At 42.6% G+C, this 266894-nt stretch overlaps 14 protein-coding genes and 1 pseudogene across 19 annotated transcripts; 7 read left to right on the forward strand and 8 right to left on the reverse strand.

Moving 5' to 3' along the window:
- The first annotated feature begins 1527 nt into the window (after positions 1-1527).
- On the forward strand, positions 1528-12271 carry fgf13b (fibroblast growth factor 13b). 2 transcript variants are annotated; one of them, XM_039004848.1, is made up of 5 exons: positions 1528-1558; positions 8396-8506; positions 8713-8816; positions 11151-11349; positions 11894-12271. In XM_039004848.1, exons 1-5 carry the CDS (start codon positions 1528-1530, stop codon positions 12034-12036), a joined length of 588 nt encoding a protein of 195 aa, XP_038860776.1. In that variant the 3' UTR covers positions 12037-12271. The 2 variants fall into 2 exon arrangements, with proteins under 2 accessions (XP_038860776.1, XP_038860775.1); XM_039004847.1 differs by lacking the exon at positions 1528-1558 and adding an exon at positions 6288-6492.
- Positions 12272-29757: 17486 nt separating this feature from the next.
- On the forward strand, positions 29758-34721 carry LOC120057594 (zinc finger protein ZIC 3-like). The gene is made up of 4 exons (XM_039006167.1): positions 29758-30736; positions 30966-31129; positions 31846-32030; positions 34685-34721. Exons 1-4 carry the CDS (start codon positions 29758-29760, stop codon positions 34719-34721), a joined length of 1365 nt encoding a protein of 454 aa, XP_038862095.1.
- Positions 34722-36095: 1374 nt separating this feature from the next.
- Positions 36096-41553, reverse strand: LOC120057595 (pinopsin-like). The gene is made up of 4 exons (XM_039006168.1): positions 41175-41553; positions 40061-40389; positions 36461-36694; positions 36096-36329 (listed from the first exon to the last, which is right to left on the reverse strand). Exons 1-4 carry the CDS (start codon positions 41551-41553, stop codon positions 36096-36098), a joined length of 1176 nt encoding a protein of 391 aa, XP_038862096.1.
- Positions 41554-52428: 10875 nt separating this feature from the next.
- htatsf1 (HIV-1 Tat specific factor 1) lies at positions 52429-60197 on the reverse strand. The gene is made up of 10 exons (XM_039005902.1): positions 60091-60197; positions 58394-58558; positions 57401-57605; positions 57256-57303; positions 55596-55750; positions 55224-55387; positions 55005-55101; positions 54620-54709; positions 53458-53595; positions 52429-53236 (listed from the first exon to the last, which is right to left on the reverse strand). The coding sequence occupies exons 2-10, from the start codon at positions 58556-58558 to the stop codon at positions 52934-52936; spliced, it is 1365 nt and encodes a 454-aa protein (XP_038861830.1). The 5' UTR covers positions 60091-60197; the 3' UTR covers positions 52429-52933.
- Positions 60198-64245: 4048 nt separating this feature from the next.
- Positions 64246-66948, reverse strand: LOC120056644 (adhesion G-protein coupled receptor G6-like). The gene is made up of 3 exons (XM_039004849.1): positions 66295-66948; positions 64865-65020; positions 64246-64751 (listed from the first exon to the last, which is right to left on the reverse strand). The coding sequence occupies exons 1-3, from the start codon at positions 66365-66367 to the stop codon at positions 64597-64599; spliced, it is 384 nt and encodes a 127-aa protein (XP_038860777.1). The 5' UTR covers positions 66368-66948; the 3' UTR covers positions 64246-64596.
- On the reverse strand, positions 66663-77217 carry LOC120057596 (adhesion G-protein coupled receptor G4-like). The gene is made up of 18 exons (XM_039006169.1): positions 76605-77217; positions 74741-74838; positions 74553-74617; positions 73863-74011; positions 73532-73636; positions 73306-73382; positions 73143-73207; positions 72222-72370; positions 70165-70230; positions 69859-70063; positions 69359-69527; positions 68836-68961; positions 68685-68730; positions 68423-68526; positions 68189-68310; positions 67696-67964; positions 67452-67557; positions 66663-66954 (listed from the first exon to the last, which is right to left on the reverse strand). Exons 1-18 carry the CDS (start codon positions 77215-77217, stop codon positions 66663-66665), a joined length of 2826 nt encoding a protein of 941 aa, XP_038862097.1.
- Positions 77218-79243: 2026 nt separating this feature from the next.
- Positions 79244-104319, reverse strand: fhl1b (four and a half LIM domains 1b). 2 transcript variants are annotated; one of them, XM_039005903.1, is made up of 6 exons: positions 104190-104319; positions 94871-95055; positions 82613-82787; positions 80327-80496; positions 79961-80147; positions 79244-79818 (listed from the first exon to the last, which is right to left on the reverse strand). In XM_039005903.1, the coding sequence occupies exons 2-6, from the start codon at positions 95024-95026 to the stop codon at positions 79667-79669; spliced, it is 840 nt and encodes a 279-aa protein (XP_038861831.1). In that variant the 5' UTR covers positions 95027-95055; positions 104190-104319; the 3' UTR covers positions 79244-79666. The 2 variants fall into 2 exon arrangements, with proteins under 2 accessions (XP_038861831.1, XP_038861832.1); XM_039005904.1 differs by lacking the exon at positions 104190-104319 and adding an exon at positions 96142-96544.
- Positions 104320-116678: 12359 nt separating this feature from the next.
- Positions 116679-125815, forward strand: LOC120057328 (sorting nexin-12-like). 3 transcript variants are annotated; one of them, XM_039005905.1, is made up of 6 exons: positions 116679-117012; positions 117284-117379; positions 122431-122555; positions 122752-122842; positions 124068-124078; positions 124926-125815. In XM_039005905.1, exons 1-5 carry the CDS (start codon positions 116848-116850, stop codon positions 124071-124073), a joined length of 483 nt encoding a protein of 160 aa, XP_038861833.1. In that variant the 5' UTR covers positions 116679-116847; the 3' UTR covers positions 124074-124078; positions 124926-125815. The 3 variants fall into 3 exon arrangements, with proteins under 3 accessions (XP_038861833.1, XP_038861834.1, XP_038861835.1); XM_039005906.1 differs by having other exon boundaries at positions 124973-125815; XM_039005907.1 differs by lacking the exon at positions 124068-124078.
- A 4080-nt stretch (positions 125816-129895) lies between these two features.
- On the forward strand, positions 129896-142837 carry LOC120057330 (cationic amino acid transporter 3-like). Of its 2 annotated transcripts, XM_039005908.1 has the most exons (12): positions 129896-130007; positions 136739-137188; positions 137340-137501; positions 137653-137854; positions 138018-138136; positions 138379-138601; positions 138752-138891; positions 139200-139302; positions 139479-139708; positions 139832-139998; positions 140104-140212; positions 140502-140650. In XM_039005908.1, the coding sequence occupies exons 2-12, from the start codon at positions 136822-136824 to the stop codon at positions 140648-140650; spliced, it is 1971 nt and encodes a 656-aa protein (XP_038861836.1). In that variant the 5' UTR covers positions 129896-130007; positions 136739-136821. The 2 variants fall into 2 exon arrangements, with proteins under 2 accessions (XP_038861836.1, XP_038861837.1); XM_039005909.1 differs by lacking the exon at positions 129896-130007 and having other exon boundaries at positions 136822-137188; positions 140502-142837.
- A 9245-nt stretch (positions 142838-152082) lies between these two features.
- On the reverse strand, positions 152083-153016 carry LOC120056645 (ras-related protein Rab-39B). Its single transcript, XM_039004851.1, has 2 exons — positions 152802-153016; positions 152083-152509 (listed from the first exon to the last, which is right to left on the reverse strand). The coding sequence occupies exons 1-2, from the start codon at positions 153014-153016 to the stop codon at positions 152083-152085; spliced, it is 642 nt and encodes a 213-aa protein (XP_038860779.1).
- A 2026-nt stretch (positions 153017-155042) lies between these two features.
- On the forward strand, positions 155043-157237 carry rab38c (RAB38c, member of RAS oncogene family). Its single transcript, XM_039006170.1, has 3 exons — positions 155043-155235; positions 155791-156059; positions 157076-157237. The coding sequence occupies exons 1-3, from the start codon at positions 155043-155045 to the stop codon at positions 157235-157237; spliced, it is 624 nt and encodes a 207-aa protein (XP_038862098.1).
- Positions 157238-158513: 1276 nt separating this feature from the next.
- LOC120057598 (phosphatidylinositol-binding clathrin assembly protein-like) lies at positions 158514-177849 on the forward strand. Its single transcript, XM_039006171.1, has 19 exons — positions 158514-159313; positions 161269-161411; positions 161678-161753; positions 161960-162062; positions 162331-162424; positions 162548-162659; positions 162791-162897; positions 165410-165446; positions 165669-165870; positions 166287-166380; positions 166522-166655; positions 166983-167083; positions 171799-171930; positions 172069-172099; positions 172248-172386; positions 172741-172764; positions 172874-172930; positions 173232-173351; positions 174593-177849. The coding sequence occupies exons 1-19, from the start codon at positions 159184-159186 to the stop codon at positions 174605-174607; spliced, it is 1851 nt and encodes a 616-aa protein (XP_038862099.1). The 5' UTR covers positions 158514-159183; the 3' UTR covers positions 174608-177849.
- Positions 177800-202400, reverse strand: LOC120057599 (phosphorylase b kinase regulatory subunit alpha, skeletal muscle isoform-like). Its single transcript, XM_039006172.1, has 30 exons — positions 202323-202400; positions 200954-201112; positions 200535-200582; positions 200081-200249; positions 195616-195698; positions 195407-195487; positions 195012-195110; positions 194734-194880; positions 194389-194442; positions 194132-194254; positions 193915-194010; positions 193709-193816; positions 189155-189233; positions 188712-188846; positions 188402-188511; positions 188161-188305; positions 187973-188051; positions 186379-186490; positions 185495-185629; positions 185234-185379; positions 184939-185092; positions 184553-184632; positions 184334-184412; positions 184062-184191; positions 183725-183826; positions 183445-183548; positions 179628-179789; positions 179431-179484; positions 179025-179225; positions 177800-178727 (listed from the first exon to the last, which is right to left on the reverse strand). Exons 1-30 carry the CDS (start codon positions 202398-202400, stop codon positions 178554-178556), a joined length of 3426 nt encoding a protein of 1141 aa, XP_038862100.1. The 3' UTR covers positions 177800-178553.
- A 7901-nt stretch (positions 202401-210301) lies between these two features.
- On the forward strand, positions 210302-234001 carry LOC120057331 (H(+)/Cl(-) exchange transporter 5). The gene is made up of 13 exons (XM_039005910.1): positions 210302-210385; positions 210822-210950; positions 211115-211263; positions 226924-227023; positions 227141-227328; positions 227410-227532; positions 227631-227837; positions 228327-228407; positions 228572-229114; positions 229255-229441; positions 229603-230001; positions 230721-230937; positions 231883-234001. Exons 2-13 carry the CDS (start codon positions 210830-210832, stop codon positions 231971-231973), a joined length of 2406 nt encoding a protein of 801 aa, XP_038861838.1. The 5' UTR covers positions 210302-210385; positions 210822-210829; the 3' UTR covers positions 231974-234001.
- A 2830-nt stretch (positions 234002-236831) lies between these two features.
- On the reverse strand, positions 236832-252918 carry LOC120057601 (annotated as a pseudogene).
- Positions 252919-266894: the final 13976 nt, after the last annotated feature.

Consider the following 266894-nt stretch of genomic DNA (forward strand, 5'->3'; position numbering starts at 1 on the left):
TTTTGTTTGTACATAAAGTGTGTCAGAGTAGTAGTGCTGATCCTAGATCAGTACTTATACTCTGACCCACTTTATGAATACGGACCCTGGAGCCTCACTCACTCCTAAATTATTTTACTTTCATTTGGCTCCATCTAGTGGAGAGTGTTCCAGTTTAAAGAGTTACAACTCAACAGAGATAAGTTATCACCAGTTTGTAATACTGCACATAAGAGGGCATACCTGGTATGCTGGTGTCCTTATAGCCTACCTTGGAAATTCAATCTGTAGACTAAAGAATTTGAATCGGATTGGAAAAGAACGCCCCTGCCCTGAGATGAAGTTAAACCGTAGTTTAAATGGTAGAGATGAATGGAAATGGTTTCCGGGAAGCTGGCTATTGTGTCTACATTGACGTTTTCCCCAATGACTGTGGAAATGTTTATGTTCGTGGGAGTTAGACTTTATATTAGAGTTACCTAATGATAGACAGGGTCGCAATATGACTGCAGCTTACAGATTGTACTTTATATACTATATACTATATAGCCTACTATATAGCCCACACTAATTATGACTAATTCTAATTATTGAAAGATCTTTTATCATTTAATAGTTTCTCTAATGCAAAACCGTTGGCCTGTTATTCACCACGATGACGACCATCTGTGTCGTAACAGGAAGAAAGAGCATGCTAATATAATTGTCCCGAGCTGTAGGCCTAATAAGACTTCCTTATTACTTCTGGATTTAATGAGTTGCTAGTAAAATCTTTAAAGCTGGAATCCTTAATGGTGAAACTGCCACATTCGTTTTGCGATATTACAACAACAAAGAAGTTACTGCAAACAATGAACACGTGCAAAAGAACAGAAACATATACTGTAGATTTTGTTTGCCATGATGCGCAACGTTCCCCCAGCGCTCTCCACCTCTGCTTCATCAACACAAAAACAATAACAACTGCTGTGGGGCAGAAAGTGGCTCTGTTCCCCCCTACTGCAGAATCCATCTTTAAGGGGGGTGGATTGCTTGGCCTCCCCTTTATTTCCACGGCTATTGTGGGAGTGTTGTAGTCTATGTAATGGATACCTGCGATCTATTTGATGTTTAGATCAATTCAGCCATGAAGACATCAATGTCACAGTCCATAACATTCACACTTTACAGTATATTTAATGCCAGGGTGAATAAAATGAACATTTGCCATAACAAAGGATAGACTTCCAAGCCAGTATATGCCATGTTATGTTTGTAAAGGGTTTCCTTTTCCTGCACATCAGCGTAGGCTACAGTGGCCCAGTAATGCATGTTTTTCCCCGATCAGCGATACCTTGGGATAAATCATTAACGAGCGTTTCTAAAGTCATAATAATGGCCTTCCATTAATGCTCTATAATGATCTCCTATCACAACCACGTGCACAGATTTAATGGATGGAATGCCTTTGAGAATTGTCGGTTTAAACTTCGGAAAGTCCTCTTCCCTTTCACTGTGCATATCGGGGAAGTGCTGAAACATTAACAAAGGACTCTTCTTTGGCGAAGCATGACTTTCCCTCTGCGGAGATCAGCGTCAGGTACGCTCACTTAAATACATTTTATTGTTAAAATATAGAATCATCTTTATGTTTTTAAAATAAAATAGCAAAAAATGAGTTTTGGGGGGGGAGGAGGCCCCGATTTAGCTAAAAAGTATCGTACTTTTCCCATTCAATTCAATAAAATATTAGGCCTAGCCCACACTCTTAGCAAAAAGGGTTCCAAAAGGGTTCTTCGACTGTCCCCATGGGAGAACCATTTTGGTTCCAGGTAGAACCCTTTTGGGTTCCATGTAGACTCTCTGTGAAAAGGGTTCTTCATGGAACCCAAAAAGGTTCTATGTGGAACCAAACGGTTTTTACCTGGAACAAAAATGTGTTCTTCAAAGGGTTATCCTATGGGGACAGCCGCAGAACCCTTTTAGGTTCTAGATAGCACCTTCCTTTCTCAGAGTGTACTGAGCCTACATAGCCTAATGCTCTTGTTCGCATACTGTAGGTTGAAGTAGTTTTCCCCTCCTGGAGTGCCTGTTGTGAGTATGAGTGCTGTCCACGGTGCTGATCTTAGAGTAACGGTCCCTGTCCATTGTGCTGAGCTCAGAAGTAACATCCCTGTCCCTGGTGCTGATCTTGTGACGTTTTTGCTCACGGTGCTAATGTAGTGACATTCCCTGTAAAATATAATTGAATAGATATTTCATAGAAATAGTAGTGTCCGTTTGCGCTGTCCAAGGTGCTAAAGTTAAGTGAAGCTCCCTGTCCAAGGTACTGAAGTCATAAGTGACACTCCCTTTCCAAGGTGCTGAAGTTACAGATGACGCTCCCTGTCCAAGGTGCTGAAGTGACATTTTGTTGCTTTCCTGCGATATTTGATGTTAACATTTTTTATCTAGTCACAGTTTAACTGTTGTTGTTGGTATGGTTGAGGTTGTTATTTTACTCTTGATAAGAGAAGGCAAGAATTAGGTCATTCTAAGTGTGAGTGATTCTCTATGAACTGCAGGTGACGCAATTGAAGAAATTATATGTGTTAAGGGCCTTAGAGAGGGCAATTGAACACCAGAGGAAAGTAAACAGAAAATCAAAACAACAGTGCCACTAGTATAAACCTAGATTTATACCACGAATCAAGCAACTTAAAGGGCTTTAAAGTGGGGTTATAATTTTATGGAAATCATTCATCCAAATACAAAGAAAGTTGTAATAGGGGGAAGTTATACTCGCCTACGTGGACATTTTATTTCACACTAGATCTCATGAAATCTCAATCGAAGAATATGATTGATTATTCTTTAATTATTCATCCAAATAAAACTAGGAGGTGCCATTCTTTGATCTTTGAACTTTCATTGACATGAAAGGACCTATAGGATATATGGCGCCAAATCCGAAACCACAACTACATTTAAATGCGTTTCAATCTGATGACGGATGTGGTTATTACCTGAGTGAAGACAGGCAAGGCATTGAACGTTAGATAAATGTTACCTCAAGATGAAGACCTATACCATAGTCCTTCTGGAAACCGACAACATCTCGGTTTATGTTCTCGGCGCTTCGGGAATGCACCAATTTCATTAACCTTTTGGAAAGTATATTATGCAGATTCATATCACATGACCACATCCCTGTTGGAGAGGGGACAGGGAGCTGAATGAGGCATGATCTGCCGCAAACAAGTTAGTCTTAGCAGAAAACACTCAACTGGATACAACTCCCTCTCCTGATTATTTTTGCGATGAGGACATATGCCACATCAGAGCTATCTATATATATATCCCTGGATTTATACGATACAACGTTTTCTTGAATTGTTTTTTGGATCAGCGTCTCATGCCTTGCCTGCCAGATGCTTATATTCAGTTACCTGTTTCTCCTAATCAATTTGGACAAGACTCCTGTCTATTGCGCAATTCATACCGCAGAGTTAGGGAGGTGAAAGGAGTAATGGAACCACTAGTATTCTGCCAGCAGCACAAATTATGGCGTCACTTTTTTATATGGTAATGAGGAAACCTTCAAAATATAAGCCCACCACTTTTCAACATAATTTTCATTCAGCCATGAAGACATCAATGTCACAGTCCATGACATTCTCCATTTACAGTATATTTAACGCCAGGGTGAATAAAATGAACATTTTCCATAACAAAGGATAGACTTCTAAGCCAGTATATGTTTGTAAAGGGGTTCCTTTACCTTCCTGCATATGAGGTTGAAAAGTGTCCTTTAATAATGAAATGATATTTAAATATACATTTGTTATTTATTTAATGTAGTGGTGGGCACCAATTTTGATAAGTCGACGTGATATCGATATTGTTTGATATCGATACGAGCAAGGCGTATCGTGATATTGGTTTATTCCTCAGTGTTCTGTAAAAAAAAGCTTACATAACTCGTCCTGCATGCGCAATGCCCTCCAACAGACCTTCTCACAGGCTGCTTCTCATTCTTTAGAAACCTAACACTAAAACAGGCTCCTTAGCATACTTAGTAGCCTGCTGATGGGCCATCAACTGTGGATGGGGTTCCCATTGTATTTAAAACTGTTTAGGTAGGTTTATGCCACCATAACACACCTGGCCCAATGGGAACTCCACAAGCAGTTGTCTGGACTATACAGAAAAGTGAACATTCAACCCAGCCGCAATGTATTATTCTACAAACCGACATATCCATTCTGAATCGAAAAATGCAACTGATGTCGATATAGATTTTCCATATCGGTGCCCATCATTCATTTTATTCATTTATTCAATGAGTGATTGAAACGAATCATAGACCATGCAGACCATGCATTTTTAGCCTCAACATTTTATGAAATGGGGGACTGAAACTAATGAGTGTATCCTAGTGTGTTAGAACGGGAATTAACTGACGCGTTTTATCAAATAAATTGCAGTGGTTCTCAAAATATTTTCTCTTTCGACTGTTATTGTGGATTGTCTCACGTAATTCACTTTAAACTCAGAAAAATGCCTTTGCTGACCTTCATAGATAATCACCATAATATAAATTGTAAATGATCTTGTCTCTGTTATTGTTTTTGAAAACGAGTTGATAGACCTTTACTGTATACTGCTAACCTTGTTAGATAAGCAACACATAAAGGCCTGTAACGTGTAAATAATTGTGTCCATTGCTGTTCTGAAAGTGTGTTTATACTGTGTACTAATAGCCCGGTTGATATTCATTACGTTTAACTTGTAAATAAACACCATTTTCATTTTGAATACAATGTTTGCAAGGTGTGTTTGTTTTTCGAGTGTTGATAGTTCCGTGTGTATATAGGCATTGACTTCAGGACCATGGATAGCACCAGATCATTGTAAGGCGGTTTAACCTACAATGTTCATATTAAGTAGTTGAAATACTGAGGGTTGTTAATAGAGGTAGTCTTCATACATTTCAGACCCACATTTCACGACACAGGTACTCTACTTTTTATCTACAGCCAAAAACGTCTTCGGTGTTTCAAGTACAGCGTCATCAATGAATTGCAGTGCATTGAGGAGGAAGAGAAGAAAGTGCTGCTGGGTATTTAGACCACAGTCCCCCATTAAATGGCACCATATATAGATAAACTATATGATATATCTTTCTCTATAAGCCAATATGTAATTGCTGAGGACCAATGGATTGGTTGGAGTGGAAAGTGCTGCTGGGTATTTAGATCACATTTCCCCATGAAATAACACCATATATAGATTCTACAGACCCCACTGAGTAATTCCAATCACCCTTTTACCTCGGCACATTGGATCGTTTTGTCTATATAAGCCAATATGTAATTCATACACAGTGTATGGAGAGGGTGGAGGAAGGAGTCACTAGCACTCTGTATTAAACCCATTGCCCAGACCAATTTAAGTTTTGCAGACTCTATTGAGTAATTCCAGTTACATATATTTGTATTTTATTAAAAGTGTATTTCTTTAAATATAGTCTACACAATAGCTTTCAACATACCAGTATTGGTGTAAACCTTCTAAAGTGGTTGCAATGCTGTGAAAAACACTTGTACTGCACTAGAGTGCTAAAAATATATATATATTTCTCAAGTTTAGCGTGTCTTTGCAGGGGGACTCTTATTTTTAAATTTAAAAAATCTGTGCTCTTGCAGCCAGCATAATATCCTGCTGCTAGGAGAACGGTAATAGGGGAACCTCTGCACCAAAATGAGGCTAGACTCTCTCTCTCTTCTCTTCTCTCTCTCTTTCTCTCCTCACAGCATAACATACATGATTTTTATACCTCATGGCTTTAACAGGTTCTCTTTACCGTAAGCCATACTGTATGTGGCATTGGCTCCAACCCGGAGGAGAGGATTGCTTGTGGTTGCTGCATCAATGGCACACACAACTATGACAAGAGTTGTTTCATTGACTGAAAAACAATTTGAGGACTGCATTTTTCTCACGCAGAGCGGACACATCACAGCCATTGTGTGCATGCAAGAGAAGCTGCGGTGATCAACAACAAATCAAATGTCTAAATTGGAGGGACTAGCTGTTGATTCACAGCTGAAGGTGCCCAAGGTTTTTCCGCTTGGAATATCCAGAATCTTCTTTTCCAGCTTTGACAATTAAAATGTGTAGGCTAATATAATGATTTTATTACACGCTTGAAGGCTATCATGGATTATTTGGTTGACTTAAAAACAATACTACAAAGACTGCATTGGATAATATTCATTGTTTGGTGAGCGGAGGATCTCGAATTTTCTCCTGGGACGTTTTGTCATCACCAAGCCGCCAAGCTGGCTATGGCCGCGGCGATCGCCAGCTCCCTCATTCGGCAGAAGAGGCAGGCGAGGGAGCGGGAGAAGGCGAATGCCTGCCGCTGCGCAAGCAGTCCGGATAATTGCAAAGCAGGGGACAGAGGACCCTGTGAGAAACCGAGCAAGCTGAACGTGTTCTCACGCGTCAAACTCTTTGGCTCTAAGAAACGGAAGAGAATAAGGCGACCAGGTGTGCTCTTGAGTGTGATCTTTCGACTTAACACAAAAAAACGGTCATCATAACCATCATCATCATCAGCGGTGTAGTGATGCCTGGAGAAGTGGGTATACTTTCATTTTGCTAATAGTTTCCCAAACGGTCAGCCCGGCGAAAGGAAAGGTGCCCTGTGTGAAAAATTCTATGAGAAACAGTGACACACTCTGAATGACCTAAAATGATGAATCCCATATTGGTCTTTCACAGTCAGGCCAACCCAAGCCGTACTGTGCAATTAGGCTAATTGTAGGCCTAATATTGAAACAGATAAATGAGGCTGTCAGAAATGTACAGGTTTAGAATTTTTCCCAGTTTCTTCAGGTTTTTGGTCTCACAGTCACACTTTTTTAATAGAAAAAAAAACAGACAACATTTGATGTTCTAAGTCGATAACAAACCTTAAACCAGATCAGGAGACCATTTTTGAGGTTTGGGAAAAATCTAAGAATTTTAGATTTTTAAGTGTAGTTACCCTTTAATTCAAGTGTGCAGGCACCTAGCACTGTTGTTTGGTTAGTGGTGTTTCTGTAGCACATAAGATGGAGTTTGCAAAAACAATTGCCAATGCATTGATGCAAATAATCATGATATCATTCTGCTAGGTAGGCATAGGCTACTTTGTAGCTATTTAATATTTAATTGAGAAGGTTTATGGGGAAACCTTTTTCGTCTACCAGAAGCCAGTTAGGCCTATCATCACCATCGTTAAATTTTTCCTGTTCCTTAATTGTTAAAACCTGGATGTTTTACTTCATATTATGAGGCATGTCTTACCTTGCTTTAAAGTAGCCTATAGCCAAAATCCTACCATAGAAACATGGAGGCAATTATTTTATAAAGACTTCCTCATTATGCGTTCTCCTGTTCTATTGGTTTTCTTTCCACTTTCTTTCATTGTCTATAAGCCAAAGGCATTATCCTAGTCATATTAGCATCCCATGATAGTTGTTGCATCTTTAGATCTCCCCTCTTTCTATATTTCTGCTCACATGTGCAGTGCGCATTTTTAGAACTGTATTTATCCGCAAATTGCATTTCGGAACATTTGCAAATAGGCCTACCGCTGCACCTAAAATGTGAACAAATAATAGTTTACCAACATTTTAAGATAAACATTCTGATCTGTTCCATTAGCCTTATTCATTGATATTGGCACGCACCTCCACCACACTACTTTGATACGCAGCGTGGGGACTACGAAGTGAGTATACGCAATGCCCGCTGAAAAATAAGTCGGTATACCCTTCACTACACCCCTGATCATCACCACGAACACCAACAGCACCACTTCTATCCCACCACTCAACACTTTAAAATGTGAAGACCTTGGAGTAATGACACCTCTGTCCAAATGGTGATGTTATAGCATAAGAAAGACAACCTTATTTGACGACCTATTCCATCAAACTCTGGTGATCCTGCAAGTCCATGCACTCATCAATTCATTACCTCACTCGAACACTTAAGACACCAGCAATACATTCCGTGTCATTATCGGATAAGTGCACAACACCTTCGCATTTCCATGCTTCTGTTGTGCATGAAATTATCATCTAAACAAGAATTACATTCAAAATACATTGTACCGTATCCAGAAAGCTAGTGCACCTGTTTTTGAATCTATGAATTCGCTTTTTCCCCCTTTTTTTTGCATGGGCGGTCACCACGATCCCAGATAGCCATCACACTGTCTGGGTTTGTGCCATAGTGTGATGTCTATGGGATGCCTGAGGTTCTCCCGGAAAGTTTACTACTGACTGTGAAGCAGTGGCAAACGAGTAGCATTGGACTATAGACTTGGCATATGTCCAATCTCTCCTCTCCTCCTCTCTTCCCTCTCCTCCCGTTCTCCCGTTCTGCCCTGTCGTCTCCGCAGAGCCCCAGCTCAAGGGGATAGTGACAAGGCTGTACAGCCGCACAGGCTTCCACCTTCAGATGCAAGCTGATGGAACCATCAATGGAACCAAGGACGAGGACAACAGCCATGGTAGGACTATGTGCATTTGACTGTGTTTTTGCCTTTAATTCGTGCTGATTTCAGATGATTGTTATGTAGAATTCAAGAAGAAATGTAGGTTTGACTTTTTTGTTCAACATTTCCTGTAGCTGTATTTTCACTATTACATATTGAGTATAATGTTTCTCTTATACAGTATACTACGCACACTCTCTCTTTTGTATTCGACATTGCAGCTGTGTTCAACCTCATTCCTGTTGGGCTGCGAGTTGTGGCCATCCAGGGGGTTCAGACCAAGCTCTACCTGGCCATGAACAATGACGGCTTCCTGTATACCTCTGTGAGTCTCCTTCCTTCCCAACCACAACATTGGGTCTCCTACACGCTACACACAGTTTGTACAGTACATTCGGAAAGTATTCAGACCCCTTGACTTTTTCCACATTTTGTTACATTACAGCCTTATTCTAAAATGTATTAAATAAATGTTTTTCCTCATCAATCTACACATAATAACCCGTCCGGCCAAACTGAGCAATCGGGGGAGAAGGGCCTTGGTCAGGGAGGTGACCAAGAACCCGATGGTCACTCTGACAGAGCTCCAGAGTTCCTCTGTGGAGATGGGAGAAACTCCCAGAAGGACAACCATCTCTGCAGCACTCCACCAATCAGGCCTTTATGGTTGAGTGGGCAGACGGAAGCCACTCCTCAGTAAAAGGCACATGACAGCCCGCTTGGAGTGTGCCAAAAGGCACCTAAAGGACTCTCAGACCATGAGAAACAAGATTCTCTGGTCTGATGAAACCAATATTGAACTATTTGGCCTGAATGCCAAGCGTCATGTCAGGAGAACCTGGCACCATCCCTAAGGTGAAGCATGGTGGTGGCAGCATCATGCTGTGGGGATGTTTTTGAGCGGCAGCGACTGAGAGACTAGTCAGGATCCAGGGAAAGATGAACGGAGCAAAGTACAGCAAGATCCTTGACGAAAACCTGCTCCAGAGCGCTCAGGGCCTCAGACCGGGGCGAAGGTTCACCTTCCAACAGGACAACAACCCTAAACACACAGCCAATACAACGCAGGAGTGGCTTCGGGACAAGTCTCTGAATACCCTTGAGTGGCCCAGCCAGAGCCCGGACTTGAACCCGATGTAACATCTCTGGAGAGACCTGAAAATAGCTGTGCAGAGACGCTCCCCATCCAACCTGACAGAGCTTAAGAGGATCTGCAGAGAAGAATGGGAGAAACTCCCCAAATACAGATGTGCCAAGCTTGTAGCGTCATACCCAAGAAGACTCGAGGCTGTAATCGCTGCCAAAGGTGCTTCAACAAAGTACTGAGTAAAAGCTCTGAATTCTTATGTAAATGTGATATGTTTTTTATTTGTAATACATTTGCAAAAATGACAAAAAAACTTTTTGCTTTGTCATTATGGGGTATTGTGTGTAGATTGATGAGGGAAACAAGCAATTTAATCAATTTTACAATAAGGCTGTAATGTAACAAAATGTGGAAAAAGTCAAGGGTTCTGAATACTTTCCAAATGCACTGTATATCACAGTATAGTAATTACCTGTGTTACTGAGCTAGTTGATTGCGTTGAAGGTCACCTTAACCGTCATGTTAATTATATTTAAGAATCATTTGTTGGTGTGAAAACCCAAGTTGGTTTAATTTGTTATTGAGAGGGCTGGTTTGTATTCTGAAAGAGTTTCAAGTTACCATGGAGACACATGAGTATGGAAATGCTAACTTTAACCCTCTCAAGATGTTATTGTTATAGCTTTGGTAAGGTTATTTAGTCATCTGGATGGATATTGAATTTCAAACACTTTATTTAGATTCATAATGTTTATTTAAATTCCCTAAAGCATAGTATAGTCTTTTGTGTGTGTGTGTGTGTGTGTGTGTGTGTGTGTGTGTGTGTGTGTGTGTGTGTGTGTGTGTGTGTGTGTGTGTGTGTGTGTGTGTGTGTGTGTGTGTGTGTGCGTATGTGTGTGTGAATATGTGTGTGTGTGGTCACCATGAACATTGGTGTTGCTGGATATCTCTTGCCAGAATGTGGTTTTGTATCGATCTTCACCAATGAAAGTATTGACCTTTATCTGTCAATTGAATGAGTCAGTGTTTTCATACGGTGCAGTTTAAAAGTGACAATCTGAGCAAGCTGTGAGAGTGATGGATGGCTCGTGGTGGCTCCAGAAATCTGAGATTCCCATCCTAGGCTTATTCACATAGTATGGCAAGCAAGTTCAATTCAGATCATCAGTCAACTGAGGTCTTCGCATTGTAGATTTGCTGTCGGGCACTGTGTGGCCGGCCTATCCTGACTTGTACGCTGTGCACGTAAAAGGTTCCCAAGCATAGAACTGGAATTGGTCCCAACTGCATTTCAGCTCAGTCTTCTGTGCCGCTTTGAACCGATTCTGTCAGTGTTTCATTCCAGTTAGTTGTTCCATCCCTTCTGTCGTCATTTACTCCCCTTTGGGCATTTGATATGAATGGATAGCCTAGGTGAGAGTGAAATGGCTGAAACTAGGTGGAGCTTTCTTTCTTTCTCTCTCTCTCTTTCTCTCGGTCTGTCCATCTCTGTTTCCTCTCTCTTCATTTTTTCTCTCGCATACACACATTCCCACTCCTGTCTTTCTCTCCTCGCTGTCCCCCCTCTTTTAGGAGCACTTCACCCCAGAGTGTAAGTTCAAGGAGTCGGTGTTTGAGAACTACTACGTGACCTACTCCTCCATGATCTACAGACAGCAGCAGTCAGGCAGGGCCTGGTATCTTGGCCTCAATAAAGAGGGGGTCATCATGAAGGGCAACCATGTGAAGAAGAATAAACCAGCGGCCCACTTCATCCCTAAACCACTGAAAGGTAAGTGGGCCTTTTTCTGCGAGGCTTTGTGTATCTGTGTTGAAGTCTGTTGGTGGGAACCCTGAAGTGGCTCGTTAGAAAGACTATTTTTTGTGTTTTACGGAAGAATGTTTGTCAAAAGCATAATTAGTGTTGGGGAAGCTACTCTGGAAATATAGTTTACCAAGCTACCGGTTACTTCACACCGGCAGAAGTAAAGTTACACTAAACGACCCTTAAGAAACACATTGTTGACTTAACTAAAGTTACTTTGGAAAAGTAGTTCACTACATCCAAACTACTTTCGATGCCGATAAAGAAAGGAAATTTGGGCCTACTTTTTGCAAAAGAAGTAGTGCGTAGTTCCAGTAGTTAGCTACACCGCTAAATGGCAAACAAAGTATTTAACTACTGTAAACACCACCAAGATTTGAATGTAGTTCAACTACCACCAACTACCACCAAGCTGGAGCAAAATGTAATTACTACTCCCCAACACATAATACACATAACCAGACTTTACCTTTACCAAACGTGATCTCCTCTCTGCCTCTTTCTCTTCCAGTTGCCATGTACAGAGAACCCTCACTCCATGACCTGACCGAGTTCTCCCGCTCGGGGAGCGGTACTCCCACCAAGAGCCGGAGTGCGTCGGGCTTGCTGAACGGTGGAGGGAAGACACTGAGCCAGAACGAGCAGTCCACATAGCTGTGGGGATCAGCCTCGGGCAGAGGGCGGCTCTCCCAATCGTACAGTAAGCAGACTCAACTGATCCTCGTCAAACTGAACAGGTGGAGAGCAAGGACATTAGCTTAGTGTGTACTGAAACCACTGTGACAGACTATGACATCAACAATGAAATAAATCCATGAGCTTCTGTGGGTCAACTTTGCTATGAACTTTGATACAAAAGGCCTAAACCATTTTGCTGGTCAGGAGTATATATTCTTCCTTGGATTATTCTTGAGCATATGTAGCGTATTACCCATGTATATCTTTCTCCAAGGGTCTTGAGAGGGAGCGTCACTGGCCAGTATTTATGTGGTGCGTGATCGGTCGCTTCCATGCCTCCTAAAAAAAGCAATTTTTGGGGGGGTGTTTGAGTCCAAGAAAGGTGTACATATCTGCAAGTCTTCTGCCTCGGTCTGACTATCTGCCATATGCATTGCTTGCCAGCCATACCCATTGTGTTCATTTGTTCCTGTGTACCAAAGACTCAAACCTGTTTCTCTGGTTTTGCTGAAGACAAAAAAAGTCGGAAAAACTGTGGACTAATCGTACTACATACTATTTAGAACATACTGCTTGGCAAAAATGTATACAATAAGTAACACATTTCAACATACTAGGCTCACTCACACTGAAAATGCCTCATCCAATGCGTTGTTTTCCACCATTCATACATTTTGGTACAACTCTTCCCCTTATCTGATTATCAGCTGTTGCCAAACACACGTTGGTCTGAAAATATATTTCTCTTCCCCCCAAAATAGCATGTAACGAACTCGTACTAGACGAAACGTGAAATGACTATGACATCGTGGCATTTAAAGCGTATAACATTTTCGAAATTCGACACACTATAAAACTTTCTTTCGAACGCAAGTAGACTATGAGTAGGCCACGGGTAATTGGACACGGCCAATGTGTGGTTTATAGGGACTTGTTTTCACAGACCCTCTCTGTTTATCTATATTATTTAAAGAGTCAGTTTCCATCTTCGGTTATTACATCCGAAAGCCTAACTAGAGACCTCTTGAGTTTTGGGAGATCTTGTCGTTTGAATAGGCTACTTACGTCAACCCTTTTACAGCACTGTGTCATTAGTAGGCTCCTTTTCCATTCTAGATGACATAGCAAACCATGAACGTACTTTCATATTGTATTTAGATGTGTTTCGTCGTTTGTTTACGTGTATGTGTATTACGTGCTTGCTTGCGTGTATGTGCAAGGATAATAACATAATCCTTGATTTTTATAATGTACAATCAATTGGGGATTATTAGTGAAATTGAGGGCTCTTCCAGGTAAAATGATTGTATGTATTCTCCTGCATTGTTGTTTCCTTCCCTGGGGCCAAATGCACTGAACAAAAATATAAATGCAACATGCAACAATTTCAAAGATTTTACTGAGTTACAGTTCATATAAGGGAATCAGTCAATTGAAATAAATTCATTAGGTCCTAATCTATGGATTTCACATGACTGGGAATACAGATATGCAACTGTTGGTCACAGATACCTTTATAAAAAGGTAGGGGCATGGATTTAAAAATACTGTCAGTATCTGGTGTGACCACAATTTGCCTCGTGCAGCGTTACACATCTCCTTCACATATAGTTGGCCAGGCTGTTGTTAGTGGCCTGTGGAATGTTGTCCCACTCCTCTTCAATGGCTGTGTGAAGTTGCTAAATATTGTTGTGAACTGGAACACACTATCATACACGTTGATCCAGAGCATCCCAAACATGCTCAATGCGTGACATGTCTGGTGAGTATGCAGGCCTTGGAAGAACTGGGACATTTTCAGTTTCCAAGAATTGTGTACAGATCCTTGCGACATGGGGCCGTGCATTATCATGCTGAAACATGAGGTGATGGCGGCGGATGAATGGCACGACAATGGGCCTCAGGATCTCGTCACGGTATCTCTGTGCATTCAAACTGCCATCGTTAAAATGCAATTGTGTTCGTTGTCCGTAGCTTATGCCTGCCCATACCATAACCCCACCGCCACCATGGGGCACTCTGTTCACAACGTTGACATCAGCAAACTGCTCACCCTCACAGCGCCATACACGCTGTCTGTTAATTGCCCGGTAAAGTTAAAACTGGGACTCATCCGTGAAGAGCACACTTCTCCAGTGTACCAGTGGCCATCGAAAGTGAACATTTGCCCACTGAAGTCGGTTACGACGCCGAACTGCAGTCAAGACCCTGGTGAGGACAACGAGCATGCAGATGAGCTTCCCTGATACGGTTTCTGACAGTTTGTGCAAACCCACAGTTTCATCACCTGTCCGGGTGGCTGATGATCAGATGATCCCACATGTGAAGAACCCGGATGTAGAGGGCCTGGGCTGGCATGTGAGGCCATTTGGATGTACTGCCAAATTCTCTAAAACAACATTAGAGAAATTAACATTCAATTCTCTGGCAACAGCTCTGGTGGACATTCCTGCAGTCAGCATGCCACTTGCACGCTCCCTCAAAACTTGAGACATCTGTGGCATTGTGTTGTGTGACAAAACGGCACATGTTAGAGTGGCCTTATATTGTCCCCAGCACAAGGTGCACCTGTGTAATGATCATGCTGTTTAATCAGCTTCTTGATATGCCACACCTGTCAGGTGGATGGATTATCTTGGCAAAGGAGAAATGCTCACTAACGAGGATGTAAACCAACGTATGCACAACATTTGAGAGAAAGAAGCGTTTTTTTGTGCGTGCGGAACATTTCAGGGACCTTTTATTTTAGCTCACGAAACACGAGACCAACACTTTACATGTTGCGTTTATATTTTTGTTCAGTAGAGATGCTGATGTCTATCATTTGGTTTGATTCATTGATTTATTGACACTATTATTGCATGGGAGACTGTGGACCTCTGGGAACTAGCAGCATGATGTAACACTGTAGGTCTAGTGTTCTTACTATCTATCTGTTTTGGACCCCGTGCTCCAGTCTGTACCAGACTACAAGTGAATGATCCATAGCACAGACACACGTTTAATCTGGAACCTTCTTCCAGTTTGTTATTTGTTGTTCTAATGAAAATGCACTGAATAAAATGTTTATAAGGAAATACGATTTTGCTTATGCTGTCCCTCTTTTCCACTTGTTGATACTAGTGGCCCCTCACCAGCTATGAAAGGGTTAAACCGCTGTCATCAGTGCTAATACTGAGACTACAATATCCTGGGTGGTGTAAAATGTCCATCCATCTATTATGGATGGGCTAGCTAGATCATCTTCAATGAATCCCTAGGGAACTGATACACCCCTCTTCTAGTGGTGCTAAAGACTGAGAGGCCATTAATATTGATTTTAATTCCTCACATGTTGAAATCCAAGGCCATCTCAGCAGGAGGGGTAGCCAATCACGCCAGAGTGGAGCACAACTCTAGAGCTCTGCTTGAGATGGGATAGACCTCAGTACAAACAGCATTATAAATGCCCACAAACCGAGAAAGAGACAGAGAGGGTCAGGAGAAATTGTGCAGACTAAAATAAAATATTGGCAAAAAAACAATGTTTGTTTTATTTTATTTGGTAGAGCATGTCTATTCGCCACAGAAATAAAGAAATGTAGTAATGTGGGGAGAGCCCTTCTGTGCAGTGAGGGTGGAGAAAGCATACAGATGTAAGATCTTAATTTGAGCCAGTTTTCTACAGCAGGAATAAAATCTTACAGCAACAGGAAATGTGAACTATTATATGTATTATAATTAATGGGCATTGTTTGTTGGGGTTGATACATTTTTCGTTCGGGCAAATCAAGTCTGACATTTTAAAATGGAAATTACAACTTTAGAAGCTTTTTTAAACCTTGAATACACTATAAGTTAGCATTTCCTGCTGTGCAGGAAGATTCTCAGCAACAAAAGAATGATCAGATTAAGATCATGAGTTGTACATGGTCAAGACCAAAGGGACTAACTAACACTCATGAAACAGGAAGTACCACTAGGCTAATAAACCTCCTGCATTGGAATTGATTATGGTATTGATGACAACACAGAGGACAGTGCACATCCTTGACAACAATCGATAGATGGACCTCGAGCCCTGGGTTCAAGGATAAGGTTAACATGCCAGAGCAGTGAATAATAGCCCACTCTTATCAATCGCTCTGCAGGGGTCAATGAAGGGTCAAATGGTAGTGAGAGGAGAATGTTATTTACTTATATTTCTAAGGGCTCAAGTCAATCTGTAAAGCTGAAGCGTTAAAGACTCGACAATAGAAATGTCAAGGTCATTTCTGATAGAGCGGACATTATCCAGCGGTCACCGTGAACGCCGTCTCCGCCAGCGTGGAGAACATTGCCTTTAACTAGGCTTTAGCGCTGAGTTTCCGCGCTCCGGATTGAATAGAGCCTCACGTCAATGAGGAGGCCCTCTAGATAGCTACACCACAATGGCTTACTTCAATCAATAATTGCGTACTTTATTTTAACAATACTTTCATAGATTAAAGGGCCGCACTGTGTGGTACTCAACTTCTGAGCTGTTACTGACCACTCATTTTGCTACCCGTTGTTATGTTTGTTGGGAAACCCTTTTCAAGTCACACACTTAGCCTCAGGATAAAATGCATTACTGTCTTAGTATCACGTGAGGCCAACTCTTTCCTCAAATCTCATTTACAATCTTATGATATAAAACAATGTTATTTGGTATTTGTATGAGTTATTCAACAATATTGATAGATTCAAACGAGAAACTTACTGTGGCCACAGTGCTATTACCGCAGACATGTGACTGGCTTTTCTGAGGATATAGAGCAGACAGCTAGATTTTACTGAAGGCATTTTACTGAAAGCTGAGTCCCAATCAGTGCAGGGAATGGCTACATAAAGTATGTGGACACGTGAACATCTCATTCCAAACTCATGGGCAATAATATGGAGTTGGTCCCCCCTTTGCTGCTATAACAGCCTCCACTCTTCTGGGAAGGGTTTTTACCCAGAAGCACGCCGCCATTGGACTCTGGAGAAGTGGAAAAGCGTTCTCTGGAGTGATGAATCACGCTTCACCATCTGGCAGTTCGACGGGCAAATCTGGGTTTGGCGGATGCCAGGAGAACGTTACCTGCTCCAATGCATAGTGCTAACTGTAAAGTTTGGCGGAGGAGGAATAACGGTCTGGGGCTGTTTTTCATAATTCGGGCTACACCCCTTAGTTCCAGTGAAGGGAAATCTTAACGCTACAGCATACAACGGAATTCTAGACGATTCCGTACTTCCAACTTTGTGGCAACAGTTTGGGGAAGGCCCTTTCCTGTTTCAATATGACAATGCCCCCGTGCACAAAGCGAGGTCCATACAGAAATGGTTTGTCGAGATCGGTGTGGAAGAACTTGACTGGCCTGCACAGAGCCCTGACCTCAACCCCATCAAACATCTTCGGGATGAGTTGGAACGCCGACTGCGAGCCAGGCCTAATCGCCCAACATCACTGCCCAACCTCACTAATGCTCTAGTGGCTGAATGGAAGCAAGTCCCCGCAGCAATGTTCCAACATCTAGTGGAAAGTCTTCCCAGAAGAGTGGAGGCTGTTATAGCAGCAAAATGGCAACCAACTCCATATTAAGGCCCATGATTTTGGAATGCGATGTTTGACGAGCAGGTGTCCACATACTTTTGGTCATGTAGTGTATGTCAGAAATAAAAAAAAATGTCAGAACAAGGGGTTCTGTCAAGGTAGAGATGGACCTCACTAGAAACAAACATCCTCCTATGATATAACAAATGATTGATTCTGAATCATTGATTGAATTGAATTTAGCCTAATAGGTTCAAATGAAATGGTTGTGGTTAGCCTACACAACAGGCAACCGATGCAAGGTCAACCGATGTATGGTCTTGTGTTGGGAACATGACAATGACTTCTTGTGAATAGAGTGGAATTAATTCTCCATGGGACACACTCCTGAAGGAACGCAGATGTGTAGCCAAGATTTGAGAGGAGTTCTGCAGCAGCCTCGCCATCGTCTGTGAGTACCAGAGTCGCCATCTACTGGTGAACAAAGGGAGCCACCATTCCATTTAAATGGGAAATCTACATTTAAAATAATAACAAAGCGCCTACCCCAGCCACTTTCGGTAAACAGCTGGGGGATGGGGCTGGAAAAATGTCACCGCTTTGAAATTCATAGACAGAGCTATGGATGCAAGGACTGACCATCCATGATATTACAATTACAGTCTTAATCATGTTTTGAGGCTATGCATTGTTTACAAGCAAAGAAGTAAAACGAACTTATATTTTGGGTTCTGATTGGGTTAGACAGTTGAACTAAGCTCACGAGGCCTTTCTAAGTTATATTCATCAAGAATAAAAGGCTGTCTAGCGTGAGAGAAAGAAATGTATGTAGCAAATGCAGATTGAACCTTTAATGTAGAGACGCACGCCGACTGGACAAGGCTCTTTTCGGTTTAACTCCTGCGTCCTCTCTCCTCGGTCTACTTTCGCCTCCTTTTGAAAAAGGTCGAAGGTAATCGAGGAGAGGCGGCTAGGAGACTGAATGTGGGCGAAAATGCGCTTGTATGAAATGAAAAGCTCCTTCCTCACTGAGCACACACTGGTTGAATCAACGTTGTTTCCACGTAATGTCAATGAAATGACATTGAACCAATGTGGAATAGATGTTGAATTGACGTCTGTGCCCAGTGCCCACTCGCACATCATCAGGCAAAAGATGTGGGATTGGGATTCCAAAATAAATGTGAAAAGTGATAAAAACAAATTAAGTTAGTTGTGCAAGACATTTTGGTATTAAGTAGAATATCGTTTTTAATATCGTATTTAATATAGTTTTCTCCTACAGTACAATACAACATCTGATTCAAAGGGTGATGGAAAAGGTACTAAATTGTCATACTTGAGTGAAAGTAAAGATACCTTAATAGAAAATCAAGTAAAAGTGAGTCGCCCAGTAAAATTCTACTTGATTAAAAATCGAAAGTAACTGGTTTTAAATGTACTTAAGTACCGTGGTGGAAAAAGTACTCAACTATCATACTTGAGTAAAGTAAAAAGTCAACGTAAATGCTATACATCAAATTCCTTATATTAAGCAACTAGATGGCACAATTTTTATTTTTTATTTTATTTACGAACAGACAGGGGCACACTCCAACGACATCATTTACAAATGCAGTATTTGTGTTTAGTGAGTCCGCCAGATCAGAAGCAGTAGGGATGACAATGTGTTATATTGATAGGTGTGTGAAGTGGACCATATTGCTGTCCTGCCTGAGGATTCGAAATGTAACTAGTACTTTTGGATGTCAGGGAAAATGTATGGGAGTAAAAAGTACATATTTATTTCATGAATGTAGTGGAGTAAAATTAGTCAAAAATATAAATAGTGAAGTAAAGGTACCAAAAAAAACTACTTAAGTAATACCTTAAAGTATTTTCAGATATCAAAAGTATTCCGCAGTAGGATACACTTGTGCTTCCTCTCCAAAAGGAGGCTATCGAGGAAGGGAGGACCGTTTTCCGTTTGTCTGCTAACGAATTGACACAGTCCTCGACCACTTATTGGTATCCGGGTCACGGAGGACAGAGAACAGAGGACAGACTTTTGCCCAAATGAGAAAAGGCCACAGTATGGCCATCTGTGCACTTCTAGAATTTGTTAACCCCGTTATTTGTTAACTCTCTCTTTCTCTCCCTTGTAGTTAGTCAGTGTAATGATTAGGGCTCATTCACTTGTTCAAAGGTGCAGTAAGAGTTGTATTTGACACCTGGTTGTTAAGGATTTCTGCTGTGGTTTTGGAGTGTGGAGTCAGGGCTTGATTCATGCCATCTGGGTAACTGTCTGTTCAGGTCGACTAACGCCCACCAACAGGGTCATTATCTCACTGCAGTAGAATCCCACTGGACAGCCATATCATTCTGGTTTGAGATGTGTCAGGGCCACTAGCGGCCATTGTTGAAAACAATGGTAGGATTAAGTTGGGTTGAATCAATTTTCACGGCAGAATACAGAAAAAGGAACAGTCACACAGCCATGGTTGGTCACTCCTATATAGAGGGATTCAATAGAGCAGCTCCCCTCTCTTATCTGCCTCAAAATTGCCTTACCTCAACACATACATGGAAACAAGGACCCAGGCCAGTGCTATCCTTCCAGCAAAAGTTGCTTCTTTCATTTTGTCTTTAGGGAAGTGATTATGGATTCATCAGGAACCATTTTGGTGGGACAGAAAATTTGAAAAAAAACTTGATGTTCCTGTGTTTTATATTTCCACACTATGAGTTTGGAATAATACTGTGAAATTGTGAAAATGATGATAACGCCCTTTTAGTGTAAGAGCTGTTTGAAAAGACCGCCTGAAAGTTCAACCTGTTTTGGTGAGGTGGAGTTAATAGACCAATAAGAAAGAGAGCTCCAAACTCTCTGCCAATAACAGCTCGTTTTCAGTATTCCCCTTCCCACTCAGACCACTCGCAGACAGTCCTAGCAGAATTCTTATTTGAGGAATTTCTCTTTGCTAAGAAGCTATTTTTGTTTGTTTTTGACCATTTTAATTGAAAACAATTACAGTAAGGTACTTCATTGTTACCCAGAAAGGATTTGATTTTGAGATAAAAACAGCTGCATTGAACCTTTAAGATTGAGTACCACGCTCAAGATAAATTGCTGCGTCAACCATAGTGCACTAGTTTTAGCTATGCAGCAGAGGGCACTCTCTTCTAATGTAAATGTCAATTTTCTGTTACCTTTTGTACTACTATTTTGAATAGTACAGGTAAAGTGTAATATAAATGGGATAAAATGATATGTGCCATCATGTAAATAGGATGACATGTCCAAAGATTGAATTTATTTCTATTGAAAACAAACCCACAATCGTCCACAACCTGGTTGGATTACTAAGGTTTTTAAATCATAGTTAGTGTTGCGAACAGCATCATAATACTCTCATCATCTCATCATAACCATTCATGGAAAAAGACAATAGCATGACAGAAGTAGCCAGTAGAGGGCATAGTGCTTTCTCGCTCTGTCCCGTTTTGTGACGAGAGAGGCCTCTGATCTATATCATTTCTCTCACATCTCCTCTCCCCTTTTCATCCATAAACGGATAAATAATCACCTAGTCAATCTGTCAGCCATTCAACTGTTTATTCTCTTCTGTCAAGTGGTAGGCCCACTGTAGATTGATCATCACGATGAGCAAGACCATAGTTATTTGTATAGCTGTGTGGGGGACATTTGAAAAGAGACAAAAACAGCAAGAGCTCCTTTTATAAGGGAATGGGACACCACTACTTTAACACCCTCCCTCCTCCCTCCCTCCCCCTCTTCTTCCACATACGCTGTATGATCAGATCCTTGATCTGTACTTTAAAAAGAAACCTAAAGTCCAATATCGTTCTCTTCTAATGGCTCATATAATGCAGGTTTAATGTGCCATCCAAATTCTCACAACGGCTCCTTCTTAGTATCTCCTCATAAAAGCTACTGGCCCAAATAGAATCAGTAGTCTTAAGTGAGTGGCCCACTGTCCTGTATGCTTATATTGGGATCTTGTCATAGGCTCCTCCAAGGTATTGTACCCTCTTCTCACTTTTCTCCTCTGCGATAAATAACTTTTAGAGGGCAAAGGGTTTGGGGATGGTTTTAATGTGAAAACATTTGAAATACATGGACAGATTTTGTGGTAATACATTTTTGGGGTAAGGATTATGTTTGGGACAGGTTATAAGAATGCATGTACAGTGTTCAGTTTCCGTTTTACAAACCTCATGGCGGACTGCAATTGTTCAAGTAATAGTCTGTGCATTTTGTCGTTGGGTAATGTGATGTTAGCTTGTTCAGGTTTTGTCAATTGTTAGGTTATCGTCAATACAGGACTGTCTGTGTTTATGGATTATAGTTTGTAGTATGAATGGCAGGTCATTTGATAAGGGATATTAGAGATAGACTGTATCATTGCTGTCACTGGCAGACAAAGATCTCAATACTTATACTCAACAAACTCTGAGCAATCACGGGTTGGATGACACATCACTGATAATGTACATGACGGATACAATGTACTTTATTTGACCTCTGAACTGGTGGGTTTGCTGAAATATAGCGGACATAGACACATTCAAATGCACTGTTTTTTTTATTGAACTATATGTGTATGATTAATACTGGTTAGGCTAGTGGTTTACTTTCTCTTCATTGACTTTGTTTTCAAATGAGAGTCAATAAGAACACAAACAATGCGTATAGATACATAGTAAATCAATACCTTGTATACTACTGTTGAAGACTCAATAGTAGGGATTTTACTTTTTAAAAATGATTTTAAGCTTCGCTATTGATGCTGCTTCTGCTTTTTGTTAATACTGAAACACACAGGGACATGGAAAGTTAACCGTAGTGTCAAATATAATATTTACCCATCAATTATACAATGAGCGTATTGTGACAATGGTGAGTAAGGATCAATTGATACATGTCTCATAAGTGACACAGAAATGAGACATAGTCACAAATATCCTTTGTTCTTACATTGCCACTACTAGTGTTGGAATAGTTTCAATTACAAAATGTTCTTCCATATCAAAGGCTGTGATAACATTAAACATTACAAAATCAAAGTCACGCCGTGAGAAATATTTCAAATCTTTCTCACTGACAAATATTTCAATAATATTTCCAACTCATTGAAACATCAGACTCTCACAAAACATGGAGGATCCTGATACAACATTTCGTCCTACCAGGGACAAGAACATCTAAAAATGGTTACCATCCCTGAATCATATTTTTTCTTGACAAATTGACAGCTCAGAACATAATCTTAGCATTTATTTACATACACAGACATAAAAAAATAAAACATGTTGGTTGGGGGTGCGTTCGTTAGATCTATTTAATCCATTTGGCCATGACTTTGACCAAATTCAATCTATGCTACTGTATCTGTATTAAAGATCAGGCTCAGAGACGTTTCAACTTCCTGATGCCTCAACATCCTTTGTCTCATACTGGTGCCCTTATGATCATGAGAGTGTTTTGATATTGATTTAATAATGGGACTCGGTTACTATGAACTGAATCGCGTATGCTCGGTACTTTACTTGGACTGAATTAGTTGCTGGTACTCATTTTGGGTGCTGGTAATGTTTATATTTAGGTGCAGGAGCTCCACAATACTTCTGAGCTAATAATCTATGAGGAACAGGAGATCAAGCAGTAGAATATTTGAAGTGCATGCACTGAGCTCCGGTGAGCTCCTGCCCAAGGCAAGCACTATGTACGCTGCCTTTTGAGTTTTGAATTATTAAGAAGCTTGCTATTGAGGCCTGCATTCAATGCTTTGCATTTCGACCAAAGACTCAAGGAGTGATCATCACAAATAATTAATTCATGTTTACTCTGGGGTTGCGGATAATTCCTTTTCAATGCCAAAGGCCTCTGAATAATAGTTGAATGAGATTGCTGATGCCTCTGATGCGGAGGCCATTTGAACGAATCTGTATATAAACGTCCCAACACGCTAGATTGGTTAGTGCACATGTTTATTGCCTATCACCAACATAATGTTACCAATCCAATTGTTTTGTGTTGTTGCGTGAATTGTATCAATGTATTTGCTTATGGGGTTATTGAACACACCTTACTTGTGAAAAATCAGCGAGAGCCCTCGAACCATGGATCACAGTGATCCTACTGACTCCTCAAATAGGAAACAGAGGGACATCCCTGCAGCAAGCGGATGCCAAAAAACATCATAACTAGGGGCTGGCATTTCTTAGATGGCTGAGAAAGTAGATGGATAGCAAAGGGAGATGCTTCTTGCATCCAAAAAGTAGGTCCATGTTAATGATGGGGAAAAGCTTCAGGATTTCGTCACTTGTACGTTTTGATCCGCCAGGCCTATAGTTTCCAATGGCTCCAAACTGTTTTTACAAAAATGGGATTACGATTAAAGGCACCATTGGACGGCTTCAAATTTGAGCTCTGTTTTCCCCGAAGTAGAAATGTCATAGACCAGACTACCTGGATAGTTCATTCTTGTATTTATTTATTCGTTTCATTAGAGCTACGGTCTGCTGCACCTGGTACTCTATGTGATAGACTACCTACGGAGGGACTCCGTAATGCCCCAATCTGATCCGTGACACCGCCTGGAGTTTGTTCAACTTTATTGGCACTTGGATTGGAACCGGTGCTATGGTTAAATAATAACATGAAAATAAATATTTTTTGGCCACACACAACATTTATTTATTATTATTAATTTAACCAGGCAAGCCAGATAAGAACAAATTCTTATTAAACAATGACGGCCTACCCCGGCCAAACCCTAACCCGGACGACGCTGGGCCAATTGTGCGCCGCCCTATGGGACTCCCAATCACGGCCAGTTGTGATACCAGTGGTGGGTTTGGTATTGAAAAACAGAAGCATATGCAGAAAAGTACCTCATACCTACGATAAAATATTGTGATGGATCTTTGATGTTATTATAGTCAAAAACCTGGTTGCCAGGAGACTGTCACTTGGCTTCAAGTGGATCTTCCAGCAAGACAATAACCCCAAGCACACATCAAAATCCACAAAGAAATGGTTCATTGACCATACAAATAAACATTTTGCATTGGCCATCTCAGTCTCCGGACATGAACCCCATTGAATACCTATGGTTTGAATTGAAGAGGGCAGTCCATAAGAACAGATGAAGGATATCAAGGATCTGGAAAGATTCTGTATGGAGGAACGGTCTAAGATCCCTCCCAACGTGTTCTCCAATCTCATAGAACATTTTAGAAAAAGGCTCAGTGCCATTATCCTCAGAAGGGGAGGGTGATGGAGTAGAACTGAAAACAGGGGTGTCAAATAATTTGGACCCTTATCTTTTAAAGTTATTATTAAACAATGTCTCTTTTTCTGAGCAATTGTATTAGTATAAAATAATATTCAGTACCAGTCAAAAGTTTGGACACACCTACTCATTGAAGGGTTTTTCTTTATTTTTACTATTTTCTACATTGTAGAATAATAGTGAAGACATCAAAACGATGAAATAACACATGGAATCATGTAGTGACCAAAAAAGTGTTAAACAAATCAAAATATATTTTTTATTTGAGATTCTTCAAAGTAGCCACCCTTTGCCTTGATGACAGCTTTGCACACTCTTGGCATTCTCTCAACCAGCTTCCCCTGGAATGCTTTTCCAACAGTCTTGAAGGGGTTCCCACATATGCTGAGCCCTTGTTGGCTGCTTTTCCTTCACTCTGTGGTCCAACTCATCCCAAACCATCTCAATTGGGTTGAGGTCGGGTGATTATGGAGGCCAGGTCATCTGATGCAGAACTCCATCACTCTCCTTCTTGGTCAAATAGCCCTTTCACAGCCTGGAGGTGTGTTGGGTCATTGTCCTGTTGAGAAACAAATGATAGTCCACTAAGCCAAAACCAGATGGGATGGTGTATCGCTGCAGAATGCTGTGGTAGCCATGCTGGTTAAGTGTGCCTTGAATTCTAAATAAATCACTGACAGTGTCACCAGCAAAGCACCATCAAACCTCCTTCTCCACGCTTCACGGTGGGGACTACACATGCAGAGATCATCAGTTCACCTACTCTGCGTCTAACAAAGACACAGCGGTTGGAACCTAAATTTGGACTCATCAAACCAAAGGACAGATTTCCACTGTTCTAATGTCCATTGCTCGTGTTTCTTGGCCAAAGCAAGTCTCTATTTTATTATTGTTGTCCTTTAGTAGTGTTTTTTTGCAGCAAATCGACCATGAAGGCCTGATTCACTCAGTCTCCTCTGAACAGTTGATGTTGAGATGTGTCTGTTACTTGACCTCTGTGAAGCATTTATTTGGGCTGCAATTTCTGAGGCTGGTAATTCGAATTAACTTATCCTCTGCAGCAGAGGTAACTCTGGGTCTTCCTTTCCTGTGGCGGTCCTCATGAGAGCCAGTTTCATCATAGCGCTTGATGGTTTTTGCGACTGAACTTGAAGAAACATCCAAAGTTCTTGACATTTTCCGCATTGACTGACCTTCATGTCTTAAATTAATGATGGATTGTCGTTTCTGTTCTTGCCATAATACAGACTTGGTATTTTACTAAATATGGCTATCTTCTGTATACCACCCCTACCTTGTCACAACACAACTGATTGTCTCAAACACATTAAGAAGGAAATACATTTCACATATTAACTTATAAGAAGGCACACCTGTTAATTGAAATGCATTCCAGGTGAATACCTCATGAAGCTGGTTGAGAGAATGCCAAGAGTGTGCAAAGCAGTCATCAAGGCAAAGGGTGGCTACTTTGAAGAATCTCAAATAAAAAATATATTTAGATTTGTTTAACACTTTTTTTTGGTTACTACATGATTCCATATGTGTTATTTCATAGTTTTGATGTCTTCACTGTTATTCTACAACGTAGAAAATAGTAAAAAATTAAGAAAAACCCTTGAATGAGTAGGTTTACCCAAACTTTAAACGGGTACTCTAATTTTCACACAAAAAATAGCATGCAATGCAATATAGCTCAGTGTGTATTATTTATTGTGTAGTATTTTTGCTTATCTTTATCAAGGGTGCCCATAATTATGGACCAGACAGTATATTCCTCAAGAATCAATGGGTATATATCATTAATTTATAAGTCAAAAAATGGATGTAGCAACTAAGGATTCTAGCTTTTAAAAGCCTTGAATTAATCACACATACACCAATGCAAATCGTAATGTTGTCTATTCTTAGGCTATATTTATTGAAATTGTGGTTCAGGTTGATATTGAACTTTATGTAGGTAAAAACTATGATAATAGGCCAATAGAACAGCAAAACATTTTTTTATAGCAACTATAGTCATTCAGCTAACCATATTTTAATTTTGTTTGTTTGAATTTTTAACTGTCTGGTCACAGTGTTATAGCCTACCACTATAACCTACCACTATAACCTACCACTATAACCTACCACTATAGCCTACCACTATAACCTACACGTGGCAGCAAAACTGGATGAAATTGCTCAATTGCTCTGAAGCAGAAGTGATTCTTGGGATAAACAAATATAGTCTAAACCTTAGGCTACATAAAACCTCCCTGAAATCTCCCAATTTTTAGGCCTATGCGCACATAAACAGCCCTTTCAAATGACGTGTAAGTGATTGGTGATAAAATATTCAATAACATTGTTGCATAAATACACTGAAATGTTTCCTGTGTGTTAAACAGTAGCCTAAGCTAGCAATTATCTCGGTTTTTCGGACATATTCGTCTATTGGGGCCTGCCTATAAATTCAGGAAATAACACATATTTACACAATTGACAGGCTACTTGTGGTATTATGAATTCTGTAGCAAAATATCAGTTGTTTCAAATACACTACTTTTATTTTCAAACATGCATGGGGCCGGACAGGATCAAATGACCCAGATATTTTTATGTACAGTGAACAAAAATATAAACGCAACACGTAAAGTGTTGGTTTCGTGAGCTGAAATAAAAGATCCCTGAAATGTTCCACACGCACAAAAAGCTTATTTCTCTCATATTTTGTGCACAAATTTGTTTACATTCCTGTTAGTGAGCATTTCTCCTTTGCCAAGATAATCCATCCACTTGACAGGTGTGGCATATCAATGTGCAGTTTTGTTACACAACACAATGCCACAGATGTCTCAAGTTTTGAGGGAGCATGCAATTGGCATGCTGACTGCAGGAATGTCCACCAGAGCTGCTGTCAGTGAATCAAATGTTCATTTTTTTACTATAAGAAGCCTCCAATGTCGTTTTAGAGAATTTGTGGCATTACGTCCAACCGGACTCACAACAGCAGACCACATGTGCCCACGCCAGCCCAGGACCTCCACACAAACTGTCAGAAACCGTATCAGGGAAGCTCATGCGCGTGCTCGTCGTCCTCGCCAGGGTCTTGACCTGACTGCTGTTCGGTGTCGTAACTGACTTCAGTGGGCAAATGTTCACCTTCGATGGTCACTGGTACGCTGGAGAAGTGTGCTCTTCACGCATGAATTCCGTTTCAACTGTACTGGGCAGATGGCAGACAGCTTGTATAGCGTTGTGTGGGAGAGCGGTTTGCTGATGTCAACGTTGTGAACAGAGTGCCCCATGGTGGAGGTGGGGTGTTGGTATGGGCAGACATAAGCTACGGACAATGAACACAATTGCATTTTATGGATGGCAATTTGAATGCACAGAGATAGCGTGACGAGATCATGAGGCCCATTGTGGTGCCATTCATCCGCCGCCATCACCTCATGTTTCAGCATGATAGTGCACAGCCCCATGTCGCAAGGTAGCCTGCATGGCCCCTTGTCAACGTTGTGAACAGAGTGTCCCATGGTGGAGGTGGGGTTATGGTATGGGCAGGCATAAGCTACGGACAATGAACACAATTGCATTTTATGGATGGCAATTTGAATGCACAGAGATAGCGTGACGAGATCCTGAGGCCCATTGTGGTGCCATTCATCCGCTGCCGTCAGTCAGCTCATGTTTCAGCATGATAATGCACGGCTCCATGTCGCAAGGATCTGTACACAATTCCTGGAAGCTGAAAATGGCCCAGTTCTTCCATGGTCTGCATAATCACCAGACATGTCACCCACTGATGATGTTTGGGATGCTCTGGATCGACGTGTACGAAAGTGTGATCCAGGTCCCGCCAATATCCAGCAACTTTGCACAGACTTTGAAGAGGAGTGGGACAACATTCCACAATCAGCCTGATCAACTCTTTGCGTCATACCAGATACTGACTGTTTTTTTGAATCAAACCCTTACTGTTTTTTAAAGGTATTTGTGACCAACAGATGCATATCTTTATTCCCAGTCATGTCAAACCCATAGATTAGAGCCTAATGAATTTATTTCAATTGACTGGTTTCCTTATATGAACTGTTACTCAGTCAAATCTTTGAAATTGTTGCATGTTGCGTTTATATTTTGGTTCAATGTAATCATTTTGCAACCTGCACAAATGTAATTTTTATTTGGAGGCATTTTCATGGGCATGGGCTTTAAAGACCTGTTCGGTAACACGTGAGAAGTTTACGGTGTAAATACTACAGTGCGGGTTTGGTTGAATTACCCAATACTGAAATTCCAAACATTGCCGATCTAAAGCAGCAGCAGCAGCATCATTGCAGGTAGTGATGGTAATTAGTGTCGAGCGTATAGCAATGACGCGAAGCAGAGTCATGGAAGACATGGGAATAAAGGTACACTTTTTGATAGACAAGAAATAGGACAGCTTGACGGGTTTGGTGTTACTACGGACGCTTTGGAGGACATGCAGGCTACCAGTTTGCAATGAGGAAATAGCTTGTCAATTCATTCACTGTGTGAAAAATCACGTGCCAAGAGGTTATCTTGGATGTCATTGGTTACTGTATGGGTGCTGCTGTTGTCGTATTTGGGTGGAGTGATTGACTTGATTCGACCAAATACATTTAGGCTACTATAGCCTACGTAATCGAAAGTGTTAGGAGTTTGACCCCCTCTCACTTTGTGCCCTCTGAAAACCTTGATTTCAAGCGATTTTGTGGGTTGGCCAACATTTAACAGAATGGAAGCATACATACGATTTTCGCGCAGTATGGCCATGTTGGAGACCATTTGGCTGTTATGAGGCTGTAAAAGGTTTCCGTATTGCTTTATTTGTTTTCCATCTTCTGCGCTTCAATGACCAAGCTAGTTAACGGTGGTGCGCAATTCTCCGCGCTTGGTGTCGGGGGCGTTGGAATACCAAGACAACATGAACCGGGGGACAACGACCTTCGGTTAGGGATCAGCCCGTATGGAGAGACCTCTCACTTCGCAGCCTTCAATCTCATTGCCGCGTGTCAAGACATTGCCCCCGCACAGAAGTCCCAGTTTGTTCCCCAAGTCTCTGGATACGCAGCTGCGCTAGGAAGCCACTACGGAGGCCACATCGGTTCACATGGATACAGAGCTATCGATTCCAGGAATTTTACGTTTACCTATCGCACTCCAGACATTGTCGATTCCGCAGCAAGAGATACTCCGCACGGACTTTTCAGCCGCACCGCTACAGCAAGTGTGCGAATTCCCCCAAGGATCTCTGAAAACCGAGCGCACACTCTATTTTCGTCTATAGGTGAACAGAGCGCATCCCCAAATGGATACATGGCGAATAGCAGGGCGCATTTGGGTACACAGGGAGACATATACGTGGGAGCAGATCCGCATCAACCTGTCTCGGGCCCGCACCCGCATTTCAGTGATACCCAGCGACACTTTGGTCACAATGTGGACATGGGTATGAGAGTGACAACACAGACTGGTCACGGTGCTTTCTTTCGATACATGCGACAGCACTCTAAGCAGGATGTCACTTGTAAATGGATAGATGCGAATCAGACGAATCAACTCCAAAAAACGTGCGGCAAGATGTTTTGCTGTACGTCCGAGCTGGTTACGCACGTCTCCATGGATCACGTCGGCGGTCCAGACCAGAGTCTGCATACTTGCTTTTGGGAGGATTGTCCGAGAGAAGGCAAATCTTTTAAAGCGAAGTATAAACTAGTCAATCACATTCGTGTACACACTGGAGAAAAGCCATTCAATTGTCCCTTTCATGGCTGTGGGAAAATGTTTGCCAGGTCGGAAAATTTGAAAATACATAAGAGGATTCATACGGGTAATGAGCCTGCCATACATGCTATAAAACCAACCGGCCTAACACGCAATATGTAATGTTTTATTTGAACTTGGTTGAAGTTACAATGCTCTTTGTTTAAGACTGCTATGGGTCCAACTTTGGCCAATTACCAGTCAATAGGCCTATCCAACTGCAACTTTGACCTACAACGCATTACAATTTCTGAACTTCTGAACCCTAAAATTAGGCTACATATTTTCTTTGGCAGGTGAGAAGCCCTTCAAATGCGAATTCGAAGGCTGCGACAGGCGGTTCGCAAATAGCAGCGACAGAAAAAAACACACGCACGTTCATACCTCAGACAAGCCATACATCTGCAAGCTGTGCGACAAGGCCTACACTCATCCCAGCTCTCTGAGGAAACACTCGAAGGTAAGCCATTTTTTCTGGAGAATGAATGCAAATGTACCGGTAAATGCCAAAATAAAGGAAACACCAACATAGAGTGTCAATAGGGCGTTAGGCCATCAGGAGACAGAACAGCTTCAATTAACCTTGGCATAGAGTGTCTGGGGGTTGCGACACCATTCTTCCACGATAAATTCCATAATTTTGTGTTTTGTTGATTGTGGTGGAAAACGCTGTCTCAGGCACCGCTCCATAATCTCCCATAAGTGTTCAATTGGGTTAAGATCTGGTGACTGAGACCGCCGTGGCATATGGTTTACATCGTTTTCATGCTCATCAAACCATTGTGACCGCTCCTGTCTTATGGATGGGAGCATTGTCATCCTATGAGGGCTATCCAAAGTAATGGCCTGCCCAGCATTTTTATACATGACCCTAAGCATGATGGGACGTTAATTGCTTAATTAACTCAGGAACCACACCTGTGTGGAAGCAACTGCTTTCAATATACATTTTATCCCTCATTTACTGAAGTGTTTCCGTTATTTTGGCAGTTACCTGTAGGCCTATATGACCTAGAAATCACGTTTCTGCAATATTTCAATGTTTTTTTTAAACACACACAAAACATTACAAACACAACGGAAGGACTACATAGGCATTTTTTTCAATCAATTGGATCAATCAAAAAAATAAAGTTTTAAATGATCAAATGTACAATAAATGTTCTCACTTCGCAGGTTCACAAATCTCAAACCTCGGAGAACTCCCCAACGGGAACTTCTGGATATGAGTCGTCCACGCCACCAGCTCCGTGTAGACCTACATCCTCGACCATCGAAGACTCGACAAAAACATCCATGCTGCTGGTCAAGCGTCATAAGTCAATATTCAAAGAGGATCTCTCAACCAATTTGGTTGAATGGTACGTTTGAAAGGGTTAACTGTCCAAGTGTAAACACTAAAACGTCAATAAAATTAGGAACACAGGCCTATCGGCCTACGTTTGCCAAGTTTTCAACAAAGTTACAGAAAACACAGGGTATAGGCCTATGCATTGCCTTAGTGTTACGCTTTAAAGGCGCCATCATAAAATGTTGTAATTTTGGAGTAATTTCTATTCTGTATCCTCCCTCCCAAATGTTTGGAAAAGTCTTATCCTTGGAATAGACTACACATTGACTGTATAACAGATGAAAATGTGACCCACACAAAGCCTTTAAATGAATAGGCAGGCCTCTATATAAGCCTCTAGGCTACTGACAAATAGACAAATAAATGAATACACGATGAAAGACACAAAAATATACGAAATGAAGAAGCAAAAGCCAAATAGGCCTATAGTATAAAAAGAAAGAAGGAAAGCAGATGACCGAGGAAATGTATTAATAGATAGAGTTGAAGAACAGTATAGGCTCATTTGCATGTTAATAGGCTAGCGCTAGCCTATTTTAGCTCTTTTGTCAGAATCCGTTTTAAGACAGAAAAAGATAGGTCTACTGTGGTCGACATTCCATGTCGCCTTTAGAAAAGAACAACATAAAAATGAATGGCTTCATTTCTCTATCTTAAAATATACCGTTTATAATATCATTTATTTAATTGTATTTTTGTTGGAACGTATTATAATGTTGGTGTATACATTTTACGGATATAAATCAATCAAATACAAATTATATTTCTATCACATTCATAAGAGGCATGCAACTTCAGTCAAAACTTTAATAAGAAATATGTTTATGGGCATTTTATACGATGTTGAGTCTAACTTAGATAAGATCCATTTGTATAGATGTTTAGGCGTTTATTTTTTAGAGTTTGGAGTCGTAACCTACCTTTTGCTAAATGATTCCCAAGATCCAGTATTTGAGGACAATGCTAAAGTTGACAACCCATTACTGCCCACAAGACACAAAATAATCTGAAAGTATTCAGTTGAACATCAAGGGAAAGATTTTAAACAAGCAATTTAAACAATCTGGTATAGGCCTAGTATGTTGTTCAGTTCGTCAAACTAGCATCAGATTCAGACTCAAGTAGGCATCTGTTGTTTTCCCCGCTGGAATTCAAACATTAAATGAAAGCTAAATGTAAACTACCATAGAACAAGGCAAAAGTTTAATAAATATCAGGAACAATAAAATAAATTACATAAATCTGACCTTTAAAAAAAAATGGTGGCCTTTAATTTATGGCTCGTTGATTTGTTGGAAAGGATTCCATCCGTGCAGTGTATCCCAAATGGCCAATAAATTGGTACTACTTTAATTCTCCTTTCCCTGTTTATTTATCATGATGCTGTGCATTGTGTAGATCCATACACTAATCTGCTCTCAATATAGCCTATGAGATATCGTCTGCTTAGAAAATGAAGACATTGTGTTGAAATACCTGGATATCCCTTATCAGATTATTATAATGAATGCCATTTTGACGATGAGCACGGGAGCAGAGAGAACCCATATTTAAATCAATGCACTGCGCCGTTCATGTATTATCTATTGCAAGTGTTTATTTTACTGTTGGCCTTGAACGGGCACACAACCCTTACGCACCTCCTCAACCTACCCTTCATCTCTATTCGTCAAGATCTGCTGGCTTAGCTCGCACTACGTTCTAAGAGGATCAACCGATATAAGCAGTTTCCAAGGGCCCTTTGTCACGCAAGTGTTTGTGTCATCGTTGAGGGGGTCTAGTCGTGTTGATTTCTAAAGGATAGCCTGGCTGTGCCAATGTCAACAGACTTCCTGTCGGTTCTGCGTTTTGGGGGACAACCTCACAAGTATCAAATGTGTACTCAGTAATATCACCGCAATTTCCCAAGCGATTGAGTAATCATGCTTGCCACATATTTGATTTCGATTTTTTTTTTTTTCCAAAATTCCCCCATATCTTCATCTTCCCTGTTCTCCTGCTTCCTCTTCACCATACTCATTGACCTCCACGGCACTGTTCTGAGGAGACTCCTGTCATAGGAGAGGAGCGGTCAGCCATGGTGGTGGTGGTGGTGAAGGTTGTGGTGACAGGCTCGAGCCTGCAGTAATTGCGCCCCTGCTGAGGTGCTGGCCTGTCTTGGATCAGGGCCCAGCAGGAGGGGGGCCCCTGACCCTGCAACCATGGAAACAGCCAGGGGAGGAGGAGGAGGCGAGGGGCCTAACCAGTCACAGACTAAGACCTCCTACTGGCTCTTCTCTCATCTCTCATACTCACTCAACTGAACAAAAATGAATCTTCCACCTCTTTGGAACATTTGGAAGAGGAGAAACTGATGAACAAATATGAAATTCCATCTACAGTTGAGGCTGACGAGGAGGGAAGGGAAGTTAGAGACCTACCATTCACAAAACCATTCATAATCAACGGTTTTGACTATAAAACCGTTCAGATAATTAGTTGATTATCTGGAGACTGGTGAGAAACAGAAAATTAAACTATTTGTTAAACATTATAGGTCCTCATCATTCATCAAAAATGTTGCTCCGCTTTTCTGATTCCAAAGTATTTTTTCCCCCTCTCTGTGTGTGCGTGCATGCATTTGTGTCTACTCCCCTTCATGACTTTTAAACTTATTTTCAACAGTCTCTCCTCTCAGTGCCAGACCAAGCCTCCGGGCTAGTAGGGTACACATCTACCCCTGACCACCTGCTGGGCTCAGAGCACTGGCCCAGTCTATGACTCTCTCCCCCCTCCATCATGGTCCCCTCCCTCTACAGACATTTGCTTTGGTCCCTATTTTTGTCCACTTTCCTATCTTCACATCTGGGTCATTTTGGACAGATAGATGAGCTATTGCTATATTATAAGCCCCCTCGTACAGTAGCTGTATGCAGAAAGAAGAGGAAGAATCAACTTCACAGGACTGCCACATAAAAAGGAGGGCGGATACATCATGAATCACATGGGTTTGAAGTGGGTCATGTCTAGATGGGATTCCAGCTTTTGTCAAATTGATCTTTAGATGTATCTTTTCTTTTTGGCATTTTAGCTAACCCTAACCCTTTCCTAACCTGCCACGTTTATTCTCCTAACCTGCTGCGTAAGTTCTCCTAAACATGCTACGAGAAGTCAATTCTGACAAAAGCTGAAACCCTTCTAGCCATGATCTTAGAAGTGGTTTACCTCTGCTCGTGGCATTCCATTGTGAGGTGTGGTTCATTGAAGTGATAAAAGCCCATTCGGGCTCATAGTGCCATCTAGTGGTGAAAAGGAGATGTAGCGGGCAGCCTTTCAGCAGGGTGACGGTCCAAATAACACTGAATCTTCCTTTACACACGATCTTTGTAAAACATCTTTATTAAACAAGTCACTACATCAATGATAACCCAATGTCAAAGTGTAACAATGTTCATAGATAAAGAAAAGGTTAGGAGCCCCCTATCAGAGCCTCTTAATAATGTGACAACCATCTTGTAAAAGAATGGTGATTCTCAACATGAATACCGGGAGCGTTGTGAATGTTACTGTGTTTGAACATGCGTACACAACAAGGCATCCGGGTTCTAGTTACATGTGAGAGAACCCATGATGAACAATGGGTTGTCATCTCATAATCTACATCGGAAACACTGCCATCAAGTTCTGCAGACACATCAACTCACCGACCGCTTGGTACAAAGATTATATACAGGAGATCTTACATCTGGTGGTATGTGGGGGGCTGGGTTTACTAAAACGCATGAATGTTTTTATCTCTACAGACTCCAACATACGTCAATGTTACAGCAGGCTGCCACCTTGTGGCTGAACAGCACACATTCAACCGCAGGGTGAAGGAAAAGGTTGCTGCGATATAAATGACAGAGCATTTACACATCCAGGTGACAAATAACACCATCTAACGAAAAGATAGATACTTATGTATCTCCAGTTTGCAGCAGAATAGATAACTTCCTCTATCATATCATATTTTGCAGTGTGGGGCACCATGTGTTTTGGCTCATATGAGCAGGGGAGTGGGCTCTTTCTCCACTGCCCAGAATACCTCTGTTCCTCAAGGGGTGTAGTGCACAACCAGGACCAGGTCAGGTTTCTCTCTCTGCTGGCCACATGTCTGAGTCTTCGAGGAGGTCCCACTGCCGTCCAGAGGCTCGCGTGTACCAGGCACCTCTGGGGCTGGAGAGTTGCCATTAGGGCCAACCACTCGGCTGCTGGGCAGGGTGTGGAGGGTGTGGCTGTCTGCTGGCTCTGACCCACAGCTCATGAAGGCCAGGAAGCACCTGTAGAACTGGCACACATGACATCATCAATGCATCCACTGTGTAATAACGGAGTACTGACGTAAAAGGTTTCCCCCATTTCCATATCAAATCACTGAGAAGTAGAACAATGGCCAGTGTCCCGTTGATAAGCCGTTACCTGGTTATTTAAAAGCCCATATATGACAGGGTTGAGAAAGGTGCTACTTTTGGCAAGGATGGAGGGGACAATGCTTGTGGTGGGGCTGACCAGGCCAACCTGGCCGAAGGTGGCCAACAGAGCCACCACCCCGTAGGGCATCCAGCACAGCAGGTAGCAGGACACCATGGAGACAACCATCACCAACACATGGGTCTCCCGCCGCTGTGCAGACGACTGGTTGATTTTGGCTACCTGAGGAGATAACACATTTTATTCAAGTTACTTACAAAACCCTGTACCAAAGCCTCACTACCATCGGGTCATTAACATTCTCAGTGGTCAGGTTTAGGTTATAGTGACAGCAGTGTAAAGGCTGCCTCGTGATTTCAGTATATCAGGGAATGAACACATAAAACACGCTTATTTCATGTTTACGCGGGGAAATCATATAACCATTACACAGACAGTCATAGGGTGTGAGCTTTAACCTAGAAAAACAGGCATAGAAGCTAGAGGTCATGGTTAATAATGGCTAAAAAGTGATGGTCAAATCCCCATGGGATAGACTCGAGTCCTGAAATCGAATGGTTAAATGATAGAAAACAACACTGATTCTGAGATGCGCATCAGTCCCCGTTGTGCAGTAAAACTATATGATCATTGATCTACTCCTTGAAGTCTATACATATTCTGTTTGCCCACTTAAGAAACGATGATGTCATGACCTCTAATGATTTTCTGCACAAGTGTTCCCCATGAAATCCATGAATAATTTGATATGCTGCATGTAACTAATAGTTCTCCCTGCATGGTAAACAATAGGTAATGATGAGAATAGTGGGGTGGAGATAACTTCTTGTTGATGGATGTGGAGCAATATTACCCCCCATCAATTACAATTTAGCAACGCAGATGTAGACTACCCAGTAACTAAAGTTGTCGCGTTTTTCCCCAAATAAGAAAACGTGTCCGAAACAGAGAAATCTGGCTAAAATAAATCTCAACTTGTTTACATGAATGAAAAGTCATCTCTCATCTTAATAGTCGAACCACAACAAATATACGGCACACTGGAGTGGAACAAGCCTTGACACCTGACAAAGGAAATCAAACACAATGGGGGTGTAAATCAACAACCTCGTGTCAATTTCTGCTGTCATTCCAACTTGTCAGCCACCTGCAGCGCAGTCATTATTGAGTCCTACGGACTTGCTGAGAAAGTCAAGCTGTAGTGAAGACTGCCTAATGCATAAAACCACAGTAGGTATACAGTGTATAAGTGTAGCAAAACTGGTGCTCAAAATCATACCCAAGCGGCATGCATTTGTGGCCCAACACCAAGAAAACGTGTTCCTAAATGGCCACAGGGAATATCTATCTGAATGAAAGGAGAGTGAACAAAGACTTATACGTTTATGTTAGGATATAGGACAGGCAATGTGAGTGCTCCTCCGTGCGCTTGGTTTCAGAAGGGCCTTGAGTAATTCTGGTTACCATCAGAATGTACTCTTATGGCAGTCAGTCTTCTACAAAACACTTCTGATGTTGTCTTGTCCATGGTCCCTCTGTGTGACATGTGGAGTAAAAACAAGGAAGCCAGCGGTACCACAGGTTGTCGTCATTAGTGACCAATGATAGACACATTCAATCTGGATTCAAAATAATCCCTGGGGTGATGTCACGTTCCTGACCTGTTTTCCTTTTTCTTGTATTTATTTAGTTGGTCAGGGCGTGAGTTGGGTGGGTTTGTCTATGTTTGATTTTCTATGTTGGGATGTTTGTGTTCGGCCGGGTATGATTCTCAATCAGAGACAGCTGTCAATCGTTGTCCCTGATTGAGAATCATACTTAGGCAGCCTGGGTTTCACGTGTGTTTTGTGGGTGTTTGTTTCCGTGTCTGTTGCACCACACGGTACTGTATCGGTTTATGCACTTCGTTTATTTGTTTTGTAATTCAGTATTCAGTTTCGTTAAAATAAATCATTATGAACACTAACCACTCTGCGTATTGGTCCGATCCGTCTCGCCTCTCCTCGTCCGAGGAGGAAGAATATGACGATAGCAGTAACAGGTGATTCATTCATGAGACCTATACGAGCTCTGGCCACCAAGACGGACGACTTTCAGACAGGTTGCGTCAGCAGCGATCTCAATCAACCTCAGCTCTCCCCGTCTCCCGCCCAACCTTCCGCCACAAGGCGAAGGACACCACCTCAAAAGGCACCGTGTTGTGGATGAGCCATATTTGAGTTAAGGCTGACAGGCTGTTGTAAACCTGACCTCTCTAGGCATATTTTTCCCCCTGGAGGAAAGACAGACGGTGTCATTGCCACAACCGCTTTTACTCATCTTCTATATATTTTCCACAAAAATGTGTGAGTCAAGCATCCTTTATGTTTTCATTTGTTTATGTCCCAAATGTCTCACTATTGCACTAGTGGAAAGGTGGACTAGCAAGCTTGCCTCGCTTTCAGAGTGAGGACTGCAAGCTGGCAGAACTGAGCATTAATGATGTTGGCCACTAGATTTTCACAGCTGTCCCAACATGATAAATGGTTTCATTGGACTGAACGTGTGGTTCAAGGATTTCTTGCTAATATATTTAACTAAGGTCTGCTATACAAACATTGCGACATTTCCACTTCCTGCTTTTTCAATAATTTTCTCTGTCTTTAATATTTCACCATAACATGTGGAATCTATTCATTCTGCTGTGATCACACAGTCCTTAAGATCACACAGTCCTAAAGATCACACAGTCCTAAAGATCACACAGCCCTAAAGAGCACACAGTCCTAAAGATCACACAGTCCTAAAGATCACACAGTCCTAAAGATCACACAGTCCTAAAGAGCACACAGTCCTAAAGAGCACACAGTCCTAAAGAGCACACAGTCCTAAAGATCACACAGCCCTAAAGATCACACAGCCCTAAAGAGCACACAGTCCTAAAGATCACACAGTCCTAGAGATCACACAGTCCTAAAGAGCACACAGTCCTAAAGATCACACAGTCCTAAAGATCACACAGCCCTAAAGATCACACAGTCCTAAAGATCACACAGTCCTAGAGATCACACAGTCCTAAAGATTTAGTAGTTTATCTTTTTTATTTATTAACAAAACACATTAGGAGGTTTGCAAAAAATTCCCTTCAGTGACACATCAGAGACATGATAGGAAATAGAGTGGAAGTGCTGCAATTCAAGGACCGTTTTTTTAAATGTATTTGTGCTGCCTTGATCGTAATCAGTTTTCTACACATGTCAGGCAGCAAGCTGAAGCACTCTGAGCAGTCTTTTGGGAGCGGTCTAGGACAGGGCCCGTGGCAGATTGATGGCTCTCTGGAGAGGGAGATGAAATATGCTTTTTGAGAGACAGATGCTGCCATCAGAGAGAGGTGAAGATGTTTACTCGGGGCAAAGCTATTTGAAAACTCCTTCAGCACACCAACGACGTTGTTTGTGTGACAAACAGTCGAAGAGACATAATCAACCTTGACATGATTGTCATTGTGGCCATTGTCATTTTCACATGCAAGCACGCCCACCATCATCATCAAAATTCTCACCATGATCAATATAATGCGTACAGCGTAAACCAACAACACTGACTCACCCCGCGGATGGCAAAGAGGATCTTCCCATAGCAGAACATCATGAGTAGCAGGGGAAGCAGGAGGCAGAAGATGAAGAGGCAGGTAACATAGGAGATGTTCCTAGAAGAGCGCTGGTGCCACTGCACTGAGCACGTGGTGCCTGGCCCCTCTGGACCGTAGCTGCTCCAGCCAAAGAAAGGTGGCACCGTCCACACCAAGGAGTAGAGCCAGGCGCCCGCGATGGCCAGCCAGGCCTTCTTGTAGTCAGACGGGTCAGCCTTTGTGTAACACAATATCGTGGAGTAGCGCTCGTAGGAGAGGATTGCCAGGGATACTAGAGAAACGATGCCTGCACAGAGAAATGGATGGAGGTAGAATTGTAGCTTTGGTGAGCATAATGCTACATTCAAACGTAAAGGTTATGCAATACACTGTCCAGAATGTCTACATGGAGTACATTACCAATTGGCCATTGCAATGCATGTGGCACACACATTCACATGCTTGAGCATAGAGGAAGTAAATGTTTTCACATTGCAATCCTTAACTCATACCCTTGCACTCTAAAACCTGTCATATAAATTACACTCTGTCTCCAGATGTCAGCATTTTAAGTCCTGAGCAAGCCCAGGTTACTCCACTTGGTGTATGAAAGGCATGCAGGGCGTGCACAGGAGTACAATGTTGATCATTTCCGCTGTGGCAAAAAAAATCCAGTCAGCTAAATATGATGTAGGTATGATTCTAATGGTTAGTTGGTATATTGTTGAGCTATGGACAAAATACAGTGTAAACTTAGACCTACATAACAAAAAAAGACAAACATGTATCAAGAAAGACTGGTTTGACTCGGGAACACTTGACTCAAAATACAGTATGTCTCTTTACCAGTCAAACTGACTGTAGTGTGTCTCGAAGATCAAAACTGTTCGTTGCTTATTTACTGTTATGTTAATTCATCATCCATCACATTCAAGACTACATGTAGCATCTCTCACACAGGGCAGAGAGCATGGCGTGAGGGGACCTGTTGAAACATGAGATGACGTACTTTTCTCCCTCGGATTCCAGTCTCTCTGAAACGTTACCAGTATGAATAGGATAGGAAGCGTATAGATCACCAAGTCAACTCACCGAAAAGCGAGTTGGCGAAACCGTACCATTTGCACCCGTGGGCTCCGATGAGCCATCTGCCATAGAGGCTCGCGGCAAAACTAAAGGGAGTTCCGAAGATACACACCAGCATGTCGCTCACACTGATGTTGAGCAGGATGAGGTTGATGGGTGTCCTCAGCACCTGAAACCGCGCAAAGACGAGAAGGACGAATAAGTTGCTGAGGAATCCCAACAGGAAAATGACACCGAGAAACACGGCTACCACTGTATGCCCTGTCCTGCCGAGTTCGGACTGCTCCCTGGACATGAGAGTGTCGCGGACACTGTCATTAGCGCTGAGGTTCGTCCCGGAGCTGTCCTCGGTGCTAAAATTTAAGTTGCTGCTCTCAACTACCATGGTAGCACTTGCTGAGTTGGTGGCGCTGGACGAGTAATTTCAAGGGGCCGGGGGAGAATTTTTCTGGATCTCCCACTCACACCTTGTCAGTGCAAACATGGGCAATAAATATCAGTCGCCTGCAGATTTCAGTTTCTTCTGCTCTCGCTTGCAGCTCTACAGATGTAGGCTCTTAATTTGATCAGTCTTTTGGTGCTGAGAATGTTCCTGCACAGAAGGAAATGCAAATTGATAGTGTATTCAAGGTTTAAAAATGCTTCTAAAGTTTGTAATATTCACTTTAAAATGTCAGACTTGATTTGCCCTAACGAAAAATGTAACCAGTACAACAAATGTCCATTAGGCCTGATTCTAATACTCATAATTCACATTTCCTGTTGCTTTAGGATTATTTTACTGTTGTAGCAAACTGGCTCAAATTAAAATCATACATCTGTAGCTATACACTTCCAAAAGAGTACCAGGCTATCTATCGACAAAACGGCCCCAGGCGGCTCAACGCCAACTCTTTATTTATCTCACTGTCCCCTTGGCAGTTGTCTTCGTTTTAATTGAATACCATGCTACGCAAAGAACAGGGCATTACTCTAAAATACACTGAACCACAATATAAACACAACATGCAACACTTTCAAATATTTTATTGAGTTACAGTTCATTCACTATAAGGAAATCAGTCAATTTAAATAAATTCGTTAGGCCCTAATCTATGGATTTCACATGACTGGGAATACAGATGTGCATCTGTTGGTCACAGATACCTTAAAATAAAGGTAGGGGTGAGGATTTTGATGTTGACAATGTTGACATCAGCAAACTGTTCGCCCACACAACGCCATACACTCTGTCTGCCGTCTGCCCGGTACAGTTGATACCAGGATTCATCCATGAAGAGCACACTTCACCAGGGTCCCAGTGGCCGTCGAAGTTGAGCATTTGCCCACTGAAGTCAGGTCGAGACCCTAGTGAGGACGACGAGCATGTACATGTGCTTCCCTGAGACGGTTTCTTACAGTTTGTGCAGAAATTCTACGGTTGTGCAAACCCACAGTTTCATCAGCTGTCCGGGTGGTTGGTCTCAGACGATCCCGCAGGTGAAGAAGCCAGATGTGGAGGTCCTGGGCTGGCGTGGTTACATGTGGTCTGCGGTTGTGAGACCGGTTGGACGTGCTGCCAAATTCTCTAAAACAACGTTGGAAGCAGCTTATGGTAGAGACATTAACATTAAATTCTCTGGCAACAGCTCTGGTGGACATTCCTGCAGTCAACATGCTAATTGCACGCTCCCTCAAAACTTGAGACATCTGTGGCATTGTGTTGTGTGCACTTTTATTGTCCCCAGCACAAGGTGCACCTGTGTAATGATCATGCTGTTTAATCATCTTCGCGATATGCTACACCTGTCAGGTGGATGGATTATCTTTGCAAAGGAGAAATGCTCACTAACAGGAATGTAAACACATTTTATTTCAGCTCATGAAACATGGGACAAACACTTTACATGTTGCGTTTATATTTTTGTTCAGTGTAGTTGTATTAACCAACAAGGGTAGGCTACGGTTAATAGACTAATGTGATTAGACGAAAACCCCAAATTGTTTCTATTCCATGAAGAAAGCACACTATTGCACTAATGCACAGAGAGTGTATTTTTACCATGAGCCGTGAGTCATGACGGAATACAAGGTGTTCTGTTGAGTGGCTAAGTCCCTAATTAGTCACAACCTGCACACTTGGATTAATCATACTTTTCACAGTCAGATAATGTTACACTTATGTTCCTGTAAATATAAAAATAGCTGCATGCATGAAGATCTGGGGCCCAAGGCTTTTATTTGAATGGGCCATTTCTTCCTGTGGTTGTCGAAAGAGGCATCTTCTGTCTGAAGTGCCATGATACTGTCCCATCTCACGGGGCATCTCACTTTCCCCATACAGAGACACACTGCTTATCTATTGACCATGTGGAATCTGATGCCAGCGCGTCCCCCATCAAAACAGAAAGCAAGACAATACACTTGAAATAGACTGACTATCTCTTCTGGCTGTCAAGTAGAACTGCATTTCAGTGTAAACAATACTACTGTACCTCTAGCTTTGAGTATGTTGGTCATCGAAAGAGAACCTGAGAAGGTGGAATGAGGCTGCTCAAAAGCTCTTCAGATTGTTATCCGAGAGAAAGAACTTCTCTGAGCCATAACGCTCACAAGCTTCCAGGGGTCAGGATGTAACCCTTTGAGAGAGATACACCCTTGATCTCATCAGTCTCAGCAGTCTATAAGACCAGGTGTCACATCAGTGCATCTCCTTGATCCCCTCTCTGCTTTGCTCTTCCACAGTGGTAATGAATTGTAAATCCTCAACAACGTCTCAAAAAGTAATCACTTATCCCGGAATAATACAGCGGATCAGTTGATGTAGGAGGTGGGGGCTGAGGCAAGAGGAATGAGGCTGCAAATATCAGGGATCTGTAAACCTGTAAAGGCTGAGTGCAGTCAAAAATGTGATTCTCCTGTGTTTTATATACACTGCTCAAAAAAATAAAGGGAACACTTAAACAACACAATGTAACTCCAAGTCAATCACACTTCTGTGAAATCAAACTGTCCACTTAGGAAGCAACACTGATTGACAATAAATTTCACATGCTGTTGTGCAAATGGAATAGACAAAAGGTGGAAATTATAGGCAATTAGCAAGACACCCCCAATAAAGGAGTGGTTCTGCAGGTGGTGACCACAGACCACTTCTCAGTTCCTATGCTTCCTGGCTGATGTTTTGGTCACTTTTGAATGCTGGCGGTGCTTTCACTCTAGTGGTAGCATGAGACGGAGTCTACAACCCACACAAGTGACTCAGGTAGTGCAGCTCATCCAGGATGGCACATCAATGCGAGCTGTGGCAAGAAGGTTTGCTGTGTCTGTCAGCATAGTGTCCAGAGCATGGAGGCGCTACCAGGAGACAGGCCAGTACATCAGGAGACGTGGAGGAGGCCGTAGGAGGGCAACAACCCAGCAGCAGGACCGCTACCTCCGCCTTTGTGCAAGGAGGAGCACTGCCAGAGCCCTGCAAAATGACCTCCAGCAGGCCACAAACTTTGTTTGTCACGTCCTGATCTGTTTCACCTGTCCTTGTGATTGTCTCCACCCACTCCAGGTGTCGCTTATTTTTTCCCCAGTGTATTTATCCCTGTGTTTCCTGTCTCTCTGTGCCAGTTCGTCTTGTATGTTTCCAAGTCAACCAGCGGTTTTTCTGTTCTCCTGCTTTTTGCATTTTCCTTTTTCGAGTCCTCCTGGTTTTGACCCTTGCCTGTTTCTGGACTTTGTACCCGCCTGCCTGACCATTCTGCCTGCCTTAACCACGAGCCTGTCTGCCACTCTGTACCTCCTAGACTTTGATCTGGTTTTGACCTTTTTTCCTGTCCACGACCATTCTCTTGCCTACCCCTTTGGATTAATAAACATTGTAAGACTCCAACCATTTGCCTCCTGTGTCTGAATTTGGGTCTGGCCTTGATAGTTGTTCCTCTGTCATACTACTAGCCCCTTAGCAATTTTATGAAGTTGGCGCTAGCTAGCCCAGAAAAGTTCCCAACCTCATTACTAGCTACCAAGAAGCTAGCTGCTTTTAGCAACGCTAAAAGGGTTGGTCCTTATGCATGGGGGAAATTGAGAAAAAACATCTAATAGAATGTCATTTAAACAGGCTTTCCAAACATGGGTCTGTTATAGACCTACTTCCTCTCTGCTTACCTGCAACAAAAAAAAGCAAGAACTTGTGGGGGACTTTTATTTTGACATGAGGAAAGCAGAGAGGAACTGACCCCGCTGAGGAACTGCAAGGGTGAAATCCTGGAGTCCTATTTTGATACAGCAACAACAGTCTACCAGTCAATCCAAAATTCATGACAATCTGGTTTAGGTTGCACATAAACATATGTTGAATTGTGCATTCCTGCTGATTTGCTATGTGAATGATTTTATAAGATCATTTTTTCCTATTGTGTGATGCCTTGGCAAAACTTTGGGTCCAACTCATTGGCTGGTGCCATCAAAACCTTTCAGCAGGGGAAAAGGTTAGTCTGGAGCCCTGACTTACTATATAATGTTGTAGAATACTACTGTATACTACACACTGTAATATCCCTCGATCATGTGTACTGTAGGTAGTTCTTAATATTGAATTCTGTGGATAAACTGTAGAAGGCTACACTACACACTGTATTGATATGCCCAAGTTTTCATTTGCAAATACCCCGGTCATTCCCATCCCCCATATCCCAATACGTGCCATCCATGAGTGAGAAACCTATATCCCAATATGTGCCATCCATGAGTGAGAAACCTATATCCCGAGTATAGACCATATAGTGTTCCCTACAGCCATTTAAAACATGTATACTTACTTGCAGTGACCTATTATAAAAACAAAAACAGGAATACCTATACTTCCCAAACGACTTACCTGCGATCCGAACCGCCATGTGCCCAGTGTGTTGCTGCTCTGGAGAAGACCTGTGTGTAATCCTTTCAACCAACTACTCACAATCATAAAGCACCAGGTCCTCCCAGCAACCTGAAGAGCAAGTTCCCATCCCCAATGTTTTTTTCTTCTTCTAATAAAGAAGAATCCCTCCCCGAACCCCTTCTTATTCCCAACCCTACACCCTAAAACTAAACCCTTACCTGAAATCGGTCTGTATCCCCTACCCAACCCCCTCCCTTTTTTTAATCTATATTTTTCTTCTTTACATTATACAATGAAGTTTGTTTTAATTAAAATCAAGCCCCCTTGTCCCTTGGCAAATCTCACCCTTGACTAGACAGACACACTGAGAAGAGGGGTGGAAGCTCTGAGCTATCCCTACAAGCCCCAAGTCTCTTTACTTACTTACTACAGCTTATGGGAAATGTGCTCTTTTAGTATATGTCCAGTGGTTTTCCTTAAGGAGAGAGAGGGCCTAAGGGAAGTGCCAGCCCATACCTTATGGTCTTGCTCCCTTGTGTGCCTGCTTGCTCCTCAGGTTGTCCTTCCTCCCCTCTACAGACCCAGATCCCGACCCAGCACCTGCACCAATCCCCGGTTCCCAGTTCCAGTCCCAGCAACAACCCTGGACACAGGAGCAGACACCACAACTGCCACCTCCATCGAGCCACTGCCAGCCCAGACCCCATCCCCTCCCCCGACAGAAGGACACAGACACACCGTCAACCACACCACCAGACCAAACTCATACAAGATTCATTCCTCAACAGACTTTGAAGAGAAACACAGAAATACGAACAGTGAAAGCAATATTTATCTTACTGATTTCCTTATTTTGCTTTGAAGTTTTTTGTTGTTGCTTTTATATGGTGATCCATTGCTTTTTCCTTCTGGGATGACAGTAACCTTTGTTGTGTTGATTTCAAATCAAATTGTATTAGTCACATGAGCCGAATACAGACCTTACAGTGAAATGCTTACTTACCAACAATGCAGTTTAAAAAAATACGGATAAGAATAAGAAATAAAAGTAACAAGTAATTAAAGAGCAGCAGTAAAATAACAATAGCGAGACTATATACAGGGGGGTACCGGTACAGAGTCAATGTGTGGGGGCACCGGTTAGTTGAGGTAATATGTACATGTAGGTAGAGTTATTAAAGTGACAACGCATAGATGATAACAACAGAGAGTAGGGTGGCTGGAGTCTTCGACAATTTTTAGGGCCTTCCTCTGACACCGCCTGGTATAGAGGTCCTGGATGGCAGGAAGCTTGGCCTCAGTGATGTACTAGGCCGTTCGCACTACCCTCTGTAGTGCCTTGCGGTCGGAGATCGAGCAGTTGCCATACCAGGCAGTGATGCAACCAGTCAGGATGCTCTCGATGGTGCAGCTGTAGAACCTTTTGAGGATCTGAGGACCCATGCCAAATGTTTTCAGTCTTCTGGGAATAGGTTTTGTCATGCCCTCTTCACGACTGTCTTGGTGTGCTTGGACCATGTTAGTTTGTTGGTGATGTGGACGGTTTAATGTGTTAGAATGTTTGTTAGGCGGTTTAATGTGTTAGAATTGATTTGATGTTTATTTTTGACTGTTGATTGATTTTAAACTTAATATTGAACTTGACTATTGCTTTTGATTTTGATTGAACAGAGGAAAAAACGTAGGAAAAAATGTAGGAAAAAACAAACAAAAAGTCCCCACTTCAATGTCTAAGAAAATAAACCAAAACACTAGAGTAAATACTATATCTAGTGTTGAGCGTTAAAAAAACAGCAGCGTTGCAGTTCTTGACACACTCAAACCGGTGCGCCTGGCACCTACTACCATACCCTGTTCAAAGACATTTAAATATTTTGTCTTGCCCATTCACTCTCTGAATGGCACAAATACACAATCCATGTCTCAACTCATCACCGGGGGCAAACTACCTGCCCTCCAGGACACCTACACCACCCGATGTCACAGGAAGGCCATAAAGATCATCAAGGACAACAACCACCCGAGCCACTGCCTGTTCACCCCGCTACCATCCAGAAGGCGAGGTCAGTACAGGTGCATCAAAGCAGGGACCGAGAGACTGAAAAACAGCTTCTATCTCAAGGCCATCAGACTGTTAAACAGCCACCACTAACATTGAGTGGCTGCTGCCAACATACTGACTCAACTACAGCACTTTAATAATGGAAAGATTGATGTAAAAAATGTATCACTAGCCACTTTAAACAATGCCACTTCATATAATGTTTACATACCCTACATTACTCATCTCATATGTATATACTGTACTCTATACCATCTACTGCATCTTGCCATCTTTATGTAATACATGTATCACTAGCCACTTTAAACAATGCCACTTTTATGTTTACGTACCGTACCCTACATTACTCATCTCATATGTATATACTGTACTCTATACCATCTACTGCATCTTGCCTATGCCGTTCTGTACCATCATTCATTCATATATTTGTATGTACATATTCTTCATCCCTTTACACTTGTGTGTATAAGGTAGTTGTGAAATTGTTAGGTTAAATTACTCGTTGGTTATTACTGCATTGTCGGAACTAGAAGCACAAGCATTTCGCTACACTCGCATTAACATCTGCTAACCATGTGTATGTGACAAATAACCTTTGATTTGAATTGTCTCAAGGCTTAAAAATCCTTCTTTAACTTATCTCCTCCCCTTCATCTACACTGACTGGAGTGGATTTAACAAGTGACATCAATAAGGGATCATAGCTTCCACCTGGATTCACCTGGTCAGTCAATGTCATGGAAAGAGCAGGTGTTCCTAATGTTTGTCCACTCAGTGTATAGTGAATACTACAGTTTACTAGTCATATCCTAAACAAAAAAATGAATAAATACTACAGTAATGTCCGCATAAACACTGTAATACTACAGTATTTATACTATAGTTACCTATAGTATTTCTTCATGTGGGGCTGGCAGCACCGTGCTCTATAACAAACATAGCCATGTTGTGCATGTACTGTCTACCCCACATTGACATTTCAGATGAGGCTGGCCTGCGAGCAGGAAAGTAACAGAGTGGCAGGATGCATTGGATAAAACAATACATGCCAGGCTAGCGACCGTCTCTGACGTTCTAGAACACGAGACGGTGTAGGGTCAAATTGGACAGGAGAAATCGGAAGAATTCAATCTTTCATCTTGTCATTGTCCATGTCGATCTAAAAACTTCATCTAGATGAAACAGATGGAGGAAACTAATATTAGTGCCAGGGCATCAATAATCTACAAGAAGGCATGTTGAGATGTCTGTCCTTCCATCTGTGGCTCCATTACTGGCAGCCACGCTGGCCAAGCCTATATAGAATGATGGGGACAGGCGGTCCATCCAAGCCCAGTCTTGGAGCTTCGGGGTGCAGGGTCATCTGTTGATACAAGGTCATCATCACCGCGGTATCCAGACTGGTCACAGGGTCATGGAGAGGACAATGGCTGGGGCTTCAAATTCATCTATTCTACCCCTTTGGTCATTTTAGTGGTTGGTCGTTGGGTGTGGCCTATTATTATGGGATGCAGTCCCTTCAAGTAACCATTGCAAATCCAGAATCATTATTTACCTCAGTATATATACAGTGTCCTGTAAGGTTATCTTTAATGCAAATGTGACAGTGAGAAACATGGATAATGTCTACTAAGCTGAAAAGATGCTGCTATACCTCCTGAAATACAGTGCATTCGGAAAGTATTCAGACCCCTTGACTTTTTCCACATTTTGTTACGTTACAGCCTTATTCTAAAATTTATTAAATTGTCCCCCCTTATCTACACACAATACCCCATAATGACAAAGGTTTTTAGACATTTTTGCAAATTTATTGAAAATATCACATTTACAAAAGGATTCAGACTCAGTACTTTGTTGAAGTACCTTTGGCAGCGATTACAGCCTCAAGTCTTCTTGAGAATGATTCTACAAGCTTGGCACACCTGTATGTGGGGAGTTTATCCCGTTATTCTCTGCAGATCCTCTCAAGCTCTGTCAGGTTGGATGGGGAGCGTCACTACACAGCTATTTTCATCTCCAGAGATGTTCGACCGGGATCAAGTCCGGGCTCTGGCTGGGCCACTCAAGGACATTCAGAGACTTGTCCCGAAGCCACTCCTGCGTTGTCTTGGCTGTGTACTTAGGGTCGTTGTCCTGTTGGAAGGTGAACCTTCGCCCCAGTCTGCGGTCCAGAGCGCTCTGGAGCAGGTTTTCATCAAGGATCTCTCTGTACTTTGCTACGATCCTGACTAGTCTCCAAGTCCCTGCAGCTGAAAAACATCCCCACAGCATGATGCTGCCACCACCATGCTTCACCGTAGGGATTGTGCCAGGTTTCCTCCAGACATGACGCTTGGCATTCAGGCCAAAGGGTTCAATCTTGGTTTCATCAGATCAAAGAGTCTTGCTCAGTTTGGCTGTTTAAGAAATTTTTTGGTACCCTTCCCCAGATCCGTGCCTCAACTAGGGTTGCACATTTTGGGGAATATTCGGGGGTGGAAACTTTCCGTGGGAATTAACGGGAATACATGGGAATTAACGGGAATATATGGGAAATAATGGAAATATATGGAAATGAATATTAATACCATTTAAATGTAGATGTTTTTTGCATTGGATATACACTACCGTTCAAAAGTCTGGGGTCACTTAGAAATCTCCTTGTTTTTGAAAAAAAAAGGACATTTTTGGTCCATTAAAATAACATCAAATTGATCAGAAATACAGTATAGACATTGTTAATGTTGTAAATGACTATTTTAGCTGGAAACAACAGATTTTTTATGGAATATCTACATAGGCGTACAGAGGCCCATTATCAGCAACAATCTCTCCTGTTTTCCAATGGCACGTTGTGTTAGCTAATCCAAGTTTATAATTTAAGGCTAATTGATCATTAGAAAAGCCTTTTGCAATTATGTTAGCACAGCCGAAAACTGCTATGTTGATTGAAAAAGTAATAAAACTGGCCTTCTTTAGACTAGTTGAGTATCTGGAGCATCAGCATTTCTGGGTTCGATTACAGGCTCAAAATGGCCAGAAACAAATAACTTTCTTCTGAAACTTGTCAGTCTATTCTTGTTCTGAGAAATGAAGGCTATTCCATGCGAGAAATTGCCAAGAAACTGAAAATCTCATACCACGCTGTGTATTACTCCCTTCACAGAACAGTGCAAACTGGCTCTAACCAGAATAGAAAGAGGAGTGGGAGGCCCCGGTGCACAACTGAGCAAGAGGACAAGTACATTAGAGTGTCTAGTTTGAGAAACAGACGCCTCACAAGTCCTCAACTGGCAGCTTCATTAAATAGTACCCGCAAAACACCAATCTCAACAGTGAAGAGGCGACTCCTGGATGCTGGCCTTCTAGGAGGTTCTTTTATTTTATACATTTGCAAAATAATCTAAAAACCTGTTTTCGCTTTATCATTATTGTGTGTAGATTGATGAGAACGTTAATATATATATATATTTTAGAATAAGGCTGTAACTTAACTAAATGTGGAAAAAGTCAATGGGTCTGAATACTTTCCGAACGCACTGTAGTTCCCGTCTGACAGTCATGAATTCTCCACTTCCATTTTACGTGGCCAGAGCACGACGAAATAACTGACAATTAGGCACCTGCAGGCGTCAGAATTGTCACCCTCCCGACTGGGTCTGAGGGCAGTGTGCGGGAGGAAAAGGAAATCCTGTTTTACACTTCGTTCCCCTCTCGTTTCTTTATTAACCTTGTGGGCACACCACATCTAATCCAAACTATTGAGGCGCTCCTCGCCTCCACGCTAATTGGTCGCCATTCTTAGACTTGAGGGCGTGGATACAACCACAGATCTCACCCAACACGCTTCCCATCTACACACGATGGAGGGGCAGTGTCGCGGACGTCCGGCTTGTCAGGCTATTTATGTTTTATTTATTTTTTAACATTACTTGGAGATGGACAATCTGTTACAGTTAGAGGATGGGTGCAGCAGCATTTTGTGTGTGAAAGACAATGGCTATTGGCGTGACAGCGCATTAGGGCACACCATTAAGAGGCTGCACGTGAGCTCGTGTGGAAGCTGGAGGTGTTGGAGGCCTTGACCCAAGTGAATCTGCCTTCAGTACAGCCAGCCTGCTACCGGGAGAGTAGACTGATATCTCTCTCTCTCTCCCACACAGGCTGAAACCTCAACACTGCCAGAAACACTTTCCACTAGTTCCCCAGTGTCTGCTGCCCTTTAACATTCCACAACTCTTATTGTATTGTGTTACTTTGTTCATGAGACACACACACACACACAAAACAAGTCTACTGCCTCATGGCAATAACTACACAGAAATCAATAACATGGGTGACAGATTACACACAATACCATGCACGGTTGCCATTGGTAACGTTGCGTTTATTTTCCATCTCAAAACAAATCATGACAAGACAGGATGGAGTTTTAGCTTTAAGGTTGAAATCGAGTTCGCTGCTATATTCAAGAGAGACAATGAAAAACATGGATGTAAATCCTTTCAGTTTAAGACCTCTCCAAAGCTTGGTCCCTAACTGCGTATCCATTACCAGAGCATTCAAATCAAGCCCGTTTAGTTCATTACACAAATTCCTAGTATAAAAGACATGTTGAAAATTATTGAGGTCAATCAATAAAACAGGTCAATGTGGAGGGAAAGAATTGAAAATATACAACTAACTTTTTTTTATTATTCATCACTAAGTATGCAACAGAGTATTTCCATCCCAATAGCCTTATTCCTCAGTGTGTCACTTTCCACCACTCAAACAAGGTGTGGGGGCAGTTTAGCAGACGTCAGGCAAGACTGTCCTTTTATATGCTGAACACAAGGAGATGTACAGTGATGTCTGTGTGTCTGTCTACGTGTCTTCTTCATCACTTCCTGCCAGGCTGCTGTCAGTGGAACTTACTTCTGCGTCCTCAGAGGTCTTTGGTTCCACCCCAGGGTCTACTACTGCCTCTGCTCCTGCTTCTTGGCTCTGAGAGTTGGAGGGCTCTGTCACAGGTCCCTCTGCCTTGCTGGATGACTCCTCTGTGGTTGTGTTTGGTCCCTCTGTACTTCCTGGCGGTGCCCCCGGCGGTACAGGCCCCTTGCTCCCACCCTCTAAGTAGGCTGCCCAGCCTTTCAGTCTCTCCTCTCGCTCCCTCGTGGTTTCCTCCACCTATAGACAGACAAACGTCAACGGTTATTTTCACTATGGTACATTAACAGAGGTGGTTGATATGTTCCCGGGAAACAATTGATGAGGTGTTAAGCCTCTCTTAACTTTAATGTGATAGTGACCTAGCAACTGCACTACCTGTCGCTGCCTCTTCATGAGCCCCATCTGCGCTGACATGTGGGCCATAGCAGCTTCTAATGTTGCAACAGCATGGTTCTTACCTGGTAGTCAGTGGATCCATCCCACAGCTGTGCTGACAACTTCTTGCCACCAAACCAGCGACCGTCCAGTGCTATCTGACAAACATCTGCATCCTCTGGCTCTTTGAAGGCCACCGAGGCCACTCCATCAGGATGTCTCTATGGAAGACATAGGACCATGTCACTAGCTAGGTTTCACTCCAATTACCCGAAAGATTTGAATGTGAAATTTCCCCACCAGAGGTGTTTCCGTCTAACTTACTGGTTGCGAATAACAAGCAGCACACAGTGATGTCACACGTGGCAAAACACTCTGTCGCATAAACTTTGATTGATCAATTTAAAAAGTTTGACGTGTTTCTTTTGGATTGTTGACATGGTAGCCTACACGACAGCGAGGCACCGATCATCATGTCACCAGCATACAAATACGCCGGTGACATGAAAATGCAGTCCTTCACCATAACTTACTTCAGTCCGTTCAACTGCATAGCCTAATAACCTCCATGGTTTCCCACGTCGTAATAGTGGGAGGAGAACACAACAGAGCTAGCTTCCAAGTTTACTTCGACAAAATATCTCAATTTAGGCAAAAAAAAAAGCATTTCCACTACCATTTGTTGCATTCTCTCAATGACAGAAAACTACCCACCCATATAGAATATATTTTATGTTATCAACATTCAGGAAAGTTTACCAACAATTTGCTGTTTCCACTGGGCCTGCTGTGAGTTTGTTTTATGCAACAGGTCAATCACTGCATAAAAATGGTTGGATAGAACCATGGCTACTGTCAGAACACTAAAGATATGGTTCCCAATTGACACCTTACGGAGGACATGTTTCGGATTTTGGAGTGTGTTATTTTGCTTCATAAACTGGATGGTTTGAGCCCTGAATGCTGATTGGCTTACAGCCGTGGTATATCAGCCTGTATACCACGGGTACGACAAAACATTTTTTTTTAACTGCTCTAATTACGTTGGTAACCAGTTTATGATAGCAATAAGGCACCTCGAGGGTTTGTGATATATGGCCAATATACCACGGCTAAGGACTGTGCCTAAGAACAGCCCTTAGCCGTGGTATATCGGCCATATACCACACCCCCTCAGGCCTTCTTGCTTAATTATACCAGAGTGACTGAAATGAAGTGAGCTGATTCCCATCAGTAGGCACTTACATCAAAAATGATGACCTTCTTCACCTGACCAAATTTCTCACATTCAGTCCGGAGGTCGTCTCGGTACTCATTTAACACCAGGGGGTCTTCCTGTGGGACAGAGATACGGTACACAGGTTTACTACAGTGCAGAAAAGGACTGGAGGTGAAGTGTTGGGATGTGAAACTAGAACACAACGATTCCTGATCTCTGACGGGAGAAAGACTCAAGCCCGACTCCCTAAAATACCACAGTGCTGTCGATAGTAAGGAGTCTAAATCAGTTTAAACGACTCATTGCGCTGGGGGTATTTGCTGTCCTCACACCAGTCATCTATATCTATTCACAGCAGCTCTTTGTGGTCGTGAGTGAGTGAGAGAGTGAGTGAGAGAGGTATTTGCTCACCTCAAAGTCATTGGGGTGGAACATGTTCTGGATGATGAGCACACGTTCATGCCTCTTGCGCGCCTCCCCTTTCTTCTCTGGCCTCCAGTCCAGCTGCCTATCAGTCAGATCAATGGTGAGAGATGAGCCACACAAAAGCCTAAAAAGGGACACCTAAATGCCCAGAAGCATTGCGCTATTCCAATTCCAGTTACAGAAATATGGCAGGACGGGACATACTTCTGCTGTGCCTTCATCCTCTTGCGGTAATCCTTGCTCTTCTTCTTCTTCTTACTGGCGTCGTACTGACCCTTGAGCTCAAACCTGGCAGCCTCCACGTGGAGCTGATACCCCCTGATCTCGGACTCGTCAATCAGTCGCTCAGCCAGGGCTACAGACTCCTTCTGCAAGGGAGGGGGAAAGGAGAAGCACGCTGAATGGAAATGCTACACACACACATCCTCTCATGGAAATAGACGCATAGCAACAAAGGGATCCACCCAGACGTTGCCCACTAACGCTGGGAGAACACTAATGGTCTCGATTACACTCCTCGTAAGACCAAAACACACACACAACGAACCATCACAACGCTAAGCCCAGAGCACTCACCTTTAAGTAACAGCAGAGTCCGTCGCCTTTCTGGTTCCCCTGGCCGTCCCTGTAGAGTTTGACTTTGTACTCCTCAGAGATGGGGTCCCTCATAACAATGCCACACTTAGACATGACCTCAACAAACTCCTCCGTGGTGATGTCCGGTGGAAGACCTGAGGAATAGAAAATAACTTCCCTGACTGAAAGGACAGTAGGAACTTGCCTGAACAATGCATTTCTGCCTAAACAGTTAAATTCAATTGTGTTGGTAGCCATCAGATCTGGGTTCAAAATACACGTCTATTTAAATATTTGGATTTCTTATTTTCGGTGTATTTGAGTATTTTCAAATACACTGGCCAAAGCACAAGCCGAAAACAACGACTTATATTTGAAGTAGTTGTAAATACATGCCAATACTTTCAAAACATATTTCCAAATCAGGGATCCAGACTGCGACCATTTAAATCGCACCACCTCACTAAAGACATCCTATTTTTTTGAGAGGATAAAACCATGATTTGTAATGAAAGTGTCTTCCTGCCGCTATATCTGTTTCACAGGGCCCTGATGCTGTGTTGAACGAGCCACTCTCTCGCTCTCTTCTTTCCCGGGGGAAAAAATGCTCCGGGGTAATTTTGTAAAAACATTTTTAAATCCAACTGCGTGTAAAACACAGCGTTCCTGTTGTCCCGGTTGAAGAGAGGAGGTTCTCAGATTTCTATAGGTATAAAATGTTTTTTTTCAACTCTCAATGTTGAGCTCAATAGCAACTATTTTACAACCAACATATTTGATATGGCTTTGAGATATACGGAGACCGCAAAATGGGCATCAGCCATTACGATTGCATAGGCCTCAATTATTGTTAGATTAACGCATGGCTACTAGCAGTGGGCATTATGTTTAGAGCTAGCGATTTAGCTAACGTGTTTTGAGTTTCCATTTACTCAGGTCGTGAATTAGCCTTTGATATTAGCGCACATACACTACCGGTCAAAAGTTTTCGAACACCTACTCATTCAAGGGTGTTTATTTTTACAATTTTTTTTGTTTAACACTTTTTTGGTTACTACATGATTCCATATGTGTTATTTCATAGTTTTGATGTCTTCACTATTATTCTACAATGTAGAAAACATAAAAAAATAAAGAAAAACCCTTGAATGAGTAGGTGAAGATGCAGGCAAATAGATTTCTATAAAAACATGTTTTTTTTAAAGAACATTCTGGAGGCCTATTTTAACAGTAAAATATAACAACAAAAGCCTAAAAAAAAACCCCACAATTCATGACATTCACTGGATTAGGTTGCACATCTAAATATTTTGAATCACATGTTAAATAAAACAACGTATTTATTGAATACCATCTCATTAGTCTATTACACTTTTTAATAAATCACTGTGAATAACTTTATATGATGATTACACATTTTTCTAATGCGCGACGCTGCAAAGAACATTGGGGCATGGTGCCACCAAAAACTTAGTGGTACCAGGAGAAAATGTTCATCTGGAGCCCTACAAATACATTCCAATATTCAACTACTTTAATTTTCAAAGAAACTTTGTCTAAATAATTGTTTTGAAATGTATTTGAAAGTACTGTATTCAAAATACAGTAAATAGTATTTGAACTTAGGTCTGGTAGCCATATCCAGAGAAGGGAGACTTACCTGACACGTACACATTGGTATTCTTGTCGGTTTCCACATCAAACCAGGCTGCAAAGACAATGATATTTGTTTGAGTATTCCCTTTGAGGATACACCTAGTCACATGTCGATTTCATTCTAAACACGTCTGTAAGACATCCTGTACCTGCAGTATCAGCCTTCCTTTTCTCTCCTTTCTCCTTTTTGCCATCTTTCGGCTGTTCCGTGTCAGTGCGCTTCTCGGCTTTCTTCCCCTCTTCTGGCTTGGCTGTTGTGTCCGTGTCAGGTGCACACGCAGCATTTGGATCATGCTCCCCATCCTTTGTAAAGCCGTAGTTAGCTTGATACGCAGCAAGGAAGTCCTCTGTTATCTGGACGAGAAGACCAGAATTAGCCCAACCACTACTTCGCACAACATATTCTCACAAATCCATGAAAACTGACAGAGGGTCATGGCAATTCTAAAAGGTTCTAGAAACATAACATTAGAACAGGGATGGGCAACTTTGTTGGGGGTGGGGGCCATCAAAAAATCAGACCTCGTCATGAGGGGCCGCAGTGGCATGTGGGTCATCCCCCATCATTTCCCGCAATTCTGCACCTTTTGCAATGTGGAGTAGAGAAAATGTTGCAGCTTCAAAGCAAGTTTGCTGCAATTCTAAACATTTTGCTATAGGGCGGAGAGAAAAATTTGCTGTTTTAATTTGCTGTTTTAATTTCCTGCAATTATACACATTTTGTCATAGAATGGAGGAAAATGTTTGCAGTTTTTTTATATGATAACTGGGCCCCACCAAGGTCGGTTATTCGACCATGCTTACAAGTTTAGATAGCTGGCCGCTAGACTAATTAACCGATCTAAAAATGTTTGCTGACATGGGCTAATTGAATGACTGCTGATGCACAAGCAAATTTCGAAATTGCACCTTGTGATTTCTATTATTCTAACTATCAACTGTCAGTTGAGAACCTGACTGAGTTCCTAATATATATATATATATATATATAATTTTCTGGGGGGAGGGGGGAAATTGGTCCGCAAGCCTACAAAAGGCAGCCGCATCCGTCCGCCAGTTGCCCATCCTTGTATTACAACATCAAGTCGTTGCAGACAGAAATGGAAGGTTTTAGCTAAGCAGAAGACGTGAAGGTAACACACTTTAGGAAACCACGCTTTCTTGTCGTGGTCCCAGTCATACACTGTCCCATCCTCTGGGTCCACAAAGGTGTTAGCGTCAGCTCCGTCCGCCTGTCTCTGGCCATACAGCTGCTGCAACCGAAGCTGCTCGTGGAACTCCTTATTTCCATCAGTATCACCACTCATCTAAACAACACAGGAAGTTACAAGAACATACATTGAAGATCTTGCTTGTTTAGAGGACATGTGTTGTTGTTGAATGGGCCACTACTAGCTAGAAAAGTGGGCCAGCCAGCCAACCTGCCAGCCAGCTAGAATAGTGAGCCAGCCAGCCAGCTAGAATAGTGTGCCAGACAGCTAGAATAGTGTGCCAGCCAACCGGCCAGCTAACAATTTAAAACAAACGTAAGACTTGTGAACTATCAAGTCAAGAGTTGCAGCTAGCACGCTGTCGATAGCTATGTGGACAGCTAGCTGGTTAGCTAACGTTAGTGAACTAGCTACAAATCTATACTGAACAAAAATATAAACGCAACATGCAACCATTTTACTGAGTTACACATCATATGAGGAAATCAGTCAATTTAAATAAATAAATTAGGCCCTAATCTATCGATTTCACCTGACTAGAGAGGGGTGCAGCCATGGGTGGGCCTGGGAAGACATACACCCACCCACTTGGAACCAGGACAACCCAACCAGAATGATTTTTTCCCCACAAAAGGGCTTTATTACAGACAGAAATACTCCTCAGTTTCATCAGCTGTCCAGGTGGCTGGTCTTAGATGATCCCGCAGGTGAAGAATCTGGAAGTGGAGGACTAGGGCTGGCATGGTTACACCTGGTCTGCGGTTGTGAGGCCGGTTGGACGTACTGCCAAATTCTCTAAAATGACGTTGGAGGCGGCTTATGGTAGAGAAATTAACTCTGGTGGACATTCCAGCAGTCAGCATGCCAATTGCACGCTCCCTCAAAACAGCTGTGGCATTGTGCTGTGTGACAAAACTGCACATTTTAGAGTGGCCTTTTATTGCCCCCAGCACAAGGTGCACCTGTGTACTGATCATGCAGCTTAATCAGCTTCTTGATATGCTATGCATATCAGGTGGATGGATTAGCTATGCAAAGGAGAAATGGTCACTAACAGGGAAGTAAACTAATTTGTGCACAAAATTTGAGAGAAATACGTTTTTTTGTGCGTCTGGAACATTTCTGGGATATTTTATTTCAGCTCATGAAATCAAGACTTTACATGTTGCGTTTATATTTTTGATCAGTATAGCTACAGTAACGTTAGCTAGCTAACGAGTGAGCTACCGTAGCTAGCTAACGAGTGAGCTACGTTAGCAAGTAGCCCATGGGTGCTGCGTGACAATCTGAAATCAGACAATGAAAAGTATATTACACACATCTTTATAGCTACTAACGTTACTAATATCTAGCCAATTGATTGGACCTGGCTAGTTAGCTTTGTTTATTTATAAAAATTGTAGTTACTAAGTTAACGTTAGCTGACAATCAAGCAAGTGTGCCTAGTTAGCTAACTAGCTAACGTTAGCAAGCTCTGCTTTGTGTGTTTTGCCACGAATTCGACTAGAAAATAACGTTACATAACGAGCCAAGGGGCAGCAATGCTTGTCTTTGAAGATCAATTATTTGTATGTGGATTATTGATTAGTTAGCTAATTAAACGTTAAAACATTAGCCAGCTCAGCTACCTTTGGCTTTGACGGTCCGCCGCCAACGATGACTGAAGATACACTTCCGGTGTCAAAGAAGAACTTCTGGTAGTAATAAACCCATGGAGTCAAGGTTAGAACGAATCCAGCTTTTGTCAACTCAAAACGTCAAAAGTTTTTTTTTAAGTATAAAAAATTTGGCATTTTAGCTAACCCTAACCTGCTACGTTAATTCTCCTAACCTGCTATGAAATATGAAATTTGACGTAAATTTGACAAAAGCTGGAGGCTTTCTAGCCATGACCTAAATCTGTGTCGTCACCAGGGGAGAACAACTGCCTCTCAATGAAGCCAGAATATATTTGATGAAGCCACGCAATTCAAGGCCGACCGTGGTACTGCAGGCAGGCATTGTTTGCAGAAAACAGGATCCCCGTTATAGTCAACGGGAGTATGGCGATTTTCATGACTTTGTATGGGCAAAGATGGGGGTATGTGTAATTGCAATAGTCTGTAAAAAGAATGGACAAAGCAATTACTGGTTATGGTCCAAACGTGAAGTAGAAAGGCTCCTGAGTGGCACAGCGTCTAAGGCACTGCATCTCAGTGCTAGAGTCGTCACTACAGACCCTGGTTTGATTCCAGGCTGTATCACAACCGGCTGTGATTGGGAGTCCCATAGGGCGGCGCACAATTGGCCCAGCGTTGTCCGGGTTAGGGTTTGGCTGGGATAGACTGGTTAACTTAGGGCTGCAATCCCGTTAACATGATCGATATGACAACAGCCAGTGAAAGTCCAGGGCGCCAAATTCAAACAATAGAAATCACAATTAAAATTCCTCAAGCATACAAGTATTTCATAACATTTTAAAGATACACTTCGTGTTAATCCCACCACAGTGTAAGATTTCAAAAAGGCTTTACAGCGAAAGCACCACAAACGATTATGTTAGGTCACCGCCAAATCACAGAAAAACACTGCCATTTTTCCAGCCAAAGACAGGAGTCACAAAAAGCAGAAATAGATATAAAATGAATCACTAACCTTTGATGATATTCATCAGATGACACTCATAGGACTTCATGTTACACAATACATATATGTTTTGTTCGATAAAGTTCATATTCATATCCAAAAACCTCAGTTTACATTGGCGCCAAGTTCAGAAATGCCTCCAAAATATCCGGAGAAATTGCAGAGCCACATCAAATAACAGAAATACTCATCATAAACTTTGATGAAAGATACATGTTTTACATAGAATTAAAGATAAACTTGTTCTTAATGCAACCGCTGTGTCAGATTTCAAAAAGGCTTTACAGAAAAAGCAAAAACCTTGCAATAATCTGAGGTCGGCGCTCAGAGCCCAATCAAGCCATACAGGTACCCGCCATATTGTGCAGTCAACAGAAGTCAGAAATAACATTATAAATATTCACTTACCTTTGATGATCTTCATCAGAATGCACTCCCAGGAATCCCAGTTCCACAATAAATGTTTGATTTGTTTGGTAATGTCCATCATTTATGTCCAAATAGCTCCTTTTGTTAGCGCGTTTAGTAAACAAATCCAGTCACGAAGCACGTTTACTAAAAGCAGACGAAATGTCAAAAAGTTCCGTAACAGTCAGTAGAAACATGTCAAACGATGTATTGAATCAATCTTTAGGATGTTTTTAACATAAATCTTCAATAATGTTCCAACCGGAGAATTCCTTTGTCTTCAGAAATGCGATGGAACAGAGCTCGCTCTCACATGAATGCGCATGGTCAGCGCATGTTCAGGTCATGGTAGACCTTACTCAATCCCCTCTCATTCGGCCCCTCTTCCCAGTAGAAGCATCAGACAAGGTTCTAAAGACTGTTGACATCTAGTGGAAGCCGTAGGAAGTGCAAAATGACCCATAGCCCACTGTGTATTTGATAGGCGATGAGTTGAAAACCTACAAACCTCAGATTTCCCACTTCCTGATTTGATTTTTCCTCAGGTTTTTGCCTGCCATATGAGTTCTGTTATACTCACAGACATCATTCAAACAGTTTTAGAAGCTTCAGAGTGTTTTCTATCCAATACTAATAATAATATGCATATATTAGCAACTGGGACTGAGGAGCAGGCAGTTTACTCTGGGCACCCCTGGGCACCTTTTCATCCAAGCTACTCAATACTGCCCCTGCAGCCATAAGAAATTAACTGACTTGCCTCATTAAATAAAGGTTAAATAAAATTAAAAAAGACAGCCCTTGAATGACGTTTTACATCGTCACATCCGAATGAGCCTTGATCTGAGAGGCAAAGTCCTTGTTGGAAATCTTGAAATTGAGCCTAAACACAACCAACCTGAAGCTATTGATGTACCTAGCAAGCTATGGCAGCTAGTACTCATGGCAGGTAGCTAGCTACAGTTACCCACAGCTGGCTAGCTAGTTTTCTAGTTTGGTTATTTATTCCAAATATATTTTATGTTTATGAAGCTAGCTACGTTTTATAGGTTCCTATGAGTCTGAGTGTCATATTCCCATATCACTTTCATGTATATCTCCTGTAGCTTTAGAACCGTGGCAAAGTTGGCTTATGTTTCAGTCATGTCGTTGGCCACATTCACGTGGGTCAAACAGAAATACCCTAATGATTGGTTGACAAACAGTGCCTCCAACAATGCAGGCGATGGCTGCATTGTGTAGTTGGTGAGAAGCAATTGCAGCTACTTGAAGGCGACTTCATCAAAAACTGCATGTCCTTTGATCACATGATTTTTGTAAAGTTCATACACTCATCACGTAGTTGCAAGTCGGACAATTTTTATGCCCATAATGCAACACACTTTTGAAAGGTGGTGACCGTTGTGGGTCACCGACTTGAACGCGCCCACGTTCTATGAACTCCTTGAGATACTCTGATTGGCTAATGGCCAACATGCTTTGACAACCATAAACTCAAAGTACAGCTATCATGTTTGTAAACAAATCCTAGTGTTCAAAAACTATATTAATAGATTGCTTTTTATAAATAATGTTTTGTAAATACTGTTATCAAGGTAATTTCCTTAGTAGTTGAGGTCAGAGGTGGGAGAAGTCGGAGCTCAGGGATGATAGACTAGTAATTACCAGTTCAAGGGTCTTTCAAGTGTATTTTTCCAGTAAATACTACTTTCCCACTTGGTTATGAACGCAGCATTAGAGTGTGTCTGAAAGTGGGCGTGGTGAAGGAAATAGATGGCTCAACAGCAATGGGTGTAACATTTGCGCTCCGTTATTGGTTAGACAGTTTTGAGTGAGCACAGTTTTTTTTTTCTTACCATGCAACTACCATACCACGAGAGTTTGGACATCTGTTTTGTCTGAGTTGTATTTTACTCTTACAAATAATTGTAAATTTTTCAGTTAATAAAACTCACAATTGTTTATATTTGATCAAAATCACTGATGATGATGGGTGTACTGTTGCTGGTATGTGTGTGAAAGTGATCCCCTCGAACACGCCCATGACATAGATCGTCTTGTCTCGTCCCTCAAAAATAGGAGTCGTTGGGCGCGTTCGAGCGGATCACTTTTATCAAGTCGTGACCATCTTTGGTCACCGCCTTTCAACGTGTGTTGCATTATGGGGATAACAATTGTCTGGGCTCGTTTGAGTGGTCGGGCGTCAGCAACCGACTGTAGACAAGTCGAGGAGTATGTGGATTGGCCGTAATGCACCATAAATCGAAGGTGGAAATGCAGGCGGCAGGCGGGAGGAGGCGAGATCAGGTGGGAACATTCTAGCAAATGAGAGAGCAGATACGCGTGTGCACAGCAGGCAACATTTTTGTCAAAGTTGCCGAGATGCCACTTGCGTCCACTTATATCAGTACATTCGTAACTACCTTAACATTACAAAACTATTTGATCAAATCAGATCCAACCCTCTCTCATACAAAGAATCCTTCGTTGGTCTGCTTACAGCTGCATTCTCACATGGACAGATTTCTGACAGGTGTGGAGCCTCTCACTTCGCATCTTGCTCTCTGCCCGTGCATATAATGCATGAAAGCAGGGGGCAGTAGAGAGCACCACCCGTTAACCACAGATCAATAAAATGTCCCATCCCAACTTTTCAGGCACATACTGGTATATCTCACATAAAACTTTGATACACAAATACTAATATTTAAAAAAGATTGCAGTCAATGTCATTTATTGTCCGTTTTGCACACATGCATACTAATCTAATTTGTCACACCTTCAGTACAATAAATAGATCAGTGAAGATGGACAGGACATAATTCATCAGATAGATCATCACAAAGAACTTCATTTTAATTTGCTCCAAGGTAAGTAGAAATTAAAAACACCATTCATATTATGTCCTAAATGTTGCAATATCATACAAGTGCATTCATGTCCCAGACTGAGTCAAAGCGAAAGCTGCCATGTTACACAGAACCAAGCCTTGTCTGATATTTCAGATTGCACACACTGATTGCACAAGTTACAATCTTTGTTTCTCTATTCATTCATTTAGCACAAATTAAGGTGTTCCTCCTTGCCGTATTTCAAAGGTCTTAAGGAATGGGTAGCCGATGTCTTGGGTGAGATCCATCTTGCCAAGAGGGCCCCTCGCAGTGCCCCTCCTCTGGGAAAGAGGCACTCTTGTGAGGAAGAGGAGTGGAGTTGCGTTGGACAAGTGGTAGTGCCAAGTTATTCTCATACACAAGGTCTGCCGAAAACAAGCAGAACATATATTTCTACACCATGCACTTGAGCTCTAATCACTCATTATAACGTCACCATAGGAGTCATAGTTCTTCCTTCAAAAAAATGGGATCTCACCCAAGTTAGGTCTTCTGATGGAGACCTGTCGTTGACTGGAGTCGGAGGAGGCCGAGGTGCTTTCTGTGGCACTGGACTTGATGGACCTCACTGAGGGCATGCGCACCAGAGGGTTAGGCCTGGATTTGGCACCAACTGTAAAAGTCTGGCTCCACTCTGAACAACAAGACAAATTACACATCCATAACTTTAGATTTTCAGATCAACATAATCCATACAGTACCAATCCAAAGTTTGGACACACCTACTCATTTCAGGGTTTTTCTTTATTTTTTACTATTTTCTACATTGTAGAATAGTAGTGAAGACATCAAAACTATGAAATAACTCGTGAAATCATGTAGTAACCAAAAATATATTTTAGATTCTTCAAAGTAGCCACCCTTAGCCTTGATGACGGCTTTGCACACTCTTGGCATTATCTCAACCAGCTTCATGATGTAGTCACCTGGAATGCATTTCAATTAACAGGTGTGCCTTGTTAAAAGTTAACTTGTGGAATTTCTTTCCTTCTTAATGCGTTTGAGCCAATCAGTTATGTTGTGACAAGGTAGCGGGGGTATACAGAAGACTTGGAAATATGTCCTTTGGTCTGATGAATCCAAATTTGAGATTTTTGGTTCCAACCGCCGTGAGACGCAGAGTAGGTGAACGGATGATCTCCGCATGTGGGGTTCCCACCGTAAAGCATGGAGGAGGAGGTGTGATGGTGTGGGGATGCTTTGCTGGTGACAGTCTGTGATTTATTTAGAATTCAAGGCACACTTAAACCAGCATGGCAACCACAGCATTCTGCTGTGATACGCCATCCCATCTGGTTTGGGCTTAGTGGGACTATCATTTGTTTCTCAACAGGACAATGACCCAACACACCTCCAGGCTGTGTAAGGGCTATTTGACCAAGAAGGAGAGTGATGGAGTGCTGCATCAGATGACCTGGCCTCCACAATCACCTGACATTAACCCAATTGTGATGGTTTGGGATGAGTTGGACCACAGAATGATGGAAAAGCAACCAATAAGTGCTCAGTATATTTGGGAATCCTTCAAGACTGTTAGAAAAGCATTACAGGTGACGCTGGTTGAGAGAATGCCAAGAGTGTGCAAAGCTGTCATCAAGGCAAAGGGTGGCTACTTTTAAGAATCTCAAAAATAAAATATTTTTTGATTTGTTTAACACTTTTTTTGGTTCTACATGATTCCATATGTGTTATTTCATAGTTTTGATGTCTTCACTATTATTCTAGTGTAGAAAATAGTAAAAATAGAGAAAAACCCTTGAATGAGTAGGTTTGTCCTAACTTTGACTGGTACTGTATATATATATATATATAAATGAACATTTGTTTTATTCTGATCACGGTCAAACATTAATTGAATTTCTGATTTGGGTGGTTATATTACAGTATATTGATATGTGGTTGCATTACCAGAGTAGTCTTGGAGTCTGAAGCGCCCAAAGCACAAATGGATTCTCCATTGTTTTCTCACATTCTCCTTCATCAGACAATGGAACAGAAATATAAAGAACCCTAAAACACACCAGCGACACTGGCATCAGGTTTATACCCTCTATACATTACACCCTATGATAGGATAGTGCGACATCTTGGCAATTCCATTTTTTCTACTTACCCAGAGTCAGACGAACTCGTGGATACCAGTTTTACGTCTCTGCGTGCAGTTTGAAGCAAGTTTAAGGTCGTTTCTGGAGTCATTGCTAACTAGCGTTAGCGCAATGACTGGAAGTCTACAGGAACAGCTAGCATGCTTTAAACAAATAAACGCCTGGCAGCAGTCACTCACCTTGCAGACTGTTGAGGACACAGAAGAGGTAGAGGAAGGGAACCTTGGCTGGCCCCCAGGCGAAGAAAGCCACAGTCCAGGTGAGACCCAGCAGGAAGGTGAGACTGGACACCCCCTTCAGGTCCTGCAGAAGGAGGCCGCTGTGGATGCCGGCCGGCTGATTGACCCGCATGTGGCGGATCTGGACCAGGACCACCACGAAGATAGCCATGTTGCACAGCATTACTAGCAGAATGTAGCCCACCACAGACACATAGAAAGCCACTTCATCCTGGATCCAGCAGCTGATAATAGGAGAGAGAGGGATTTTATCTACACATCTGAATAACAACCTCAGTCCAGAATCCAGGGGTGTAACTTTCACTGGGGACGGGGGGACATGTCGTCCCCCCCCCCCATTCTGACATTTTTGTCCCCCCCCCCAGTTTTATCATTGGAATGTGATACAAAACGAGGCGCGGTGTACTTTAGGACCAGGCGGACGCCTCTGAGCTGTTTGGAGTGTTTATCTGACTTGAAGAAAAATACATATATATATATATATATATGTCCCCCCCACTTCTAAAACCAAAGTTTCCCCCCTGCCAGAATCTACAATACACAGACTCGAGTACCACACAATGATCATTCATGATCTACACGTCGCCCAATTTAACTGTAGAAAGTTTTGAGTTGACATTGTGTCAGATACATGTCATTCAGTGTCAGAAAAAGGTGCTGTTCATCTAATGATAGTGACACGGAAAACAACAAAGTACAACAGGATGAATCTAACACTTACAACGCCTCGGAGTTATCTAGTGGTTCCATGGACTCACTGCCGAGGGAGCTGCCGTAGGACTCTCTCTTCACAACCAGAACTACGCAGCATATAGCCAGAGGGATTCCTACGAGAGGGGAGGAAGATGGAGAAGGAGAACACGTGACATGGTTCAATTGATAAGAGTAAGGGGAAATACGGATAAATGTAGTTAAAAAAAACGTAGCATTTCGCTATTGTTCTAATTGAGCGAAGTCGATCTCACCCCATCCTAGGAAGCAGAACTTTAGGATGTACGAGGGCACATAAACATTGAAGACTTTGACCAAGGCAAAGTACATGTGCACAGCCTCCAGGCCCATCCAGGTGAAAGAGGCCAGTAGGAAATAGTGCAGTGCGGAAGCCACCGCCACACAAAGCCCATAGCTGCCAAAGGAGGAGAGCCAGGAGTTGACCAGGAAAACCATGTTGAGCCCCAGCAGCGCCAGAGACAAGTTAATGAGGATCTTGGATGGGTAGTCTCTGCGGAGCTTCCTGTGAGGGAAAATGGCGGTATGTGAGATTAAGAGAAAGCTGAGAGGGCAATAATTGAGCAGATGGTTTGAAGTGCATGAAAAAAAAGGAGGAGGAGGCTGTGGAAAGAACACTGTAAGCCACTTTACAAAACGCACAAAGACGATACAGTGTGAAAACAGGAAGACGGTGCCACTCCAAAAACTGAAGGTGCAGAGTGTAGATGTAACTGAATTGATTCTTACTCAAAAGCTGTGTATGTCAACACAGTGATTCCCAGGAAGACGGAGGATACACCGCAGCCCAGATAAGTGATGATGGTCAGAATTTCCTCATTTTGTATGTCGATTTGAGTCCTGGATACATCCTACAGTACGAGGGAGGATAGTGGCGTAGAGGAGAACATCGTGGTGAGAACAAAGCTTACGTACCGTTTTGTAAGGTAACCACCCGTGATGCACTTCAAAGAGGGTCATTACCAGAAGTACTCCAAAATGAGTGAGGTGGTCACACAAGCATGTGGTATAGTCAGCACTGGTGTTGTGCTTCCTGCATCCATGCTGTTCCCATCCTCCCTTTCCTTCTGTAGTGAAATATAATATTTATCTACCGCATGCCTCCGCTATACCACACACACACACACACACACACACTATACAGATCAACTCTGAGTACACACTTTCCAAAATATTAGGATTTCATTTGCTGGATTATTCCTCTGCAGTTTATAATAGGACCCACCATTTTGATTGAAGTCCCAGTAGACACACTGCACCTCCTTGCCAAGCTTCAAGAGAAAATCCATTTAGATCAGGCAGCAAACTATGGGTTTGATTGATCATTTTACAAGTGATTGCTCAGTTGATTTATTGTCAGGAAGTGTTCCACGTACTGGATTGGACATCACGTGGTGTAGTGTCACCTCTACATCCTCCTCTAGGTCCTTGATGGGGCCACTGGCATTGGTGACACTGGCTGAGACCACATAAGTGTTCAGGATCTTCCCATCCGGGTTGTTCTGAAATTTGAAAGTATACAAGATTGCGATTTACTTCGATCCAATGACGCAGTGCCGTTCTGACATAATAATGACAGTCCTGCAGTGGTACAACTTTGTTACCATGAAGAGAGTTGGGACTCCATAAAACTGAAACTGAACCCGCGGCTGGGCACCACTGTGTTGAGGAAATGTGTACTTCAAGGCTGAGGGTAGGGAGATGAATGCAACCGTCCCTATGAACGAATCCTTGTTGATATAAATCTACAACACCAAGATTAAGGCCATGATCAGAACAATGCCATCTTAATATCAATGACTGTACAGATGGGTCAAATGGAGAGGTTATATCACCTTGTGTTTAGAAGTATAACTCTGGGGAAACCATTTTAATGTTCGGCAATGAATTAGCGCTAACCTCGGGGTTTAGGCCCTCTGCAGCGGACGAGACGCCAAAAGTGAGGACCTGAAATTGGCCCCGGTCTACGTCCACCACGGAGATTGCCATCGCAGAAGCAACCAAAGTGTAATTTGTCTGGTCAAAACCAGACATCTTGTCGCCAACCATCTCTGTAATGTTCAGTATTCTGCAGAGCAAAGAGCAGGGGGCAAAGTTGAGGACACAGTAAATATTGATAGCAGAACGTACAGGAAAATGAGAGAGCGAGAGAGAGAGAGAACACATTATCCATTTGTACAGCTTCAATAGTCCAGGGCTACGTTCCAATATCCATACTAACATCAGCCCAAATATTCCTTCATTCTAATGGGTAGGCTAGTATGGATTCTGGATCGGATCCCAGGCGTATCTCGTACAACCGTGTGGTTTTGAGGAAGCCTCCTCCTAATCACCACTCCATTTCTTTAACCACCTGATCTGTGTGGTAGGGATGAGTGGAACAGAGTGAAAACACCCACTGGTTGGTGACATGCTGCAGGTAGCTCTTAGACTCCAAGATGTCTGAGATGATGTTGATGATAGCTTTGCCCAGAGGTGGGGTCATACAGCTGATGAAAACAATGTTTTTGAGTTTCTTCAGAACGGTGCTAAGTTCAGTGCAGTTGAGGTCTGGATGGTCCTTCAGCAGGCTCTCTATCATCTCCACCACATCCATAGCATTCTCTGAAAACACAAAAAGTACAATGCATTGGTTATTATGGTCACAGACAGTGTGCGTCCCCCAAAATGGACGCAGTAGAACTACCCAGGTGAAGTCAACTCACCAGGAGTGACATCAATGTTGTCTAGGTCTGGAATGGTCTCAACCACAAATGGGCACTGGTGCAGATCTGGGACGCCCCAATGGATTGGAAAACCCAACAGACTGTCAGCAGGACAGGTGTGTCAGGCGTCATCCACCCATGGTCAAACAGATGACAGACAGAAATATCAAAGTCAATGAGTATAATATACACTGAACAAAAATCTAAACACAACATGTAAAGTGTTGGTCCCATGTTTTATGAGTGGAAATTAAAAATCCCAGACATTTTTCATATGCACAAAAAGCTTATTTCTCTCAAATTTTGTGCACAAATTTGTTTATATCCCTGTTAGTGAGAATTTCTCATTTGCCAAGATAATCCACCCACCTGACAGGTGTGGCATATCAAGAAGCTGATTAAACAGCATGATCATTACACAGGTGCACCTTGTGCTGCGGACAATAAAAGGCCACTTTAAAGTGTGCAGTTTTGTCGCACAACACAATGCCACAGATGTATCAAGTTTTGAGGGAGCGTGCAATTGGCATGCTGACTGGAGGAGTGTCCTCCAGAGCTGTTGCCAGAGAAGTGAATGTTAATTTCTCTACCATAAGCTGCCTCCAATGGCATTTTAGAGAATTTGGCTTCACAACCGCAGACCTCGTGTAATCACGCCAGCCCAGGACCTCCACATCTGGATTCTTCACATTTGGCATCATCTGAGGGGGCGGGGGGGTGGGGGGACGGAGGGGAGCTGAGGAGTATATATATATATATATTTGTTCTTCCAGTTTCGTCGCAGGAGTAAAATAATCCTGCGGCAGGAGGATTTGATTATTCTCAAAGAAGTGCTCATTTGTAACGGGAAATTCATTTTGATAGGCTATGGTAGGCTATAGTTTAGGTGTAGCTTACGGCTGCATTTCAGATACACTTGTATGTCGTAGTGGAGACCAATATATATCTTGTGTTATTAAGCTACAGTATATAAAACAACATCGTTGATGTGTTTGGAGGCATTTCAGATACATTTTTGTTCATTTGACTTTTGCAGTAGTAGGGTTTACACTAGTAGGACATGTATTCTGTCTGGTGCTTTGTCGTTTGAGCGAGTGAGAGAGAGAGAAAGAGAACCGCAGGCCTTCATAAAATGTATGTAAATCACAGTTTGAGTTTCCTGTAGCGCAGGAAAATTCTCAGTGACAACGAAGTGATCAAATTAGAATACCACATATGTAGGTTTACAATTTGCAGTGTTTCTTCCCTACACATATTTATTGTTATGGAGGCAAACAGGTCTCTCAGAGACAAACACTATCACATGCCTCGCAAACAGTATTTAACACCCATAATAAAATTGATCATGGTTATAATTAAAATATTAACTCTGCTTATTATCTGTAACAGATTCATGCTTTTATTGCAGGACATATTCCAGATGTACAGTCATCGATTGATTTAGTCATAATCGTTCAATGCAAATAGCCTTATTCTAATGTTAAAGAGAGACAGCTTGGTCATTATGTTGCAGACAGCACATAGTCTCTGACAACAAGATGAAATTGGCTATAAAATCAATGAGCCAGAAACGATAAACCTCTGCAACTCAGTTGTTCACTGAGAGACACCATTTGAGACCACGAGAGCCCTTTATCATTGGTCATTTGTCATGACCTTGCATAATACACTAACTACATGATGTACTACATAATTCTAGCTTGACATCTTGTCTCACCAGAGCCTGCTAGCTGTCTTGCTGGTGTCTCCCTGACATGGCAGCGTGGCAGTCAGGGGGGCCCAGGTGCCTGGCCACACAAACAGGCCTTGTCTGGTCTGGTGTTGGTGCTCAGGACAAATCCCTGGCACTTGGAGGAACAAGGAAGACAAGGCATCAACTCCTGCACAACTCACAGGGACAAAAGGTGTATTTTCAAATCATTCACATCAAAGGGAATGCAATTTTTGTACGGGTTCCTAAACCCCTAAACCTCTTTTGCTCTTGTCTAGACAGTACCAGAGTCCATTCGACTTCCGTTTTTATGGGTCTCGTTTCATATCAACAAGGTGAAACTTACGTATATGACGGATATTGATGTCGTTGGACTTGTTTTCCATGGTTATAGTGCCGTTGGTGTACGTCTTCTCCAGGAGGGTACGGATCCTTGTCCTTGTCTCCTCTTGACTTGATGACGTTGTCACCCGCATCTGGAATCGGCAGCCGTGTCTGTGGATGGATGGGGAAACATTACATACATCCGTGCGCCAAACTACTTGCTCCTCAAGTTCAATCATCCAAGGAAGTAGTTACATATGGCTCACTCCATTTTATTATAGATGACATGCGGTGTCTTGTTGTCCTCAGTGTATGTCTGACTTTTGGGGTATTCTTTTGTATGATCATACCTTGACGTTTTGAGCAAGGAAGGCTGTAAGAAAGAATTACACTGTTTAGTGCTTACAGACCTTGAATATTTAAGCAGAAACAGTAGCGGTAGGTCAAGGCAGTTTTTATTTTCAATGGGAATATGTTAACCTCTCACAATTACATGCATTGCAGCCTCAACTACCTGGAGAATAATTTGTATGTCCTGCCGATACATACCCCATCAGACTCATCCGTTTTTGATCGTGGAGATGGATGCTGCACACTGAAAGACAGAACACCTACTGATTAAACTGATACTCTCTGCTCCATTTTGACCTCCAATGTCAGATCATTTCTGAGTAACAATTACCTACCGTTCTGTAATAGGTTCCCATTAAAATTGTCAACGAGAAAAACAAACCTTTACAGCGTTAGTTTCATCAGCTCTTTTACAATATGATACAAAACACAGGAAAGCGTAATTTTTACTCCACTGGGCCTTTAAGAGGTTCAAATTAAGAGCTCATTATATCCCACAAATGGAATTATGGGAGGTTTTATCTTGCTCTTAATTCGAACCTCATTACAATGCAGTTTTTCCTGTATTAGTGAGTGTTTTACTGGTACATACCTGTATGCCTTTCCCAAAAGCTGGAAGGTCAGAACAAACATCTCATCAGGTAGAGTGACATGCAGCTGAAATTGTCAGAGAACAGGCAGTGTGAGAAGTAACCTGGGTTCATCAGGAAATCAAGGATTTGAATGAAGAAAAGCTGTCCTTCCAGGCTACATACCCAGGTAATGATAGTCAGTTCCGGATGGATACAGAACCCAGTAAGGGTCACGTTCACATCAACCTCAAAATATATGTCTGTGATGAAAGACAACATTAAGAAGTTTAACACTGAGAGTGTGAGATATTTGAAACCAATATACTTCAGGCCAGAAATGATATCACATGCTGTAATTAGTTTGGTTGTGGTTGGATAATTTCCTGAAACAGATGAGGAAGACACTAACCTGAGAGTTCGCCACCAGTCGTGACACTAAGGTCTTTGGTTGTGTCAGAAGAGGTTCCAGTGGCCATGACAATGGGAGGAATGACTGTGGCAGGGGGGAAGTCCTCTGGGGAAAGAAACAATCACTCTCATCATCACAGTGGAACCATGGACCTGCATTGGCATCACTCTTCTATATCATATACAGGGCCAGGAATCTGTCCTCCTGACCATGTGACCAGGAAAAACTCTGGGCCTAATCATTCAGTAACCTTTCTTCCCCAGTTGGCTACTCTTTAGTTATGACTTTCTCTCCAGAGGTGGGATTCCTTTTGGAATGGTTTGTGACTTACCTACAGCGTTCACTTGGATGCTCTGGGGGTTAGCCATTAGCGTGAGATATCCGATGTTGTGAGGTGTGTTCAGCAACTGAGAGACCTGTTTCTGCACTGTACTGACATCAGAGCTGGGGATCACGTTGAGGTGGACCAGGCAGTCAAAGCTGTGTGGTGAATACAGCAAGTATCAAACAACAACAAGTCCTTTTAGTCCCAAACCTATAGCTTCAATCAGCTCCTGGACATGTTAGACACTGTGTATATTTCTGTGTTCATTTCTGCCAATTGTAGTGTCACAGAGAACATTAAAAAAAAGGGAAACTCGAAACTTATGAACGTCACCAGAATATTGTCTTTCTTACCGGTTTGCATAAAATTCAGCCCGCGATATTGGTTTGTCCTGGGGAATTGAAATTGTAGTACATGCTATCATCTGTGCTCTAAAAAAAGTTGCACTGATGATCACCAAAGTAAATGTATAACTATGTAACTGTCACGTTATTGTTGTCACTGTGTAGTATCGTCATTCCATCAAGTTCAACACTTACATGGGTCTCTTCCTCATATGTCTCACCGACGCTGTCAAAAGTGTGAAATAGCTTGTGTTGGTGATTGCAATTGAGATGAAAAGATTATTGATTCGAATATTACATAAATAAATCCACGATATACCTGTACTAATTTTATATTTTGGACTTTCCTTACCTGGTTGACACAGACACAGAGACTCTGTACAAATGATATTTGTTGGATGGTAATATCTGTCTGAGCTGCAAGGACATAAAGGTAATGTAGACATTCAAATTGAGAACATTACATGTGCTGAGTCATCTCGGAACCATTTAAAACACTGTGCAACAAACAGTAAGTGAAATGTGACCCCATTAGCTTACCCATTTCTGTGCAAGGTCTCTGGCTTTGTATACGTCTGTACTGTTTCCATCGTAGCAGATGATGGCGATCTTGACTTTAAGTTCGTACAAAGACCAGGCTGACACAAATTAGGAAAATGATGGCATTGATCAGTAGCAATGTATAACAGACATTGCCTTGGTGCTTAGTCCATTTACCTTCTGATTTGTAGCTAACGCTACTTAACTTACCTACATATCTACACTGAACAAAACATGTAAATGCAACATGCAACAATTTCTAAGATTTTACAGTTCATATAAGAGTTACAGTTCATATAAGGAAATCAGTCAATTGAAATTTAAATTGATTAGGTCCCAATCTATGAATTTCACATGACTGAGAATACAGATATGCATCTGTTAGTCACAGATATTTTAAGAAAAATGTAGGATCAGAAAACCTGTCAGTATCTGGTGTTAAGCACCATTTGCCTCATGCAGCGCAACACATCTCTTTCGCATGTTGATCAGGCTGTTGATTGTGACCTGTGGAATGTTGTCCCTCTCGTGTTCGTACACGTCGATCCAGAGCATCCAAAACATGCTCATTGGGTGACATGTCTGGTGAGTATGCAGGCCATGTAAGAACTAGGACATTCAGCTTCCAGGAATTGTGTACAGATCCTTGCGACATGGGGCCGTGCATTATCATGCTGAAACATGAGGTGATGGAGGCGGATGAAGGGCACGACAATGGGCCTCAGGATCTCGTCAGGGTAACTCTGTGCATTCAAATTGCCATCGATAAAATGGAATTGTGTTCGTTGTCCGTAGCTTATGCCTACCCATACCATAACCCCACCGCCACCATGGGACACAGCAAACCGCATCGCCCACACGACGCCATACACGCTGTCTGCCATCTGCCCAGTACAGTTGAAACCGGGATTCATCCGTGAAGAGCGCACTACTCCAGTGTGCCAGTGGCCATCGAAGGTGAGCATTTGCCCACTAAAGTTGGTTACGACGGCGAACTACAGTCAGGTCAAGACCCTGGTGAAGACAACGAGCACGCAGATGAGCATCACTGAGACGGCTTCTGACAGTTTTGTGCCGCAATTCTTTGGTTGTGCGAACCCACAATTTCATCAGGCCGGTTGGACATGCTGCCAAATTCTCTGAAACTGCGTTGTCTTATGGAACAGAAATTAACATGAAATTCTCTGGCAACAACTCTGGTGGGCATTCCTGCTGTCAGCAAGCCAATTGCACGCTCCCTTAAAATTTGAGACATCTATGGCTTTGTGTTGTATTACAAAATTGCACATTTTAGAGTGGGGTTTTATTGCCCCCAGCACAAGGTGCATCTGTGTAATGAACATGCTATTTAATCAGCTTCTTGATATGCCACACTTGACGAGTGGATGGATTATCTAGGAAAAGGATAAATGCACACTAACAGGGATGTAAACAAATTTGTGCACAACATTTGAGAGAAATAAGCTTTTTGTGCGTATGGAACATTTCTGGGATCTTCTATTTCTACACATGAAACATGGGAATAACACTCTACATGTTGCCTTTATAGTTTTGTTCCATGTACTTAATACAATGTAAAAGGACCATCTCTAACGACATGAAAACATCTGCAGTAAGCTTTGATGTTTAACAAGTTTAATTATGCACCCTGTGTGTGCGCCATTAAAATGAGCACACAAGATCAATATTTTCCAGTCACGTAACAGGAACAGGAGATGAGGCCACCAGAGACGTGGAAACATGACAAAAAAGGCTGCTCATTAAAGCGAACACCAATCAGTTTTTCCCATAGAGAATGACATTCAATATACATTTATAGACAATCAAAATTGATTAAAAAAATGTTAATGGTCTCCTGCCTCACCACACTGTAGATGGGAGTCTGGGACTGGAGGGCAGCTCAGAGTAAGCCAGTCCACAGCATCCCAGCGCACCTCGTCTCCCTCTGTGCAGCTCAGGTCCGACACCTGTTCAGGGGTGCGTGCCTGCCCCCACACGCGGAACAGAGAAACACTCCCATTGAGGTTGGTACCGTTTTCCACATGCATCTCCCCTTGGATGAAGTAGTGGGAGACACCCAGGGTGAGCGTGCCGTGCGGGGCCAGCCTGCAGCAGGACGGGGACAGGGGGGATTCGTTAGCATGGGCTGTAACATCCACACTGGTCCCATTGACGTAGAGGGCTGGCTGGTGAGACGCCCCAGACCAGGTTATACAGACGTAGTGCCAGTGGCCCAGGGGGAGGTGGAGGGGGGCTGACCACCTCATCCCAAACAGCCAGGTGTGGACCAGGCCCTCCTGACCCGCCAGGCCCAGCTCAGCCTGCAGCCCGTCAGGGTGGCGATACATGAAGGCTGTCCAGGCCGGTGTGCTGATGTGCTGCTGGAGGTGGACGCACACGCTGAGCTCCTCCAGAGCAGGGATGGAGAGGTCCGGACTCAGCTGCCAGTAGCTGCACTCCCCTGTGAAGTCAGCCATCTTCCCCCACAAGCTCACACTGGAACATTCTGGTATACACAGGGCAAATGGACCACTGTCAACAGGCACTTTTGATTTTGTTATCTTCTACACTGAGTGTACAAAACATTAGGAACACCTTCCTAATATTGAGTTGCACCCCCTTTTTGCCCTCAGAATAGTCTCAATTCGTCGGGGCCTGGACTCTACAAGGTGTCGGAAGCATTCCTACAGGGATGATAGCCCATGTTGACTCCAATGCTTCCCGCAGTTGTGTCAAGTTGACTGGATGTCCTTTGGGTGGTGGACCATTCTTGATACACACAGGAAACTGTTGAGTGTGAAAAGCCCAACAGCGTTGCAGTTCTTGAAACACTCAAACCAGTGCGCCTGGTACCTACTACCATACCCTGTTCAAAGGCACTTAAATATTTTGTCTTGCCTGTTCACCCTCTGAATGGCACACATACACAATCCATGTCACAATTGTCTCAAGGCTTAAAAATCCTACTTTTACCTGTCTCCTCCCCTTCATCTACACTGACTGAAGTGGATTTAACAAGTGACATCAATAAGGGATCATACTGTAGCGTTCACCTGGATTCACCTGGTCAGCCAATGTCATGGAAAGAGCAGGTGTTCCTAATGTTTTGTCCACTCAGTGTATATCTCCATGATGAACTTACACATCTTACAGATACAGTGTTTCTCAGATAATTGGCAACGTGTGGCACGTTATTGATCAGTTGTGTGTGTTATTGAGTGTGAGTAAAGAGTGCTGAGTGCTGAGTGCTGAGTGCTGTGGCCAGCTGCTAACCTGGATCCTGGGGAGAGCCACAGCTCAGTAGAGACACGCTGAGAAGGAGGAGTGTCTTGCTAAACTTCATCACGGCTCTGAAATAAACATAAATAAGAATGAGACCCGTTCTCAAGCTTTTACTCTGATGTTTTACCTATCTTTAAAATGTCATCTCTGAAGATCGTATTTTGTAGGACAAAATGTGGTTCTCTGTAGTATCAATCTATCAATCATTGTATAAGCTTTGCATTTGGGTAAACACTTTACAGGGCAGTTGTCTAAACTGCTATTATCCAACACAATACAATAACAAAGCAAATGTAGCTACCCAATTGCACTGTGTTCATGTGTTTGCATATTTTGTTTCTATTATATTGCTTCCACTGCCAAAGCCCTTTCTAGTCCTTTGAGGGACGGTTGAATTGAATTCCAAATGAGACTGACAATATTTACAGTAATGAATATTTATAATAATCCTAACAGAATTATGGACAATCATAAAAGATGACAATGTATGACATGAATGAGAGATGACGTTAAGATTCAAATGAAATTGAGTTGGAAATTGATATTCTAAACAGAGAATAAAGTTCAAAACGTCACTTTACACTTTATCACTGTGTAAACCATTGTCTTAAAGTACATTTTAAAAGGTCAGTAATATAAATGGTAAATTGACTTACCAAATCATTAGGAGGCATACAACAGGCAGCTATCTGACTGCAGAGGGTCCTGATATATACTAGCCTATTGTATGGCGTTATTAAGCATCGTATCTACCCCTGAATGGATGGATGAGACCGATGGTGTTTTCTAGTGTCAGTGAGACCTGTAGGTGTACACACATGGAAAACCTCGACCTGACTGTTGCTCCACCCCCCCCTCGCCTATTCCTTCTTTGCTTAATATGCTGTGACAGTGAATCAGACTTCAGGGTGAGCTCTTCTCTTCCCTACATTACTGCTCTCTCCAAACGCTTATAATCAATGGATGTTTGTTACATTTTCAATCTCTTGGTTTTGATGGCACACAAACCGTACAGTAAAATGTCTGTGTTGCTGGATAAATTAGGCATTTGTCCATGGGTTTGAGATTTTGTATTTTTATTTGAATAAGGATGTTATACCTAGTATATACTGAACCCAATATATGACAATTCAATGTAATTACAACGACCATGACAAAAGAAACCAGAGTCCCTCTCAATGCTTGGGAACACAGAAAAAGGAAATCACACAACTTTGTGGAAATATATTTGTTTATTGCTGATTACAGATCCACAAATGCAAGACACCAGACATGCAGTTCATTATATTGGATTTTCATATATTTTCATTGGCTTTGTGCACGGCAAGTGACACATTAAAAGTGCTTATAATTACCCATCACAATAACTATTAGCTAAGCAATCTCTCTGGGACACTGTTTTCCCCTTTAAGACCTTTGAATTAACAGCTACGGTTATGATGTTCCCCAGGGTTGAAATGTCTCCTATAGAACATGACCCCAATCTTTAGGAAAAAACTAGATTACCCCACTGAATCCACAGATTTCATCAGAATATTTGTATCCCTCGCTATCGCTGTAAAATGAAAAGTAAAACAATTGCTTTCAGCTTCACACCCTGAAAAGCTGGCACGGCAGACCCACTGTTTCTGTTCCAAGTTCACCTCAGACCTTGGCACAGTCGGAGCAGAAGATGTTCCCTCCATTGGCCACAAAGCGCTTGTTAGCCAGGCTCAGGGAACACTTCTTGCAGTTGAAGCAGTACTCATGCCACGAGCTGCCCTCGTAGTTCACCACATTAGTGGCTTTGCCGAAACCTGGATGGGACAGAGAATAAACAACAAACAATTACAAATGTGTACAATCGTTCAGTAGTGGCGTTAGAGAGAGAGAGTGTGTGTGCTTGTGTGTGTGTGTGTGTGTGTGTGTGCGAGCATGTGTGTGCGAGCGTGTATTGACCTGTTATGGGGTTCTGGCAGCCGCTGCATTTCTTGGCTACAGTAGTCTTGTAGCAGTCCACACAGAAAGCCTTCTCCTCGTGGGAGGTGAAGCGGGTCCCAGACAGAGGCTTTCGGCAAGAGCTGCAAACGAAACATTCTGAGTGCCATGGCTGCTCCTGGTAGTTCACTCCCCCGGAGGTGATGGTCTAGACAGGGGTCGGCAGAGAGTCAAGTCAGTTTAGAGGGGAATCCTCACGCCCTTTATACAGGAGAACCATTGGTTTCAAATCAACCACTTTGGTCCAATTGGCTTATTGAAAATGAACATCCATCAATGATATCCAAGAATTTGGAGGTCATTGAAAAAATGAAATCTTTATGTTACCTGCTTACAGCTGACACAGGTCTTAGCAAACTTCTTCTCATGGCAAGGGCCACAGTAGATGTCAGTGCCTTTGGTCAGGAAGCTTTGGGAGCGGATGGGTTTTTTACACTGGTAACAGGTGAAGCAGTCCTCATGCCACACATTGCCTTTATACTCCACATTCTCAGAGCCTTTAGGAAGAAAAAAGCACACATCAGTCTCTATGATGGTTTAAAGGGGCAATCTGCAATTGGTACATACATTTTTTGACTTTTGAATTAATGATATATATTTATACAGTCGTGGCCAAAAGTTTTGAGAATGACACAAATATTAATTTTCACAAAGTCTGCTGCCTCAGTTTGTATGATGGCAATTTACATATACTCCAGAATGTTATGATGAGTGATCAGATGAATTGCAATAAATTGCAAAGTCCCTCTTTGCCATGCAAATGAACTGAATCCCCCCAAAACATTTCCACTGCATTTCAGCCCTGCCACAAAAGGACCAGATGACATCATGTCAGTGATTCTCTCGTTAACACAGGTGTGAGTGTTGACGAGGACAAGGCTGGAAATCACTCTGTCATGATGATTGAGTTCGAATAATAGACTGGAAGCTTCAAAAGGAGGGTGGTGCTCGGAATCATTGTTCTTCCTCTGTCAACCATGGTTACCTGCAAGGAAACACGTGCCGTTATCATTGCTTTGCACAAATAGGGCTTCACAGGCAAGGATATTGCTGCCAGTAAGATTGCACCTAAATCAACCATTTATCGGATCATCAAGAACTTCAAGGAGAGCGGTTCAATTGTTGTGAAGAAGGCTTCAGGGCGCCCAAGAAAGTCCAGCAAGCACCAGGACCGTCTCCTAAAGTTGATTCAGCTGCGGGATCGGGGCAGCACCAGTACAGAGCTTGCTCAGGAATGGCAGCAGGCAGGTGTGAGTGGATCTGCACGCACAGTGAGGCGAAGACTTTTGGAGGATGGCCTGGTGTCAAGAAGGGCAGCAAAGAAACCACTTCTCTCCAGGAAAAACATCAGGGACAGACTGATATTCTGCAAAAGGTACATGAATTGGACTACTGAGGACTGGGGTAAAGTCATTTTCTCTGATGAATCCCCTTTCCGATTGTTTGGGGCATACGGAAAAAAGCTTGTCCGGAGAAGACAAGGTGAGCGCTACCATCAGTCCTGTGTCATACCAAGAGTAAAGCATCCTGAGACCATTCATGTGTGGGGTTGCTTCTAGGGAGTGGGCTCACTCACAATTTTGCCTAAGAACACAGCCATAAATAAAGAATGGTACCAACACATCCTCCGAGAGCAACTTCTCCCAAACATCCAGGAACAGTTTGGTGATGAACAATGCCTTTTTCAGCATGATGGAGCACCTTGCCATAAGGCAAAAGTGATAACTAAGTGGCTCGGGGAACAAAACATCGATATTTTGGGTCCATGGCCAGGAAACTCCCCAGACCTTAATCCCATTGAGAACTTGTGGTCAATCCTCAAAAGGCGGGTGGACAAACAAAAACCCACAAATTCTGACAAACTCCAATCATTGATTATGCAAGAATGGGCTGCTATCAGTCAGGATGTGGCCCAGAAGTTAATTGACAGCATGCCAGGGCGGATTGCAGAGGTCTTGAAAAAGAAGGGTCAACACTGCAAATATTGACTCTTTGCATCAACTTCATGTAATTGCCAATAAAAGCCTTTGACACTTATGAAATGCTTGTAATTATACTTCAGTATTCCATAGTAACATCTGACAAAAATATCTAAAGACACTGAAGCAGCAAACTTTGTGGAAATTAATATTTGTGTCTTTCTCAAAACTTTTGGCCACGACTGTATATACCTATTGATTCTTGATGAATATAACTTATAAATGCCTTATGAGCTTAGTTCAACTGTCGTACCCCATCAGAACCCCAAATACAAGCTTGTTTTACTCCATTGGTTGTAAATAATGTCATTGTAAACAAATACTGAATAGCCTCAAAACATAAATTTTATGGGTGGTCAGTCATTCCATCTATAGCTCTGTCTATGCATTTGAAACTGGTTACATTTATCCAGCCCCAACCCTCAGCTATTTATCAAAACAGTGGTGGGGTATCCACTTTGTTATTGTTTGAACTGCAGATTTCCACTTAACTGAAATTCAGGAAAGTGTTTACTAATCTAAGTTCACGTGATGGAGAGCACCTAAGAAATTAATCATACAGAGGGCATAAATATAACTAGCTTCATTTAATGTCAACGCAAATCAGTGAGTCTTAGCCCATAGTGTCCCTTACCGGCTAGAATGGCTTTGTAGCAGGCGTGACAACGAGGGGCATCCTCCCGGGAGCTGCACTTCCCACACATGATGCGGTCATCCTTAGCACTGAAGGACTCCTTGGCTAATGGCTTGTAGCACTTGTAGCAGCGAAAGCAGTCTGCGTGCCAATAACGGCCTTTATGTTGCAACTCCTGAAGGAAGGAAGGGAGGACGGAGGGCAGAGAGAAGAGAGAAGAAGGGAATGGAGGAGGGAAAGAAAGTCAATGTTTTTAAATCAAACCTAGTGTTATTGGTTGCGTACACATATTTTGCAGATGTTATCGCAGGTGTCGTGAAATGCTTATGTTCCTAGCTCCAACAGTGCAGTAATACCTAACAATACAAAACAATACACACAAATCCCCAAAAATAATACATAATGTACATAATGTTGCTGCTACCGTCTCTTATGATCGAAAATAACTTCTGGACATCAGAACAGCGATTACTCACCACGAACTGGCAGAAGCTTTTTTTCCTTTAACGAGTCAGACGAGCCCGACGTGAACGACATATTGCTTTCCCGGGAACAGGCCCAAATACCCGTCATTTGGTGAAGAGACGATGAAAAAGAGGAAGGAGGTCGGGCTGTCATCTGAGATTTTGTAGGCGATCGAATAAACCCCCCCCTGCCTTCCGTTCTACTAGCTTACGAGCAATCATTGGAAAATAAAATCGACAACCTACGAGGAAGATTAAACTACCAACGGGACATTAAAAACTGTAATATCTTATACTTCACAGAGTCGTGGCTGAACGACGACATTATCAACACACAGCTGGCTGGTTATACGCTGTATCGGCAGGAAAGAACAGCGGCGACTGGTAAGACAAGGAGGGGCGGACTATGCACGATATCTAAGGAAGTCTCAAGGTGCTGCTCGCCTGAGGTAGAGTATCTCATGATAAGCTGTAGACCACACTATCTACCTAGAGAGTTTTCATCTATATTTTTCGTTGCTGTCTACATACCACCACAGTTCGATGCTGGCACTAAGACCGCACTCAATGATCTGTATTCCGCGAACAGGAAGACGCTCATCCAGAGGCGGCGCACCTAGAGGCCGGGGACTTTAATGCAGGGAAACTTAAATCCGTTTTACCAAAATTCTATCAGCATGTTAAATGTGCATCCAGAGGGAAAAAAACTCTAGACCACATTTACTCCACACACAGAGAAGCATACAAAGCTCTCCATCACCCTCCATTTGGCAAATCTGACCATAATTCAATGCTCCTGATTCCTGCTTACAAGCAAAAATTAAAGCAGGAAGCACCAGTGACTCAGTCAATAAAAAACTGGTCAGATGAAACAGATGCTAAGCTACAGTTCTGTTTTGCTAGCACAGACTGGAATATGTTTCTAGATTCCTCTGATGGCATTGAGGAGTGCATCAATGCCGTTGTCCACATAGTGACCATACGTACATACCCCAACCAGAAGCCATGGGTTAAAGGCAACATCCGCACTGAGCTAAAGGCTAAAGCTGCCGCTGTCAAGGAGTGGGACTCTAACCCGGAAACTTAAAAGAAACCCTGCTATGCCCTCCGACGAATCATTACAGACTACAAAGGGAAGCACAGCCGAGAGCTTCCCAGTGACACGAGCCTACCAGACGAGCTAAACTACTACTATGCTCGCTTCGAGGCAAATAACACTGAAACATGCATGAGAGCACCAGCTGTTCCGGACGACTGTGTGATCACACTCTCCGCAGCTGATGTGAGTAAGACCTTTAAATAGGTCAACATTCACAAGGCCGCAGAGCCAGATGGATGACAAAGACATGTACTGCGACCAACTGGCAAGTGTCTTCACTGACATTTTCAACCTCTCCCTGTCCGAGTCTGTAATACCAACATGTTTTAAGCAGAACACTAAGGTAACTTGCCTAAATGACTACCGACCCGTAGCACTCACGTCTGTTGCCATGAAGTGCTTTGAAAGGCTGGTCATGGCTCACATCAACCCCATTATCCCAGAAATCCTATACCCACATAAATTTGCATACCGCCCAAACAGATCCAATGATGCTATCTGTATTGCACTCCATACTGCCCTTTCCCACCTGGACAAAAGGAACACCTATGTGAGAATGCTATTCATTGACTACAGCTCAGCGTTCAACACCATAGTGCCCTCAAAGCTCATCAATGAGCTAAGGAACCTGGGACTAAACACCTAAACACTGGATCCTGGACTTCCTGACGGGCCGCCCCCAGGTGGTAAGGGTAGGTAACAACACATCCTCCATGCTGATCCTCAACACAGGGGCCCCTTAGGGGTGCGTGCTCGGCCCCCTCCTGTACTCCCTGTTCACTCATGACTGCACGTCGAGGTACAACTCCAACACCATCATTAAGTTTGCTGATGACATAACAGTGGTAGGCCCGATCACCGACAACAACGAGACAGCCTATAGGGAGGAGGTCAGAGACCTGGCCGTGTGGTGCTAGGACAACAACCTCTCCCTCAATGTGATCAAGACAAAGGAGATGGTTGTGGACTACAGGAAAAGGAGGACCGAGCACGCCCCAATTCTCATCAACGGGACTGTAGTGGAGCAGGTTGAGAGCTTCAAGTTCCTTGGTGTCCACATCGCCAACAAACAAACATGGTCCAAGCACACCAAGACAGTCGTGAAGAGGGCATGACAAAACCTATTTCCCCTATTCCTGCTGGGTCCTCAGATCCTTAAAAGGTTCTACAGCTGCACCATCAAGAGCATCCTGACTGGTTGCATCACTGCCTGGTATGGCAACTGCTCAGCCTCAGACCGCAAGGCACAACAGAGGGTAGTGCGTACGGCCCAGTACATCACTGGGGCCAAGCTTCCTGCCATCCAGGACCTCTATACCAGGCGGTGTCAGAGGAAGGCCCTAAAAATTGTCAAAGACTCATGTCACCCTAGTCATAGACTGTTCTCTCTGCTACCGCATGGCAAGCGGTACCGGAGTGCCAAGTCTAGTTCCAAGAGGCTTCTAAACAGCTTCTACCCCCAAGCCATAAGACTCCTGAACCTGAACAAGAGAGCAGGTGGTGTTTTAGAGAGAGAGTGACGTATGACGTAAAGGTAACGTAAGGGTAATGGCGGACTGAAGGGATTTATGTAGAGCACCTCAAGATAAAACATAATATTCGAAATATCTGCTAAATTAGACTAAAATATTAGCACTACTTAATCTGGTGAGTGATAACCTTCAATCTGGACAATAACACAAAACAAATCCTAAAACTAGAGACATTTATCGACAAATATTACGAAAACAGGCAACAACCAAACATGACGGAGAGTAAGACAGGGGAACCGATTACAAAACGAAAACGTGACTCTTCTACAGACACTGATGATTTAATATTCTCACCACCCGGAATGGTAAAGGTCGAAACCGATCTGTTAAAATCAATAAATGACAAACTGGGTATACTTGAATTAGTTAGTAAGGATATAAAAGAGTTGAAGGCAAGCCTAGAGATGAGTGATGAAAAAGCTGCGACATTGGAGAAGCAAACACACGCGCTAAAAGGGACAGTCAATAAGATTGAAACCGAAATGAATGGAATTAAAAAGGAGAACACCGTTCTGAAGGAAACCTTACTAGACATACAAACTAGATCCATGAGAGAGAATTTGGTACTTACAGGTATCCAAGAAAAAGAAGGAGAAGTTCCTGAATCTATAGTTAGAGAGTTCCTCCTTACAGCGCTTCAGATTCCACGCGAAGTTATCGACAAAATCCAACTTGAACGCGTTCACCGCTTCGGACAGAGAGGGCAGAGGTACGAACGCCCAATCGTTGCCAAATTTGCTTCATTTAAAGATAAAATAATGGTTAAAAGCCTGGGTAAAAGACTTGCTGGGACCAAAATTGGCATGAATGATCAGTTTCCGAAGGAAATTGCAGAACGGCGCAAAGTTCTGTATCCAATTTTCAAAGAAAATAGATTAAAAGCGAAACGAGTAGCTCTCGTCGTTGATAAACTATATATTGATAACCAGTTGTTCAGAGACACAAAGACTACTCCATGGTTATTTTAAAAATTACAAAGTTCTCATAGACGAGGGAAATAAACACAATTCAAGCCCGGTTACTGATTGTAACAATACAATAAAAAATATAGCTTTTCTATAAATCTTCACATATAACTAATTGAACACACAAGCACTAATTCAACATAGTGAAGATAAAAACTAAGTAAACAGAAGGCACAGTATGTGTGGATGGTATGGTTTGTGTTTATTTTTTATTTTATTTGTTATGTTTGGAAAGTTGAGTGAGTGAGTAATGAAATGGTTGCATATCCCAGAGCCAATGTATTGCTGTGAGCCGGGTATGAGAGGGCTTTCAATGTTGTTCAGATGATGGATATACTTTTATAATGAATTATACGTCTTATTTATTTATTGTCCTATCATGGAGAACTACATTTTTTATTTATTTTTTTATAAATTATATCTAATTATTTATTATCCTATTTTAATGGTACGGTCCATGGCACTATACCCTAGACACCCACCTGAATGACCCAGATACTAAGGAGAAGTCCCTAACTGTTTTATGTGCCAGCTGTAAGCGGTCTGTATGCAGCTAAAATGAGGTCAGAGACCAAGAGCAGCACTGCCCCCTCAAGATTCTGAGCCTGCTTGGCAGGGTTGGTCCTGCAAAGCCAAAGCCCCAATAAGGGAGAGCATAATATACAAGGAAATTCTCAAAGCTGCTAATGAGAACCTTGACGACCTTGTACCTAGCCGGTGGGGATTCCGGTGGGGTGCCCCCACCCAGGCAGTGGCAGTGCTGGCAACACTAGCTGCAGTAACCCATGGGGAGGGGGTCACACTCGGACATTCAGAGAGGGGGTATATTATTGTGGCCCTGGCGGCACAAAATCAAAGTCGGACTGCATGGAGATGCGTGGGGACATGGTCATGACGGGTGGCCGTATTGTGGGTGTTTCAGGAATAAGGTGTACATTTGACCTCCATTATCTAGGATATGACAATGGTAAATAAATCTCTCAATTTTTGCTAATTTTTTGTGCGGTCTTGCAGGCCTTCTCATGCAGCTGCAACTACAAGTGCATTTGTAAATCATGACCCATCTTGAGTTGGGCTCTGGGATGGTGCAATTGTTGAGAAAGTGAGCTTATGGTTGTGTGGGGGTAAGGGCTGAGTGTGTGTGGGTGTATGTGTGTATCCCACAACTGTTGCGAAGGAAGAAGTAAAAGATGTTAGGGACAATAGAGGATGATCCACAGATATATATAATACAAATCGAGGTGAGGGCAATGGAAATGCATATGGTAATTGATCTTCTTCAATTCGGTAAATGGCACTGTATGCTCTTTTCAAAGAATGGATCCCAGTCGGTTCAGGGCTATGGGATACAGGGGGTCGAGGGTGGTCTACCGGGCATTGGGATGACAAGCCATCTCGAGATGAGGCCTTTTAGCGGGTGGAATAGTAGGGACCAATTGGAGGTTTACTTAGTAGAAATGCAAATATCATGGTACAACTATATAGACACTCAATCATTATGTTACTTTTTAATAGTACGTTTACAAAAATATATTCTGATTAAAAGAATGAAAGGTGTGTCTCATTATGGTAAGTGGTGAAATAAGTATAGCCAGTTACAATTGTAATGGCTTAGCAGATAATAAGAAAAGACGATCAGTATTTACCTGGCTAAAAGAGAAGGATTATAATATCTATTGTTTACAGGAAACCCATTCAACAGTTTTAGATGAAGTTTTGTGGAAAAAGAACTGGGGGGGCAAAATATATTTCTCCCATGGGCAAAGAAATTCAAAAGGGGTGATGGTTTTAATTAACAATAATTTTGATCCAAATGTGCAAATTGTCCAAACAGATCCTCAAGGTAGATGGATTATTTTAAATATGTTATTGGACAATAAACAAATATGGCTTGTTAACCTATACGGTCCGAATAATGATGATCCAAGCTTCTTTGAAAATATATATAAGAATTTATCAACTCTACAAGCAACACTAGACTCTATTATTATAGTGGGAGATTTTAATACGGTCTTAAATACCTCTATAGACCGGAAAGGAAATCACACTACAAACTATCACCCTCAGGCACTTAAGGAAATCATGAATGTCATGGATATATTGGAATTAGTGGATATATGGAGACTTAAATACCCTGATTTAGTGAGATATACATGGCGGAGGCTGAATCAAGCTAGTCGTCTTGACTACTTTCTTATACCATTCTCTCTGGCACCAAAAGTTAAAAAAGTGTTGATAGGGGACAGAATGCGGTCGGATCATCACATAATTGGCATATATATTTCTCTTACAGAATTTCCACGTGGGCGAGGATATTGGAAATTTAATCAAAGTCTACTAGATGATAAATTGTTTAGAACTAGGACAGAAGATTTTATAACTGACTTTTTCAGACATAACATAGGTACAGCAGATCCCCTTATTGTATGGGACACTTTTAAGTGTGCCTTTAGAGGCCATGCAATTCAGTACTCATCTATAAAACAAAAGCAATTTAGATCAAAAGAGTCCATATTAACAAAGGAAATTGAAGGACTAACAGTACAGTTAGATAGCAATAAAAACAGTACCATAGAGGCACAGAATAAGTTAGAGGAAAAACAAAAAGAAATGGAGGAACTTATTCAAGAAAGATCCAGTGTAATACATTATAAAAATAAAGCGAACTGGATGGAATATGGGGAAAAATGCACCAAATTCTTTTTCAATCTTCAATATAGAAATGCTACCAAAAAAAATGTATTAAAACTTGTTACAAATGATGGAGTCACGCATGATTCACCAAATGATATTTTGAAAGAGGAAGTAAAGTACTTTAAGAATATGTTTTCGTTTCAGGCTCCTCCATCTCCACTAACTGAAACTAATTGTATGGATTTTTTTCCTATTAATAATGTAAAATTAACATCTGTACAGAAAGACTCATGTGAAGGCCAAATTACAGAGGAGGAACTGCTTGATGCAATTGGGGCCTTTAAGGATGGGAAAACTCCAGGGCTGGATGGCATACCAGTGGAAGTATACAAAACTTTTTTTGATATACTCAAAGGACCATTATTAGCTTGTTTTAACCACTCCTATATAAATGGTAGATTATCAGACACGCAACAAGAAGGTCTGATATCGTTATTACTGAAACAGGACCCAAGTGGTATATATAAAGATCCAGTCCAATTAAAAAATTGGAGACCTCTTACACTTCAGTGTTGTGATGCAAAAATCCTAGCAAAATGCTTGGCGCATAGAATAAAAAAAGTTTTGTCAGATATTATTCATCCTAATCAGACAGGTTTTTTACATGGACGATACATTGGAGATAATATAAGGCAAGTACTGGAAACAATAGAACACTATGAAATATCGGGGACACCAGGTCTGGTTTTCATAGCTGATTTTGAAAAGGCTTTTGATAAAGTACGACTGGAGTTTATATATAAATGCCTAGAATATTTCAATTTTGGGGAATCTCTTATAAAATGGGTTAAAATTATGTATAGTAACCCTAGGTGTAAAATAGTAAATAATGGCTACATCTCAGAAAGTTTTAAACTATCTAGAGGAGTAAAACAAGGTTGTCCACTATCGGCATATCTATTTATTATTGCCATCGAAATGTTAGCTGTTAAAATTAGATCAAACATTAATATTAATGGATTAGAAATCCGTGGCTTAAAAACTAAGGTGTCATTGTACGCTGATGATTCATGTTTTCTTTTAAAACCACAACTAGAGTCTCTCCACGGCCTCATAGAGGATCTAGATACCTTTGCTATCCTCTCTGGATTAAAACCAAATTATGATAAATGTACCATATTACGTATTGGATCACTAAAAAATACACATTTTATATTGCCATGTAGTTTACCAATTAAATGGTCTGACGGAGATGTGGACATACTCGGTATAAAAATCCCAAAAGAAAGAAATGATCTCACTCCAATAAATTTTTATAGAAAGTTAGCAAAAATAGATAAGATCTTGCTACCATGGAAAGGAAAATACTTGTCTATTTGTGGAAAAATCACCCTGATTAACTCTTTAGTCATATCACAGTTTACCTATTTGCTTATGGTTTTGCCTACACCTAGTGACCTGCTTTTTAAATTATATGAACAAAAAATATTCCATTTTATTTGGAACGGCAAGCCAGATAAAATTAAAAGGGCCTATTTATATAACGAATATGAATTCGGAGGGCAGAAATTATTAAATATTAAAGCATTAGACCTCTCACTAAAGGCATCAGTCATACAAAAGTTATACTTAAATCCAAACTGGTTCTCTAGTAAATTGGTACGAATGTCTCATCCTATGTTCAAGAAGGGCCTTTTTCCCTTTATTCAGATTACACCTGCTCACTTTCGGTTGTTTGAAAAGGAAATAATCTCCAAAATATCCTTATTTTTTAAACAAGCCTTAGAAAGTTGGTTGCAATTTCAGTTTAATCCACCTGAAAGGACGGAACAAATAGTACAACAAATATTGTGGTTAAATTCAAATATAGTAATTGATAAAAAAACTGTATTTATCGAAGAAATGTTTAAAAAAGGTATAATTTTTGTGAATGATATCATAAATAGGACTGGTGGAGTTATGTCACACATGCAGCTCACACAGACATATGGAAATGTCTGCTCTACCCAAAATTACAACCAATTAATTGCAGCATTACCACAAAAATGGAAGAGGCAAGTAGAAGGGGAAAAAAGTAAGGAACTTGTATGTCGGCCCTGTATTAAAGAACATAAATGGTTAAAGAAAAGTGTGATAAATAAAAACATATACCAATTTCATTTAAGGACCAAAAAACTGACAGCTGTGCCATATAAATTGCAAAATAGTTGGGAAGAGATGTTCGATGTACCCATTCCATGGCACATGGTTTATGAATTGATACGCAAAACAACGCCGGATTCAAAACTTCGAATTTTTCAATTTAAATTATTGTACAAAATTCTTGCAACTAATAGAATGTTATATATATGGGGTATACAATCTTCCCAGCTCTGTAGATTCTGCTGTGAGGAGGCAGAGTCATTAGACCATTTATTTTGGTATTGTCCATATGTAGCTCGTTTTTGGTCACAGGTCCAGGAATGGCTGAAGAATTGCAACATTTGCCTAGAACTAACGCTACAGATAGCAATACTGGGGGATTTGAAAAGCCATAGTCAATCAATCAATAATATAATAATTATTTTAGCAAAAATGTTTATTTTTAATTTACAATCTGTAGAAGCTATGAGAATAGGAAGGTTCAAATCTTTTGTGAAGCATCACAGCACAGTTGAAAAATATATGGCAAATAAAAATCCGAAATGGATGATGTTGGAAGATAGATGGGAAGGGTTGAGTGGAACTGAAGGGTGGGACTAATAACAAGATAAACAATGTAGGGCATACGGGATCTGTGAAATGTGTATAGGTGCGGAGCTTTTGTGAAATAGCACAGTTACAAGTGGAAATAAAATTGGATGGACAACAGAAATAGAGGAAGGACTAAGAACAAACAAGAGAGAACTATTATAAAGTAGTCTGTGTCTGTAAAATAGGTATAAGATGTATAAATTGAAGGTAAAAGCAGAAGTGTTTATTAGTTTACTCCAATTGGGGGAGCGGTGGTAGGGTTGCGGGGAATAATAATAAAGGTATATTCTTTAAAAAAGTATGTATGTCTATATAGGTATGTGTATGTATATATGTATATATGTATGCATGCGTGTATGGATATATATATTTACCCAAAAAATATGGGGGATTGGAAATGATGCAGACAATTACATTGGAAGCAACATTCTTTCCGCAATATTAAGCTGATCCACCCCAAAAAAAAAAAAAAAAAAAAAAAAGACTCCTGAACCTCTAATCAAATGGCTACCCAGACTATTTGCATTGCCCCTCACCCACTCGTTTACGCCACTGCTACTTTCTGTTATTATCTATGCATAGTCACTTTAATAACTCTACCTACATGTACATATTACCTCAATTACCTCGACTAACCGGTGACCCCATTGACTCTGTACCGGTAACCCCTGAATATATGTCACGCCCTGACCTTAGAGATCCTTTTATTCTCTATTTTGGTTAGGTCAGGGTGTGACTAGGGTGGGTAGTCTAGTTTTTTCATTTCTATGTTGGCCTGGTATGGTTCCCAATCAGAGGCAGCTGTCTATCGTTGTCTCTGATTGGGGATCATATTTAGGCAGCCTTTTCCCACTGGGTTTTTGTGGGATCTTGTCTATGTCTAGTTGCCTGCGAGCACTACATTAGTTTCACGTTTCGTTTTGCGCTTTATTGTTTTCTGTGAGTTTCATCCAATAAACATGTGGAACTCTATGCACGCTGCGCCTTGGTCCGTTAATTCAACCAACGTTTGTGACAATATAGTCTCGCTATTGTTATTTTACTGCTGCTCTTTAATTACTTGTTCCTTTTATTTCTTATTCTTATTCATATTTTTTAAACTGCATTGTTGGTTAGGGGCTTCTAAGTAAGCATTTCACGTGTGACTAAAGTTGATGGCAGGGTACTGGGCGGAGGCTGGCTAGTGGTGACAATTTAACCGTCTGATGGCCTGTAGATGGAAGCTGTTTATCAGTCTCTCAGTCCCAGCTTTCATGCGCCTGCGAACAGACTGAACAGGCTGTGGCTTGGTGGCTGAGGACCTTGATGATTTTCTTGGCCTTCCTGGGACACCGGGTGCTGTTGATGTCCTGGAGGACAGGCAGTGTGCCCCTGGTGATGCGTTGGGCTGGCCGCACCCCCCTCCGGAGAGCCCTGCGGTTGCGGACGGTGCTTTTGCCGTACCAGGCAGTGACATGGCGCAACAGGATGCTCTCAATGGTGCATCTGTAGAAGTTCATGAGGGTCTTAGGGACCCTCACCTCCTCCTTGTAGACTGTCTTATCGTTGTTGGTAATCAGGCCTAGCACTGTTGTGTTGTCTGAAAACGTTATGATTGAGTGGCCACGCAGTCATGGATGAATAGGGAGTACAGGAGGGGGCTGAGCACGCACCCTTGTGGGGCCCCCGTGTTGAGGATCAGAATAGCGGACGTGTTGTTGCCTACCTTCACCACCTGGGGTCGGCCTGTCAGGAAGTCCAGGACCCAGATGCACAGGGAGGTGTTCAGATCAAGGGCCCCGAGCTTAGTGATGAGGGTACAGAAACTATGGTGAACAGCTTGAAGCAAATAGGGACAACAGACTGGGATAGGGAGAGATTGAATGTCTGTAAACACTCCAGCCAGCTAGTCTGCATATGCTCTGAGGACGCAGCCAGGGATGCCGTCTGGGCCGGCAGCCTTGCAAGGGTTAACACGTTTAAATATCTTTCTCATGTTGGCCCTGGAGAATGAGAGCTCACAGTCCTCGTGAGCGGTGGTGGCCCACGTCGGTGGCCCGCGTCTGCGGCAATGTGTTTTTCTCGAAGTGGGCAAAGAAGGTGTTTAGCTTGTCCCGGAGAAAGGCGTTGGTGTCCGCGACATGGCTGGTTTTCCCTTTATAATCCGTGATTGTCTGGAGTCCCTGAAACATATGTCTTGTGTCTGAGCCGTTGAATTGTGACTCCACTTTGTCTCTGTACTGATGTTTTGCCTGTTTGATGTCCTTACGGCGGGCATAGCTGGACTGTTTGTACTCGTCCATCATCCCAGTCACCTTGCCGTGGTTAAATGTGATGGTGGGCGCTTTCAGTTCTGCATAAATGCTGCCATCGATCCACAGGTTTTTGGTTTGGATAACTTCCTGATGAACACAGTCACAGAGTCAGTGTGGACGTCAATGTTATACTCAGAAGCAACCCGGAACACATCCCAGTCCGCGTGATCAATCTTGAAGCATACATTTCAAGATTGAAAAAACAATCCTGAAGCATAGATTCCGATTGGTCAGACCAAAGTTGAACAGTCCTTACACGGGTACTTCCTGTTTAAGTTTTTATCTTTAGGAAGGGAGGAGCAGAATGGAGCAGAATGGTTTTCTCCCTCACCTGCTGTGTAGACAGTGTGCACTCATAAACAAGTCTAGACAGACAGTCTGCTGCCAAGAAAACACATGCTGACAGTTTGCAGGTATAGACAAACCCATATGGAAACACACAAAAAAACATAACACATGTAATATGTAAAATACATTTCATGCCAGTATATTAGACATGGGAGGTGTCACTGAACACACACACACACACACACACACCTTGGAGTCGATGCCAATAGGACGGCGGCACTCAGTGCAGTTGTTGGCACAGAACTTGTCATGGCATCGGACACAGACAGGCTTCTCCTCCTGTTTAACGTACTTCTTCCCACTCAGGTCCTCCCGGCAGTATTTGCAGTTCATACTGTTCGCCATGGCAACATCAACAGCAGGGTAGCAAACACCTGAAAAACACACAGGCGTAGAGGACATACTGAGCTGTTGCTCTGTTTATCACACGTGGTATGTTTCAGGAGCTATTGTCAGAATAAAATGCTGTAAGTCCTGCAGAGTACACCAATACAATTGAAAGCTATCAGATGTGGTAATGACTGGGTTTTACATTACTTGGCCACTTGCATTACTTCTTATTGCCACAGAGGGACAGCGTAGCTCTAGTAGTGTAGCTCTAACAATATGAGGGAATGAAAGTGAACTGTGAACAAAGAAAGACAGAACACTATTCAATCAAAACCTGTGTCTGGATGTAAACCGGTTAACAACAGTTCGAGTGTACTCCGTTCCCAGGGAAACCATGCTGTAATATTTACTGAGGTTTTGATAAGATGCTATTTGTTCAACATCTTTTAACAAGGAAGAACATTGAACCGGGTTGGAGCCCGGTTTCTTTGTTGTATAATCACAGCAAACAAAAGGTAGACTGTGCATGTTCCTCACATTATGCTTATCTCCAACTAATATGATGGGCAGGGATGTTGTAAAATGGAGAATGAACTGTGACTGATGGTTGAAAGGGCATAAAAAGGTCTGGAGAAAATCACCATGTGCCCTGCCATAGATCACAAATAGATCCTTGATTGTAGGGTTAGGATGACAGAAAATAAATCACATCCATATGTAAAACGAGTGGAACCTAAACAACGGAGACTGATTATAGCCTACACACACCTTTTTTACTATATCAGCATGTTCTTGTGCATGTACTAGGTGTGAGTGTGTATGTTTGTGTGTGAACATGCGTTTGTGCGTGTGAACGGTATGTTTGTGCAGGGAGGTGTGCACATGAAGGAATGCCTGGTATGAATGTGGTGAGATCTGGACTGTTGACACAGCTCTTTGACAGACCCAGTGAGCGTACCCTCCCTTTGGACCCCCTCTGTGAAGCAGAAGAGGTACTAAGGACCCACAGCATACAAAAACTAGACTCTTACGTTCATCTACTACAATGTGTACGGTTATTCCATTGTTGCTATGACAGAAATGTGCACGTTTAATACAACAGAATCCATATGCTGTGTGCAAACACTTACAATAAAGGACCGTCGGTGTCTGAAAAAAGAAAATTTGTGTTAAAGAGCTTGTTGTTGTAAGTGCAGTGTAAAGCAGTCAGAACCCAGGGAAGGTCTGCCACTGCCTTAGACCTGACCACAGACTCAAATAGCTCGTCCCTTTTCACTGCACTACAATATTTCAGACAGTGGCATTTTACCACAGTCTGAATGCACAAACCAAATTGGAGCTCATTCGTGTCACATGTTGTCTCTACCTATCTTCCCTACCATCTCCTCATCTCCCGTAGTAACCTGTAAAAGACTAACGCATCACTTAAGCGCACGAGAAAACAAAAACGAGAGGGGCCAGGGCCCACAGAAAGTTTCCATAATCGAATGTATCTTCTGTTGAGTTGACAGCCGAGGCCAACCCACACCTTCTCTGTCTTTTCTCTTCCTCACTTCCTCTGTTGAAATCCTTCTTTTTTTTCTTCTATTCCACCATCGCGCACCCCCCCTCCCCATCTCTTGCTCTCTCTCTCTTTCATAGACACACGTGACGTTATCCACATTTTCCCCTCCTCTTCTTTTGCTTTTACCCCCCCCCCCACAAGGAGAACTGGCATCAATGTTAAGGTATGACCAAAGAGAACATTGAAATGAAAGAAGTCAATGACTTTTCTTTATCTCTGAGTGAGTCACCACCACCATTATCAGTAGCCCGGGTGGTTTGGCACTCAGCGGTAGCTTGAGCTACTCAGAACAATGACCGCCATTCATAGGCCAGCCATTCTGCTCTGTGCTGAGTGCTATCATCACCGTTTTCTGCTCAGTCCTCGACACATGCAGACACGTACGCACAGGAACTTAACAATGACCCTGACGGTGACGTCAGAGGTAAGCAAACGTCTTTGATCTGAATTGATCTGATCTCCGTGGAAACGATAAGAGCTATTGGGGGAAACAGAGAGGTGGAGTCTTGCTTCTCTGACATCTCGTGCCAGCATCTGGATCCCAGTTGGGTATGTGTGAAGGGCTACTGCCAGAGAGGGGACACGGCAAAACCAGAGCATCTGTGGCCAGGGTTCTCTCAGCAGAGGATATGCATCAGCCACGGGACTCTACGGAATTCCAGAGTGGTTGGCAAGCCATATACTGCCTTGTGGCCTCTCTCCCCCTCCCTCTCTCTCTATAGTAAAGTTGTTTTTATCCCTCTGGCCATGGACAAGGGTTTGGTGCTTTACCTCACCCTAACCAGTGGCACAGATGAGGGAGACCTAATTAGAATTGGGACAATGACATCATCTTGTGGTTCAAACAGCTTTTAGACACATGCACACATACACACAAACAAACACACACACACACACACACATACACACAAACAAACACACATACACACACATACACACAAACAAACACACATACACACACACACACACACACAAACACAGAGAAGACAATTCAGCAGCTGGGGAAGCATTGAAGGGTTCTGGTATGTTGGCATGAGCTTATCACTAAAGAATGTGGAGGAAAGCTGAGAAACAGGACGTCTGGCAGACTGGTGGCACAGTCTGCTTCAAGCTGTCAACAGTCTGCAAAAACTGCTGAACTATTCTCAGAAACTGCCTATAGTCTAGTTCACACACAAGTACACACTATCCTTCCAGCAATACACTTTTACTAGACATGAGCCAGATATCTATCAGCAGCTGACTGACACCAACCAACATGGGCATTTTACAAGACATCTGTGTGAGTCATACCTTATGATCACTTTCACAGATACTTGTAAAAAGGTTGAAAGTAGGCCAAAACAGGCAATGTATGCCCCCCCCCCCCTCTCGGTCTCTCTTGCTCTCTCTCATTACCTCATTCCCTAAAGAGCTCACCTGAACTCAGTAACTCAGTAACTGAGAAGTTAGGTTGTACAGAAAAGAGCAGACACTGAACAGCTAACAAAACCTTGGGTTACTTGCATAACCCTGGTTCTATGATAATATGAGTGAGATGTCTCACAATCGGATTCACTCAGTGGATCACTTATGGCTCGAGTAATGACGCACACAATGTCTGTTGGAGACAGACAGGGTGAGTGGCGAATGAGGTGAGCCCCTCTCCTCCGAATAAGACGCCACTCGCCCACCCACTGGTAATTCTCAAGCATGCCTCTGTTCCTTGCGCTCTTTCAAGCATGGAAATGCGGTGAGACATCGACTCATATTATCATAGAACTGGGGTTACGCAAATACTCGTTTCGATGTCTCACGATCAAATTGCCATACTAGGCGATGATGCAACCAGTCAAGATGCACTCGCTGGTGCAGCTGTAGAACGTTTTGAGGATCTGGGGACCCATGCCAAATCTTTTCAGTCTCCTGAGCGGGAAAAGGAGTTGTCGTGCCCTCTCCACGACCGGGGCGGCAGGGTAGCCTAGTGGTTAGAGCGGTGGGCTAGTAACCGAAAGGTTGCAAGTTCAAATCCCCGAGCTGACAAGGTACAAATCTGTCGTTCTGCCCCTGAACAAGGCAGTTAACCCACTGTTCCTAGGCCGTCATTGAAAAAAATAAGAGTTTGTTCTTAACTGACTTGCCTCGTTAAATAAAGGTAAAAAAAAAAAAATGTAAGTCGCTCTGGATAAGAGCGTCTGCTAAATGACGTAAATGTAAATGTAATGTAAATGTCTTGGTGTGTTTGGACCATGATAGTTCGTTGCTGATGTGGACACCAAAGAACTTAACTCTCAACCCGCTCCACTACAGCCCCGTAGATGTGAATGGGGGTGTGTTCGGCCCTCCTTTTCCTGTAGTCCACGATCAGCTCCTTTGTCTTGCTCACGTTGAGCGAAAGGTTGTTGTCCTGGCACCACACTGCCAGGTCTCTGACCTCCTCCCTATAGGCCGTCTCATCGTTATATGTGATCAGGCCTACCACCGTTGTGTTGTCAGCAAACTTAATGATGGTGTTGGAGTCGTGGGTGAACAGGGAGTACAGGAGGGGACTGAGCACGCACTCCTGAGGGGCCCCGTGTTGAGGATCAGCGTGGAAGATGTGTTGTTGCCTACTCTTACCACCTGGGGACGGCCCGTCAGGAAGTCCAGGATCCAGTTGCAGAGGGAGGTGTTTAGTCCCAGGGTCCTTAGCTTAGTGATGAGCTTTGTGGGCACTATGCTGTAGAACGCTGAGCTGTAGTCAATGAACAGCATTCTCACAATGGGATATGGCTAACTCCCGTATCGCAGACATGTTCTCCGAAGCCAGGGTAGTCCCAACAGCTTCACCACTCCTTCTTCTGTAGAAGTCAAGGGCGGTGGGTGGAAATCCATAAGCTCTAAGGCGAGACAATTACAATTGAAACTGACCTTAGGCGTAATGGCGGGGTTGGGTAACAATGTTACCTTGGATAACCCCGGAGCAAACTTTAGGCACGAGTGGTGGACTGACAGTGCGTGTAGCTTACTCACTCGCTTTGCAGATGTAAGGGCAATCAGCAAAGATGTTTTGAAGGAGAGATATTTCAACTCCAAGCCTTCCAGAGGCTCAAAAGGTTGCTGTGGAATTGCCTCAAGCACAATAGACAGATCCCAAGATGGGGCTAAAGGCCTGGAGAATGGGGGTAAGCGCGACTCGCTCCCTTCATGAAACAACATAACAGAAGGTGTTTCTCTATTCTGTTAATGTTGAAGCCTATATGCGATAGCAGCTAGTTAGACATTAACAGTGGAGAAAGCTTTCCCTCTGTCCAAAAGGTCCTACAAGAATCATTAAACCTCAGATACAGAGCAATGGTAAGGAATAATCTGTTTTCGGTCCCACGACATGTTTCCATACAGTGAGGGTGTAGAAGGGGCTCTGGCACTGTACAGTCTCAATGACTCTGAGAGGCAAGCCTGTTGCATTCAGATTCCTCCTGTCACGGGCCTGGCCCAGAGGGCCATGGTTCCTAGGTGAGGATGGAAAATCTCTCAATTCGCAATGGTAGTTGCCAGGGATTGTCGTAAAGCAGGAGAAGGATCTCTGCTAACCAGAGCATCCCTGGCCATCGAGGGGCTACCAAGATTAGGAATAATCATTGTTCCATCACTCTGTTCAGGGTGGGGAGTATCAAGCATAGAGGAGGAAAAGAGTAGATGCCAGCGCGTCCAATCCCAGTGGTGCGTATCCTGCTATTGCAAAGAACAACGGACAGTGCATATCTTTGTGCGATGCGAAAACATCTATGGTGGCTATATCATATCTCTCCCAGATCTGGTTCACCATCTGGGGATGGAGTCTCCAATCCCCGCAAAGGGGATTCCCTCTGGACAACAAGTCCTATCCTACATTCAGTACACCCAACAACTTTTGGGTGTCAGGGAAAATGTATGGAATAAAAAATACATTATTTACCTTAGGAATGTAGTGAAGTAAAAGTTGTAAATAATATAAATTGTAAAGTAAAGTACAGATACCCAAAGAAATTACTTAAGTACTTTAAAGTATTTTTACTCAAGTACTTTACACCACTGTAAGTAGGAATCGGGGTTAGTGAGTGTTGCATTAGCGTGTCAGTGCTGGGGCAGGAGACCTGCTCGGTTCTCCCTGTGTAAGGGTAGAATCCTCCATGGCTCTAATAAATATTATTCATTGAGCAAAGTGTGATCTAGCTAGTGTTCCAGGTAGAAAAGCTAGACTGATGTAGCTAGCCTAGACTGGTGCGTCTGTAACTTCCTCACTCATCATTATTCACGACTCATTCAGGAATATCGGTAATCATGGTAGCATCCACATTAATGTAAAAGTGGTTAGAAACATATTCGATTCTTATTTGCAATAAAAGTGACTCCAAAATGACACAATACATGATTTACCAATCATTTCTGTTGGGCACAAAATAATCTGAAACATTTACATTTAAAATTTAGTAATTTAGCGGATGCTCTTATCCAGAGCGATTTACAGTAGCGAGTGGATACATTTTCGTACTTTTTATACAACCAAAACAAACAGCAAATGCATCCAACAAGTTTGTAGAGTCACAACCTTGATTTAATCATTGAGTGAAAGGAATATGGGACCAAATACTAACTTTTGACTACTTTAATACACATACAGTAGAAGTGAATTTGTCCCAATACTTCTGGTCCCCTAAAATGGTGGGACGATGTATAAAAAGTGCTGTAATGTCTAAACGGTTCACCCAATATGGATAAAAATACCCTCAAATTTAAGCTGACAGTCTGCACTTTAACCTCACAGTCATTGTATCATTTCAAATCCAAAGTGCTGGAGTACAGAGCCAAAACAACAACAAATGTGTCACTGTCCCAGTACTTTTGGAGCTCACTGTATGTAAAGATATACAGTACCAGTCAAAAGGTTGGACACGCCTACTCATTCCAGGGTTTATCTTTATTTTTACTATTTTTTACATTATAGAATAATAGTGAAGACATCCACACTATGAAATAACACATATGGAATCATGTAGTAAGCAAAACAGTGTTAAACAAATCAAAATACATTTTATAGTTGAGATTCTTCAAAGTAGTCACCCTTAGCCTTGATGACAGCTTTGCACACTCTTGGCATTCTCTCAACCAGCTTCATGATGTAGTCACCTGGAATGCATTTCAATTAACAGGTGTGCCTTGTTAAAAGTTAACACATTCTTAATGCTTTTGAGCCAATCAGTTGTGTTGTGACAAGGTAGGGGTGGTATACAGAAGATAGCCCTATTTGGTAAAAGACCATGTCCATATTATGGCAAGAACAGCTCAAATAAGCAAAGAGAAATGACAGTCCATCATTACTTTAAGACACGAAGGTCAGTCAATCAGGAACATTTCAAGAACTTTGAAAGTTTCTTCAAGTACAGTCGCAAAAACAATCAAGCGCTATGATGAAACTGGCTCTCATGAGGACCGCCACAGGAAAGGAAGACCCAGAGTTACCTCTGCTGCAGAGGATAGGTTCATTGGAGTTACCAGCCTCAGAAATTGCAGCCCAAATAAATGCTTCACAGAGTTCAAGTAACAGACACATCTCAACATCAACTGTTTAGAGGAGACTGCGTGAATCAAGCCTTCATGGTCGAATTGCTGCAAAGAAACCACTACTGAAGGACACCAATAAGAAGAAGAGACTTGCTTGGGCCAAGAAACACGAGCAATGGACATTAGACCTGTGGAAATCTGACCATTGGTCTGATGAGTCCAAATTTGAGATCTTCGGTTCAAATCGCCATGTCGTTGTGAGACGCAGAGTAGGTGAACGGATGATCTCTGCATGTGTGTTTCCCCCCGTGAAGCATGGAGGAGGAGGTGTGATGGTGTGGGGGTGCTTTGCTGGTGACTGTCAGTGATTTATTTAGAATTCAAGGCACACTTAACCAGCATGAATACCACAGCATTCTGCAGCGTTACGCCATCCCATCTGGTTTGCACTTAAGTGGGACTATCATTTGTTTTTCAACAGGACAATGATCCAACACAGCTCCAGGCTGTGTAAGGGCTATTTGACCAAGTAGGAGAGTGATGGAGTCCTGCATCAGATGACCTGGCCTCCACAGTCATCTGACCTCAACCCAATTGAGATGGTTTGGGATGAGTTGGACCGCAGAGTGAAGGAAAAGTGTTCAGCATATGTGGGAAGTCCTTCAAGACTGTTGGAAAAGCATCCCAGTTGAAGCTGGTTGAGAGAATGCCAAGAGTGTGCAAAGCTGCCAAGGAAAAGGATGGCTACTTTGAAGAATCTAAACTCTAAAATATATTTTTATTTGTTTAACACTTTTTTGGTTACTACATGATTTCATATGTGTTATTTCATAGTTTTGATATCTTCAATATTATTCTTCAATGTAGAAAATAGGAAAAATAAAGAAAAACCCTTGAATGAGTAGGTGTGTCCAAACTTTTGACTAGTACTGTAGGTATTTTGGTATTTTATTAGGATCCCCATTAGCTGTTGCAAAAGCAGCAGCTACTCTTCCTGGGGTCCACACAAAACATGAAACATAATACAGAATGACATAATGCAGAACATCATTAGACAAGAACAGCTCAAACACAGAACTACATACAATTTTAAAAAGGCACACGTAGCCTACATATCAATGCATACACACAAACTACCTAGGTGTCAAGATCTTTGGGGTATACTGCCTACCACTTTACAGGATGGATAAGAGTCAGCTTTATATAGCAGCCATACAGAAATATCAGCAACTCAAGATTTTATGGAGCACTGAGGTCATAGTAATTAATTTTCTGCGTACGACCTCTGACGTTAGCTCTTTTCTGGGAGCGGGAAAGCTGCTGAAAGAAGCGATCTCTAGGCCAACATCTGTCCGATAACACAATTGGACTTTTAGCCAGACAGACACAGACACACGGAGACGGAGAGAGAGGAGGTGATTGAATGAGTGCGAGACATAAAGAGAGAGAGAGCGATATATATAGAGAGAGGACAGGAATTCATTTAATTGATCTTGGTGATGCATGTTTCTGCCATCACATGCCTCAGTCCCAGAGGTCCATCCCTACACTGAAAAATCTTAATAAGAAACAGATTTTGGAGGAAGATTTTCAGAAGTCAGCATGTTACATATGATATTTCAGCCAACGCCCCAACCAACTCAACGCATTATTGCAAATAGCCTTACAGCATTTATTTAGGTCTCTAATTGGTTCAAATGAAATATTATTCGGTGTTTAAAGAAAGATAACGATCTATTAAAGCAGGCATATTCCTATTATTAACGCTGGGGATTTAACTGAAGTCGCCAGAGTTTGCTATGTAATCATCATGGAGCCAATTCATGTGCAGAAAACTATTACTAATAGGCTTGTTAAAATGCGGTATGTAATTGCTGATTCTCGAATAAAAGACAGACATGAAATGCAGAAGTCGAAGTTGCAAATCAGAGACAATATCAGTCTATGTTGCCATGTATTATATGGACTGACTAACTGTACATTCGTGTTTACATAGCTTTTACATTCACAATTGAATCGAAAAACATGCCTCGCCAACAGGTCTACGAATAGTTTCGAATGTCCTTGTATTAATCAATAACGACAAGATTTGGATCTGTCCATGCAACTTACCAAGTTCAAATAAGGTTATGTGGGACGCGCACGCACTCCCTGATCTGCACAAGCGCCAGTTCTTCTGCACAGGATATAGCCTACTACTGTATAAGGTACTTACAAAAAATGCAAACCACTCTGGAGGCAGGATATCGGGTAATAAATCATGACAGGATATGACTGCCTTCGAATAAACGCAAACGTACTGTATTTCCATGCAGAATATATTGGCCAAGTCTTCAGGAAATGGTTGAATTAACAATACGCCTACTAATTGGTCTGAAATGTTGATTGATCTTTGTTTTTAATTGTAGCACTATTCTTTACACAATTGTTTTAAACTGAAAGTGTAGCCTATGTTAGGGGTTTTCCAACTGGGATCTGCGGAGGTACTGCAGGTGGTCTGCGATTTATAAAATATATAATTGGGAAACTTTTCTGGGAATTTTTGGGGTGATTTAATCAACAAAAATATGAATAACGCTAGCTGCAACAGAATACCATCATGGATACCATTTGTATGTATTTGCATCCAGTATGAAAGAAGTTAGAAGTAGTTTCATGAGCCAATGTTAACTAGCGTAAGCGCAATGACTGGAAGTTAGCATGCTAGCTGTTCTGGTTCAACGGACTCTGGGGAAGTAGATAAATGGCTTCATTGCCAAAATCTCGAACTATCCCTTTAATATGGAGGAAATTACAGTCATTGGCGCTAATTACAGGCTTGTTTCTGCATAGAAGTGGTAATTTTCGGGATGGAAAAACAGTTAAACGACCAAAACCAGATAGAAAGCAAGCAGAATTTAAAAAAATACTATATATATATTTATGTATTTAATACCATCTTTGAGAACTAACAATCAAATACAAGCTAGACAGTAAGGAAGAATCAAAACATGTAAAACATCAGGCATTCAAGGCACATGGCCATTGATTTTGTTTTGTTTGAGCGAGGAACATTTAGGCAAAATGCATTGAGCTAAAATGTCTCTCAGCTCCATGCCAAACCTGCAGGAAATTAGATTCAAAACTGCAAAATGTTCTCTCAGCTCAATAGAAAAATCTGAAGGATTGCAGAAAATTTTCTTTACAATAGCAACATTTTCTCTACTCCGCCAATATACCTTTAGCTTTCTAGCTAGATTGCTGAGTTCACACTTGCTCTTCCAATGAACTGCGGGGAGTTCAAAATAATGACTGTCTACCAAATCTATTCATTATAAAATGTTGATTAACGTTACTTCTACTTGCCATTATCATTCACTTGATGATAAAACAAGACTGATGTTGTTTTGTTATGCTAACATATAATGGGGTCCCTGGGTCGCTGATTTGCCTGGGCAGGGGTTTCTGGGCAAGAAATGTTTGAAAACCCCTGACCTATGTGATATACAACAAGTTACAGTTTAACAATTATAACATACTTGTACATAAATACACACAGAGTGAGATGGATTTGCTTTTTTTGGTATTAGCAAAAAATGTTTTTATTCACCATTAGATTCACATACAAAGTATTGAAATAATTTCAACTACAATATTTGTTTTTATTGTGCTGTTAGTAACTTTGTCAAGTACAAATGAATAATACAGATCTAAGGTTTTGTTTCTCCCCACATCCACCAATTTAACTTTATTTTTTGAATTCACATTTCAAGGCAAAAACAAAATATACATCAATATCATACACCCTGTCACGCAATGACCTTAGAGAGCCTTTTTATTCTCTATTTGGTTAGGTCGGAGTGTGACTAGGGTGGGCAATCTATGTTGTATTTCTATGTTGGCCTGGTATGGTTCCCAATCAGAGGCAGCTGTCTATCGATCATACTTAGGCAGCCTTTTTTCCACCTTAGTTTGTGGGATCTTGATTTTGTAGAGTTGTTGTGTAGCCTGCAGAACTTTACATTCGTTTTGTATTTTGTTGTTTTTCGGTGTTCATTTTAATAAAAGTAAGATGTTCGCCTACCACGCTGCACCTTGGTCTCCTCATTCAAACGACGTGCGTAACACACCCAAATACGGTTGGAACAAGTAAAGACTGCCTCACCTTTTCAGGTTGAATTTTCTGCTACTTCAACAACTGGCCTTTTATATACTAAATATCTACAACCCCACCTACAACCCTACTTACAGACTAGATTTGTTCCAGGGTAGACTATGTGAAGCATTCCTTTCATATACTGACTACAATACACTGGTACAGTTACAGTACTCATAACATGTGGTTACACTATCTACTGTCTGTGGTAGGGCAGAATTTGTTAGCGCAAGTGGCTTATATTAAATAAAGATGACAATAAAAGCAAATACAAAAATGTAATATAGAACATATGTCAGAATATGTCCATAGTTGTATTCGGCGCATGTGACTAATACAATTTGATTTGATTTAGATTTAGTTTCTGCCTACCTGACTAAAAAAGAAAACAAAAACAAATCCTGCATAGCAGAAGCTCGGAGTAACAGTTCCAGTTTCCTGTCTTGGAGCCCATACACACATTAAGCCAGGGTGTACTCTATAGACAGCAGCTCTGTACAGTATCATACCAAACCCTTCTTCAGGTCAATAGATTCAGTATAAAGGCATCTGCTTATGGATAAGGACATTGTAGTGTACAGAGCAAGACTTGAGACTTCAAGACTTGAGACTTGAATCTCCTAACATAAATCTGCTTATGAATAAGTCTGCTCATACACATTATATTCCACAGTGTATTGGTATAACATTGAGCTGGGTTTCAAGTTATAATAATCCAAATTATTTACTGTAAATGATTCATTAATATGTACAAATCACAGTAGGCTCAGGGGGGTCGTCCATGGGCAGGACCAGACATGTTCCCCTTATGACCAGTTCATGCTCCCCAAACACCACCACCTGGTTCAAGGAGGTCACACCCCTTGTGGAGGCAAACAGCCATTTGTGGTTGGTGGTGCGGGTGCTTGAGGCATCGGTGCTCATTGTGACGTCACAATACATGGTTGCATTGCCGTCATTCAGTTCGTCAGATTCATCATTGTGCAGGCGCCCTTCATTCTGGAGAGAGAACGAATCAAGAACCACTACCATTACATTACCAGTGTGTGTGTGTGTGGGAGTGTGTTTGCTTGTGAACACTCACCTCATATGCCTGAGGGCTGGTGAGACAGCGTGCCAAGTGCCACAGCAGCCTGGCAGGGTGGCAGTAAGGGGTGGGCCGCTGTGAGTCAACAGCGGATTCAGGTAGCTGGAGGAGGCCACACTCAAGAGATCTAATCCTCAAAACGCCACGGACTCCTTTAGCAATTCATTAGGAGATTACTATACATTAGTCTTGGCCTTTTGGCTCTGCTTTTTCCGGTTAGCTCACTGCCAGAGCATATATCATGTAAGATATAATAATAACAGGCAGTGAACAAGGCATGCTATACCAATCCCCCTGACCGAAACAAAAGCAGATCCCAAACAGGTGGAGGCTGGGATGGGTGGTGGGAAAGCAGAAAACAGATATGCATTGCGAGTAACGCATGTTACAGCATTAGAATGTCACCGAGAACACCAGCCATCAGAGAATGTGTGCTCAACCTGGTCGTTTAAATAGACCACCATATTAAGGGTAGTGTGATGAATCTATTTGATGCAATGCTATCAGCTAATGCAACATTCGGGTATCCTGTATGAAACTGCTGCACTTGATTTATAATAGTCTGAGCACAATCATCATCAATAAAGGAATAACCTCTATAAAGGCATTTAGTGCCTCGTCATATTTTCATTGATTGTGTATCACATGAATTGACTTTCCTTTACATTGCAAACGAAATTCAAAGAGTGCCCTCTAGCGTATAATGTTAAACATTGCATCTGCACTGCACTATACTGTACATACAATCACCATTGAACAGTGCTTCCCGAATGGTGGGTCCAAGTTGGAGACTGGATTGTTATGGCTAGAACTGTTGTGTTAATCTCATGAAAAATGAACAATTTAACACCAAAAATCTAAATTCAAATGTCAGGCCAGGCATTGTCTAACAAAAACCAACAGCATGGTTTTAGAGACCAATAGACCGGTATCTGTTCCAGTACCGGTTTGAGTCAGACGAAAGGTCGTTGAAGGTGTAGTGAGCCTGAATCCTCCTACACAACAACACGGCCGCCGCACCTGCAGGACAAAGCACACACAGATGAGCATGTGATAGACTCACCTATGAAAGGTAGTCTGAAACCGTGTGCGTACATGTGTGTAAATAAATATGTGTAAAAGAAATAGTGAAAGATTTAAAAAGTTATCCTTTTTAGATAAAACTACACTAAATATCACACATTGTTTTGCAATGAAGGTCTACAGTAGCCTCAGCAGCACTCTGTAGGGTAGCACCTTGGTGTAGCCGGAGGACAGCTAGTTTCCGTCCCCCTCTGGGTACATTGACTCCAACACAAAACCTAGGAGGCTCTGGGTTCTCACCCCCTTCTATAGACTTACACAGTAATTATGACAACTTCCGGAGGATGTCCTTCAACCTGTCAGAGCTCTTTAAGCATGAGCTGATATGTTGTCCACCCAATCAAAGGATCAAAGAATGAATCTAATACTGAAAGCATAAACTACAGCTAGCTAGCACTGCAGTGGCTAAAATGTGGTGAGTAGTTGACTCAAAGCGAGAGTCAACGACCAGCAACACGTGCCAGTATTGTGGAAAAACTCAATAATCATACCCATTCCAAAAGCATCTAATCCCTCTGGCCTGAATGACTACCGCCCTGTCGCCTTGACATCCTTAGTATTGACATGCCTTGAGAAAATTGTGAGTCATGTTCTTAGCGCCACCCAGAAGCTCCTCCATCCGTTTCAGTTTGCCTATCAGCCCAAATCAAATCAAATCAAATTGTATAGGTCACATACGCAGATGTTATTGCGGGTGTAGCGAAATGCTTGTGCTTCTAGCTCCGACAGTGCAATAATATCTATCAAGTAATATCTAACAGTTTGACAACATATACCCAAAATATACATAAATCTAAGTAAGGAATGGATTAAGAATATATACTGTATATATACATATATGTCAGAGTGGCATTGGACTAAGATACAGTGTCATTGTATAGAGTACAGTATATACATATGAGATGGGTGATGCAATATTTACAAACAATTAAAGTGACTAAGATACCGTAGAATAGTATGGAGTACAGTTTACACATATGAGATGACTAATGCAAGATACGGAGACATTATTAAAGTGGCTAGTGTTTCATTTCCTTAAAGTGGCCAGTGATTCCTAATCTATGTCTATAGGCAGCAGCCTCTGATGTGCTGGAGATGGCTCTTTAACAGTCAGTGGTGTAGTATAGAATACAATACAGTATATACATATGAAATGGGTGATGCCATATGTAAACACAATTTAAAAGTGACTAAGATACCGTAGAATAGTGTGGAGTGCAGTTTATACATATGAGATGAGTAATGCTAGATACAGAAACATTATTAAAGTGGCTAGTGATCCATTTCTAAAAGTGGCCAGTGATTCCTAATCTTCTTCAACACACTCTCTGTGTGGGTGGACCATTTCGGTCCCATTGATGTGGATAGGGGGGTGCTCCCTCTGCTATTTCCTGAAGTTCACGATCATCTCCTTAGTTTTGTTGATGTTGAGTGAGAGGTTATTTTCCTGGCACCACACTGTGATCAAGGATTTCTATTGGAGAAGCAGTTTTTGCCTATCTTCATATTGTACTGTCTTTGGTTCTAGGTCGATTTTCAACCATTTTGAATGAAGTGCCGTTTGAAAGCCAAATGATGCTGCACTTTTAATCAAGCAATCAATCAATCAAATGTATTTATAAAGCCCTTTTTACATCAGCCAATGTCACAAAGTGCTGTACAGAAACCCAGCCTAAAACCCCAAACAGCAAGCAAGCAATGCAAATGTAGAAGCACGGTGGCTAGGAAAAACTCCCTAGAAAGGCCGGAACCTAGGACGAAACCTAGAGAGAAAGCAGGCTCTGAGGGGTGGCCAGTCCTCTTCTGGCTGTGCCGGGTGGAGATTATAACAGTACATGGCCAAGATGTTCAAACGTTCATAGATGACCAGCAGGGTCAGATAATAATAACCACAGTGGTTGTAGAGGGTGCAACAGGTCAGCACCTCAGGAGTTAATGTCAGTTGGCTTTTCATAGCCAATCATTCAGAGTTAGAGACAGCTGGTGTGGTAGAGAGAGAGTCTTAAACAGCAGGTCTGGGACAAGGTAGCACGTCCGGTGAACAGGTCAGGGTTCCATAGCCGCAGGCAGAACAGTTGAAACTGGAGCAGCAGCACGACCAGGTGGACTGGGGACAGCAAGGAGTCATCAGGCCAGGTAGTCCTGAGGCATGGTCCTAGGGCTCAGGTCCTCCGAGAGAAAGAGAGAGAGAAAGAGAGAAGGAGAAAGAGAGAGAAAACAGTGAGAGAATCAGAGGGAGTATACTTAAATATATACAGGACACCATGATAAGACAGCAGAAATACTCCAGATATAACAGACTGACCCTAGCCCCCTGACACAAACTATTTTAGCATAAATACTGGAGGCTGAGACAGGAGGGGTCAGGAGACATAAATTCTGCCAAATGATGCTCCACACTGAAAATACTCGGATTGACAATGCTAACTAGCTGGCTAGTAACTTGTGATGGGCGTCCAGGAAACCCAGTGACAACACTCGGGTCTGCAGCTGCCATTTTCCGGTGGGAAAGAGAATTGCTAGCTCATCCACCATTGCAAAAGAGGAAGATCCAGACACATCCACCATTGCAAAAGAGGAAGATCCAGACACATCCACCATCCACCTGCACTTGATACCCTCCACATCCACCTGCACTTGATACCCTCCCCAAGCCCAAATATTAAAAATTATGCTATTAAAAAAGTGTGCAGTGCATCAACTCTTCATTTAACGGATTATAGTTTGAATCGGACAGCAGCCATTCAATATTTTTGTCAAGCATTTGCCCTCTCAACATAGATCTTGTTTCTCGCTATGTCTTCTGTGAGATGTATTTCACTGTCTGTGAACCCTCTGTGGTTCAGGAATGGGGGAATGTTTACAGTGACTCCTGCAGGCATCGAGCTCTGGATCAAGAAGCCTTTGTCTGCCAAGATCACGTCTCCAGACATGAAGATCTTCTCAAACCTTGACTTCTGGACAATGGCTTCGTCCGACACAGATCCTGGATACAGATCACTGCAGTATGTTATCCACCATGGCAAAAGAGGAAGATCCAGACACAACCACCATGAACGAAGAGGAAGATCCAGACACATCCATCATGGCAAAAGTGGAAGATCCAGACACAACCACCATGACAGAAGAGGACGATCCAGACACAACCACCATGACAGAAGAGGAAGATCCAGACACATCCACCATGACAGAAGAGGAAGATCCAGACACAACCACCGTGACAGAAGAGGAAGATCCAGACACAACCACCATGACAGAAGAGGAAGATCCAGACACAACCACCATGACAGAAGAGAAAGATCCAGACACATCCACCATGACAGAAGATGAAGTTCCAGGCCCCTCGGCAGGCTGAAGAATGTAGGAGGCTGCTGTCTGCACAGTTGCAGAATGTTCTCACTGAGGTGCATCTTGAGGAAACATTAAGTCAGTTGAAGGTTCTACAGGAGAATCAGCTGAATACCTGCAACAGGAATTCAGCATCGCAGCTGTCTGATAAAGTACTTAGGATGGAAACAGGACTTCCAGACAAAGACCTTTTCAACATGGTTGTTGATTACTTGGAACATCACAAGGACTGCGTTGTCTACTTTGCAAAGTGGAGTGTCGAGACGCTGTCATTTTAGGTCAAGTGTTTATGGCGCTTAGGAAGTTGCGCCACAGCTACACCAACTTGCACCTGGCTCAACTATTCCAATGTAGTGCAAGCACTGTCAGCAGTGTTACCATCACTTTCATTCATGTGATCCACAATCCTTTTTCCATTAGCATCATGAAGACTGTTCCAAATCAGGAGAAGAATCAAACGTGCTTACCTGCATCAGGGGTCCAGCAGAAACTGCAGGATCGTCATTGACTGTATTGACATAGAAGTTGCTACTCCAAGTTAGATGGATCTACAGAAACAAACCTACTCTGTGTACCGTTCAATGCACTCCTTCAAGCTACTCCTGGGTGTTGCACCTAATGTGATGATAACATACTGCAGTGATCTGTATCCAGGATCTGTGTCGGACGAAGCCATTGTCCAGAAGTCAAGGTTTGAGAAGATCTTCATGTCTGGAGACGTGATCTTGGCAGACAAAGGCTTCTTGATCCAGAGCTCAATGCCTGCAGGAGTCACTGTAAACATTCCCCCATTCCTGAACCACAGAGGGTTCACAGACAGTGAAATACATCTCACAAAAGACATAGCGAGAAACAAGATCTATGTTGAGAGGGCAAATGCTTGACAAAAATATTTTAAAATCCTGAGATCCATCCCACCTTATCTATGTTGTTATAGTAATGTGCTGATGCAGACTTGCTGTGCACTTGTAAACCTCCAAGACCGAATCATCAGAGAAGTAGCTGTTGATTGGGAAACAAGAACAAACAATGAGGCATGAGGATGGGTGTTGAGCGACCACTTGTCACATTGTCCAATGTGGTTTTGCGTTATAAACAATGAGTTTTCTGTCCAGATGAAGAAGTTGATACAGCATTGAAAAAGACCCATCACTGACCAAATGTCTCTTTGTTTTCCAGTCCAACAGGAGTGCATCCCTCTGGCCTTCCGGTGCATTGACATCCTGTGCCAGTGTGATCCGAGCACAAGCGTCCAGTTGTAGAGATTACAGCAGATCGAGCCTGTGGATGGACAGGTCAGTATCTCATCAAATGTGACACAATATTGTGTAGAACAGTGAATTTGAAGATATATCTGTGCAGTATGTTTGTCATTAGGGATGCACGATATATCGGTAAGCATATCAGAATCGGACGATATTAGCTAAAACTGCCGCCATCGGCCCAATGTCTAGTTTAACGCCAATGTGCAAAACCGATGTCAAAGCTAACGTGCATATCTATATAACGTAGGTAGATGATGTGATGATGCCACAAAAAATACAACGCTACACTTGCAATAAAAAATAATCTAACATAAATCATGTAGCAGATATAGGATATGGTAGAAAAAGTAGGTGGCCTTTTTTGTAACTACAAGCTGGAGATAAAATGTATGACAATGTAATAATACGGATACTTTTTACATTATGCAGGTTTATCCGATCAAATAGCATAACCTAAATGGCGCCCAATCAAATAAAAATGCTTTGTCATGTTAACAACAAACAACATATCCTTAAAACAGGACAGGTCAAAGTAAAATGGACAATATGGAATGGACAATCACAACTGTTGTCCAGGAGTTTCACCCCCATTGTCATGATCAGTGGTTTCCATCAAATCCATCAAGTTTGTATCCATCAATTTTTGACAAGCTGACCATTGCGGAAAAAAACTAAAACTTCTGAATTTCCCGCTGTGTAAACACATTGCGAAGAGGCTCACAATAACTCCTGATGAAGTTGGGTAGCTGATATTCCGAGCTTAAATAGACAAATTGATCCACATTTTTGCAGACATGGTAGGCTACACCCCAGTAAGCACGAACCGATGTCTTTTGGACATATTTTTTGGGTTCTTGATTTCCACAGACATTGGTTTTTGGTCTGGTCTAGACAAAATCTGAACCAATCATTAGATGTCTATGTTTTGTTCAGATTTGGTGCGGTCCAGACCAGCCTTGATTTCAACGTCCACGGATATAGATTTTTTTGTCTGGTCCGGATCAAATCTGAACCAATCATAGACGTCTATGTTTTGTTCAGATTTTGTCCGGTCTGGACCAGCCTGGATTTGGCCCAAACATAAACGTCTATAAATTACACGTTTCAAATTTTATTCAGAACCAAAAATTCAACATCCGGAAAATACGCTTTTTCAACGTCCTGGGAAAAAAAATATTTTAAATGTATGGAAAATACATATTTTCATCTTTCATCAGAACCTAAATTTAACCTGATTTCAATTTCCAGAAAAATCATATGACAGAGCCAGGTGCCCTGATCTGTCAGACGTGTAGTAGTATAATTCTGTATTTTCCCATGTAAAAGCGATTGCTATTGATAAAAACGCTTTATCTGCCTTCCCAATGAAAACTATTTAGAAAATTAAATAATTTATTTTATGGATAATAGATCTTGTATGAGTCTGGATGATACACAATGGTGCCTTGTAAACAAAATGATTGAGCGGCACAGATTACTGTTCAAGAGCGGCAGGGGAAAAATGGCGGAAGTGGATGAACAATTCAAATCAAGCAGCGTGTCGAACAAAGTTGGTGAAGATGAATGTTGTGAATGGACAATAGTAGTGGAGGATACTTGTATGAATGATAATGAATCACCTCTTGTTGGGATGCGTTTGTTGAGTAAGGATGCATTTGTGGGAGACCCCTTTGAGGTGTCAAATGGTGAAGTATAGGCTGGCAAAAGTGGAGTCTGTCAGAGTGACCTTATTAGTGGTCTTATTTTGCTTAATTGTATTTCTGAAGAAAATAAGAATATTGCAGTTAGCCTCAAAAGAATCCGGACAACAGAAGTTTTGTGTTTTGAGCTTCGGAGTAGATCACCAGTCAAAGGAGTCATTTTAGGGGTGACAACAGATATTCAGGTTGAATCCCTGAAGAGAACTCCCGGTGTGATTGGTGCCCCGCGTCTGACCCGCTGGGTAAATGGAGAAAAATAAGAAAGTCTGTCAGTCCTGTTGTTTTTTGATGAAGAGCAAATACCTATGCATGTGAAGCTTGGTTATGTAAGATACGCTGTACGAGCTTTTGTCCCCAAGCCATTGCAGTGTAAGCATTGTAAAGTATTTGGCCATGTTTCAAGTGTGTGCAGACGAACAGAGTTTATTGAAGAACAGTGAGTAGAAGGACGACGGTGTTGCAATTGTGGTGGGGATCATGATTCCGAGTTCCTGGAGTGCCCTGTAAGGGTGAAGGAGATTGAGGTGGCAAAAGTTTGAGCGGTCAATCGAATCTCCTATGCGGAGGTGATTCAAATAATTGAGAAAACAAGTGACGCTAGTGAAGACATGGTAGTGGACGCATCACAGCCTGTAGTAAATGTTTGCTGCCAGGCAAAAGATACCCTGTGTGTTAAAAAGGTGGATTTTATGGCATTCATTGACACAGTTATAAACTGTACGGCACAAGTCTCAAAGAAATCTAAGAAACTGGACGTTATTGTGGCTGCTGCAGAAATTCTTTGGGGACTCAGAGGCAGGACTTGCAGCGCGATCCGTGTCACAAATAGAACTGACTTCTATTTTACAGGCTGACTACACCGCTCGCGTCGCCAAGAGCTAAAATAGAAGTCAGTTCTATTTGTAACGCAGATCGCGCTGCAAGTCCTGCCTCTCCCATCTCCTCATTGGTTTATAGAAGCAGGTACCCACGTGCCATCTCCTCATTGGTTATACCCACGTGGGTGACTGAAAGACGAACGAGGTCAGTGGCGGTAATGCACCTAATTTATGAAAGTTGCCAATCGCAATATAAAGTCAAGAGAAGAAAAAGCCTAGGAGGAGAGATAACTAGAAACGATTTGGTTGACCATTTTATGTGTGGATTAATTGTCGGAGTAGAGGACATTGTGCATTTCAGGTAAAATAAGAACTCAATGTTTATATCCCAGGACAAATTAGCTAGCAACAGCAAGCTAGCTAAATTGGACAAATTAGCTAGCAAGTGCAAGCTAGCTAAATTGCCATAAATGTTTAATGCTTTTCGACCTGTCCCCAAATTAATGTAATTGGTTCAGAGTTTGTTTTGATATTTTAACCTGCATTTTGGTGTGGGGGGACAAAATACATTTATGCACGATGGCGCACGATGGCGCATGCACAGCCGGTTTGGGTTCCGTGTTAGCCCTTGGCAACGCAGACGCTTGTTGGCGCGCGCGAGCAGTGTAGGTGCAATAATTGAATGATATAGATTTCTAAATGTATTTTGCAATGTTCGCATCGCGTAGTCAGCCTGTTACAGTCGACTACTCTCTACAATGTCTTCAGCCCAACTCTCCCATATGTCATTGAACTTTTACTGCCCTTGCATCTCGTAATCCAATCACTTCAATGCAAGAACGGAAACCCCATTGTCATTTGTTAATTAAAATAACTCAACCCCTGCATACAAATCCCATTGGCTATTTGCAACCATTTAAAATCTAAACTCATTAACACATAATACATTTGCCAATACACCACATTTTGTTTTTTTGCGAATCCTGTCTCCATCCCGGACAGTAGGTGGCGGAACGCATATTCCATCGCAAAAATAAATAAATAAATAAATATACCATAGAAGAAAAAGATTACCGTTCAATTTGAGAGAGCGCTCCTCCCTCCGTGTGTGTGTGTGTGTGTGTGTGTGTGTGTGTGTGTGTGTGTGTGTGTGTGTGTGTGTGTGTGTGTGTGTGTGTGTGTGTGTGTGTGTGTGTGTGTGTGTGTGTGTGTTGATTTACGCCGCGTTGAAATTTGCTGAACACGTCAAATTAATAGGGGAGATCTAGCTGAGAATTGTTTCTCGCTATTGAGTTTTATAACGTGAAGATCTTGCGGGTTGTCGGACAAGGAAGATGTCAGATCCCACGGTAGCTGATACTCGCCGGTTAAATTCAAAACCTCAGGACCTGACGGATGCTTATGGTCCCCCCAGCAATTTTCTTGAAATGGATGTTTATGACCCCCAAACTGTTGGAGTCGGGCGGAACCGTTTCACAACGTACGAAGTCCGTATGCGGGTAGGTTATTATAGCTAGAAGTCTGTCGTCACGACATAGTTAGCTAGCTGAACATGTTTGTAGCTTTTGCTAAGGTTAGATGGATGAAAATCGAGGCCCAGGACTTGTTCCGGCCTACTAGCTAGTTAGCTTTGTAAGCTAAGGAAGTGTTTAAAATTGCACGTGAGGGAGCCTTTTTAAGCTAAGATGGGTTAGCTAGCTAGCGTTTACTTGTTGGCTGTCTATTGACGAGAATATATAATGTTATTGTTTCTGTTTTCAATAAATGCAGACAAACCTGCCGATTTTTAAGTTGAAGGATTCTATTGTGCGAAGAAGATACAGTGACTTTGAGTGGCTGAAGAATGAGTTGGAGCGAGACAGTAAGGTGAGTGAAAGATTATAGCTATAGCTTGACTGATTAATCAGACTGTGATACACAAATTAATTTGAGGGGTGCCCTCCACCAACTAATGTTTTTAGCTCTTGCCATAGGTTATGGTTGTGCTTCAGATCTGGACTTTTCGCTGACCCCTCCAGTCCAGCGTTTCTTTCTGAATAATTCCAGGGATCTGTTGATGTGTCTTTGGGTTGTTGTCCTGATGGAAGACCCACAACCTTCAACAGAGACACCGTTTTTGAACACTTGATTGAACGTTGGACATTGCACTCCTAAACACATTGATAATCTGATGATTTAATGATGCCCCCCAGTACCAGAGACCGCAAAGCAACCTCACAAACCTCTCCCATGTTTGATTGTAGGGAGGGTGTTCTTTTCTTTGAATGGTTAATTTGGTATTTGGTAAACATAGGAAGACCCCACTGTTGAAGGAGACCCAAGGAAGCCTGATTGGGGAAAAAATATGAACCAAAATTACAGCTCTTTGGCAATACAAATCAGCGCTGTGTTAACTGACGAACAAATTAAGCATTCCATGAAAAGAACGCCCTCCCTACAATCAAATATGGGGTGTTTTATAATGCTATGGGGTTGTTTTGCTGTCTGTGGTACTGGGGGCCTTAAGGGTGTGCAAGGCATCATGAAATCAGCAGATTATCATGTTTTGAAGTCCAATGTTCAACCCAGTGTCCAAAAACTGGGTCTCCATTGAAGGTTTCGGGTCTTCCAGCAGGACAATGACCCCACAACACACACCAAAAACCCCCAGGGATGATTCAAGAAGAGATGTTGGACTATTCTGGAGTGGCCAACGATACCTATGACATTTAGGCTTACAAGTGTTTTAACATTGCAACGGCTGATGATGCGTTTCCCAAAACACCACGCAGAGAAAACGTTCCCTAAGTGCATCGTTGAGGCATTTGTTGATACTGATAGTATTGAAAGAAAGCCAGCTCTAATCTCAAATCTGCATTCTCCATTCAAATCTTACCTTAGCATTAGAATTGTTCCACAATAGTGATTGATCAGCTCCTAGAGTCCGATTCAGACTTAAGAAATGTACACCTTGCCTACTCCTCAGTAGTTGGCATTCAGACTTGCCTTACGCAGGTGCGTAATGGGCTTTGCAGGCGTGGTTGCCTTGTGTGCACATCAAATCAACCGCTGGTAACCTTCCCACTTGCTGGCCAACAGACTCTCATGGAGTTCATTCATTTGAGTTTTCAGTACATTTATCTAAAGCCATCCCTTTCAATTTGGTGATCCTTTAATTATAATTTTCTCGACAAACTGACTACTATATGGAGAGAACGTGCATATTCGTCTCCTTTTCAGGACCAATTGGTTGTTAAAAAAATATATTATTTAGGGTTAGGAAGTATTTGTATGAATAATTAAAAAGAAACTGGTTTGATGAGCCTTTACACACTAAATATATTGGTGAATCAAAAATAGTGGTTTGATTCATCCAGAAAGTTGCCGTATTCAGTTGTTCGATCATGACGCAATGAGAGGTGAGAAAAGTGTACAATAGGGGTTGAGCGGTAGTCTTATAAATCTACCCTAATAATCTTCATTAGTCATGGAACTGTTGACAACGGTCCAGTCGTTGTGAACCGTGCGCCAGACTCCAGGTTTAAACTGTTACGTTTGGTGTGCGTTCCATAATGATTCAAATTGGCTACATGTCCCAAATAAGTACACAGCTTTGTAATACGTTAGCCTAATATGATTCACAATCACACGAACGTGACAGAGGAAAGAAAGGTAAACTAAAAATGGAATGGAATGATGCAAAATGTAAGGAAACTAACACTAAAGTTGTGACAGTTATAAATGTATGTGAGTAACCAATTTTCCCTCATTTTCTTGGAGGCACAGAGCAAATTTGAGGTCTTGTGAGCGGAAACTTGGAACGTTGTGAGAATTTTGTGCAACTTCCAGTGCGTGTTTACAGTGAACACTGAGGCTGTGCCCTTACAGTTTTAGACAGTAGCCATTAGGCTAGACAGTAGCTATTTGAGCATAATGTAGGCCTACCAACAAAACCAATGGAGAAAATCCCATAACACTTTCACATGGAAATAGCTTTTGATTTCTATGATATAGGCAACAATAGCTTGACATTAATGACATTTATTTTTTTACTTGGTCTGTAACACCATGGGCCAAATAGGTGACTGTGTGTTGTATGATGCAAGAAACCACTTTGCAAAATAAAATGAATTATTACTATTCGGAGAATTAGACAATGTAGACTACCCCTCTGCCTATTGGCTTATTTGCATATTCCAGCCTGTCTGAAAATACAACACTGTCCCTTTAATTAAGATCTAAGCATTTTACCTGACTGGCTTTTCAAAGACAGCTTGAATTGTAACCTACACTTTTTGTGTTCTTGTAGGAAGCAGTAACTCACCATTGCTGACCTATACTTATCTATAACTGGGCGAATAACTCGCTAACTAGTAAAGAATATCAACAAAGGTGCACACGCACGGCTCTGCACTCGTGAACTGATCTGAAAAGCACATTCACTTGTGGGTTATTGAAAGACCGCTCGTGGGTTACCCCCGCCAATAGAATTCTTCTCTGTTGTACTCTGGCTCTGCCTACAACAAAATCAGACTCAATCGTGCAAAGTTAGATTTGGTTTGGTTTGATGCATTGAAAAGGGGCTGATATAATGTTGATTCGATCACAGAAAAAACATTGATCTATATAGTGCAAACTCAGTGAATTTCAATCTCTTGCGTCTCTGCGTGGCATGGCTTTTCTTCTGAGCGGCAGTCCTGGAAGAAGTGTGCGGCCGCTCACACGCTCAGCTTAGAGGGGACATTGGGTATAACGGAAGGTGGCTACCGATTTAGGCTTGGACGGTATCCAGATGTTCATGCTGTCCTTCTCTCATCCTGGGATTTACATTTATTACCGACATGGCACACAAGGGGGTGCTAAAAATGCAAGAAAAGCCCATTGGGCCTCTATTACCAGAATTTTAACAAAATTAGCACAAACTAATAGCGAAATCACATAAATCGCAAAATGCTAACGTGCGAGAAACGAACAAATCCAGCTCATAAAGTTATACAAGCCTAGCTTGTAGCAACCTCGGTGAGTGTGGACATTTACAAGCGAAAGTGAATGAGGGAAATTGTGCAAGTGAACAGAGTTGTGATGTATGCTTTTCTGAAGGAAGAGCAGCATGTGTACGCTGAGTAGAGCGGAGGAGGAAGAAAATGCTAGTAGGAGGCACACATGGAAAATGGCAATTACTGATAACTTATCCAGAGCTCTTTGACTTCTGGCAGGAATCCATTATAAGATATCTGATGGCTAACATTTAGTAGTGAATTGCATACACGTGTGACTTCATCCCCTCGTGTGCCTCTCAACAGAGACTTGCCAATAAAAAAAATAACTCTTTGGACTCACCAGCTCCCACTTTCTCCCATTGTGCTATTTACAAATGTGACTGGCTCAACTGTTCTTGAGAACTACGGTAAGCTTCATTATGTAAAATAATTTGATAGGTAAAATTGTAAGAATGCAATCTGCTTTATCGCCTAAGGTATTGCACAAGTTGACTGCAGGTATTAACTTAAAAAGTATACAAAAATATAAACAAAACGTGCAACAATTTCAATGGAGTTAAAGTTCATATAAGGAAATCAATCAATTGAAATGCATTTATTAGGTCCAAATCTATGGATTTCACATGACTGGGCAGGGGCGAAGCCATGGGTGGGTCTGGGATGACATAGGCCAATCGGAAGGAGTTTTTCCCCACAAAAGGGCTTTATTACAGACAGACATCCTCCTCAGTTTCATCAGCGGTCCGGGTGGCTGGTCTCAGATGATCTCACAGGCGTAGAAACCGGATGTGGAGGTCCTGGGCTAGCTTGGTTGTGAGGTTGGTTGGACTTACTGCCAAATTCTCTAAAACAACGTATGGTAGAGAAATTAACATTCAATTCTCTGGCAACAGCACTGGTGGACATTCCTGCAGTCAGCAAGCCAATTGAATGGTTCCTCAAAGCCTGAGACAACTGTGGCATTGTGTTGTGTGACAAAACTGCACATTTTATAGTCATTTTTTTGTCCCCAGCACAAGGTGCACCTGTGTAATGATCGTGCTGTTTAATCTGCTTCTTGATATGCCACACCTGTCATGTGGATGAATTATCTTGGCAAAGGAGAAATGGTCACTAACAGGGATGTAAACATTTCTGGGATTTTTTTTTCTTCTGCTCATGAAACATGGGACCAACATTTTACATGTTGTGTTTATTTTTGTTCAGTACAACAACACTTTTTGGGTTGTTTTATGAGTGGTCTGAGGCAGTCGGTAAATAACAAGGATTTTCAAGTGAAACTTTAGTAACGAAGGTTTTGGGAAGCTACTCAGCGTTCTAATTATGACCTAAGCCATAAGATGCTTTTAGGAAATCGGGCCTGATCTGAATCACATCTAAAACCTATGGCGAGATCTGAAAACAGCAGTTGGTGGAGGACACTGTAAAACATTGAAGAATTAGAGCCGTTTGCTGCTAAAAGTGGGCCAAACTGCCAGCAGAAGGTGCAGCAAACTCAATGATGGCTACAATGAGTTATCTTGGCCAAAGGCTGTGCAACCAAGTACTAGCTCCAGGGTGCCAATAATTTTGTCCATGCCATTTTGTTTTAATTTTAAAAAATCATATTTTGAACTTAAGTTTACAAAAATAAAATAATTCTGCAATGTTAAATCAAATTACAAGTTGTGGTGACCCATTTTTTAAAACATTTTATTTTATTTTTTTAATGTATTTTAGAAAAGAAAGGTGGAACTATTTAAGAAAAGTGCAAGGGTGTCAATATATTTGGCCGCCACTATATCTACACTACACAATAGGATTTACTCCATGGTGATGTCTCCATAAGTTAGGCTAATTACATTTATCTAGAGCAATAATTAATGATGTAATTCATGAATCATGATTAAGTGGATCTGCTATGTCCTAAATGCATTGCTATTGATTTTCTTCCCCCAGATTGTAGTGCCTCCCTTGCCTGGGAAGGCACTGAAGAGACAGCTACCTTTCCGTGGGGATGAAGGCATTTTTGAAGATGCTTTCATTGAAGAGCGGCGTGTGGGTCTTGAGCAGTTCATCAACAGGTGGCCCTCAATTTATTAAACATTACAGATGTAATGATGTGAAATAACCTGCATCAACTTTGAGTTTTTTTGTGGCAGATTTGGAATTGGCTTCTGCTGGTATGGGTCATTTAAAATGCATTCATTTCTAGACACCATTTTTGAACTGCACATAAATTATTTTTTATGAATTCATGTCTTATGTTTTTTTTTCTAGAATTGCAGGTCACCCTCTGGCCCAAAACGAGCGCTGTCTTCACATGTTTTTGCAGGACGAGAGCATCGACCGCAACTACGTTCCCGGAAAGGTACGTCTGTAGGGTTTGGGGTTGACAATGTGGTGTGGAAATGACTGCTTTCTATTCTTGTCCCTCTGCTCTGCTCTTTCGTTGTTGTTTTTACACAGAGCTCTTTGCCATTCAAAGTAGTGCAGTACTTTTATTTGATATTTTGTATATAATATTGTGTAGGAATATATGCAGTGCCTTTGGAAAGTATTCAGACCTCTTGACTTTTTCCACATTTTGTTACAGCCTTATTCTAAAATTCATCTTTGCCTCGATCCTGATTAGTCTCCCGGGTCCCTCCCGCTGAAAAACATCCCCACTGCATGATGCTGCCACAACCATGCTTCATCATAGGGATTGTGCCAGGTTTCCTCCAGATGTGACGCTTGGCATTCAGGCCAGAGTTTAATCTTGGTTTCATCAGACCAGAGAATCTTGTTTCTCATGGTCTGAGAGTCTAGGTTTCTTTTGGCAAACTCCAAGCAAGCTGTCATTTGCCTTTTACTGAGGATTGGCATCTGTCTGGCCACTCTACCATAAATGCCTGTTTGGTGCAGAGTGCTGCAGAGATGGTTGTCCTTCTGGAAGTTTCTCCCATCTCCACAAAGGAGCTCTGTTGAGTGACCATCGGGTTCTTGGTTACCTCCCTGACAAAAGCCCTTCTCCCCAGATTGCTCAGTTTGGCCGGGCGGCCAGCTCTAGGAAGATTCTTGGTGGTTCCAAACTTCTTCCATTTAGGAATGAGGGAGGCCACTGTGTTCTTGGGGGCCTTCAATGCTGCAGAAATGTTTTGGTACCCTTCCCCAGATCTGTGCCTCGACCTCACGGCTTGGTTTTTGCTCTGACATGTACTGTCAACTCTGGGACCTTATATAGACAGGTGTGTGCCTTTCCAAATCATGTTCAATCAATTGAATTTACCACAGGTGGACTCCAGTCAAGTTGTAGAAACATCTCAAGGATGATCAATGGAAACAGGATGCACCTGAGATCAATTTCAAGTCTCATAGCAAAGGGTTTGAATACTTATGTGAATAAAAATGTAAACCTTTTTATGCTTTGTCATTATGGGGTATTGTGTGTACTGTGGATGGTTGAGGATTTTTTATTTAATCCATTAGAATAAGGCTGTAACGTAACAAAATGTGGGAAAAGTTAAAGGGTCTGAATACTTTCCTGAAGGCACCGTATGCAAAGTTATGTAGTGAGTTTACTGATTTAAATGTATTCTCTCTCTCTTATGCAGGTATGAATGAAGTAAGTCTGACTTTTTTTGACACTCTAAAATCTCTTAGAAGGTTTAGATCATAGCATGGACACAATCATTAGTAAAAAAAAAAAAAAAAAGGTGGACCCCTTATCCCGGGGGGCTAAAGGTCCCGAAGCGTCTGCGCATGTGCGGGATTCTCTATTTACACAGCGTCTCTACTCTACTCGTAGAGAACAAGCTTCTCTTGCGAATGGTGCTTGTTCAATGACGTTAGTTCAAAGCTGAATCAATATCTGCAACATCACGTTATGATAGTATTGTACATAACAGAATCGAATATAATAGCATAGTTTAACGTTACTTACTGTAAGACACAAATTACTGCATTTCTTATGAGATTGTAAGATGATTGCGCGAATGGTCACTTTAAAAAATAAAAATAAATGTATGCGGCCACAACTCAAGTGTGCGCCACTAGGCAAAATGTAGGCTGCAGTTTATTAACGTCATCGCCTCAATTTGCTCACCGCACATACCAGTAATTGAAACAACACTGTACATAACCAAGAAGATCTTTATATTATGGATATAATGCATATTCCCATGAAACTGATTGAGATCCAATGGTTGGCATGCAGATGCTGCATGGACATTTCACCAGTCAAACTTTTTAAGAATTATAATTCAAAATTGACAGTGAGAAATGTGAAGGGATGGTGACCACAAAAATGTATTCGTAAAGAAACACAGAACATGATACGGATCTTTTCAGGGGGGCAGAACAGAACAGTTGCCTACGAATCCGCAGTCTCGGGCCCCCTCAAAAAAAAAAAAAGAGTCGGACCTGACACTTTGAGGTTAAGCATTTCACAATTTTTGCAACATCTCTTTCAGTAATGGAAAGAACATCTGATCATGTGACGCAATTGTTTGGACTCCAGATCCAGTAATCCAGAGGCAAGACGTGCCGAACACAGACCAGGACTCGTCTGTTTTATCACCTCGGCCCGATTAAGCATACCGCACCCTATCCCCGTCGTGGCCGCAACCACCTTTGACAGCTGCCTGCGTCACTCTCTAATGCCTTGTACTGTATACAAAAAGTATATTCTGCTAGTTGCCCCAGCAACAATGGTGCATGTCCCTCTGCAGCCCTGTCATGGGGCTGTTTACTCCAAGAACACTAAATGGGGAGTGTGACAGGGAAGTTAGTGCATTGTTGGAGATATATATAAAAATACATGAGAAATAGAGTATGTTATCCCATCTAAGTATTCAATCATAATGTATCTGTCCCTTCATACCCACAGTAACCAACATTGTTCCTCCAATTGTATGTTTCCCATCTCTGATGGATGTCAGTAAATGATACCTTCCAAAGTTAAGCAAAACAACCAATTTAAATGGGAGATTTACTTCCCATAGTCTTCCTGTAGCATGACATTCCATGTTTCTTTGCACTTCAACATGCTCTTAGTGTGATTTTTGTATTATGATTTTTTTTTCTGTAACTTTGTTTGCCTTCAGTCTGCTTATGGAATGTAATGTCAGGTAACTGTCAGGTAATCAAACCACTGTGAAAACAAGGGGCTGATAAATAATCCACATTTTTATTGATAAAGCTTTCAGCATCAAGTTTATTGACCCAAAGTATTCTTTAAATTGCTTTCTGTCATGTCTTTTACCTCTTCATTATTATGTACATTTAATCATGCAGCTTTCAGTTTTCATAACTGCCTTGTTTGTACTATCAATAAAATCTCTGCCTGCTGTGCCATGTCCAAAATAGCCTCTTAAATGGTCTTTTCAAATGAATTTCAGGGGATGGTATGTGGTTCTCATTTGCATCTTGTACAGGCGCATATTGTATGTTTAATTTTTTCTAGTGTATTTCCTTATGTCGCCAGTTCTTATGTGGCCAGCTAATTACGGAAGTAGAATGGCATCTCTTTTCCAAGAGATTATTTTATGGAAACATAGTTCTTAGTGAAAGAAAGTCCATATTTTCTGATGAACCTAGTATTTTCCAGCAATCACAGTCCTTGTAAAAACATAAGCTCTTTGTATAACAACTTAATAGGTCCGCGTGTTTTTACAATTACACTACGTGGACAACCAAAGTGCTGTAGTTTGGGTGGATGTATGGGGTTACTTTCTTAAAGTTGAACCTCTTTAATTTAGTAGCGTACTCCAGGAATCGACAGGATTAACAGGGAGGAGGGGAATGTAGTCAGGATTAAATGTACCCCAAAAATAGCTTTTGATGTGTGCCTTGACCTGTATAGTGCATGGTTCAAAAATAACAAGACACAATTTTCCCAAATAACCGTCTGTTAAGTTTTAATTGAAAGTAGCATTAAGACTAGTAGGATTTTCCACTCCTTTGTAGCCACCCACATATGCAGTGGTCACTCAGTTACTTTAGCAGGGTATAAAATGTGGGTGGAGGAAATGATGTGCAAAGGGCTGTTCATGAACAACTATTAATAGGAATCAGGGATTGACATTTAAAGTCTGAAAGGCACTTGCCCATCTGGCAAGTCAGGAGTATTCTTTTGTTGTTGAGCTGCCTGAAGATTATGATCACTGGCCCAAAAATATAAATAGTCTTTTAATATGCAGAAGTACCATATATTGCCTGCCTTTCACCTACAGGGGAGGAATCAAAAAGTTCAGTACTGGAATTATTTGTATTTTGGTTATCAGTCAAAAATATATATAATCTCAGGCTCAATTTGCCAGTCTTTCACTTAAACAATGGGTAAGAACCATTGTGTCTTGTCAGTTTTAGGCTATTAGAATTCTTTGCAGTTTGGTTGTTTCCATTATTCTTTTTAAATCACCTGCCCAATGGGGTAACCTCGGAGCAGGTTCAACTTGCGTGACTGCTCAGTTCACTTGCCCCAGGAAATAGGACAACCCTTAATGTCAAGCCCTGGGAATGCTAGGGTTACAAACACAACACACTTTTTCATTCAAACATGCATTCATGTCCCCATGTCAAATGTCTTGGACGATAGTGCTATACAAAAATGATAATGTATGTGTGGTCATATCTGGTTGTGAAGTAAAGTTTAGCTTTTGCAGAACCCATGAAGAAAACTAGAGTGCACGTTTGATGCCAATCGAGACTGACTCAGAATATCTACTGAAGGCAAAAACCCACAAGCCTGTCTTTGATCTCCAGGCCCTGTCCTGTTCAATGAAAGCAGACAGAATGGATGAGCTGCATGGGACAGCAGTGAGATTAGCAGTGTTATGTTAATGGCGCAGATGCAGATACAATCCCAGAACGTAAGGCTGTAGCCTGGTTTTCAGCGGTGACGCTTGTTTTACTTAGGGAGACATGCAGTTTTGTTAGCTTGATAAAGTGGAAGTTCATTGAAAGAGCAACTCCATGCTGGCCTGAAGGGAGGCAGATGTCACTGAGCAAGGACAATGGGTTGGGTATTACCCAAAGTTAAAGGGCAATTCTGCCACTTTTCAACCTCATATTCATCATCTCAAGCATAATACCAGTGTCTACATAATATGAAAAAGGCAAGATAGAAGGTCCTAATTACTGCTTCTCTGTAACCACGTTTCCATCCATTTTTTTATGCCAGTAAAGTCATAGTGAAAACTGAAAATATATCACAACAGCTGTGATAGAAACAGGACGTTTTGTTAAACATTTCTAAATGCCGACAGATAATTTGCTAGTTCGACATGGTGGGATTTTTTGGGGTCGGTAAAATAAATTATGCGAGAGAGAAATGGCAGTGGAAGCACCTTTATGCGCAAATATTTCTATAATAACCATACAATCATATCGAAGTAAACTTTGAGTCACGCGACTCTTGAAACGATGCAGTTTATTTAGCTACAGATAAAATAACTTATGAACTTCACAGGGTGGTGAAAGTGCACGTTGATCTTGATGCTCCTTTAAAATAAATATCTATCAATGCTTGACTGACGTTTGATAAATAAAAATATTCTCGCTCTTAGGCTATCCATAATAATCTCATCATGTAGATTAGTCTACCTGCACTGTTTGGCTAGAGCGCAAATGCCAAGACCATAGTATGTAAATTTGCTATTTAACGCAACAGTTTTCGTGACAAAACTATCGGTGGAGTTAAACATGTGATTGAAACACATTGATCTTTATATTTTTATTCGGTACATGAAAACCTGAGCAAAAAAATACATTTTTTTACATCATAATGCAGTGATTGTTATCCAGAAGTCCGTTTGGTGGAAACACCACTGGTGGGGAAATGCGCATATTTTCTTTATGCGTTTTTTTAAACATACGCATTAAAATCTGTCGACAATTGGATGGAAACCTAGCTAGTGACATGATTTGCAAAATCTGCAACGGGTTTCTAGCCAGAGGCAGGGTCTTTTTTTGCTTCTCACGTCACCGTAAATGCTTTAACTTTTGATGTCATCGGGTAGAACTTTTTTTCTACAAAGTTTAGAAATTCACTGTTTTCACATATGTAGACACCAGTGATGGGAAAACTACCCAATTGTCATACTTGAGTCAAAGTATATCTACCTTAATAGAAAGTTAATCAAGTGAAAGTGAAAGTCACCCAGTAAAATACTACTTGAGTAAAAGTCGAAAAGTATTTGGTTTTAAATATACTTAAGTATCAAAAGTAAATGTAATTGCTAAAATATACTTAAGTATCAAAAGATGACGTAAAAGTAGAAATAATTTCAAATTCCTTATATTAAGCAAAGCAGACGGCACCATTTTCTTGTTTTTTAAATTTACGGATAGCCAGGTGCACACTCCAACACTCAGACATTAATTACAAAAGATGCATTTGTGTTTAGTGAGTCCGCCAGATCAGAGGCAGTAGGGACCATGTGTTGTCTTGATAAGTGCGTGAATTGGACCATTTTCCTGTCCTGCTAAGCATTCAAAATGTAACGAATACTTTGGGTTGCCAGGGAAAATGTATGGAGTAAAAATTAAAATATTTTCTTTAGGAATGTAGTTAATTAAAAATAGTAAAAAATATAAATAGTAAAGTTACGATACCCCAAAAAACGACTTTAGTAGTACTTTAAAATATTTTTTACTAAGGTACTTTACACCACTGGTAGACACAGCTATTGTGATGGGGAGATAATGAAAATGAGGTTGAAAAGTATTAGAGTTGCCCTTTAAACTCAAAATATTACAGTAGAAAGAATAATTGTGTTTTCTTCTTTCCTATCATGGTCTGATTGGTGGGAGTAATATACCTCTCCTGTTATGAAGTTTGCATGCCAGTGAGATTTCAGGACTGGGAAGGGCATATGTCATACCGTCAGTATGGCCTCATTAAACATGGTCATTGCACCTCTAACACTCCAGACAAGGGCATTGGGTGCAGAGATGAAGCAGAACCATTTTCCCCTTCTATTAATCTGGGTGACAAAGCTACAGCGGATATAGTGAAAAGCCCTTGGAGCTAGCTCAGTTGCTGGAGTGAAAGATCTTGAAAGGGGAATGACATGCACTCACACGCACAACACAACGGGCTTGAATGGGCATAATGACTGCACATCTCTCCTGGATTTGTAGTATAATTTCTCTGAATTTTGTAAAGGTCAAAGTGTGGGTCTATCTCAATCATTTTAAAAAGCTTCCTCTCCTTGTTGCATTTCCTTCATTTGCAGCGACGTGAAAGAACTCGAGAAATGAAAGCATATTGCGTTTCACCTCGTATGTGATCAGTGCAATTGGTGGAGGGGGAGGCGAATCGAGGAAGCCACTGTAGCACATTGAGATGTACCCTGGAATACATGAATGGTTTGCGCCACCCCACAAAGGGAGGGTTGTTTATACTACGAATATCCACGTCACTGTCTCCGCCCTCTTAAAAAAAACGCACACAAGAACTAAGGAACGCGGGATGTTTCATCAGCGAATGTGAAGTCAACTGTATTTGGTCGTGCTGTCGAGCCTTCGAACATTTCAAAGTAAAACCAAAGGTAAAGTAACCAACATCACACATTTAAAAAAAAAAAAAAAAATTGTACTGAAAAGTATGTGCTTACGTTTCGATGTTGTGGTCCATGTGTCGAAACTGCACGAGACTCCGTAGTATTTTACTCTCGCTAATTCTGACGCAATCACACCCTCGTGTGTTGTCAGAAATACTAACTTTAGCCAACTACTATAACGATATTCTCTTTTAAAACAGTACATTACTGGTTATGTTTTTAGGGATTAGAATACTCATTGGCTGTTTATTTTGTTTGAAATAAATAGTTAGATGGGTACCTAACGTCTTCCAACAAACGTTAGTTGACGTTACCAATACCATTGCTCACTAGGCGGTTGATGTTTTAGCGGGGAACGTTAATTTAGCCAGTTAGCATATTGGCTATTAATGGTAGCTAGTTAGGTAACGTTATAATCTAAGATGTGCCGTGTAAATCCATGTTGCTGCAACTAACTAGTTTATCTTGTCGGGTGTAAAAGCTGCTGTGTGTCACCATTCATTGTTTTACTTGCTAGCTATCAAACACAGTCTTAAGTCAACTAGTTCAATTACTTTGCTAGCTAAAGTTAGTTTGATAATGTTATCTAGCTAACTATCGTTAGGTAGAAAACTACACATCAACGAACTGTAGGTATGCATGTGTGCAACCTGTAATATCTATCTTAACAGTGGGTATGTAACTAGTTAACAAACCAATCACGAACAACTTTCATAATATATCAGTCTAGCTAGACAATAGACGGGTCCTTGGCTTGACTGCTGTAGCGTTAGCTGCAGCTAACCGCATTTTTAATATGTTGCGTCAGCTGTTGCATCAGCTTGAGTTCGCTAGCTAGCAGCATTTTATAGTTGCTGCTGTTAACTAGCCACAACTATCAAAATGTGTTACACGTCATATTCAATGTGAGGACTCCTTGTCTGTGTGTTGAAAGTTGTTCGCCCTCAGTCTCATGTCAGACAGTTAGTTGTTCAAGTTGTTGTTCAACTCTCACGGAACATATAACTTTACCGCCTTACTTAGTAATTGTTTGATGTTCAGGTTGGTCATCATGCAGAGGAACATTTGTTTTATTATAGGGGGGTCTTTGCCTCAACTGACTCATTCAAGGGGTCACTTTTTGCATTGACTGCATTCATTTGGTCACCCTAGTATTCTAAGCTGATGGACGGAAATACAAATTTGCAGGGACATTTTCTGAAATGTTCAAGGGGCAAATTTGCCCCAAGCTCTGTAGACTGGTCATGACAGAGGCATTGAGGAAGGAGGAAGGAGGAAGGGATCCTGTTGGCTCTGTTCCAGTGGCTTGAAGTTCACTCATAGCAGTAGTCCTTTTTTTTACTGGAAAATTGATTGCACCATAGCGTCAAACAGCTAGACAACTATTGACTGTCTGTGATGCATGAAGTGTGCCACCCATCACATAGCTCCAAGGGTGACCTCGCCCACTGAGATTAGAATGCTGAAAGGGCGCTCTGCACCAGCCTATTAAAAAGTATGCACTCCCCCAATGAACATCTGAAAAAGCATATAAAAGGGACAAGAAACACCATGTGTAGGTGTTAAAATAATTTCCTTGTGTGTGCTTAACATTTAGTATATGGTAATTGTACCCACAAATTGCATGGTGAGCCAGTTTGTCAAATGATTCCCCTGGTCATGAAGTCAGCAGTCATTAGTCGAACATGAAATGCAGGGCTGGAGTAAAGTTGTCATTTCGAGGCATTTTCAAATCTGGTCATGTTATACAGTGCACCCATTAATTGATATGCTTGTTACAGTGAACATTTTTTAAGATTATAGCAGTGGTGCCTGGACTTTGCAATCTGTTTACCTGCCTGTCGAGGACAAGTGACAGGCAGAACCACCCGTATCACTTGCGTTCTCTGTCCCACACGCCAGGACCCAGAGGTGCAAGAACGCTCTTTTTAGCAACCAGCGCAATTTCGGTGTAGTGCATCTTTAAAATATTTTGACTCAAAACGCGAGGAGACGTTGAAACAACTTGTTTATTGAATACCATCTCATTAGTCTATTACACTTTAATAAAGCACTGTGAATGACTTTACAAGAAGATGCATGTTTTTCCTATTGCCTGCCACCAACTGAGTAACTTAGTGGCACCCGTCTAAATTCTAAATAATGTCAAGGGTCTGGGTCGGATTGGATATGATTGTTAGGTATCTCTGGTATCTATTACTTTAACTGACTTGTCCGGAAGGGCTTGTACACATCTGAACGCGCTAATTTATGCTGCTGCGCTTGCTTTTCATGAGTGGGGCGTGGAATGTGTAGCTTGTTGTTGGCCAATCATAAGTCATCAAAGTGGCAATAGTCTATAGTCATAGCGCCTCCATGTGTGGCAAAAGTAAGGAGATATCTAATCAATGGAAGACGGAATGAAAAGTTAAAGGAGAAGGATATGCTGAGAGCCAACAGGCTGCTACTTAATTTTTTGAATTGAGTTATTTGTAATTGTAGGATGACTTTTGTAGGGGGGACTTTTTTGTCATAGCCCTGACTGGCTTTACACATGCGCTTGTCGGACTTGATGACAGTTGCTATCAGATTTGACCGCTGTGGTTGGTTGCTCAAAATTATGGGGTGGGGCTTAGCATAGGGTACATTTTGGGGAGGTACTACCTAAATCGCTCAAATCTCAATTTAAGATACTGACTTTATGACACATTGTGCTATTTACACTTTGTAGTACATTTTTACACCGTTTTTGACTATCAATGTAACATCGGTCGTTTTGAAGCAGAGAAGTTGGTTTTTGAGGTCAGCTGCCTTTTTAAATAAGTTTTATCTTAATTGTGTGTAATTATTTGTCTAAATTTAGTCCATATCCATGTATTTCAGTGTGTATCGCTAGGTTTCCATCCAATTTGGCAACATATTTTCATTCAAATGGTCTCAAACAAGTGCTGTGTTCCCACCGAACGGACTTATTGCAGATAAAAATCAGTGGGTGATGACAGTGCACACAATGTACCTTTTCACTTAAGTTTTCATGTGCCGAATAAACGTCTAAAGTTCAATGTGTTTCCATCGCATTTTCAACTCTCGATAGTTTTGTCACAAAACTGTTGCGCTAAATAGCAATTGTGCCTACTCTGGTCTTGGCACATGTGCTCTAGCCACCAGCTTGCAGTGTGGGTAGGCAAGTCTACACGATGACATCATCATTATGGATAAGTGAGAATGTTTGTTTTTATTTGTCACGCATCGATCGTCAAGTCGCCAGAATCAGACCCTCAATATTTATTGGAAAGGAGCATCAAGATCACCGTGCACTTTCACCACCCTGTGAAGTTCCTCATAAGTTATTTAATGTCTAGCCTAATAAACTGCATGGTTTCCTAAGTCGCTCTGGGAGGACCACACACCATATCATTGCGTGACTCTATGGCCGTTTCTCGCATGATTTCATTGTACAGACACAGATCCCACCATGTCGTGAACCTACGACCAGTGAGCAGGAACACTAACCAATAAGGGAACCCAGTCTTTCCACTTTATATAGTATCATAAGTTAGCTAACGATGAGGGCCTAGGTCTTAACTTTTGTTTATTTCATATGCTATCTTGAAGCTTAGGACACCCTGATAACAAACTAGGCTAATCATAATACCGTATCGTGATGGCAGAGTTGAGGCTAGACAGTGAGTCAAAACCCCCAAAAAGTGCTTTGTGTGGAGTGAGCAACAGTCTAATGAGATTGAGCTAAGATAATCCTCTTAGTCTGTTGCAGCAGGTGCTTTGGAAAAGCTCAGTGAGGCAAATAATATACAGTATCTGCGGAAGCTTCCGCCGGGTGGTTACTTGTGTGCTGGAAGACCTAGTTAAAAGCCTCATAACATAAACCTAAATCTAATCCATATGGTATTAGGTAGCAATACCATGGCTCTCTTGTCCCTCTGCGGCAGAGGTGAGCAATATTTGGAACATCGAATCGCAATCAAATTACAGTATCGAATCTTGATACATTTCGTATCGGCACCTAAATATTGTGATAATATCGTATTGTGATGTCCCTGGCAATTCCCAGCCCAAGTATTAGGCAATTAGACTAGGCCTAGTTTTTAATGCTCTTTAAGTGGTTGAAGTACTCCTACCCTTTGTATACTATAGCCTACCTATTACAGGAAAAGAGTCCCACTAAACCCTTTGGCCTAGAGGCTCCAACGAGCATGCCTGATTTGAGCTTCCAGGTGGTAAATTATAGGAGCTGCGTGTTGGTGTCTTCACAACCTGGTCTGAAGCCGCCGCTGTTTCACAGAGGCCAGCCACCCCTCGTGAAGACCACAAGGAAAAGATTAGCCTAGTTGGTCTAGGTGACGCAGGGTGGCCTACCTCCAGAGCTTACTGTGTGGGCAGAACAGACTAAACCTCTCAGGCGCCGCACATTAATCGCAGGCAGGGGGACTCCCAGAAGTGAACCTTTCCCAGGGCCGGAGATGACGCCTGCCCTGCCCGCCGGCCTCCTAAAACAGCTAATGCAACTCTTCAGCAGAGCAAACCCTGTATGCGGTTTCAGTCTTGCTTAACTATTCCGTTGTTCAATCATAACCCCTAGAGAGCACAGCCATGGTGTCGTTTTGTTTTTTTAAACACTGGTTTAAGTTACAAGGTGGATATGCCAAGCCCATGCAGACTTCAATAAGGAAGCCATTGTGCATGTCCAAGTGCAGGATGGAATATAGTTGGTTGCACCATTGTGATCCAATCACGGCATCTAGCCCAGGCTGACTGTCCGATCAAACCAGCATTGACTATTTTCCCTGTAGACAGTTTGTGACAGTAACTACAATGCCTGATACATGAAAGTTATTTTTGAACCGTTTTAATTTCCTGTTAACTTCAGAGGCCAGTGGGTGTGTTTATTTTACCGACATTCCATTTTTTGTTCTGTGTTTGCAAATTGTTTTCTCAATAACCTTCCGGTGATTGTGCACAGTGTTCTATGGATAACAACGTAGAATGGGCCCGAAAACATGTATTATTATTATTATTTGACTATTATTATAGGTGTTAAGAGGCTAAGCTACACCTCCAAGTCGCCAACCTTTTGTGGGGTGTTTGGTGTGCTGCTGAAGAGGCAGCGTCTCAGATATCTCGAATAAGCAGTAGCCATGATGACCTTACGGTTGGTCGGGACAGGGACCAGACGTTCTGTGCAACGTGCTTAATGTCAACATGGAGCTGTGTGGACAGCTGCTGCCAGTCAGACAAGGTCATGTGACCAGAGCCTCCAATGCTTATGAGGTGGTTGTGTGAGTGTCCCTGCAGTCTGGCACCTGCACAGATAGAGATGCTGTCTGTCCTTGAGCTGAAGGGGCCGGGGTTTGTTGTAAGTGGTGCTATCAGTATTAGTCAGCCTGCCCCTAGAGATGCCAAAACACTACATCGCTGACGTGAATGCTATGATTTGTTGTCGTTAAACGAGATTGCTGAGCAGAAGTTTTGCTTGAAATGTTGCGCTGTTGTCACCTTTTTTTTCTTTTGTGGGACATGCTAGTTGTAATAGAAAGTGGGATCCCAATTTGAAGACTTGTTATAACACTTGAGTTTGCGTTGTTCTGCTTGGGTAGGGCAGATCTACTGCCTAGCTCTTGGAGGAAAGCAAATGAACCTTGTGACAGTGAACTTTGATAATATGAAAAATCAGGTTTTTATCTACCGGTATGTAGGCTAAATGCCAAGTGGTTGTCTTACTACGTGCTATCACTTCATTTGGTTTTGAATTGTAACTCTGTATTTTGACATGATACGGGCCTCTATTCAAGATGTTCTATTGCGTACTGCCGTATAATAGACTACACAACGATTGTTTCTGATGACTTAAAGGTGGTCGGCATGTGGGCAATTCCATGGTAATGGGATTACGCCGAGACTCAGATTGTTCACTGTAAAACGTATACCAAACAACAACCATTTTGATTTCAAAGTTGAACAAATCATAGCGCTCTATAGACAAGGACTACTTTTTAAAAATGTACACGCATTTTACAAAAACACATTTTATAGGAAGAACTGCCGGTACAAAATTTGCTAGTAGAATACAACCGAGGGAGATTTTACTGTAATTCTGTTACCAAAGTTTGCATCTGCATTTTTTTCACCATTTTAAAAGTTGTCATTGTGCATAGAGTTGTATGGTTTGTTGAAATTTTGGTTTGGCAAACATTTTTAAAGTGAAGGATCTGAGTCATTGGGAATTGCCCATGTCTTTTAAAATTGTATTCAACCAGTAAGGTTATTAGTGAATAGCGAGGCACAGAGAGATTGGTGTTCACTTCCATGTCTGCTTATCGAAGCTCTCTACCGGTCAGGTCATGTTTAGAAACATTTTTTTATAAACCACTATTGAAGGTGGGGAAATGTAATTCTGGGAAGACGCATAATAGCAGCATGCTGTTCCTTAGAAGAATGTGGTTTGCTTGTCTGGAAACCTGCAGGAGGGGAATTAAAACTTTACTGGAAGTACCCGAGTAGGAGGAAACAAACTAGTGTGGCACCATACAGAAATGTAACGTATCAACTTGACTAAATACGCACATGAGAGCTAATCAGTCAGTTCGTTATCACAGAGACGGTTGGTTGGCTAACAAGGGATCCGCACGGAACAAAGTAAAGCAACAAACAGCTAGATTAAACTGTAGCCTATTATTTCCCATAGTCACTCATCAATCTGCTTCCCCTCTGTTTGATCATAGGATCTCTCCTGCTCCGTCTCAACTCTTCGCCACTCTGCTCAGTCAACCCCTTCAGCTTCGCAGCTCCCTCCGCAGACGTGACCATGGTAGACAAGATGGCCTCCTTTGGCCGGATCTTGTTGCGACGCAGGGTACTGGACTGCTCCGATGAGGGAAGCCGCTTCGCCCGCTGCCTCTCCACACTGGACCTGGTGGCGCTGGGGGTGGGCTCTACGCTAGGGGCAGGGGTGTACGTCCTGGCTGGTGAGGTAGCCAGGGAGAAGGCTGGTCCTGCCATCGTGCTCTGCTTCCTCATCGCTGCGCTCTCCTCCATGCTGGCCGGACTCTGTTACGCCGAGTTTGGCGCCCGCGTACCCAAGACTGGTTCGGCGTACCTGTACAGCTACGTGACGGTTGGCGAGATCTGGGCTTTCATCACGGGGTGGAACCTCATCCTCTCCTATGTCCTCGGTGAGTTAGTAGATTGGAAATTGCGTCCGTTTTCAAAGGCTTTTGCGTTGAGCCACAATGTTCACTGTGGTTAGTCTCTAGTCTGCCTTATCCTCTTGAGTTTGGGCGACGGTTTCCATGACGTTAACTTCTTCTCCATGGTCCTTTTTAGGTACAGCCAGTGTGGCCCGAGCCTGGAGCTCTAATGTCGATAGCCTGGTGGAGCAGAGGATATCAGACTTCTTCAGGTCGTCCATGGCCATGAACGTCCCGGGGGGCGTGCTGGCTGAATACCCGGACCTGTTTGCGCTCATCCTCGTGCTCTTATTAACCGGTGAGGACTTCAGTCAACCAAAATGTATAGTGCTGGGGGAGGCAGCACATAAGTTATAGCCTCATTGTAAAAACTTGCATGTATTGTAACGTACATGTGCCTAATGCGACTTGATTTGTGTTTCCTAACGCCATACTGTTGCTTCTTCCAGGGCTGCTGGCGTTTGGCGTGAGTGAGTCGGCTCTGGTGAATAAGATCTTCACGGGGGTCAACCTGGTGGTGCTGGGCTTCGTCATCATCTCAGGCTTTGTGAAGGGAGACACAAACAACTGGAACCTTACTTTGGATGACTTTAACAACACCTACCGTGTCATCAACGCCAATATCACCAACGCGTCCAGCTTATCCAAAGAGTGAGTCCTCCAATACAGATTAATACCAGCTGAGATTTAGCCAGAGATTCCATTATAGGGCACTGGTATTGACTAAATCATGCTTTCATGTGTCTAGCTGTGTTTTAATCTCTGCACTTGGCTTCAGAAATAAAACCGTATAATTGCTGCCTCTGTCCCTCAGGGTTGTGGATAAGACGTTTGGCACAGGTGGTTTTGCTCCGTTTGGCCTCCGTGGCATTTTGTCTGGTGCCGCCACGTGTTTCTATGCCTTTGTGGGGTTCGACTGCATCGCCACGACAAGTGAGTTATTTACTGTGCTCCAAAGCTAAACATTAGATAGGACCACGTCGTTTGTTCTCAGTAGATTGAGCGTTCACTTACATGCCACTTAATCAAAATGTAGCTTTTTTAATATGGTGGCCAATTTTCGCTAAATAGTTGGAATGTATAGTTCTACTTGGTTGTTACTCTCTCATAGTTCCAGACAAATAAATGTTGTGCCTTGTCGTCGCCCCCCCCCCCCCCCCCCCCCCCCCCCCCAGGCGAAGAGGCTAAGAACCCAACGCGCTCCATCCCTGTGGGCATCGTGGCCTCTCTGCTCATCTGTTTCTTCGCCTACTTCGGGGTGTCTGCGGCCCTCACCCTCATGATGCCCTACTACCTGCTGGACACCAAGAGCCCCCTGCCAAAGGCCTTCATCCACATAGGCTGGCCTGCTGCTCACTACATCGTGGCTGTGGGCTCCCTCTGTGCTCTCTCCACCAGGTCAGTTAGGCTGATAGACCGCACTATGGCTACTGTTCTGTAGCTCCCTTGTCTTCTACACTCCTCAGTACTTGGTGTTCTTGTCAAGCTATCAAATGCACTCCCTTTGTTACGTGTGTGTATATAATGTTGGTTTTGTTGTCCTCCTAGCCTGCTTGGGTCCATGTTCCCCATGCCGAGGGTGATCTACGCCATGGCAGAGGATGGGCTCCTGTTCCGTGGCCTGTCCCGCATGAACACGCGCACCAAGACGCCCCTGATGGCCACTATCGTCTCTGGCTGTGTGGCATGTGAGTTCAGCCCTCCACCCTCTCTCTGTTCATTCATCTGGTTCTGCTCTACTACCTCTGGGTTCCACTGTAGTCAACTCCTGCTGTTATGTTTTTGTTTATGTATGAATCTATGAATGTGCAGCAGGAGGGAAGCTTGTCGAAATAGACCCTTTGATCAGTGGAATGCTTTTTAAAAGTGTTATTTATTTTTTCTTCATTGTTTTTGAATGCAGGAATAACTAGAGTAAATAACCAACTGAAGGGATGTGGATTGTGTTTTCTATAGTATGTATGATGGTAATGCTCATTGTCTCCTCTCCCTGTAGCTCTGATGGCCTTCTTCTTTGACCTGGCTGCCCTGGTTGACCTCATGTCCATAGGGACACTGCTGGCCTACTCACTAGTGGCCATCTGTGTGCTCATCCTCAGGTGGGTGACGACTTGTACCGCTTTTTCTTTTAAATATACTATAATGCCAAACACCGCATTTTTGTCGTGTTGAAATTATGATTTGTCTCCAATTCTGTGATTTGCTTATGGTGTTTGACATTCTCAGTGTGACTCTCATGGTCCAGGAAACTGACCTGTTCTTCCCTCCTGTCCAGGTACCAGCCGGGCACCCTGAGCTCGTCCAGTCAGAGTGAGAAGCTGGTGGAGCTGGTGGGAGGGGAGAAGGTGGCCGTGTCCGGGCGAGACAGCGGTGACGAGTACGGCCTGGATCTGGAGGACGGACCCCTCCGGGAGAAGTTCACCCCCCGCCTCCTCCTCTTGCCCAGCGGGAATCTACCCACTAAGATCTCTGGGAACATCGTCTATGCCACCACGGCCATTATCTGTGAGTGACGCCTCTTCTCTTTCTCTCTCACTTATGACGTTGTAATGCAGTTGACCACGGGTCGTTTTCAAAGCAGCTCTTTTTAGAGAAAGCACATTTTGATTCTCTCTTCGTCCTCTCTAGCGGTGCTCATCACTGTGCTGTGTGTGGTGTTGGCGGGGAAGCTGGATGAGTTGATCGAGGTTCAGCCTGTGTGGGTCACGGTGTGTGTAGTACTGGCCTTGCTCTGTGCCCTTTGTGTCGTCATCATCTGGAGGCAACCCGAGAGCAAGGAAGCCCTCACCTTCAAGGTTAGTTTCTGGATACTTCAGTGTTTGTTCACGGCTTACAACCAATTCATAATACAACTTGTACGCAGTAAAACGACTAACTTGTTTCTCACCCCCCCCCCCCAGGTGCCCTTGTTGCCTTGGCTGCCTCTGTTCAGTGTCTTTGTCAACATCTACCTCATGATGCAGCTGGACCTGGCTACGTGGTGCTGCTTTGCTGTTTGGATGGGCATTGGTGAGTTGGATTACATTATACAGAGTAGGAAATGTTTCTAAATTCACAATAGAATCACATGTTAATCACGGAATCCGCTATAGGGAAAAACCATCTGCCCCATGGTCAATGTAATTGCAGTGCATATTCTGCTGTTCTATCGCTCGTGCAATGATGTCGGAGGGGGGGAAAAACTGTTTGTTTGCAGTGACTTTGTAATATCGCAAACAGACGTGGCAGATTCACCATTTTTAAAGATTCCCTCTTTAATTCAGTCAACTTAATTCCTCTCTTTTTCTCCTTCCCTCAGGATTTGCAATCTACTTCTGCTACGGGATCTGGCACAGCAGCGAGGCAGCCAACAGCACCCCCCGGAAATACGAGCCTGCCCTCCAGACCAAGAAGAAGCCCATCTACCTGGGGAGAGACGAGAGTGAGGCGGAGGGGATGAGCCCCTGAACGGCTAGGGGCTGGAGGAAACCCCACACGTTATACCTCTGAAGTGAAGGCAGACAATTCAACTGACACTGCAATGTGTGTGTCTAGATTTGTTGCCTTTCATTTTTGGGAGATCTGTCTTACACTTTATTGGACAGTTTATGAGTAATACTTTCAACACTTAATGTTTCTATTAACATTACTAGTGATTTTTAAAATGTATTTATTAACCGTTAGTCTCTTCCTAGTTGGTGGCTGTGGCCGTGCCTCCAATCGTTAGCCCCCGGGGGCCCCCCGCAGCTATATGAAGTACAGCTGTACAGGATCTGTTGGTTAGGGCCATGTGTATTACTGGGTACCAGTGTGTCTGTGGGGTTTACGGCCTTGGTCAGGGCCTCCGTAGACTTGTTAACGGTGTCGAGGCCCAACGCGGGCGTTTTTTGGGATGACTGTCGTAGACGAGCTGTCCTCCACCTGCCAAAGAGCAACCTATTTAACAGGACTTTGTGCACCTAGTTGCAGAAACAATTATTTTTGTTGGTGTCAGCTTCTTCAATATGTCTCATGAAATGGAAATATCACCACAGAGACCTCGAACTACATATCCTATAATGTTAAATGCGTTTATGAACAATCTGTTGCCGGTGATTTTTCTGTCGTACATTTGTCTTCGAATGTATGGTAAAAATAGTCAAAGTAATGATGTATGTTATCATTTTCATGGTGATGTAAGTCCCTGTGTTACTTGCCTCTGAGGTCCATCCAAAGAATTGACTGAGGTAAATCAACCCTTGGAGAGTGATAAAGCATCCCAGCACCTCTGCACTGTCTGCTGAATAATCTTTAATCTGGTATCGTCATTTGGGCTGTTCTGTACTCGTGTAACCCCCTTCATATGCATTTCTATTTATCTCTGGAGTTCTGATTTACAAATCCGAGCTACCCTTTTTATATGGAAATACTTGAGTTTGAGATCTCTGCCTCGAATGCTTGAGCTGTCTACAGACGTAGATTTAACTGTCAAACAAAGAACTACCTGTATGATCTAGACACTGCGCTGTATTGACTCTTTTTAAAAGGCAGTGATTTTAGTCCTGGTCAGGTATTACCACTAATATTACTTTAGCTGTAGATTCTTGTGAACCTATTTTCACAAACATTTTTAGTTTCCATTGAAACTTGTTCTTGGCAGCTTGGCTGTCGAGTTTGCATCTTCATTTTAGCCATCTATTTTCCTGCTATGCCCTTCAACTGACTTTAATCGAGTAATGTGCTTTTTATAGATGTGTTTTGTCTTTTACATGTACTCTTGATTACCCCCTTGCTTTTAATGTGTTACTGTATATAGCAAAACTTTTGCTTCACCAAATAATTGACAGGTCTACTCGTGACTCTATTTGTTAAGTCACTAGTTGTGGTGCTGCTTGACCAAATGACATTTTGCTTTGGAGACACTGGTTCAAGAGCATTAGTATGACCAGCAAAAATTGGTCTCTAAATTTGAACTTTATTTGCTCTGCTCCAAAGACCATGGAGATGGCGAGGATAATTGATAGATATGGTATTGTAGTACGGTAATAACTGTAGATGTACTGTGTGTATAGCTGTATTTTATTAGTATAATGCTGTATATTATACAAATGGACATGTTTTTATAGTTGTGCTTCTCGGCATTACTTTTAACAACATCGTTTCTTGAGGGTTTGTTAGACAAAAGAAACCGGTTCCTCCAAAAGAAACCGGTTACTAAAAATGCCTACCACCTCAAAGATCCCACTGGCTGGTAAACCAAGACACAGGTTTTTATCTTCGGTTTTATATACTGTAAATACACTGCATGACCAAAAGTATGTGGACACCTGCTCGTCAAACATCTCAGTCCAAAATCATGGGCCTTAATATGGAGTTGGTCCCCCCCCCCCCCTTTGCTGATATAACAGCCTCCACTCTTCTGGGAAGGTTGTCCACCAGATGTTAGAACATAGCTGTGTGGATTTGCTTCTATTCAGCCATGAGCATTAGTGAGATCAGGCACTGATGTTTGGCAATTAGGCCTTGGCGTTCCAATTCATCCCAAAGGTGTTCGGTGGGGTTTAGGGCAGGCCTCTTTGCAGGCCAGTCAAGTTCTTCCACACCAATCTCGACAAACCATTTCTGTATGGAACTCGCTTTGTGTACGGTTGCATTGTCATGCTGAAACAGGAAAGGGCTTTCCCCAAACTGTTGCCACAGTTGGAAGCACAGAACCGTCTAGAGTGTCATTGTATTCTGTAGCATTAAGATTTCCCTTCACTGGAACTAAGGGGCCTAGCCCGATCCATGAAAAACAGCCCCAGGTCATTATTCCTCCTCCACCAAACTTTACAGTTGGCACTATGCATTCGGGCAGGTAGCGTTCTCCTGGCATCCAGATTTGTTTGTCGGACTGCCAGATGGCGACGTGTGATTCATCGCTCCAGAGAACGCGTTTCCACTGCTCCGGGGTCCAATGGTGGCGAGCTTTACGCCGCTCCAGCCGACGCTTTGCGCGTGGTGATCTTAGGCTTGTGTGCGGCTGCTCGTCAATGGAAATCTATTTCATGATGCTCCAGACACAGTTATTGTGCTGATGTTGCTTTCAGAGGCAGTTTGTAACCCTGTAGTGAGTGTTGCAATAGAGCATTTTTTTTGCACTTCAACACTCGCCGGTCCCGTTCTGTGAGCTTTTGTTGCCTACCACTTCACGGCTGAGGCATTCCTGTAGATGTTTCCACTTCACAATAACAGTACTTACAGTTGACCTGGGCGGCTCTAATGGCAGAAATTTGACAAACTGATTTGTTGGAAAGGTGCCACGTTGAATGTCACTGAGCTCTTCAGTAAGGCCAATCTTTGTCTATAGAGATTGAATGGCTTTGTGCTCAACGTTATACGCCTGTCAGCAACAGGAGTGGCTATAATAGCCAAAGCCACTCTTTTGAAGGGGTGTCCACATACTTTTGTGTAATTGCCTGTATAAATGAGCTGTATTTTCATTGTTCTTTTCTAAATAAATAATAAATACAAATTATTTTGCCTTTTTTGATTCTCAAGAATAACTGGAATTGTTTTAGAAAATTCCTAATCCTATCAAGTGGGGGGGAATACATATCCATAAAACAAATTGCCCTCATCTACAGATCCACAACTTTTGAATGCTGCATGTACAGGTAACTGCCAAAATACCCAATATCTTCAGGGCTTTGGGCTGCCATAAGAGTTTCAATGTGCCTTGAAGGGATGCGAAACCATTCTACGATGAGAAATTCCATTATTTGGTGTTGGAGGAAAACGCTGTCACTAGCACCGCTCCAGAATCGGCCTTAAGTGTTCAATTGGATTGAGATCTGGTAACTGAGACAAACACGCCCTTTGCACCCCCTATGCTCCTTAGACCCCCTCTTTCATAGCCACTTCTAGCCTTGGTTGCCCAAATAATGGGCAACTGAGCTTTTTTTTATTTTTTATACATGAACTGTACTGTTTTGACAATTAGACACTCACCCTTCTAGATAACTTGAAACCATCTAACCAGGTCTTGTCTGGAAGTAGGCAAGCTAGCCAATTAGCTTCAGTGCGACCATGGCAAAGAAGGTTTGACTTTGGATATCTGTGAGGGTTAGTTAGGGACTGTCAATTTTTACATTTTACATTTAAGTCATTTAGCAGACGCTCTTATCCAGAGCAACTTACAAATTGGAAAGTTCATACATATTCATCCTGGTCCCCCCGTGAGAATTGAACCCTGGTCCCCCCGTGGGAATTGAACCCACAACCCTGGCGTTGCAAGCGCCATGCTCTACCAACTGAGCCACACGGGATCAATATATTACACAATGTAAATGGGCCAATATTTTCATGTTTCAAACCTTTTTTAGTGTTCTCATTAAATGCATTCAATATTTGTATATTCATTTCTACAATTTATAGTTTGAGGTTTTTATGTCATTGAACATTTTAGCTTCTTAATTAAAAAAATGATCGTCCCATGTACATTTTTTTTAAATTTACTGATGGTCCCTAAATAGCCCCATAGGGATATCAAGAGTGAAACCAAATTTACCATGGTCACTGGTCAGTGCTTCGAATGAATGATTACTTGGGTGCTGCCAGCTGTGGGCAGGATTGAAATAACCCAACCCAAGGAAAATGTACGTACCCTTCCTTCCGTGACATACCTTTTATTTCATAATAATTTTGCAAATTACATTGTGAACGAGACTGACTGACTCAAGTTATCCTATTTACACATTGTAGTCAATTTTGACACTAACCAGAATAAACGCCTATAATTGCCACAGGCTGTTTTCAAACAACTTTTTTCTTCTTCCAGTTGCTCTTTTAATTTGGTTCATGTGATGAATATGATGTGTTCAGATTCTCCTGGCCTTGCTCTGTGCCCTTTGTGTCATTATCATCTGGAGGCAACCTGAGAGCAAGGAAGCCCTCACCTTCAAGGTTAGTTTCTGGATACTTATTGAAGGTGTAAACAACACGTGCAGTGTTTATTCATGGCTTACAACCTTGTCGTTACAGTTTATAATACAGCTAGATATGCAGTAAAATGATGACTAACTGTTTTCTCTCCCCTTTCTAGGTGCCCCTGCTGCCTTGGCTACCTCTGTTTACTGTCTTTGTCAAAATCTACCTCATGACGCAGCTAGTGGTGTAAAGTACTTAAGTATAAATACTTTAAAGTGCTACTTTAAAGAGAAAACGGCAACTACTCGGCTTCCGACCACAAGGCACTAGAGTGTACTGCCCAGTATATCACTGGGGCCAAGCTTCCTGCCATCTAGGACCTCTATACTAGGCGGTGTCCGAGGAAGGCCCTACAAATTGTCAAAGACTCCAGCCACCCTAGTCATAGACTGTTCTCTCCACTAATAATGTACTTTTTACTCCATACAGTTTCCCTGACACCCAAAAGTACTTGTTACATTCTGAATGCTTAGCAGCACCGGAAAACATCCCTGGTGATCCCAACTGCCTCTGATCTGGCGGACTCACCAAACACATTCTTCATTTTTAAATGTCTGAGTGTTGGAGCGTGCTCCTGGCTATCCGTAAATTAAGTAACTACAAAATGGTGCCGTCTGGTTTGCTTAATATAAGGAATTTGAAATGATTTATACTTTTACAGTACCTTTGGAAAGTATTCAGACCCCTTGAATTTTCCCACATTGTTATGTTATTGCCTTATTCTAAATGTATTGAATATAATTTTTTCCTCAGCAATCTACACACACTACCCCATAATGACAAAGTGAAAAACAGGGTTTTAGACATTTTTGAATAAATTAGCAACTTAAAAAACAGAAATAACTTATTTAAGTATTCAGACCCTTTGCTATGAGACTCAAAATTGAGCTCAGGTGCATCCTGTTTCCGTGGATTATCCTTGAGTTGTTTCTACAACTTGATTGGAGTCCACCTGTGGTAAATTCAAATGATTGGACATGATTTGGAAAGGCATACACCTGTCTATATAAGGTACCACAGTTGTCAGAGCAAAAAGCAAGTCATGAGGTCGAAGGAATTATCCGTAGAGCTCTGAGACAGGATTGTGTCAAGGCACAGATATGGGGAAGGGTACCAAAAAATGTCTGCAACATTGAAGGTCCCCAAGAACACAGTGGCCTCCATCATTCTTAAATGGAAGAAGTTTGGAACCACCAAGACTCTTCCTAGAGCTGGCTGCCCGGCCAAACTGAGCAATCGGGGGAGGAGGGCCTCCCATCTCCACTCTGCACCAAACAGGCATTTATGGTAGAGTGGCCAGACGGAAGCCACTCCTCAGTAAAAAGCAAATGACAGCTTGCTTGGAGTTTGCCAAAAGAAACCTAAAGACTCTCAGACCATGAGAAACAAGATTATCTGGTCTGATGAAACCAAGATTGAACTCTGGCCTGAATGCCAAGCGTCATGTCTGGAGGAAAACTGGCACCATGGTGGTGGCAGCATCATGCTGTGGGGATGTTTTTCAGTTGCAGGGACTGGGAGACTAGTCAGGATTGAGGCAAAGATGAACAGAGCAAAGTACAGAGAGATACTTGATGAAAACCTGCTCCAGAGCAGTCAGGACCTCAGACTGGGGCGAAGGTTTACCTTCCAACATGACAACGACCCTAAGCACACAGCCATGAAAATGCAGCAGTGGCTTCGGGACAAGTCTCTGAATGTCCTTGAGTGGCCCAGCCTGAGCCAGGACTTGAACCCAATCCAACATCTCTGGAGAGATCTGAAAATAGCTGTGCAGCAACACTCCCCATCCAACCGTACAGAGCTTGAGAGGATCTGCAGAGAACAATGGGAGAAACTCCCCAAATACAGGTGTACCAAGCTTGTAGCGTCATACTCAAGAAGACTCAAAGCTGTAATCGCTGCCAAAGGTGCTTCAACAAAGTGCTGTGTAAAGGGTCTGAAAGGGTCTGTGTAAATTTAATATTTCCGTTTTTTTTTAATACATTTGCAAAAATAAAAAAAAACAGTTTTTGCTTCGTCATTATGGGGTATTGTGTAGATTGATGAGCTATTATTTTTATTTTATCAATTTCAGAATAAGGCTGTGACAAAATATGGAAAAAGTCAAGGGGTCTGAATACTTTTCCCAAATACACTGTACTTTTGATACCTAATTATATTTTAGCATTTACATTTACTTTTGATACTTAAGTATATCTAAAACCACTTTCTTTTAGACATTTACTCAAGTAGTATTTTACTGGGTGACCTTCACTTTTACTTGAGTAATTTTCTATCTTTAATTTTACTCAAGTATGACAATTGGGTACTTTTCCCACCACTGGATGCAGCTGGACATGGCTACATGGTGCCGCTTCGCTGTGTGCATGGGCGATGCTGATTAAGATTCCATTATATACACATTCAATAGGAATTCTTTCTAGATCCACAGTAGAATCCCATATGTTTTTGTCGCCCTGTATTTTAACTACACGTGTCTTTAACTTTTAATGTTGTGCCTTGTGATTGTTAACGTCTAACCATTTACAACGCCAACTCTTTAGTGTGTGCTGCCCTCTTGTGTGTTTGTACATGGCATTGCAGCATTACACTAATGGAGACTACAAACGGTTATTTTCGTATCAACAGTGTTCACAATTTAATAGGGAGTTAGTTCACAGAATATTTGTGGTACAAATAGATACATCACCGACATTACATTAATTTAGTCTCCATGTGCTTTGACCTGCTTGCATATCCAGTTTCACTTACGGAATTTCAAATTCTTTTGAACGCCTTGTTGAATAAACAGAATGTTTTTTCCAGGCTGGGGGAATATCTAAGTCATTGGGGTTATAAGTGTGCATGCAGAGGTAACTAACACTGAACACATGTATTTTGGATGGGCATCATAGAGCATTGGTAATATTGACCGTGCCTTTGCTGAGATCAAATGTTTATTTCTTACAAGCATATGAGACATTGAACCTGCCCTTCTATGCGTCCCAAACCTACACACCGCTAAAGAAACATGGTCGGCTTTACGTTTGTTTCAAATAACATTTACAAGTCACATAAAATGAATTGGAAATGCATCTTTGCTTTGACTAGACATGTATGTCGTCGTTTCAAACCGCCACATGACGTTGTGCAGGTAAACTGCGTCATCCGGAGCCTCCGGTGTCTAGCAGAGATCACGAACTACAGAGAACCGTCTGTCTGAATGTTCTCTCTACGATACCCGATATTACAGTCAGTCAGTGGTTTAGAAAGAAAGACAACGGTTGTTTGGCGCCAGTGCTGTGATTGTTAAATGAGCAGCTGATCTGGTACCTGGCTTAAGCAGAGAATGGAGACAGGAGTCCATTCAACAACAGACTGCAATGTGTCTGTCACATGTAGGCTCAATAAGCATGTAGGATATTTAGATACCGGATGTCAATATGAAGGTTGTGGACGTTCATTTTTCATATATCTCCTTTCATATGATACATGGGTACGACTTCAGTGAAAGTGGGGGAAACCAAAACTATCTTAATATCCTGAACAGAGCAACACCCATTCAAAGCCTTCTCCCTTTCCACTCCAGTTACTGTATGATACATCCTACAAATATTGAAACGGATGGAATTTTCTCCCCATATTGTGAGAAAGTAAAACTGGAATTCTATCACGCCAATATTACACTTCATGTTCTAGAAACAAATGCACCCAGTACACCCTGGCTATTTACAATATGTTATATCAGAAATCCATTAAGACACTTGTAATTCTTTGGAAAATCAAATGTAAAATGGGTGAAATGCAACTATACACGTGCGGCAATGAACAACCCTCTTGTTCAACACATTGTGAGGGTTGGAGGACAGTAAAATGAATGAACGCATGTTGTAGCTTTCCTTTAGAGCGAATGGTTACTTTCTCGGTGCATAGATACTTTGAACCCAGGAGGCTCCTGATTATTGCTCTCAGACATGGTCTGCTTGCATTAGGATGCAGAAATATGGACATGGGGGCCCTTGAAGCAAAGGGGTTCGTAGCTTACCGAAAAGTTGTAATAAGGTGGGTGGAAACTGGCATTGAGGAAGAAAACTGCTTAGGAGGTACTAAGGGTTGAGGTCGGAAGTCTTAATGGTTAGATAAAGCACATGGCTGAGTCTAAAACACTGTAACAAAGTGGGGAGATGCTGTTGTTCTGCAGTGCATTTACTGATTGGAATGATAACAAATGACACTTTGGTTCATTCAACCTATTCTATAAAATTTCCCTGAAATCAAATAACAAATTTGACAGATCAATGTGATTTTTTATTTTTATTGAATGAAAGTTCTAAATTGCTTTCAACACCTCACGAGCGCATGCGCGTTGAATAGCGGCGGGGCAATGTAGCGGCGGCAGCCTATCAAAAGCGCTGGAGGTATAGCTTATTGGGGGCGTGGCTTTCAGTTAGTTATTTTTGCCCACCTGTGAGAGTAAATGTCATTCCTGTTAATGTGGTCTAATTGTATCTGTTATTCTAACTCAAACTTGTACACTGACAGCATCTGTAATGATACTTGCATGAGTGCATATGGTACTGAAGAGCCTGTTAAGGTTTCTATGTTAAGGTAGCTAATTCTTGGCCATGATATTGTGGCTACTAAATGTATAAAGAATATGTTTAGAAACATTATTTCAAGTTATCGGACCAACTTAATTCCTTGATTTACAGGGAATTGATTTAATTGGAGTTGGATAGGTAATTCCAAATTAAAAAGTGAACTTGGAACAATATGAAAAAATTGGTTACATTTACATGAAATATGAGTTTGTATTTGTTATTTATTAGGTTTAACCGAAAGGGGAAAAGTAAGTTGAGTTTTGAAAGAAATACATTGCAACTTCAAATATGGGTTTGGTAATAATGAAATAAAACTGTCGCCATTGAATCATATATTTGGTTTCAACAAATGTAGTGTTTTTCAATTGAGAAAACCTAACTTATTTACTTGTAACCAGTTGGAGTCATTTTTTAGGTTGATCCAAAAGAGTCCTTTTTTTAATTTATTTTTTTAAACAGTGTAGGGCGGGAAGAAATATCGGACATGTTGCTTTATGCAGAATGTTGCTTATAATCATGTTGAAACTACAAGCATACGACCATACAGTATGGAGGTCTTAAGAAACTAAAGGCAAACAACCCTATTTAAAGGCGGCCGACCCCATTTAAAGCTTCAGTGTTCATCAGGAGGCATTATCGTTGGGTAGATGTCAATGTTTAAGGGGTGGGCTTACAGTTTACGCCAATGGAGTAAATAAAACTGCTTCCTCATGAGACACATTCTCTGTAATGATTATGATCGATGGACAGGGTAGCTAAAAGGGGTGATATGTTGTACATTTACCTTCTGTCACCAACTGTGCATTTAATATGAGCAACGAGGACGCAAACCGCAATAAAAACATTGATGTTAGGCCTTTCACAGTGCATACCCACACTCAGCGGTACAAATTCCCTGTGGATACTCATATAGAAACACAGTTGACAACTGAATCAGTACACACACACTTTGGTTCCATCTTATCTATGATCAAAAGGATGATGGCAATGATGTGTTCTCGGATTGTTCATTTGTCTGGTGGTGCCATCAGTCTCACAAACTAAAGCAGAGGAGGCATTGCACACAGCAGTGTGCCATTCCCCACATGCTCACGCAGTGCTAATACAACACATGCTTCCCTCTGTGAATTGGATCTTTCCATAGAGAGGGTTTAAAAAGCAGAGCTAGATTTGGTGTCCCCTTGTATTGCACACGCCAGCCAGCAACAGACTAGGGAGGTTAGGTGTCCTCCCGAAAGTTGTGTGAGCGCTCCAGACTCCAGGACAGACTTGTAAAGTTTGAGGTGTGTTCCTTCCGTAGGGCACAAGACGAGGCATAACTACAGAGAGGAAAATCTCATCATAAAGCAGGGCATTTCTTTTCTTTCAAGTGCATGTAACAGGTAAGACAGAGGCGAGGAAGGTTACTTTGGCAATTGGGTCGTTCCACCAATTCGGTGCCTTTTGAGATGTGTAACTTGGTACATTTTTGGGGGGGTTCACCTAATTTTAACATTCTGTCATAATGTGACAGCACATGTTCAACTTCATAAAAAACAAGTTTTCCCATTACTATAGCAATTGCCTATTAAGTGCCAAATACGGTTGACCATAACAGGGTTGACGATTTCATCTTAAATCAGCCATCAATCCCCTTGTGACGTGGAATGGCAATTGAATGCAAGCTTCACCCTAAAAAATGTCATTGTTAGAATATTTCTAGCCTGTCTATTTGTGGGTAACAGGGGTTGACATGTTATGCTCGACCCGCTCAGTTTTCCACCACACAACACCAGAAAATGGCCCAAAATTGTAGAACCAGCTCACCTGCTTTTACACTATGATTTCACTATTATATGTTCAATGTTTCTTTAAAAAAATATAGATATTTTAAAAGGAATAGCTTCACCATATTAAAACGGGAGTTCCCGTTTGACCTTAAAATGAGGGACAGACATAAATGAATCACTAATCACATGAAATGAATAATAATATTCAGAAATAACTTTGGCAAAGCAACAAAATGTTACTTTGAGAAATGTTGGGATTAAGTGGGTTAAAATCCTCCTAGAAGAGACACATGGTTGAGAGAGGGACATGTCAAAATGCAACAGGCTATTCAAATTCAATATTGGTGCACAATTTCTACTTAAAATATCCAAGGGACACAAAAGGCACTCTTTTCATGGAACGACCCAAATCGGTTTGTCCATTTTTGCTTCAGTGGTAGACTAGAGCTGATATGGCCTTCCAGTATTCAGGATAGGAGTGAGAGAGCCAAATAAATGCCAGGTGATAAGACAGGGAGCTAGTGGGTCATAATGTTACTGGAATGCATGGGCGGGGGGGGGGGGGGGGGGGGGGGTAAAGCCAACTAGACAGACAGGACATTCAGCAGAGGCACCGGCGGTCACTCTTGGTGACCTCTTCTGAGGAGTGCACCACATTGGGCACAAAGCCACTCTTCACCCCTTCCCAGCCCTCCTGGATGTTGATGTCACCGCTCTTGACAAGCTCAAATATGTCCTGCGTTAGCTCAGTGAAGGCCTTTTCCACGTTGATGGCGTCGCGAGCCGATGTCTCCACGTAGCGCATACCATAGGCACCTGCCAGCTTCTCAGCCTCCTGCTGGCTCACCTGCCTCTGGGACTCCAGGTCACACTTGTGACCCACCAACAGGAAGACGATACTGTGAGGCTGGACATGACTGCGGGCCTCCTCCAGCCACTCATGCACATTCTGGAAGGAGCGACGGTTGGTGATGTCAAACAGCAGTAGCCCCCCAACAGAGTTACGGTAGTAAGCCCTGGTAATAGACCTAGAGAGGGTTGAGGGGGTAAGCAAAGAAGAGAGACAGAATTGAGAGAAATTGTAAATTTAAGTATTGAGAAGTGGGGAAATGGAAAAACAAAGGGCGTGACAGAGAAGTGGTGAGGTTCAACATCAAGGCAACGAAAGGGTCCGAGATGAATAATATAGAGATAAAATTGTATATCGTTATAACAATAATATTTACAGATGACTATCAAAAAATGTGATTTTTTTAAGACAAATTATTTCGTCTTTACAATGGAAGATTAAAAAAGGAAAATACAATCTAAAAACTTAACCTGAATCGCTCTTGTCCAGCGGTGTCCCAGATTTGAAGTTTAATGCGTTTCCCTGGCTCTATCTCCACTAGCCTTGAGAAGAAGTCTACACCGACTGTGGGGTCAGACACCTGCGCAAAGCGTCCCTCGGTGAATCGCCGGATCAGGCACGACTTTCCTACTGTCGAGTCCCCAATGACGATGAGTCGAAACTGGTACAGCCATATCGCTTCCATATCTCACAGAATCTATGGCAAAAAAATAAACGAATAGTAAATGGCCTATAATCAACCTATAATCAAGTAGACTAGCTTAAATCTAGACTCCTTAGTATCTACAGTACATTCATTAATGATCGCCTATATACCCATTGATTCTTGAAGAATATCACTTAAACAGTATATTCCTCATTAGCTTAGTTCAACTGTTGTAAGCTTCCACTGGGCACAGGCGTCAATTCAACGTATATTCGTTGAAATGACGTGGAAACAACGTTGATTCACCGGTGTGTGTCCAGTGGGTAGTTTTACTCCAATGTTTTGTTTGACTCCAATTTTTGTAAACATTGTAAGCGTTATCCTTATCGGCCTATTTTTTTATGTAGTTCTGTGTGATGGGTATGACTATTTTTTCGAGGCCTATTCGTGATGATGTGTGCGCAACATCCAAAATCGACTTGAGTGGTGCTAAGAACTATTAAATGTAGAATTCCAATAGCCTACTGCGGACGGACTAATTGCGTATTCTTGAAAAACAGTAGTCTGCCTGCCCTAGCCTACATTACAATGAGGGAAAGGCCGCTCCTCTTTCCAGTGTAAATGCACAGACAGCTCTTGCAAAATAACACTCGTATATTCAGCTCTCATAGAAACACAGTTGGTGCAAAGCCAATCAAGTGCAATAACATAGATTTTTAATTACAAACCAAATTAAAAGGGTAGTTATGCACAGTTTTATAGACAAACAATAGGCTACATATTGAATACTCATTTCACCCGTGCCAAAATTTGGAAACGTGTTATGTCTGGGCTACATAAGTCTGACGTTTTAGAATAAGCCATCTTAATTTAAAACACATTTAACTGATATTCTTTCCGCCCTTCATAGATCGAGTTACAACGGTCTTCTCTGTGGCAATGCCATATTAATCCATAATAAACACAACATCGGCATGTAGGCCTACAAACTTATGTTAAATTACCTTGTTGGATGGGCGATCAACGCCTGGCAATAGCAAACCCCATGATCTTGAGAAATATTTTCTCTCGAAGATGCTCTCTGAAACAGTGATCCCAGGAGGCCTAGTCAAACGCTGTTTTACACCAAGGAGTAATCCGCAAAAAGGCCTTGTCCTAGGCTATCATTTTATTTTATTCTACACTGATATTTGTTACTGTACTGGCGAGTTTCATGTGAAATAGACTAATGGCCGTCCTTAAAACTTGTCGATGGTTTCATTTTATGGTAATTCCATGTTTAAAGATGGAGAGATATTTTTGAAAATCCGCTGATGAAATGGCAGTAACAACAGCATCACATAGCGCGACTCATCCCTCATCAGCACCATTACCGTAAGAACCCAGACAGCAACGCAGATAGAATGTCTCCGCAATTACGCGCTGCTCTCAATAGAGGGTGCTATAAAGGGACATTTAAATGTAGGTATTTTTTTCCCGAAGATTAGATTCGGGTTATCTTTGTGGGCTACTGTGTAGCCTAATGTCCTCTGAATGGTTAAATAGCTTGTGTGCGAATCCTGCTCTGAAGTAGACCCACAGTAGACTATTGCAGGGTAGAAGATAATGGGTGTGGCTGAGTCTTGGCAGTTTTAAAATGTTTTTGTATCATGACATCGGGTGGAAAACTGGTCTCGAAGCGACTGGAGGGAGGGAAACTCATTGCGGATGTGTTAGAGCTATGGAGTAGACTTTTTTTGAGGAGAAAGTTGCCCTATGCTGAAAATATTATAACATCAAAAGTTAACATTTCGTGTTGGCTACGGTCGAAGGAATCAAGTTGGATTACATAATTTGCTTGACTTCATCCTTTGGATATGAAGGCATAATTTCGTATGGGTGCACCGTGACATAGGCCTACAGTCAACATGCAATGTTCTATATGGAAACACTTGAAAGAATGTAGGCTGTAGTTGGAACGGAATTAGTATTCAATCATAATCTGTCTTTTAGAAAGCCATCATCACTGGCAAATAGTGAATCCTGTGGTGTGCGTTTTGAATGGGCTGTTGTACACAGTCAGACCATGCAGCAGGAGCATTTGTTCAAAGTTCTCGTTATAGGCGACCTTGGGGTCGGGAAAACGTCAATCATCAAGCGTTATGTCCATCAGATATTTTCTCAACATTATCGCGCAACTATTGGTGTCGATTTTGCGCTCAAAGTTCTGCACTGGGACAGTGACACCGTTATACGACTACAGCTTTGGGATATTGCCGGTATGTCTTAACCAGTCCATTTTACTTTAATATTTTACTTTATATATCCATCCATTGTAATACCAGTGGTTTGGACGATTCGTCAGACTTTATTCAAGTTTAGCATTTTGTGTAAAATCACATTTATGTTTTCAACAACTCAATAGGCGTATCAATGAATTAACGCACTTTTATGAGACTTATATTTAGTTTTATCCATAGATAGTCAATGTTACATGAATCGTCCTAATGAATAGTGTAAAGTATTTCTCCCTATGGTGTTTCATGTGCACTGTGGAGGAATGTGTCTTGTGTTGGGCTCAGCTGGTCTCATGCACATCTCAGTTGGGCTCAGCTGGTCTCATGCACATATTAGAGTCACATGAGCACTGCAGTTATTGCCAGGAGTCTCTCTCTCTCTCTCTGTAATATGAAAAATCTGACCAGTTTTTGGATCTTGCCAAGTCATAATGCAATATAATTAGATAGTTAAATACATATAATTCAAGTATAGATAGACCAGTGCTGTGTGCCTCTGACCCTAATGTGTGCTGTTCTTGTATTTGTTTGTCCCAGGACAAGAACGCTATGGAAATATGACTCGTGTGTATTATCGGGAGGCAGTGGGAGCTCTGGTGGTGTTTGACGTGACCCGCGCCTCCACATTTGATGCCGTGCTCAAGTGGAAGGACGATCTGGACACTAAGGTCACCCTGAGTCATGGCAAACCTGTCCCAGCTGTGCTGCTGGCCAACAAGTCCGATCAAGTCTGCTCCCAGCAGCCCAGACTGGACACGTTCTGTCGGGAAAATGGATTTGTGGGATGGTTTGAGACCTCAGCCAAGGTGAGGAAGAAAGATACTGAAGCTTGTGTACTGTAGTTCTAGCCTCTCCCAACTGCAGCATGTGGGCTGCTTCATGGCTGGCTAGAAAGTCTAGGGTTGCCCTAAAAGACATCATGTCTGATCACTTGCAATGGAGTGTGTGTGTGTGTGTGTGCATGTGACAGACAAGCCTCACAATCTCAATGATTCTAAATACATTCCTCCGACTCCTGCTGGGGAACTTTTTGGGCTGCTAACATTTGACAGTCTTGCCCCTATGGAAGATTACTATGTAGAATAGTATCTCTAATTTTTGAGGCTCTCGAGTGGCGCAGCGGTCTAGGGCACTGCATCTCAGTGCAAGAGGCGTCACTAAAGTCCCTGGTTTGAATCCAGGTTGCATCACATCCGGCCGTGATTGGGCGGTGCACAATTGGCCCAGCGTCGTCCGGGTTTGGCCGGGGTAGGCCGTCATTGTAAATAAGAATTTGTTCTTAACTGACTTGCCTAGTTAAATAAAGCTTAAATTATTTTTTTAAATGAAATTATAAAGAGCATACATTTGACAACAGCCTTTGATTGTCAGCTTGGGTTACTTTAACGCGTTCAATGAAATGCAATCACACTCGGCTGATAAATACATGAGATCCATTGGAATGAAATGTCAGCATACCCTGGGGTATAAGGACACAGGCTAATTAGCCGAGGGGAATGTGAACAGGAATGTGTGAAATGGTCCGGAAGGCTGTGAAAGGTGTGTTCCCTTCTCACAGACTGAACCTGAGAGGAAGGGGACACTCACAGCCACTCTCTAATGAGTTACTCAGTTGGGTGTGAAGGCTGATTGGGTGAATATGTCACTGGGGCCTACCCAGCTGATAGCTTACATTAATAATGATGGAAGATTAGCAACATCCTTCTGCCTGAGGTAAGAGGATTTTGAATCCTGAGCAGATCTGGCCTGGGGAATACTTCCCATCTGAGGTTCATTTGTCATTGGAGCTGTACATGATTTTGTCTTCTGTTTTATCTTGTAGGAGAACACTAACATTGAAGCGGCAGCGAGATGTCTGGTTGAACATATCCTGGCCAATGAAGAGAGTACAGTCTTGGATTCAGACCCAGATGTGCAGGTTCTGCCTGGGTTCAACAACAGCGTTAAAGAAAGAGTTCGCTGTGGATCATGTAACAAATTCTGACCCATCAAAGTGAATGGAGAAAAAATGAAGATCTTCAAGGGTCTTATGTGTCTCTCTGTAGTCTGTCGGAATGGTCCAATTAAAGAACATCTTCAAGAGAAGCTGAGAGGGGTCATGGAAAAAATATGTTATGCGAGAGATGTGGTGTATCTCTCTATGTGGATTTATGATCATGTTTGTGTGAGAAATGGTAAAATAGTAATATAATGAGTGGAACATTTTTCTTTTCACAAGAAATACATTCTTGTAACTCCTTGGTGTGAACCACCTCTCCACCTTGTGAAAGCAGGGCTCTCCCTCATTTCAGTCCCTCAGACAACTAAATGACAAAGCAGAGAATATCAGCAACGAGATGAAACACATTATGATGTCTACAGTCATATAACCAAGGATATCAGACCGTGTGATATAAAGATGTCGTTATGATTGACATCAGACTGATATAAAAGGGGTGTTTCTGTTTATAGGAGGGGGACAACACTGCCACAGTGCCTTGGTGTACCTATACTGTACATGCAGTGTAGGCCTATAGCTTTAACGTCATTAAAATGGCTTTGATGTGGGGTTCAGCAGAGTTGTCTTGTCCATTTTTGTAGCCTATGTATTTGACCATGTTAGTTGTTCAACACAGCATGCTAATGCAACATTATTACTATGTCATTATATTATTACTACACAGGTATAGAAGGATAACATTGATGCCAGTTCTCCTCTCATCCTCTCTGCATCCTCCACCATGAGTTGATCCCAGGACGAGGCTGGACTAGAAAGGGAGAGAACCAGTGAATTTCAAACCTTTTCATATAGTTGGTAGCCTATAAAAATGCATTTACATCCTGTACAGTATTTGTAAAATAGAGGAAGACATCTCAATGCCAAATCTGACTCATATTCGGGATTTTATCTCACTTGCAGGCCGAGTAGAGTCACATTTGGGACAATATGCCTAGACATTACATGTACTGTATGTCCTACATTCCTATAGAGAGCTGCAGGAAACTGAGAAGCTGGTGCTTTGTGAAAGGTTGTTGTTATAGTCCAATAACAATGGTATTAACATCAATAGCATACTAACCCAGGGGTTTGTCTTCAGATGTGTCTGGATCTGATTGGACAGTACTGCAGAGTCAGACAGATTCCATCCGCTTCAAATCAAGAAGCAGCTGCCTAATATTCAGTTGCGGTGTTCCGCTTTAAGATGCCCTCCCCGGACCCTTTCTGTGTTGCCCAATCAACCCCTTTCTAAGTCACCTGATTTATAGGCTACACTGCCATTTTACACATGAAGTTTGAGTGAAAAATAATAATAATCGACTACCTAACAAAAAAACATTTGTAAAAAGATTAAATGCAATCAGAATAAACCATATGGAGCACGTCAATTAAAGGATATGGAAAAACGAGGAGGAGTCACTGCTACAAGACCTCGACACGAACAGAGGGGAGTTTGAGAGAAAATACATTAATATGCTATTTTGTAACGGCTTCAAAATTAGTCTAGCCCCAATCATAACCAGAGAGAACGTCGCGTGATCACCAACCGAGGATTGGTAGGCTAACTAATCAATGATTGTTGCTCTCCTGATGCTCAATTGTATTCATGCAGGCTACTGTTGCGGCTGTACACTCTAACCGGCATCACCATTGGAAAGCTATTACGCGGATATATTGTAGCATCGCGACCTCCGAACGAATCATTCTGAGCTGATATTGGTGTGGGTCGTTCAGGTTAGGTTTTTGTATTTTATATTTGTGAGGACATCGGATTGCCATTTCGTTTACTGAATGTAGCCGTCAATTTTATTTGGCCGCCGTATGAATTCTCCCATCGGATTCGCGTCAGTGTACGTTTTTGTTTTCAGACGGGCAGTTTGTTTAGAGGGCACCCTCACTATCATAACTAAAGACAATTTGATTTCTGATTCCCCAATTACTGCTTTTGGAATATGTCTGGACAGTCTATCACGGATCGGATCGCTGCGGCTCAGCACAGCATGACAGGATCCGCTATAAGCAAAGCCGTCTGCAAGGCCACGACGCATGAAGTCAGCGGACCCAAGAAGAAACACCTTGACTGTAGGTTAAGTACACCACCAGTGCACCGCCGTTGCTACATACCAGCAACAAAAGCATTGGTTACATTGAATATTCAAGACGACCTATATTTGTCATGATGTACATAATGTTTGGTATGGCCAAGGGTTTACCGAAATGATTCTATTAGGCTATGAATAATTGCGCATCATAGGCTTCAACGGCTCAGTAGTCAATCATTATCCTACAGTAGTCTATCGTGTTGTAGCCTGAACATGATGAGACAAATATATTATTATTCCTGAGTGTCATACAGGAAAATCAATCAATCAAATGTATTTATAAAGCCCTTTTTACATCAGGAAGATGTCAGAAACTGCTGTACAGAAACCCATCCTAAAACCCCAAACAGCAAGCAAATCAGATGCAAATGTACATATTGTGATCATAAACAGCCTACTACACTTTATTCATCATTGTATGCAGTAATATTTTTTGTAAATTTCCCTTTTAATAGGCTCTGAAAATGTTTCTGGCAGCGTAGGTTTAAAGAAGCACAATTGGAGTCAGTCTACCAATTGCAAACCATTTCTTCATTTCCTACTGAGTTCTAGAGGAAAATGTGTCTAATTTAGGTATAATACCTTAGTACATTGTGGTGTATGTATGTAGAGTTTTCTCAGCTACTTCAGTTCGTGATGAGCTGGTGTCCGTGGGTCATTCATATTTGTTCAGTGGCAGCAGTGTCAGAGACCATCTTGATCTCAACATTTGTATGTTTATCTGTGTGTGGGAATGTGGAACTGGAGTCATTATTGGGTAGAAAGTATTTTCTCCACGTTTAACTACTGATGATTAGGTTAGGTGGCTTTATACCCAAATAATGACTTGACACAATCAACATTGTGTCCAGTCAATCAATTAAGATCAATCAGTCCTGTTCTGGGCTGCAACAAAATGCCATAGACCCAGAGGGTTATTGGTTCAGTGAAACAAGGTAGGCTTGTTAGGTCCCAGGTCTCATCATGTGCTGCCAGGTTGATTCTTTTCTGGGGAGGGAATGTTTAATTGTACAATTCTTTGCCCAACCTTTATCCAAAGTAATCCAATTGTGAACATTTTAGTCACTTTAGAGTCATGCTGAGTGGAATTACGTAAGCTAAAATAAAATTTCTCTGAGTGGCATTTGGGAAGACTTCAAATGTGATGTAAAAATGTGGTACCCGACTGCAATTTAGTTCTTTAAAGAGTGTAATTCCTCTGGATTATCCGGACGCCTTGATATTCCATTTATGTTTCCTTTATGTTCCCTTTTAAGGTTTAGCATAAATTTAGACTCCTCCTACAGTGAAATGTCTTGAAGGACTACACAATCATATTTGAGGTTATTTTTATGACCGTCTGTTTTACAATCAGAATTCCAATTTGAAATGTTAATTGCCGGCTTAGTCACTGTAATTAAGGCATAATAAGTGAGAGTTAATTCACTAGTAAAAGAACGTGTATCTTATTGAAGGGTGCGAGGGGCCGAGCAGAGATCCAACTGCTGCTAGGAATTTTCAGCATGACAATATGTTTTCACTAACACTTGTATTCAGCCTCGCCACGCTAACTTTGCCCTTGTGTGGGTGCAAGCAAGCTAGGTGGTGCTAGGTATTAGCAGCCTATCAAGTAGAGGGCTGGAAGCCAGTGAGCCTCGATCGGTCTAGCTCATCGATGTCGCAGAGTTTTTGCATAAAGTTCAGCTTCCCTAACTTTGGTCCCACCCTGTTCACGTCTGTCGCCCATGCTCGCGTCGTCAAATGGTCCTCCACCCACTTCGCTTCTCTTCATTGGAAATGAATGGTTTTCCGTAGTTTCATCGCCCACATCGTCTTCAGTGTAGAGGAACTGTGTGTGAGTTGATCAGCCTCAGTGTAGAGTAGAGTACAACATTTCTTAAGCACCGAAAGCACTATTACATTTTTTCAAATGTCACCATTCTGTGTCGTCGGCAGACCTGATCCACTGCACCAACGAGCTGAACGTGAGTGTCCCCCACCTGGCTGACACGTTGTTTGAGAGGACGGCCAACAACAGCTGGGTTGTGGTGTTCAAGGCCCTCGTCACCACGCACCACCTCATGATGTACGGCAACGAGGTGAGTCACCCGCTGACAGACTGGCTTCACTGTTAAAGTGGACCTCTGTCGCTCAGTTGGCAGAGCATGGCGCTCGCAGCGCCAGAACGGTGGGTTCAATTCACGGGACCACCCGTACAAAGAAAATGCATGCACGCACGACTGTAAGTCACTTTGGATAAAAGCATCTGTTAAATGGGTTACAGTATATTATTATATATTATTCACTGATTTAATCTTTATTCTTACTGGTTATGATCACGCTGCCGCTCTCTTTGTTTCACCAGCGATTAATCCAGTATCTGGCGTCCAGAAACACACTTTTTAACCTGAACAACTTCTTGGATAAGGGAGCATTACAAGGTACTGTTGGGAATTTGTCCGTGGAAGCAATTCCACCCCACACTGTACATAAGTCACAGCTACAAAACAGCATAGAAACGTGCAATGCATAAACAGAAAATGCGCAGTTCAAAAGTTCAAACCGTCGTTCTGAATGCTTGCAGAGGTTTGGCTCTGTAAGCCACCAGCTAGCACTTATACTAATACAAGTGCTCCCTCTCTGCCAGGTTATGACATGTCAACGTTCATCAGACGCTACAGCAGGTACCTGAATGAGAAGGCCATGTCCTACAGACTGGTGGCTGTGGACTTCACCAAGATGAAGAGAGGGTAAGATGCCCTGTTGTGGCGAGCGTGGAACACCTCCCCCGTGTCACACTAAGATGCATCATTAAGCTACATCAGTGGAGACAGGTCTTAAATAGATTGAAGGTAACCCAGCTCAACTGACCAACACATTTCAGCAGCCACTTTGGATATGGTGTGCGTTATATTGAGTTTCAGCGTGATTGACACGGACATGCTTTATCTGTTCAGAGCAACGTGTTTGTCCGTCGCTTGCCCCGTTAAAGCGGTTCTCCGTGCCTCTTGTCGACAGGGTCGACGGTGTGATGCGCACCATGACTGTTGAGAAGCTGATCAAGACTCTGCCTATCATTCAGAATCAGCTGGATGCACTGCTGGACTTTCAGGTAGGCTGCAGGGGTCCATGGTTTTGGTGTCGGTGGTCCTTAAATGAACATGGGCTACATGATGACCGTGAGCTGTCTGCATGAGCTCTCGATGTGTTGTCTCTTTATCTGTTGTTTTCCCAGGCTAACTCTAACGAACTGACCAATGGCGTCATCAACAGCGCCTTCATGCTGCTCTTCAAAGACTCCATCCGCCTCTTTGCCGCGTACAATGAAGGAGTCATCAACATGCTGGGTAAGTACACTCTATATCTGTTAGATAACTATGGTGCCGCTAGGATGTCACTGCTGTTTGTAAATGTATACTAGATAAAAGAAATAGCCCAAATTCGCCGAGTTAACTGATCTTCTTCTTGTATCCTAAAGAGAAATATTTTGATATGAAGAAGAACCAATGCAAAGACGCCCTGGAGATTTATAAGACGTTTCTGAACAGAATGACCAAGCTGTCAGAGTTTCTCAAAGTTGCAGAGGTAATGTTTTCCCTTTTCCACTTGTGTTGAGGAAAGGAAGGTTTCAGGTAGATCCAGCAAGAAGGTGGGGCTCTTCTCCCGGACCTCTGCTCCTCTCCCCCTTTCTCTCTGTCTCTCTCTCTGTCCCTCTGTTGCCGTGTGGTGGAGGCTAATGCTGGTCATGAATGCGGAGGTTAGCCTATTAGTGGGCCTGAAAAGCTCAAGGTGAAGGCCCCTCCATGTGCTGCCTGTTCTGATGCCTGCGTTGCATGTCTTAGCAAGAGGTTTTTTTTCCCTTTACTCTTTCCTTCCCTTTCTCTCTTTTTCAATGATGAATGTCTGCTGTTATCCACGTAAAGTACAACTTGCAATTCACAAGGCCCTATTGCAAAGAGGATCCGTATCTCTCTGTAGTTTTCTAATTTCTCGTGCATTCTTTTATTAAAAGGCGTTCTTGCTGTCTTTACTGATGTGTTAACTATTTGGAGGAAGGTTTGGGGTGATGGGGGTGTGTTTCTATCCAAAAACGGGCTAACGTTGACTTTAAGGGCCCATTCATTTACTCGTCTAACAATCTGTTTGTCATTTGTCTCCCCTGCCTTTTTTTCGTTCAAAGTCAACATTAGTTGTGTGTTTCTTTTGGATGTTTCTCACCTTGCAGTCACATGAGTATTACAGCCCAATGTACCCGGCCCACCTGTCAGTGGCATTTCAGTGTGTAAACATTCATTTCAAACTCAGTCTTCAGATCCTGTGTGTGTGTGTACGTGTGGGCATGCCAATTCCCCTGCCTGTTGTCTTTTTGTTGTTTTGTTTCTAGTCACTGCATGGAGTAATGGATCCTTTTGTTTGATTCTTCTTTCTCCCTTCTCCACACACCTACCCCCCCCCCCCCCCCCCTTTATTCTGTGGTTGTGTTCGTTTGTTTATTATGTTTGGTTTTTGTTTGCCCCCCCCCCTCCTTTTTTGTGACACAGCAAGTTGGAATTGATCAGGGTGACATCCCAGATCTCACACAGGTCAGTGGTGCATTTCATCTCAATATCTCCCATGTAGCTCCATTCTGAACGCTCCCATTCCCTACTCACCCTACAGGCTTCCAACCGCCCCCTCCTCTTCTACCTGATTTTTACCTCCCTCTCTCTGAGCTCTAGGGTAGAGAGGGCCTACTTCCAAAAATGGGTTCCTAATATGTGAACCTTGGATTCTGCTGCGCCATATTTCGTTTCCTAATTCTGGAGATTGTGCAAAACATAGTCTTCCCTGGTCTTATGTCTTTCGGCAGATTTTAGGTAGACCGATCCTTTACGTCTTTACTTAGACTTGTGAGTCTTTTGTATAGTTGAATCGCGGTTTTTCGAAAGTTAACCCACAAAATAAGAAATGTTCTGTTGGTTTGATTTTGAAATGGCGCTGAAAAGTCCGGCACCTCTTCAGCCTCTGTCCTAACAAACACGGGCGTATGGGGCTTGTGTGAGGCCCATATAAGCCTTTTGTACATCAAGGGATGACATCTCTTGATAGAATAGCTTAGAGGAATCAAGCTCTTGATTTCTCTCACAGTTTAACTTTGCGTTGCCTCAAAATGAACACGATTGTATATCTTTTTCCGGGAAACACATCCCATCGAAATAGCTGTGGGGAGAGCAGCGAATGGTTTCTACCAAATAGGTTTCTGCAAATATTACTTGAATGTTATACATAATGCAATCCTAAGCACTTGCGTAACATCTGATGTGACGCTACAAACACTGTTTGAAGCTTTCTTCAATGACACTAATGGTGTTTCCCTCCACATGGGGCAAAATGAACATGAGCAAATGCTTCTGTCAATTATGTCATGTTTGCGGTGCTTATGAAGACCTTATGTATCCCTGTTCAACTAAATAGTAACCCATGTCTTTACTGAGCTGTAGATTTGTTTGTTCTGTTTATTTGAAACTTTTAGTATATTCTAGATTTCTCAGAAGAAGGATACCCAGAATTCTCATTATTCTCTCTTATTCCCCCAAAATAAGTATATGAAAATTCTTATTTTTGCAAGTTACTGCATGTGTTAAGATTGCATTCTGTAATGAAAAGCAAATGTTGCGCTGAAACATGGGTATCACATGTGGGAAAATGAATTCACTGATCCTTGGTTTATTTAACCATCATTTTGTATGTCTTTATAAAATACACCGTTCATTTCCCAAGCGTGTGTACCTCATTTTCATCAGACGCTTTGCCTTTCTGTGAGTTAACTCGTTCGGCTTCCAAACCTTTTCGAACTAGTCACTAAAGCTAATGACATAATTTGACTGTCTGCTAATAGAATTTCTCCTCTAACCTGTAAAATACATTTATGAAATTTGATATTCATGAATGAATGGTTCCCCAAATGATTATAGGAAACGGAATCCATTGGTTAACTCACAATTTATGGACTGGGATGTGTGTGTGTGTGTGAGAGCATTTATACACACCTGTGAATGGGCTTCTAAGCTCCTTTCCGTATGCCAACAGACGATGTGATGTGTTCTGAACCCCACAGGAGCCGACACACTGTACAAACGACCTCCCAGGCCTGTGTACTTGCTTGCATGAGAGAGGACTGATCTGTGCATGTCTGGCTTGGAGCCAAACCTAATTATACCAGATGTATTGTCCTACGTAAAATACCTGCAAATATGGAGACTAGACTGAACATGAATACGCTTAGGACAATGTGCCACTTGGCCGCTGTGTTTGTGTGTGTGCGCGGGCGTGTGTGTCTGTGCGCGGGCGTGTGTGCCTGTGTGCCTGTACGCGAGTGTATGCAAATGCAGTGTGTGTGTGTGCACGCGAGTTTTCCCAATTGTTCTACACAGTGCTATCCTCACTTGGTGCATTAATGTTTCCCCATGCCCCCCCCCCCTCTCTCCACCAGGCCCCTAGCAGCCTCCTGGAAGCCTTGGAGCAGCATTTGGCCTCTCTGGAGGGGAGGAAAATCAAGGAGCTCTCCACAGCCACCAGGTAACCAACAAACAGACACACGGGCACACACAGACACACACGCCGATGCTAATGTTTCAGGCTTTGTGTCTGAAGGAGGCATTTAGACTGAAGCAGGCATTTCGGAACGTTTTGTCACTCACTGAAGCTTTGATAGATATGAGGATGAATGTGCAAATGATGCTGTGCCAGTGTTCCACCCAGAGCTAGTATGTCATCTGGACTACAACGGCAATGCAGCCTCATTTATCCTGGATTTGGGAGTGTTTCATGTGTTTGTGTGTCAGACCTGTCTATTATATGACAATTACGGCACGCAAGAGTCAGAAACGCTCACAAATAAAGGAATTATTCATTAGTGGTCAGTCCCAGAATGCCGTGTGTGTGACAGTGAGTGTACGTGGTGGTCACTGATAAGCGCTGTGTGGTCTCTCCAGAGCTAACACCTTGTCTAGTGCTGTGTCGTCACTGTCCAGCACTGGAATCTCCCTCAGCCGCATGGACGAGAAGGAGGACGAGAACAGGCTCAAGGTCAGACAGGGGTCACCGTATAGCAACTTTTCATTACAATGTAGATGCGCTACTGTATGAATGTGTCAGAATTTATTTATTTTTTTCAACCCTGTTGTACTGTCACTTTTTGCGGCTTGACTTGGTGCGTTTGTCCCACAGGACGAGGGAGCCAAGGTGAATGACGTGCAGACGCCGACCGTCTCTCCCAGCGCCCAGTCAGTGGGCAGTGCCAACAGCAGCAGCGGGGCCACAGACCTCTTCTCCAACTCACCTGTTGTATCCGTTACAAATAAGTAAGCCGACCCTACGGTCTGATAATCCTCGTGCTTAAGTTGATACCTATTGGGTATGTTTCACACAGGTTGTTCAGTTTGTATAATATAAACTGTAATGTATCTTATTTTAAAATGGCAGGTGGTTAAATCACTTCACAGTATATTAGTTGGGTTATCAGCGGAAAGGACCTGTGAGCCACGTTAAAATGGATGGCTGAATGGCAGTGTTCCAAGTGTTTGGTCCTGTCCGCTGTAACTCTCTTCCTCTCTGCCCTGTGGCCTGATGGGGTCTGCTCTGCTATGATTTTTATCTCTGTTGTCTGTCTCTCTCCTCTGTTTCCCCAGCGTGCCAAATCTCACCGGTGACTTGTTCAACCTCCAGCCCACCTTCAACCCGGACATCCAGAGCACACACACTGTGCCGTCTAACAACAACGCCTGGGGAGGTGAGGGACACAAAAACACATACTGACACATGCACGCACACACACACACACTGTATACTCTTGAAGAGTAGTATTGTATTTAAAACGAAGGCAGGTACATTGAGCAGATTGTGATGGACAGAAATCAGTCACTGCAGGACATAAATAAGATATTAATTGATGTCAACACCAACCTTTATTAGAAGAAATGAAATGTCCAGTTGTGTTCCCAATGCAAATTCCTCCTCTCCTCTTCCCTGCTACGATACCTATCCCTGCTGGATGCCCTCTCTCTCTGATTGGTGAGTCAATATGGCTTGTATCACTCTACTGGACAGCTGACAGGACTGAAATAGCATTACAATATGCCTGGGGCTAGGGTTATTGCCTGTAGCCTGGCTCGCTCTCTCCCTGTGTAACCTGCAGCCTGACACTCTCTCTCTCTCCCTGTGTAACCTGCCGCCTGACTCACTCTCTCTCTCTCCCTGTGTAACCTGCCGCCTGACTCACTCTCTCTCTCTCTCTCCCTGTGTAACCTGCAGCCTGACTCACTCTCTCTCTCTCCCTGTGTAACCTGCCGCCTGACTCACTCTCTCTCTCTCTCTCCCTGTGTAACCTGCCGCCTGACTCACTCTCTCTCTCTCCCTGTGTAACCTGCCGCCTGACTCACTCTCTCTCTCTCCCTGTGTAACCTGCAGCCTGACTCACTCTCTCTCTCTCTCTCCCTGTGTAACCTGCAGCCTGACTCACTCTCTCTCTCTCTCCCTGTGTAACCTGCAGCCTGACTCACTCTCTCTCTCTCCCTGTGTAACCTGCCGCCTGACTCACTCTCTCTCTCTCCCTGTGTAACCTGCCGCCTGACTCACTCTCTCTCTCTCCCTGTGTAACCTGCCGCCTGACTCACTCTCTCTCTCTCCCTGTGTAACCTGCCGCCTGACTCACTCTCTCTCCCTGTGTAACCTGCCACCTGACTCACTCTCTCCCTGTGTAACCTGCCGCCTGACTCACTCTCTCTCTCTCCCTGTGTAACCTGCCGCCTGACTCACTCTCTCTCTCCCTGTGTAACCTGCAGCCTGACTCACTCACTCTCTCTCTCTCCCTGTGTAACCTGCCGCCTGACTCACTCTCTCTCTCTCTCTCTCTCTCCCTGTGTAACCTGCCGCCTGACTCACTCTCTCTCTCTCCCTGTGTAACCTGCCGCCTGACTCACTCTCTCTCTCTCCCTGTGTAACCTGCCGCCTGACTCACTCTCTCTCTCTCCCTGTGTAACCTGCCGCCTGACTCACTCTCTCTCTCTCCCTGTGTAACCTGCCACCTGACTCACTCTCTCTCTCCCTGTGTAACCTGCCGCCTGACTCACTCTCTCTCTCTCCCTGTGTAACCTGCCGCCTGACTCACTCTCTCTCTCCCTGTGTAACCTGCAGCCTGACTCACTCACTCTCTCTCTCTCCCTGTGTAACCTGCCGCCTGACTCACTCTCTCTCTCTCTCTCTCTCTCCCTGTGTAACCTGCCGCCTGACTCACTCGCTCTCTCTCTCCCTGTGTAACCTGCAGCCTGACTCACTCTCTCTCTCTCCCTGTGTAACCTGCCGCCTGACTCACTCTCTCTCTCTCCCTGTGTAACCTGCCGCCTGACTCACTCTCTCTCTCTCCCTGTGTAACCTGCAGCCTGACTCACTCTCTCTCTCTCCCTGTGTAACCTGCCACCTGACTCACTCTCTCTCTCTCCCTGTGTAACCTGCCGCCTGACTCACTCTCTCTCTCTCCCTGTGTAACCTGCCGCCTGACTCACTCTCTCTCTCTCCCTGTGTAACCTGCCGCCTGACTCACTCTCTCTCTCTCCCTGTGTAACCTGCCGCCTGACTCACTCTCTCTCTCCCTGTGTAACCTGCCGCCTGACTCACTCTCTCTCTCTCCCTGTGTAACCTGCCGCCTGACTCACTCTCTCTCTCCCTGTGTAACCTGCCGCCTGACTCACTCACACTCTCTCTCTCCCTGTGTAACCTGCCGCCTGACTCACTCTCTCTCTCTCTCCCTGTGTAACCTGCCGCCTGACTCACTCTCTCTCTCTCTCCCTGTGTAACCTGCCGCCTGACTCACTCGCTCTCTCTCTCCCTGTGTAACCTGCCGCCTGACTCACTCTCTCTCTCTCCCTGTGTAACCTGCAGCCTGACTCACTCTCTCTCTCTCCCTGTGTAACCTGCCGCCTGACTCACTCTCTCTCTCTCTCCCTGTGTAACCTGCAGCCTGACTCACTCTCTCTCTCTCTCTCCCTGTGTAACCTGCAGCCTGACTCTCTCTCTCTCTCCCTGTGTAACCTGCAGCCTGACTCACTCTCTCTCTCTCTCTCCCTGTGTAACCTGCAGCCTGACTCTCTCTCTCTCTCTCTCTCTCTCTCTCTCTCTCCCTGTGTAACCTGCAGCCTGACTCACTCTCTCTCTCTCTCTCCCTGTGTAACCTGCAGCCTGACTCACTCTCTCTCTCTCTCTCCCTGTGTAACCTGCAGCCTGACTCACTCTCTCTCTCTCCCTGTGTAACCTGCAGCCTGACTCTCTCTCTCTCTGTGTAACCTGCAGCCTGACCCTCTCTCTCTCTCTTTCCTTCTCTCACTGTGACCTGAGACTGACTTTGACTGTCTCTCCCTGTGTGACCCAGACCTAGTGCTGAGCGATTAACTATTTTTGTTTGTTTGTTGGGGTTATTAACCAGACCTGCCAACATGCAAGCATTTAGCGTACCAACTACGCAATTCTCTGTCCATGTGTGCAGGTACGAGATCCGAGTTAAAAGTATGCAGAAATGAATAGGGCCTGATTAAAAAATATCTATATTTTAATTTAAAAAAATATCCACTGAGTAAATCTAACATCCCGATTCTCGAGCTGCAACACACAGACATGTATGGAGTTTGTGTCAACAGACATGGAGATTAATACATCATTATTCGACATAGCTACCTGGTGTCTGCCCCTCCTGCTGTTTGTTGTGATGCTGAGTTTGCCGACTGTCAGCTGTAGGTAAACACATGGTCAAATCCCTTTTCGATTCTGTGTGTTGTGGAAAGGTAAACACTAATTGTTTCAAGCTAACGTTAGCGAACATAAGATGGACATTCAGTGGGCTCTAAAGTGCCTGCAGTTCACTCGCATTTGCTAGTGAAAGAAATGCAATACAAATACGAAAAATAACTGGTCGCATTTGTGCGAGTGTGATATATATATATATACATTTAATTGCGCGTCCCGTTAGTTGTATTTTCCAAGTAACATTACGAGGATCACGCAATCGGATAGACTGACTGTAATTATGATCCACGTCACAAAATGCATTACAAAAGTATAATCAAAAATAAATATAAACATCTTGGCGTTAAATGGAGTCGGGAGTTTAGAAGACTGCGCGATGATGCCTACCCAATGAGTGTCCGGCATTAGCTATAGAGGCAATGCTCCTAAAAATGCATTTGCACTAAAAAGTTGGACAGGGTTGGCAGGTCTGTTAAACAACTAATTGACCGATGTCAGTACTATTACTTGAATTCCATTGAGTCGTGTTTTTTTGTGAGCCCAGTGCGCGGTTTCTCTAGAGCGAAATCAAATCATTCACGAGAGAAATAATGTCAAGAACTACGTGCGACGCTGGGCTGAAGGGAGTTGTAGTTTTCATGAAGCAAATATTAAACTTATTTCATCGCCAAAATGTGGTAATTAACTGCAATTACAATAATCCATTGCACCTGTTCTTTCCGGTTCAGACAGAGACGGATACACTTTTCCCCCTGCTAAATTAGGATACACACAGACCGCATAGACCGCCTGAGAGAGGAACAGAGACAGTTCGTGAAAGTATGCGTTATCTACCTTGAATAACTAGTCAATTGATTTCGTCAGACAGCTCTGCAGCATACTTAGGCAGGCTAGCCTCAGCTAAATAGGATGACTAAAGACAGTATAGTATGGGGAGCACAGCGATAACGTTAGATCAGGGGTATTCAACCCTTTTCAGCGGGGATCCTATTTTTTTCCTCCAATCATTTCTTGCAACTCGAAGCCACCCCAAATCCGATGATGCAACCTTAAAATCGATACATTTCGATTTTTAAATCAACAAATGACTTTTAAATGAATTTATTTTCTCGTCAAATGAAAATAAAACCAATAAAGACATTTACTCAATACAATTATATCTTTCAAATTATCTTCCTCAAAAAACATTTGTATATCTTCCCAAAAAATAATCTGTACTCTTAATTTTTGGTTCCTAATTTTGGCTACCCCACTGCAGTTGGGGTCGTGACCCCTACTTTGAATACCACTGCGTTAGATGGTCTGGCTGGCTGGCTGCTACTACCAAAGCCGAGATGAGATGGTGTTCTGAATAAAAAATATTAAAGTCATTAAATAAAAACTAAGTAATATACAGAACTGAAATATTGTATATTTCACAGTAATTTCCTATTTTTCTATTGATGCCTACCCAATGTGGACATACCAGAGACTATGGAATATTTTCAATGTTTTGTCAATTGAATGTTCACCATTTTTGGCTTTGGAATTTCCATTAAAAAGCTCTAAAATCATTTTAATGTCATTATTTCATTTCCTTGATTCCTTTTTAAAAATAATCAAACCGAACTGACTTCAAAAAGCACTAATCACTCAGCATTAGCCAGACCTGACTCTCTCCCTTTGAGACCTGGAGCCTGACTCTCTCTCCCTGTTTGTCTCTGTCCTCAGGTTTGGGGCTCCCAGGGGACCTGTTGAAGCCAGCTCAGCCCACACACATCCACAGCCCTGGGATACCACTGCAGTCTGGGGGGAAAATGATGCCCACTGACCTGGACTCCTCCTTAGCCAACCTTGTTGGCAGTGAGTCTCTTTTTCCCTCTATTTGACATGTATCTTTGCATATTATAACATTTTTCAGGAGTCATAAAATGGTCATACACAGTAATGCTCTGTAACAGCATCTGAACATTTAACATATCTTAACCGCTCATTTTCCAGACTTGCAGTTCGGAGGAACACCAGCCAAAAAGTGAGTATATGATATTTGAAAAGGAGCTGAGAGCACCTACAGTAATATATTGGGATGTAGCTGTTCATCCAAGCAGTTATGAATCCTGATCTAATCTGTCTCGCTCTAATGCTGTGGGGTGTATTTTAACCCTGTGTTTGTCCATCAGGCCAGAGCTTCAGTGGACCCAGCTGGTAGAGAAGAAGCCCACGGGAGGGACTCACTGGCAGTCCAAAACCATGTGCACCACCCCCAACTGGAACCATCATGCCCCCATGGCTCCTCAACCTATGCCCATACCACAAATGGTGAGACATACACGCCTGGTCACGCTCACCAAATATATTACTGAGGACATGCCAGCAATGCAGAAGGTAGCGTTCGTTTTCCTCATGAAATCTAGTAGCACACATTAGAAACTCTATGATTGTCTGAAAATCACATCTTCGAAAAATGGAAGTGGTTACTCTTCACAGGCGCTGGCGATTCTCATTTGCCCGCTGTCTATTTGAATTCGTTTGCTCTCTAATTATTTCTCTCCTCTTTTCATTTCGTTTTTCCCTCCGTCTTCTCTCGTAAAATCCCCACTGAATTAATCCGCCATCCGTTCCTATCTCCGTTTGCCTCGTCCCCTCCTCCTCGTTTCCTCAACCCTGCTGCAGAATGGAATGATCTATACTGGCTATGTAAGTACATGACTCTCTGTAGAGGGAGTCACTGCATTTTTTCACAAGTACATTCCTCAGTGTGTTCTACTGGTCTTTCATTTTTCCGTTTCGCCTTTTTTCTCCGTAGGCTCCGGCTCCAGTGGCTTTTCCTATGACGACACCTCAAGTGCCTGTTTATGGAATGGTAAGGAATGATCTGCACCGTGGTACAGTACCCAGGTCAAACAATCACATCAAACTGTATTTGTCACACGCGTCAAATACAACAGGCGTAGTAGACCTTGCCCTGAAATGCTTACTTATTAAGCCCTTAACCAAGAAAAAGAGTTAAGAAAATAAACTTGAATAAACTCAAGTTAAAAAAAAAATGAATAAAACGTCACACAATGTAAAATAACAATACCAATATGAGGTCGGGTCTGAGGGGGGATCTGCACACCAAGACCATTGATACCCAGTTTACATTTCATCTCTCCCTGTTGTAGATGCCTCCTCATCAGATGGGGCAAATGGGTGGAGTCCCTATGATGGCACCACAGCATATGATGTACAACCAACCTGTCCTTCGGCACACCAATCCATTCGCTCCCATGCCAGGAGCCCAGGTAATTCCACTGTCCACTCCTCACTGTCTACTGTCCACTCCTCACTGTCCACTCCTCACTGTCTACTGTCCACTCCTCACTGTCCACTCCTCACTGTCTACTGTCCACTCCTCACTGTCTACTGTCCACTCCTCACTGTCCACTCCTCACTGTCTACTGTCCACTCCTCACTGTCTACTGTCCACTCCTCACTGTCCACTCCTCACTGTCCACTGTCCACTCCTCACTGTCTACTGTCCACTCCTCACTGTCCACTCCTCACTGTCCACTGTCCACTCCTCACTGTCTACTGTCCACTCCTCACTGTCCACTCCTCACTGTCCACTCCTCACTGTCTACTGTCCACTCCTCACTGTCCACTCCTCACTGTCTACTGTCCACTCCTCACTGTCCACTCCTCACGGTCTACTGTCCACTCCACACTGTCTACTCCACACTGTCTACTCCACACTGTCCACTCCTCACTGTCTACTCCTCACTGTCTACTCCACACCTTCCACTCCTCACCTTCCACTCCTCACTGTCTACTCCTCACTGTCTACCCTTCACTGTCCACTGTCCACTCCTCATTGTCCACTGTCCACTCCTCACTGTCCACTGTCCACTCCTCACTGTCCACACCTCACTGTCCACTCTTCACTGTCCACTCCTCACTGTCCACACCTCACTGTCCACACCTCACTGTCCACACCTCACTGTCCACTCTTCACTGTCCACTCTTCACTGTCCACTCTTCACTGTCCACTCTTCACTGTCCACTCCTCACTGTCCACTGTCCACTCCTCCCTGTCCACTCTTCACTGTCCACTGTCCACTCCTCCCTGTCCACTCTTCACTGTCCACTGTCCACTCCTCCCTGTCCACTCCTCCCTGTCCACTCCTCCCTGTCTACTCCTCCCTGTCCACTCTTCACTGTCCACTCTTCACTGTCCATTCCCCAACCACTTCTGGCATGTGAATCATGATTCAAGGCATCAGTTCCTAAGTAGGATAATCATAATTGTAATGCTGTCTTTGCTGCTTTATATTGTATCAGTTACTGTTTAATACTTCATTTGTCAATACTAATTACTGTTTGTTTACCAGTAGGTTCTGGAATTATTTAAGATCTTGTTACTATGAAACCTTTGGTATTACAGTACCCGTTTTTCTTTTACTGAGATATTTATAATCCACAATCTCAAGCCTTTTAAAACTAGACGGATATTATTAAACCGTAACAGGCGTATTTTCCTATGCAGATGCACTTCATGTAGGACCGGGAGTATCTTACCATGACAGTAAAGCAGAGAGACAAAACCAACCAGAACCAAATGCAACGCGAGATGGAAGAGAGAAAGGAGCAGAAGACGGTGGTGGAGACAGACTGGTGATGTGTTGGTGTCGGTGCTCTTTCAGTGGCCTCTTTGTGGGATGGAACCTCTGTTACATTCTGCATCATGGCTGATATAAGAGTCCCATCTAAGTCCTTTGACAAGTCACAGCTCACATTCATTCTGTATTTGATTTGCTCATTTGAACGGGTATCGTTCCGCCTGTTTGAACCCATGCTATGACGACGGCTGCATTCCAGTTTGGAGCTTGGCCCCTTTGCAGCGAATTCTAGACGACTGCTCCCCCCCCCCCCCCCCCCCCATCCGTCAGTGTCAATGGACATCTCTTTCTCTGATAGTTTGCACGCACTTTAATCAATGTGAACTTTGCCAAGGGTGTACATACGCATTGTCCAATTAGGATCTCATACAAACCACTACAGAACTCCTACGTCTTTTCTCTCCAATGTTCATGTCAGAGTTGCGGTAGCCACCGTTTTCATGCATTTCAATCAATGTTCACCAAACATTTTGGAGTCGACTCCGTATTCATTCCAATTTTTTTTGTTTCACAACCAGTTCTAGTCAGACATTGGACAAATGGCTTGGAGACACGTGGTTTGTGTACGTGTGTGCATGTACAGTATATCTGTCTGTGTGTTCATTTGCGGTGCCCTCGGATCTAAATGTACAGAAGCTATTGTGTCATGTTTTCGTAGGTTCCTGTGAAAGCTATGGTCTGTGTGGCGAGGGCTGCCCACTGTACTAGTTTTAAATGGTGTGCTCCGTGCCTACATAGACCTACGGTGTACTCCTATGAAAGAAATGAAGAAGGCCCACTCAAGTTCATACGGAACCGTCGTAAGTCATGACACATTCTGCGTCTGCCGTGCCACCCGTTGTTCGCTCTGCTCGATGCTATTTCAGGTTGTTTTTATATGTGATCCATGTTCCTTTAGCTACCACAACGGTGCGTGGAACTTCCCGCCATCTCATTCGTTTCTGCTCTTTGAAACAGATACGCCGTCCTTGTAATGGTCCTACCAGTCTCGCCCCATGTCAGTGAGTAAACGTTGGGAGAGTGTTCTTTGTGTTTCTTCTCGTATCGCCCCCAGGTCGATGCCCAGTGAGTCGTCGCATGTGTCGTTGTTGTGTTTCTGAGTGGCAGTTTGTTGTGGTGTGGCTCCTCACCAACCCCGGGAGAATGTTTGTTGAGGAGCTTGTTTCGGAGACTCTGCTTCGCGAGACAGTGAAACTGACAATCGCTCCAGTAAGTCAGCAACTATCTGCCACGTTGTAACTCCAGCCCCAGAGAGAGCCTAGCTTGCTGACCTGGGACCATTTTTTTTGCCGGAGGGCAAAGGACAAGTGAGGAGGAAGTAGAGAGATCTGTAAATGTGATCGAGGGTCATGTCTGTCAGAAACTCCCCGGCGTACGTAACGGTGACAGACAGACGGCATATATAGCACAAACCCCGGAGGGGGCGAGCGTTTTACTGCACAAAACTAAAACCATTGCTGGGATGTACAGTCAAAGGGGCTGGGGAAATCCTTGTTTTCTATTGATTGTGTTTCTATATGTCCATGCCTTCCCAGTGAGATAAACAGGGTAGTGTTCCTCAACGAGGCCTCCCAGCTTCTGGTCCTCCGAGGTCAGTGGGGTCACTGAAGTCATCCAGGCCATCTGGTAGTGTGTATTTAGCAATGAGTAGTCAAGTGTCGTAACGTGTCTCAATACAAGTCCGTCGTCTGTTAGATTGCTGTAGAGCCTCTCATTCTGCTAATCATTGGCTCTGTCAAGACTACCGCATTCTGATGCCCTGTGACCAGCCCACATTTTGTAGATGTTCTTTGAAACGTAATTCTGTCTCAATGTCATCTGTGTCAATTGAATGCTTTTATGCAAGTTCATGCAGTCCCATAGACCAATTCTGACTGTTACGCTGTCCTCTGTATATAAGCTTGTATGTTTTTTGACATGTGCTCTGTAAGTGATAGCCCATTGGGAGACATGGGTTGTTATTGCTGTGTCTGTGGTGGGGTCATTGTGCTTGGTGGTGTCATGGGGTGTACGTCTGTGATGTTTGTGTGTATCTTGATGAGGGATGGGGGTTGGGTTCAACAGTATCACATCTGGTCTACCAAGAGTGTCTTCATTGTGGCAGTGGACACTGTCCTCTCCGTACAGGAACATTTTGCACCAAAGTCATCAAGCGCAGCTTTTTCTCGAGGTCACATTGCTGATATCCAATTTGGAGGAATTTGATTTCAGCGACAAGTCTTTTTGCATGATTAATGTTGTCTTTTTATTGACTTGTGTGCCCGGTAAAGAGCATGATCATATGTGAAATTTCACTTACCGGTGTGTTTGCAAATGTTTCTGAATTTCTCCATGAGATTTTGACTTACCTCTTTACATAAGCGTCCATTAGCGTTCATAAATGTGTGTGTCCCAGCAGATATAACTGTGTGTCTGTTTTGCATTTGAAATGCAATTCAAAGCTCTTATCAAATATCTATTCAGTTACGAGACCACACATTTGTGAAACAACATGAATATTAAGGCTATGCATCGCCTAGCTAGCTCGACATTCAAGTCTTGTAAACCCCTCCTTGTGAAAGCGTTGCTATTTTCAATACATTTTGTTGAACGCTTGCTCTTTTTTTTTTTTGAGTACTCTGCCAACGTTTTTGGATTTCTCTAAGTGTGTTCAGTCTTGTCCCTCTTCCATTGGATCACGTCATTCTCGGCCAATATTGGTAATCTTCCTTTACGCCTGCAGTGGAAAATCTCGCTCCCTTATCTTTTAGCCACCGAAAGATGTCAACATGCATTGTCACTTTTTGCCTGATGTACTCTGGCTATGTATAATATACATTTATGCATATTTCACAATATGAGCACAGTATACCTATCTATTGTTTACCGTGTTCTATTCCATATTGCCCATCTGAAAACGGTCATTTTTCCCCCTGTGATGAAACGAAGCATTGTCCAGGATGTCCTGTTTTGGAAGTGAGGGTCCATACCTTTTTTGATTTTTCATTTCTTTTTGTACATCAAATGGATTGATAACACTGTATTGTCAATGCTAAATTACATTGTTATAAACAATTGGTTTTTTTCTTTTTAAATGCAGAGGTTGTTGTTTTTGGAAGACAATTGAATAAAATGTCATATGTTGCTCAGGTTTTATGTCGTTATTTTGCAGCGGTCCTCATCTTGCTGCTCACTGTAGCCTCTGTATCTTTCACCAGTGACAGCTTGTTGGTTAGATGTGCAATGCATGTTTCTATTGGATATACAGATAATCACCTTGACAGCTAACATCGGCAGGTTAAAGCATCATTCATACTCATGAATAATTGTCCGATTGGATCATATGAGTTGGCTATGAGAGAGCCTTGAAGCACTGTCACTCACAAAGTGTACAAGATGAAGATTGCCACTACACTGTATTAATCAGAGATCCATACAGTACACCTGTCACAAAAACACAATCGGAAAATGATCATTTTCAAAAGCAGCACTACCACTAGTATTGCAACAATCGCTCACTCTGACATAGAATCACGGTGCACCATCTTTATGGTAAGAAACATCTACCTGCTGTGAATAACAACGAGTCTGGAAACCTAGCTTCATGCATTTTTCTGAGAATAATCTGCCATATTATCAGAGGAAGTTTGTATTTAAAATACTGGGATCCCTCACAGCGATTGTTCAGGTCAGGCACAGGCTTGCTGGGATATGTGATATATCAAAACAAATTAACCTCCATGATGAAAAGGTCGAGTGACTAGATAAAAATCAGCCTTTCTCAGGTTCTGAGCCCTACTACAGTATGTGTTGCTGTTAGCTAATTGGAGGGCCCAGACGAATAGAAGCTCATTGGATGGCACATGCACCGCTTGGCAAGAAGTCCTGGACGTAGGTGCACACAGCTTTACAGAGGTAGGTCATAGTGCCGTAGCGGCCACTAGGGGCGCTGTCATACAGCAGCCTGCAGATCCCGTTGGAGTGATCTTTCTCCAGAAGGTTGTCGTCAGCCCCCAGCACTTTCTGCAGAGGAGGGGAATATGGACACAATGTAAGGATGACATTGCAAAGACTGCCCGTTGTGCTATTTACTGTCCTTTAACATGTGGGGGTTTACAGGAAATGTAACTGAATAGTAGTAAATACATAAATAGTAAATTAATATATAAATATTAAAAGAATAGTAAATGTAACTGAATAACAAGCCCAATAAACAATCTCAAATAAATAACAATATGTTCCACTGTGAAAATCAATGCTGAAAGAACAGCGGTCTGTTTCGCCAGCAGAGGTGAGACTACCGTATGGCCACTGACTGACCTGGTCGTGGTAGAACATTTCACTGGCCATGTGGACTATCTTATCTACATGGATGACACTGCCGATGCTCTCCAGCTCCACCTCGGCCAACAGGGTGAGCACCAGTATGGCCTCCACCAGCAGCTGGCGGTACTCTGGCTGGGGCACGCGATTCAGCACCGTCTCCACGTGCACCGCAAACTTGATCTCACCGGGGGTCATCTGTGATCAACAACCCCCCAGGAGAGGTGGATAGGAAATAGACAGTGCATCATGTGGTGTGATATTGAAATCTGGTTCAGAGGTGAGCATGTGGTGAGCATGTGCTTGAATGTGTACAGGAAGATGAAATAATTTTGATGAAGGAGTATTCCACAGAGCAACGTGAAGTTGATGTGGCTCAGCCTGGAGATCTTTTAGGGCGTACCTCTCTTGTGGTTGACGCTGGAAGAATGCACCCCACAATAGATAGACCGTCACACTGAAAAAGAAAGTAGGACAATTACAACTATGAACCAGGTAGAAACAAGTTTCACGGATGCTAATTATACATGCACCAGCTAGAACAAAGTGTTTGGACTACTATGCAAAGAGTACCAGCACCCGTCACCCACAGCATCTCACCTTCTGGAGGATGGACCAGACCTTCTGGTAGAAGCCAACAGGGACTCTGTTGAGGGCTCCGTCTAGACGTCTCCTACGTAACCACTGGCCATGGCGGCTGTCTCTCACTGCCATCTTTTCTGTAGCACTCTGCAACGACTCGATGGATGGGAGTCTGTACCGCTGGAGCATACCAGGGGAAAACAATTATAGTTAAGCTTTCTCTTCATTGTTAGATCGTATAAAACCACTTGAGTTTATCACATAATACATATTTGTGGTATTGTATTCCCAGAAGTTATATACAGTACCAGTCAAAAGTTTGGACACACCTGCTCAATCAAGTTTTTAAAATATTTTTAACAATTTTCTACACTGTAAAATAATAGTGAAGACATCAAATCTATGAAATAACACATATGGAATCATGTAGTCACCAAAAAAAGTGTTAAATCAAAATATAGTTGATATTCTTCAAAGTAGCCACCCTTTGCCTTGGTGACAGCTTTGCACACTTTTGGCATACTCTCAAGCAGCTCCATGAGGAATGCTTTTCAAACAGTCTTGAAAGAGTTACCACATATGCTGACCACTTGTTGGCTACTTTTCCTTCACTCTGCGGTCCAACTCATCCCAAACCATCTCAATTGGGTTGATGTCGGGTGATTGTGGAGGCCAGGTCATCTGATGCAGCACTCCATCCATCTCCTTCTTGGTCAAATAGCCCTTACACGGCCTGGAGGTGTGTTTTGGTTCATAGTCCTGTTGAAAAATAAATGATAGTCCCAGAAAGTGCAAACCAGATGGGATGGTGTATCGCTGCAGAATGCTGTGGTAGCCATGCTGGTTAAGTGTGCCTTGAATTCTAAATAAATCACAGACAGTGTCACCAGCAAAGCACCCCCACACCATCACACCTCCTCCTCCATGCTTCACGGTGGGAACCACACATGCGGAGATCATCTATTCACCTATTCTGCGTCTCACGGCAGTTGGAACCAAAAATCGCAAATTTGGACTCGTCAGACCAAAGGACAGATTTCCCCCAGTCTAATGTCCATTGCTCGTGTTTCTTGGCCCAATCAAGTCTCTTATTATTATTTGTGTTTTTTAGTAGTGGTTCTTTTCAGAAAGGCAAACAACCATCAAGGCCTGATTCACGCAGTCTCCTCTGAACAGTTGATGTTGAGATGTGTCTGTTACTTGAAGTATGTGAAGCATTTTATTTGGGCTGCAAATGCTGAAGCTTTTAACTCTAATGAACTTATCCTCTGCAGCAGAGGTAACTCTGGGTCTTCCTTTCCTGTGGCGGTCCTCATGGGAGCCAGTTTCATCATAGCGCTTGACGGTTTTTGCGCCTGCAGTTGAAGAAATTGTCCTTATTGACTGAACTTCATGTCTTAAGGTAATGATGGACTGTCATTACTCTTTGCTTATTTGAGCTGTTCTTCCCATAATATGGACTTGGTCTTTTACCAAATAGCCACCCCTACCATGTCACAACACAACTGATTGTCTCAAACACATTAAGAAGGAAAGATATTCCACAAATTAACTTTTAACAAGGCACACCTGTTAATTGAAATGCATTCCAGGTGACTACCTCGTGAAGCTGGTTGAGAGAATGCCAAGAGTGTGCAAAGCTGTCATCAAGGCAAAGGGTGGCTACTTTGATGAATCTCAAATATAAAATATATTTTGATTTGTTTAACACTTTGGTTATTACATGATTCCATATGTGTTATTTCGTAGTTTTGATGTCTTCACTATTATTCTACAATGTAAAAATAGTAAAAATAAAGAAAAACCTTTGACTGAGTAGGTGGGTCCAAACCTTTGACTGAGAATGGAATGATCAAATGCTTTATTATTAAAATATTGAAAAAATACAGACAGAAAAAGACAAACATGATCTGAAGTTCTGTACATATTAATATATACAGTAAGGTACAAAATAATGGCACCCTTGATAAAGATGAGCAAAAAACACTGTATACAATAAATAATACAAATACTGAGCTATTTTGCTTGCAAAAAAAGGGACATTATATTATTTTATACTAATATAATTGCTCAGAGAAATTGTTGCTCAGAGAGATTCTGTTCAACAGGTAATAAAAAAAAATGGGTCCAAATTATTGGCACCCCTGTTTTGATTATTATAGAACGAACCCTCCTCGTGAGGATAAAGACAGTCTTTTTCTAAAATGTTATGAGATTAGAGAACACTTTGGGAGGGATCTCAGACCATTCCTCCATACAGAATCTTTCCAGATCCTTGACGTTTTTTGACCACAAAATCAACATTTTGCAATTGCCATCTGTCTCCGGACTTGAACCCCATTGAAAACCTCTGGTTTACGTTAAGAGAATGGAAGGGTCAAATGCTTTATTATTAAAAAATACAGACAGAAAAAGACAAACAACATGATCTGAAGTTAGATGGGGCAGAGTCTTACAAGCATTAGAAACAACATTGGGTGTGGATACTGTCGGAAGATGTGGGTCTGAGCAAGTGTGATGTCATCAATGTGTGTAAATGTTAAGTTGTCTTTTGTTTTTGCTTATGTAAAAAATGCAAACCTGGGGTTTGAATCGAAGAGGGAAGTCCATAAGCGCAGTCGAAGGATATCAAGGATCCGGAAAGTGTCACGCCCTGGCCTTAGTTATCTTTGTTTTCTTTATTATTTTAGTTAGGTCATGGGGGAAGTTTGTGTGTTTTTGTCTAGTCTAGGGTGTTTGTATTGTCTAGGGGGTTTTGTAGAGTTCATGGGGTTGTGTTCAGTGTAGGTGTTTATGTAAGTCTATGGTTGCCTGGATTGGTTCTCAATTAGAGACAGCTGTCTATCGTTGTCTCTGATTGGGAGCCATATTTTAGGCAGCCATAGACATTAGGTAGGTTGTGGGTAATTGTCTATGTTTTGACGTTAGTTGCGTGTGTTTGCACTTTCGTTTGATAGCGTCACGGTCGTTTGTTGTTTTGTCTAGTTTGTATTAGTGTTCGTTTCTTCTTCTATTAAAAAGAAGATGTATTTATATCACGCTGCGCCTTGGTCCTCTCTTTCACCTAACGACGATCGTGACAGAAAGCTTCTGTATGGAGGAGTGGTCTAAGATCCCTCCTTAAGTGTTCTCTTATCGTATAAAACATTTTTTTAAAGGCTCAGTGCCGTCATCCTCGCAAGGGGAGGGTGCTGGAGTATTGAAAACAAAATCTCTTTCACTGAACAATTGTATTAGTATAAAATAATATATATTATTTTTTACATACAATATAGCTCAGTATTTGTATTATATAATTTTTTTGCGCATCTTTATCAAGGGTGGCAATCATTTTGGACCTGGCACCTACTGCCATACCCCGTTCAAAGGCACTTAAATCTTTTGTCTTGCCCATTCACCCTCTGAAAGGCACACATACACAATCCATGTCTCAATTGTCTCACGGCATATACACTGATTGAAGTGGATTGAACAGGTGACATCAGTAAGGGTAGCTTTCACCTGGATTCAACTGGTCAGTCTTTAGGAAAGAGCAGGTGTTCCTAATGTTTCGTTCACTCCGTGTATATCCATACTTGTGCATGCTCAATCTCTACTTTCTGTACTCACTGACCCAAGCCACTCACCCCTGATTCAATGTTCTCGATGTCAAGGGAATGCACTGATAAGGACTGCAAAACACAAGTAAAAGGCAAATCTATCAGTGTGCACATTCGTACATCTTTAATGGTATATCTGTATTGATTACATAGATCACCATACAGTTGGAGGCTGTTGGATCTCTGTCATGATTACCGTTTCTGTATGCAGTCATAACACAGTATAGTGTCCTTACCAGCTTTCTCACTTTACTCAGATGTTTGCTCCCGCCCACACTCTTAGAGTTAGGCGAAATATCCTGGATGGCAATGGAGTCTGTACCTGTTGCGCCCGGACGCACTACAAATATACAGTAGGAACAATTATCCACTTAAAATAAAGAACACCACAGCCAAATGGCTACTTGACAAAATACAATTAAGATGAAACAGAGAAAACATACAGTACGTGCTGGTTTTGAGCAGCTCTCCAGTAAGCTACTAATATCAACGATGATTGAAGCTATTGTCACTCACCGCTCTTCATCAGCCCAAACTCTTTCCCACTGAGAATGTGGTGCAGGAGGTTCTTTAGCTCTGAAGGGCTCATGTTCATCAGACACTCAGTGGCCTCCTCGCCTGGAACACGCAGAGAATACACACTCTTATTTATACATGTTCCCTCCTCTGACCTTACATCTCAAAGAGACACATCACATAGAAATGATAGAGATGGTTGCTTTCAAATGGGCCCGACTGTCCGCAAACGTCTAATGCGGTGATGCCATCGTATGCTGTATAACATAATGGAAGGAGCCGTCTTTAAGATCAATCTGAAGGTTGTAACCCTAGCATTAGTGCTATGTCAGCGCACCAGAGCAGTTGAGAGACTGGGCCAGCTCAGTAGCCATGACCTGGATGATCAGTCCGATCCTGAGACGGAACATCTCACTGAAGAGTTTTGGCTGGGTGCGGATACACATTGCCAGGAACACCATAATCTCCTGCAGGGGGGAACACAAACACCAGTTTACAGCACGCTGAGGCACAAATCAACACTTAACATACCGCTGGGACTAGTAGTAACCATTACATTCAGAATTATAATTTGAATATCTGAGCAACGAGCGTTCATATCGTCCCTACCTGAGTGAGAATGGCGATGGTCAGATTATTTTCACTGGCCACATCAATTAGCTTTGCCAGCTTGTCAGGGGGCATGGGGCTGTGTGGATACAATGACAACATCACTCACAAAGCAGAGCTTGGTTCTGTCTTGTCTCCATTTTGTCGCTTTCTAAAATATATGCTGAATACTGTCATGAGGGTGCCAGGTGTGTGAAGCTTTGAGGACGGTGAGCTCACGCTGAAATGGTCTTCTCCCTTGGCTCAGGGGGGAGACCCACTGTCAGGTGCTTCTGGTGGGCCAGCAGATCTGAACAGGCCTGTCAACAAAGCAAAACACCTAAAGTTCAGAGGTCAAAAAAACATTGGAATGATATATCTGATCAGCTGAGACGTGGCACTACCTTCCTGTCATTTAAGAACTTAGATTTGATCAACCATGTACGCTGGCTAACCTAAATAACCGTGCATGAATCAACATGAGTAAGAAGGATAAACCGTTATGAATGGATTTGAAATATGTCCCACTGTGGTTATGCGGCTAATTTCCGACACCAAGTTCAAGTGTAACCCGTCCTATTAATGGTGTGGTGTGACAGTGAGATGGGCAGTGAGTGGATAGATACCTCATCCAGCTCCTCCACTTTCTTCCGGAGCATGCCAGAGATCATGCGGACGAGGCCCCAGTGTTTCAGGTTCCCAGCCTTGTCATACAGACTGCTCAGCAGCCGTCTAACAGTGGAGCCTTTACCGTGCAGCTTAGTGTCCCAGTCCATACCCCTGACACACACACGCACACACAGACAAACACAAATCAGCCCATCTCTACAAAATCTACCTAGCTAGTATGAATCGACCAGCAAAACCAAGACCAACCACTCATTGGGTATAGGGAATTTATGGTTTAGAATGGGTCCTTACTTGTCTTTGAAGAAAATGTAGAGGATGTCGGCCTGATCCTGAAGGTTTTGGGTCTGCTTCAGCACCTGCACCAGGGCCTGGTAGTCTATAGCTCCAGTCGTGTCCCTGGGCAGATTCATCTGGGCTGGAGGTGTGGCATTTGAGCCCTGGGAGACAGAAACATGGTGCACAACTCAGTGTTGTGTGGATACAACATCATACTGGTTAATAATTCCGCAGAGATGACATTCACAAGGTACAATGCCATACACTGCCATCTACATCCACCAGGTGAAGGCTTGGCTGACGGGAGCGAAACAGTTTGGTTGGGAGGTACATGTGCACGTCTGTGGAGGGAGAGGTCAGAGGAACATTGTCATGATACCTAGATGGTGACCGTGTGTGTGTGTGGTTTATCTGAAACAACATTTCAAGAAAAGGGAAAAAAAGTCCTCCACAAACGACAGAGAGTATAGAGTAGAAGGCACGCAGCTCACTGTGGATGTCGAGCTCCCGTGCTTTGTGCACCAGTGAGACCATCTCACGGGTCTTTCTGGCCAACGCCCGGAAGCGGTTCAGACCGCCTTTGTGGGAGCTGATCTTTTCGCTGTGCTTCGGTATGGACAGCAACTGGTCCAGATACTGAGCCAGGTCATCCACCTCTGAAAAGAGTGGGACACACGCGCACGTAAATGATCTTTCAAGGAATCTATAAGCATGCTTACAAAATGAGCGACACGTGCAGCCAGCCAGTACACTGTCAGTTAGCTGACTTATTATCAGTCAGCTAAGAAGACTCCAGTAATACAGAAGAAATGTCAAATGTAAGAAAAAAAGGTCACAGATAACCAGGAATTCAGTTTCCTTTACGAGATGGTAGGGAGATTTTAAGATGGTTAGTTGTATGGGAATTGACAACAGGGTAAGGAAGTAACACAATCAAAACAGGCGTTGTTGTTGTATTGACAAAGGTTTACGGCAATGTGAAAATAGGTAAACCTATTTTTTTGCGGACATTTTCTGCTAGAGACGAACTTTAGGATCTTGCGACGTTTTGCCTGAGACAAAAGTCATTTCCCTAGGCTTTACCCACTCTAGCCCATCTCCCTACCATCATTACACTGTCAGGCCATGCACAGCTCCAGCAGCATTGTAACCACACAGACACGGTTGTCATGGTGACCACTGTAGTCACCACCCTGCTCACCATCGTCCATGAAGGACAGTTGAGAGCAACAGGAAGTATTCATGAACTTGGACAGTTTCCCTGTCTGAACCCTGCATGAGGAGGGGAAGAGCAACCAATGTCATTAGGTGTTTCTGCTGAAAGCAAGAACAACTTTGAAAATCCGACACTCGTATTATTTGCTTTCCGCTGCCACCTGTAGTGCCGAAACTGTAAAAGCGGCCAACACCAAAACAACATTAAAGTGTGCAGGCGGACTGTCTTCAGTATGCTTGGAAACAACTTTTTGATGCTGCTTCTAGTTTTCACACGACAGCCATGTTTGCATAACTCCCAATGGATTTCAATGGTCATTGGTTCGAATGGTAAAAACTCCGGTCGTAACTAGTCTTTAACCGTTTAAGCCACAAACGCCATTCAAACTTTAAAACTGGAATAGGGCGCTTGTGTACAGCTTTCTATGTATACTTCTTGAACTATACCCCTTTTAAATGAGCATAAAAGCTCCATAGGCTTCAACGGAAAATATTTTGATTTGCCACTGTTCTTGAACTGTTTATGGTAAAAACACTAAACCAATTCTAAAATATGCAGACGGACACAACTTACATTGCTTGTTAAAAGTGTGTTGATACTACTGTATGTATACTTTTTCAACTATAACCATTTTACATTTGCATAAAAGCTCCATAGACTTCAATGGTAAATGTGGACACGACACCAATGTTAAAATGTGCTGAATTAATCACAATTGATTGCTTGTCAAAATAATTTTTATACTGATTATACTTTTTCAACTACAACCATTTTATATTAGTATAAACTCTCCATAGGCTACAATAGGATGGATTTGGATTTGCCCCTGCTCTTGAACCATTTATGCTACAAACTCCAAACCAACATATTGACCCAATTTATATTGCTTATCAAAAGATTGTTGATATTATTTGTGCTTTTTAAACTATAAACCATTCAACATTTGCATAAAAGCTCCGAAGACTTCAAAGGTAAATGTTAGATTCGCCACTGCTCTTGATCCGTTTAAACGACAAACACCAACCCAATGTTGAAATGTGCAGACCGACTCAACTTAGATTGCTCCAATACAGCTTTTTTGCTTTAATTCACACTTTATAACCTATAAAGCTTGTTGCGTCGCCATTTATTTCAACGGCGAAATAAAGGCTTCAACATTCTAAACTGAAATCATCTCCACAGAACTACCAGAATGTTCAAACTAAAAGATTTTTCAGAGCTGAAGTACTCACACTAGCCGACTATACTAGCTCACTATAATAACTCCACACTTACCAACCACCCTAAAATAACGCACTATAACACACACATAGCCTATGACAACACTATTACTACTACCACCACCACTACGACTGCCGTCACCACCCACTACCACTATTTCACAACCATAAATACCTCAAGACAAGCAAGCGCACACATTTCCCGTTAGGAAATGTCCTTTTCTGGTTTTGTCACTGATGTTGATCGTTCTAATAGGCCAGTCGGTGGAACTCAATCCCATGATCTAACTAGACATTCTTCTATCAGGAACACCTCACCTCGCTCCTCCGTAATAACCATCTTGCAGTTTTCTCAGAACGGCTAGTACTGCAGGGTCCACCTCTTCATGGTCATCAGCTGCAATAGAGTTCCAGAGAGTGGATTGTCAGGAGTAAGTTACGCACGGTACACTATTTGATTAGGCTGCAGAGTCATGATGGGGCGGTGGTCAGGTCAAGTGACTTACTGAGCATATTGGATGAGATAGGGAAGGAGACCGTGGGACAGCCGGTAATTCTCCAGCAGGAAGCCAGGTAGGAAAGGTCATTACGAAGCATCTCCAATATCATGTGGTTGTCCAATGCCAAGTAGAATTCCTGATGATCAATGAACTGGACATAACAAGAGCGACAGGGAGATGTCAGTGTTGAGTGTAATCAACAGCTGGTAGCTAACACACAACATATCCTGACAGGGCTTCATCTCACCTGAGGGGTGAAGGAGAAGACGGTGTCACGGATGATGTAGAATTTTGATGTCCCCAGAATGCCAATGCGTCTGTATGGTCTCCCAGTGAGGCCTAGTCTCTGGTTGCGACCTGCATGGCCAACACGATGAAGAGTTATTGGGACAATCATGGCACACATTATATTTCTAAACCTGGCTTACACATCACATAAACGGGCTCTTAAAGCCAAGGGGTCAAATTAACATAATGAACAACAAAAGCTATTAGCACAAGCATTAGGCTGTATCTTTATCCTTTTAATGCATCTCTAGGTGTAGTGTTCAGTTCACCTAGCCTTGCATAGATGTGGCTCAACACCCTGGAGGGCTGGACTCTGATAGGATGGAAGTCCTCCAAGGTCTCAGCATCTATCCCTTGTTTCATCAACAGATGTTTGATGTGGTCCGTCTCAGCTAAGATGGACACTGAAAGCAAATCAGACAATAAAGAACACTTCAATTTTGTCTAGTTTGAAGAGCCTCAAGAGCTCAAGGAGTCTCTAGTGTATGATATAAGTCATTTAAAACAATTAACACCAAGAGAATGTATTATTTGAACCACTGTAGCGGATTTATGAGACTCAATTAGGCACAATCTCTTCCAAATGGCATCTTTTGTACTGCAATTTATTACAGTCACCTACTGTACACATTATGACTACAAATATGTGTATTCTCCTGCTGAGGTCAATATATCTTCTCTTCTTCCAGACTGCCTGGTGTGATCATCTTACCTTGAACCACAACATCAGGTTTGGATACAGTGGACAACCGTCTGTTCAGAGGATCAATCTCTCCTGGGGCTAAAAAACCCTAAAAAAGGACAAGGAAATCAATTGAGTATTTATAGTCAGTTTCAGTTGTATACATTTATTAGAAATAACCAAATACTCTCCCTTCCGGCTATTGGGATAAAATCCATAGTGCTATTTCAAAATGTAAATAGCAAGGTAAGCGAGCCTGAATAAAATTAACAAACTTGCATTACACCCCATCCTCTCCGTACCAAACCTTAACGTGTATTTCCAGGTACTAGCATTACACCCCATCCTATCCGTATCAAACCTTAACGTGTATTTCCAGGTACTAGCATTACACCCCATCCTATCCGTATCAAACCTTAACGTGTATTTCCAGGTACTAGCATTACACCCATCCTCTCCGTACCAAACCTTAACGTTTATTTCCAGGTACTAGCATTACACCCCATCCTATCCGTATCAAACCTTAACGTGTATTTCCAGGTACTAGCATTACACCCCATCCTATCCGTACCAAACCTTAACGTGTATTTCCAGGTACTAGCATTACACCCCATCCTCTCCGTACCAAACCTTAACGTGTATTTCCAGGTACTAGCATTACACCCCATCCTCTCCGTACCAAACCTTAACGTGTATTTCCAGGTACTAGCATTACACCCCATCCTATCCGTACCAAACCTTAACGTGTATTTCCAGGTACTAGCATTACACCCCACCCTCTCCGTACCAAACCTTAATGTTTATTTCCAGGTACTAGCATTACACCCCATCCTCTCCGTACCAAACCTTAACGTGTATTTCCAGGTACTAGCATTACACCCCATCCTATCCGTACCAAACCTTAACGTGTATTTCCAGGTACTAGCATTACACCCCATCCTCTCCGTACCAAACCTTAACGTGTATTTCCAGGTACTAGCATTACACCCCATCCTCTCCGTACCAAACCTTAACGTGTATTTCCAGGTACTAGCATTACACCCCATCCTCTCCGTACCAAACCTTAACATGTATTTCCAGGTACTAGCATTACACCCCATCCTATCTGTACCAAACCTTAACGTTTATTTCCAGGTACTAGCATTACACCCCATCCTCTCCGTACCAAACCTTAACGTTTATTTCCAGGTACTAGCATTACACCCCATCCTATCTGTACCAAACCTTAACCTGTATTTCCAGGTACTAGCATTACACCCCATCCTATCCGTACCAAACCTTAACGTGTATTTCCAGGCACTAGCATTTCGCCCCAATCAAAATGGCATGCTCATACTCCAATATTTCACAATAAGACCTGGTTGGCGCCCCCCTTGGGTTCGTGCCGTGGGGAAGATCTTCGTGGGCTATACTCGGCCTTGTCTCAGGGTAGTAAGTTGGTGGTTGAAGATATCTCTCTAGTGGTGTGGGGGCTGTGCTTTGGCAAAGTGGGTGGGGTTATATCCTGCCTGGTTGGCCCTGTCCGGGGGTATAGTCGGACGGGGTCACAGTGTCTCCCGACCCCTCCTGTCTCAGCCTCCAGTAATTATGCTGTAATAGTTTATGTGTCGGGGGGCTAGGGTCAGTCTGTTATATCTGGAGTATTTCTCCTGTCTTATCAGGTGACCTGTGTGAATTTAAGTAGGCTCCCTCTAATTCTCTCTCTTTCTCTCGGAGGACCTGAGCCCTAGGACCATGCCTCAGGACTACCTGGCCTGATGAATCCTTACGGTCCCCAGTCCACCTGGTCGTACTGCTGCTCCAGTTTCAACTGTTGTGCCTGCGGCTATGGAACCCTGACCTGTTCACTGGATGTACTGCATTGTCCCAGACTTGCTGTTTTCGACTCTCTCTCTCTCTCTACCGCACCTGCTGTCTCTAACTCTGAATGATCGGCTATGAAAAGCCAACTGACATTTACTCCCGAGGTACTGACCTGTTGCACCCTCGACAACCACAGTGATTATTATTATTTGACCCTGCTGGTCATCTATGAACGTTTGAACATCTTGGCCATGTACTGTTATAGTCTCCACCCGGCACAGCCAGAAGAGGACTGGCCACTCCTCAGAGCCCGCTTCCTCTCTAGGTTTCTTCCTAGGTTCCTGCCATTCTAGGTAGTTTTTCCTAGCCACTGTGCTTCTACATCTGCATTGCTTGCTGTTTGGGCTTTTAGGCTGGGTTTCTGTATAGCACTTTGTGACATCGTGTCACGTTCCTGACCTGTTTTCTGTTAGTTTTGTATGTGTTAGTTGGTCAGGACGTGAGTTTGGGTGGGCAGTCTATGTTTTCTGTTTCTATGTTGGTTTAAAGGGTGACCTGATATGGCTCTCAATTAGAGGCAGGTGGTTTTCATTTCCTCTGATTGAGAGTCATATTAAGGTAGGTGTTTTCACACTGTTTGTTTGTGGGTGGTTGTCTTCCGTGTCTGTGTATGTTGCGCCACACGGGACTGTTTTCGGTATGTTTGTTCGTTCGGTTTTTGTGTAGTCTGTTTTCCCGGTTCGTGCGTTCTTCGTGTTACATGTAAGTTCTTACGTTCAGGTCAGTCTACGTTGTTTTGTTATTTTGTAATCCTTCCAAGTGTTTGTTTTCGTGTTTCGTCGTTTGCTTTAATAAATCATTATGTATTCACAACCCGCTGCATTTTGGTTCAATCCCTGCTCCTCTTCGGATGAAGAGGAGGAGGAAAGCCGTTACACATCGGCTGATGTAAAAAGGGCTTTAAAATACATTTGATTTATTGATTTGCACCCCCCCCCCCCTCAGTGGTCCAAATGTGGAATCTGTACCCTTGCCGATATCATGGACAGTAATGGCTTGAAAGAATTCCAAGATTTGAAAGATACATACACATTACCAGGCAAATTATTTTTCCTTTATTTACAACTTAGATCCGCTATGCTGGCCTATGGAGTCCCTTGGGAAACCCAACTACCGAACCATCCAATGATGGGATTTATAAATAAATGATCAAAAAAATACATTAACATTTGTTCACAGACTGTATTTAACAGCAAGGAAACATTTTACGATGAGATTGGCTCCAGCTCCCAACTGTTCACTTTGTCCCCTAAATAAGGCAGGCACATTCCCCCATATGACGTGGGAGTGACCTGCAGTTAAATGCTTCTGGGGCAAAGTCACAAAATTAATTTCGAAGTGCATGAATATAAATATTCAATGCTTGCATCTATTATGTTACTTAACGATGATAGCTCCTTGAATCTCTCAGTCAATCAGAGACGATTACTGCTGGTAGGCAGCACAGCTGTGAAAAACGTTAGCTCTTAGATGGTAATCACCTCACCCTCCCCCAATTCACCAGGGGATACAGTTACTAGAAGCTCTCACATCAGAATAATCAACAGAGAGAATGAATGGTGCTAGTCAAGGAACAACTGAGGCCTGGACAAATATACTTGACTCTGTAAATAATCATCTCAGCTAAATCCCAAACCATACAAAGAAACAATCTATAAAGGCCAACACATGCATACAAACAATATACTGTATATACACTGAGTGTACAAAACATTAAGAACACCTGCTCTTTCCATCACATAGACTGACCAGGTGAATCCAGGTAAAAGCTGTGATCCCGTATTGATGTCACTTTTAAATCCACTTCAAATCAGTGTAGATGAAAGGGAGGAGACAGGTTAAAGGATTTTTAAGCCTTGAGACAATTGAGACGTGGATTGTGTATGTGTGCCATTCACCCTCTGACTGACGAGCAACCCTAGTTGATAGGGGGGTGGGAAACATGGTTTCTGGGAGTGGGAGGTGGGGGGGGGGGGTTGGATGGAGACATATTGGCTGGGTGGGGTTCGGGGAATGGGACACAGAATTTAGTATTTATTATTAAAATCTGTATATATTTCTTAAAAACATTATATATTTTTTTGGGGCAGCCTACGGGTACAGGTTTTTATAAACTTTGAATTTGAAATGGACCATTAACCCCTCCAACACAAAAATAACAAATAAAACTTTGGTCGCAAAGAAAGTAAATAACTGCTGAGAGTCACAAGGGCATTACGTACCATATAACGCAACAATAATAATGTTGATCACAGTAGTTAGTTGCATTTTGATTTCAATGCGCTCTACATTTTGTTTGGGTACTGTAAACACCTCATCCATCAAGGAGAAATAATGATACATTTTCAACAATAATGAACATTCTTGACTAACCCTGTGTAGTGTAATTAAAAGGAAAGCAGGGTCACACTTTATTTGGATAGTCCAGATTTTCCATCTATAGATGCTCTACAGATGGACATACTGTCAACAAACTTGATAAGCAACTGCTTGCTAAGGTTACAGTTAGGGTTAGGCTTAGAATAAGGGTTAAGGTTCGGGCTAGGGTTGGGGTAAGGGTTACGTTTAAGCTTAGAATAAGGGTTAAGGTTATGGTTAGGGTTAGGGTTAGAGCTAGGGTTAGTAGATAGTTAGTTGAAATGTTACTGATAGTCTGTAGAACATCTACAGATGGACTATCCCAATAAAGTGTTACCGAAAGCAGTGAATAGATTAACTTACATCAGCCATCAGGTTTCCCAGTATGTACAGAGACTGTCCCCACATCAGAGGTAACTTGCCCATGGGAACTCTCTCTACAGAATGGGGATTCACATACTCCTCATCTACCTGTATAAAACAACACACACAGTGCTAATTTTACCTGCTGTATATTCTAAGCGGACTCAGTTATTATGATAATGAATTTAGATGAGTGTGACCCTCACCTTGTCTGCAGGGACACTATAGAGCTCAGGCAATAGGCTAAGGCCATCCTTCTGTTTGATCATAATAGCCTCCAGGGCATCTCTGTATTCTTGGACCTGATGATACAGGACAAACTCTTGATCACAATAGAACCCACACACGAGACCGAATGAATGCGGTCTCCGAATGGAGCCATTACCCGCTGGCCATTGTATGTCCACATCCCCCCTGACTGACCTGCTCAGGGCTGTTGATGAAGATCCCATCCAGAATGAGGTAAGTCCAGAAAAGTGGCCACTCACATTCAATATTCTCAAAGAGCTTCAGCTCAGATGACTCATAATATATGCGACTGGGGTTCTGGAGGATACATGAACATGTACACAATATATCAAAATACACAAAGGAATCCGTTCATCAGGAGAAGGCTGTGGGGGTAGATATCTTGGCCAGTCATAAAGATGCAAAACATAAATATGAAATATCATTTTCACCTCTTTGGGGGTTTTGTGTCCATCTCTGAGGAACCTGCAGCATCCATATCTCCCCTAAGAGGAAAGATAGAGAGACAGCTAATGACACATCGACCATATGGGCAGTGCTCTCATGCTACAGTCATCATTACAGTGTTCTGCTCTAACAGACAGAGAATGTCGGCACACCACACTGACCGGCCCTGTCATCACCTTCCTATTCCAATACGCCACACGTTTCATATACAGTACTCTCCTCGGCAGTTAATACCCGACTATTAAAAGGCTAATATATAACACAAAATATTCAATAGATAAACTCCAAACAAGGACAGCACTGAATGTAACGGTAGAGGACAACCTCACCTGCAACTTGGAAATGATTTCCTCCTTGGTCATATTAACGATGTCAATGTCTTCCACAGCGAACGCTGGGTACGAGATAATGGACAGAACCCCAGCATCCACCTCTTTGGACGTGGAAGCTCTTGGCAACATGGAACTAAGGATCGACTGACCATATAACAAGGGAGAGAGAAAGGGGGGAGGGAGAGAGTAATATCTTCTTCAAAGACTTGAGAAAGTGAGTGAAAACATGTCGCTGGGAGCTCCTGTCCTCTCTCTATGGTCATCACAAGGCTTACCGTGCAGCGCTGAATATCATCAGCTAATGCATGGACTACAGATTCATGACCCCCCTTGGCGCCAAACAGATTGAGGCCATCCAGGGCCTCAAGTGCAGCCTACAGACACGCATAGGAAAATAGATGGCTGTTGTCAATATGACAATCACTTTGCTAGTGTGCACACATTACTATGATACTGAAATAATACCCATTGGTATCACCCACAGTAAAAGGTCACATTTATCATAAGTTGCTAGTTGATGAAAAGATGGAAGGTCAAACATAATTGGCTGAGTGTTATTGGCGTCCGTGATTTGTGCCTACTCAGTACTATCAACCGCGTTCCATAAGTATAATTCCAAGAAGTCGACAGATATCGATATACAGTACATGTTGCGTAAAAGACAACTTACTTTCGCCATGCCGATTGAGCTGACGTTGATCTCCGGGATCCCCTGGTTTGTCTTGTCCCCACGTTCCCACATTCCAAAATCCTGGGAAAATCAAGACAAAATCAAACTGAGTAACAACTGGTCCATACTTCTAGATCAAAGACACGCGACTACCGTAGCACTCAGCAAATACACTGAACGTCAACCTCATGTCAAACAAAATTACATACTGCCACTTTATACGCAGCCTCGATGTAGAACATAAGATTCTGGATGATGTCCACCTCATCCCGAGTGTAGACGATGTGAAGGCCTGCCAATGACAGCAGACAGGATTCAAAAACAACTTTTTAATGTTCATCTTCAGTTCACATAATATCATTTCAAAGTATGCATTAAGGTCTCTGTAATAGAATGTACTTGTCGAAAACAAATGTAGAGATTAATAAATGCATTTCTATAGATTCCAAAATCATTTCATTATGTAACAGTATAACTTTAGACCGTCCCCTCGCCCCGACCTCGGGCGCGAACCAGGAACCCTCTGCACACATCAACAACAGTCACCCACGAAGCATCGTTACCCATCGCTCCACAAAAGCCGCGGCTCTTGCAGAGCAAGGGGAACCACTACTTCTAGGTTTCAGAGAAAGTGACGTAACCGACTGAAAGGCTGCTAGCTCGCACCACCGCTAACTAGCTAGCCATTTCACATCCTTTACACTTATCCCCGACTGCATCTATTAAGGTTGCAGCAATGCTGGAGGAGAGGAGAGGGCACACCATAGGAGCAGTTGACATATAAGAGGGGGGGACATATCCCCCCCAATATTCAAGAGGGCTATTTGACCCCCCCTCAAATAATTTTCTATCCCATTAATCCAGGTGCATAAATGTTATAATTTTTCTTCCACTTTGACATGACAGAGTATTTTGTGTAGATCATTGACCAAAAATTCCAAATTTAAAACACAACAAAATGTGGAAAAAGTCAAGGGTTGCCCCTTATTTAAATTGTATTTGTGACTGTTTATGTCTATGTACTGTATATTGTATTCCAGGTTCCTGCTGAACTTACAGTGCCTTATGAAAGTTTTGAAATGAGTGGGCATTCAAAAGGAACCATAAGGAGAAGTGGGCATTTCAAAAGGAACCATATATGGAGAAGTGGGAATTTTAAAAGTAGTCTTTTAACACTAGAATCTCGGAATTCCATAACTACTAGAACCACCATGACTTGATATTTCAATTATTATTATTTCAAATTTTCAATAATAAATAATACTTTGTAAAATGTATTGATTTTTAATGAGTTAATGTAGCTAACGTTAGCTAGCAACAATAAAACAAACGACATCTTGAGTGGCACCTTTTGAAACCCCCACTTTTCCTGAGAGATGACGTGTCAGTGGTTGACAGCAGTAGGGCTCTGAGAGATGATGTCGCAGCTGGACCCCTCTCGGAATGACGCCTGTATTTTTCTAGTGACTAGGTGTATTGATACACCACCCAAAGCCTAATGAATAACTTCATCATGCTCAAAGGGACATTCAGCATCTGCTTTAAAAAATATATACTGTATATACTGTATATATATATTTTTTTTTTTACACGCAACCACCAATCGTTGCCTTTCTTTGCAAGGCATTGAAAAACATCCCTGATCTTTGTGGTTGAAGCTGTGCTTGAAATTCACTACTCAATTCAGGAACCTTACAGATAATTGTATGTTGTGTGGTAGAGATGGGGTGGTCATAAAAATGTCAACCACTATTATTGTACACAGAATGAGTCCATGGAACTTATTATGTGATTTGTTAAAGGCATACTTTGGGATTTTCCCAGAGAGATGAACTCATGGATACCATTTTTTATGTCTATGTGTCCAGTATGAAGGAAGTTTAGAGGTAGTTTCGCGAGCCAATGCTAACTAGCGTATCTGCTAACAGTATTTTAGAGATTGAGAGCTTTCCAGTGTTATTTGTTTGGTCCAATCAAAATAATGCATGACTTAACAGAATTGTAAGGCTTTCTCATTGCAATGTTGCAATGGGGTAGAAAATAAATACCATGCCCAGGGCTGGGTTTCCCAAAACCATTGTAGCATTGAGACCAGGTTGAGCACTAATATCATCTTTCGTCCATTTAGTTTCAATGGAATTAAGATGATCATAGTGCTACAACGCTTTTGAGAAACCCAGCACAGGTCATTCTCCAGTCACCTCTCTGTCCTCCAATTGTTCTCCAATCTGGCAACAACCCGGTGGCACAAACTCCCGGTAGAAAAAGGGGCGACGTTTGGAGCCACTTTACTTATTGTGTTGATTCAAACAAGACCAAATGCAACGTTTCTACGGGAGAAACGTTGACAGGGAAAAATACTACCAACCTCAAGAGACATCTGAAAGCGCATCATTCCAACATATACGCTCAGGTAATAACAGATTGATAATACTACTTAGTTAGCTTGCTGCAACCTATCAGACCACTACTTATGACATAACTTTGATTACAATAGCTATGGTATGGGGCAGGGCTCCGGTCTGCGACCATTTTCTCGCATTTTGCTACCTTTTGACTTGGTTGTGAGTAAAATGTATCATTGGTCGCATTAGTGCGAGCTGAACATTCATTACATGGTCACCTCGCTCAAAACGTCCTATTTTTTGGGCTGCTAAAACCATGATTTGGTCAAACAGTAAACTACATTATCATCATGAGGCCTGTAATGAAAGTGTCTGCTCTGCCCCTGGGCCTGTTGGGGCCTGTTTTGCTGGGGCCTGCTGCTGTGATGAGCGAGCCACAGGATGTGCGCTCCGGGAGAGAAAAAAAGACTTCTGATTCTCGAACATTTCAAAAGCAATTGGGAGAAATCTATAGCTTTTGAAGAAACTACTTTAATCACTTGTAATGATAATTGACAGTCTGGCTTACAGTCCTTACAAAAGCTCCACAGTACACTACAGCTTGAGGAGAGAATACTACAACGCGAGCAAGCTCATATTTATTTAAAGAGAAACAAATGTGAGCTAATTAGTTGTTGAGAGGAAAGGAACATGTTTGATTTAATATTGAGCTTAATGGCAACTATTTTACAACTGGGATTTGTTTTATGGCTTTTAGACAGGAAATGCTCAATTGCGCATCAGCCATTGCAAGTGCATATAGAGTAGCAGGCTACAACTGCATCGTTTGTTTTTAGGACATTACATTTACTGTTAGATTACTACATGACTCCTAGCAGTGGGTAATATATTTAGTGTTAGAGATCTAGCTAATGTGTTTTGAGTTACCCCCCCTCTCTCTCACTCCCCCTTTCTTTATGCGATATGTTATGCCGAAAAATATGCTGGTAGGACAAGGCTATGTATGTTTGTGCACATGAAAGTCAGTGATGTATGTTTACTATAGGTTAATGAGGCAATAAAAATGTAACGTGGCTAAAACGAAAGGGCATTTCGTTGACTAAAATGGCCCACTGTTTTCGAAATGTTGACAATAACTACACTAAATCATTATTCAACTGACAAAAATGTGACTTAAACTAAATCTACAGAATGAACACATTGACCAACAGAGCATCTTTGAATAGTCCTCTTCATGTACACCTAAAAACAACAAACAAGTGTTTTTTTATGTTTTAATCTTCTGTATATAAAGTGTAATATTGGGATGTAAACACAAACTTAAACACATTTAACTCAATATCTGACATGGGACAGTTGCCTTCTTCAATTTGAACCAAAACCATGTGTGTGTGTGGTGTATACTTTTGATACCATGAAGATTTGTAAGACTACCAAAAAACACCCTGTGTGACCCTGTTTCAGCCCATTGTGACGCAGGGGGTGAACACTATTTGTCAGCTGACACTATTTGGCATGACAGGAATCGGACACATTTTCAATATCTTTGGGTGCAAGTCAGGGGAGAATGACTGCCCCCTGTATTGAAGTTCAAGGCCGACCGCGGTACTGCAGGCATTGTTAGCCCAAAAACAAGATACACAATTATAGTGAATGGAAAAATGGCAATCTTTGTGCAGTCAAGTCTGTTTTTCCTGTGTTTTGTATCATATTTATACAACAGTTGAAGAAACTAACACTTTAAAAGTGTGAAAATGTTATAATGTGATATGTAATAGTTGCTGGTTGAAAATTCAATCTACACAGGACTTTCGCATCAGCAGGTTTTCCATGGGTGAAATTTTGGCCTGCCAGGTGACATCACCAGGTGGTATAAGTTAATACACCAATAACAAAGAGAGTTCGAAACCTCTCTGCCAATAACAGCTCATTTCCAGGTTACATATCCCTCCCATTAGGCCCCTCTATGTTGGTGGATTGATCCACATTGTAGTTAATGCACTGCTTTGGTGCCCTACCCCTCCCCACTCAGACCAGTCCCAGACAGTCTTGCAAAATTACAGCTTGAATTCGTTTTTGGGGCTAAAATCGGTTTTTGAAACTTTTTGACAATTTTAATGCGAAACTATGACAGCAAGATACTTAATCGTTACCCAGAAACAATTTGATATTGAAAAAAATAAAAATAAATTGCTGCACTGGACCTTTAAATGCAGAAAATGCGTTTTCAAGTTTATACATTTTTCCCGGGTGCTGTGCTGAAATGCGTCCACGCCGTTGTTAAAATCATCCCGACGCCACTGGGGCACACAGTGGAGTATGAGTTTACCTGATGCAGTCATCTGGGCCAGGAAGAGCAGGAATATGGAGGTGGCATCCACCTGCAGGTGACCCCACTCATCGTCTCCCACCACCGTGGCAGTTGTCTGGGAATCATACTTGGCGTGCAGGCAGTCAGATTTGTTCTTGCTGTATTTAAACTTCTCCACTTTGTCAATCTGAGAAAAATGGAACAACCACAAACACCAGGACTTAAGACCAGTTCATTTGAGGTCAATAAAAAAAAAAGCAGTTTGTAGGCTAATCCTAAAAGAGAAGCCACAGGTCATATTCTGTAATCTGTATATAGAATGTTGATCTATTGACATGTTTATTTCAAACAGTGACCTTTCCTTTGATTTCCTTTGCTCGATGAGAAATTAACCACCACCTCAGCATGCAAGCTGAAGTGTGATTAATGGCCCACATTACAACTGTGAATGGCACAATCCTTGCCTGCATACCTGCCTCATCATACACTGCAGCAGGCTCCTCATGAGTTTAACTACATTCTGTGGAGAGATAGAGAGAGAGATAGTCAGCACCCAGGCTCAACCATGACCTTTAACCTCCCCCATCTGCCAGCAGAATCAGAGTAACCTGAAACCCGTCCCCAGCGTAATGGCCTGCCCCCTGGCATTTCCATGTGGGAACACACGCACACATTCAAATCAACACACACACACACTGACCTACCATGGGCCGGACCAATTTAGGTCTATTTACAGCTGCTAAAGCTCTATGCCAAGGACAGCCGTGAAGATAATTATAGGGGTTACTGTCAGCCAGGTATTAGAAAATATACACTTGTGTTACTCCCATTCAAACTTTTAAAAAACAATACTGGTTTGAGACAGACAGGTAACTGGAAGGGCTCTCCCACCTGTTCCAGCTCGTAGGCCTTCGCCTTGTCCTCATCTCGGTCAGCGTTCTTGCGGTAGGCCAGGCTGAGGGCCCACACAGACAGGATGCCGTAGACATTGTCCCGGACCCAGGCATGGTGGGTCTCCGGGTCCCTTGGGAGAAGCCCCGTCACCGGATCCTGGTCATAAGAGGAACATAGCATCACATTCAGTAACACTGGACATACACAGATACATGGTGATTACATACATACATACATACATACATACATACATACATACATACATACATACATACATACATACATACATACATACATACATACATACATACATACATGGTGTGTACATATGCATACTAAACATGAATGTTTACACACAATATCACCCATGTGCAAGCATTCACATGCAATTATAATCATAATAATAATCAAACTAATAATAATCATTGACATTGTATTTCTTCCTATGATTTCAATTGATTGTAAATCAAAATCCACTATCATTTACACACAATCAGCCAGTCATAGTGAATGAATTGTAACCACCGTTTATGTTGACTGATGTGACAAATTATGAATTATTCCAACAGGCAAGCAGTGCAGTTTAAAATACAAATTATATATTTGTAAATTGTTATTTCAGTTTCTGTTTGGTAGTAAGTAATTAGGCCTAGCGGGGCCTCAGATTTCCGTCATCTGGATTCTGGAGAGGTCGTTTTTTAGATCAGTATAGAACGTCAATAAAAATTCATTTTGGAGTTGAAAGTCCTTTTAAAAAGTCCCTAGAACTGAGCCTCTCAGTCCTTCTGCATACAAATTATCCCAGGGAATACCCCAGACCCACTAAGCAAGGGGACTGGAATTGGTCAAACTCGCAGTTTAATATACTTACAAAATCTTCTTTCCCTAAAAGCATGATGGTTATTACTTTTTTATATGAAAGGGGAGGTTAACTTGGCCCCAGACAATCGATCTGAGATTGACTTAAAGACAGCTCTACTCAAAGACAGCTCTACTCAAATACTATCTTTTGGTATTTTTTTTTTCATTAGTCCATTGTTGATACAGTCCCAAAATGTTTTGCATGTCAGCAATCAAGTTTTCAAGATATTGGACTTTCTAGAAGCCAAGTGTCATCGATCACATCCTCATGAGGCTAATATCTTGAAAACTTGACTGCTGACATGCAAACACATTTTGGGATTGTATCAACAGTTGACTAATGAAAAACAATACCAAAATATCGTTTTTTAGAGGAGTTTCCCTTTAAGTGTCAGTCATGGGATTATTATTTTTTTGAGCTGAACATGTGTAACTAAGTAGGCTACTACACATACAGCATGTCAAGGGTAACCTATTGTCATAAATAGGCCCACAGTGCACTCACCTGGTGACGAAGTATTGTTTTCGTAACCATCCGCGCATAATTGTCGAGTTTCACCCCAGAGTTACTACGGCTCCTCATGATGTTGCTTGATGTTTTGCGTGAATTTCAGCCCTCAATCCTCGCTGACATTCTCTCTAATACAGCTTGTTATGTAGTTGCACCATCGGATGAGAACATGAGAGGGAAGCAAATGTCAAAGTCTAGGAGGGTGCGTTCTGCTCAAGGTATCTGTTACACTGCCCATGGCTGCTCACAGACCAGTTGATCTGTATTTTCTGTGTGCAGTAGGCCCATACCCAGTGTACAGTTGACTAGCATCTTCAAAAGAACAACGTAACAATGTCATTAGATGGAGTTGTCATAAACTATAACATCAAGTTAAATATAAAGTTATTAATGCTAAGTTATAAAGTTTCGAAAGTATATATATACAAATAAAGCTATAACCAAAAAGTCTACAAAATGTGGAAATATCTATACCATCAATATGAGCAGTCAATGTGTCACGTCTGCTCCTGCTCCTCCCCTCCGGCAGACAACATCACCAGAGTACTAACCACCGGTCCTGGGATTCACCATTACGCACACCTGGAACTCATCATTACGCGCACCTGTGAATCCTGAACTCCATTACCTTCATCTGTTCCTCCCCTTTATATGTCACTCTCCCAGGTTCACTCACCAGATGGTATTGTTCTTGTGTATCGGCTGTCTGCCTTATGTTAGTGGCGTGTTCTTGGTTTTGTTGTTTCATTAAAACGTTTCACCTGCTTCTGACTTCACTGCCGCATCATTACAGAATACCAACTCAAAATATGGAAGCAGCAGGACAACCGGACATCTCCCAGACGATCAATGAACAAGTTGACCTTCTTCGTCAACACCATGATCAACTGGGGATGGCCATGGAAGAGGTTCTCCGCAGTCTACAACGTCTCAACAGTGGAGGATATTCTAGAGCCAGTCTACCCAACGAGCCAGGCCATTCAGCAACCCCGCTCAGGTCAGCGATGCCCTTCTATCCCTCCCGGAGAAATATGGCGGTACACCATCCAAATGCCGTGGCTTCTTCCTTCAGTGCTCACTCTATTTCGCACATCAGATGGGAGCTCCCACCACCGAGAGGTCTAAAGTTGCAACGGTTATTTCTCTGCTGACTGGGCGGGCATTGGAATGGCCTACGGCCGTCTAGGAGAGGAGGAGCTTGAGTCTTATGAGGGGTTCATGGCTCTGTTTTAATTTTATTTTCGATCATCCCGCGGCGGGCAGAGAGGGAGGTGAGCGTCTGCTTCAGCTCCAGCAGGGGAATCAGACGGCTGCTGAGTATGCGCTTACCTTCCGGACAGTAGCAGCTTCCGGTGGATGGAATGAGCCGGCGCTCAGCACGTTATTTAGAAGAGGTCTGCGAGAGGAGGTCCAGACGGAACAGGCCTGCTGAGATGACAACCTCACTCTGGACACACTCATTGTGATGGCCGTCTGAATAACCTCCTCCAGGAGCGTCGGCATCGACATCACTTCCCTCCCTCCTTTGGCGAGTGTATGGTCTCAGAGCCTGAACCCATGGCGGTAGGGGTCACACGTCTTCCCATGGCGGAACGACGCAGACGGAGGCAGCTGGGGCTCTGTCTGTACTGTAGCCAGGGAGGGCACAAGCGCCAGCGGTGTCCATTACTTCAGAATCCGGGATCCACTAGAACAGAGGGACGGTCACTTGATGTTACATCACCTGGAACAGGAGTGAGTATTCCATCTACTGCTCTTCCTGTTAGACTCTTTTAGGTACCCATCACTCTGGCTGACTGTCCCTCATGCCCTGTGTCTACAGCTTTAGTGGCTCCCGGGGCCACGGGGAACTTTATGGATCAGACCCTTGCCTCCTCTCTCAATATTACTACCTGCCCGCTCTCCTCTCAATCAATCAAAGGTATTTATAAAGCCCTTCTTACATCACCTGATGTCAAAGTGCTGTACAGAAACCCAGCCTAAAACCCCAAACAGCAAGCAATGCAGTTGTAGAAGCATGGTGGCTAGGAAAAACTCCCTAGAAAGGCCAGAACCTAGGAAGAAACCTAGAGGAACCAGGCTCTCCTTTTCTGGTTCAAGGTCTAGACTGTTGGCCTCTAGGATTCGGAACCATCACACACATCTCCCAACCACTCACCCTCACTGTGGAGCCCAATCACCAGGAAAACATCCCCTTCATCACCAGTTCACAAGATCATCCTCGGCCTACCTTGGCTTCAACGCCATAACCCTACCATCTCATGGTCGAGGATGAGAATCACCGACTGGTCACCTGAATGTCGGAAGACCTGCTTTCCTGTCCCTTGTGGTTCCACGTTGGTTGAGAGTCCTGTGGTTGCCCTCCAGCCCAACATCCCGGAGGAATATCAGGATCTAAGGCAGGTATTCTCCAAGACCCGGTCTTCCTCCTCATCACCCCTGGGACTGTGCCATTGACCTGTTTTCCAGTGCTACACCACCTCGCAAACACATCTACCCTCTGTCAGTGGCTGAGACCCAGGCCAGGGAGGACTACATTCAAGAGGCGCTCCAACAGGGTTTCATCCGCAGGTCCACGTCCCCTGCGTCGGCTGGCTTCTAATTCATGGCCAAGGAGGGAGGATTACGACCTTGTATTGATTACCGTGGACTCCATGACATCCCCACGAAGTATCGGTACCCTCTCCTGCTGGTGCCATCGAGCAGCTCTGCGGGGCCCAGTTCTTCACCAAACTGGACCTGCGGAGTGCCTACAATCTCATTCGCATCCGGGAGGGGGATGAGTGGAAGATGGCGTTCGGCACGATGTATGGTCACTATGAGTACTTGGTTATGCCCTTTGGCTTAGCCAATGCTCCGTCAGTGTTCCAGGAATTCGTCAACGAGGTGTTCAGGGACATGCTCGGACGTCAGGTGACTGTGTACATCGACGACATCCTGATCTTCTCAACCAACCTGGAGGATCACATCACTCACGTTCGAGCAGTCCTGGAATGCCTCTTGTCTAACCACCTGTTCGTCAAGGCGGAGAAGTGCCAATTCCATCAGAGGGATGTCTCCTTGGGCTACCAAATCAGCCCTCAGGGAGTGAGGCTGGAGGACAAGGTAGATGCGGTAAGGTCATGGCCAGGCCCAACCACCAAGGGGTTACAACGGTTTCTGGAGTTTGCCAACTTTTGAAGCCGCTTCGTCAGGAATTTCAATACCGTCGCCGCCCCTCTCACCTCCCTCCTCAAGGGTGGGCCTCGTAGTTTGCTTTGGTCTCCAGCAGCCGACGAGGCGTTGTTAAAACACCCAGATCCCACCCTACCTTTTGTGGTTGAGGTAGACGCATCGGAGGTGGGTGTGGAGGCGGTTTTGTCAAAGACAGGGGGACACATTAAAATTGTATCCAAGAAACTGCCCCCCGCAGAGAGGAAGTACATCTGCCATCGTGAGCTCTTGGCGGTGAAGTTGGCATTAGGAGTGGTGACACTGGCTGGAGGGTACCAAGGAACCATTTGTCATCCTCACGACCATCGGAACTTTGAGTACATACGGACAGCGAGGAGACCGAAAAGGCGCCAAGCCAGGTGGGCCCTCTTCACCAGGTTCGACTTCCCTCTGACCTATCGCCCAGGTTCTAAGAACATCAAGGTCGATGCCCTGTCCCGTATTTACGATTCGGGAGAGGCTCCTGTCCAGAGGGTACCCATAATCCTATCCTCCCGAGTCGTGGGTCCAGTGGTTTGGGACGTAGATGTGGACATCCGCCAGGCTCTAGAGGGAGCCTGCACCCTGGAATTGTCCTCCCGCGCCCATCTACGTTCCCACAGGGATAAGGGATCAGCTGCTGACCTGGGCACACACAGCTGTCTTCGCTGGACATCCAGGTATTTCTCGCACCATCCATTCCATCACTGAGAAATACTTGTGGCCCACTTTGGTGCAAGATGTTACGAGGTATGTCAACTCCTGTTCCGTGTGTGCTCAAACCAAGTCCCCCCGGAATCTCCTGCCGCTTCCCGTGCCTCAGCAACCTTGGTCCCATCTGTCATTGACTTTGTTACTGATCTTCCCCCTTCTAACGGTTTCACCACCATTCTGGTGGTAGTGGAGTGATTCTCCAAGTCATGTAGTTTAATCCCTATTCCTGGTCTTCCCACTGCTCTCCAGGTCACTGAGGCACTCTTCTAGCAGGTCTTACAGCATTATGGCCTTCTAGAGGACATCGTCTCAGACCGTGGACCCCAATTCACATCCCGAGTATGGCGGGCCTTCTTGGAGAAGCTTGGGGTCACGGTTAGCCTCACATCCAGGTATCGGCCTCAGTAACGGGCAGGTGGAGAGGATGAATCAGGAGCTGGGGAGGTTCCTGAGGAGTCACTGTCAGGACTGGCAGGGTGAGTGGGCACGTTTCCTTCGTTGGGCAGAGTATGCCTAGAACTCTCTACGTCACTCCTCCACTGGGTTGACCCCCTTCCAGTGTGTTTGGTTTCCAGCAGGTCCTGGCCCCGTGGACCCCGGGCCAGACCGCGGCTCCTGCAGTAGATGAGTGGTTCCGGTGCGCGGAGGACTCGTCAGGGGGGGACTCGATGTCCCCCCCTGGACATCGAGGGGAGCCCGGCGTACTCTGTCAGATCCCTACTGGACTCCCAACATCGTGGGGGTCAGCTCCAGTATCTGGTGGACTGGGAGGGGTATGGCCCAGAGAAGCGGTGTTGGGTTCCAGGGGAGGACATTCTGGACCCCAACATCTGTGATTTCCACCTTTGCCGACCGACCCGCTCCTCGTCTTCGGGGTCCTCCCCCCTGGTCAGCGTCGTCCTGCGCCTCTGCCCATTCTCCTCCCCCGTATCCTAATTTGTGCCACCCATGAGTGAGAAACCTCAAGTACAGATCATATATTGTGTTCCCTTCAGGTTATAGAAGGAGCATAATCTCTAAACTATCTGTTTAGACCTCAATCCTACCTACCTACAGGTTATGGAAAATTTGCTATTTTAGTATTTCTCCAGTAGGATTCTGCAAGGGGAAAGCCTTGACTTCTATGTCAAAGATGATAAAACAAAAACAATATGGTAAGTACTACAGTAATGTCCACAAAAACACTGCAGTTAATACTACAGATGTATTTTCATCTGACTTTCTTATCCAGTCTTTGATTTGCATTAGTAGGTTACGATTGACATGTACAGCATTCTTCCCATTACTTTAAAGTAGATAATTGGAGATCACTTAACTGGCACATGTCCAAGATATGACAGCATGCAAGATACAAAATTAGGTGTGTATTACACATAAAACGGAGAATGATGTCTGCCCTCTGTGGATGCTCTTTGGTCAGTTCTTTGCTCTGTATGCGAACTTAGCACATCCCACGGTCAGTACTTCGAAATGGTTCTCTCTCCAACTATTATCTAACAAACCTGGAGACTTTGCTCTCTTCTATTCCAATATTGATTTGGTTTCACTGTAAATGTCTTCATTTTTCACTGTTAAATCTATACATTTTCGGACGATGCAAGTCAGAGCAACAATCTTTTGGGTCCTTTCAGCTTCTTGTGGATAGCAAAGCAGAGACCGATCTGGTGCTAAAGAAGTAGCAGTGTGTTAAAGGTTGAACCGTCATAATGACCTATGAGTCTGTAGATGCTACAAAGCCAGTCTTAGTGTTATTTGAAACCCTACCGTGTGCTTTGAAATATGAGTAGTGTTAAGAATACAATTTCTTTACATTCATTTATAGATAATAAAACATATAAAGTAAATATCTCAAAAGTACCCTTTTTGGTTTTGATCATTTTTAGACATTGTTTTAAACAATATACTCTACAAGTACATCACATTTCCAGAGTGGACTCTCTGCTACTTTTGAAGTTATTATTCATTTTATGAGCACCACCAACAGAGTGAATCAGAAAATGGATTCGAAGGGAACTTCCCCTGCTGGTGGTTGATTAATGACCTATAATGCCAAATGATATGTATAACATGGGTCATATCTTCAAAAGTACCAGAGAGCCCACTCTGGAAATTGTATGTACTTATAGAGTATATTGTTAAACACATTATGTTTAAGATATTTACATTTATATTGTTAATTATCCCTAAATGTATGTAAATAAATTGTATTATTAATATAAACACTTCTCATATTTCAGAGCACATGGTAAGGTTTCAAATATCACCAAGACTGGCTTCATCTACAGACTCATCATTGTAGTGTCTTATAGAAGGTCCGGGTAAAGCCAAAATGTCACACATTTTACAACTTTAATTAATTATTTCTCCATTTATTTAAAGGACCTTTCTATGGATTTTATTTCAGGAAGATCCAAAACATCATACATATCTTTGGGCCATCCTGGCATGGAATATCCCATGAGTCCAAATCACTTGAGTGTTCCTTTTTCTATTGGCCCCTAATATGAAAAGTTCAATCAAAGTAGATCTTGCGTCAGCAGAATCATGCGTTCAACACAAAAAAGCTCAAATATAAACAGCTACCACATATTGTATTCCTAAATTTTGCTGTGAATCCCCATTGGGCACAGACGTCAATTCAACGTCTATTCCACATTGGTTCAACACCATTTCATTGAAATGACGTGGAAACAATGTTGATTCAACCAGTGTGTGCCCAGTGGGACTTCACATAGCTTAATCTTTGGTGGAGCAGTGGCAGGGGAAAGAGAGTTTTACGTGTTAAGAACTGGGATTATGAGTTGTGGCATGCAGCTTCCACTCATTATTCAGAATTAGTCATAAATATTCATAATAGCCCCAGGACCAGAAACAATGTAGCCATAGGGAATAAAAATATCCACAGGGTGACTTAGAGGATGTAATTCATGACCCGTGTTATGACATGTTTGGGTGTTTTGTCATACTAATAAATAACACAATCATGTTGGGAAGTTTTTAGGTCTCCATGCACAGACCTTTATACCAGGCTTGATTTTTAAAAAATAGAATCGAATTTTATGGGTCTCCTACATATTTTGCAGATGTTATTGCAGATGTTAATGCAGGTGCAGCGAATTGCTTATGTTTCTAGCTCCAACAGTGCAGTAATACCTAACAACACAATACACACAAATCCTAAAAATGTAAATCAATAAATATTATAACAAGCATGTCAGAGTCTGGAACAGAAACACATACAGGGGGCCGGCTGGTGGTGACTCAATTTTAACAGTCTGATGGCCTGGTGACAGAAGCTGTTTTTCAGTCTCTTGGTCCCAGCTTTGATGCACCTGTACTGACTCATACCCCAGACTAATTCTGTAGACCAGCCTACATGTCAATTGACTAAATTTCGCTACACTCGCATTAACATCTGCTAACCATGTGTATGTGACCAATAACATTTTATTTGAATTGGCTATCTACCATCTTGCATTCCAGTCATTGATTGTCATGAAAGTACTGAACTGGTGAAGGTGATTTACTTATCATATTGTTTTCACTTTATCCTTTGTTCAAATATTGGTGCAGATGAAGCAGAGATGCCAAGGAAAGGTCACTAGGCTACATATGCACTGTGGACAATGTCTGAATTATTCAACTGAGGGTACTCTAGGATTGTAACTCTCACCATTGTCTGTTCTGTGTTTATTTTCTAGGAAACAAGGAGGTTGTTGGTTTTGAGGAGTCATTGAACCTACAATGCATGCTTGAAGAAATAGTGCTTGATTTCAATAATGAACATACACCCAAATACTTAATGCTGTTAACTTTGTCATCTGCATACATGCAAATATACAGGTCTGTGTGTGACGGGAGGGAATCATCATTGGCAATGAGTTTGGGGACTGGACAAGGCATAATGTGATCCTTGTTTGCTGTACTGGTGGGTTCAATAGTCAATTAAAATCTATTCTATTTCCATTGTGACTGGTTTCTAGTCAGAATCCTTGGGAAAATAAAGGATAATCAATCAACGATAAACTGATCAGTATTAGCATCTGGGATCCGCTCTCAATGTCTGTCGTGGCAGGAAGTTGTTGGAATTCGGTTAAAATCCGATAGGATTATAACAGAGCAGAGTCCTCTGTCGAAATCCATCCGACGAAGTAATAACGACATTTTTTATTTTATTAATATGATGTCAATAGTATGTGCTTGCACAAGAAGCTCTGTGCTTACTATTGCTATCAAGGTTTATGAGTGTGTGGCTGATGCTATCGCGCTAGTTAACTTAGCTGTCCAACCACCTATTTAACGTTAGTTAGCTAACGACGTTAGATAAATAGCAAGCTAGGTGCCATGCCGGTTGGAGACAGACGGGTTGATGTCAGTCAGTATTTAGCTAGAAGCTAACCACAACAGCCAGTCGAACACAATAAAATAAAACAGACGGAGCTAACTAGCCAACGTTAGCTAGCTCACGTCGTTAGGTCTCGGCCCCCATATGTAGCTAGTTTAGCGAATGTAACGTTAGTTAGGTGGAGGATTCCTTTGAACTCTCTGCTTTTGGACCCTGACCTTATTCTGTGTGTATTCCGATAGGATTCTCGATGGATAACACCGGATATTGCAACGAGAGCAGCACAAGTGACGAGGACATGGTGGAGATAGCAGGGGCGACGTTAGACTTCTCTACCACAGAGGATGTACCACCCTTGGACCGAGGTTCTGGTAAGGCCAAGGCCTGTCTGTGTTGTATTGATTTTACACACACATCTTTTGTGCCAAAACAAGACATGGCTATTGCAAATGTGTTATTTTATTTGTATTATTTCACACCAGAATGTGTGACACACTCTTTTAAATCCTCACGTCTCTCCTCCCTTCTCATCCAGGGGATAACCCAGGTATGGAGGAGGTGAACGGGGTGCCTAAGCTGATGGACCTGCTGGATGATCCGGTACCAGGGGTGGGCACCTATGAGGACTTTAACACCATAGACTGGGTGCGGGAGAAGTCCAAAGACCGCGACCGCCACAGAGAGGTGACCTACAACTATTTACTTCCTTGTTCTTTTAACTCTTTACTAGGGTTGTTGTGGTGACTGTATTACAGCCACACCGGTGGTCACGAGTCATGAAGGCAGTCAAATTCCACGGTCATGGTAATTTCGCTTCTCCATGCTCTGATGCTGCTCATGGTCATTCATAGCCTACCAAACTTGGTAATTCGTAGCCTAACTACCTGGTACTCCGCACTCTATTGTCCCTCCAATCACACTGACATCAATGCAAATGTATTTGAAAATGTAATCAAACACTCCATGAGAGTGCATGAGCTCATGTTGCGCAACATTGCAATAGACTATGTAATTGCGTGAGAGAAGAGAGAGTGATGGTCTCTACTAAAAAGAGGATCAGCTTTCTATAGATTAGGCCTACTATTTATTTCTCAACTTTCCTAATATTAAAAACTTTGCTTATATTTACTACAGGAGTATAGCCTACCTGGCTGACATGAAAATAAACCACAGGGAAAAGTGTCCTCCATTCGCTATTTAAGTGCATAGATGCCATTTTTTTCCCGCTGCCCCTGTTTCGAAGCAGGTGCATGATAATGGTCCATTCTAAATCAGAACAAATTTTACAAATATATTCTTTAGTATATGTAAAGAATATTAAATCAAGAATAGTCTGATGGGTGATAATATTAGCCCATCACTTGTGAATGATATATTATCACTTGTGAATGATGCCCAGCATAAGAAACAATGCCTTTTTTTGGTGACTTTTTCTAATCATAGTCGCACCCCTCATGTAGCTTAGCCCGTAGGCCTATATGTTTTAATAAGGTTTGTATCACAATTAAAGTGGCCAAATAACTTCTTAAAATGAAGCACATTAATCCGCTTTACAAGGGGTGTAGAGCCTAACTAGCATATATATTTTATATATATTTTTTTTATTTCACCTTTATTTAACCAGGTAGGTTAGTTGAGAACAAGTTCTCATTTAAAACTGCGACCTGGCCAAGATAAAGCACAGCAGTTCGACACATACAACAACACAGAGTTACACATGGAATAAACAAATCATACAGGGAAAAACTATGTTTACACGGGACAGGAGGGGACAAGACAAAAACACACATCCGACTGCTACGGCATTTTGGATCAACATTGATAACATTGATAATCAACATATATAAGCAGCGCGTGAGTTTCAAGTTTGGGGAAGATCATTTTCACCATAAAAATGCACCTTTATAATAAAAGCATTACATGCATAATTGCATTTGCGGTCACTTTTGAGAATGGTGTTTTCCGCCAATGGAACGTTTGCACTTATAGCCTACTACCATGTGCGCATTGCTGCGCTTATAATGTGAAGAAATAGCATAATAGTTTATCAACATTTTAAGCTAAACGTTCTGATTTGAGTAATTTGGGATCTATCGCATCCCACCACTGTCCCAGACTATGTTTGGAATATTTATTTCTTGCACAGAATAGAATAGGTCAACCTTTGCACTATTAGGGATAGTAGATTGACATAGGCTAGTGCTTTTGCTGTTCATTAGGCCTACTTATCTTGTTGGCTGATGAAAAGTAAATGTGGACAGTTCTTCCAATATCTTCAATATGCATCTTGGAATTTAATAAGGACACGTGCAGTTGCGTCCCCGATGTGTCTGTCTTCACTTGTAGCCTGTGAGAAAGACCCGATCATGTGATGGAGCTCGCAGCACTCAGGAAGAAGGGCACTACGGCACCTGGCTGCGAACGGCATGGATTCTTTTAGGGTGAATTAAGGACACACAAAGGGGATGCCGCTGTGAAATTCTAGGCATTATCAAGTGCTTGTCAAATTGTGACTGATGTAGTGTGCAGCCTGCGCAAAAAACAAAGCAGAGCTCATGCCTTTCAAGCGACCTTTTTTCAAATCATCATTAGTCGCATCATGCCGTACTATGTATTCAAAATCCAAACATAGCCCAACGTTTGTAGAACAACCAAAGTTACATTAATAACTCTAAATTAAGCATATAGGAATACCTATTTCTTAACGCTCAGCACAGACTAGCTGCATGTGCATACTCCCTCAAATCGTTTGGAGAAAATATTCTTTCCATTTTATTTCAGCTTTGTTCAATTGTATTCTTCATACTCTAGATAAAAAGAGCCAGCATAATGAAGAAAGTTAATAACGCCATTTTTGTTAATGTCCAAATAAAACCAGAAGGGGGCAGCAGACCTTTAGGGTGTGTATCTGCTATAGATAGTGGGAGAGGGCTTCTGCATGGGGGATGTTTGTATAAAGACTTTGAACATCCATAGTTATAAGTATATCATTACATGGACATCCTCAAGGGTCTTTAGCACATAAGTGGTGTCGATATTGAATGCTGGGAGGGAAGGAACCAACTTTTTAATGAAAAAAAATGACAAATTGGGATAGGGGTTCCGTGAGACTATCATTACCAGAGACTATATGCCTCAGAGGAGGATCAGATAGATCCTTGTGAATCTTAGGTAGGCCATAGTAAGCTGAACATACTGGGTGAGGGGTGATGAGGAAATCCCTCTCCTTTTCAGTAATCCAACCTTGGTCTAAAGCACTGTTATTAATGTATGCATCAATTTCACTCTTTAAGAAAATAGGTTGATCAGCTTTAATATTGCAGTTATATTGTGGCTTCTATCAATGTAATTGTCTGCATTTCCAATCACCCATTTATATATTTTTGTAAATATATATAATATTAACATTTTAAAAATATATATTTTCCTTATTATTTTCCCCTAACCCTAGCACCCCTCCCCTAATTGGAGTAAACTAATGGACAACAACACTTTTAATTCCAGCTTATGCATACTATATACATTTTACCAGCTTATCAATTGACTTCCCAAATCACCCAGCAGTGCTATTTTAAGAGTTAGCTCCAAGTAAATGCCATTTTTCTTCCCTTTCCTGAACCTGTGACCAAAAACAAGCTACATATGGGGAGTACCAAAACAAGTAATCTAATGGTTTTGTCTCTTCGCAGCAAAATCTGCAGAGCTGGGATGGTTGTATCCCCCATTTATATAACATTATATTGGTTGCAAATATTTTGTATACTAATTTAAAATGGAAAATAAGTTTTGAATCCAGCGTTGTTTTGTGTGTCAGTTCGTAAACCATGTGCCATGGAATCGGTACATCAAAAATCTCCTCCCAACTATTTTGCGACCTGTAAATTGTTTGGTCCTTAACCTCTTAAATGTAATGTAAAAATTTTGATTTCCGCCAAAATAGACAAGTAACTGCCATTAATGTGTAATTACATGATTCTGACTTGCCAAAACTTGGTATATTTGGAAAGAAAAGATCTGGGAGATAATGAGGAAATGATCAGAAGATAGATAGGAGTTACATAGTTCAGAATACACAAGACCAAGCACACACTAAATAACTGTTTTATTTTATTATTATCATTTTTTTAAAGTAATCTTTCATTGACAGGCTAGAAGTGAATTATTGATTCCCAGAGCTGGAAACACATCAGATGGCTTCCACAACATGTGAACAACATCAGGAGAAAAATGGTATTGATAGACATAACTACAAATGGGCAGATGTTTTAGTAAGTGGTGTCAGGTGTGGTAACGGGACGTTTTCAAGTGTCCCTAAACCTCTCTAAAGTGGCATATGTCTCTAAATTAAATAATTCCAGTTCCATTACATATTTGCAACCCCTAAATGCTATTTGTTCGGTATAAAAACACAATTTTTACCATATCGACCTCACAAACATTGTGGTGGTGTTATGGGATATCCAGGGTACATTCAAGTGTCCTTTCAACCTCTCCAAAGTGTCAGAATGTGGTAATTTCACTGTTTTTACACACTGGATGTGCCTAAAAGTTATTATTCACTATAAAAACTAATGTCTACAACACCAACCTCAACACCAACCTCTCAAACATTGTGGTGGTGTCGGGGGACATACAGGGGATATCCAAGTGTGTTTTTCAACCTCTCCAAAGTTGCTGAACGTTTAGCCTAGGCATATCCAATGTATTGGTCCCACATACAAATGAACTGTTTACACAAACAATATAAAAGCAACAGGATATACATAAAAAGTCTTATCAAACTCAAACTTGGTTAGACACGTGTCCTTCACTTAAAAAAAAGGTCCAAAAATGTAAACAAGCTGAACTATTTAGAAATGGCATTGTTGTTCATTTTACATCCCAGGTGTAGATGATTAGACTTCACTTTCACCGTAGCTTGTGCATGTCGTGATAGTCTTTGACGCAGTCCCTCACTGCCAGGAAACGCAAAGCGAACTGGCATTTCAGACAGAAGATCTGGCATTTCACCCTCCCCCCCCCCCCCCCCGTCTTTTGTGCGATACTTGCGGTTCTTCCTTTTTGTCTTTCGGCATGTGTGTTGGATAGTGGCGCTCAGCTGCAGACTGAATGTGTAGTCTTTCGTTTTGTAGACTTCTTAATCATTTGTAATAGTGATGCACTGATATTAGCGGCCTTTTAAGCATTCTAGTACAGTTAAATAGTAAACACACACGGACACAGCGGTCTAAGGCACTGCATCTCAGTGCAAGACGCATCACTACAGTCCATGGTTCGAATCCATTCTTTATCTCATCCGGGCGTGATTGGGAGTCCCATAGGGTGGCACACAATTGGCCCAGCGTCGTCCGGGGTAGGCCGTCATTGTCAATAAGAATTTGTTCTTAACTGACTTACCTAGTTCAATAAAGGTTACACACACACCACACTGACCAAAAAGTTATTTTTTTGGCATTTACGTATGTCCCCATTACCAGTAAAACATAATCAAAACCTATTTCTTTCACTTATTTGCTGTGCTGTTTCGTTGTTCATTTGTTCAGTCTCAACCAGGATTTCATCATACATGTCAAGCAGTGAAGTTTCAGCTCTGTCTGTCCGTGGCCTCTCTTCCTCGGTGCGCGCTGTCACTGTGTCTGTGTCCATCTTGTCCAGCTGTGTATGTAACATTTCATGTAAACCCTGTTTCTTGTCTGCATCGAAATAGCGGTCCTTGTACCTAGCATCGAGCATGGTGGCGACACAGTAAAGAGAGAGTGCCACCGAATCGCTTGTTCACAGCCTGTGTCGCCAGTTTTATTGAGCAGGTGTTTCAATGCCATGAAAGAGGATATCATGTCTGCTGCAGGCGCAGTTGATGAGTATTTCTCCAGTCAGTTGTTAGAATGGAGCTAGCTAGTGTGTTAATGTTTCAAACATGTTCTCAAATGTCATTGAAATGGCAGCAGCGGTATGACAACCAGCACATTCATGAGCATGCAATACGTCTTTCCTCAGTACGAAATCCTCGACGACCCACTGTGTTGTCAGACTCCGCATGCTCATGGGGCTGATATCGCTGGTCCAAATGTCAGTCGTGAAGCTAATAGCAGTGACGCTATTACTGTGTTACTCCGGTAGGGCAACATCTGAAAAATAGCACACTTAGTAGTGTGTACCGTTGCTCGACCAGTTCGCGAAAGCCAACATCACCGGCAGGTAGCCTAGTGGTTAAAGCGTTGGACTAGTAACCGGAAGGTTGCAAGATCAAATCCCCGAGCTGACAAGGTAAAAATCTGTCGTTCTGCCCCTGAACAAGGCAGTTAACCCACTGTTCCTAGGCCGTCATTGAAAATAAGTATTTGTTCTTAACTGACTTGGCTAGTTAAATAAAGGTAAAAATATATATTTTTTAAATCATCCATGACAGAGAACGGTTGATTGTTAAGGGCAATGAATTCCATTATCTTGGCGTTAATGGCTTTCACATTTTGAGTTGTCTCGCTGAAATGTTCTTACTCTTTCAAATAACTACTTGATGACTGCTCGATCCACACAGCAGACATTGTGGGCTAGGTTAGGAATGCTGTGTTGCACGTGAAGCGCAACATTTGACGTGGCGTCATTACGTCATGTACCTACGTTATATAGGTATGCACGTCAGCTTTGACATCGGTTTTGCACATCGGCGTTAAACTAGACATCGGGCCGATGCCGATGTTGGCATTTTTAGCTAATATTGTCCGATTCAGATATGTTCACCGATATATTGTGCATCGCTAATTTGTAACGTATTCAGCTGGCGCTGCTCGTAACTGGTCTATAGAGTGGTAGCCATTTAAATTGCCAACCATTTCAACATATAGCTATAGACCAGAGAGTATGGAGCTGTAGAGATTTTCTTCTTCTCTGTTGAAAGTTTCATTGTAACCATTTTGTACCTTCCAGCTCACGCTGTCGGTCCCGCTGGTCTGATATGTTAATTCTTCACAAGGGGTTTTATGCACTCTGGAAAAGGGGCGTTCCATGATGTTTGGCATAATGTCTGTGCTCACGTGGGCGTGCTCACTGACAGGTTAAGACATCGTATGAAAAACAATTATCTCATTTAGAAGGCTAACATCACATTACATCTTCTCACAAATAGTTTCATATTTAATCATTTAAGTTCCACAACATCTAGATGTGAATCTGATCACTGGGAAATATACACATTCAGAGATAGTTTTGTTGTTCTACTGTCCTTAGTTACATCACAAATTAGTAATGAATTCGACATTATTGTTCTTTATGTACCCACGGACCCTTCCAACTGTTTGGATTACAGAAATATTGTTTCATTACTCAACCTTTTGATGTTACCGTACTGCAACGTCTCTCTGTGGTAACAAAGGGATTTAGCTTCCATTTCTGAAAGAGTGGGAGAGAGAGTTTTCCTGCTGTCATAAAACTGTGGGGGTCCTGAGCTCTCTGGAGCAGGTTTTATCAATAATGTTTCTGTACTTTGCTCCGTTCATCTTTCCCTCGATTCTGACTAGTCTCCCTGTCCCTGCCGCTGAAAAACATCCCCACAACATGATGCTGCCACCACCATGCTTCACCGTTAGGGATGGTGCCAGGTTTCCACCTGATGTGACGCTTGGCATTCAGGCCAAAGAGTTCAATCTTGGATTCATCAGACCAGAGAATCTTGTTTTCTCATGGTCTGAGAGTATTTAGGTGCCTTTGGCAAACTCCAAGCAGTCTGTCATGTGCATTTTACTGAGGAGTGGCTTCCGTCTGGCCACTCTACCATAAAGGCCTAATTGGTGGAGTGCTGCAGAGATGGTTGTCCTTCTAGAAGGTTTTCCCATCTCTACAGAGGAACTCTGGAGCTCTGTCAGAGTGACCATCGGGTTCCCTGAGTTCTATTAGATAGCTCTGAATCCACGATATGGCAGAGTATGAAAAGCCCTAAAACATTAGTTCTCTCAATAACAGGTTATGGTCATCTAACAGTACAGCTTCCACAATCTTATTATCAGTTTCTTTCAAGCAATCATCACTCATTTGTGTCAGTGCAGTACATGTTGAGTGCCCTTCTCTATAAGCATGCTGAAAGTCTGTTTGCTATTTCTCTGTAAACGAATTAACAAATTTCAAGTTTGGTTAAAGAATCATTTTTCTACCTCTCCCACACGAACTTTACAAAATTATAATTTACAATGCTTTTCTTTTTCTTCTTGCCGAAGTTTGCCCACTTTGCAAAGGAAGTCATCATTAAAATAATTGGCAACATCGAATGGTTTTGTGATGAATAAGCCATCTGATTCGATGAAAGATGGAGTTGAATTTGTATTTCTTCCCATAATTTCATTTAAATCAATCAATCAATCAATCAAGTTTATTTTATATAGCCCTTCGTACATCAGCTAATATCTCGAAGTGCTGTACAGAAACCCAGCCTAAAACCCCAAACAGCTAGTAATGCAGGTGTAGAAGCACGGTGGCTAGGAAAAACTCCCTAGAAAGGCCAAAACCTAGGAAGAAACCTAGAGAGGAACCAGGCTATGAGGGGTGGCCAGTCCTCTTCTGGCTGTGCCGGGTGGAGATTATAACAGAACTATGCCAAGATGTTCAAAAAAGTTCATAAGAATTATATATATATTTTTTTACTTCATAATTATTTATATCATTGATCTTGGCTTAATACAGTTTATTTTTGTTGAGCTTAGTCACTTAATTTGTCAATTTGCAGTAAGTCAGCCAGTCAAATATGCAGCCAGACTTATGAGCCACTCCTTTTGACCCATCTCTTTCAGCCATACAGTTTTTCAATTCCTCATCAAGCCTTAACAGTTCTAACAGTCAGTTTCTTAACAGGTGCATGTTTATCAATAATTAGAAGAAGCAATTTCATAAATTCATCAAGTGATGAACAAATATTTTAAACATCATGAAAGTGAGTTACGGTAAAATCTTTTGTATACAAAAGCTGGGCCTAAAATAGTGCAACTTTGGCAGTGAGAAGCTTCCTCTTGAGCGGACAGCTTGATGAAAACCAGTCAATATTTAAATGTTTTTATTTCTCCTTTATTTAACCAGGTAGGCTAGTTGAGAATAAGATCTCATTTACAACTGCGACCTTGCCAAGGTGAAGCAAAGCAGTTCGACACATACAACAACACAGAGTTACACATGGAATAAACAAACAGTCAATAATACAGTAGGGGGGGAAAGTGTATATATACAGTGTCTGCAAATGAGGTAAGATAAGGGAGGTAAGGCAATAAAATAGGCCATAGTGGCGAGGTAATTACGATATAGCAATTAAACACTGGAGTGATAGATGTGCAGAAGATGAATGTGCAAGTAGAGATACTGGGGTGCAAAGGAGCCAAATAAATAAATACGGTATGGGGGTTTGATGGGATATTTACAGATGGTCTATGTACAGGTGCAATGATCTGTGAGCTGCTCTGACAGCTGGTGCTTGAAGTTAGTGAGGGAGATTAGAGTCTCCAGCTTCAGCGATTTTTGCAGTTCGTTCCAGTCATTGGCAGCAGAGAACTGGAAGGAAAGGCGGCCAAAAGAGGAATTGGCTATGGGGGTGACCAGTGAAATATACCTGCTGGAGCGCGTGCTGCGGGTGGGTGCTGCTATGGTGACCAGTGAGTTGAGATAAGGCGGGGCTTTATCTAGCAAAGACTTGTAGATGACCTGGAGCCAGTGGGTTTGGTGACGAGTATGAAGCGAGGGCCAGCCAACGAGAGCATACAGGTCACAGTGGTGGTTATTATATGGGGCATTGGTGACAAAACGAATGGCACTGTGATAAACTGCATCCAATTTGTTGAGTAGAGTTTTGGAGGCTATTTTGTAAATGACATCGCCAAAGTCGAGGATCGGTAGGATAGTCAGTTTTACGAGGGTATGTTTGGCAGCATGAGTGAAGGATGCTTTGTTGCGAAATAGGAAGCCAATTCTAGATTTAATTTTGGATTGGAGATGCTTAATGTGGGTCTGGAAGGTGAGTTTACAGTCTAACCAGACACCTAGGTATTTGTAGTTGTCCACATATTCTAGGTCAGAACCGTCCAGATTAGTGATGCTGGGCGGGCGGGCAGGTGCGGGCAGCGATCGGTTGACGAGCATGCATTTAGTTTTACTTGCATTTAAGAGCAGTTGGAGGCCACGGAAGGAGAGTTGTATGGCATTGAAGCTTGTCTGGAGGTTAGTTAGCACAGTTTCCAAAGAAGGGCCAGAAGTATACAGAATGGTGTCGTCTGCGTAGAGGTGGATCAGAGAATCACCAGCAGCAAGAGCGACATCATTGATGTATACAGAGAAGAGTCGGCCCGAGAATTGAGCCCTGTGGCACCCCCATAGAGACTGCCAGAGGTCCGGACAACAGGCCCTCCGATTTGACACACTGAACTCTATCAGAGAAGTAGTTGGTGAACCAGGCGATGCCGTCGTTTGAGAAACAAAGGCTGTTGAGTCTGCCGATAAGAATGTGGTGATTGACAAAGTCGAAAGCCTTGGCCAGATCGATGAATATGGCTGCACAGTATTGTCTCTTATCGATTGCGGTTATGATTTCGTTTAGGACCTTGAGCGTGGCTGAGGTGCACCTATGACCAGCTCTGAAGCCAGATTGCTTACCGGAGAAGGTACGGTGGGATTCAAAATGGGCGATGATCTGTTTGTTAACTTGGCTTTCGAAGACCTTAGAAAGGCAGGGTAGGATAGATATAGGTCTGTAGCAGTTTGGGTCTAGAGTGTCTCCCCCTTTGAAGAAGGGGATGACCGCGGCAGCTTTCCAATCTTTGGGGATCTCAGACGATGCGAAAGAGAGGTTGAACAGGCTAGTAATAGGGGTTGCAACAATTTCAGCAGATCATTTTAGAAAGAGAGGGTCCAGATTGTCTAGCCCGGCTGATTTGTAGGGGTCCAGATTTGGCAGCTCTTTCAGAACATCGGCTATATAGATTTGGGTGAAGGAGAAATGGGGGAGGCTTGGGCGAGTTGCTGTGGGGGGTGCAGTGCAGTTGACCGGGGTAGGGGTAGCCAGGGGGAACGCATGGCCAGCCGTAGAAAAATGCTTATTGAAATTCTAAATTATCGTGGATTTATCGGTGGTGACAGTGTTTCCTAGCCTCAGTGCAGTGGGCAGCTGGGAGGAGGTGCTCTTATTCTCCATGGACTTTACAGTGTCCCATAACTTTTTGGAGTTTGTGCTACAGGATGCAAATTTCTGTTTGAAAAAGCTAGCCTTAGCTTTCCTAACTGCTTGTATATTGGTTCCTAACTTCCCTGAAAAGTTGCATATCACGGGGGCTATTTGATGCTATTGCAGTACGCCACAGGATGTTTTTGTGCTGGTCAAGGGCAGTCAGGTCTGGAGTGAACCAAGGGCTATATCTGTTCCTGATTCTACATTTTTTTGAACGGGGCATGCTTATTTAAGATGGTGAGGAAGGCACTTTTAAAGAATAACCAGGCATCCTCTGCTGACGGGATGAGGTCAATATCCTTCCAGGATACCTGGGACAGGTCGATTAGAAAGGCCTGCTCGCTGAAGTGTTGTAGGGAGCATTTGACAGTGATGAGGGGTGGTCGTTTGACCGCAGACCCATTACGGATGCAGTAATGGATGCAATATTCAGGTCCCCAAGAAAGTAGACCTCTGTTTACATCACATACTCTATCAAGCATTTCACACACATTATTTAGATACTGACTGTTAGCACTTAGTGGTCTATAGCAACACCCCAAAAGAAAATCATTTAGATGTGCCAAGTGAACCTGCAACCACAACACTTCAATAACACTTGACATACGATCTTCTCTAAGCATTACAGAGATATGGCTCTGGAAAAAAAAAAATATACACTGCTCAAAAAAATAAAGGGAACACTTAAACAACACAATGTAACTCCAAGTCAATCACACTTCTGTGAAATCAAACTGTCCACTTAGGAAGCAACACTGATTGACAATAAAATTCACATGCTGTTGTGCAAATGGAATAGACAAAAGGTGGAAATTATAGGCAATTAGCAAGACACCCCCAATAAAGGAGTGGTTCTGCAGGTGGTGACCACAGACCACTTCTCAGTTCCTATGCTTCCTGGCTGATGTTTTGGTCACTTTTGAATGCTGGCGGTGCTTTCACTCTAGTGGTAGCATGAGACTGAGTCTACAACCCACACAAGTGGCTCAGGTAGTGCAGCTCATCCAGGATGGCACATCAATGCGAGCTGTGGCAAGAAGGTTTGCTGTGTCTGTCAGCGTAGTGTCCAGAGCATGGAGGCGCTACCAGGAGACAGGCCAGTACATCAGGAGACGTGGAGGAGGCCGTAGGAGGGCAACAACCCAGCAGCAGGACCGCTACCTCCACCTTTGTGCAAGGAGGAGCACTGCCAGAGCCCTGCAAAATGACCTCCAGCAGGCCACAAATGTGCATGTATCTGCTCAAACGGTCAGAAACAGACTCCATGAGGGTGGTATGAGGGCCCGACGTCCACAGGTGGGGGTTGTGCTTACAGCCCAACACCGTGCAGGACGTTTGGCATTTGCCAGAGAACACCAAGATTGGCAAATTCGCCACTGTCGCCCTGTGTAATTTTTCCACAGTTGTTTAGACAGATTATTTAACTTATAGTTCACTGTATTACAATTCCAGTGGGTCAGAAGTTTACGTACATTAAGTTGACTGTGCCTTAAAAACAGCTTGGAAAATTCCAGAAAATGATGTCATGGCTTTAGAAACTTCTGATAATTTGTGTCAATTGGAGGTGTACCTGAGGATGTATTTCAAGGCCTACTTTCAAACTTAGTGCCTCTTTGTTTGACATCATGGGAAAATCAAAAGAAATCAGCCAAGACCTCAGAATTTTTTTTTTTAGACCTCCGCAAGTCTAGTTCATCCTTGGGAGCAATTTCCAAACGCCTGAAGGTACCACATTCATCTGTACAAACAATAGTACGGAAGTATAAACACCATGGGACCACGCAGCCGTCATACCGCTCAGGAAGGAGACACGTTCTGTCTCCTAGAGATGAACGTACTTTGGTGCAAAATGTGCAAATCAATCCCAGAACAACAGCAAAGGACCTTGTGAAAATGCTGGAGGAAACAAGTACAAAAGTATCTATATCCACTGTAAGACGAGTCCTATATCGACATAACCTGAAAGGCCGCTGCTCAAGGAAGAAGCCACTGCTCCAAAACCACCATAAAAAGCCAGATTGTACTTTTTGGAGTAATGTCTGGTCTGATGAAACAAAAATAGAACTGTTTGGCCATAATGACCATCGTTATGTTTGGAGGAAAAAGGGGGAAGCTTGCAGGACGAAGAACACCATCCCAACCGTGAAGCACGGGGGTGGCAGCATCATGTTGTGGGGGTGCTTTGCTGCAGGAGGGACTGGTGGCCTTCACAAAGTAGATGGCATCATGAGTAAGCAAAATTATGTGGATATATTGAAGCAACATCTCAAGACATCAGTCAGGAAGTTAAAGCTTGGTTGCAAATGGGTCTTCCAAATGGACAATGACCCCAAGCATACTTCCAAAGTTGTGGCAAAATGGCTTAAGGATAACAAAGTCAAGGTATTGGAGTGGCCATCACAACGCCCTGACTTCAATCCCATAGAAAATATGTGGGCAGAACTGAAAAAGCATGGCCTACAAACCTGACTCAGTTACACCAGCTCTGTCAGGAGGGATGGGCCGAAATTCACCCAACTTATTAGGCTACCCGAAATGTTTGAACCAAGTTAAACAATTTAAAGGCAATTTAAAGGCAAAACGAATTGAGTGTATGTAAACTTCTGACCCACTGGGAATGTGATGAAAGAAATAAAAGCTGAAATAAATCATTCTCTCTACTATTATTCTGACATTTCACATTCTTAAAATAAAGTGGTGATCCTAACTGACCTAGACAGGGAATTTTTACTCGGATTAAATGTCAGGAGTTGTGAGAAACGGAGTTTAAATGTAATTGGCTAAGGTGCATGTAAACTTCGGACTTCAACTGTGTATACAGCAACACCTACCCCATAAGCAGTTGTCTCTTCTATAGATGTTATATCCTTTTATTGCTACTGCTGTATCATCAAATTAATTATCTAAGTAAGTCTCAGAAATAGCTAATATATGAATTATCTGATGTTAGCAAGTTTGATTTTATTTACCTTATTTCTAAGGCTACATATAGTAATATGGGCTATTTTCAGCTCTTTCCTGGGTGGCTTATCAGAGATAGACATAATACAGAAAAGAGCAAACAAAGCAAGTTGATATAAGTGTGTGTGTGTGTGTGTGTGCTGAGGGGTTGAAGCTATGAACACGTAGGCTTGGCTCTCTCATCCCTTCCAGGCTTTTGGGACAATGAGCCTGTCATCGCAGATGTAAGTAATGTCCCCACTCGCTCTGGCAGCTTTCATGACTGGGATAAGTCCTTTCCTCTTCTGGCGCAGAGCTTCAGGATAGTCCTCGTTGAGGAAGATGTACCTTCCGATCATGTTCTTGGCTCTTTCTAGAACACCTACCTTGTCCTTGAACCTCAGGAACTTGACCACTATCGGCCTGGGCCAGTGTCACTTGGGCCAGTGGTGGGTTTCACAGTCCTGTGGGCATGCTCCACCTCAATATTCCTGTGGTCCATCTTTAGATTCTCCGAGATCATTTCCCTCACTTTGTCCTCCGACTCCGTCCAGGTCTCATGTGGAGATTCTACAATTCCGTCCACAGCAATGTTGTTCCGCCTTGATTTTCCCTCGAATCTGATTTTCTCTGTCATTGTTATCATGGATTCACATACAGAACTGATGTTCTCTCGCAATGGCTTACTGATTGCTGTCGTCTTGCCGTTCTCATGTTTAAACTCATCAAGCGGACCCTGGGAGAACTGCAAATTGTTCTTCAGGTCCTGAACCTCTCTGGTCAGGTCATCTATTCATTTATTAGTTGACTCCATCAGTATTTGGCCAAAAACTTGAAGCAATTTTCTTGTTGTTTTAACAACTGCTGGTAGAACTCCTTTCTGTTCATTTTAAATATCCTTCACCTGTGATAGACACCACTATCCTCAGTGGTACTCCCGCTGGCTTTGGTCTTTGTCATGGTAGCAACGTAGGTTAAGCTGTCACTCCTCGCAGTTCCAGACAGGGCAGGTCACAGGGAAGATTGAACACAACAACAAACAGCAGGGATCTAGCCAGTCACAAGCCCAGGAAAATCCACAGCCCCAGCCACAATGGCTAACCGCGTTGCAGGCTGTGTTCAAGCCCTCAAGAAAACCCTGCTAGCTTGATAGGCAGCTAGCTAGCTAGCAACTGGGCTACTTTCTACGCCAAGCAGCTCCTCAGACCCGGCCTTGGTCGGCAGGATCACAGGACAGATAGTAGCGGTCCCAGCAACTGATGCCAACCGTGCCAAACTCAAAAGGTAGCTAGCTATTAACTAAACTTTTTCAATAGACTTTCAAAACTTTCCAAAACATCAAATAGAGCTCTCCCTCGTTCAACAGGGAGTGACGTGAGCACTGTAGTAGCGCTCCCGTGTGGTGCAGTCTTCTAAGGCACTGCATCGCAGTGCTAGCTTTGCCACTAGAGATTCTGGGTTCGAGTCTAGGCTCTGTCGCAGCCGGTCGCAACCGGGAGACCCATGGGGCGGCGCACAATTGGCCCAGCGTCATCTGGGTTTGGGGAGGGTTTGGCCGGCAGGAATGTCCTTGTCCCATCGCACACTAGTGACTCCTGTGGTGGGCCAGGCGCAGTGCACGCTGACACGGTCGCCAGGTGCACGGTGTTTCCTCCGACACATTGGTGCGGCTGGCTTCCGGGTTAAGTGAGAATTGTGTCAAGAAGCGGTGCGGCTTGGTTGGGTTGTGTTTCGGAGGACGCGCAGCTCTCGACCTTCGCCTCTCCCGAGGCCGCGATGAGACAAGACTGTAACTACCAATTGGATACCACGAAATTGGGGAGCAATAAGGGTTTTAAAAAAATCACTCTGTAGTAGCACTCTGTCACATTATCTCTATCTCTGCTTTAGTCTTTGCAATGACAAGCAACATGAGAATCTAGAGAGCATTTGTTCAAAATATTGTCCCGTCTCTGCATTAAATGACTGTCTTCGAAGACAAAGCAGCCTTGTTAATTCTAAGCCCCTGAGGGATACTCCAATAGAATGCCAGAATTGGCCAGTCTCTTTCTTTATTGTTCCAATTCTCTGTTTAATTTGTCAATGTCAGTATTGGGTTTGATTTGCTCGGCGAGATCTTGGAAGAGTGAACAATGGAATGGGGAACAATGGAAAAAGGGTATACCGAAACGCGCTTCAGCCCAGCTGAATATTTATGTCTTTCTCTGTAGATTACCAGTAAAAGCAAAGAGTCCACATGGGCGCTGGTGAAGAGTGTCAGTGATGCCTTCTCTGGATGGCTGCTCATGCTGCTGATTGGACTCATGTCAGGTCAGTCTAAACGGATACAGACTGTTTATGATTAGACTTTTTTTCATTTGATCCCTTCTACTAAACCCCGCACAGCAACGCCCTGGAAACCATTGATAGTGTTGTGATCTATTCCAGGTGCTTTGGCAGGTGGGATCGACATATCAGCCCACTGGATGACAGACCTCAAGGAAGGGGTTTGTCTGAACGGGTTCTGGTTCAACCATGAGCACTGCTGTTGGACCTCCAACGAGACCACCTTCCAGGAGAGGGACAAGTGTCCCCAGTGGAAAAGCTGGGCCGAGCTCATCATTGGCACAACAGAGGTGGGTTAAAATTGTACTACTCGACCCATTGTTTTACGTGATTTATTTTGGTCAGTCTTATTGTGAAATTTCTCTCTGCAGGGTCCCTTTGCGTACATTATGAACTACCTAATGTACGTGTGCTGGGCTCTACTATTCTCCTTCTTGGCTGTGACACTGGTCAGGGCCTTCGCCCCCTATGCCTGTGGCTCTGGAATCCCAGAGGTACGACTACTTTATGCCTCTTGCCTTATTTGATATGTCTTTTGAAAGAGGACAAATGCTGTGGTTCATTTACCCATGCTATTTATTTTCTCCCCCAGATCAAAACCATATTGAGTGGGTTCATCATCCGAGGGTACCTGGGGAAGTGGACCTTGATAATCAAGACCATCACCCTGGTCCTGGCTGTGTCATCAGGGCTCAGCCTGGGGAAGGAGGGGCCCCTGGTCCACGTGGCCTGCTGCTGTGGCAACATCCTATGCCACCTGTTCACCAAGTACCGTAAGAACGAGGCCAAGCGCAGAGAGGTGAGGAGAAATAGCAGTGGGCTATTCACAAACGTCTACACGTTTTATATGGATGGACAGGTTAACCTTTGACAGTCTTTTTCAAGGAACTGACACAAATTCCAAAAACTAGGAACACTGATGTTGTTTTGCATTGACGCCGTGTCAAAAGAATTTGAGAGAGCCTTCAAGTCAGACTCAGCACGGGAAACCCCCATGAAAGTATAAATAGCCTGTAGATGGTCTCGTGGGTTTACGATTTCAATAAACATATACCCCAAGGTGATGCTTGTTCTCCCCTGCCACAGCGAGCTAGTGCGAATGGAAGTGCGGTGCCAACAATTATCGTTCTCAATTCTGTAAACACTGCGCCTGAGATGCCATTTCCAACACAGAGATATTTGGCATTGATTCGCGGCATTATATGAGCTGTTATTCAGCTTTGTTGCTGTGTTATAAAGGCTTAGTGTAAGGACACTGATCACCTTCCTCCTTGGTTGTTTGTGTCAGGTTCTGTCTGCTGCTGCTGCCGTTGGTGTGTCTGTGGCTTTCGGTGCCCCCATAGGAGGAGTGCTCTTCAGTCTGGAAGAGGTGAGAAGCGCCTTGGCTGCTTCTTCTTCTTCTTCTTATGCAAATCTATGTGCTTTCTGATTCAAGTTGAACTACTCTTCAAGTTAAATTGAACATTCAATTCAAATGTTGACATTTTGACTATGGTCACTGTGTAACTGTCCGTCTCCTCATGGCCCTGTCAGGTGAGCTACTACTTCCCTCTGAAGACCCTGTGGCGGTCGTTCTTCGCGGCCCTGGTGGCAGCCTTCACCCTGCGCTCCATCAACCCGTTTGGCAACAGCCGCCTGGTGCTGTTCTACGTGGAGTTCCACACCCCCTGGCACCTCCTGGAGCTCGTACCCTTTGTCCTCCTCGGCATCTTCGGCGGCATCTGGGGCGCCTTCTTCATCCGAGCCAACATCGCGTGGTGCCGGCGGCGTAAGACCACGTGGCTGGGCCGCTACCCGGTCCTGGAGGTGCTGGTTGTCACCGCGGTCACGGCGGTGGTGGCTTTCCCTAACAGCTACACCCGCACCAGCACCAGCGAGCTCATCTCTGAGCTCTTCAACGACTGTGGCCTGCTGGACTCCTCCAAGCTGTGTAACTATGACAACGCCAACGTCACCAAGAGCAGCAACGAGCTGCCGGACCGTCCGGCTGGAGATGACGTCTACACGGCCATGTGGCAGCTGTCCCTGGCCCTCGTCTTTAAGATGCTCATCACCGTGGTTACCTTCGGCATGAAGGTACGAGAGGACCTTCTACCATAGCCTGTCTGTATGGCACATCTGTCCAGAGATGTCACCGCTTACTTGTATGATTTCAATGCGAGCTCTTCGATGGGATTTGAGTATTTTATATAAATCATGTCTTTCTGTTCCTCCAGGTTCCTTCTGGGCTGTTCATTCCTAGTATGGCAGTGGGGGCGATTGCAGGCAGGCTGCTGGGTATAGGCATGGAGCAGCTGGCCTACTACCACCACGACTGGGCGATCTTCAGGGGCTGGTGTTCTCCTGGTGCTGACTGCATCACCCCAGGCCTGTACGCCATGGTGGGGGCTGCTGCTTGCTTAGGTAAGGGCTTCAAGAGTGTTGTATGTTTGCACCTTGCATGTCTAAGAGTGTTTTCTTCACTTGGTTTTGTCTTTACTCTGAGCTCCTTTGTTCCTGGTTAAATGTCAACATTAGGCATAGCCTCGAGACTTCTGCCTCCAGCCCTCTCTCTGTGCCCACAGGTGGGGTGACCCGTATGACCATATCCCTGGTGGTCATCATGTTCGAGCTGACCGGAGGGCTGGAGTACATCGTGCCCCTGATGGCCGCGGCCATGACCAGCAAGTGGGTGGCGGATGCCATCGGGCGCGAGGGCATCTACGAGGCACACATCCGCCTCAACGGTTACCCCTTCCTGGAGGCCAAGGAGGAGTTCAGTCATAAGACCCTGGCCATGGACGTGATGCGGCCGCGTCGCAGTGACCCGCCGCTCTCCGTACTGACCCAGGACGGCATGACGGTAGAGGACGTGGAGACCATGATCACAGAGACCACCTACAGCGGTTTCCCCGTGGTGGTCTCCCATGAGTCCCAGCGCCTGGTGGGCTTCGTGCTGCGCAGGGACCTCACCATCTCCATAGGTATGGATGATGGGTCATCGTTCTGTGTCGTGCTAGGTGCTGGCTTTTGACCAACATGTTCATTGTCATCATAGCTGAGTGTGGTTACATGGACACAATAAGGCAATTATCGTGGACGGTCACATGAATATGATGGTTTGATTGAAACGTTTACGTGCTTTACAAGAAGAGCGATTTCCCTAATTGTCTTATTTACATGGACACATTCTGAAATCAGGCTACCTGGTGGCACTCTGATCAATGCAGAAAATCGGCAAATCAAAATAAACTTTTTTTCCCACAGCGGCCATGTTATTTTTGGAACGCATATTTGAGTCGGAACATATAAAGTTTGTATGTTAAAACTATTTCTAAGATGCATACATTCAGTTGTTCTGAACTCAACTTCACTCGCGCTGGCTCGCTCAGCTGGCGCCGGCACATCCGTAGATCAAATATACCGCTGGAACGCAGATTAAGGTGTTTACATGTCCTAATAATTCAAAAGGTGTTTTAATCGGCGTATGCTTACTTCGATTTTGACATTACGCCGATTTTAAGATAAGCGGAGCAAGGTGTTAAAGTGACTAATGTAATCTGCCTACTGCCGTAATCAGTTTAATATCGAATTATTACTGATTATTATGTAAACGTACTCAATGTCATTAGCAGTGTATTTAACACCTTTCTGGTCTATTTGTCTCTGCCACTCCACTGTAAAACCCTCTCTCCCCTCTCAGATAATGCCAGGCAGCGTCAGGATGGGATAGTGAGCACCTCGAGGATCTTCTTCACAGAGTACACGCCCCCTCAGCCCCCCAGCAGCCCCCCTCCTCTGAAGCTTCGGGGCATCATGGACCTTAGTCCCTTCACTGTCACAGACCACACCGCCATGGACATTGTGGTGGACATCTTCAGGAAGCTGGGCCTGCGCCAATGCCTCATCACACACAATGGGTAAAGCTCCTGCTACTGAGAACTAGCTATGTAGCTAGGAACCACTACTTCTCTATATACTACCATTCAAAAGTTTGGGGTCACTTAGCTTTTCTTTAAAAAAACAAGAACATTTCTAATTTTTTTGTACATTAAAATAACATCAAATTGATCAGAAATACAGTGTAGACATTGTTAATGTTGTAAATGACTATTGTACTTGGAAACAGCTGATTTTTAATGGAATATCTACATAGGCGTACAGAGGCCCATTATCAGCAACCATTACTCCTGTGTTGCAATGGCACGTTGTGTTAGCTAATCCAAGTTTTTATAATTTTAAAAGGCTAATTGATCATTAGAAAACCCTTTTGCAATTATGTTAGCACAGCTGAAAACTGTTGTTCTGTTTAAAGAAGCAATAAAACTGGACTTCTTTAGACTAGTTCAGTATCTGGAGCATCAGCATTTGTGGGTTCGATTACAGGCTCAAAATGGCCAGAAACAAATAACTTTCTTCTGAAACTCGTCAGTCTATTCTTGTTCTGAGAAATGAAGGCTATTCCATACGAGAAATTGCCAAGAAACTGAAGATGTCATACAACGCTATGTACTACTCATTACCCATTATGCTGATAATGGGTCTCTGGACGCCTATGTAGATATTCCATTAAAAATCAGCCGTTTCCAGGTACAATAGTCATTTACAACATTAACAATGTCTACACTGTTTTTCTGATCAATTTGATGTTATTTTAATGGTCAAAAAAAGAAGCTTTTCTTCAAAAAACAAGGACATTTCTAAGTGACCCCAGACTTTTGAACGGTAGGGTACATTCATGAGTAGAACTGAACAGAAACCCCAAGACAGACAAAAAAAGTAGTGACAGAACTTACTTATGTTAAAGAGTTTGTATATTGTAAGAAGTCCAGACCTCTGACATTTTGTCCCTGTCTATCTTGCAGTCGGTTGCTGGGGATTATCACAAAGAAGGACATTCTGAAGCACGTGGCCCAGATAGCCAACCGGGACCCAGACTCGATCCTCTTCAACTGATGCTTCAGTACCAGCTGCAGAACCTTTGGCCAGACACCACTGTGGAACCACAGCTTTTACCCAGGCCGGTCTCCAGGCCAACTCCATTGCACTATGTTCATGTCTAACTAGTGGATTTCCTCCCACTTTTGAAAGCATTGCAGTGACAACTGGCCGCTTCATTAGAACTATAGAGGCAGAGAATTCATTGCACTTCAACAGCAAGCTGGCTTTCCAGGATTGACCCAAACGATGAACTGGATTTAGGAAAAAGTCCTATGGCTTATTAAATGACCGTCGGTAACTGGGAGAACATTTTTTTCCTTGGCCGTATAGGCAGGAGTGATCTTCCTCGTCAGTTGTTCAGGTATAGCATGTGTCTCTAGAGCTACCAAGGATCCTAAAGGAGCTGAGACCAAGTCTGGAATTTTGAGGTATAAGCCAAACCACTGCCGTTTGAAAACTTAACCCCCATACAATCACTAAGCTAGGAGTGGAAATAATCAGCTTCAACCTATCATAATCACAGTTGAAATTGTGAAGTCACTGTCTGCCTGAAATATTTATGCCAGTGTTGAAATGTTGAAGTCTTTTCCCCTGGTGTTATAGCTAAACACTTTAGCTCGAAAGAAATGTTTCTTCCTTTGGTAATAACCTTCCCCTGAAACATGCATGCTGTGGTTATCCTCTTTGACCACAGGGAGGCACTACTGTGCGCTAACCAGCCGTGGCTTAGTCGCAATACTCAGTCTCTCCAGAATTCTGCGATTGTTTCTTTTTTGCTAAATCAATTTTGCATATTATGCGATGGCTTGCACATTTGACCAATCACCGCACAATTTCCACATAAAACAGTCAATTTATTGCGTTAAACTGACCCATCACCGCAGGACAGTGAATTTCAGCCAATCACTGCACATTTACCGCATAATATGGTTCAATCAAACCACACGTCAACAAAATGCTTCCCTCATCAGCACATGCAAAATGTCAGAATTGCCGCAGCGAAATCAAGGTTTTTGTCCTGCAAATATCACCAACAATCTGATTACTTAACTTTATCAACTGATCAGTAACACTCAAAAGTGCAATCATGAATATATGTATTACTCACTTTGAATATGCACCCCTATATTTCTGAGCTTCATGACCTTTTCACTGAATAGTATTTATTGCGTCCATATACTTGCATCACAAGTATACCGATCACTTTATCCAGCACACTACACAATCATCAAGTCAGTGATGATCAGTCTTAACAGGCAGCCTGAGGTCATGGATAAGATCAGTGTTGGTGTATTATGGGATGATCGAGAGAGGACAAGGTCTCCAGTATGTCACATCTCATATCATCTTCCTGTTATCTCCTCGTCTGTCCATGGTCTGGGAGGGGCACACATGTTCAGTGTTCTTGCTCCTCTCACTTCCTTGTCTTCTTGCTAAGGCCCAGGCAAGGGCTGGCGGATCTAGAGAGAGAGAACTGGCCTGTCAACACTAGTGAAGAACTCTGGATCTCTTCTCCCTTCTTAACTCGTTCTCTCACTGTCTCACGAGTCCACACTAAGAATGAGCGACTGAAGTGTAGCGTACTCTCTTAAATGTGAACCAAGCTGAGGAACCTGCCCTGTGAGGAATGCTCAAATCTCACTTTTACCTTGAGCAGGTTGATGGTGGCCGTTCTTCAGCTAGGTTTATGGATTCCTTGACACCCTGTTTTATCCATAAGTGTGTCTCCATTGTTGTATTACTTGTATACCGTAGTTCATTTTAACTGTAGGGTCTCATTTCATTTTAATGCACTTTATTTACAAATAAAGTACTTATCAGGTGTAGCTAGAGTTACATTATTAAACTGTGTGTCTGTTTGTATTAGTATTTATGCTATCTGCAATGGTTTTGTATCACTACCATCTGCAATGGTTTTGTGTCACTACCATCTCATGTAAAGGTGCAACTGAGATTCAAAAATGTGAACGATGAATAATTTATTCCCCCTGTCATTTCAACTTTGCTATGAATTAAAACCATGTTAACTTTCACATGAATGGATACGTGCTCTCTGTGCCCAGTTACTCACCAACAAGTACAGTACACGAGTTTGGAGTCATTCTCACTCCCAACATCATGAACCCATTAAGTCCATCCCTGAGGGTCTAACCAGAGTGTGACTCACTGCTGTCGGTGAACGGCCTTGGTGGCCTCCCATGCCCGTCATGAGAAAGTGAAGATGTCTTGACAGTAAATCTTGTTTGTTTCAAGCAATAGTCGAATACACAGTCAAAAAAAAGTCAGTTTTTTGACATTGCAAACATTTGACGTTAACACATTTTAGGATATAGGTCTAGGTAGTGCTTAACAGGAAGTTCAAACTTGGCTCAGACTATACTTATTAGTGTTCTACTGTCCAGCTCGGGATTATTTTGTATGACTAAACAATAGTACAGCTATCTGGTTAACCGCGGTAACCCGTAATACCTCCACCCACAGTAAAGAACAACACAAAAGTTGTTACTGAACCCCCCCCCACACACACAGTAATTACTGCAGTTAATTTCTAAGCAGAAGAAATAGCAGAATTGTCAGTATAATGAAGGTCTCCCAAGAGGGCCTTTACCAAGATGCCTTGGAGCCTTACTGACGACCCTTAAAAAAGGTTTTGTAGAAATTAGAAGATGATGGCAGGATCAACAAGAACTGAATTGTTCCTTGTTTTTACCCCTCAAGAGCCCATTGTTTGTTTCTTATCCATAATTAACTAGACCAATGAAACCACATCCAGCACAAAAGCTTGAAATTATATTGTCAATAGGTACATTAAACACTAAAAGAACCCTCCTGGTGCACGAGTTCTTGTTGATCAGAAAAGAAGAGTGGTTCCTTATGGTCACCAGGGCTTTAGTTGTCTTTGGTAGCTGGTAGTGCTGTATACCTCTACATTACAGTATGTGGGGAGAATTCACACATTCCTTTGTCTTTCTAATGGCCTCTTCCCTCAATGCTGGTGAATACCTATTAGTGATTGTGCTACAGTACCAAAGTGTGATGCCAATTAGCCCACACCACTCCATTCTAATGTAGAGTCGTTGATGCCAAGCCCACACCACTCCATTCCAAATGTAGAGTCGTTGATGCCAAGCCCACACCACTCCATTCCAAATGTAGAGTCATTGATGCCAAGCCCACACCACTCCATTCTAATGTAGAGTTGTTGATGCCAATTAGCCCACACCACTCCATTCTAATGTAGAGTTGTTGATGCCAATTAGCCCACACCACTCCATTCTAATGTAGATATGTTGATGCCAATTAGCCCACACCACTCCATTCTAATGTAGATATGTTGATGCCAATTAGCCCACACCACTCCATTCTAATGTAGAGTTGTTGATGCCAATTAGCCCACACCACTCCATTCTAATGTAGAGTTGTTGATGCCAATTAGCCCACACCACTCCATTCTAATATAGATATGTTGATGCCAATTAGCCCACACCACTCCATTCTAATGTAGAGTCGTTGATGCCAAGCCACCTGTGAGACAGTTTTATAAATGGCCTGTGCACAAGTCTGTGGCTGGCTATTTCATAACCATGGTAATTTGAAGTCTATGTCCACAGACTTGTAGTAAAATGTGTAATCTATACCAAACAAAAATATAAATGCAATATGCAACAATTTCAAAGATTTTACTGAGTTACAGTCCATATAAGGAAATCAGTCAACTGAAATAAATTCATTAGGCCCTGATCTATAGATTTCACATGACTGGGAATACAGATATGCATCTGTTGGTCACAGATACCTTTAAAAAAAGGTAGGGGCGTGGATCAGAAAACCAGTCAGTATCTGGTGTGACCACCATTTGCCTCATACAGCGTGACACATCTCCTTCGCATAGAGTTAATCAGGCTGTTTATTGTGGCCTGTAGAATGTTGTCCCACTCCTCTTCAATGGCTCTGCAAAGTTGCTGGATATTGGCGGGAACTGGAACACGCTGTCGTACACGTTGATCAAGAGCATCCCAAACATTTTCAATGGGTGACATGTCTGGTGAGTATGCAGGCCATGGATGAACTGGGACTTGTTCAGCTTCCAGGAATTGTGTACAGATCCTTTCGACATGGGACCGTGTATTATCATGCTGAAACATGAGGTGATGGCGGGGGATGAATGGCACGAGAATGGGCCTCAGGATCTCGTCAGGGTAACTCTGTGCGTTCAAATTGCCATCAATAAAATGCAATCGTGTTCGTTGTCTGTAGTGTATGCCTGCCAATACCATAACCTCACCGCCATCATGGGGCACTCAGTTCACAACGTTGACATCAGCAAACCGCATCGCCCACATGACGCCATACACATGTTCTACGGTTCTGAGGCTGGTTGGACGTACAGCCAAATTCTCTAAAACAACGTTGGAGAAGGCTTATGGTAGAGAAATTAACATTCAATTCTCTAGCAACAGCTTTAATGGACATTCCTGCAGTAAGCCTGCCATTTGCACGCTCCCTCAAAACTCGAGACATCTGTGGCATTGTGTTGCGTTTAGAGTGCAGTTTTATTATCCCCAGCACAAGGTGCACCTGTGTAATGATCATACTGTTTAATCAGCTTCTTGATATGCCACACCTGTCAGGTGGATGGATTATCTTGGCAAAGGAGAAGTGCTCAATAACAGGGTTGTAAACAAATTTGTGCAAGAAATCTGAGATAAATAATATTTTTGTGCGTATGGAACAGTTCTAAGATTTTTTATTTCAGCTCATGAAACATGGGACCAACACTTTACATGTTGCATTTATATTTTTGTTCAGTCTATGTCCATGCTTAGTATTCTCTTGTGTGATATAGCTTTTTCCCCATCTTTAACCACCATGCTCATTGGTCAAACCAGAATGCCCCAAAATAGCTGGATTAGTCCTCTGCGTGCACAGCTGTAGGTGACGACACAGAGACAAAGATCTCATCCCTGGCGTGCAGCTCAAACAGGCCTCCCTGGTAGACAGAGTGGAGGGCATACTCAGTGTCAGTCGCCCAGCACTTGGTGCCCACCCACTTCAGCAGCTGAATGGTCCTGGCGTATGATGTCTTCTTGTAAACACACTGGACCAGCTGGTAGCTGGAGGTTCCCCCACGGTGGTCACCCCCCCCCCCCCCCATGGGTGAGGGAGGGGTAGCGGAAGTACACCTGGGCATACAGGTAATAGCATCCAGACTGGGGGATACGGAGGCATCCGTGAGACAGGGTCATGTTGTAGAGATGGGTGCGGAAGCTCTGGTTGCCCCAGGACCAGACCGGGTGGATGTAGGACTGATTCAAGTCTTTCTGAGGGGCCAGGGATGTAGGGCCTTTATGGAGGAAAAAGGAAGCTACATGTATGTCAATACAGACATTTGACATTTGACTCAAATATGAAAAGGCTTACAGTCACTAGTAAAAGTCTACACTCCCTTTGCACAGTTTTCACTGCCTCAAAAGGGATTACATTCACGGGGGTTTTCTACCAATCTCAACAACCTATTCCGCATTTTCAAAGTTATAGAAAAATTATAGAACATTTTCCAAATTAATGATAATAATTTAAAAAATAAGTCTTGATTGCATGTTGTCACATGGCAGACATTAGAGCTAGGAATCCTTTTGGTAAGACTCTTACAACTTTTCACAACTCGCAAGGGAACATTTACCCATTGTTTTGTAAAAATCGCTCAAGATCCCTACATTTGATTGGGTGTCGTTGATGCATGGCAATATTCAAACCAATATTCAGAACACTCAACACCTTTTGGAAAGGCTTTCTGGTGTCTTTTGGGCATTCATAATGATGTAATTGTCCCACTGAAAAATAAAACTATATCCCAGGGTTAGGTTTTTAGAAGACTGAGGCAGGTTTTCCTCTAACTTTTTACCTGGGCTTTTCTCCTTCAATATTTCTATTTACACCTCAGTCCCTGCCAGTGAGAATCATACCCATAACATAATGCTGTGTGTTGTGTTGAATTGGATGTGACCCCAGCCTGTAGTTTTTCATTTAGGCCAAAAAGTTCATTCATTTGCCTTGTTGTTTTTCAGTATTGCTTAACAGCCTTGTTGCAAACAGAGTGGGGGACTTGGAGTGGATTTCTTTTAAACACAGGCTTCATTCTTTTTACTTGGTCACACAGGCCTGTACTGTAGAGTGAAAGCAATGTTGTTGATCCTCTGTATTTTCAAGTATTGTCATGTTATGGATATGCTTGCAACCGGCAGGGATTGGAGTGCCAGGATAACTAGAAATATGAAAGGAGCAAAGCCCAGGTAGAATGTTAGAGGGAACCCTGCCTCAGTCTTCTGAATACCAAACCCTGGGATAGAGTTTTGTTTTTCAGTGGGACAATTACACAAATTTTAATGACAAATACACACCAGCATGGCTTTGCAATAGCTGTTGAGTGTTCCTGAATACTCCAGTCTCATTCCTGACTTAAATCTGCTTGTCCACCAATGACTCTCGACCAAATTGACTGAGATTGAGCAATTTTGACAAAAACAATGAATATACAATATAAACTCAGCAAAAAAAGAAACACCCCTTTTTCAGGACACTGTCTTTCAAAGTTAATTCGTAAAGATCCAAATAACTTCACAGATCTTCATTGTTAAGGGTTTTAAACACTGTTTCCCATGCTTGTTCAATGAACCATAAACAATTAATGAACATGCACCTGTGGAACGGTCATTAAGACACTAACAGCTTACAGATGGTAGGCAATTAAGGTCACAGTTATGACAACTTAGGACACTAAAGAGGCCTTTCTACTGACTCTGAAAAACACAAAAAGAAAGATGCCCAGGGTCCCTGCTCATCTGCATGAACATGCCTTAGGCATTCTGCAAGGAGGCATGAGGACTGCAGATGTGGCCAGGGCAATAAATTGCAATGTCCGTACTGTGAGACGCCTAAGACAGAGCTACAGGGAGACAGGACGGACAGCTGATCGTCTTCGCAGTGGCAGACCACGTGTAACAACACCTGTACAGGATCGGTACATTTGAACATCACACCTGCGGGACAGGTACAGGATGGCAACAACAACTGCCCGAGTTACACCAGGAATGCACAATCCCTCCATCAGTGCTCAAACTGTCCGCAATAGGCTGAGAGAGGCTGGACTGAGGGCTTGTAGGCCTGTTGTAAGGCAGGTCCTCACCAGACATCACCGGCAACAACGTCGCCTATGGGCACAAACCCATCGTTGCTGGACCAGACAGGACTGGCAAAAAGTGCTCTTCACTGACAAGTCGCGGTTTTGTCTCACCAGGGGGGATGGCCAGATTCGCGTTTATCGTCGAATGAAGGAGCTTTACACCGAGGCCTGTACTCTGGAGCGGGATCGATTTGGAGGTGGAGGGTCCGTCATGGTCTGGGGCGGTGTGTCAAAGCATCATCGGACTGAGCTTGTTGTCATTGCAGGCAAACTCAACGCTGTGCGTTACAGGGAAGACATCCTCCTCCCTCATGTGGTACCCTTCCTGCAGGCTCATCCTGACATGACCCGCCAGCATGACAATGCCACCACCCATACTGCTCGTTCTGTGAGTTATTTCCTGCAAGACAGGAATGTCAGTGTTCTGCCATGGCCAGAGAAGAGCCCGGATCTCAATCCCATTGAGCACGTCTGGGACCTGTTGGATCGGAGGGTGAGGGCTAGGGCCATTCCCTCCCAGAAATGTCCGGGAACTTGCAGGTGCCTTGGTGGAAGAGTGGGGTAACATCTTACAGCAAGAACTGGCAAATCAGGTGGAGTCCAAGAGGAGGAGATGCACTGCAGTACTTAATGCAGCTGGTGGCCACACCAGATGCTGCCACCCCCGTGCTTCATGGTTGGGATGGTGTTCTTCGGTTGGAAGCGTCCCCCTTTCCCCTCCAAACATAACAATGGTCATTATGGCCAAACAGTTCTATTTTTGTTTCATCAGACCAGAGGATATGGCTCCCAAAAGTACGATCTTTGTCCCCATGTGCAGTTGCAAACCGTAGTCTGGCTTTTTTATGGCGGTTTTGGAGCAGTGGCTTCTTACTTGCTGAGCGGCCTTTCAGGTTATGTCGATATAGAACTCCTTTTACTGTGGATATAGATACTTTTGTACCTGTTTCCTCCAGCATCTTCACAGGGTCCTTTGCTGTTGTTCTGGGATTGATTTGCAATTTTCGCACCAAAGTACATTAATCTCTAGGAGACAGAACGCGTCTCCTTCCTGAGCGATATGACGGCTGCGTGGTCCCACGGTGTTTATACTTGCGTACTATTGTTTGTACAGGTCTTGGCTGATTTCTTTTCCCATGATGTCAAACAAAGAGACACTGAGTTTGAAGGTAGGCCTTGAAATACATCCACAGTTACACCTCCAATTGACTCAAATGATGCCAATTAGCCTATCAGAAGCTTCTAAAGCCATGACATCATTTTCTGGAATTTTCCAAGCTGTTTAAAGGCATAGCCAACTTAGTGTATGCAAACTTCTGACCCACTGGAATTGTGATACAGTGAATTATAAGTGAAATAATCTGTCTGTAAACAATTTTTGGAAAAATTACTTGTGTCATGCACAAAGTAGATGTCCTAACCGACTTGCCAAAACCATAGTTTGTTAACAAGACATTTGTGGAGTGGTTGAAAAACGAGTTTTAATGACTCCAACCTAAGTGTATGTAAACTTCCGACTTCAACTGTATATATATCCATTGATTCTTGAAGAATATAATTCATAAATGCCTCATGATCTTAGTCCAACTGTCACACTCCATGAGAACCCTGAATATAAGCTTGTTTTTCTGCAATGTTTGTCAACATTGTTAATGTAAACAAACACTATATAGCCTCATAACATGGTTAAAACAATACATTTGACATCATGAAGGGTCAGTCCTTGCATTCATAGATATGTCTGTTAATCTGAGAGTGGTTACATTTCTCCAGGCCTATCCCTCAGCTTTTTACCAAAACAGAGGCGGGGCGACCGTTTTGTTGTTGTTTCAACTGTGGATTTGCCCTTTAAACAGCTGCATATTATCAAGATATCAAAGTGTCCCCAACAAAAAGGTCAATAATAGGCCTCTAGCAATTGCAGCATGTGGCATTCATTTTTCACATGTAAATAGCACTTTCAGTAGTGCTCAAAGCATGCCATTCCATGAGCGCAGAATTTATTTCTCAACTCGAATCAATGAGCCCAATCAGTCCTCCATGACAACAAAATCCTAAACAACAGAGTAGGGCTGGCTAATAAGTCCTTAGTTTTGGGGTCATGCTCAGGTAAAACAATTTGGCTATTCTATACTTCCATATTTCCAAGTCCTATTCTTGAAGATCAAGGGGTGTAACATTTATTGGAATGACTGGAATTCTGATATTGTTTTTAATGTAAAGATACAATTTAATTGTATTATTATATGTATTAGAAAGCGATTGGTTAGAAGAAGCCTACATAACCAAGCCATAAAGTAAAATTGAACATCCGTTATGGCCAGCTATGTAAACTTTCACATTGATTTATCCTGCAATGGATGTCGTTCAATTGGTAACATACATTTTTGTCTTCTTCTAATGCCTCTTAACACCATCCATATTGGATTTCTATTTGCCATATATTTTTCAGCTGTGCTGTGATGTTTCACAAAAGTTCTGAACCTTTCTTTTCTCATTGTTTCGACAGATTGTAATTTGAAAGTAACTTTTTTTGCTAAAAGTATTATTTATTATTGATCGATTGACTATGACTTTTCAGATTGCCCAGTAGTGTTATCTGCAGAGTTAGCTCCAGGTAAATATTGCAATTCTTCAGCCATTCCTGGACCTGTGACCAAAAACAAGCTACACACGGACAGTACCAAAACAAATGATCTAATGATTCTGCCTATTCGCAGCAAAATCTGAAGAGCTGGGAGGTTGTAATCTGAATAAAGGGGAAAAGGCTTTTCTTGAACATGGGGTGAGATATTCTTACAAATTTGCTAGAGAACCAGTTCGGATTTAAGTATAACTTTTGTATGACTGAAGCCTTTTGTGAGAGGTCTAATGCTTTAATATTTAATCATTTCTGCCCTCCGAATTCATTCATTATATAAATAGGCCCGTTTAATTTTGTCTGGCTTGCCGTTCCAAATAAAATTTAATATTTTTTTCTCATATAATAAAAAAAAATGTTCACTAGGTGTAGGCAAGACCATAAGCAAATAGGTAAACTGGGATATGACTAAAGAGTTAATCTGTCACGCACGTCGTCTTGAAAATGACCGGACCAAGGTGCAGCGTGGTGAGCGTACATTTTTTTTATTTTTTTTATGTCGCCAACAAAACAATAAACAACAAAAACGAACGTGAAGCTCCGTAAGGCAATACATGCATTAAACGAAGACAACATCCCACAACTAAGGTGGCAAAACAGACTGCCTAAGTATGATTCCCAATCAGAGACAACGATAGACAGCTGCCTCTGATTGGGAACCACACCCGGCCAAAACAAAGAAATATAGAACATAGAATGCCCACCCAAATCACACCCTGACCTAACAAAATCGAGAAATAAAAAGGCTCTCTGCGGTCAGGGCGTGACATAATCAGGGTGATTTTTCCACAAATATAAAGGTATTTACCTTTCTATGGTAGCAAGGTCTTATCTATTTTTGCTAACTTTCTATAAAAATGTTTTGAAGTGAGATCATTTAGAAGTTTTTCATGTTGTCTGTCTAATTGTGTAATGACTTGGTGCTGTCTATCTTGGCCAGGATGCTCTTGAAAAAGTATCAAGGCACAAGGTGAGACCGAAATGCAGACACAGGAGGCAGATAGTTGGAGTCTTACAATGTTTATTAATCCAAAGGGGTAGGCAAGAGAATGGTCGTGGACAGGCAAAAAGGTCAAAACCAGATCAGAGTCTAGGAGGTACAGAGTGGCAGACAGGCTCGAGGTCAAGGCAGGCAGAATGGTCAGGCAGGCGGGTACAAAGTCCAGAAACAGGCAAGGGTCAAAACCGGGAGGACTAGAAAAAGGAGAATGCAAAAAGCAGGAGAACGGGAAAACCGCTGGTTGACTTGGAAACATACAAGACGAACTGGCACAGAGAGACAGGAAACACAGGGATAAATACACTGGGGAAAGTAAGCGACACCTGGAGGGGGTGGAGACAATCACAAGGACAGGTGAAACAGATCAGGGCATGACAAAAAGAGATTGCAAATCTCAATGAGCCTTCCTGGTAATTTTCGGGATATGTATATCCCAGTATATCACCATCACACCATTTTATTGGTAAACTACATGGTAAAGTAAAAGTAGTATTTTTTAGTGATCCAATACGTAATATAATATGGGAGACCAGATGCTGCTGGAAGTGGTGTTGGAGGTCCAAAGGGAGGTACTCTTTCCTCTGGTCTAAAAAATATCCCAATGCCCCAGGGTAGTGATTGGGGTCATTGCCCTGTGTAGGGTGCCGTTGTAACGTCTGCTTCCAGCTCACACTCTCAAACACCTAGATCCCCCTGAACGCAGCTCACTTTCTAGATCCCAATCAACTGAATTATAATCACCTGTTCAGACAACTGTATGTCATTATCACACACTATTTAGTTCAGTTCTTTGCACCCCATCACTGTGAGGTATTGTTTGTTTTGTGACACGTCTTCAGAGCTCTGTGTGTCCCGTGATGTACTCCCGTGTATTGCCTGCCTCACTAACGACGCCTTTTGCCTATTCCCTGCCTGTACATTAGCTTATTGGATTTCCTGTTATCTACCTATTGCCTGATCTCCTGGACTATGTTACTAGCCTTTTCCCTGCCTGTACTGTTGCCCTTTTGGACCCCTGTGTATGACCTTCTGCCTGCCCCTGGACCCAGCTACCTGCCTCCTCCTGTGGTCCTTTGCAATAAACACCTGCTGCGCCCTGCGCTTGAAACCAGCTCTCTGTCTCCCCTCGTGTTCATTACAGCCGTCTTCGGATGGGACATTAAACAGGTGTCCTGGCTCTCTGTGGTCACTAAAGATCCCACGGCACTTATTGTAAGAGTAGGGTTGTTAACCCCGGTGTCTTGTCTAAATTCCCAATCTGGAACTCATACCATCACGGTCACCTAATCATCATCAACGTTCGACGTTGACTGCCGAACGCCGCCCGAACAAGGAGAGGGACCGAATTCGGTGGAAGTCGTGACATATTGTTTCCAGTACTTGCCTTATATTTTCTCCAATGTATCGTTCATGTAAAAAAATTGTCTTATAAGAATGAATAATGTCTGACAATAACTTTTTAATTCTATGCGCTATACATTTTGCCTGCGTGTTTGCATCACAACACTGAAGTGTAAGGGGCCTCCAATTTTTTTAATGGATTGGATTTTTACATTTCCCACTTGTATCCTGTTGGTGAATCAGTAATAATGAAATCCGACCTTCTTGTTGAGTGTCTGATAATCTACCGTTTACATAGGAGTGGTTAAAACATGCTAATAACGATCCTCTGAGTATATCAAAAAACGTTTGATATACCTTAACTGATATGACATCCAGCCCTGGAGTTTTCCCGGACTTAAAGGCTTTAATTGCATCAATAAGTTCCTCCTCTGTAATTTCACCTTCACATGAGTCTTTCTGTATGGCTGTTAATTTTACATTATTAATAGAACAAAAAACCCATACCATTTGCTTCGGATAGAGGAGATGGAAGAGACTGAAACGAAAACATATGCTTAAAGTACTTTGCTTCCTCTTTCAAAATATAATTTAGTGAATCATAGGTGACTCCGTCATTTGTAACATGTTTCAGTAAATAATTTTTTTGTAGCATTTTTATGTTGAAGATTAATAAATAATTTGGTGCATTTTTCACCATATTCCATCCAGTTTGCTTTATTATTATAATATACTACACTTGATCTTTGTTGAATAAGTTCCTCCATTTCTTTTTGTTTTTCCTCTAACTTATTCTGAGCCTCTATGGTACAGTTTTTATTGCTGTTTATCTGTACTGTTAGTCCTTCTATTTCCTTTGTTAGTATGGACATGTTTGCTGTCAGTCACACTGCTGGAGTTGCACTTTTTCCAACATGATAAACGGAAAAATTGCAAATATTCCCAGAAACATGTTTTTGCTTTGATTAGTAATTAAGTACAAGCTCAGTCGTGCAAATGATTAGGCCGCTCTTCATGGGTGCAATCGAAACAACAACACACCATTCCCTGCCCCCTTGCCGACACCTACTCACATAACCTTGCTGACTCTAAACTTGGCAGCTTTCGTAACTTTGTACAATTGTTAGACAGGCCTAGGTTTACTTAGTCTTGAGTTGCAGTGGACTACAAATCCATCTTTCCATCTCAACTAGTATTTGCCTGGTGAGTGGTGATTCATAGAATAAATAAAAGACTCAATCACTGCTACCCATTACCAGTTTCATTGTTAGGACCAATGTCTGTGGTTTATTTCAAGTTTCAAGTTTTAATGTCTTCTACACAAGTACAGTGAAATGCCTTTCGTGCAAGACCTAACAGTCCAGTAATCAATATCAACGTAATAGAATGTATTTCTGAGGGATGTGATTAGTTTCTTCGACCGTATGGTCATATTTGTGACTCACAGGGTCTTTGCTTGTGCGGCTAACAGGCTTTGTAGTCATTGTAACAAACTCGGGACTGGAGCCAAACCATGGGATCCCATGCCAGACTACAGAGAGAAAAGAATCGGACCAATGACACTGATCAAACCTGACTGCCTTAGTCTACTTTGATTATCACAGTCATTCATCTCCATGCAGTAACAAAGTTTTCAGTGTATGCTGATACTTTATGCAGACATAATTCACATGTAATCAGCAGGTACAATCTAAATGGTTAAGTAAATGGGAGAGGTATGCTGCAAATTATATTTCTGATCAAGAGGTGAAGAATAATGTAACACTTTGTATTCAGGACATAACGTTCATTTTTTGCACCGATATTCAATATCTGCTTTTAATTTAAAGTTTTTTTAAAACGTTTTTTTTTCTTCCATTAGCAATAGGTGCCCCTATTTGCAAGGCATTGGAAAACCTCCCTGGTCTTTGTGTTTGAATCTGTGTTTGAAATTCACTGTTGGACCAAGGGAACTTACAGATAGATAATTTTATGTGGGGTACAGAGATGAGGTAGTCGTTCAAAAATCATGTTAAACACTATTATTGCACATAGAGTGAGTTCATGCAACTTATGTGACTTGTTAAACAAACGTTTACTCCTAAACTTATTTAGTCTTGCCATAACAAAGTAGTTGACTACTTATCGACTCAAGACATTTCTGCTTTTCATTTTTTATTAATTTCAGAAAAGTTCTAAAAACATAAGTCCACTTTGATATTATAGGGTATTGTGTGTAGATCAGTGACACAAAATCTGAATTGAATTCATTTTAAATTCAGGCTGTAACACAACAAAATGTGGAAAAAGTCAAGGGGTGTGAATACTTTCTGAAGGCACTGTAGTTCATATTCTGTTAATTATTGCATAATATGTCATTTATAAATCAGTAGACTAATAAACTGTTCTTCACTCACTTCCAATGTATCAGCTCAAAAGACTGTAGGAGACATCATACTTCATGAAAGTTTTTTATGAACGTGTTTTGAAGTTATAATTTTCCTGACTTCCAGAAGTTTTGGGGAACCAACTGTGAGCTGGGAAGAAAAAAAATCAAAAAGAGCATGAATAGAGGTTTTCTGGTCGTCAAGGTGAACATCAGCTATAGGATGGGGGGGAAAAACGCTTTACCTGAACAACCGACATGTTCAAGAAGACGAGGAGTCCAGTTATCGAAGCTACAGTACCCGCAGTACGACCACAACAATAACGATCACTGTGACCCATAACTTGGACGGTACGTCGCGTCGGCTGTTTGATGCAGCCATGACGTATGTCTTTGTTCAATGACAGGTCGGAATTGATCTGAGTTGCTTGCCATAAAAGCCCAAAAGAATTAGTGGATGAGAAGGGTGACCACGACCCCGTCATCCATAACATTGTAAATACTTTCTCACTGGGAGTGTTTCAGTTCGAGGGCTGCGGGAGCTAAACTGACAAAATTCAACAATGCCCCCAAATTGATGGCGCACACGGAGGCTCGCTTTTTTCCCTGAGCTCTTTTTGTAACCTATAGCCTACTACAAGTATTCCGTTCAGAAAACTTGAACAGTCACCTCACTATTTTAGTCGGCTCTAATACTATATGTTTGGATCTGCTTTTTTGCAAATACATAAGTATGCCTACATGGTTGGCTTATTGATCCTTGATTTGTATTAGTGTAAAAATATCCAATATGTTCAGTAGGTTATTGATATTAAGCTTTACTTGTTAAACTCAAAGGCTCACAGTCCTTCATTATACAGATGTGTCTCAGAGTTCACAGAGTGAACAGAAGACACAGAAGCTTCAATTGTGTCTGGCCACAAGCCAAACTGGCAGCCCCCAGTTCCCTTATGCCCCCAAAAGGTACAGTATGTCACAGCTGACATGTGGGGGTGAAATGGCTTAACCTTAATCACAGCTTTGTGTACTTAGACATCACACAGGCCTACTCAAACTTTCAACTTGTGCTGGCTGTTGAATGGGGACTTTACAACATAATACACTGCATTCAGAAAGTAGTCAGACCACTTCCCTTTTCCCACATTTTGCTACATTACAGCCTTATTCTAAAATTGATAAAGTTATTGTTTTCCCACATCAATCTACACACCCCATAATGACAAAACGAAAACAGGTTTTTAGAAATCTTAGCAAATTTATTCAACATAAAAAACGCAAATACCTTATTTACATAAGTATTCAGATCGTTTGCTATGAGACTCAAAATTGAGTTCAGGTGCATCCTGTTTCCAATGATCATCCTTGAGATGGTTCGACAACTTGATTGGAGTCCACCTGTGGTAAATTCAATTGATTGGACATGACTTGGAAAGGCACACACCTGTCTATATAAGGTCCTACAGTTGACAGTGCAAGTCAGAGCAAAAACCAAGCCATGAGGTCGAAGGAATTGTCCGTAGAGCGCCGAGACAGGATTGGTGACGTGGCACAGATCTGGGGAATGGTACCAAAAATATTCTACCGCATTGAGGGTCCCCAAGAACACAGTGGCCTCCATCATGCTTAAATGGAAGAAGTTTGGAACCACCAAGACTCTTCCTAGAGCTGGCCGCCCGGCCAAACTGAGCAAACAGGGGAGAAGAGCCTTAGTCAGGGAGTTCCTCTGTGGAGATGGGAGAACCTTCCAGAAGGACAACCATCTCTGCAGTACTCCACCAATCAGGCCTTTATGGTAGAGTGGCCAGACAGAAGCCACTCCTCAGTAAAAGCACATGACAGCCAGCTTGGAGTTTGCCTAAAGGCACCTAAAGGACTCTCAGACCATGAGAAACCAGATTCTCTGGTCTGATGAAACCAAGATTGAATTCTTTGGCCTGAATGCCAAGCGTCACATCTGGAGGAAACCTGGCACCATCCCTACGGTGAAGCATGGTGGTGGCAGCATCATGCTGTGGAGATGTTTTTCAGTGACAGTGACTGTGAGACTAGTCAGAATCTAGGGAAAGATGAATGGAGCAAATACAGAGTGATCCTTGATGAAAACCTACTCCGGAGCGCCAGGGCCTCAGACTGGGGGTGAAGGTTCACCTTCCAACAGGACAATGACCGTAAGTACACAGCAAAGACAATGCAGGAGAGGCTTCGGGACAAGTCTCTGAATGTCCTTGAGTGGCGCAGCTAGAGCCTGGACTTGAACCCGATCGAACATCTCTGGAGAGACCTGAAAATAGCTGTGCAGCGATGCTTCCCATTCAAGCTAATAGAGCTTGAGAGGATCTGCAGAGAAGAATGGGAGAGACTCCCCAAATACAGGTGTGCCAAGCTTGTAGCGTCATACCCAAGAAGACTCAAGGATGTAATCGCTGCCAAAGATGCTTCAACAAAGTAAAGGGTCTGAATACTTATGTAAATGTGATACAATATTGCTGTTTATTTTAAATACATTTGCATGTGTCTAAAAAAAAAAAGTCTAATAAACCTGTTGCTCTGTCATTATGGGATATGCATACCATGTGTAGATTGATGAGTAAATATAAACAATTTAATCCATTTTAGAATAAGGCTGAAACGTAACAACATTTGGAAATAGTCAAGGGATCTGAATACTTTCCGAATGCACTGCATGCATTTTCACTCCATTCTCAGTCCCCCGCTGTGTCCTGACTGCTTTCCTTGGCACTGCCTGTCCCATTCCATCACAGCTGGATTTTGTATATGCAGAGGCCTTTACGGACCTTGCATCTGTGCTCCAGACTACAAATTGAACACACATTCTACATTCCTGATGTTTTATGATTCCAGGGATTCAGGCCTGTTTGTTCCAGATATCATGTCTCAAGCAGTCTTCTATTCCGTGACATTTTCATTGTTCTATCTATCCAATGGAATGGACTAATTTGGCTCATTCCAGGCTACATAACAGCTGAAGCAGCAGTCCATGACAATGGAATGAAATGCACATAGTGCCCTCTACTGTCAGAAACTCCCATTACATAGCCTACTACAACAACACTATGTTGCTGCTGGCTGGGGTGTTGGTTACCAGAGACGGTAGCATGATGTAGAACAGTAGCTGGCGCAAGATTGATTTTGGGCTCCGAGAGTCAGCATTTCTAAGCACCTTCACAGGGCTTACATAAGCGCTTCACAAATCATTTATAAGTCAAGTTATGAAACGTTTGGCAAAGCATAGGTGAATTAACGGTTGTACAGGCCTAGGTAATGTCACAGTGCCAGAACCATAGACGTAGAATCTCAATCTAGTTCTGTGACCAGCACTCTGGGCCATCATATTGGTGCATCATAATGTTGTTGTCGTGGCAACATAACCAACAATCCAGCTGTTGCACAACATTTGTATTCAATTTCTTAGCCGCTTCGACTGAAGCAAAACACATCTACCAGCAACCTATTGGCCAGAGTGACACCTGAGTCTAACTCATCAGCTGGAAATTGATAGACATGTAATTTCTTGTCTTAATTTCAGATATATATATTTTTTCCCCACCGACCTGAAAATCCAAAGAGGACAATAAACAACATCCTTGTGCTCTGAGTATGCCCTGATCGATCATCTGTAGCCTAATCAAGTAGCCTATTTGGTTAGCTATTTTCTTAAACAATCTATCTAACTGTAATAATGTATTATAATGTCCCCCTCTGTTACTAAATGGGATTAAATATGACTTTTTCTGTTTTACTGTCAGTCAATAATGGGGCTAGACGAAACTGGACTGGACTAAACTGGACTAGACTAGACTGGACTGAATAGAATAGAAACCAGGTTTCCCTTTGTAATCCATGTTAGTTTGCAAGCCCTGCCACATCCGACGAGCGTCAGAGCCGGTGTAGTAGGATTCGATTTTAGTCCTGTATTGACGCTTTGCCTGTTTGATGATTCATCGGAGGGAGTAGCAGGATGTCTTATAAGCTTCAGGGTTAGCTCCTTGAAAGCAGCAGCTCTAGCCTTTAGCTCAGTGAGGATGTCGCCTGGTTGGAAAATGTATGTACGGTCACTGTGGGGACGATGCACTTATTATTGAAGCCGGTACTGATGTGGTAAACTCCTCAATGTCATTGGATGAGTCTCGGAACATATTCCAGTCTGGGCTAGCGAAATAGTGCTGTAGCTTAGCATCCGCTTCATTGGACCACTTCCGTATTGTGCACGTCGCTGGTACTCTCTGTTTGAGTTTTTTCTTGTAAGGAGGAATCCGGAGGATAGAGTTATGGTCAGATATGTCAAATGGAGGGTGAGGAAGAGCCTTGTATGTGTCCCTCTGTGTGGAGTAAAGATGGTCTAGAGTTTTGTTGCCTGTAGTTAGTTGACACGTTGGTAGAAATGAGGTAAGACCGATTTCAGTTTTCCTGCAATAAAATCACCGGCCACTAGCAGCACCTGTTGGACGTGAGACTGAACACAGAAAGTGCAAGAGACGCCCTCATGAGATGAAGATCAGAGCAGCGGTGGACGAGGGGAAAGAGTCAAATCCGGAGACTTATCAAGAACAAGTCATTGAAAAGACAGGTACAGATACTTCACTCAATTACCTTCTCGTAATGTTTCCTTACCTTGACGGTAATCTGAGACTGAGATCCACATCCTGGTTTGTATACCGAATAGAAATAGAAGCTACTATAGTGCACAAAGCCAGAGCCATAGGAATATGATAATGATATTAGACAGGTACAGCTACGTTTCACTAACATTAGCTTGTATATAGCCAGCGCCACTATTCGGTTGAGATTGAATGGACCACACGTAGCATTTTCTTGTTTGTAGCCTATGCATAAACGAGCTCAAAATAGTGATGCTGTAACTGTCGAAATTACTTAACTGTTTCTTTCACTTTCAGATTCCCAGACTGGACAGCTACAGTGATTATTACATCCCTAACCTCATCGAAAGGGAATAGGATGAAGAGAGGAACACACACACACACACACACACACACACACACACACACACACACACACACACACACACACACACACACACACACACACACACACACACACACACACACACACACACACACACACACACTACTACTACTCTGAACAAAAATATAAATGCAAAGTGTTGGTATAATGTTTCATGAGCTGAAATGGATCACAGACATTTTCCATACACACAAAATCCTTATTTCTCACATTTGTTTACATCCCTGTTAGTAAGCATTTCTCCAATGGCAAGATAATCCATCCATGTGACAGGTGTGACATGTAAAGAAGATTATTACAGTTTTTCCCAATTGCTAAAACACAATTTTGCAAACTAGGCTGGTTTTATCAAAATACTTAACACAATTCACAAAACCACACACCCAAACTGCAAAATACCTCATATATCCTGCAAAAAGAAGCACTGCAACCAAAACTACTGTCACGCCCTGACCATAGATTGCTTTGTATGTTTCTATGTTTTGTTTGGTCAGGGTGTGATGTGGGTGGGCATTCTATGTTGTATGTCTAGGTTGTCTGTTTCTATGTGTTTGGCCTAGTATGGTTCTCAATCAGAGGCAGGTGTCAGTCGTTGTCTCTGATTGGGAGCCATATTTAGGTAGCCTGTTTTCCTGTGGGTTTGGTGGGTGGTTATTTTCTGTGTCTGTGCTTCACCATACGGAACTGTCTCGGTCGTTTGTCAGTTTATTGTTTTTGTTCAAGTATTCTTATTAAAATGGATACTTACCACGCTGCGCATTGGTCCTCCTCTTCTCATTCCAACGACGAGCGTTACAACTACATATAGCATTATCAAACGTTTGCACGAAATGGCACACACTTCATTCATATTACCAGATTTTTGTCTAACCAACTACACACTGTTGGGCATAATGAAAAGCACTCTCATCTTTAGTATGCTTTGCCATAATACTAAAATAGTTCAAATTGTAGAAAATTCTTCAAATGCACAGAAATATTTGCAGATACATGCTGTTGAAACATTTTATTTTTTACCAAACAAGTCAGTGCAACATATGCACAGCAGATATATTTACATTGGACTGAACAAAAATATGCTCACAAAAAAACAGTAAACTGAAAAAGAAAATTGCAGAAAAAATATGCAGAAAAAAATATATAGAAAAAAAGAGTCAAGAAAAATAATTAGGCAGCATCTTGCCGCACAGCTGGGTCTGGCCACAACGCCTCGTCCACATCACAGGTCACAGCTGGGTCTGGCCACAACGCCTCGTCCACATCACAGGCAATATCTTCCCTTGCCAGACATCGAGGGAAGAAGCGCCTTGAGTGCCTTATCCATCCCTGAATCGCACCCACATCAATCTCATCACATGCCTCTTCCATAGCCTGCACAAGAGGCATGCGCACAAAGGGCTGCCGGTCGTATACCTTCCACCGCCATGCCGAAAATAACTCTTCTATGGGGTTCAGAAATGGTGAGTATGGTGGGAGGTATTGCACGAGAAATGGTGGGTGGTCAGCAAACCAGTTTTGGACTGGGACTGCACGATGAAAGCTCACGTTGTCCCATACTACAACGTACCGGGTTCTTTGATGGTCTGCATCATTCATACGCTCTGGTGGTATGAGAATGTTGTGGAGTCTGTCCAGAAATGTGAGAATATGGGCTGTGTTGTGTGGTCCAAGGTTGGCATGACGGTGGAGGACACCATGCGTATTGGAGATGGCAGCGCACATTGTGATGTTCCCACCACGTTGGCCAGGAACATCTATAATGGCTCTGTGGCCAATGACGTTTCTCCCCCTTCTTCTGGTCTTTGCTAGGTTGAACCCAGCCTCATCTATAAAATATGAACTCATGTGGGATTGCATGAGCATCCATTTCCAGTACTCCCTGAAAACAAAGAACAAAAGCAGTCAATATGGTGTTATCCAGTACACTGGGAAACAATGCTGCGTGTAGTGTACTGCAGTCAATATTGTACTTACATCCACATATGCTCGTCTGACCTCTTTGTTTCTTTGAGAGTTTCTCTCAAACGGCACCTTATAAAGTTGTTTCATTCCGATTTGGTTTCGCTTGAGAATGCGAGCCAATGTGGACAGACTGACTCGTTGAATGTTGTTGAATATGGTGTTGTCTTGGATGATGTGGCTTTGAATTTCTCGTAATCTGATTTCATTATTTTCCAAAACCAAGTTTACAATGGCAGCTTCCTGTACCCCGGTGAACATTTGGCCCCTTCCTCCACCATGGTTGCGTCTCTCAGTCCTTTAGAAAAACAAAAAAACAAAAATATAGGGCTTGGACAATGCAGCCTAAAGATATTTCCCCCACAGTAGAGTAAATTCTACAGGAAATTTGTGCAGTTAGTGTATGACATCAGCCATTCATGAAGTTAACAGGTGTCACCCAACTGATACACTATGACATGGGGTGTACTACATAGTGTGAAAGAAATTTTGGTTACATACCTGTACTCCAGTCTAAATGTCGGGATGACACAGGCGACAGTAAAACGGCTCAAGTTGGGCTGCACTCTCTGTCCAGCCTCTCGCATTGTCAGCTCATGGTTGATGACATGATCAACTAAGGTTGCTCTGATTTAATTTGAAAGTTGTTGTCTTCTTTGGCCATGAACCAGCTCTACCCCTACCTCTCACTCTTCCTCCCCCTCTCATTCTCACCCTCCCTCTTCCTCTTCCTCTTCCTCTCTCTGCAACGGCTTCCATTGTTGTTGTAAAACAAAAGGTGCTCACCTGTGGTCTTTTCATAGTGCGTACTTCCTGATTGAAGTGGTAACAATTAACCAGTGAGGTGTTTGGCCAGGTGGCACATGTATTGGCCAATTAGCTCATGTAGTATCATTTTGAATGGCAGTGTTTTGAAATGGCAAACAGGTGACTTTATGTCAGATTGTTGTGTCTTATGCAGAGAACCGTGTGCAGTGCATTTAAAAAGTGCCATTTTGAATTGCAAAATGTGTGTAAAGCAGAAAATGTGTTTAGACTTTTGGAGACTTGAGAAGAGGTTTTGCTCTCTGTGTGTTAGTTTAAATAATTGTGCTGTGCATGTCATTTTAGTGTGTTAGCAATTGGAAAAAACTGTAAGCAGCATGATCATTACACAGGTACAACGTTTGCTGGGGACAATAAAAGAACACTCTAAAATGTGCAGTTTTGTTACACAACACAATGCCACAGATGTCTCAAGTTTTGAGGGAGCATGCAATCAGTATGCTGACTGTAGGAATGCCCACCAGAGCTATTGCCAGAGAATTGAATGTTGTGTAACCACGCCAGCCCAGGACCTCCACATCTGGTTTCTTCACCTGCGGGATCGTCTGAGACCAACCACCTGGACAGCTGATGAAACTGTGTGTTTGCACAACTGAAGAATGTCTGCAAAAACAGTCAGAATCTGTCTCAGGGAAAATCATCTGTGTGCTTGTGTTCCTCACCAGGGCCTTGACCTGACTGCAGCTCGGCGTTGTAGCCAACTTCAGTGGGAAAATGCTCACCTTCGATGGCCACTGGCACACTGGAGAAGTGTGCTCTTCACGGATGATTCCCGGTTTCAACTGTACCGGGCAGACGGCTGACAGCGTGTATGGTGTCGTGTGGGCGATGCGGTTTGCTGATGTCAACGTTGTGAACAGAGTGTCCCATGGTGGCGGTGGGGTTATGGTATGGGCAGACATAAGCTACGGACAACGAACACAATTCCATTTCATCGATGGCAATTTGAATGCACAGAGATACCGAGATGAGATCATGAGGTCCATTGTCGTGCCATTCATCCCCCCCATCATGTTTCAGCATGATAATGCACAGTCCCATGTCACAAGGGTCTGTACACAATTCCTGGAAGCTGAAAATGTCCTAGTTCTTCCATTGCCAGCATACTCACCAGACGTGCCATCCATTGAGCATGTTTGGGATGCTCTGGATCGACGTGTACGACAGCGTGTTCCAGTTCCCGCCAATGTCCAGCAACTTTGCAGAGCCATTGAAGAGGAGTGGGACTATATTCAACAGGTCACAATCAACAGCCTGATTAACTCTATGCGAAGGAGATGTGTCGTGCTACATGAGGCAAATGGTGGTCACACCAGATACTGACTGGCTTTCTGATCCATGTGCCTACCTTTTTTAAAGCGATATATCTGTGACCAACAGATGCATATCTGTATTGCCAGTTATGTGAAATCCATAGACTTCAATTGACTGTTTTCCTTATATGAACTGTACCTCAGTAAAATCTTTGAAATTGTTGCATGTTGCGTTCATATTTTTTCTCAGAAACTGCCTTTTCACGCACGACAGTGTCTAGGTTTTAACGAGAATGGTGCGACAATCAAAACCAATCCAGTCAGCAGCAGTCCTGTGGGGAAAAACAGCTTGTTGATGAGAGAGGTTGAAGGAGAATGGCAAGAATTGTGCACGCTGCAGGCGGGTCACAAACAGACAAATACCAGTGCAGTACAACAGCGGTGTGAAGAACACACTGCTCGTCGATCCTTGTCATGGATGGGTTATTGCAGCAGACGACCACACCACACAATCATTTTCAGGTCTTGACATAGATTTTCAAGTAGATTTCATTCAAAACTGTAACTCGGCCACTCAGGAACATTCACTGTTTTCTTGGAAAGCAACTTCAGTGTAGATTTGGCCTTGTGTTTTGGTTTTGTCCTGCTGAAAGGTGAATTTGTCTCCCAGTGTCTGTTGGAAAGCAGACTGAACCCGTTGAAAACCCAGTTTTTCATTTGGGCTCTGTACTCCATCCAGCACTTTGGATTTGAAATGATAAAATGCCTATGAGGTTAAAGTCCAGACTGTCAGCTTTTTCTACATAGTCCCTCCCATTTTAAGGGACCAAAAGTAGTGGGACAAATTCACTTAAATGTGTATTAAAGTAGTAAAAAGTTAAACATTTGGTCTCATATTCATAGCACGCAATGACTAGCTTGTGACAAATTTGTTGAATGCATTTTCTGTTTGTTTTGGTTGTGAATCAGATTATTTTGTGCCCAATATAAATTAATGGTAAGTAATGTATTGTGTCATTTTGGAATCCCTTTTATTGTATATAAGAATAGAATATGTTTCTAAACACTTCGACATTAACGTGGATGCTACTATGATTATGGATAATCCCAAATTAATTGTGAATAATGATGAGTGAGAAAGTTACAGACGCACAAATATCATAGCCCAAAGACATACCGTTACAATAACAGGGGAGGTTAGCATTTTTGGGGCGGGGTCTGATGTGTGTGCGTCTGTAACTTTCTCACTCATCATTATTAACGAATCAGTAAGGATGGTCCGTTTTCATGGTAGAATACGCAAGAACAAATTACGCCTATATCTGTGTGTGTTCCGTATTTAGTTTAAGATAGGTTATAAGTCACAGGAGGTTGGTAAAGCCCTAATTGGGGAGGACGGCTCGTGGTAATGGCTGGAGCCCTAAGAGCATGTGCAGACCAGCTGACTGGAGTGTTTACGGACATATTCAATCTCTCCCTATCCCAGTCTGTTGTCCCCACTTGCTTAAAGATGTCCACCATTGTTCCTGTACTCAAGAAGGCGAAGGTAACTGAACTAAATGACTATCGCCCGGTAGCACTCACTTCTGTCATCATGAAGGGTTTTGAGAGGCTAACTATCGCCCTGTAGCACTCACTTCTGTCATCATGAAGGGTTTTCAGAGGCTAACTATCGCCCCGTAGCACTCACTTCTGTCATCATGAAGGGTTTTGAGAGGCTAACTATCGCCCCGTAGCACTCACTTCTGTCATCATGAAGGGTTTTGAGAGGCTAACTATCACCCCGTAGCACTCACTTCTGTCATCATGAAGGGTTTTCAGAGGCTAACTATCGCCCCGTAGCACTCACTTCTGTCATCATGAAGGGTTTTGAGAGGCTAACTATCGCCCGGTAGCACTCACTTCTGTCATCATGAAGGGTTTTGAGAGGCTAACTATCGCTCCGTAGCACTCACTTCTGTCATCATGAAGGGTTTTGAGAGGCTAACTATTGCCCCGTAGCACTCACTTCTGTCATCATGAAGGGTTTTCAGAGGCTAACTATCGCCCCGTAGCACTCACTTCTGTCATCATGAAGGGTTTTGAGAGGCTAACTATCGCCCCGTAGCACTCACTTCTGTCATCATGAAGGGTTTTGAGAGGCTAACTATCGCTCCGTAGCACTCACTTCTGTCATCATGAAGGGTTTTGAGAGGCTAACTATCGCTCCGTAGCACTCACTTCTGTCATCATGAAGGGTTTTGAGAGGCTAACTATCGCCCCGTAGCACTCACTTCTGTCATCATGAAGGGTTTTGAGAGGCTAACTATCGCCCCGTAGCACTCACTTCTGTCATCATGAAGGGTTTTGAGAGGCTAACTATCGCTCCGTAGCACTCACTTCTGTCATCATGAAGGGTTTTCAGAGGCTAACTATCGCCCCGTAGCACTCACTTCTGTCATCATGAAGGGTTTTCAGAGGCTAACTATCGCCCCGTAGCACTCACTTCTGTCATCATGAAGGGTTTTGAGAGGCTAGTTAAGGATCGTATCACCTCCACCTTATCCGATCAGGGGTGTCTGTGGGTTTTTAGTTTCAATTACAGTTTTTTTTAACAGCTATCTCTGAAGATGGTATGGTAGGACATTTGATTATATATTTTTTTTTTGCATGAATGATTGTAGAGGATGTCTTCATTGATTACACATTGGATATATATTATGGAAATTCTATGTTTTCTGTCAATTTTGTTGGGTAATGTGTCTTGCCAAATGTGAAAACTGTAGTTTACAGTACAGTAGAATAGCACCTTCAGCACTTCTAAGGTTGATTTGAAACGCGTATCTTGTATTGTTTGCTATTGGATTAACTGGTAGTTAAAATTACTAAATTGAAAATATGTTATGTTGTGTTTTGGTGATTAAACCAGTTCTTTTTACATTTCACAAGAAACATATTTTGAATCAAGGGTTGTGTGGTGACAGATGTTTACAATCCAAATGAACGCACAATGACAGGTTTCGAATGAAAGACTGGATGTGTTACAAGTGTGACCAGTTTGGAGGTTTGTATTAAATGTTGTGAAAATGTGGAATGGGATGTGGAATTGGAGACAAGTGGGAGTGGAGTTGTTGGGCGGGGGATAGAATGACGGTCAAAGATAAAAGTTTTCAAAATTAAGTGAAAATAAAACATAACAAGAAGCATGTTTCAATGACACTGAGGGGCAGTGTTTTTACAGCTAATGTCGGTTTGTCTGAGGCTGATGCCGTGCAGGGTTTGTACACATGCATTTACACACACTCTCATTCAAAGGCACACATGTGCACATACACGGACACACACATATGTAAATAGTGCCGTACATGCACTCAAACATTTTCAGTTGGCCTTGCCGTTATGATTGTTGTTGTCCTTGATGTCTTTTGTTTTTTGCATTGTTGTTTTCTGTTTTCCTTTCTCCTTTATTCATTTTGTTGGTTGTTGGTGCATTGGGGGGGTCTTGGGGTGGGGAATGGAATTATTTTATTTATTTAGTTTTCTCGGGGGGGGGCTGGGCTGTGGGGGGGGGGGGGGGGGGGGGGTCTCAGATGGTTTAAGCGGCAGCTCTTGAGGAACTGTGGGGGGGATCTTGGAGGGCTGGCGTTTGGGAGCTTGGGCCGGTGGTTGATGGATGGCTGGTTCGGGTGCCTGTTTTTGACCTTGTGGGAGGGCGTTGACCCTGGTTGCTTCTGTGTGTCGCTCTGGATGAGAGGCTGTTAGATGACTAATGTGATGTAGTTGTTGAGCAGCTTCACTGCAAGTATATTGTATGTTTTAAATATTACCAAAAAAAATGTTGTGAAAATGTACCACATACTTGTGACGCTACAGTAGTACCAAAGCAATACTTTTTTGTTACTGACTTAGACAACCAGGTGAGAGGAGTTCCATACTAATTTGTGACCTTAATTTATAACTCTAGTACAAGCGTGGAGCGAAAACCAGCAGACCCTCCGTGGAATGAGTTTGACACATGCCTTAGACCCACTACTATTTGCATACTGCCCCAAACAGATCCACGGACGACACAATTGCACTGCACACTGCCCTATCCCACCTGGATTTGAGGAATACCTATGTACGGATGCTGTTCATCGACTACATCTCAGCCTTCAACACAGTAGTGCCATCCAAGCTCATCACTAAGCTGGGTCCTGTACTTCCTGACAGGCCGACCCCAGGCGGTGAAGGTAGATCCTCAATACGGTGGCCACGCACGTCTCCAAATAAATCATAAAGTTTGCTGACGACACAACAGTGGTAGGCCTGATTACCAACAACGACAAGACAACCTACAGGGAAGAGGTGAGAGCCCTGGCGGAGTGGTGCCAGGAAAATAAATGATCTTCCTCAACGTCAACAAAACGAAGGAGCCGATCGTGGACTTCAGGAGACAGCAGAGAGAGCACGCCTGCATCCACATCAGCAGGGCCGGTGAACAGCTTCAAGTTCCTTGGCGTGCACATCACTGATGACCTGAAATGGCCCATTCACACAAACAGCCTGGCCCCCCGAGCCATGGCCTGTTCACAGGTGCATCAAAGCTGGGACGGAGAGACTGAAAAACAGCTTCTTTCTCCAGGCCATCAGACTGTTAAATAGTCACCAAGAGCCGGCCTCCACCCAGTACCCTGCCCTGAACCTTAGTCACTGTTACTAGCCAGCTACCACCCAGTACCCTGACCTGAACCTTAGTCACTGTTACTAGCCAGCTACCCCCCAGTACCCTGCCCTGAAACTTAGTCACTGTTACTAGCCGGCTTCCACCTGGTACCTGCACCTTAGAGACTGCTGCCCTATGTACATAGCCATTGAACACTGGTCACTTTAATAATGTTTAGGTACTGTTGTACTATATATTTATATATATACTGTACAGTATGTAGAAATATATATGTATATTTATATTCCGGACTATGAATTTGCGTGTATTACTGCACTGTTGGAGCTAGACAGACAAGCTTTTCACAGCACCTGCAATATCATCTGCAAACATGTGTACAAAATCAATAAATTTTTATTTGATTTGTTTTGGTGTGGTGTGGCTATTAGCCTATTATACTGCAAGCCTATGATATGAAGGCAGTGCGCACAGGCGCTCCAACTGACTCCGACAGTTGAACTTGAGGTGAGGAAGAATGTTTTAGGCCTACCAGAGTCACTCCTATAACCTTTATTTTATACAAAATATTCTGAAAGAAAAATAACTATTAGCCTCCTTCTGTCCTTCTGACAAGGATAAAGAAATGCATATTGGTTTCGTAGCATACCGTCGGCTTCTCTCTCTATCTGGGGCTAGGCTTATTAAGCTTATCTTCCTTTTAAATATGTATTTTTATTATTAATATCATACAGTGGACGTCTAAGCCTATACATGCAAAGCCCTGATACATTTAGTGCTAAAATCTCCAATAGCTGAACGGTGAGATGGACAATTATTGTTTAAGGAAAGTAAAAACCAATAAAACAGCAGGCTATGAAGTTCTGCGTCTGCAACGAAACACAAGGAATAGGGGTTTTTGAAATGTGTTTTTGTAATTTGTTATAGGCTGTTTTTAAGGACATGTACATGTGGCTAATTTGGACAATATCCCTTGTTTATCGGTGGAGCTGGCTGCGTGGGTGGACTCCCTAGTGGGATACACACCCAGTGCATATGGATGGCTAGTAAATTTCTCAAATGTCCGATCAATTTTAATCTTCCCAGTCATTTGTCCGGCTCTAAATTTTCCTAACGGCAAAAGGTATATGGACAGTCCTTCAAATGAGTGGATTCGGCTATTTCAGCCACACCCGTTGCTGACAGGTGTATAAAATCGAGCACACAGCCATGCAATCTCCATAGACAAACATTGGTAGTAGAAGAGCGTACTGAAGAGCTCAGTGACTTTCAACGTGGCACCATCGTAGGATGCCACCTTTCCAACAAGTCAGTTCGTCAAATTTCTGCCCTGCTAGAGCTGCCCCGGTGAACTGTAAGTGTTGTTATTGTGAAGTGGAAACATCTAAGAGCAACAACGGCTCAGCTGCGAAGTGGTAGGCCACACAAGCTCACAGAACGCGACTGCCGAGTGCTGAAGCGCGTAGTGCGTAAAAATAGCTTGTTCTCGGTTGCAACACTCACTACCGAGTTCCAAACTGCCTCTGGAAGCAAGGTCAGCACAAGAACTGTTTGTTGGCAGCTTCATAAAATGGCTTTCCATGGCCGAGCAAGCATAGGATCACCATGCGCAATGCCAAGCGTCGGCTGGAGTTGTGTAAAGCTCGCCACCACTGGACTCTGGAGCAGTGGAAACACATTCTTTGGAGTGATGAATCACGCTTTACCATCTGGCAGTCTGACGGACAAATCTGGGTTTGGCGGATGCCAGGAGAACTCTACCTGACTGATTGCATAGTGCCAACTGTAAAGTTTGGTGGAGGAGGAATAATGGTCTGGGGCTGTTTTTCATCGTTCGGGTTAGGTTCTAGTGAAGGGAAATCTTAACGTACAGCATACAATGAAGAATAACTTGACTGGCCTGCACAGAGCCCTGACCTGAATTGGAATACCGACTGCGAGCCAGGCCTAATCGCTCTTGTGGCTGAATGAAAGCAATCCCCGCAGCAATGTTCCAACATCTAGTGGAAAGCCTTCCCAGAAGAGTGGAGGCTGTTATAGCAGCAAAGGGGGACCAACCCATGATTTTGGAATGAGATGTTCGACAAGCAGGTGTCCACATACATTTGTATGTATAGTATAGGGTACAGTAGGGTACAAAATAAGCATTCCAGTGACACTGATTCACCCAATGATGAAGATGAAGCATAGGCTACTCACCAGTGATGGCCGATGCGGCTCGTTGCCAGTATCTGAAGTTAAGCTACTTTTTAAAAAACAGTGCTGTTCGCTCAGAATGGCTCAAAAGTTGTTGAGAGGCAAACTAACAGCTGCAATCAACCATAGAAATATAATCCATAAATGGCTGTTCCCATTCAAGTCAGGACCGGCAGCCATCCTCTGTAGTTAAATTATGCCCTCAAGTGTAGTATTTTGAATGATTTTATATATGTGTGTTCAGACAGGAGTAATATCATTTTGGGGAGAATGATTATTTATAGCCACATTTTGTCCCAATTATTTCAATTTATCAGGGGGTGCTGCAGTATCTCCAGCACGCCTACTTCCCGCGGCTATGGACGTGTACACTTCACCTTTTTTAAACTGACTATTGTATTTCTTGATTAAATCTGACTTTGTTTAAAATAATGATTCATCCAGGAATGTCACACGTTCATAGACACTAGATAAATCGATGAATGGCTAAATGACTTCCAAACCCTCACACTCCTCCTAACCACTCTATTGTCTCTCTGTCATTTCAAACCCTGAGTCCAGACATGCCCAGGCCATGGTGTTTGGAGATATATATTAGGTATTATTGAAAATTGGGTGGGACGGAGAGAACGGAGGAGAGAAACAGGAAGGTACGCAGGGTGGAGACACAGCTGCAGCCTTGCTTCTCCTCTCTTTTTCTCATTAGATGAGTTGCATCTGTCAGAGGTCATCTCCGTCTGTACGACTCACCTGGTTTAGTAGCACCAACACTTCCATCCTGGTCAGTGTCACTGAAGTCATGCAGAGACATATCTCTGGTGGACTTTTACCAATACAGTGTTTGTCGGTGAATATTCAAAGCTTGGAGTGTTTCAGGTGCACATTTACAGCCGCATATTTTTTCGACTTCCTATTAGGATTTTCATGATTAGAGCATAGGGGTTTGATTGCGTCACCAAATAAGGGAAGTGCAGAAGTGAAAGGCATGCAGGGTGAGATATGTGGCTGTACAAGGGAGTTGACCAGTTTTGGTCTATTTCTGGGAAAACGCATTTCCTTGATAAGATTTGTCCTGTCTCGAAGAAATATATTTGTAGAAGGTACGCACTCAAAAAAGAAAATGTAAAAATGATTTATGCTATTTTATTATCGTGTCTCATCTCTAACCCAGCGGGTGCAGGTAGTAACCTGAGTGTTCCCCAGTGTCTCCAGCTGATTCTGGTCTCTGTCACGTCCCTATAGTGTTTGCTGAGATGTCCATGGGCTGACCATTGGGCCATATGTCAGACAGAGGGCCCTCATGATAAAGCAAAGTACCTCCTCGCCGTCCTGGATATGTCATACCTGGTTACTCTCCCCTGGTCTGAGGGCCAAAAACATGGGCAGAAAATACCGATCTTTTTCTCTGCTTTGGCCATGTTGCTGAGCCATCAGCCATGTCAAGACTCTTTAGTGTCAACCGAGTGGCTCAATGATGGTCTCCATCTACAGTAGTCCTCGGCTATAACTGTGATAACCAAAAAGTAAACAACACAGCGTTTATTCATAGCCTACGTTTGAATGACTGGTCTGTGGGATTGTCCCTGTGTGTGCATTGGTGACTCTATGACTTGGTGTGACTGGGACTCGGACTAGTGCGTGCACACTTTAGGCTCAGCCTCTGGCGAGGATAGTTGGAAAATATTTAAAACACCATTGGGGGGGTTAGGGACATGAGTGCAAGACATAAAACAGATATTGTTTTTACAATGTTATTGTTGGTATTGACAGTACAATACAGTAGGCCGCTTAAAACATTTAGTAGTAGCCTATAGGTTCTTTCACAACTTGTGCAAGAAATTCACATTCAGTTGAAAAATGAGAACCCTATCTAAAAAAACACTGTATTTTGCAAGAGGAAGGAAGCTTTCAAACAGACTACATTTGAAATGCATTATTCAGCATTTTCAGACACTATTCAGACACTATTCAGACACTTCAGACACATCATCTTCTCTGAAGATGATGTGGAGATCTGCCTGGTTGAATAAATGTTGTTGTCCAATTGAACCAACGTGGAACAGACTTTGAGACATCTGTGTGGGTATTTCCCAGTGAGCAAAATGACGTTGAAAATACGTATTTTTCCAGACGTTGAAATTAGGTTCATTTTCAGTTGTGAATGAAAGTTAAAAATATGTATTTTCCCTAATTTGAAAATACGTAATTTACGGACAAATTTCAACCATCCATACATTCACTTATATCTACATAAAGAAAGATCACAATATGTAATATTTATTATTCCTCCCATCTGTCATATGCATTTATGTTAGCTTTATCAATTGTGTTAAAAAATATCGTTCCCTACTCGGGCCACGCGGCCGTCACCGACGCTCGTTTAATGTGAGCGGTTCAGAGACGTCTTTGAGCAGTCCCAGACGTCCTAATATTTTCAAACATGTTTGATTTTAAAGGCACAAAATCTGCAATGTTCTTGTAGTTTGAGATGTGCAAGGACAAGTTTTGAGAACGGTGATCATCAATAGCCAATGAGAGCTCGCCAGAGAAGAAGCCAGTGAGATGATGACGTTGTATCACATTACCCAGAATGTGTAGACCTTTGAACAGGAGCGATGACTACTACTATCCTACTAGTATGCATTTGTGCTTGCCTTTAACCAAAGCCGAAGTGTCAAATCCTTACAGCTCTGAAGTTCACAAGCAATGTTACACAATTCAAAATGAATTCGCAGTAGTGTAAAGTAGTACTTAAGTAAAAATACTTGAAAGTACTACTTAAGTAGTTTTTTGGGGTATCTGTACTTTACTTTACTATTTCTATTTTTGACAACTTTTACTTTTACTTCACTACATTCCTAAAGAAAATTATGTACTTTTTACTCCATACATTTTCCCTGACACCCAAAAGTACTAGGTACATTTTTAATGTTTAGCAGGACAGGAAAATGGTCTAATTCACACACTTATCAAGAGAACATCCCTGGTCATCCCTACTGCCTCTGATCTGGCGGACTCACTAAACACATGCTTCGTTTGTAAATTATATCTGAGTGTTGGAGCGTGCCCCTGGCTATCCGTAAATTAAAAAAATAAGAAAATGGTGCCGTCTGGTTTGCTTAATATAAGGAATTTGAAATGATTTATACTTTTACATTTACTTTTGATACTTAAGTATTTTTTAGCTATAACATTTACTTTTAATACTTAAGTATATTTCAAACCAAATACTTTTAGACTTCTCTCAAGTAGAATTTTACTGGGTGACTTTCACTTTTACTTGAGTAATTTTCTATCAAGGTGTCTTTACTTTTACTCAAGTACGACAATTGGATACTTTTTCCACCACTGTGAATTAGCTAGATCAGTGGTATTTAAACTTTTTCTGCGAGGACCACATTTTTCCTGCAAGCATTTCTGGGATCCCATTTCGCAAGAATTTCTCTTAAAATCAATACATTTCGATTTTTACATCAACAAATAACCTTCAAATCATTACAATTAATCTCTTATCAAAATGAAAAGAAACCAATAAATACATTTGTATATTTTCCCACTCTTTGAATAACACGAAGCTAGATATTACAGTACTGTATGACAAGTGAATGTATAACTGAAAACTTTTATGAGTCTGCTTTGAACCACAGCTTGTTCTAGCTACACAATCTAATCACATCATTGTTTTTACGAGACAGCGTGGTATCGCGAATCCCCATGACCAAGTGAAGAACCTTGTATTGTGTGACCACCGTTTGTGCAACATTGTTCAGTGTGTGCACCACTATGTCGGCAAGACAAAAAACTTTAGGAAAGACAGTTGTTTAATGTGAGAGGCTAAGCGATGTTATTATTTTTGAAAGTCTAGATAAGAGCGTCTTCTAAAAGCCCAAAATGTAAATGTAAAAAGGAACACTTGCAAAGCAAGTATTATTCTAATGGGATCCACCCCCAAAACAAGACCACATGGTCTGTCCAGACTGGACGTCTATGTCTCACAAGTTTGGACAGCACTGTACAGTACAGTAGAGCACAGTAGAGTTTAGTTCAGTACGGTACAGTAGAATTTAGTTCAGTAACAGTACAGTAGAGTTTAGTATAGTAGAGAACAGTAAGGTAAAGTACAGTACAATATACTTTACTCTACTGTGCTCTACTGTAGTGTACTGAACTATAGGCTACTCTACTTTACTGTATATTACTGTACTCTACTGTACTGTAATGAACTGTACTTTACTGTACTGTACTCTGCTGTACTCCACGGTACGGTGCTGCATTGTCCAGACTTGTGAAACATAGACATCTATGATGGGTTCAGGTTTGATCCAGTCCGGACGTATCTGTACATTGAAATCAAATCTGAACCAGATATGGTTCGGTCCAAGGCCAAATTTCAACGTCTTTTCAATGTCGAATGGACGTCGGCGCCGGACAGTGCTCACTGGGTGGGTTTGTTCTCGATTTGAAGTCAGATGATACACGTTTTCAACTGTAACTGACGCAGATTATACACCGACAGTTCTCATGAAA

This window comes from Salvelinus namaycush, chromosome 12, assembly GCF_016432855.1.
Source record: "Salvelinus namaycush isolate Seneca chromosome 12, SaNama_1.0, whole genome shotgun sequence".
Lineage (NCBI taxonomy): Eukaryota > Metazoa > Chordata > Actinopteri > Salmoniformes > Salmonidae > Salvelinus > Salvelinus namaycush.

Coding starts and splice junctions, on each gene's coding strand:
- fgf13b (XM_039004847.1), top strand. CDS start 6,288: ATGGCCGCGGCGATCGCCAGCTCCCTCATTCGGCAGAAGAGGCAGGCG. Junction 6,493..8,395: donor GAAGAGAATAAGGCGACCAG/GTGTGCTCTTGA, acceptor TCGTCTCCGCAG/AGCCCCAGCTCAAGGGGATA. Junction 8,817..11,150: donor ACGGCTTCCTGTATACCTCT/GTGAGTCTCCTT, acceptor CCCCTCTTTTAG/GAGCACTTCACCCCAGAGTG.
- LOC120057594 (XM_039006167.1), top strand. CDS start 29,758: ATGACCAAGCTAGTTAACGGTGGTGCGCAATTCTCCGCGCTTGGTGTC. Junction 31,130..31,845: donor CTCTGAGGAAACACTCGAAG/GTAAGCCATTTT, acceptor CTCACTTCGCAG/GTTCACAAATCTCAAACCTC. Junction 32,031..34,684: donor TCAACCAATTTGGTTGAATG/GTACGTTTGAAA, acceptor TATTTTCAACAG/TCTCTCCTCTCAGTGCCAGA.
- LOC120057595 (XM_039006168.1), bottom strand. CDS start 41,553: ATGGTAGTTGAGAGCAGCAACTTAAATTTTAGCACCGAGGACAGCTCC. Junction 36,695..40,060: donor TCCTCTTTGCCATCCGCGGG/GTGAGTCAGTGT, acceptor TTATCTCCTCAG/GTAGCCAAAATCAACCAGTC. Junction 36,330..36,460: donor ATGGGCTTTTAAATAACCAG/GTAACGGCTTAT, acceptor CATGTGTGCCAG/TTCTACAGGTGCTTCCTGGC.
- htatsf1 (XM_039005902.1), bottom strand. CDS start 58,558: ATGAGTGGTGATACTGATGGAAATAAGGAGTTCCACGAGCAGCTTCGG. Junction 55,388..55,595: donor GACTCTGCTGTTACTTAAAG/GTGAGTGCTCTG, acceptor CCTCCCTTGCAG/AAGGAGTCTGTAGCCCTGGC. Junction 53,237..53,457: donor ATGGATCCACTGACTACCAG/GTAAGAACCATG, acceptor GTCTGTCTATAG/GTGGAGGAAACCACGAGGGA.
- LOC120056644 (XM_039004849.1), bottom strand. CDS start 66,367: ATGAAGGAGAATGTGAGAAAACAATGGAGAATCCATTTGTGCTTTGGG. Junction 65,021..66,294: donor CAGACTCCAAGACTACTCTG/GTAATGCAACCA, acceptor CTTGTTGTTCAG/AGTGGAGCCAGACTTTTACA. Junction 64,752..64,864: donor CATCAGAAGACCTAACTTGG/GTGAGATCCCAT, acceptor TGTTTTCGGCAG/ACCTTGTGTATGAGAATAAC.
- LOC120057596 (XM_039006169.1), bottom strand. CDS start 77,217: ATGGCTGACTTCACAGGGGAGTGCAGCTACTGGCAGCTGAGTCCGGAC. Junction 74,012..74,552: donor TCTGTGTCTGTGTCAACCAG/GTAAGGAAAGTC, acceptor TTCACCACACAG/CTTTGACTGCCTGGTCCACC. Junction 72,371..73,142: donor CTTTTGGGAAAGGCATACAG/GTATGTACCAGT, acceptor ATCCATCCACAG/ACACGGCTGCCGATTCCAGA.
- fhl1b (XM_039005903.1), bottom strand. CDS start 95,026: ATGGCGAACAGTATGAACTGCAAATACTGCCGGGAGGACCTGAGTGGG. Junction 80,497..82,612: donor CTACAAAGCCATTCTAGCCG/GTAAGGGACACT, acceptor TTCTTCCTAAAG/GCTCTGAGAATGTGGAGTAT. Junction 80,148..80,326: donor CCTGTGTCAGCTGTAAGCAG/GTAACATAAAGA, acceptor ACCCCTGTCTAG/ACCATCACCTCCGGGGGAGT.
- LOC120057328 (XM_039005905.1), top strand. CDS start 116,848: ATGTCAGATCCCACGGTAGCTGATACTCGCCGGTTAAATTCAAAACCT. Junction 117,380..122,430: donor AGTTGGAGCGAGACAGTAAG/GTGAGTGAAAGA, acceptor TTCTTCCCCCAG/ATTGTAGTGCCTCCCTTGCC. Junction 122,556..122,751: donor CTTGAGCAGTTCATCAACAG/GTGGCCCTCAAT, acceptor TTTTTTTTCTAG/AATTGCAGGTCACCCTCTGG.
- LOC120057330 (XM_039005908.1), top strand. CDS start 136,822: ATGGTAGACAAGATGGCCTCCTTTGGCCGGATCTTGTTGCGACGCAGG. Junction 137,502..137,652: donor CCTCGTGCTCTTATTAACCG/GTGAGGACTTCA, acceptor TGCTTCTTCCAG/GGCTGCTGGCGTTTGGCGTG. Junction 139,709..139,831: donor TGCCACCACGGCCATTATCT/GTGAGTGACGCC, acceptor CGTCCTCTCTAG/CGGTGCTCATCACTGTGCTG.
- LOC120056645 (XM_039004851.1), bottom strand. CDS start 153,016: ATGGAAGCGATATGGCTGTACCAGTTTCGACTCATCGTCATTGGGGAC. Junction 152,510..152,801: donor GCTGGACAAGAGCGATTCAG/GTTAAGTTTTTA, acceptor AACCCTCTCTAG/GTCTATTACCAGGGCTTACT.
- rab38c (XM_039006170.1), top strand. CDS start 155,043: ATGCAGCAGGAGCATTTGTTCAAAGTTCTCGTTATAGGCGACCTTGGG. Junction 155,236..155,790: donor ACAGCTTTGGGATATTGCCG/GTATGTCTTAAC, acceptor TGTTTGTCCCAG/GACAAGAACGCTATGGAAAT. Junction 156,060..157,075: donor GGTTTGAGACCTCAGCCAAG/GTGAGGAAGAAA, acceptor TTTATCTTGTAG/GAGAACACTAACATTGAAGC.
- LOC120057598 (XM_039006171.1), top strand. CDS start 159,184: ATGTCTGGACAGTCTATCACGGATCGGATCGCTGCGGCTCAGCACAGC. Junction 165,871..166,286: donor GAGCTCTCCACAGCCACCAG/GTAACCAACAAA, acceptor TGGTCTCTCCAG/AGCTAACACCTTGTCTAGTG. Junction 172,765..172,873: donor GAATGATCTATACTGGCTAT/GTAAGTACATGA, acceptor TTTTCTCCGTAG/GCTCCGGCTCCAGTGGCTTT.
- LOC120057599 (XM_039006172.1), bottom strand. CDS start 202,400: ATGAGGAGCCGTAGTAACTCTGGGGTGAAACTCGACAATTATGCGCGG. Junction 189,234..193,708: donor TGGGAAACCTGATGGCTGAT/GTAAGTTAATCT, acceptor GTCCTTTTTTAG/GGTTTTTTAGCCCCAGGAGA. Junction 179,790..183,444: donor TGAGTAAAGTGAGAAAGCTG/GTAAGGACACTA, acceptor GGTATGCTCCAG/CGGTACAGACTCCCATCCAT.
- LOC120057331 (XM_039005910.1), top strand. CDS start 210,830: ATGGATAACACCGGATATTGCAACGAGAGCAGCACAAGTGACGAGGAC. Junction 230,002..230,720: donor GGACCTCACCATCTCCATAG/GTATGGATGATG, acceptor CTCCCCTCTCAG/ATAATGCCAGGCAGCGTCAG. Junction 230,938..231,882: donor TGCCTCATCACACACAATGG/GTAAAGCTCCTG, acceptor TCTATCTTGCAG/TCGGTTGCTGGGGATTATCA.